General features: G+C 37.4%; 7 protein-coding genes across 14 annotated transcripts; 4 read left to right on the top strand and 3 right to left on the bottom strand.

Moving 5' to 3' along the window:
* Nucleotides 1–38027: 38027 nt before the first annotated feature.
* Nucleotides 38028–49094, bottom strand: LOC139959938 (uncharacterized). Its single transcript, XM_071958267.1, has 12 exons — nt 49029–49094; nt 48186–48515; nt 47733–48044; nt 46980–47300; nt 45991–46287; nt 44787–45104; nt 43354–43461; nt 42979–43015; nt 41465–41550; nt 39662–39726; nt 39254–39421; nt 38028–38138 (listed from the first exon to the last, which is right to left on the bottom strand). Exons 2-11 carry the CDS (start codon nt 48511–48513, stop codon nt 39347–39349), a joined length of 1947 nt encoding a protein of 648 aa, XP_071814368.1. The 5' UTR covers nt 48514–48515; nt 49029–49094; the 3' UTR covers nt 38028–38138; nt 39254–39346.
* Nucleotides 49095–62945: 13851 nt separating this feature from the next.
* Nucleotides 62946–68423, top strand: LOC139959328 (uncharacterized). Its single transcript, XM_071957133.1, has 4 exons — nt 62946–63141; nt 64373–64551; nt 64943–67798; nt 68287–68423. The coding sequence occupies exons 1-4, from the start codon at nt 63001–63003 to the stop codon at nt 68399–68401; spliced, it is 3291 nt and encodes a 1096-aa protein (XP_071813234.1). The 5' UTR covers nt 62946–63000; the 3' UTR covers nt 68402–68423.
* A 4945-nt stretch (nt 68424–73368) lies between these two features.
* LOC139967809 (phospholipase D1-like) lies at nt 73369–130001 on the top strand. 3 transcript variants are annotated; one of them, XM_071971925.1, is made up of 23 exons: nt 73369–73636; nt 97801–98909; nt 100959–101115; nt 101893–102021; nt 102428–102536; nt 104305–104370; nt 105439–105497; nt 107482–107580; nt 108271–108423; nt 109014–109157; nt 109437–109520; nt 110586–110667; nt 114584–114694; nt 115668–115862; nt 119742–120207; nt 120612–120730; nt 122154–122267; nt 123381–123491; nt 123914–124002; nt 124147–124313; nt 124661–124946; nt 125510–125630; nt 125851–130001. In XM_071971925.1, the coding sequence occupies exons 2-23, from the start codon at nt 97847–97849 to the stop codon at nt 126073–126075; spliced, it is 4149 nt and encodes a 1382-aa protein (XP_071828026.1). In that variant the 5' UTR covers nt 73369–73636; nt 97801–97846; the 3' UTR covers nt 126076–130001. The 3 variants fall into 3 exon arrangements, with proteins under 3 accessions (XP_071828026.1, XP_071828016.1, XP_071828009.1); XM_071971915.1 differs by having other exon boundaries at nt 73369–73718; XM_071971908.1 differs by having other exon boundaries at nt 73370–73706.
* Nucleotides 130002–130608: 607 nt separating this feature from the next.
* LOC139967778 (USP6 N-terminal-like protein) lies at nt 130609–192614 on the bottom strand. 6 transcript variants are annotated; one of them, XM_071971872.1, is made up of 14 exons: nt 192429–192614; nt 189588–189715; nt 169157–169227; nt 165622–165707; nt 164470–164512; nt 163073–163153; nt 161313–161420; nt 154577–154735; nt 153962–154082; nt 150923–151017; nt 146262–146427; nt 145012–145128; nt 144531–144679; nt 130609–134074 (listed from the first exon to the last, which is right to left on the bottom strand). In XM_071971872.1, the coding sequence occupies exons 2-14, from the start codon at nt 189601–189603 to the stop codon at nt 133244–133246; spliced, it is 2043 nt and encodes a 680-aa protein (XP_071827973.1). In that variant the 5' UTR covers nt 189604–189715; nt 192429–192614; the 3' UTR covers nt 130609–133243. The 6 variants fall into 6 exon arrangements, with proteins under 6 accessions (XP_071827973.1, XP_071827982.1, XP_071827990.1 ...); XM_071971881.1 differs by having other exon boundaries at nt 169157–169224; XM_071971889.1 differs by lacking the exons at nt 189588–189715; nt 192429–192614 and adding an exon at nt 176561–176872.
* Nucleotides 192615–207552: 14938 nt separating this feature from the next.
* LOC139967763 (staphylococcal nuclease domain-containing protein 1-like) lies at nt 207553–231408 on the bottom strand. The gene is made up of 20 exons (XM_071971834.1): nt 231251–231408; nt 230169–230318; nt 227672–227795; nt 226839–226920; nt 225691–225851; nt 224668–224759; nt 222899–223054; nt 222416–222522; nt 220626–220713; nt 218227–218352; nt 217327–217493; nt 216924–217107; nt 216289–216430; nt 214758–214867; nt 213645–213833; nt 212169–212301; nt 211340–211530; nt 210956–211063; nt 209149–209397; nt 207553–208646 (listed from the first exon to the last, which is right to left on the bottom strand). The coding sequence occupies exons 1-20, from the start codon at nt 231323–231325 to the stop codon at nt 208581–208583; spliced, it is 2700 nt and encodes an 899-aa protein (XP_071827935.1). The 5' UTR covers nt 231326–231408; the 3' UTR covers nt 207553–208580.
* A 32-nt stretch (nt 231409–231440) lies between these two features.
* Nucleotides 231441–236756, top strand: LOC139967771 (transmembrane protein 216-like). The gene is made up of 5 exons (XM_071971841.1): nt 231441–231619; nt 232395–232411; nt 233284–233377; nt 234752–235046; nt 235868–236756. Exons 1-5 carry the CDS (start codon nt 231592–231594, stop codon nt 235887–235889), a joined length of 456 nt encoding a protein of 151 aa, XP_071827942.1. The 5' UTR covers nt 231441–231591; the 3' UTR covers nt 235890–236756.
* Nucleotides 236757–241898: 5142 nt separating this feature from the next.
* On the top strand, nt 241899–264729 carry LOC139967758 (uncharacterized). The gene is made up of 3 exons (XM_071971820.1): nt 241899–242739; nt 244053–244185; nt 262026–264729. Exons 1-3 carry the CDS (start codon nt 242308–242310, stop codon nt 262700–262702), a joined length of 1242 nt encoding a protein of 413 aa, XP_071827921.1. The 5' UTR covers nt 241899–242307; the 3' UTR covers nt 262703–264729.
* Nucleotides 264730–285283: the final 20554 nt, after the last annotated feature.

Genomic DNA, 285283 nt, shown 5'->3' with positions numbered 1-285283 from the left:
CAACTGTAAGCATGGAATTGAAGGTTTATTTTCTCACTTTCTCAAAGAGATAATTATGTTAATTAAGTTGGACACGGAATAACGAGGTCTGAAAGTAGTAAAGTAAGGCTAGTTTAGCTAACATGTTGAGTTAAGAACCTTCGATATTGAGGTGTTTGCAAATTATAACCGATGTCATTGGAAACAACTCAAGGCTTTCGCTAGTAATTATCTGTAATATTTCATGATCGGAGTCATTCAACTTGGCTAATTCTGAATACGTTCCATCAAGTTTTCGTCTGGTCAAAACATGAGCAATTATAGTTTGGTAATTAGCCTCAGCAAGTAATACAAATTAAAACAAAGAATGAGGACCAATTCCTCGTGCAGGCTACATGGTTGTTGGAAAATATATATGGTTCTCTAGCTTTAGAGTTTAGTAAACTTTCAAAAATGATTAAATGGTTCACAATTCTTAAAGGATTGGTTTAGGTGTTTGACATGTCTATTTGGTATGAAAGAGCACTAAAAGACAAAAAGAACAGTGAAGAAACTACCATGATAGCATGCTCTGTTAAGGAGATATGACACTTTGAAGATATCACAATTTCTTTGAAAACGACTGGTGTAGAAAGACTTACTGTGAGGGTGTGACGTCACATCCACACTTCCTTAACATTTGTGAATATATTTCTTTAAAAATTATTTACATTTTTTTAACATATTTGAAAATAATATAATCAAAAATTCTTCAGTTGTTTAATTTAATCTCAAATACTTCTTTTGACAAATATGAGATCTCCTGACATATCTTTTGGTTGAAAGTCATGAAATCTCACAAAATATTTAGAGAAAAAAACAAAGACTTTTCAGGAATGTGAGGATGTGACATCACAGCTAGTCAGATTTCAGCAGTTTTCTACACAATCTGATAAAATTTTACACTTGAATATCTCTTTAACCGAAAAAGATATTTGAACAGTTGTTTTCCACCATTGTGTTTCTTTTATTGTCCTCTATCATATAACATAAACATGTATGACAACTGAACCAATCCTTTAATGACTGCAATACGTTATCAATTACGTTGAAGTGTTTTTGACACATGTTACGCTGTCAGTGCACTGTCCACTGCTTCAATATGAGAGATGGAAATGGATCTCTTAACAACGTCATGATATTTTATTTACTTTTTGGACGAATGTTACCCTTTTCGCGTTCCATATGGATTGCCATGGAGTTGGCTTTGACAGGGCTTGATATTTTAGTTAACATGGTCAAGCTGTCTTTATCCTACAACAAAAATGCCTTCAACTGCCTCATTTGGAGGGCAATTCGAGGGCCTCCGCCAGGACTCGGCTAAGACACAGTCAAGAATGAACTGTTACAAACATATAACCACGCTAGTCTCGATGCTGCAACCAGTGAGGCAGATCCTTAACGCATTACGCTCAATTATAAGATACACAAGCATAAAGCGATGGTCCTATATAGCTGTCACAATTATCATAGGTGTAGGAGCCCAATTTTATTTGGTGGGGGGGGGGGGGGGGGGCTGTAACGACTTGCCCGAAAAATAAAACCAACATTTTTCCCGCGCTCCGTGCGCGTTCATCATGTTTATGTACATATCATATAGGCATGCATCGGTTATTACATCGCATGCCAATTACATACAATTATTAGTCGTGTTATTTCCCTTCCATATTGGTTATAATTTTTGGACGAGTCGTTACAATAATGATGATAATAATAATAATATAAGTTTAACCATTGAAAAACACGTTGCAATTTATTTTTCTTTCAGTAGGTGCCCGAAATTTTCTCAGCATATTGCCCGAAGTTTCAACAACAACAATTTGTTGGGGGCGCTGCAGCCCCCCCCCCAACCCCCGCCTCCTACGCCTAATGGCAATTATGACTATAACGAAAGCTGCAGCGATCGTACCAAAAACATGACAGTTCTCAGCATTATTCTTTATACATTATGTAATGAACAATTCACTTCAACTCCAGAGGTCTTATCTGAAATGAGACACAAGAAAAAAAAACATTCTTTTGAACTTTGTACTGTACTGTAATGTTACGCTTGAAGTTCCCACTCAAAATTTCATTGAAATATAGAACGTGTCACAAACTTTGTGTGATTCTACCGGGATTCTCGAAGACTTCACGTGACAAATTCCTCGAACGTTCGCGTATCTCACACTGAGAATAACGACTTTATTCGTATCTAAGCGGGCTGAGTCATAGCAAATCACCCGGTGATGGCGGCCGATGTTGGTTTCATCTCCCGCCAGAACGGCGCCTTCTTGGGCATTAATAGGATCCAGGCAGTCCAGAGAGTCGAGTTTCTACATTCTGAATCATAACCTCATATACCTGTAAAATACGTTGGCCTGTTAAAGAAGTAAAAAAATAATCAATGAGTTTCCAACTCACATAGCTTCGGATAACTAGAACTATTGATAGCGAAACCACAAAAAGACTGTAAATCTTTACAAAAGTTTCGAATGACAAATAGAAATTTACACCTTTTGATTCAAGACTAATTTGGAATGAAAGAACTGCTTTCGCATGAAGTGAATAAAGTTTCGTGCATTTTCACTTTTATGAGGTGATGAAATAGTGCAGTGACCTTTCACTAGTCGTCTGACAAGAGGATGGCGTGTGACAGGAAACATTCAGCAGTATATAGGGCGAATATTTCAGGTTTAGAGGGGAAAATTTTTAGTTCGTTTTGAGGATTTGCCTATAAAAAATTCATGTGACTCTTAGGAAAATTTTACAAAACTTTGACTGGTGACTTTCGAACTTCTAACTAGAAGTGTACTCTACTTAAGTAAAGTATAGGCCAATATTGCCCAATTTCACTTAAGTGAAATTGAATTCTACTTAAGTGAAATTGAATTCTAATTAAGTGAAATTGAATTCTAATCAAGCTGATTTGAATTCTACTTAATTAGGCCATATATTTTACTAAAGTAAAATGCCATTTCTTTTGAGCAGAATTCAATTAAGCTTAAGTGAAATTATATTTTACTTAAGGAAATTTCATTCCACTAAAGTAATATAGAACTTTTGTATTCTACTTAACTGGACTAACTCTACTAAACTATATATCACTAAGGTGGAATACATTTACTTAAGTCGAATTGTATTTCACATAAGTTGAATTGAATTCGTCCTAAGTAGAATGTATTGCACTTAAATAGAATTGGGAGGTAAATGTGAGAAACGGCTTGCCATATGGAAGCAGGGGCGTGGCTCAACTTCGTTGCTTAGGGACAATGTCTTATATGAGGGAGGGCAGGCAAAACTTGTTTTCTAAAACATTTTCTGACAATTTTTCCTTGGGGCGAGGGGGCAGACAAATATTCTGAGGCCTAGCCACCACTCCCCCCCCCCCTCCAGGATATATTTCTTTATCCAGTGAGTTGCCAGACAATTCTCGTTTCAATTCACCCATACAGCAAACGCTGGATATATTAACACGACAGGGTTGTACCACATCTATCGGTTACTCCTAGTTGTATGATACCGATAGTAAATAACCAACCTATACGTATTAAAACAGTTTCATTGCATCATTCTGGTAACGTAATAAAACCGTCAATAATGTTCTGTTTATGCTGCTAAACCTATACATGAACCCAATAAGAAAATTAAAAAAACATTATCAGCTCAATGCCACACTTATGGCAAGCCGTCGAAATAGAATTCCATTTAAGTATAATTGAGTTCTAAATTAAGTCGAATTTAATTCGACCTAAGCATAATATTATTTGAAATTCAATTCCACATTAAATTGCACTTAAGTAAAGTGTCATTTCATTGAAGTAGAATTCAATTTAACATAAGTGAAATTTGACAATATTGGCCTTTATTTTACTTAACTTTTAGAAGACAATTCAACTTAAGTAAAATTTAATGCTACTTAAATAAAATATGGAATTTAAGTTCACGCAAGTAAAATTAACGGCTTGCCATACACACTGGTTATAGCAGGAAAGAAATATGCGACATGGTCTAAGAATGTGGAGTGACGTCATGAATATCGTATGTTTGGTTCACATTTTACCGATGATGTCAAGCCCCCCCCCCCCCCCAAAAAAAAAAAAAAAAGATTTATAAGTAATTATCAACGCTATAAGCTGTGACTAAATAATTAGAAATAATATAATCATTACATGCTGCTTTAAGCTCCTTTCTACAGTATACAATGACGTACACTGACATATTTTGAAGATCATGACGTCATAGGTAGCTCACCAAGGCGCAAGTACCTCGAAAATGTAACCCAGAATTCTTGTTGCCCCAACCTGACGATGTTGTTAATTTTCTGTACTGAGAAATTGAGGCCACCAGGCCACACATACCATGGGTATTTTCTTGATTGTTCAGTGACGTATAGCGAACGTTGCTGCTTAGTCATAGGATATAGGAACTTCCCTCTTCGAGAGCAAAAAGTCTTGTGATAGTTCATCAACTGGCTATCAGTAAGTTGACTGCACAACTTTTGTACAACATTGCAACAAGAATTGTTTTAAGTTAATACGATTGTGGTATTCCCCTTTTATTCGCAATTGGCTTCACCTTGAGGTTCAGTTTTTAGGGATATCCAGGTTTGTAGGGATATCAAGGTTTTACAGTGATATCTAGGTTTCACAGGGATATCCAGGTTTATAGGGATATCCAGGTTTTAAAGGGATATCAAAGTTATATAGGGATATCCAGGTTTTACAGGGATATCCAGGTTTTAAGGTTATATAGGGATATCAAGGTTTTATAATGATATCCAGGTTTATAGGGATATCCATGTTTACATGGTTATCTAGGTTTTACAGGGATGTCCAGGTGATTGAAGTTGATTGCTGAATAAAATTGCTGGAAACTTTCTGCATCAATGCCTATATGTCAATAAAACCACATCCTCATAACATTTCCATGACGAGCATAATTATGAATGTTGCTAACTTTGGTGACATTTTGTGAATGCACCTGCGGCCAACAGCGGGCTGCAATCACCATGGCAATCGAGCTGAATACGTTTTGTTTCTTTCTATAATACTTGAGTCATTTTATACACAGATGAATATAATGTTTATACAAACAAACACTTAAAAGTAAGGAAATTCTGAGTATAAAGAGAACATTCACAGGCAAGTAAAGATTCCAAATGTATCACATTTCTGCAGGGATATATATATCACGATATATAGGCCTAATAGGAAAGTAAACGACATCACAGACCACTTACGTATACGTAGTCTCAGCTATTGTCAAAATAGCTAACATTCAATGATCAATTATGAAATTTCTCGAGTTAGGGACAAGATATTGAGGTTTTCAAATTATAGTGTGGAATATTTTTCTCATGAAGATAATTTATCACATTACTACTGGCGTGAACTGTAACAATTGCATCGTGCATACGGAAACGAAGTTTAGCACTCCAAAGCGAACGTCGCACATGTGTCTAACATGACGCAGTCTTGAGGATAGGGCAACTCCATTGACGTCGCACATGTGTCTAACATGACGCAGTCTTGAGGATAGTGCAACTCCATTGACGACAAAGACACTCTCTGTCGATTTCCTGCGGTGTATATAATTATTGATTTCGGACGATTACAGGAACAAATAACCCAAATATTGCTTATAATTACATACAAAATTGTTACCGAGTCAAACGACCACTAACTTCTCTCCCCAGCTCCACCCTCCCCGCCCCACCTCCTCCCTTACTTCCTGGCCGACAAAATATACTAAACTGAAAAGAAACATCTAACCTGCTTTGTATTAGAGTTATTGGAGCGGTCAATAGATTTAAGGTCATTTTCATTATACCAAAATATGCTAGAAATAAAAAATAATAGTCAGCTATGGTCACACATTAAGTTTTATTCTGCTCCTTGTTCGGAGGATCAAATTTCCTTCAAACCTCAATTTTTCGTTATCGAGCTGCTGTAAGTACCAGATCGGGGTTGCTGTGTTGTCCAATATACGGTGCAATAGTAAACATTGTTGAGCGAGGGGGTGGGGAGGGGGGGGTGCAATATCGATGAGTTTGAATTTTGTGGGAGGTATTCTGTACAGCATATTTTGCTACACATCTTAACAATGATAGTTACAACATTGGGTATACTTTACTCTATACGGGCTAACTGGCCAACTGTGTTGATTTATACACAACAGCAGTATATTATATTTTTCAGTTAAGAAAACCTCTATAAGAAGAGCATTGAATAATATCTTTATAATGCGACCAAATTCAGAAAATTCAGGGTTTTACTGAACGTAATTTAGCACTACCTATAACACAAACATTAATACCAACGTCATGTGACTTGGTGTTAATGATGCATAAATCATGGTCTCTGTAAACTAATGTTAGGGTCAATACTCATCATTACCCGTCGAACCTTGAAAAGTTGAAAAAGTTGACAATATTTGCAATTCTTGCATGTATTTGCCTTTCAATAAACCAATGAGACACCGTATACATTAGTGATACGGCCGTATACAATATCTCGTAATCACGTTGTTATAGCACTTCGTGAAGAGGAAAACAACAGGGATTCGAACCAGGGAGTTCCATAACAACTCCCTGTTCGAACTTACGAAAAATCTGTATTTCAGGAATAATTAGAGTGTATACTAATTAGCCATACTTCGTTAGGACTGAGGAGGAGGTGTCAATTAAGTAGGTGAATGAACAAGGCTACGTGTCCGAACACGAAAAACAAAACCAGGTGCACGTGACACAACCTTGTTATGAAGGTCTGAAAAAAAAGTTACGATATATAAAACTAAAACTATAAAACTATAATTCTATATATAGAATGTCATCAGTGGGTTATATGTTGAGTTTGTAACTCTACGGGCATCTGTCTGTGATATCATATGGAGAGTTATATGTTGAGTTTGTAACTCTACGGGCATCTTTCTGTGATGCATATGGAGAGTTATATGTTGAGTTTGTAACTCTACGGGCAACTATCGGTGATTCATATGGAGAGTTATATCTTGAGTTTGTAACTCTACGGGCATCTGTCTGTGATTCATATGGAGAGTTATATATTGAGTATGTAACTCTACGGGCATCTATCTGTGATTCATATGGAGAGTTATATGTTGAGTTTGTAACTCTACGGGCATTTGTCTGTGATGCATATGGAGAGTTATATATTGAGTATGTAACTCTACGGGCATCTGTCTGTGATTCATATGGAGAGTTATATGTTGAGTTTGTAACTCTTCGAGCATCTATCTGTGATTCATATGAAGAGTTATATGTTGAGTTTGTAACTCTACGGGCATCTATCTGTGATTCATGTGGAGAGTTATATGTTGAGTTTTTAACTCTGCGGGCATTTGTCTGTGATTCACATATTGAGAGTTATATGTTGAGTTTGTAACTCTACGGGTATTTGTCTGTGATTCACATATTGAGAGTTATATGTTGAGTTTGTAACTCTACGGGCATCTTTCTGTGATGCATATGGAGAGTTATATGTTGAGTTTGTAACTCTACGGGCATTTGTCTGTGATGCATATGGGGAGTTATATGTTGAGTTTGTAACTCTACGAGCATCTTTCTGTGATGCATATGGAGAGTTATACATGTTGAGTTTGTAACTCTACGGGCATCAATCTGTGATTCATATGGAGAGTTATATGTTGAGTTTGTAACTCTATACGGGCATCTGTGATTCATATGGAGAGTTATATGTTGAGTTTGTAACTCTACGGGCATTTGTCTGTGATGCATATGGGGAGTTATATGTTGAGTTTGTAACTCTACGAGCATATATCTGTGATTCATTCGACGTAAACAGTGCATTCGCTGATTGGTTCAAAGTTGATTCTATTTGCGTCTTTAGAATCATCTATAGCGATAAGCGAGATAGATTTGTTTGCTCCCGTCCATCTCGTTCACCACCCGAGCACCTTATCTTATATATAATCAGTTTCTGTTATTATACTAGCAAAGCATCGATTTCTCATGCAAAATACACCGTTGTGTATTGCGATCATAAATTGACATATGTATACACGCACTTATTTCTTATAATACGGTTCATACTGAATTTCATCAGCTCAATAACGTACACTAATTACACACACCACGAAATGACAAATTCGTCTTTCACAAATTACGCATGGCCGAACTCAACGTATTTTCCCCCTTCTTGTTTTTCCTCATATACATTTGCTAACCATCTAAGCAGTGACTCATACAAGTTGCTCGGCAACCGAAAAATAATACACTACAAGCGCGAGAAAGATGGTGCAAATTGGACTTGCTTAAGTCTCCTCCTCCACTCAGGACATTGGCCTTTCTTATACGCGCCTACACTGCGGGGAATCAGCAAAACCAACTTCATCGTATTACAAACAAGATTCGGTTTAGCGCAGTTGCTAGGAAACGAAGAAATTGGAAAATAATGCAACCGGGGAGGAGAAATTGGTTAAGTTCAGGTGGGATGATGCATCCAAGTTATTTGAAGAAAAAAAAGCACATATACAAACCGGAATCAGGCAGTCATGTCTACTGGTTACATGTTATAGGCTACGATTTCTCGTTTTTTGATTGAAACTGTCATCCGTGCTGTATTAAATCCAAACTATATTAACATTCTATGCCGGTTAGTTATGTAACAAATAGCAGCCTGTCTGTCGACTATAAAAACTGCAAAGTCATAGCCTTCTGCTTCCTAGAACATTATGTGAGACAAACACATCTGATTGACAACTCCCTGGTACACTTAGCCAACTGATGCCCTTATTCTGTTCCTAGTCAATCAGAACATATATTTTGCATAAAATGATTTAAACTTGGTATTAATTCGAATATATGTTAGCATTATAGAATTATATTCGAAATACCTTAACCTATTGTGTTCTAATAATTGTCAACATTTAAGAATGTAAACGGTATACCCAATTAATTGTCGCATATAATTGACCTATTGCTGCTATTGTGTTTCCATTTGCAATTCCGTCACGGCAGGACTCATATTAGTCGATTACCGTATTTGGGCACTAAGTAAAATATATATATGCTCACGAGTTTGAATGTATGTGTGGGCATTAATTGGAATGTATTTGGGAATGAATTCGAATAACCTTTATGCGGGAATTAAATGGCCCAAAGATATATGTACCTCATATATTCATTAATTATGCCTTTACAATTATTTGTATCGCTATCAGATATATGTGAACTTAAAGGACTAAGGGTTTTTATACATGCACGGGTATCAAATCGTTTAGCTGAACCCTCTTATATACACATTACATCGTGTATACATTACATGTATAATAAACATGATATTGGACTTTACACGCGAACATATTGTGAGGAATTGGGGAGGAGGGGGGGGGGGGGGGGTGGGGTCCCAACGACCTTCGATAAACGCGGCATATGGGGGGGGGGGGTCCCCACATGACCTTCGATAAACGCGGCATAGGCCTATTCCGACTTTTGGGAAACAAGGGTGCCTGATGTCGCTATAGAAAACAAAATTAGGAAGTAAGGATAATAATCGAACTTTGAAGCTGTTTATTAATTCATTTATTTGTTTGTCGTCAATTGTGTACAATGGGAAAGGAAGTCTCCTATAAAGTCTTATAAAGACTTAACATAGTACGAGACTCCCTGGAAGAAAAGAAAAGCAAAATGTGCAAATATAAATAATACAGTATATGCATAAGGATTAAATATACAATAATAATAACCTAATGATGATAGATTATATAATACTATACGAGTTAATAAATTCCCTTTTTAAATGTCTGGTGAATGTGGGTTTTGAGGGTATAGACTTCAATTTTTTTGATAGATCATTTCAAATTTGTATTGCTCTATTACGAAGACCGAATTTCCCTATGTTACTATGGTAAAAATTGCAATGAGCGTTGTCGGCTTGTCTTGTGTGATGGTTATGTAAGACTCTGTTACAACATATAAAGTCATTAAAAGTGACTGGCAGTAATCCATTCCATGCTTTGTAAGCAAAGTAGCAACCTACACTGTTATATATCACCAAGTTTTAATAAATTTAGGGACTTAAATATTCCACTAGTATGTTCAAGTGGTGGGGCATTAGCAATGTGACGTATAGCCCTCTTTTGGAGTATATTTAGGCGGTCAATGTCAACATTGTGTTTACAAGACCAAATTTATGCCTAAGTTAAACGGAAAGAACAATGAAACCGATTTTAGCAATCCGAATGGATACAAAAATATATTCTCGCTCAGCTTGTAGTGTTCATAATAGTTAAATTCCATTATTCCTCCAATTCATGACCACATTGTACTGGATGTTGGAGATCACAGATAAATGAAGGCCCTGGGCGAACGTTAGGATAAATAGAGGACGCTATATTGACAAAGAATTAAAAACAACAAAAGTAGTGAGCATCAAGTAGTAATGGTGTCTAGAGTACTCCCAAAGAGATTGAGAGCGCAAACCTTTTTTTTTTTTTAGAAAATAGGTTCTGCCTGCCCCCTACCAAAGCATTGGGCTACCATGAAATAAGAAAATCTATCTACTCCCGTGACTACCATGCAGGGGGTGCGGTCAGCTATAAGTTGTATTGGACGGTCTGGTATATAGGGATGAGTTGTGCCTTGAAGATGCGGTATCTCAAGGAGAGTCCTGGATATGATTTGTTGTTCGAATCATCAGTGACAGGGAAACGATCGTTTCCTGTTCATAAACATAGCTGAACCTGCTTTCTCTCATGTGTATTTCGGTGATAAACTAGTGATCAAAGTAAAAACTTAAATACAACAGTTTTAATTGAAAAGATCGATGAGAAAAACAATCGAACATTGATATCTGCAAAATAATTACTATTTAATAAACGGAAGAGCGACTGACCAAGCAATGCACGTGAACCGACAAACTACAAATATAACATTGAGATTGCTTTTGCGTTGAACTTGTCACGTGATCTAGTACTGAAAACCCGAAAAGAAAGGCACGTTTTACCTAAAAGAACACTACTTTTAATCCACCGTATCACAGATGAAATTAATACAATTCAGATACACAAATGAAAAATAAAAGAATAAATTAAATGTGTGGGACATACCGAAATTTATATTGGACGGAAATATTAATAACCCGCTACGTAGGAGAGTTCAAGAGATTGTAACCTCTCTTGGGTAGATTGATATTATGTGTGAATATTACATGATTTGGTCAAACTACCGCCATCTATAGATCTCAAAGAAAATGCATCTTCACCACCTTGTACTTATATAATTGCAATTTGTAGCTTTTTGTACAAAAAATCCCAAACAATAAGTGAGTCGGGAAACCATGGACACACCTCTCCGGACTTTGTTCTGGAACACGGCTGATAATATTTTTTACAGGCAAAGTTCAATTTGTTAGTACATACTGTTCTACGGACACCAACCGACAGTGACGGGATCAAACTACCTGTTTTAATGACAGCGAGACTGTTCTTAAACATTTATCATAAAAGTATAAAATCCTTTCAAGTTTGGATATAACACCCCTGAAAGTAAATAATACACTTTGAATTGTCAAAATTGACAACAAAAAACAAAGCAAAACATTAAGCAAGGCACACATTGGCTGTAGAGCCAGAGGGAATCGGAGGGAATCGGAGGGAATCGGGGTACCGTATCCCCTCCTCAAGGTTTGTGAAAATCGTTATTGGTGTTCTTTTTCATTATTAAGAAGTGTCCCATTTCGGCCAAAAAGTGCTAATTTTTTATATCTGTATTTCAGAATTATCAAAATGTTATTCAAAAAGTTTCCTTTGTTGAAAGATTAAATGAAATTGTAATGTTTTTGCAAAACAAGAAACTTGAACTACGAGATGTCCTTGTGCTGAAATCAAACTTCCAATACAGTTTTTGTAGTATACGGAAAGCAAAGAGGATCCATTTTGGTGGAAAGTTTTGAGATATTGTCGTTTGCCAACTCAAGTCAAATTCATGTGGTCCAACTGCACCTAGAAGTCTGACACCCACCCCCCCCCCCCCCGCCCCGATCAGATTGAACCCTCTACCACCGCCCCTATTAACAAAGATACTGCTAGCATCATGTAAAGTTCTTTCGCAGACATTACTGCCTTCTTCAGGTAACCTCTGTTAGAAAGCTGACCGGGAAAAAAGTAACCGTCCGTTAAAAGAAAACTACCTTTCAAACCCTTTGAACAATTAGTATTTATATCCTAATCAAATTTTGCCTAATATTTATATACAAATCGAATTTTGCCTGGAAATGAATCAAACTTGTATAACAAAGTTTACCAGTTTAAAGTATTTTCGAAGCACAACAAATTTAAGTTCTTTTGAGGGATGATAGAGCATGCTTATATGGATATCTTGATGAACGAATAGCAACCCAAAATATATTCACCATTCAAGTCCTTGATCATATTAAATGGTGCTTCCTGGGTTTTCATCAAGACTCTAGTTTCAGAATTATCGCAACAACTTATATTTAAAATTGCATTTTCAACTTCGCTTTTTCAATGTAAGGAGTTGGATTTCTTCAGTAATATAATTATTCACATGACTTATTTTCCATAATGGTTATTTTGAGCAGATATTGAATCTTTCTGATATTACATTTGCAGTATGATTCACCGTAGGCAAGAACGTTAACTGTCGTTGCTGCGACCATGTAGCTCTACGTTGTGTTTCAATTATGTCATGATTACCAATTACTATGAATAAATCGAAATATTAATGGAAGCTCGCCGACAGTGAGTCTAGGAAATTACATATTGTTATAATAACATTTATAGGGAAGTTTCTTTAACGTTGTTAGTCTGTCAAAGTATTGAATGACGGCCATCCCTGGGAGGAAATATCGAGTGGTGAGCGATAGCTGAAAAGCACAATTACATACCGGTGCATTGTGGCATGTTTAATATCGCTCCGTGCGATGTCATTTGGGCTGTTGTCGATGTTATCACTGTATTGTGTGGACTCAAAATAGCTAAAACCAAATTTGAGTAATTACAAAATAGCAACATTTGATTTGGAAGTTATGTGGTGAATTAACATTGTACTTCTACTCATAGTTTTTGGCTAGTGCGACCACTGGTATTATAAGTATAAAGGACAGAGAAAAAATATATCGCAACCAATTGGAAAATTGCACAAGGACTACAAAACGTTATGAGAACAAACCAAGAAGCTCTTAAATAAGACAGACTTATAATACACACACACACACATATATAAATATATATATATATATATATATATAAATATATATATATGAATATATATATATATATACACACACACACATATATATATATACACATATATATATACACACACACATATATATATATATATATATATATATATATATATATATATATATATGCGGACACCCTAACTAACTAGGCTATGGACGCTGATTGCATGTCCAGAGGTTCGAAACCGGCAAGGAAGGTCGTAATTCCACTGTTGGTTATTGCCACCTGTATCGAACAACGCTAGTTCTGTTCTGGTGACATATTCTGCCTTACACTAGAGGTCAATCATGATGTTAACCAACTCGAAATCATTCGTGAATCCTTAGGCCGGATCTCGAAAGAGATACTTTGAACAGACTCTGTTAAATGATATGGAAATAAACGAAACAAAGCAAATTCATATATTTGAAATTGTAAATATTTGATATTTGAAATTGTAATGAGTTGGAAAATCTAGAACAGTGAAAACAATTCCAGCCTCCCTGGGATTCGAACCCGGGCATCCCGCTTTATTTGCGGACACCCTAATCTGGTTGCTCCACTGAGGTCCTGGGTTCGACGCTAGGCCGTGACTGAATATTTTCCACTATTCTCTAATTTCGGCGTATGTATGCTGTTACATATATACTCTGTTTGTGCTCAATCTTTGGGGTACATGTTTCCCTCCATATTTAGCCGCCTGTTACTTTTTTTTCTTCTATGAGCCTCCCGAAACTTAACCGACAGGGCATTCCACTCATATTGACAGCTATATGTTCTGATTGGAAGTGTGTGTTATTCTTTGACATAATTCTTTATCTATAGCATTTCACTAATTCAACGACATGCTTTAGGCATCAAACCAAGAGATGATTTCATTTTACTATTATTCTCTTGGTACGAGTATTGGTACGGCATACAATCAACTTAAATTGTTAGGAATGAAGAGAAAGAATAATACGAAGGTTCATTTCCGTACACAGTGGGTAAAAAAAGAAGCCAAGAGATACTTCGAAGGCTACGTAAATAAAAACTTCAGAATTAACTGGAGATGAAAATATCCGGATTATAGTCTAATGATTGCAGAAAGTAAAACAGAGACAAGATCGGGTTCAGTTTGGTTTTTGGTTTTAATAAATATCAGACTATATAATGAAATATGGTAAACAGTGAAATGTAACATTCCTAATCAAGTAAACTGTTGTTAATAAAGTAAACTGTACTTACAGAAATAATGCTACAGGAATCATACAGATTAATAAATATCACACTCTAAAATGAAATAAGGTAAACAGTGTAATGTAACATTCCTAATCAAGTAAACTGTTGTTAATAAAGTAAACTACAGGTACTAACAGAAATAATGATACTGGAATCATACAGATTAATAAATATCACACTCTAAAATGAAATAAGGTAAACAGTGTAATGTAACATTCCTAATCAAGTAAACTGTTGTTAATAAAGTAAACTACAGGTACTAACAGAAATAATGATACTGGAATCATACAGATTAATAAATATCACACTCTAAAGTGAAATCAGGTAAACAGTGAAATTAAACATTCTTAATCAAGTAAACTGTTGTTAATAAAGTAAACTGTAAGGTCAATTACTACTTACAGCAATAATGATACAGGAATCATACAGATTAATAAATAACACACTATAAAATGAAATCAGGTAAATGTAACATTCCTAATCAAGTAAACTGTTGTTAATAAAGTAAACTGTACTAACAGAAATAATGATACAGGAATCATACAGATTAATAAATAACACACTATAAAATGAAATAAGGTAAACAGTGAAATGTAACATTCTTAATCAAGTAAACTGTTGTTAATAAGGTAAACTGTACTAACAGAAATAATGATACAGGAATCATACAGATTAATAAATATCACATTATAATATGAAATAAGTTAAACAGTGAAATGTAACATTCCTAATCAAGTAAACTGTTGTTAATAAAGTAAACTTTAAGGTCAATTACTACTTACAGCAATAATGCTACAGAAATCATTCAGATTAATAAATAACACACTATAAAATGAAATAAGTTAAACAGTGAAATGTAACATTCCTAATCAAGTAAACTGTTGTTAATAAAGTAAACTGTACTTACAGAAATAATGCTACAGGAATCATACAGATTAATAAATAACACACTATAAAATGAAATAAGGTAAACAGTGAAATGTAACATTCCTAATCAAGTAAACTGTTGTTAATAAAGTAAACTTTAAGGTCAATTACTACTTACAGCAATAATGCTACAGAAATCATACAGATTAATAAATAACACACTATAAAATGAAATAAGTTAAACAGTGAAATGTAACATTCCTAATCAAGTAAACTGTTGTTAATAAAGTAAACTTTAAGGTCAATTACTACTTACAGCAATAATGCTACAGAAATCATACAGATTAGACCTATCTTGGATAACAACTCAATACATTTCTTTCTTTTAAATAATATACTGTGCATTTTATTATTATATTATATTTTCTTCTTTCTTAATATCTTTTGGCCATAATTTCTTGGCTAACCTTGATCGCCTACGTATCTTATTTTTACTATCCATTCCATCTTAGTGTACTCTTCGTGTTTTTGTGGTTAAAGAAGCAATACCAATTAAATTCGAACCAATTCCATCTGCGACGTGAATATGATTTTTACCGTTAATTAAGAAATAATAAATTGTTGTGAGTCACCGTGACTCGAATGCAGGTTGGTAAGAATTGCAATAAATAAATGACATTCTGCGGATACGATATCAATCAACGAGTCAGAGTATACTGTTGTAGTACATTTGATTAACATAAAGAGTACGCTTGTAATGGTATATGTTTTCTCCGCAGTACACAGTTTAGTTTATTAGTCATTGTAAGTATAAACAAGTCGAAACAGGAAATATAAACATTTGAAAACTGGCTTACAAGTTAAACACGTATACTTCTGATCTTTTTATAAGTCTTATCTGTGAATAAACAAAGACAATTTTTTCATATAGTTTAAAAGGAAGGCGGTCTATTTTAATCAAGTAAACTGTAAATACAATAAATACAAAACCACAGAAAGTCACGATCGAAATATACGAAGGGAAATATTAAAAATAATACAAATTATTGACATCTTCATCTTCATCGTCATAATAATCTAAATCATCATCATAATCATCATCATAATCATCATCATCATAATCATTATCATAATCACCAACATCATAATCATAATAATAATCATCATCATCATCATCATTATAATCATCATCAACGTCATCATTATAATCATAATCATCATCATAATCATAGTCATAATAATCATCAACATCATCATTATAATCATAATCATCATAATCATAGTCATAATAATCGTCGTCGTCGTCGTCGTCGTCGTCGTCGTCGTCGTCGTCGTCGTCATCATCATCATCATCATCATCATCATCATCATCATCATCATCATTATAATCATCATCAACGTCATCATTATAATCATAATCATCATCATAATCATAGTCATAATAATCGTCGTCGTCGTCATCATCATCATCATCATCATCATCATCCTCCTCATCATCATCATCATCATCATCATCATCATCATCATCATCATCATCATCATCATCATCATCATCATCATCATCATCATCATCATCATCATCATCATAATCATCATCATAATCATCATCATCATAATCATTATCATAATCACCAACATCATAATCATAATAATAATCATCATCATCATAATCATTATAATCATCAACGTCATCATTATAATCATAATCATCATCATAATCATAGTCATAATAATCGTCGTCGTCGTCGTCGTCGTCGTCGTCGTCGTCGTCGTCGTCGTCGTCATCATCATCATCATCATCATCATCATCATCATCATTATAATCATCATCAACGTCATCATTATAATCATAATCATCATCATAATCATAGTCATAATAATCATCAACATCATCATTATAATCATAATCCTCATCATAATCATAGTCATAATAATCGTCGTCGTCGTCGTCGTCGTCGTCGTCGTCATCATCATCATCATCATCATTATAATCATCATCAACGTCATCATTATAATCATAATCATCATCATAATCATAGTCATAATAATCATCAACATCATCATTATAATCATAATCCTCATCATAATCATAGTCATAATAATCGTCGTCGTCGTCATCATCATCATCATCATCATCATCATCATCATCATCATCATCATCATCATCATCATCATCATCATCATCATCATCATCATCATCATCATCATCATCATCATCATCAAGATGGAGGCTGAATTGAATAATATAATCCAAAGACCCAAGTTCAACTGGGAGGAAGTTCCATAAAACGTGGTGCAGCATTCAGAAAGCTACGGTCACGGAACCTCATGGTGCTACACCTACTGCTTCCTGTCCTTAACATATTTTGAAAATAATAAATATTTTATAAAATCAACTGTTTCCATTGATCATCAGTATTCGGTAATTGTATGATATACAGAATGATAAATATGAAAGATCGTCAGCCATAATATAAAAGTTGTCTAGCTTTACTATCTACACTTATTCAAGACTGTGACATAGTTAATTATTAAGTTGTGTAACCATCCATCATAAAGTATTGATAGTCGTTAGTTTTACTAAATGGTCATATCTTAGGAATACTATTACTATAGTGAATAACTAATACATCAAAGTCATCCCTCGTTAAGTTAAAAGCTGCTTCGATTCATATATACTCTTATTTTAATTATGTTTTATTGTGACTGAATAAGTTCCATCTCAACATGAATGTCATCTATATATCTCCAAGCTTGAAAGAGTCTTCAAAAATGAATGAGATACTTGGCCTAGGGCCTGGAAGATAAAATGTGTTTTAATGTCTTTCTGAATGCTACATCAACAGATGCTTAGTATGTGTAAGGAGCTAATTAGTTTAGATAATCTTCTCACTCAATCATAATCATCGCCCATTCTGGTTCTGACTATTGGCATATACTATCTCTCTCAACAGAAGCACATCAGTCTAAAAGACATTACCTTGGGAAATGAAAATTAAATGCGAAAACAGAAATATTTAGAAAGAAAGATAAAGACGGCTAAGAATTGAACAGAGGGAAGCAAATCAGTCATAAAGTAAACATAAATTATTTACTCACGGGGATGTCACTTTAATATATATATATAATACAATCAAACTGCAACATTAAAGTAGCAGAGAAATTTAGAAGCAGAGAAGTGTCTGAAGGAATTTCAACAAGGAAATATTTTTGTCCTCAAAAGATAATTAACATTGCTGAACGATGCACATGCTACTCAAAAATATAAATGTTTTTGTCAGGCAACGATAAAAACAGAAAATAGGTTGGCGTTCGACATTGAAGTCTACAGGTGATTCTATCCCAGGTTTGTGCTGAGCAGTGTAAGAAAAATGAAAGAAATAATTGATTTATCGTTATTTTGCTATACCTACTTTGGTATCAATAGTGTGCTAGATGTGTTAAATCTGTGGTACATTATTCAGAAGACTTTATTATTATCTTCGTTTATATCTCATTTACTTTGTACTCACAGCGACATATGTTAAACAAGACAATCTTTGACTGAATTATAGTTCTTTCAGGTTTTTTTCACTTTATATTCCTATTAAAATACTTTATGATCAGTCTATTCGATAGCCTGTCGTCAAATGCTTTCCGTATGATCTATTCGGAGGCTATCGTTCTTAACGATTCGAAGTAATCATTGCCTTCATTTCTCCTTGTCAAACGTTCTTGGTCCTATTTTTATCATATCACCAAAGAGCATAGAAATAACGCAAAATCTCACTCACTTTATTGGATTTGCACTGGTACAACGCATTCGTGTGTCGGTGGCGCTATACCACCTTGAACCTCAGATTCGTAGTAACTGCGGAGGGCTGCTTCATTAGTTTACCTGTTAATAGGAATGTACAGTTCCACGAACAGTACTAGATATGATAAATTGGTCACAAAACTTCCAAAATCTTTAAGAACCGTTAAGCATAATTTCACAAGACAAAGAAAATCGATATTGTTTTTTGCATGGCTTCCGTAGTTTTGTGTTTCCGCAGGTGTACATTGCGGCGTAAAATGGTCAAGGCAGGCCCTCACTAAATTTGGTACCATGCGGTGATGCATCTTTTGTTTCACTGTAATCCCATTATATAAACAACTTTGAAAGCTTCAAAGTCACATGGATATGCTACTAAGCTTTAACAAAATGGAAAACAGCGCATCATACTCTTCGATACAATACGATACGATGCGATGCGATACGATACGATATGATAAGATACGATACGATAAAGAAAAGATACGATACGATACGTTACGATACGATACGATAAGACACGATACGATACGATATGGTAAGGAACGATACGATATGATATGATACGATACGATACAATACGATACGATAAGATACGATAAGATCCGATACGATAAGATAAGATACGGTACGGTACGATAAGATACGATACGATACGATACGATAAGAAAATATACGGAACGAGACGATAGGATAGAATACGATACGAAACGATACGACACGATAAGATACGATACGAAACGAGACGATACGATACGATAAGATACGATACGGAACGATACGATACGATAGGATACGAAACGAAACGATAGGATAGGATACGATAAGATACGATACGATGCGATACGATGCGATACGATGCGATACGATACGATACGATACGACACGATACGATACGATAATATACGATACGATAAGATACGAGACGATACGATACGACATGATACGGTGCGATATGAAAAATCGTTCCTGTGTGCAGAGAAGCATTCAATGAAACATTTATTCTCAATTCACGACATTTTTCCCCCAAAAAAAATTACACTGGTGAATATGTCATTATTCTAACAGGAAAATAGAGCGAAATTATAAATAATTATATATGGAAATCATAAATAATCATAGATACGATCGCAAAGTACATGTATATTGAATGAGTACAGCATAACTCTCTTGTACACATATTTTTCATTGCTTAACAAAGCGATCGTGCCGATTTCGTGGTACATAAAGTAAATCTTTGTTCATACGGAAATACGCTGATCTCAGGGGCATCTTTGTTAACGTCGCAAGTCGCAGGCGTCTATTTTTGGTGACTCAATCTTACGTAAGCATCGCACCCATAATTAAAGAGACAGAAGGTAGCCGTAGAAACTCGTTTGCGGTTTTGTCCCATCTCGGCTTTGTTGTTTCTTTCTTTAGATTCGAATCCGTCAGTCATTTCTTTCGGTCAGAATCTTTAGCTGAGTCATCCGATGTTCGTCTAATGGAGATGAGCAAGTCGATGACAAACTAAGCTTGTGGTCATTTTTAGGGGAAAGTTTGACACGTGGCATTCGGAAATCCTTCGAATATCATATTACAAAAGAAGAAAATATTATTATAAATGCTCGGCAGTGTGCACTTTGGATATAAAAAAAAAATCTGGTAAAATACGTGATGTGGTATATAAGGGATACTTGGAGGTGATCAAGGATATTGTCATGTTAAAGCAATTTGTTTACGAGATATTACGATTGTTTGTAATATATGTCACACCTGTATGCAAACAGGCAATTAAAACATTGAGTAATGATATAGTTTGAAAAAGAGACAACATTATATACGTGTGTATGAATCGAAATAACAATAGTTTAATATGTTTTGTTATTGTGATTTATGCAACACACGATACATTTTCTTTACATTCTAGTAGGTTTATTGGACTATAACTCAACAGATCCTTCCGTATGTTTTTTTAATTTTTTTTACTACAGATATTTGTATGTAGTCAAGGGCGTAGGAACCGGGGGGCTGGGGGGCGCCAGCCCCCCAGTGAAAAATATGGAGGGGCGGAAGTATCATACCGCCCCCCCGCTTCGCAAGTCAAAAAACCCCTTTTTCATTTCCAAATGAGAAAAAATCTCATTTGGAGCACCAAATTGCATCTAAGGCCAAGTGAAAATGCAAAATTATATACAAAATGGAGTGGGTGGGTTGAAGTGTGCTATATTGCACCAAATTGCATCTGAGGCCACCTGAAAATGCAAAAAAAATCCAAAGGGGAGGGGGACACCCCCTCCGGACACCCCCTCCCCTTAGACCCCTCCCCCAGGCCGGCCATCAGTCTTCAGCCCCCCCCCCCCACTCAAACGTACCTTCCTACGCCACTGTATGTAGTTCTCCACTCGGATTGCAATGCGAATCTGAGCACTCCGTGGTGGGGAACATTTAACACATATAGGTACACCATATCATGTAATAAGCTTCATTTGCATATGGCTGATAAATATGCATGCCAATGATACGCAAACAATAAGGATTGTTTGTTAGTTAACGTACCGTAATGTATATATATATATATATATAATTATTAGAAAGTTGAAGATCTAAAGAAAGAAGTGTGCTGCAGTGTTCACTGATTCAAAGATTATTTTCTCATTCTTCGTTGAAAGTTGGCAAACTTGTTTTAAGCTTTACACAAGATTCGTATCCCTCAAGTAAAAAATGTCTGCGGCATTATCCTTTATGCTCTAGTAAGTTTTAAAATGAAAGAATAAGTTCGGCATCAGTTATTTTAAATAAATTGTTGACAAGGGTTATATGAAGATTCAGTTAAAGCTTTGACAAGCATATACAGTTTTGAAGTTATATCCTTAATTATGTTCATTAACCAAAGTGATCTAGTTATCTAATTATCTACTCTGACGCTCAAACCATTGTGTCAGCTTCATAAAAGCAGCTAGAGAAAATGTATTTAAGAGCAGTAGGGTTTTGAGGTCTTACATAATACATCGACAATAACTTTCAAGCTTTCCAAGTATTTCGAAAGAACAAGTTAGCCACATACTCAAGCCCTATGAAAACAAGACTCGTGTAACCCACATAGTCATGTACTGCGGTGTAACGTGGAAACGCCCTCTATTTGATGAAGGCAATAATACTCATTTGAAAGCGAAATACAAATTATTTGACGATGTGATTCATCCTCAATTAATGACACAGCAAAGGTAATATTACAACGCTTTGGTAGCGCAAGGGGATTCTCTCTAATACGGTAGCCCAGTTGTTCCATTAGAGATGAAGATCAAGTTCGATCAAAAGCGAATGCTTTTGTTTTCATTAGTCTTTGTGGTTTATCTATATTGATATTTAATAGGAATAAGAGGTTTATGACTCCGTTGTAGAAAGCAAGTCTGTTTCAACACAAACGACAATGGTAACCTCTTATAATGTTGTCTAGAAACACATCTTGGGAAAGAAATCAAATATTATCATTATTCTTCATATATATACGGTATTAGTACTGTGTTTATTTGTCAATTATAACAGTGATTGTCTTAACAAGCTTTTGTTCCCCAATTGTGTTTTAGGTTTCCTACTTTGCATAAATACCGTACATATATATACATTAGATGCCATTATTTTGCTATATAAGCAGCAATGTAATGTGGAATTAATCTACAGCGGTGGTTACATGTTCGGCGGCAAGCAGCCATGAATGTTTGACAGACAATTGGTCCCAGCGTTGAAAACTTTATAGCAAACTACATTTCTTAATTCAGCCATTCCATTCATGGTCTAAGAACCGGCCCTGCAGCTCCATTTTCACAACGATCATTTTGACAAGCTAGGAATTTTTTATTTTACTTTAGTTAGGAAACTATTGGAATGAATAATTTGCAGTTCAGAAAAAAAAAATATTGTCGCTTTTTTTCCGTCTTCTTCTCGGTCCCTCTAATTCGTACCCAATGGCAATAGTAAGCTACCGTAACACATTTACCAGTATGATTAAGACTGACGCGTGTTTCAATCCGTGAATTGCCGTAAGCTCCCCTAAATACTTGAATGGAAAATGATTTTCCGGTAAATCTTCGTGTAAAAGTTATTATAGATCGTAACATGTCGTGGCGTATGACTCACGTTACGATGATTGTTGTCTATCTAATGGGGACAGGCCTCGCTTTGTTGATTAAATCTCATCTAACGTGGCTCAGGAACAAGCCTATCACCAGAGAGTTACATAGTGAACGCACGAAGTGACTGACACCGCCCGACTTTTATACGGATGCGTTTAAGTTTGCCTACATCGCTAAGTCATTCAATTTCAAGTGAATGCCGCTAAAATGTGTGAATATTTAAGCAGAAAAGATTAGATACAGGAAATGGGTGCGGTTGTGGGTGTAGTTAATGATTCATGAACTGGGCAATTGGCCTTTCGTTTACAAAAATGCTTGGGTTCACAATTTATGATTTTATGATTGCTGAATTAAGATAAGATAAGATAAGATAAGATAAGATAAGATAAGATAAGATAAGTAGAACTTTATTACTCCAAAGAAGGAAATTAAAATCTTGCACATAAAAAGTAAAAAGACAGTACAAAGATAAATGGCTATGTTACAAATATGAAAAACAGGGATAGAACGGAACGATAAAACATTAAACAACCGAACAATAAAACACACATAGGCAGGACCTAACGGCTCAAGTTATCATTGTAAAGCCTTATTGCACGTGGAATAAACGAATTGCGATGACGGTTGGTTCTCATGGGAGGGAGACGCAGTCTGCCAGTGCCCCTAGTTATGATATTATCGTGCAGATAACAGTGAAGCGGGTGATCATGGTCATTCCAAACAGTGTCTAGTTTGTTTTGGAGCAAGCACACATAAATTTCCTCAACTGTTGATTGGGGGTCTCCAATGACTCTACCCGCTTTACGAATAATACGATAAAATTGAACATTTGGTTGAAAAGGATTGCGCAACGTAGCTGTAAACACTATATTGGTGTGTTATCAATGATGTCCTGAAATGTTAAGGGCCTTAGCCGTGTGCCTGATAGTTCAGATTGTTAACCCGATGTAACCGCCGTATAGCAATGGACTGATGGATGTTATAGATATATGCAAATGAAAATAACGATTTCAAATCAACAACCTTGTGCAACGTTTAATCCCATGAAATTGAAATGAAAAGGTTGAAAATATATTTGAAATATGATTTAAAATTGATTGTTATGGTAGGCCTTTATGGTCTTTTAATACTTGTTACCGTACGGATAACAGTGAACTTATGATAGAAGAAAATAATACTCTTGTTCAAGTATTACAGTTATTAACACGGCGATTCCATGAAGTTCTTAAATGATCTTTACAGGCTACCGTAGATTTAATTTGGCGTTAAAGATATGAAGTGAACCTCAAGTCGTTAACAATGAGATACGTCAATCCACAGTGACGAAAGTCACATCGAAAGAACAAAGACTCAAAACTCGAGAGCGATACTTGCAGATATTAGAAGATCTTCTCGCAGTGATGAAATTTGAAAAGAAAGAACGCCCTAATTGAAGGAAAAAACGAGGGAAATATGACAGGCGAAAGATCGTGAATGGGGGGTCACTTAACGGTATTAGTTGATGTCAGATTGATAACGCGCTAATGGAAATAATGTATTAATTTCATACAAAGATGTCAATCACTGTATTACTCATAGCCTATAGTAGCGTTTCTGCGCACTTTCAGACAACGTGGAGTCAATGAGCCATTGACTGTTAACTTAGATACTATACATTATATGTAGTAAGTGATATGGACTTTAAGGTAGTTTATATGCAAAATGAATTACCAACAAATGACTCACATCGAGTATTGAATTAATTAATTTAGTTATTTCGTAAGCCATTTACTTATTGAAATACAGATTAGGAAATATTTATGCAAGACAACTATACAAGCTAGTCATGAATATGAAACAAAATGTACCAATATCACGATGGCTGTATGTCGCGGAGAGTCCTTGCATTGCAGTTAATGAAAGTAATAACATTATCTATATTTGCAGTAAGACAATCTTCCAAGAGAGAACCGTATCTATATATGCGATAATATGTTTATGAACCAGTAGTTCTGTCCTGTACGGCGTCGCTTCTAGGTTACCTTTGTATTGCTGTGTCTCATACTGTTGCCAAAACACACCAACACTATGACAATTTAAACAGTGCAACGGTGTAGGTCGAGTAGGTGCTTGAACATAAATGGAGAAGTCAGATCTTCAAGCGAGTCAGACACATCAACATTTCCATTCATAAACTTTCATGTAAGCTTAGAGTACGATGTCATCATTAATTATGTACGTATGACTTCATACGCAATCCCCATTTTGAAGGAAAAATTGACTGCTATCGCAAAGGGTAAGATGTACATTACCTACAAGGTATTCATCTTTAAACTAAGCCAAATGTATGGATGCTCCTTTAATATTAACTTGATCAAAATTCATAAATGTTCTGTTAACCTCCGATACAAACAAGAGATCATTCACATGTGATATCGGACACCCATTATACATAATTCATACATTTTACATGTTATTGGGTGCCATTGAAATGCAATATCTTTTGAAAATGTTTTGTGTTGCTTTCGATGACCTATTGTAAGGTCATCGTGCTAGACTAGATAATGCAGCCACTTCGATTGATGAGCCTGTAATATTCAAATGGTTATTTCACAAAGAATAAAAGTGAAATAGAAATATAACCTAGACAGTAAGCAGTCTATATCGACCATTTAAAATTAATGTGCCTATGTAGTCATTCTTTAATTGTTTATCCCGGCTCGATTAAGATGATATATGTTGAGTTATGAAGTACAGAATGTAACATATTTAGTGTGGCATTTCATAGTAGTACATTCACACTCCTTGTCAACCCTACTTAGGGGTATCCAACTATATATAGAGAATAATTGGTCGAATTGAAGACACATACTTGGGATAACAACAGAGTTGTTAAACGTTTCAATTCTAACGTATTTTGTGCGATACTGATAGCCCTTAATGGAGTAAGCTACCATTGGTTACAACAATGTTGATTATAACAGTAATCAGAGCCCACGTTTTACGAATTTCCGACGCAAAAATCAGTATACTTGAATACTGCGGAGGATATCGATCCATATACAATACATATTCTAGTAACTGACATTTTGAAATGCAGAACATAAGCAATCACAAAGTATTGAGTTACAGTGTATTGAACTTGTTAACACTGACCCCCTCACCTTGTCTGTAAAGAACAGTATAGTGAACTTATTAACACTCGCCCCCTCACCTTGTCTGTAAACAACAGTATAGTGAACTTGTTAACACTCGCCCCCTCACCTTGTCTGTAAACAACAGTGTATTGAACTTGTTAACACTGACCCCCTCACCTTGTCTGTAAACAACAGTATAGTGAACTTGTTAACACTCGCCCCCTCACCTTGTCTGTAAACAACAGTATAGTGAACTTGTTAACACTCGCCCCTCATCTTGTCTGTAAACAACAGTGTATTGAACTTGTTAACACTCGCCCCTCACCTTGTCTGCAAACAACAGTGTATTGAACTTGTTAACACTCGCCCCTCACCTTGTCTGTAAACAACAGTACAGTGAACTTGTTAACACTCGCCCCTCACCTTGTCTGTAAACAACAGTATAGTGAACTTGTTAACACTCGCCCCCTCACATTGTATGTAAAACAAAAGAAAGAAGTGTACTGATATCCACTGATCTAACATCATCACATCATCAGAGACAGTGTACATGTGAAATAACTTACAGTACATATTAAAAGTGCAAACCTAAAAGATACAACTTATTTCGCACAATTATATATAGGGATAGACTTAAATTACGCAGGTATTAATAAAAAACCAGGATTCCACGGTTATGTAATAGCAATTGAGAGCGCTATGTCTTTGACAAACTAGTGGTACATATATGAAGCGTTTCCATTCAGATTCGTAGTGAAATGACCGTTGATGGCTATATCATCTTTGACCAAGATGAAGGGAATTTTCATCCGGAGCAATAAGCGGTCTTCCCATGTAAAATATTCTGTTGCGTTTGAGAGAACCGAATTGGATTTTACCTCCAACGTGATTTTACAAGATATTCGTTTGTTCTGCACACAGATATAGATATTTAGCTGCTGTAATGTGTAATACGTTCAATTTGATCATTATTGAACAATGCGAATTGTTATATGGATTAAATGTGGTGCTATAAGGAACATTCTGGCTATACCACTGATAATTGTGATGTGCCATTTACATGGTCACGTGTCAGTGTTGCTGCACAAACCATTTGTAGCAGTTAACAAGTGTTCTAGATTTGCATAGTCCTGCGAGTAACCTAACCACTGTACGGGAAATATGATAATACATATCAAAAGATTGAGCAAGGTATAACAAGGAATACCCGACAAGTGACGGAATTCGACATTCATACAATTGATTTATCATTTTATTTGAATAAGCAATTTCATACCAACCCTTCCAGCTTTCATTGACAATTTAACCGATTTTGCGAGACGTTCCGTGCTAATTTAATGTCTGTTAGATTATACAGCTAAGAGTAAATACGGTGTGAAGTTTATATATAGTTAGATATGAAGTAAGGAAGTTCATTTATGATTTCGCATAACTGTTACGAATCTTTCACATAATCAAAGATAAATAGATTTATTAATTATTTAATATTTCTAACTCTTTCCATGTGTATTTGGACATTTTGTCTATCCACATGTTTTGCTGATTTGTAAGAAAATTATTTATTTCTTCTCCACGCGTCGATCTAAAGTTGACAGCCTACAGCCTGTAAGTATGAACAAATATTTCAATACGTTTAAACTCGGAAGAAAAACACCGCAGGGAGGGGCAAAAGAAACTAACTTCTTTATAGAATTATTAAAATTGTTATTCTTATTAATGTTTGTTATTCCGATGAATGAGGTCTAGATCTGAGGGTGTATGAAAGTTGTTATCAAAGTTATCATCAACATTAGTTTCATTATTGCTGTTGTTATGACAAGCAGTTAAGACATGGGCAATAAAGCGAAAAATTACAAAGTATGCGATTCCACTTTTTGGATATCTTTACTAAAAACCTTCAATTACTTCCTTGTGTTTCTTGACATCATTGCCGGCCAACAATTCAATAATATACATCTTGTCATTGTATACGTTTCTTTTGTCGCCACACACACATATGGCGGTGTGTTGCAAATCACAGGATTATTGCTACAGCACACCTTAAATAAGAAAGGAACCCAACGATCATTATTGGTCTATGTGATAGAGATAACTGTCATTAACTACGGTACTTCCCCAAACGGCTAAGAAACCTCTTATTCCATTTGGGAGATATTGCCGTTTGAATGTTCCTTCTGAAGGCTGAACATTTAATAAATTCTAACTACAGCATCATAGGGTGCATTTGTATATATTTATTTATCTATTTATCACATTTTTCTATAATGCTAATAACGCTAATGCTAATGCTAAATGCTAACAATTATATACAAAATTAGGAAGAAAACATGACATGAAAGTTAACTAATGAATGACACTCTGAGACCAATTCAATAAATAAACTGGTCGTGAAAAATAAAGTAAACATAACGCTTCCTCCAGTCAAATTGCGACGTGATGTTGAGAAAAAGCAACATTGTTTGAATAAACATGTAAAATGATTCACTGAGCCATGTCAAATATGATTAAAAACAATTTACCATTTGTTACATGCCTTATATTATACAGTAGTTATGTTATACAGTAATATGCCTTATGTTATACAGTAATATGCCTTATATTATACAGTAGTAAGCCTTATATTATACAGTAATATGCCTTATGTTATACAGTAGGAAGCCTTATATTATATAGTAAGCCTAAGATTATACAGTAGTAAGCCTTATATGTTATACAGTAGTATGCCTTATATTATACAGTAGTAAGCCTAAGATTATACAGTAGTAAGCCTTATAGGACCTATTATACAGTAGTAAGCCTTATATGTTATACAGTAGTATGCCTTATATTATACAGTAGTAAGCCTAAGATTATACAGTAGTAAGCCTTATAGGACCTATTAAACAGTAGTAAGCCTTATATGTTATACAGTAGTATGCCTTATATTATACAGTAGTAAGCCTTATATTATACAGTATAAGCGTTATGTTATATAGTAGTAAGCCTTATGTTATACAGTAGGAAGCCTTATATTATACAGTATAAGCGTTATGTTATATAGTAGTAAGCCTTATATTATATAGTAATAAGCCTTATGTTATACTGTAACAGTAGTATGCCCTATATATTATACAGTATAAGCCTTATGTGATACAGTTGTATGCCTTATGTTATACAGTAGTAAGCCTTATATTATACGGTGGTATGCTTTGTCTTACTTCTTATTTAGTGTTTGTAATTACATTAAGTACACTACAATGATCCCAATGTTATGTTTCTACATAGATACATCTTCATCATTACTAAATCTGACCAAAATATATGCAAGGCTGAATTATAGCCTTTTGGTTGTGCGTTATACCTTCCCTTTAACCGCCCAATTAATCACTAATTAACGCACGAGAACTCTTTTAAATGTTACAATGTAGTAAGTATACATGTTTCAAATTAAGTTCATGTGATATAGGTACGGACAATGCACGACAAATATAACAGATAAATCAATTAACACTTTCGATTAATTGCGAAATGAACGTCAAACATTAACATATCAATGATATAAAGTGTCATGCTTATCACACTATAATAAGTTCAAAGTATGTGAGGATTGAATGGTCTTTGTATGTACAATATGCACAAACGGCCTCTATTGAATTGGAATAATGGAGAACTTTCTTCTTTTTCGTCTTTTGTTTCCACTCAGAATGAAGGAATTGATAAAATATGCTTCTTCGAAATGATGTCATGTCTATAAGAATCTGTTTCAAGATTACTATAATTCGTATAGATTTGTGAAACCGAAATATGAACATCGTGAACAATATAGATACTAAAATATCATCTGATACCCGCAAGAAAATGTTGATATAGGTCAGGGCTTATCAAGTCATATTCTACGAGGGGTAGGACAAAACTTTGGTTGGTCAAAGGACGAGGCAGAAAAAAAATCTCACTATAATTACATTGAGCAATGTACAGTTTAGGCTGAGAGGGCGCTTAAGACTAAGGCCTTAGGTGGCGGCATTCTCGATTAATGCAAAATTGTGGACCGACTTGATTTATTATTAAAAGCAGCCGGAGCTTCTGTTAGCTTCTTGGCATGTTTATCAATGTAATGCTATCAATTCATCGTTTGGGTTAAAGGTTTGGTGGAAAAATATATAGCCCCGGGGACCATGAACAGTCGAACAAACGGTTAAATCTCAAAATTTGAGATTTTAGACACGAATTAGTCTGCTGTGTTGTACATGCAGGGTTACCACGTGACTTTGGGTTTCGGAAACTTAGTGCAAGAAGTACGTATTGAATCAGCTTAAAAATCATGTTTAGAACATACACTACAAATGACAGTATCAGAAAAGATAACATCCCATGAAAGAAGTATTGCCATCAAGATATTACAAGAAGTGAAAATTAAAGAGAGTTTAGTTAAACATTACCAGTATGTTGATTTACAATAAATTCTTGGTAGGTAAAAAAAAAAATTCTTTATGTCCTATATTTTTACATAAATAGTTTAATAAAGTTAAATAGAAGATTTGAATGTTGTTCCTTGCGTCAGATCTAACGATCTATATCATGTTTATAACATACACTAATGATGTACAATTCTACCAACACTTAGTCCCTCCTTACCAGCACCAGGAATTTAAAGTGTTGAATTAGTGTATTAAAATGTCATACCAATGATACTAAACCTAAAAACTGAAATATTTTACAATCTTTAAAAACAAAAACTTGCTATAATTGCAGTGCTATAGACATCAGTGTACAAACTTGTTTCTTTCATTTAAACTCTCATTAATGTGAATTATTGCTATTAATAGGAAGTGGATAAATGTCTTTATGACACTGCAGCATAAGTATCAGTGTACACATCTGTTTCTTCCTTGCCACCCTGTGTATCAGTAGCCATAGAAGTGTATAAATCGATACGTGGAATCTCATATGTATCATCTCTTAAACTTTCAAAAATCTGCAAAGAGACAATTAATAAAAGAATATATATATATATATATATATATATATATATATATATATAAATGAATAAATAAAAATGGATCATGAATGAACGTGATTGGATGGATTGGTATAGATGAATAAATTATCAAACGAATGAATGTAATGAAAGATGGATAAAGGGATGGATTCATGGGCGGATGGATAACTGTTTGGAATAATGGATGGTTGGACGGACGGACGGACGAACGAACAATTGAACGAACAATTGAACGAACAATTGAACGAACAATTGAACGAACAATTGAACGAACAATTGAACGAACAATTGATTAAACGAACGGGTTGGGGAGATCATTCTTATGTGTGAATGTTAGGAAAGATAAATATGTAGTAAATAAATTCCATTTTGAAAATAATAATGAAAATACAAAGTTCGAACGGGTTTGTTGCACCAAAACCTAATTCAGGTGGGGAAGTCTACATTATTCAACTCAAATAAATTTTGTTTCCTTAAACTAAATCGATCAGGATTGTTCTAATGGACATCTTTAAATATAATCAATGAAAAATGATAAAAACATAAATTAAATTTACCACTTGATATGATTCTCGAAGTTCACGAATGGTTGGACGACGAGGGCACACTAGATGCCAGCACTGATATAAAAGCTTATTCCTGTAAATAAAGGCAGAATAAACGCTCATTTCCGTATCTTTTGATTTGTATAGTAAGCTGATTAAAATGTTCCGTTTTATAATATATACAGAACAATTGCTCGATGAACCCTTTGACAACGGGGAGCTGTTGACACCGATGAAGTCTATTGTTATCTGTATTATTAAGGCTAAAATATGTAATACATGGGAGCAGATTGTTATGCAATCCATGGGAGTAAACTGTTATATAACCGATAGGAGTAGACTGTTGTGTAACCCATAGGGGTAGACCGTGTTGTGTAACCCATATGAGTAGACTGGTATGTAACTCATAGAAGTAGACTGTTATGTAACCCATAAAGTAGACTGTTATGTAACCCATAAAGTAGTCTGTTATGTAACCCATAAAGTAGACTGTTATGCAATCCATGGGAGTAGACTGTTATGTAACCCATAGGAGTACACTGTTATGTAACCCATAGGGGTAGACCGTGTTGTGTAATCTTCATTGCCATACAGAAGAGAGTACATAATTAAGTACTTTATTACGTAGTCACCTGTCATGTATATATTTAATTCTGTAAATGTGTATTTATTCAATCTAAAAACAGACCACTGGGTTGTTCACAATTTCCCTGGAAATATCGGTACATACGTATGTCGGATATATATCGGATATATACTTAAAGTTATGGCTAACTGTGACAACAATGTGCACAGAATGACACGTTTACACACTCTGGATCTTGTTGGGGATTATTTCAAGTTCCCTTTTTTTATTTTAATATTCAAGAAAGTTAAGAAATGACAATTGACCAAAACCACCTCCAGAGTCTCCAGAATAGTTGGATATTAAGCAGTGTTTACATTAGTTTGCATATTAGTTTGGATATTAAGCACTGTTTACATTAGTTTGCATATTAGTTTGGATATTAAGCAGTGTTTACATTAGTTTGAATCTTAGTTTGGATATTAAGCAGTGTTTACATTAGTTTGCATATTAGTTTGGATATGAAGCACTGTTTACATTAGTTTGGATATTAAGCAGTGATTACATTAGTTTGGATATTAGTTTGGATATTAATCAGTGTTTACATTAGTTTGGATATTAGTTTGGATGTTAAGCAGTGTTTACATCAGTTTGGATATTAAGCACTGTTTACATTAGTTTGCATATTAGTTTGGATATTAAGCAGTGTTTACATTAGTTTGAATCTTAGTTTGGATATTAAGCAGTGTTTACATTAGTTTGCATATTAGTTTGGATATGAAGCACTGTTTACATTAGTTTGCATATAAGTTTGGATATGAAGCACTTTTTACATTAGTTTGCATATAAGTTTTGATATTAAGCAGTTTTTACATTAGTTTGGATAATAAGCAGTTTTTACATTAGTTGGTATCTTAGTTTGGATATTAAGCAGTGTTTACATTAGTTTGGATATTAATCAGTGTTTACATTAGTTTGCATATAAGTTTCAATATTAAGCACTGTTTACATTAGTTTGCATATTAGTTTGGATATTTAGCATTGTTTATATTAGTTTGCATATTAGTTTGGATATTAAGCACTGTTTACATTAGTTTGCATATTAGTTTGGATATTAAGCAGTGCTTACTTTACTTTGTATATTAGTTCGGATAATTAGCAGTGTTTACATTAGTTTGCGAAGAATATTCCCGCGAACAATTTCTCCAGAATAATACAAACCACATCTCCCGAGCCCTGTATTGCAATAACATTTGCTTAACCTACATATGTTGTCTGAAGAGAACAAAACACTTGCTTAATCTACCTATGTTGTCTTCAGAAAAGAAAACAAAAAACAATTCATTGAAGATGAAATTTGTGAATGTAAACTTGATATTAAGACTCACTTTAATTGTTCATAAAGAATAATCTGAGATTCTGGCGGAGCATCAATCTGGTTCTCAAATGTTGTGCCATCTTGGGCATATGAAAACGGTAACGTACCTGTAAAATAATGAATCAATCAGTCAAATTAAAAATATAGAAAACAGTCCTAACCATATGAATAAGTCGCACATTAGGAGGGGTTTGTTGGAGGGGGGGGGGGGTGTTTGGCTGATGGAACAAACGTGTTGTGTACACTTCCCCCAATCAGCTACAAATTTTGGTAAAGGAAACATGTGACTGCTTGACTCATTGAAGGTAGTCTTTATGACTATGTTTATTACATTTATCATATAAATGGCAGAATATCTTAATTCTATGATTGATTGATTGATTGATCGATTGATTTGATATCAAATACATATGATATAAAGGATATGATGTTTGTATCATGGATTTGTCATTTAAGACCATGTGCTATTATGTAACATACTATACAACTTTCGCCTTAGGACATTCTTTAATCTGTTCCGCTCCTTTATTACCTGTTAGTATTTCCCAGATTACTCCTGCTGCAGACCATACGTCACTAGGTCGTGAATATTCATTTCGATGCAAGGTTTCTGGTGGGAAATGATTCAAGGAAGGCGGCATCTAAATAAATCAAAAAGAGAAATCGATTTGATGCTCTGCTTGCCCTTGTTATATATTTATATATATATATATATATATATATATATATATATATATATATATATATATATATATATATATATATATATATATATATATATATATATATATATATCAGTGTTCTGCCCAGGGTGGATTGAGTGCCGGCAGGACTATCTAAGCGAAGCGCCACCATCGGTTGGCGCGGAGCGTACAAGAAAATTTGGGGTTTTGGAAACCCCCCAGATGGCCGGAAACGGCCCTTCCCGAGTATTCTGGGCCACATGTAGACAGCTTTGAAATGAGATCTCATGTCTGGAATTTTTCTTAATTAATGAAAAAAGTTAGGACAAATATCTGGAGCACCAGAGTACAGACCAGCCGGTGGTGCCTATTAAATAAATCATTCAGGCTACATGTGCTGCGAATTTTTCCAGGTACCTTGCCAAACAACTGTGAGCTCATCCCCTGTCTAACACCTGTTTGTTAACATTTTTTGGCACGTTGCCAGGGAACTTTTCATGGAGTAAACTTTTTTTCATTCCACTCTAGAATTAATTAGGTCAGTCAGTAAAGGATCGGTAAAGTTATGCGAAATGATATCTTAGACGTTCAAGAAAAGTAGGTAAAATATCCCCGTTACATTTAGGTATAAGTAAAACACCTCAAGCCAACTGACTCCTCCGCATGCACACCCCATGAAACACGAGGCACAGTCCATACCATACACGCATAGCACGATATCAAGGCCCCTTGCTATGGCCATCTTTATGAAAGTTACCCTTTTAATCACATGTTTTAGGCCACTTGGCATGATTAACTCAATACTAAATATTGTTTCCATGTTCTTGTAGAAAACGTAAACTCCGCAAAATACAATTAGTTGTGATTTTGTAGTTACGTGAGAACCGTTATAACCGCCGAGGTGGTTAGGCTATTTGCTATACACTTAACTATGGTAGGATATTATTTTTTCGGTATTTTTGGAAATGCTAGAAAATACTTTCTTCCCCCCCCCCCCCCCCCGCTTAACACCAGATGTGGTCTTACGGTATATTCATAAATGGATGCACTAGAGCCTTGTTTACATGACATTAGTTGCATTTAGTACGATATGCAAGTTTGGCGTGAATTTTTCGAAAGTGCTTTGCTCGATCTTTCGTAAAATTTGAAAGGTGTAGCCTACCACCTTTCCGTACACAATTGGTACACAATTGATTTTCATTTTTTTCTCTATACGGTCAAGTGAATAAATTGTGCATTGAGCATAAACTCATCGCGAATGCAAAAAACGATGCGGGGATTTCCAGCAGACAAATGTTTTCTTTGCTGGATTACTGAGTCAGTTGAAGGGAATCCCGCACCTTAGTGGGAACACTGAACTGAAGTCAAATTTATACGAAAGAAAACGTTTACTAACCAACATACAATACAAATGTAAAGAACGTGGAATGGCAATATTGTTCAAAACATTTCCCGCGAGGCTGATTTATTACAGCAACGTTCCCGCGCTGGGCCGTAGGTGTCCGTGTGACACGTATACCCTGAAGCTTGCGAAATAGCCATTGTAAGTGGGTTGGGGACACATCATTACTCGTTGGTATTGTGACTAACATTGCGAGCACGCTCTCTGAACATTTTCCTTTTTTTTCTGAAAGTTTTCTTGTGAAATTTTACTTTTTGCTTTTTTTTATAGATGTACTTATTTGTCCTTTGTGGTTTTTTTTAGTTTTTCGTCCCGTTTTTTTTTCTATTTTTTTTTTTGTCCGATTTTTTTTTCGCCAGCCGGGCTGGATTTCCCGCGAGCATCGCGGATTTCCCGCGAACCTGGTTCGGACGGTTCGCAAGGTTTTCCAGCCCTTGTCACTCGTGCCTAATGCAATATGATGTAAATTCACCCTCTACGAAGGTTAACGGCCGTATGTGTACTAGCTAGCTGGATAAAGCCTGTGTCTCGCGCGATAAAAATAGATATAAATGAAACTATCAAAAGTACGATCGGGAGTTGGAAACGGAAAACAGTCATTGGTCTGGAATGCGGAACTCTGGTAATTTTTACTAAGTATGACACTGTGATGTGTTGGATATTTTAAACAGTTATGAACTGGATTTCCCCTAGTTTCAAACAGATTGTTTCTGTACGTTCGACCCTCCGGCTATGGAGCTGTTTTTTGGAGTTCCTATCGAAACTAAGTGCCGGTCGGAAAAGTCGCTCAGGCAGATTGTGGCGGTCGGTAATTCAGCGTGCTGGTCGGGCCCGACCGGCGCCGACCGGCAGCGGCAGAACCCTGATATATATATATATATATATATATATATATATATATATATATATATATATATATATATATATATATATATATATATAGGTGACAAACGCCTACAGTGGAATTACGACCTTCCTTACCGGTTTCGAACTAAAACAACTAAATCAACTAAAACAAAGTACTTTATACACCTATAATTCATTCGACTACATACCTTGGATTTCTTAAATGATGTCATATTTGGTGCATCTTTGGACAAGCAGAAGTCGTAGATTTTACAAAGACCTTTATCAATTAGTAATATCTTCTTCGAGGACAAGCCAGGATGCAGAAACTGCAAAGAATACGGCACAAATAACACTTAGGCCATCTCAGGACACATATAATAACAACAAGTTTCTTTTATAATATCCATGAACTTCATAATAAATATTTTAATTTTTTTATACATATAAATAACTCACTGTTAGAAGATGGATAAAAAGATGACTTACCCCATAGGAATGAATGAGATTTAATCCCTCTAGAATCCCGGCTATGAGTGACATCACCTCTGACAAGTAAACTGTATCTTTAAGTTGTTCTTGCCTAAATACATTACCTATCCAAAGATTGAGAGTCTCGCATGCGTAATGTTCTTGTATTAAATGAAGTTTAGCTACATGTAAGAAAAATACACAATATTTACATTTCTGCCAGATTTTTGTTATTCCTAATTCTTCGAATGAAATATAAACGCAATTAATTTCACAAATGACTTTTATTCTTTAGTAATTCAATTTTCTACATTTTCACTCCAAATAGCCTAATTTCCATAAGCACGTAAAAACTAGAAAATCAAACTCGTATCCCCCAATTGGTTTATGCAAACCGTTCAGTATTTACATTGCTATAAACATGGTGACAAACAATGGGTGCATAATAATTCATAAATAACTGGAAGATGCGATAAATTGGACAGTCGTGAGTAAAAACAATTTTAACTTAAGATTTTATAGTCTATAATGTGTACATATCGTCTGTAAAAGACAGTTGTTAAAATCATCCTTAGGCTTTTTACTTAATGTATCATTTTAAAGGCCTTAAGGCCTACCTCAAATGTATTTTCAAAGGACACGAAGGCTTATGTTTATTCGTAAATATTTTGAAACACATTCCCGCTGAATTTATCACCGAGAAGACGCCATTTTGTTGGTACATATTATTGCCAAGAAATTACCGTGAAATTCTTACCACATAACACCTTCATTGAAAATGTATTCTTACATCCAATTTCTTTTATATTTTTACTTGTTATACCTTTTATAATTCCAATTCCTTCAATGTTTACAAGATATCTTGCTGAAGGCAAATCTAGGGTCCTTTTAACGAACTCATCCCAGTGGATGTCTTTCCTTTGTAAAACTTTATCTGGATGAAGAAATAGAATTGTGAAACTGTGTCAAAACATAACAGAACAAATTGTCATAGTCATTCATTTGTTGTATAGTTGTCCACTTCCAACCGTACTTTTACTTTTTTTTGCATCAACAATTAATTCAAATACGTCCAAACTTTGGACATCTACTTTCTTTTTAGTGCCATCCAACATATTTTTTTGATAATAAAACTGCTTCTCATTAGATGATCGACTATAGGTCAGTAATGAATGTAGAAAGATTTCCATGCTCGCATTATTGCTTCTGGAGAATTTTAATATCACGACATATCACTGGATACAGTTTGACAGCCGATTCACACAGAGATTACAGTAACTACTGTAAATCTAAAGTTTTGTACCACAGTAAATACAGAGATTACAGTAACTACTGTAAATGTAAAGTTTTGTACCACAGTAAATACTGGATCGTGCTGACAAATCTGATAAAAAATCGGTAGCATGTGCTATTAAGTTTACAGTAAGAACTGAGGATATTTGTAATTCCAACAAATTCCAAACAACTAGATTTGTTGGAACTATACACATATCCTCAGTTCTTACTGTAATCCTAATAGCACATGCTACCGAATTATAGCCCGATCCAGTTTTTACTGTGGTACAAAACTGTAAGATTTACAGCAGTAACTGTGTTCTCTATGTGTATCGGGTGTTAACCAAGTTAGATTACACATAATTCCAACTTTAAGAAAGAACTGGCTTTAGTTTTTGTGACACGATACATTTCTCTCTTGGTTTGGTTGTATCGTGACCAGACAGTCAAGTTACAGCAAATATTTTTTTCTTTGGTGCATTTACATGTCTTCTAACCAATGAGTGCGTTGAACAATTGATAAGTTTAAGGTTCTTAAGGTTCGACATAACACTGTCTTGGTATATTAACTTGTCTTCTAACTTCTGACTCTTTTCACACGACATGTGTATAGGTTCCTATGAATAGATTGTTACCATAACATAACAATTTTAGGGTCTCTGTTTTGTAATCTGCAAACTTGATGATATCAGTGGCCATTTGGGGTTTTTGGGGGCGAGGGTGGGGGCGGGGGGAGAGTGTGCATGTGTTTGGTGCACATGCTTGATTTATTACCAGTGCATGTCGTCAATACGACACATTTCTTGGTTCCTTTGCTGGCTTCTATTGTCCCCATCCACCTACGTTGCCACTGATCCAACTTTAAGTTTACCAGGAGCAAAATATCTTTCTCAGTGAACATTCGACTCGGTGTTGGGCCTTGATCCTTTGTGATGTAATAATCTACAGAAAAGGAAACAAAGTTCGTTGTGTAATCTTTCGACTTGTGCAATGAAACACTATTTTACAGTAACAATTTCATTGAAAAACTTCCTCCGTATAAATTTATACCATCGTACATGCAACATTCATGCTCATTGTATGATATGAACATGAGATTCTTAGCACATAGGTCAGACAAACGTTGCAGTCAGAACTCCATACTTACGAATGGAGAAAAGGGAGAAGGAGGCGTGAGCTTACGTTCAGACTCGTTGGAAATATCTGATATGTTGGCCTCACTTGGTATTTTCGGCAAATCCGGCAGTCTGAGAAAAAAAAAGTACAATGAAAATTTACTTAGAACTGCTTTAGAGTTAAATAATTGAACTGTTCTGTTCACCAGTAATTGTAACCATGCAAATCGTAATGTATATGCTAGGAATACTTACACAGGAATGCTTGGCAGGGATCTGTTTGTAGCTAGAACGATACAGAAAAAAATGGAGACAGATGTCAAGAAAACACATCATTCTGACATCACATAAAAAGCTCATACTCGTATTTAGGAGAAATGAGAGAAAACACAAAAATATCCTAAAGATCTTGAAGGTACCACGAAACAGGTTAAAATATCAAATATTTGAATTTCGGGACTAAGGCAATTCTTGCTAAGAATGTTCCTTTACTTTCAGAGAAGCGTTTTTTTTGTCTTATGTTTTACTGAAGTCTATTGATTATTTTAGAAAAGAAATAAACCAAACTGTACACACAAATTATAGTTCCCGTCTGTCGACAATGCTTTGGAACGATCAAATTACTCTTAACATTTCTCTAACGGGAAAGCGCAATAATTTGTTTCAAACACACACTTTCCATCACATGGGGTTGCCACAGTTTTCATCTGAGTGTGGATTTAATGAAAGCCTTTAAATCGTTGATAACGCTCCAACAAGGACTGATTTATAATAAGGCATATCTGTTAAGTTGATTCAATCATATCGCAAGTCAGTTTGGTTTTATTCCCAAATTAAAGATATCTGTAATATTTAAGATATTTCAATAAATTAAAGACTTCTTGAAATAAATGAAATATATATATAAATGATTTTTTTTAAATCAATTAGAATTTTTTTTTTAAATGATAGAGATATATTTAAATTAATTAAAGATATCTTTATTTTGATACACATATCTTCAAAAGAAGTTATGATATCTTGAAATAAATAAACGATACCTTTAAATTAAATGACTTACAGATGCATTTAAATGAAATAAAAATATCTTTATATTAATTAGAGATATCTTGAAATTGATTATACAGATACCTTTAAGTTAACGAGATATATTTTTAAATGCAATGAATATATCTTTAAAGTAGCGATATCCTTAAATGATTAGAGATATCTTGAAATTTATGAAAGGTATCTTCCTAATTCAAAGTTAAAGATATCTATAAATCTTTCATTCAAATTGGAGGATATCTTTAATTCTGATTCCTTATCTTTGAATTAGAGATATTGTTATTTCGATTTAAAGATATTTTTAGATGAATTAAAACTATATTTCAATAATTTGAATATATCTTAAATTTATTTAATAATAGCCTGTCTGTAACTCCACTTTCGTAAAAATATCTATTTTTTCATTTGAGCATATCTCAGTTATGTGAAGACGTCCTTAATTATTTGGAAATATCTCTAATTAACCCATGATAGCTTCATCAAAGGAATAGCAGATATCTTATATGTAAGGGGAAAATCTTTAAAACTAGTAATATTCATAAATTTAATTTGATAATAGAAATGGCTTGCCACACGGCCATGTTTCTTCCTCAGCAACATTAAGATTCATAGATTTCGAGATATGATCAAGTGAAATGGTAAGATGTTTATAACGGGAACGATAGCGAGGTATTTATTATATGATGAAGACAATGTCACAGGGAATAGGTTTAGTCATTAAGATCTCCTTAAACATGAAATTAAAGAGCGCATATGTAGGTACAACCGAAATGACTAAATTATATATAGTATAAAGATGAAAGAATCATGATTTTGAATTTACTAGAATGTCGTGATATTGACCCGCCGTCTCTGTGCATACTTCCCAGGGCAATAGATGAGTCATCATTAAGCGATTGCTCACGATTCCTTCAAAGAATAATATATGATATCATTTATAATATATATAGAAATATATATATATATATTTATATAACAATTTCATTTATATTAGGATATGTCCTTATAGAAGACACTCACTGAACTTAGTTTCTATGTTAATCTATTGCTCAGAGTGAGCCTTGGGTTGTTTTTGACATTAAGTATCAGATAGAACTGGACTATACATCTATTATGCGTAGATATAGTTCAGTGTGTGTGGGAAGATGCCTATTATGTATAAATATAGTTCAGTTTGTGTGGGAAGATGCTGAGATAATTCTCGTGGGAGTTTTAAATAAATCCTTTCACAAAAATAAATCATATCTATTGTTGCAATCGTTCAATATTGAATGTTTTGAACATAGATGAAAGTAGAAGTTGTCGAGAAGAATACATTATCCATCCTTGCCATAATTGATATTATAGGCACCTAAAAATACTTTCTGTTTCTCAACCCGTTACCGACGAAGCTTTAAAGGGATAACGAAGATTTGAAATACATATAATACATAGCTTGTGAGTTCAGTTTAATACAACTTCCTGCAGCTTCATAACTTGTTCTGTTGTTGAGATATAAAATATTACAGTTTTCTCTTTTTATTTGTATAAGTGCAGTGTGTAATAATATGTGATGTTATATCTGGACTAAGTTTGTGTTCTTCTTCAAAGTTGTAATGATGATAAACCGATAACAATTGCTAATACTTTATTTTTATGCTTTAATAAGTAAGATGGGATCAAATATATTCAATACAATTCCAAAGTCATTTCAATTATGGATGTTCCTGAGACAATGTGATCTATTGTGCTGCAAGTAAGGCATCACAAGATATTTTGCAATGTATTTAACTGAATAAATATATCAATCTCAACAACAGAACAAGCTGTCAAGAGGGAAGTTTGATCAATTGGTTCATATTTTCTTGCTCTGTGACATATTTGTCAAATTTTCGACTTCGTTATAGAACCCTTCTAGGAATATACTACTTTAGTGTATGCGTTGTGTAATGTAATCTCTGAAGTGTTTAATAGTTCTATATTCCTGCAGTGTACTCGATATATAAACATAAACCAACGTAGCGCAACTGAGGCAACCATGCAGAGGTTATCGGGAACCTATGACACAGTATATATGACAGACTCGACATAGGATACAAACTGAATAAAACACACAGAGTTAGTATAGGGTTCTGATATTGAGATTGTCTAATCAAAGTCACAACAAGCTCGCTCCTGTTATAATAACAAATGGGAAATTGATTATCCAGGTTTGATTTATGAAGAGTTTAAGAAACTGTAACATGAAAGAACAAGTAATAGTATAATAGTTTATTGATATAATATTAATAGCATAACTGCAACCAACATGGTAACACCACAACAAGTCCAATTTCTTGTTATGATGTTGAAACTTACCGAGAAAAATATTTTGAAGTTATTGATGTTGAAAACGCTGTTGAGAAATATAAAGACATTGTTGAAGTGACATTGTTGTAAGATATGAAAGATATTATTTTGCTATAAACCCAAAACTGTTTTCTGCATCATCTTATCCATCCTATAGTGAAACACTTTTAATGAGACATATGCTATTAAACTACAGCTACGAACTGTTGTTAAATGTTATTTATTGTTACCTCCTGCAAAGACAATAACACGTTATCTTTGAATACCAAGAATATGAAATGAAGTAAAAATCAGGTTACCACGATTGAGATCATAGAGAACTTCTCTCTTAAAGACTTTTGTTTATCTTAATTAACGATACCTGACAATAAATTGTTCACTCACTATTTAGTATTGTTTGTCCCTTGTAAAGGCAAAGCATCACAACGAGACACACGGCTACCGCAGGAACTGCCCACTTTAAACCAGAATTAGACTCATTGCTCGTTAGTCCTGTTGAAGAAAACTTACAGAACTTTCAAAGATGAAAATATCAATTTCCGTCATCTGATCCAAACCATCGAAAAATTCAAAAATTAGATTTACTTTGTAAATATGTCGCAAACAATGGTCATTATGAAATATTGGTGTAAGCTGTCATCATAATATGGATCTTCACATGGAAGTCCACGATACATATTTGCCCTTTGTGATGGAAGCAGTTGATCTATCCCACTTAATTGGGCGTCAAGGAAGCATCATTTGTAATATAACCAAAATGGAACAGGGAGGGCTTATTTAAATTAACACACACACATACACAGAAAAAATGGATTACTTATGAAAGGGACATTTTCAGGTCGTTTAAAAGTTCGGGGAGTTAATGCACCCTACTCCCGGCCGCGAATTTACAGACAGGTTTGCAATTATGTGTAAAATAGTCGTTTATGATTGGTCGGAAAAGTTACTTCATCACCATAGAAATCTTCATGGTTACCAAAATCCATTCCTTGCAACGAAGTTATACGCGTCCTATAAGAAAGATGTTTATTCAATAGTTTCCTCTATATAAGATTTACCCCAATGGAGATACATATAATTCAACAGAAAGTTTGTTAAATTTAAGCCTTGATCATTCGCGTACCATTTTCCAAATTTTAAACAGGAAAGTCCAGACAAACTAGTGGCCTAATCTAGTCGCGCAATTCACTCACGTATTGTAACCGATTCAAACTATTGCCGATGTCATGTTTTGCGTATATTCATTCACGACTCGTGGGCTCACGTCGTGAAGTTGATTTTAGTGTACCCATTCCACGAAACGAATTCCGATTTCAATTGAACGGCTTACGAATGTTGGATAACGTAAAAATGAACCCAATGGAATGTAGGTTATGTATTAAGTAAGGTTAACATATTTTTCAAGCATTAAAAGTGGAGTTAGGGCGTTTGAAAGGAAACCTCGTAACTAGACTTAACTAGGTGTCACAGGTCAATCGATAACAAAACATAATCTGTTCAGCTTAAGCACCATGTTTTAGTGACGTCAATAAACTCATTCATGTTTTGACATTTTGAGACCCGTGGACCTTTTCATTCTTCTGGTTCAGTGTATGTCTTCCAACTTCCAAGCGATGGTTATTATTGATGCTGACGTCACGAGCAATCTGATTAGCTGAAAATTCCGTAATTGCAAACCTGTTTGAAAAAAAATCGCCTCCCAGCGTGCTGTCCCTGGTTTCCTGTGTCTTTTCGTTTACTCGGCATGTAGGGACCGTCCCCGCTTCGATCATAAAAACAGACAATGATATTTTATTAAAAGTAATACAGTTTCTTACCGATTGTGGCAATCATCAATTCCATTTCCTTTGTTACAAAATTGCCTTGCTCTAGCATTGTTTGGCATTTAATTGTTTCATAATCATGTTGCGTATGAAACTGAAATTGCAGTTTTATGCTTGCACTTTGGTCATTTTCTGTGAGAGTGTAAGTTTCCTCTGTAATAGGAACTGGTTTATCGTTGATTGTACAGGAGAGTATGGAACGAGGTCTAACATTTAATACATGGCACGTGACAAGAACTTCTTGTAGGAGAGGAACGAAGACGATATCGGTCACCTCTTTACCATTGATCGTTAGATACATTGTTGACATTGCTGTAGATGAGAGAACATACAATAAGTAGCATAGAAACATTGTTGACATTGCTGTAGGTAAGAGGACGTACAATAAGTAACATAGAAGCATTGTTGACATTGCTGTATGTAAGATAACATACAATAAGTAATATAGAAACATTGTTAACATTGATGTAGATGAGAGAACATACAATAAGTAACATAGAAGCATGGTCGACATTGCTGTATGTAAGAGAACATACAATAAGTAATATAGAAACATTGTTGACATAGCTGTAGATGGGAGATCATACGGTAAATAATATATAATTTTTTTTGACATTGCTGTAGATGAGAGAACATACAATAAGTAATATAGTAACCTTGTTGACATTGCTGTAGGTAAGAGAAAATACAATACGTAATATAGAAACCCATTTGTTGACATTGCAGTAGATGAGAACATACAATAAGTAATATAGTAACCTTGTTGACATTGCTGTAGATGAGAGAACATACAAAAAGTAATATAGAAACATTGTTGACATTGCTGTAGGTAAGAGAAAATACAATACGTAAAATAGAAACCCATTGTTGACATTGCAGTAGATGAGAACATACAATAAGTAATATCACTGATTAAAGGACCGGTATCTGGATTTAACTTATGACATATTATCACGGTAGATGTTAAAACAAAAGTTTGCGGTTGGTCTTCAGGTTCCAAACTCAACCCATAATAGTAGCATTAAGATTGCACTGGCACAAACTACGGCTTTATTGCAGTTTGAATACAACAAGGTTTTTCTGTTTGTGCCAAATCGTGCTATAGCCCTCGATCCCTATATGCAAAGTAGACTTTAAGCTAGGTAGATCTAGGCTAAGGCTTGATTTTTATTTTGAACAGTAAACTAACAATTCTTACCATAGGTAATAATCGTTAACTCCTTTGTCTGTTTCACGTTTGCTTCGCTCATAATGCTAACACAAGTAATGTGTTCTTCTTCATTTGGTTGTAATTGATAAGACAACATAGATATATTCATTCTTTCTGTGCGTGATAGAATGCTGTCATATAAGAATCCACCATTCAATACATAGGACAGTCTCGCAGGTGGCCTTGCTCCAACAGCGATGCATGTGACGTTCACTATGGTATTTTCAACGAAGTATGCCGATCTACCACGTTTTCCATTGGCCGTAATGTACAGGATAGGCAAATCTGAAAAAGTGGACAACATTTTTATAGTTATGTCAAATTATAAGGACTATGCTTGAACAGACTTGTAGGAAAAAACGATCTCCGTTTTCAGAGATTTAGGCTGTCTAAAAACTTTACATATTTTTAGTTTTTTCGACTTATGTGATTTACTGTCAACTGAAAATCCCTGCAACTGAGCAACATCTGTCACTTTCTGGACGTTTGTAACAGAACTAACCTAGGTAACAAACATGTTTTGAAGAAATGCTGACTTGTAAAAACTAGAAGCGTCATGATTCAAATATGAGTTAAAGGTCATAAAAATATTTAAATTTTTACAATAAACAATTTCTGCAAATAATCAGCAGAAAACCTTGTTCTGCTTGTCTCATGGATGCTACTAGGCTGCTGTTGATTAGGGCACACTATGGGAATATTTTGAAGTAATTGAACAAAATGCGCCAGATGATTTATTCGTGTTTGGAATTACTACATCTATCTTCAACACGCTTCATCTTCAAAGACCCATGCATCATTGTATCTTCTTCTAATGTACATACGTCTGCGTGGTTTTCTCCATCATAAAACATAGAGGGTTTCTTTCTTTATGTTGTACCTTTAGGTATAATAGTCTGATATAAATGACAATTATACTGGTTAAACTTCTTTGCTTAAATATATTTTCTCAAATAATGTCACCAAACCCATCTCACCATAAGTACTAATATTAATTCCAATGAACCAATCGTCATAGCGACTGACGTAGTTATAAAGCCAGCTCCTACACGCCACCATTTCAAATTCTGAGTCCGGTATAAAGTTCAGAGATGAGTGAGCCAGAGATTTCCCAGAAGTCACCAAGGGTCCTAGAGGTTCTCTTCTCTTTTGGTTAATTGTCCAAGAAATATCAGCTACAGAAGTTCTTTCTGTCATCGCTTTGCAAGTTACAGTGATTTCTTTTCCTTTCTCGGCGTAGAAATGAGTTGTATGGTCCACTCGCTCTCCTTGAATGTCAAAGCTCATATCTGGTGATGCTGCAAAAGAACGTACATGGATTAGTTAAACGGTAAAACTAACTTTCACGGTGCAACCACATTACGAAATGGTAGTTCATAGGTATAGTTTATCAGTGCGGAGTTAACTCACTGATTGTACTTAGTCCATTGCAAAACGAGAACTAAGGTCTCAAGGCCAAATCATACTATAAACCTTCTTATCTTCTCCCTGATTTTGTCTTAAATAACTGTTTGAACACTTTCGTTGCGACGAAGTGAATTGACTACAAGTCATATCAAGAATATGGCTTAGTTTCATTTGTACAATTTCAATGTGTAAACACTCGCATATTCAGAGGACTCTTTTTACTGTTTTATCCTTATTAACCTACTGTGAATGTTATCAATTCTCTCTGTACATTAATGTGGCTATATAGCGTTATTTCCCTACAACAGTGTACATCCACCTACCATAACGTAGTAGTCTAAGGTCGGTTGTGGTTTCAACTTGTCCCTCGAATTGCTTACAATCACAAGATATAATATCGTCATCTCTCGGCAAAAGGGACAAGGATACCTTTGAGTTATAAGTATTGTCGGAGGTATGTATAGATAATGCTTCCTGATTGACAACTTCTCCATTCAAAGTCATTGAGAGTTCTGGAATACCCGGTCCAGCACCGACAGAGGAACACGTTAAATTAAGTGTTTTGTTCATGCCAAAGTACGCTACATCGGATATTTTCTGCCACGAATTGACTGTAAGAGACAGGGTCGGTCTGTCTGAAAGTGTAAAGAAAGGTAATCCATCAATAAACACTGCTGATCATAGAATGTATATATTTGGTACAAAAATGTTGCTAAGAAGCGATAATATCATTTGAGCTCCTTTTTGTTATATGTAAAGTACTGTCAAATACTTACTGTACATATGAACGGTCAATGTTATTAGCAAGTCTATCAAGTTATCGTTTAGGTTGTGCAACAGCCTCAGGCGACAATGTACGCGTTCATTGTTGGTTTCTACAGTATAAGACAGGGTCAATGTAGCGTCTTTTCTTTTATTGATCCAATTTGGGGTGTGACTTCTGGGGTCGTTAGGCAATTGGTATTTAACCAAGGACAACTTGAAAAGTGGAATTTGCCCTGACACGACACATGAAATATCCGTTTGCTTTCCTCGTGCGGCGTAGACATGAGCGTTGTTACTTTGTTCCACGCCGTTGACAAATAAAGCGAAACTTCGAGGCATTGCTGTATTGCAAATATATCGAAAAGATACTCAGTTTGGTTAAATGCAACTTATATTCAATAAATAAATATTGATTGATAAACATTTATTTTCCTTGGACATTAGCTTGCAATAAGTCTTATAAGTTCAAAACGACTTGATAAATGACCAATTCAACTTGTGTAATTTAGCAGAGATCTAAATTCTGTTTTACAACACCTTCCGATTGACTCATTTATAGCCGAGCTTAAAGAACTTAACTTAGAACTATTAGCGCGCAGTGGTTTGATGTGGTCGGAATAAGGGTTTGCGATATGTACTGCTTAGGATATTAGTAAACTCATCGGTCAATACTACAGTAGCGTAAGCTATGAAATAAACAATTGCAATGAAAGCAAGTTTCCTCTTCCTGCAAAGGAGCTAATGATAAGGGTCCTCCACTTAACTCGGGCCCAAGTCCGAGCCCAGAGTACCTCGAATTCGAGTCCAAGTCAGCGAACAAGAGAAAATACCGATCCTGAGCTGATGTGTCTTACCGTAACCAAGGGATTCCCAGTCATATCTATAAACTGTAATGTTTGAGATCGATTCATAATCTCTACCATTGATTCTTCCTGTTGTATTGCATTGTATTTTTTCAACGTCTTGGTTCATTTGATAAGACAATAGAGAGTATGATGAGCATATCCTTTTGTTTGTACAGTTAAACTCATAAGTCGTCGAGGACTGAGGATATGGCTGTCCGTTTACTAGCCATGTAACTGAAAAGGGTGACTCTTGGTCAGCGTGGCATGAAATCTCTGTTGGAAACCCCCGAAGCAGGAAGTACCGACGGTTTGTAACGATTTGACCATCTATAGCAAGATGTATAGTTGGTGGTGGCACTGTGAGAGAGGATAGTAACGACAAAACCTTAAAATGTCTTCAATAAATCAACTCTATATAAACTTTATCTCAGTATTGTGTGTGACTGAAACTCAGAACACTTTAATGGCAACTATATCTAAAGATGTCTTAATATTTATAAATCATGTTCTATTATCTGCACTTAGTTTAAAGGAACCATCAGTTAAATTTGTTATCATTTCCACCTGTTTGTTTAACTTTTGTTCTATTAAAAAATTTTAAAAAAATCATTAAAAAGGCCCGCACAGTAGTATGACTGTCGAACCTGTTCGCTAATGAACGAATTTACCTGCGTCTGTCGAATTATACAACGAAAAGTGGAATTGATGTTGTTATGTTTATGAAGGTGATAACTTTATATGTACAGTAATTACTAATGCAGTAATAAGTAATAACTTGACCAATAACAGCACACGTGAATGGTACATGATTGGTGATCTCATGGTAATCTAGTTAGTCATGAGTTGTTTAAGTGGCCGTAATGTCCTCACAATACCCTTAGGTAACATTTATGTATTCATACATATATATATATATATCAATTATTACATAGCAGACGACAAGGCCTTCATTGATGCAACGTAACATTGTTATTGAAAGACATTATTTTGTAAGATAATCTTTCATTTTAGGAAGCAATAATGCAAGCACTTAACATGATCGTCTGGTGACTAACGCTGGTTGCTTAGTAAAATATCTGGAAATTTTCTACGTCTGATAGGTCCAAATCACATCCTAATTTATAGCATTTTGTATCGCGAAGATACCAATATTTCAAATTTGATTATGCGTTGTGAATGCATCTGGCTACAGGACTGTGAATTTATCAATCAAGGCAATATCGAATTGAAAATGATTTTGTTTGTCTTTATAGTAATTCCAATCGTTTTCGACAGAGGAGAAAATTACTTTTTTCTACAAATGAGTTGCATGTATATTAAATTATAAATACATAGAACATTAACAACTACGTCACCATTCCAATGTATCAGGTATTAAGAATAAATCAAGAAGACGATTACAACAGCGTAAGTAAAACCTTTGCAGAGCACCTGCCAGGATGACGTCACAGACTACCTACGTTCATCAACTTCCTGAAGTAGGAGTGGGTTTAGCTGTTCGAAATATAGGTTACATTCAATCAACCATATCTCATGGTAGGAACTAGGAACAAGATAAGTGGAAAGGGGATTTCAAGTTAAGATGTGGAATAGTTTTCTCATTAGAAGTTTCGCATCGCCTTTACACAGAAAATAATCATTTTTCTACTTTATTTATTTCCACATTCTACTGCTGTATATATTAGTGAATGAACTTGATCTATCATATACTGTCTAATAAGACTATAGTAACTCCCTGTTTTGAGCAGATAAACTAAATCATCTCCATTTCTTTGTTTTGTTACAATAATATAATCGTCCAGGGCTGAAGGGATCTCTCGTTCACCAATTGACAAAGGCTTTTAATTTGTGATAATTGGTAAAGTACTATGTTAAGGTCAAGATGATGTATCTTTTGATATGAGTCATACAAAGGACAATGTGTAATGTTACATAAGCCGGCAGCTATATGCACAATGATGGAGGATTGTTATTTATGCTACAACATGCCTCGTGTGTATTAATTTACGACCAGACACTAACTCGTTCTACTTCATCAGTTAAATTGTTCTATTATTCCTTTAGTCTGTAGTTTCATCATTACCGTAGCACTAACACATCAAGTGGAAATTACCTATTATTCCCCCAACGACAAGAATAAAAGAATCGAATTACACAACTCCCTTCAATGTTGCAAAACATTCAAGAAGAAATATTTGGAGTTGCAATAAATTTATCACCAGCGTATTTTGTGTATAGTCTCCAAGGCCCCTAACTGTTTTACAGAATCTTAGTTCTACTTTCACGGTTTATCAAAAGTGAAATCATAGCCTAGTGAGTCACACGGACTTACAGAACTAGACATACAGAATTAAAATTGTCCCAGAGGTATTAATAATGGCCAGGGACTTGTGACAATTGGAGGATCATATTCGCTGTTAGTTTGATAAAACCCAATGAAAGGCGAAATGTGAAGAGTCGTGTTACATTGCGTGATGAAATAAACAATAAGGTGTTTAAGACTATATTGATACCTGTTCAATGTTGGATTGAGAAGAGGTTCATAAAATGTGTTACGTCGTCTTTGTCTTGTACAATCATTTCTTACTTTCAATGTTCTAATGTGCATCTACCGGGAGGTATAATCACAAGTGACGTACTCAAATAGCATACATTCATTGTACATTGCTGGTTTAAAAGAAAATCAAAACTTCAGGATTATATTATACGAATGTTGATCTGTGTGTTAGGTGCATCAAAACATGTGCAAATATTGCTTCGTTCGATTAGAACAAACTGTGAAGGCAAAGTTAAATAACCGAATTAAAGATTAAAGAAGTTGCTCTGTTACGTCTGAGGAACTTTGAAACACACACACACGCCCACGCTCGCACCCATGTATATATATATATATATATATATATATATATTTTTCATTTATATATATATATATATATATATATATATATATATATATATATATATATATATATATATATATATATATATATATATATATATATATATATATATATATATTGAAGATGTGGACACAGTTAAGCACGCATATTATAACTAATTAAAGTGCATTTCATCCATCATGTCGCCGCTATAATGATTCTCTCATCATTAAACTGTAAGCAATGTGAATAAATAAGTTAGAATCAACGTAGTTCTCTCATTTAAGTTATTCATATTCTTGCAAGAGCAAATCGGTGCCTCTTCCATATTATACAAGATTTAGAGATGTATTTATTAATTTCAGTCCCGATAGCACAGACTTTAGCAAATTTAGCAAAACAGTACGTGCATTTGTTATATAATGAAAATGATGTACAAAGAAGATGTTGCAATCTGTTGTATATCATCAGCACGGTTGCCAGTTGCTTGTTTAATTGGTATTGGCTCTGTTGGTTGGCTGTACGAGTTTGTTGAAAGGCTAGTAGCAGCCCAGACAATGTATAATAGCAGCTAAACTGTGTAGCTATTGCTTACGAAGAAACATCACTATTCCTGTTTTATTCGACCAATCTTCGTATGGGTGTAACTACTACTTCCGTAACTATTATGACGCCGACGAGAATTACGCAAACATTCCTCGATTTGTTTATATTCGGTATAGCAAATCGGAGTTTGTTTCAAAGATTATTCTTGACATGGAGAACTGTTGAAGTGCAGGATGGGACAAAATAAAATCAGATTGATTACGCTTCTCTCTCTTCTTCAGTCTTGAGTCAATAAGTTGACATCAATTTATCATTATTAATGTACACAGCATCATATATATTATTGAGCTGTAAATCAGAAAATATGAGCTGAGTTTATGGAGGTTTATCTTCAATTATCCTTTTCCAATAATTTGATGAAGGTGTTCCTATATCTATTATTGCATATTTCTTTCTATGTGGTGTTTAATGTAGGACTGCAGACAGGATGGAGTTTAATATTACCCATACTATATGCGGCCCCGTTTCGTGTTTACTATTTTTTATTATGTCAAACATACACTTTCCGAAGATCCATCGCGGTTTGTTATTACAGACATTAATTCTGTCCTAACCATGTTCGTAAAAATGTCGTCCTTCATGGGCAGATTAATGATTAAGGGCAATTAGTGGAACTGATCAACAAAGGCGAGTCACGATTCACTGCGCATGGTTGGATTGTGAAGGCCAGTGTTGCTGTTATGTACTAAAACATACATTACAAGATATCATAAACATGCTAATGGTACATTTACTCCTATTTTCTTTGTGCCAATTCAATCTTGTTATTTTGTGTACATTTGTGTGTGATCAGTCTACCTTTCAAAGAAGTAAACGGTTCATCTAGTTGCAATGACTCACTGGTTCTATTTGAAGTTGCAAGACAGCTTGCCATCAATTCTTTAAACAAACACACCAAGCAAGGGTTAAGCTGTCAAATAAGAAAGTCTAATTTAAGATTACTGGCTACTTCTGATATGATTGATGGTTGTATCACTTTCTACGAACTAACTGATAAAGAATTACTAAATGAAACTCGGTTTTATAGCTGATGTAAAATTCTCGACGAGGATCTCCATCAGTTATCACGTGACCGACATGAATTTATTAACCATACATGTGATAACAGGGTAAAACTTATTTTAATCTTTCATGGGCCGTATTCGCAATAATTTGACTAGTTTCACTCAAACGTATCGCCATTAAATTAAATTAAGTCGTTTAAATAACAAAATGAAAGAATCAATGAAAGAAATAATTAGACTGCAGGTGTTGAATGCAGTCTAGTAACGAGTAATGTACACATTGGCACCGTTGTAAATCGTTCACTATATGGTAGTAAATTATACTTGGGATGAATCACCCATTACTAACCCTGTTATTAGTTAACGTGTGATTGGTGTTATATATGTTGTATATACATATGGCAAGTGTTGATGGTTTGAACCATTGCTACGCACTAAATGCGAAGCAGCTTAGAACATTATTTTCCCATATACAATAGTCAAACTGTTGGGGGTGGGGGGGGGTAAGCTATAGTTGTAAATTAGATATATAAAGTTACCAGTCATTCCGCTTCATGTGATTATTTAGTATCGTAAGTTAATATCCTTTACATGCCGATATTAGTATTACAACTTCTTATGCAGATGTGTATCCGAACAAATTAAGTTGCTCCAAGTCTCCTGGTAGACTTAAAAATGTACAGGATTATTCCTAAAGGTCCTGAATAAACATATTATCGCCGAGTACGTAGATTATTGATTAGAAATGTTATAAATTTCATGTCATGTCATTCATTCCACCAGATAAATAAACACGTCACTTCTACAGGGGCGAAGAGATATCTCCAGACTATAACGCACCGTTAACAGATTCATGGCCTGGCAATAAGCTGTTAAGTTTGATGGTAGGCGTATATGTTTAGATCTACTTACCAGGGTCGTAGCCCGGGTCATTGGAGAACGTGCCATCCTCCACCTTCTGCAATATTTCTACTTAATGAAAATATGACGTACATAATTATTTGAGGTTATTTGAATTTAAGCCAATTTGTATTTAATCAAGAAAACTACAATTAAGCTTGAATATAACAGAACAAAGCTGGAATGAAATTGATTCCACTTAAGTGGAATTATATTGTACTTAAAACTTGACTTCTAACTTAGGTGTTTGCTGGAGGCCTGTGATGTATTGCTCCATGACTTATGCCGTCACATATATAGGTCAAAGTCGAAATATAAATACAGCATTTTAGCCATCTAAACCCCTACAAAAATTACAAAACGACCGAAAAATATTATAACGTACTACTTCCAATATTAGGAGCCTATCGGTTAACGTAACATGTCAGAGATCGTGAGTTCAATGAGGTTCAAAGGTTGTAAAACAACTTCAAACTTGGCGGTTGTATGACTATGTGCCTCCGCTGTGATGTCATACTAGAAGTCATGTGACCATATTTTGGGATGAGATCAGCAATGATCCGTGGATTGTGGTCTTGTTGTGAGTATTAGTGACAATACTCCCACATCTGGGCGTTATATTAATAACAATTAAGTGCTTTCATATACTGCATTAGGTTTACTGTGGTCTATAGAAAACAACAATATGAAACAGAGCGATGTTGATGTTCCAGGAGCTAAAAATCATCCCACTCCTGATTTGTTACTTACTGCCCTCACATTAAAAGAGGTGAGTCATCGGTTATCCGCAAAAGATTTATGAATTATTGTACTAGGACAACAAATCCAACTAGTATGGTTATGTAAATGATCGACCGACGTGGCTGTTCATCTGCACGCATAACCTACATATGGATCCTTAATTACCACAAAAGCGGGAATTTAGGCGGGAATTCCTTATCTCAAAGGAGACGAAATTTAGTCGAGAAGAAAAATTTAATTTTCAACAAATCATATTGCTACGTTTCATTTAAATCGTGCTGGATTATTTTGAGTCACTGACGAAATTAGGTGAATTAGCTTAATAAAGATTATTTAAGTAGATTTCCAATCCTAATGTCATCATCAGATGACTTCAAAGTGAATGTCTTGGTCAAAGAAGTCATGCAGAATGTATGCGTCGTGTATACTTAGACGTACCACTGTGAGTACAACAATGTCAACACAGCATTTCAACGAATGATGGTTGCTATACGACATAAGAAATGTCCCTAAGATAAATTATTTACAATAACCTGCTATAAGGTGTTTATTCTATACACTTTTGCTTGAATGGTCATACCGTACTGGACGAAGAGTTGTTTTTCATTTTTCTCACGTGTGTACTGGTTTCTTGAAGATAATGATCGCAAAGTTTTACGCCACGATGTACGTCAAGGGCGCAGGATCACCAAATACGCGAAAGGCGCCTCCTTGCCGCAAAACTCACTCTGCGTTTAGAAATAATCTCTTGTTGGGGCGAAGAAAACAAATGAGTTGGCCAAGACCAGAAAATCAAAAGTTACTTTTATTAACACTACCCTATTTGTTGGTGCCCAATATTGTCTCCCCATCACCTTCCCTCCCCGGTGGCGATTTTTTTCCCAAACAGGTTTGCAATTACGGAGTTTTCCGCCAATCAGATTGCTCGTGACGTCAGCATCAATAATGACCATCGCTTGGAAGTTCGAAGACATACAATGAGTTACACACACTGACACTTAATTAAGTCTAGTTACGGGGTCTCCCTTCAAACGCCCTAACTTTACTTTTAATGCTTGGATCATATATTGACATAACTTATGATACATACGCTACATTCCATTGGGTTCGTGTTTACGTTATCTAGATTCTAAGATTCGTGAATCGTTCTAGTGAAATCGGAATTCGTTTCGTGGAATGGGTAGGCCTACACTAAAATCAACTTCACGACGCGAGTTCACGAGTCTTGAATGAATATACGCAAAACAGTGTATTGTACAGTATGATATTTTTCCGTCACTGCACTGTGTACACAGTTATAATACATATAGGCCTACAGCGCATGTGTGATGCACCCTGTACGAAACTTTCACTGTGCGATGTCATCGATTAATGCCTTCACAGAAAACTTCGATCAAAGTAGATCACACAATACTAGTGTGCTCAATATGTCTAAACCAATCCCAAACACATCTACATATATATTTACGAAATACTTCGGGTAATTTTAAACGGGTATATCTTCATTGAAACGAATGGATGCAGACATTTTGGTAACCTCGAAGTGAAGGTTTCTGTTGTGACGATGTAACTTTTCCGACCAATCATGAGCGAACATTTCCACACAATTACAAACCTGTTTGAGGGGGGGGGGGGGTGGGTGGATCCATGTGTTCTTTAGGTAAGGGGGAATCCCGTGGTAGACGGTGAGATTACTTTCTATGATCGTGACATTGGTGACACTGAAACAAGTGTACATAGTATTCAGCTTTATATTAGTTTAAGTTTTAGGCACAATACTAGTCTTGATGTGTTAGAGCCCAATAGAAAAAGATGTTAATGTTAGTATTGTTTCCATGGTTACTGCATGGTATTCCAGTTATCAAGATACTCAGTTTTAAATATCCTTTATGTCTGGAATGCTCTTTGATGACTTCATATCTTCTCTCAGACCTAAATGATCAATTTAGTGCACCGTTTTATAAATTCTCAATGAAAAATGTTCTTTTAACTTCATGATGTAAACAACAATGCACCGGAATTACGTTCTGCATGTGCATGTGACAATTGCATGTGACAATGTGACAAATGCATGTGACGATCTTTAATACATTGCAAGCATAGGACAAAGTAGATATATTACATTATATGGGAAGTATAATATCAGAACGTCATGCGGCATTGTTCATTTGTTATGTTCCTATTTACAAATTCTCCAAAAGTTTCATGTTTTCGGTTTTCTTTTCTGTCATTAAGTGAATTCATAGAAAATTTACGTGGGACAACATTTCTCACTTGTTGTATAGAAAATATCAAAGTTGATTTTTGGCAGAAACTACCACTTTAAAAGCATACTTAGTGTTAAGTGAGAGTGTGTGTGTAAACGGGGTAATTCGATGTTTCAATATGAAAGCGATTTGAGCAATCTTGAATTATTGTATGGAATGTATGGTTTATGTTTATGACCAGCCTTCATTGGCTACGACATAATTTGGAATTAATTAAGTAATAACTTGATATAACAATTCATGTCTTAATAGTACATGATTTCATTCACTTTTTAACCAAAGGTAAAACTGAATTAATTTTGACTTTCTAGAAATGACCAGGTGATGCGATTAAATGAAGGGATCAATTGATTAGAATAGTCTTGAAAAACTCCGCGATATATTTTAACAACTTTAGCGATGTATATACAAAGGATCATTGAAAAAGAAAATTGTGTCGGTGCGTCTTCTTTATCCTCTGAATCAATTCAAAGGTTACTTCGTAAGTAGAACGAGTGAGTCACCATTAAAGCCTGTTAAGAAGCAAACTTGATCTAACTATATCATCTCTCTTTGCCCTCACGGCAAAACATTTATCGCTTTTGAAGTGGCAACTTCATATCGCGTTGTCGTTACTTTCGTTCCAATGGCTTTAAGGGATGAATCTACGGTAGTACAGATTTTCTTCTTGCCTATACGGCTCAATTTTCTGCAGCATTAATCACCGTGTCGTTGGCAGTTCTGACTGTAATGCCTCAGGAGTTGGATGAATCAATGTTGTCACTTTCACTTTTCCGTATATCTACGAATCACGACGGCATGTGTATGGTTTCAACCTCCGAAAGTTTCCTGCGCGTGTATTAGACTTGAAAATGAGGGCGTTGTTACAGAAAAGGAAGCTAGAACAAATACCAGTCACGATTCTGTGTGGGATGGGGTATGGTTTTATCTGTCGAAACCCAGGATTATCGACCGATGAACCAGGAATATCGACCAGTAATCGTGGATTATCGCTCGATAGTCTTGGTTTGTCAACTATAAACCAGGATTATCGCTCGAAAAGAAAGCTGGAACTGGGATTATCGATGAAAATTAGGATTATCGTTTGATAAATCTGTATTTTCGACCGATAATCCACGTTTATCGCCGATATTTTAAGTTTATTGGTCGATAATCCAGGTTTTTGGACTGATAAACCATGATTATCGAAGTAGGCTACGAGCACACATTTACAAGCTATTATAACTTCGAAAATTCGGAATGTCTGAGAAGTAAGCAGTATACTAATTTACGACTACAAATAACTGATTTTCAGTAAGCAAATGTTATTATTTCTCAGCACATTGCCCGAATTTTCACAAAAATATTTGGTTGGGGGCTGCATTCCCCAGCCCTGCCGCCTCCCCCCCCCCCTCGCCTCCTAAGTCTATGGCGACTATAACCAACTATCATTGTCGTTGGCCCAGGAGAATAAATTAAAGAGCCCATTTGGAGACCTTAGCATACGCATATGCAATGTTCAGACCACTCATTTCGGTTACCGGAAGTCTACCTCAAAGCAACTTGCCTAAGGCTAAAAATCGTGTAGAAGGCTGGATAACAAGAAACTTGGAATATCTACCGAGGATCCTGGTTTTTCGCCGGAAATCGAGTTTTTTTTTCTCAGAAAATTTATTTTTTTCAACATGAACCTGCATTATTGCTCGAAAAACCTGGAATATCGCCGCCGATAAACTTGGATTATCAATGGAAAACCTTGGACCGAAAAAACCTGAAATATGCAATTATTTGTCATTTGGCTTGCCATAATGAGGTGTGTGGTTTAGTCGAAGGGAACAAAGTTTCTTTCAGTTTCAAACTGCAGGGAAATAACCTGACCAATTTTAAAGATTTTGTTTACTTGTATCCTTGAAGATTAGTAGTTCCTGCTGACGGTATGTTTTGTTATGTCACACCTGGTCAACAGCACAATCATGTTGTGACTCCTAGAAAGGCTTTGCTTTTAACCAACGCCTACAGTTTACCTTTCCGACAAGAAGACAAACGAAGGAAGTTAGGAGGGGTGGTGAATCGATCTAATATGCCATGCCCGTACAAAGTTTTTTAGGGAGGGGGGGTGGGGGTGTTATGCTGAAGTTATAAATTGGCGGCCTGTGGGAGATTGATAAGTGGAAGGGTAAGACAAGTGCACTCCAAAAATATTACGTCCGAAAAAAATGATTTAATCTAAATCGTGTACGAGATAAATGAGAATTAATGAGCCATAACAATTTTATCTACATATACGTTTTCAAGATTAGAATAAGAAAGTAAATTAAAAAAAAGAAAAAAAAAATGAATGTTAATCTCACGAAACTTGGTTCCTTACTACATATTGTCTTTCCATGATCATGACAAAAACATTTTCCCCTCACGTATTTCTTGAAGGGCTAACCAACAAGCTACACAGACCCGCCCCCACCCCACGTCATATTATAGGCATATACAGAATTCACTTTACGTTACTACTACGATCCTATGTCATGCCTGATGCTACTACATTGTAAAAGTAGATACAACGAGAGCACGATCTAAAAATAGACATGAAAATATTTATGACGGCATTAATGTAATTATGAAAATATGTCCGATTAAATTAAAGAATAAATATTTCGTTCAGATCAATCTTTCGCTTTTTTCCATAACTTTCAACAACAACAAAACATAAACAGTAGATATGTTTTTGGTTAAATTAATGTCTCGTTGCTCCTGGTTGGTGTAGCAATGTCAAAAAAATTTTACGATTTGATTCCTTCAGTATCATCACAGAATTATATTCTTATTCATCTGAATATTGCTTGAAGAATCTTTGAATTTGTTTAGTACTCAAATTCTAACACGTGATATATCGTTACCAGGACGTTGGTCGAGTGCCGGACAAAATGTCATCACTTTTCAACGTTAACATATATAGGCGTGCGAACTACAAAACATTTCGTGAAAGAGAACACATTCAGATCCATCCTCCTTCACTTGGCCATTTTGACAGCACCTTTTTTTTCTTTCCTCTTTTTATTCGAAATCTGTTTTCTGTAAAAAATGAAAACAGAGCATAACTTAATACTAATATAATAATATTATAACTCACTGTCACTAATTAGCACAGTCGCCCACCCTACCCACCCCACCCAACCCGAAAGAAAGAAATTTATTGCTAATTCATTACCTATAGATACAGAAACACCAGAGTTGACAGTCTGCCCAACGATTAACCTAAATCTGTATTCATGAATACCGCCATCCGTTACAAATCTGTCACCATCGGCGTAAATAGATGTCGCACCACAATTAATTGCTCCCATTGATTTACACACTTGTCACTTTCCAAGGCTGCTATAGAGCAAAGATAGAACTTTTCAACTGACATGTCCTACCACCATAATTATGATGGTCATAGCACATTCAAATTTTGTCAACATAACCGTTTACATTTGAGCTAGAAGAGCTTGAAATTTAGCATAGTGCTGCCCAACCCAACCCAACCAATCGTTTTGTTTCAACCATGATTTTCAAAAATACCTTAAATCACCTTCAATCCTCCAGATTTTTAGATCATCAGTACTTTATTTCGTTCTCTTCAACATCCAAGTAACAAAAAGAATGATGATGACTCAAAAAATGAAGGAAAAAAATTAATCAAAACAGTAAGGTCACTTCAAAGCTATTTTCCGACAATGGTTAACCTCTCAGGCCGACCTATGGCAAGCCGTTTTACTATTTATTCGATTTTTGGTGATATCAACAATTATTTGGTGACATCAGCAATTATTTAAAGATATCACCAATGAATTGCTGATATCATCAAATTATTTGATGATATCATCAAATAATTGCTGATATCATCAAATAGCTGTTGATATCAGCAATTCATTTGCTGATATCACCAATTCCAACATATCACTAATTCATTGGTGATGCGAGGTACCGAATTGCTGATATCAGCAAATGATTTGGTGTTATCATTAAATGATTTGCTGATATCCGCAATTGAATTGGCGATATGTTGGAATTGTTGATATCAAACATTCATTTGCTGATATCAGTAAGTCAAGTGTATCGAACGAACGTCTACAAAAAGGTACTTGGAAACGAGCGCCATCAACAGAACCCTATCCACTATCTACCCACCCTGGTACACACATAAGCTACACCGGCTAGGCTAGCCTATGCATTTGTGTGACACTGCATCGTACCATTGTAAGATGGAAGATGAAAATGATTTGGTGATATCAGCAAATGAATTGGTGATATCAGCAAAAGCATGCATTAGTGATATGTACGATTCATTTGCTGATATCATTATAAATCTATTACTGATATCCTCAACTGATTTGTTGATATCAGCAAATAATTGCTGATATCAACAATGAATTAATGATATCAGCAAATCATTGTTGGTATCATTAAAGGATTTGCTGATACCACCGATTTAATTGCTGTAATCAGCAAATATTTATTGATATCACCAATAATTGGTGATATCAGAAAATATTTGTTATAGGGGGTATATAGGGGTGCAGGGGAATACCCCCCCCCCCTTGAGGTCGTAGTTTTGGACATATTGTTGGATGTCTTTTATTACGTAGCCTATAGTTGGACGTACGTTAGGACGTAGGAAGTATTGTAGGACGTATTGCAGGAAGCATTTTTGACTGTATAAGGAAGGATAATATAGGCCTACTGGTATGAATTCTTATTCGTATTCACATTTTAACTTTCTTTATTTAACGATTATTCTAAGTTGCCCAATAACGTTAAACATTACATCACGAGAACATTGCCGATCTTCACCACCGTACAATGTGCAGTTAGATGCTAAATAATTCGTGACGTCAAAACGTTTACAGCCATGTATGTTCGTGTGTGACGCAGATGCAGATGCGCGCACATGTAAGTATCTTGTTTTGCGCGTTTTCTTTGATATGTGGCGTTAACATTTCATTGCATTTTATGTGCAATCATATGCTGCGTCATCATATACCTTGGTCATCCATATTCGCACATAGAAGATTGAGATTTTTCGGTCATGTAGCAAGACTCCAGGAGGACGCACCAGCAAAGGTTGCTTTAAGAGAAGCATCGAGACATACTGCTAAACCAGTAGGAAGGCCCGTGACTACCTTGCTTGGAAAAAAAAGTCCCAATTTAAGGACGTTAACATTAACAATTTCGAGGAAGCAATAAACCTTGCGCAAGATCGTGATACGTAGCGGAGGTTAATCACTGAGCATGTCGGATAGACGAGACTCTACTTATTTCTACTACTATATGCTGCGTACGTCAATAGATCATATAGATAGCGCATTGACGCAATCCCTTTGGACATGCCCTATTCCCTCTTGGAATGCTAATGTTATGTGTTAGTCAAATGTTTCCTTATACATGTCTTAATACGCCAGTTTCTGCGTGGGGTAAAATGCGTCACTGTTGCGTCACTGTAGTTTCCTAAGGTGGAAAATATACTGTGATACCTAATAACAGTTATGACACATTAGATGTCAACACATCGATTCTTAAAGTTTGCGTACTTGCTATACTTTTACTTTTCGGAGCATTCAAAGCGATTATGTCTGAATTTATTCAGAAACCAAGCGAACCTGCGAATAACATCGTCGCATGGGGATTTCCCGGCTGTGATGCGTTGAGCGATGACTCGCTCCGCATCAAGTTTGGTGATTTTGAAGTCCAACCTATGGACAATGATAAGGTCAGTATGTGATGCTTGTACTATTTCTCTATATGTTTCTTAGCTTAGTCTTGGTCCGGCATACAACAATATGGGAGTAACAAGGTATATAGTAGAGAGAATATCATCAGTTGTGGTAAACGAATGAAAGTAGCCCGACATATTCCTATAATTAAGGATGTACATTCGGCTACAATAGCTCAACTCGACAACTTTCGGACAAAGCATCAAGTATCTTAGGCATAGTTTAACAAAGTTTCAAATTATTATAGAAACGTGTCTTCTATGTTTGTAAAGTAGGCTACGTCACCGAAACCATCCAGGGTTTCCAGGCTTCATATAGAACAGGCGCACAACCAACTTTCGTGGTGTGAGGGGGAATAGGTATACCCAGGTATCTCGTGTCTCGGTGAATCAAACGGAGTTGTGTTTATAATAAAGAAGTAACCTTGCTCAGAGAAATCTCGTTCTATGCTTAGTGTAGCTAATGATGAAAACCGTACTGAGAAGCAGATCACACAGTGCTATAACGACAAGGGGCCTATCCATTAGCATGTTTATCATAGCTATCTGTGTTCTATTTGCCATTTGCCTTTTTTTTTGTCGTCAACGTTTTTTCCCGAAAATAGTTCTGTATGTTTGTGTGTGAGGGGGCGGGGCACTTTGCAACTGATATAGAATTATCGTTCACCCTCACCCCCCGCCCAAGAATTAAATCAAATTGGACGCATACGCCCATGTGATTACTGTATAAGGAAAGAAACAATGGATGTCTAGTTCAATTATGATATGACATGATATTGGGCAATGTTGTCATCACAATAAAATGGAATAAATGTAAAAAAAAAAAAGTTTATATCTCAGTATTGTGACAAGTTATCAAGATGAGTCTTGGACTAATGAGTGTTATAATTCTGCGTTATATTTGATTTGAAATTTGATAATTCGTTATCCCTTTAACCTTCTGTCTGTTCTGTGGGCTCACAAAAAAAATAGTGGTAGTCAAGACTGTAAGGTTACCGATGATGTGCCCAAATTAAAGCGGACCAAAATTGCTAGCATTTTCAAAGGATGATGATATTTCGGGAGAGAGTGTATAGTTATATCATTTACCATATCAGTCATTAACATGTTGTAGAGGAGATCATCAATTTGATCAATATTAGTATCTTGAAATATTTATAAAACAATCATATAATTGCTATTTTTCTTAAATTATTTAAAGCAGGACATTCTTTGTTCTTTTTCACAGGTCATCGTCTACCTAGATGGCCTAGTTTTCGTGGACGGGGTGTTAGTGGAGGGATCTTCCGGTCTCCCTTCTGTGCCTTCTAACAACAACAACCACTCCATTCCACTGCCTTCAACCACCACCACCTTGGAGGACCAACCAACCGACCAGGAACAACAACTGCAAGAGAGTCAGCAAAGGTGAGAGTGGAAATCTTTGAAATAAGGAAAAAGAAGCAGTCTCCTCTACTTTCCAGCCTTTGAGCGTTATTTATGCGGTCCTTTCATAATAATTATTTTGTCAGTTATGATGTATCGTAATTCTTGTATAACTTTCAAAACGATATTTGATCAGTTCAGTTTAAAAAAAGTGTCTATTCTATCAAACCAATACTATTATCCCCCGTAGGACCTCTCGCGAGGTCGATCAGGGGTTAAATTCCTTTTTGTTGTTGTTTATCAGTTCAGTTTGGGAGGATATCAAAAGCGCTAATGTTACAACATGCAGTGCTCGATGAAGAGCTTAATGGCGACACAATCGTATAAGAAATTACTCTTATCAATTTTCTTCTATTCTTTTCATAATAAACAGCTCACCAACCGAAGAACTGCGTGCAACAGTCGCTCTCTGCAACCAAACCATCGCCGACCTCGTCGACAAGAAACTCTTAAAGTTTGAAAAGGCTCAGCGTGGAATATTCAAAAAGCGATCGGTCAGCCATCACCGAGAGCGGGATGACGTCATACGCGTCCTAAATCGGCTTAGCGAAGAAAGCCGTCAAGTGGTGAAGATCCATCACGATATGGCATGTCAGCTGAAAATCAAGCAACGGGATCAGACGATCCTTAAAAAAGCTGTGACCAGTTTCGGCAGAGAGATAAATTCCAATTCTGCCGCGCGTCGAGTAATGAAGGATGACCTCGGGTCAAAGACCGTGCAGTGTCGAGAGCTGGAGAATCAGCTCAAGGAGACCAATTCGAGGTGGAATGACAGACTTGCTGCTAAGGAGCAGGAGTGTCAACGGTACAAGAAGAAGGAGATGAACATGACTCACTTATTACGAGAGAATAGTCAATCCTTAGATATCGTCATTTCGGAGCTCAACAACGTTAAAACCAAAATGACGTCTCTGGAAGACAACCGGCAGCTCAAGATCGAGATGACGTCGCTCCAGATGACTGCTGATAAGACAGAGTACGATCTTCAGAAGTCTTTGAGGTTCAAAAATAAACTGCTAGCTGAAAAGTCTTTCCTTGAATCCGGGATTAAGATTCTGGAGGAAAAACTGAGATCACAGAGGCAGTTCTTTTGTGAGCAAGAGGAAACCCTACGCAAGCAATGGGGAGAAATGCTTCTCATAAAGGAGAGAGACTGTGAGAGGTACAAGAAAGAGGTGGAAAACACGGCCATTACTTTAAACAAGAGCAATAGCGTTGTTTATAAAGTCACTGCCGAGCTTAGCAACGCTAAGAAAGAACTTACATCATTGCGAAACAATAACCGGAGTCTAAAGAAGACTACGAAGGTTTTAGAGAAAAGTCTGGAGAAAGTTAAACAGAACTTTACTACTGTTAATGCCGAGCATGAAGCTAACATGCAGTTCCTCGAATCGGATGTAAAGACCATGGAAGAAAAGTTTATTTCAGAAAGAAAGATTCATAGTGAAGAGGCAAAAGTCATTAGAGAGATTCACGGAGAGGAGATGGCTTGCATGAAAGAACGAATGGATTCCCAGATTGCTGCCAAAGATGACCTAATTGAAAGTCTTCATTCCGCAATGAAATCACTAGAAGATAAATTGAAAGAACAAAGACTGTTTCACCAAGATGAAGTGAAGGACCTTGAAAGAGAATACGAGATGAAGATCGGAGATGGAAAGATTATGACGGAGAAAGCCATCAGAGAAAAGAACGAGCTGCGTAATAAGCTGGAAGAATTGAATCAGACTTACACAGGTGTGATGGAACACAGTCAGGAGATGGAGATAATCTTTGAGATGAACACAACACAATGCATGGGTGAGATTACTCAGCTGGAGGAACAACTCGCGAAAGAGAAGTCTCAACTGCAACAGCAGACGGACAGAATGGCAGAATATTATAGCAAAATGGTTGAAGAGAAAGAAAACAAACTGAAATGCTATGAACAGAAAATGCAAGAATCTCTCAACCAGATCGAGGTGCTGAAGAAAGCTGTATCGAGAGAGAATGAATTCAAACTGAAAGCAGACGAACTACAAAGACAACTAAACGAGATGAAGAATTTAACAGAAGAACACGAACTGCTGCAAGTTCGCGTGTTCCTTGAGACCTGCTGCAGTAACGCTGCCATTGAAGAATTCACAGCAACCTTTCAACAAGAAAAAACAAGTTATGAGTCTAAGTACGAAAAGGAACTTAGCCAGACCAGATGTAACTACGACGTTCTTGTAAGGAACAGCAAACAACTTAGAGAAGAAAATGACGAAGCAAAGAAGAAGCTGATTGATCTCCTCCAGAAATGTGACAGTACCGGTTTGCAACAAGACCAAGAAGAAACGCAATCTGAAAGAGCAGGGGAACACAGAGGGTCTTTCATGAAACACAAAGAAGAAATGCCTGACATAGACAAGGGTTCACATTCACAGCTATCTTTCCTGCTATGTGAACTTGATCAATGTCTGATTCACATGAATCAGTTCACGCATCCTGTAGGACGGGAACTTGTACAACAAAACAAGCAGAATACAGATGAGTTGCTGGCACTTGAGCGAAAAATAAAACGTCTGGAAATGACTAACATTGATCTTCAGAAAGATTCAGAATATAAAGCAGATCACTTACGTCAGAATAACAAACAATTGCAAAAGAGGTTCTTAAATCTACAGGACAAACATGCGGACCTTAGACAACAAAACGATAAAATGAAACACAGGATGCATGTGAAGACTGATGGGTTGGTAACATCGAAGCGAGACAAGGGTCTTTTGTCAGATAATGACGTAGAAGCTGATCGTGACGTCAGAGTGACGCAACTGAAAAGAGAACTGAATGAGAAGACCGAGGAGCAGGATGAGATGAGATCGTTGATTCGTTGGTTGAAGAAAGACTTATACAAAGCTAACAACGATTTGATACAGCTCAAGAAAGAAAATACTGCAGTTATTAGTAGTAATAGGAAGTTGGAGAGCGAATTGCAGCAATGGATTCATAAAGCTTCATCGATGAGGAAAAACGATGTTCACGCAATGCATAGAGCTATGCAGTTAAAAGAAGCGGAGCGTGTTAAGACTCATGCAAAAATGAATTTCATACAAATGAAAAAGAAAAATATGTGGAACGAGCAAGAAATGGAAAGATTACAGGCGATCGTCACGGAGAGGGAGGAAAAATTCAAAAGGATTAGCCGGGATTTGGCGGATCGTGAGAGTGACGTCAAAGCTCTGCTCAGTGAGTTAGACAAAGCAGAGTAAGTATTCATAAAATTTACGTAACAGGTTTGACGTTATACAAAATATTTTGTAAAAATCTTGTAGTTATAGGAGGGGAAATGTTTGGTGACCCATTAAATTTTCTTTATTGCAAACCGGTTAACTGATTAATTTTGGGTTAAATTAACCGGTAATCTAAAACCCTATCGATTTGTGTGTGTGTGTGTGTGTGTGTTTTCTTCTGAGGACTCCGTGAATGCCAAAATACCCGTAAGAGATGACGTATATTACCATCTTTGAAAATCTTTTACGCAGGTCAGAAACCACGTCGAAGCAATCTAGAAATATATCCGACGATTACCTGGGCTTATGTGCGTCCCGTTAAACTAAGAATGACAGAGTAAATATATGATTATGGGTGTCTGTGTACAAAACTGATTAATATATATATATATATATATATATATATATATATATATTCTTAGTTTTGCTCGAATATGGATGGTTTATTATCTTCCATTTACAGGATGAAGGTTAAAGAGAAAAAGAAGGAGATGAAGAGGATGCAGAAGCAAATGGAAGAAATTGAGGAAGATTACAGAGATCTACAGGAGGAGATCATGGCTGATGAAAAAACTTAAAGAAACAAATATCAGATTTGGGGCGGGGGGGGGGTGGGGCGGGCGTGATGGAGCTTTGATGGAAAGGGGCGACATCAGAGCGGAGATCAATTAAGAAAATTGTTGATATTTTCCTGCAATGATAATGAACATTCTTAAAGTTGAAGAAAATGATACACGCGTAAAGTATTTCATGCTAAGTGCTAAAAATGCAGTACATATTCCACGAACTGACGAGCTAGTACAACCTGAAACTGTAAAACATGTGAAAATAAAATAAAATAAATTTTAATAAATACTAAAAATCGTTTTTCCCTATCATTATTTATTCTGTTTATATTAATCCTGTTTACGTGAGATATTACGTTATAGATTTTCAAGTCAGACCGCTTTGCAAAAATGTTTGTTACTCTTAAACAGTTTTAACCAAATAGGATAAACAATACAGGACGTATAACATTTAGTATAAGCATAACAAGGTAAAAGGAAAACGTCCCCTAATATGCATCTTAAAATGGTCGAAACCTTCTTTGTGTTTTTCTGTCGACCATGCAATCTTGCCACCAAAATATTGTGAAAATGTACCAAACCATTGATTAAATGCTGCTATGCATTTGATGAAATAGAAAGCGACCTCACACTGTTATCCTACGTTTGGATCCCGACTATCCACGAATTTTCAGGTGACGACGGTCAATATTGGAGTTCAGTCGGCCAGTGGTCAGCTGCTGGCTTGACATGGAAGATGACCAGTGTGATACAGAGTTACATCATAATTCATACGATTCTCATCAAGTGATGAAGGTGCCGTGAGGGCACGGCTTAATCAACAGTCCTCATTCTGACCACTGCAAGGGATTAAGGGATCCGAATGCAAGATAAGGAAGACGTGGAGATTGGGGAGGAGCTAAGAATAAATGTGACAAAGAACATGTTAAGATATGGAGAATAAGAATTAATACCGGTAGAACTGTATTATCCTCGTAGTCACTTAATGTCATTTAATAATATCTTTTACCCCACTACTCTTCATATTAGCGACCCCAAAACAAAAAATCATTCTAAAATACATCCTAAATTGCTTCCTACATTACTTCCTAAAATGCTTCCTAAAATACCACCTCGGAGGGAGGGCGGGCTTGCCCTATTACCACTATTATACCTTGGCGAACGTTATCAGATTGTAGAGTCGGCTATAACGTTGCACGTAACTTGACAACACTAAAAAAATACGATATTTGTCGAGTTGAAAAGGCGTACGTGCAACATTGTTATTCGCCAACTTTCTGGGTCCGACCTGGATCTACAATTACAAAGTTATAAATGCAATCAGTAGGAAACAAAACTCGAGAAACTGCTTAAGTCGCCTGATGTTGCACAAGTTGACAAGTTTAAACCGTATCTCCGATTTTGAAAATAGTTCATCTCGTTTTCGCTGAATATATCGAAACCAGTCAGGTAATACCATGGTGTATCCCCATACCTTTCAACCCTACACACACACACGTACACAAACACACAAAAGAAAGTAGCCTATAGTTAATACAAGCTTCCGTTAAAACCTAATTTATAGCTTAAATATGGCTCATAAAGCACCATTTTCGCGTCTAAATTTGTATTTCCTCTTTCTGAAGGCGCCATCTAACCCATCTCTACATTGGAATCGGCTTCAACGACCTCAAGGGCCACAACCCTCCATTTTAAAATCCTGGATCCGAATAATTATAGCAATCATAGCATTCAGAATAAACGGCTTATTTTCACACCGTGTAATCATTGTATAAGACCTCCTCCTATAATATATAACAGAAATCAGTATATCTTGATTTGGTTTTGAGGATTTGGTTAATTAGTGTAGTTACGGTTTATGTGCTTCTCCTCTAACAAGATATGTGAGAAAATAAATTTGTTCGGAAAAAGAGTAGATGTCTTAGGTCTTAAAAGATAAGGTTGGTTAGCCCGATCTTTATCATACAGTTGATACCATATAGCGACAGAGAGCGGATCAAAAATCCATTTGAAACCAGTGGTGTAGCTACGGGCAAGGAAGGGGGACCAGGGGGGGGGACAGGCCCGCAATATTTGTCTGACCCCCAATGTCACCAAAAAAAAACCTTTTCCTTGTTCTGTCTTCCCCCCCCCCCTCCCTAAAAGCTAAGACCAGAAGACTAGCCACGCCCCTATTTGCAACTGACGTTTACCGTAGTTTCACTGCTGTTCAACATTCAATATGGAAAAAGTAATTTCCAATCTTCGTCAGCAACGGTATTGAGAACAAGGGACAATTATGTCAACACCCCCCCCCCTTTTTTTCACTCTTCCTTTTTCTTCAAGTAGCCGCCTTAAAAGATACACTATATCACATGTTTTCACGATCCCCCTAATTGACCCCGGGTTGTATCCCCCCCCCCCCCCTGAATGTTAACTTTTTAACAAAATGGCACTTTCTAAATAACAGAAAAGCACAGTTTACAACCCAAAAATAAGAAAAGGTGTCCTTTATATTACCATAAATGGCATTTTCAATTTATAAATAAAAAACAATTTTTTGGGGTTTTTATTTTATAAAACTGATAGGGCCACTGACGTACCCCCCCCCCCCTGTCATTTGGCTTTGCGAGTGGAATGGAATCTGTAGTTGTACTCGTTCTTGTACTGTGTTTGGTGTACTTATACCAATACTTATACTCAGAGAAAGCACATTTTATATATGCGTACTCGGATCTTTGTACTCGTATTCTTCTCGTACTCGGTTGTCGCACTCATCAAAGACCCACACACGTTTCCCTATCTATATTAATCTGATCGCGATCAGTGGCTGCAATGTCTAGTGTAGTAACACACGGTATATCTAAATACTAAAATAGCTGATATTTACAATGAAAGGCATGTCAAACTGGACTCTTGTTCACAGCATTCACCACCCTATGGGTTTATAGTGTACAGCAAGTAAATGGACCAAAATGTAACCAAGACTCAAGTTAGTCCTCTTCATATCTCCACAAAGTGTAATTTCAAAGGGTTGTTCACAAATCTATGTGCATAGTTTGGTATTAGTAGACACATGAACAATAGAATATAACTGTTTAACTAGGTCATGTAACTGAATCCACTAAGTTGAAGTTAGTGTAGACACGTCCTGACTTCAAAAATCTCTTATTTGTGCTAAAAACATCTCGGAATGTTTGAAAACCTATACCAAATGAAGGATCTCTCAAGTTAGGTTTCTAGCACTGCCCTTGCCTCTTTGACAGCATACGTCGATGAGCCTGCCATGTCGCTCGTCACAACAGGCATAGCTGGTTTAATGGTGTCGATGAAGGGGTCCGGTATATTGACGGACTTGTTGTTCTTTGGATAGTCTCTCTTCTGGTGATGGGGACTTACATTTAAAGCAAAGTCTTGGGCCTGCACGTTTCTATTAGACATTCTCATTGGCCTTCATCTTTCTATTTGTTGCTGAATTTGAGTCTGCTGTGCAGCAATTTGTTCGCCCGGCTTTTTCAGCAATTCGAGAATGGATATATCTGTACTAACCTCTTCAGAAACTACATATTTTGTCCTGCCGGAGATTTTTTCCCAGTTTGGTAAAGGCCATCTTTTGCATAACTCGCTACTCATTGGCTGGGTCTTGCACTTTTGATGCTGATTGGGAAGTTCTTGCTTGTAAACGCTATGCGTGTGTTTATGTACATGTACATATACGTGCACGCAGTGGATCGTGATTAGCATTCAATTGTTAAAAATTGTTTTCTTTGCTTTTGCGCGGACTTGATTGTGCACATGTACATCCATAAGTTCGTAAAACAATAATGCGAACATGGACTGTGAGTGTACACGTCTCATTGTAGATGACTGTTCTTCTTTGAAGGTAAGGACTACTTAGGATCATGATCCAAACCTGAAAAGCGAATAAATTGAATAAGTTAGTTTTGACAAAGCTGAAGCAAAGCAAAGCAGAAGTGATGGTGGAACTTGCTGTACAGAGTACTGCGATGGCATTGTACGCATATTAGTACCAGGCGTTTGCTTGCTTCAAAACTGCATAAAAACACTGGACAGCTTGCCCGTTTCTGGTTGACTATTAACTTGAGATGCTTTTAAGTTTTAAACTGATAGACGCTTATTTTTTTAGCAGAGACATTGTTTCGATTGTCAAATTATGACCCTTTGAAAGGGTTTATTATGATTCAGATTATATAATACGAAAGATATAGGCCTAGTATTTAGTCATGCATGTTAGTAATAGTAGTACTGTCACCGTGGACTATATTTATTGACCACAGAAATTGTCTTACGTCTATATTATATGGTGATAGATTTTATCATCTTCAAACTGTTTCGGTTTGATTTAACTTCTTTAAATTCACAGCAATAGAGTTGTGTGATGCATAACCACAGACCCTTTACACCCGTGGCATAACAAGCCGACAAATATATTAACTCTACTCAAACGCGTGTCATTGTACATTCTGCTGATAGACTGTTTCTTTTTGAGTGTAGCAAAGTGGCCTTGTGAAATGTGGTATGTGATGAGCGATTCTGTGCAGCAGCTGCTAGTTGATATTGTAATGAATCTTATGTTTACGGCCCCAGCCAATGGGAGCGAGGAATGCTAATCTTGGCCTTTACTGTGCTGGGGAAAAAATCGCGTCCGGCCGGACAGAATATCCCAGTACAAAATGTCCGGCAGGACACAGGGAGACGGAATATAGTGCTACACCGCCACTGAGTAGGACCGATTCTTATCTTAAGAAAATTTACTTTGGTTACGGTTTCAGGTGTGTTTACTATATCTGCTGGGAAATTCAAATTTATTGCTACATCAATCAATTGTCGTACATGTTTACCAATAACTTTATAGGAATTAAATATTTGTGTAACCTTGCAAAGCATCGAAACAAACTATACCATAGCCATCACTAAACATGAACTTCGTCTATTGCGTTTCTCAGCGTTCCACAAGGTAGACTGGAAGTTGGTTCAAAGTTTCGAGATCGCAGTAGAAGGTCGGTTGTTTTGAGTGTGCAAGCACCATAGCATAATGCTCTATTGGAAAGCATTCAATACTTGGTATGTTGGCTTCGAAAACACTGTGCGAGCGGACCTCGTCTGATCAGTCAGGAAATTCAAAACAGATTGATATATATTGAGTTCAGTAAGGATCTGTTCTTTCTAGATCGGATTGTCAAGTTGGTCTAGCAAATACGTTTTGTGCAATCTTTCTTTCTAACGTTACACGTCTCCACGATTTTGGTATGCAGACTCAAACTTTCTTTGTGAAGAAGTTGTCATGAGTTTTTCATGGTCGAAAGGTGTTAATTGCGTAAGAATTCCGGTACTTTTTTCAGTCTGTACATATTTTGGTGTAGCCTACGGTTTGTAATTGTAGCCTAGGCCTAAGTTAGGATCTATGCTACTGTAGTACAGTAGTCCTAGGATCTAGGGGGCTAGCCTACACTGCAACAGTAGATTATATAGTAAACAAAATAAACATGGCCAAACTTGCTTCATGACAATCACAATATTCCATGAAAATGACTGGAAATTAATTCAACATATACGCCCATATTATGATTTTTATTTCAGCGTACAGTCACAGAATAGTAAGGCCAGTTACTGGCAGTCATACTAATTAGCGTCAACAGGCCCATTTCACGACAACTCAAGACAACAAGTTTAAAATACCATAAAATACAATGATTGTAATCAGAGTGTATCTGGAAAAACCTTTTAAACTGACTGAAACCATGGTGCATACATATTTTTCATGGAAAAAATGTTTTTTTCGTAAAAATAGTCAAATTTCTCCGTCCGTAGAATTGGACGACGTGATGCTATTGCGCTTGCGCAATGACTTTGGACCGCACCATTATGATATGGGTGGGTTTGTGTTAGGGGTTGGGAACTACCTTTGTGTACAGTGTCGGTAAGGTGGGTCGACTTAAAAATTGCACTTACCTGTGCAAGATGGTTCCATTCAGTTTTAAACGTGTTTCCAGATACACTCTGATTGCAACCATTGTATTTCATGGTATTTTAATCTTGTTGTCGTGAAATGGGCCTGTTGACGCTAATTTAGTACGACCCGTTACTGAAACAAAAATTAACATTGTCAAAACATTGCTGATGCTCAATGCCAATTGGGAATATTTCTGTGCTTGGCCATCTATTCAACATGGTTTCTGATTCAGTTAAAATTGCCTAGGAATATCAAAATAGGTATTTTCTAGCAATAAAAGTATCTCATTCCCTGGAACTGACATTTCTGCTGTTCACATTTGGCAATGAAATCACAAAAGTGTGTGCAATTTTTCAAGTGTGTAGCTGGTGCATTTGACTGAAACTACATCAAAAAATGGCCACACTAAATCATGGTGTTCCAACTTACAACTGTAGTTGTGTTATAATATCACCTATTTTCAGTCATTTTGTCAATCATTGATTACTGCCAATACTGGTGATTGAATTTGAAGTTTCATTAGACCTAGATCATCACCATTTCAAGCACAGTTCCAAGTTACATGTGACATTGACAATTTTGTGAAGTCTTTTAGGCGTTTAACCACAGCTCAGTATGAGTATTTGCAACTCGTATCTTGAGAAATCCAACTTTGAGCTGTGCTTCTGTTTTACTCTACATGGAAAATTGTAGAAATGCTATATACGCCTATCATAAAAAATTTGTTGGCAAGATATTTCTTCCAGATGCAAGGAGATTTGGACTAAAAAAAAACAATTTGACGATTAGTGTTACCATGCCCTTGTATTACCTATCTTGCTACAACATTCTATACACAGAGGTGTTAGTATGCATTTAAGCCTAAAAGAATTATTTGAACCTAATGTCTGCTAGCCTAGGCCAACTGAGGACATGGGAATGAAGTTTTAGGTTTGCATCTGCACATTTAGCAAATGACACAAGGTTTTCTTCACTTTCCGTTATTGGTTATTTATTTCTAGTAAGCTTCTTCCATGATATCCTGGCAATGCAACCGCCTACAAGTTTACTGCTACTGTTATAGAGTTGCGAGAGATTTATAGAAATGACAAACAAGAATATTTCTAATTTTAAAAGACATTTAAGGGTATTCAATCCAAAATTTGTGACAATTGTTTTTTAGTGAGGATAGTAATGTGCTATTACTCTGCACGCTACTGTATTTGTCTAGTCCTTACTGCTACTATATGAATGGATCATGTTAATATCAGTAAATTTGTTAATAGGACTTTAAAAGATGCATCCACGAGACGCAACGTCTTAGAAGTGCTTGCTTCTGTTTGGAAAAACTTGCATCCTTTCAGTTTTCCATGAAAACATGCACTTCAAAATACTTCTACAGGAACACACAATACTTATCTATGACCCCTGACAACACAATGGCTTGTGCACAATGGATTCCTACTGTATAGTGATATGTCTATAATGTACACGACAAAAATCTAACGATGAAAGCTGTGAAGTAGTTCTAATATCAAATTACTGTTGAATTCCGAAGTGGGAAATTTTGCCGTTGACGAGTTACCATAAATGCTGGCCTAGACATCATGCAGTGCATACTACTGTATGGTATAGAACTCCCTTACATAGAATCTGTGAAATGTTATTGGCTATGCATGCACTGTGAATGTCAGAAATCAATGTAAAATAAAATGAGAGTACCTGAAGAGAAAGTGCAAGAATAAAAATACTGCACTTTTGACTGATTTAGTTGAGTCTCGTAAAGTCTCAATACGTGTTTGCTGATGAATTTTGGAAAACAAGCTTCCGAAGTAGATTCAATGTTTCTTATTCTAAATGCACTCTGACCAGCTGGGTTTAAACAAGAAAAGCTGTCGCAATCAAAAGAAAGAAATCTCTGTTGCCCTTATGGTGCACAAATAATTTACCGTAAAATCACTGGGACCGCCCATGCCAGCATGTTCATTATACAAATGTTAACAAAGTAGTCTACACATGCGGCTCGATCAAGATTTAAACGCAGTCCTAGACTCCTACTGTATAATCTTCTTTTTACAATTCCACGGAGGAAAGTCTGAAACGTATTTATTCATTGCAATGGAAGTAAATGACACAATTTTGCAAGCTACATAGGTATGACCAAGAGAAACATAACAGAGCAGGGACCACAAAAGTGAAAGTAAGCCTAGGCCTACCGGTCGTAAACAAAGAAGAGAGATTTAATTAGGATGGTCTGTTGGGGTAGGGCTTGCAAATTTTGAATGAAGTTTGTAGAATATACAGAATTTTTAATATATCTGGCGAATTTTATTCAGCTCAAAAATTTTGATGATAGATAACTCAATAAAAATAATGAATATAAATTTTTATGAAAATTGCATAAGACGGTGTCATTTTCGCTGAACTTTTAGTGCAGTAAGCTGGAAAGGTCTAAGTTTAAATTTGGCAAAGGCGTACTGAGACTTTAAATGATGTAGAAAATACTAAACATGTGTAGATCTATCTCCACAACATAAGAACACGGCCCTGAAAGGCCTAGCAGTACAACTTTTATGAACCCCTGTCGTTACCATTACCAATTACCCAATGCATTTTATTCATAGGTTTTCAGGGGTCGAAATTGAGAATATTTACCACTATTCCAGCGGAATAGTGGATTTGAAAATACACTATTCCGTCTCATTTTCCACTATTCCTTTGAAACTATAAAAAAAAAAAAAAAATAACATAACAAAATTATATGTTGAGTCTTCTGTTGGGTTATTGATAATCATTAAATAGGGCATTTCCATGAAAAAGTGGACATGAGCTCAAAATATAAATTCTGCAATGACATCTTGTCATTGGTTAAATGTTGTTGTAAACATATCCAAGTTTGTTGAATCAATATGATACCTACCGAAATATTGATTTTTTTTGTAGAAATTTGCATATGAAGTGAAAGGATGCTTTAATGCAAATTTTGTACACAAATTATGAACAGAATTGTTTTTGCTCTCCTAAGAAACTTAATGGTGATACTTAACTGATTTGTTCATTTATTGCTTACATAGGGCACTAACTTCAGATATCACTACCAACCTTTTGAATATATAATCCAAAATAATCTATTTTTTGCTTTATTCAAACCTCTATTAGCTGATTCAACGTGAGTTACCAAAATAATGATTTTTTCCCCATACATAAAATATGTCACTATTAAAAATCTCATCATTAGATTTTGGTTTCTACTCATCATCCTGAAATGTAAAACAAGTAAAGAAATGATGTGCACCCCACTATGTTAAGTAGGGTAGGTGATGCAAATGGTAACGTGAGTTACCATGTAACGTGAGTTACCATGTAACGTGAGTTACCATACAATATAATCATGCTTATAATGTAGACAATTATGCTACCAAGTCAAGCTGAAGCACCAAAAGTGGTGCATAAACATGGCCAGAATATAATTGTTGGTTTTCACTGTTTTATAATCATTGTTAATATTTAGTGTTTACAAGGGTCCAAAAATCGGGAACCTGGAACCGGAGAGCCGCCACCTGTCGGGTATCCGGGTAACCGGAAAAATATTACCCTTGTGTATCACGATTTTCAGGAAACTACATATCGGATGCTATACTAAATGAATTGTATTCTCCAATGACAATGTTTTCATGTTCAAATAGGTGTAAGATAAGGTATAAACCCTTCCTCAACAATTTCTATTTGCTTTTGTTTCTTTCATTAACTTGTTAATAAATTAACATCACTACTAAAATCGCACTGTCGCCGCTGCTAATGTTTGCTCTCCCATATAAATATCCAATTTAGCACTTAAACACTTTTTACTACTACTATCTATTATGCAGGCCCAGGGTTCGCATTAGCTGCGCGATTGCATGATTCCCACAATTTGATCCAATTTGGAATAAACGTTTAGTTAAAAACATTTGCGATTATTATTTTTTAGTTATCCCGTCTACTATCCATTAGTAACATCTCGTAAATGTCAGTCTTTCCTTTTATGAAATAAACAAATGAAAAAATAGTAATTGTGAGGATTATTTCAATTTCTTTCAACATGGTAGCCTAACACCACACTAAGTCAATGGGGTAATCTAGCCTAACCATCTGTTTATTTGTTGAAATTGTGACGCAGTTATAAGATATCTATGGAATACTTATATTATTGCTGTTATCTCCGACCACATGGTACAGTAGCCTCACACCACTCTAAGTCAATGGGAAAATCTTGCCTAACCATAGACCTATGAAGAAAAAAAGTCAAACTTTGCATAGGATTCGGGTAATAAGTTAGAAACCGGGTAGTATCTCGTCGGGTGGGTACCCGGGTACCTGGATACCGACGGTAGCAAGCTGTGTGTGTTTTTTCTGGGATCGATGGTGGTGTCTAACACTTCTGTTACACCTCATTGGAATCTAGGTCAGATTACCGGCATGAGACGTTTCTCTATGCGCGAGTCTTGACACCCTTTAAAGGGAATTTTGATTTTTGTACATTAAGCTAGGCCAGATATAAGAAAACAGGGGCTGCTAACGCTGTTAGACAGTGAAAGACCCCATTCTCATAGTAACCCATAACCATCAGATACATCTATGAAATATTACACTATACTATCACAGGGCCTCTTGAACCTCACCACTTGCAACAATGTCACACAATCTTTATCATTGATGTCAATTGTTTTGGCCATTTCCGCCAGTGTTCATTGGCTTTAATGTTGAATGATATGGAGCACTGTAGTGATTCCTACAGTATTTGAAACTGTAAATAAGGTTATAACAGTTACTTTGTGTTACAAAGTGAATACAAGAAGTATTTTTATTAAGGCTTAAAACTGTTACATAAGAATTAATAAGATTGAATTGTGTCAGCAACTTATATTTTATGAACTGTTATGCATGGACAAATTGTAACGTGAGTTACCGTAACGTGAGTTACCGAGTGTTGCATCATTTTTATGCAACTGGAGAATGATAAAGGATTTTTTTGGCAACCTATATGTTTACTAGTAGGTAAGGTATAACTACCATATTTCACTTTTCTTTGAGTTCATTTAGTATGAGGACACTTTTTGAATAATATTTGTTTTCCAATTTTGGCGCTTTTAGAAATGTAACGTGAGTTACCGACTCTTTTTGCCTTATAAAATCTACGAGGAGCAAATTTTTTTTTTTTTTTTTAGGCTGAGGTATGCCTCAGCATTGTGTTAACTACTGTAGAAGAAGTAATTGATCACACTCATGTGTTAGTAAAATATATGGTACAAAAAGAAGACGAAAAACATCAAAAATGTAACGTGAGTTACCGTGGAAATGCCCATTAGTGTTTTGTGTACTGAGGCAAGAAGGCAGGTAACCTAGGAGGCAGGTTGTAAAACCCACTCACAAGGGCAATGTCAATGGCTAGTTTCGCACACTTCAGGGTATATACCACACGGACACCCACTGCCCAGCACGGGAAGGTTGCTGTAATAAATCAGCCTTTTGAACAATATTGCCATTCCAAATTTTTTTTTAAATTTATATTGTATGTTAGTTAGTAAACGTTTTCTTTCGTATGAATTTGACTTCAGTTCAGCGTTCCCTCTAATGTGCGGGATTCCCTTCAACTGACTCAGTAATCCAGCAAAGAAAACATTTGTCTGCTGGAAATCCCTGCATCGTTTTCTTGCATTCGCGTTAAGTTTATACTCAATGCACAATGTATTTACTTGACTTAAAAAAAACTCTGAAAATCAGTAGAGAAATTACCAATGGTGTACGAAAAGTTAGTTGGTACACCTTTCAAATTTTACGAAAAGATCGAGCAAAACACTTTGAAAAATTCACGCAAATCTGTCATATCGTGCTAAATGCAACTAATGTCATGTTAACAAGGCTCTAGTACACCCATCTATGAATAAACCGTAAGACCACATCTGGTGTTAAGCGGGAGAAAAATTATTTTCTAGAATTTCCAAAAATACGCAAAAATAATATCCTACCATAGTTAAGTGTATAGCAAATAGCCTAACCACCTCGTCGGTTACGGATCACACGTAATTACAAAACAAGTAATTTTTTTTTGTGAAGTTGACGTTTTCTACAAGAAAATGGAAACAATATTAAGCATATAGTGAATCATACCAAGTGGCCTAAAACATTTCATTACAAGGGTTACTTTCATAAAGATGGCCATAGCTGTAGGGCCCTTGATATCGTGCTATGCTTGTATAGTATGGACTGTGCCTCATGTATCATGGGGAATATATTGTTTTGTTCATGCGGAGGATTCACTTGGCTTGAGGTCTGTTTTACTTACCTAAATATAACGGGGATATTTTACCTATTTTCTTGAACGTCTAAGATAATATTCCGCATAACTTTACCGATCCTTTACTGACTGACCTAATTAATTCTAGAATGGAGCCAAAACAGTTTAGCGCCATGTAACGTTTCTTGGAAACATGCCAAAAAATGTTAACAAACAGGTGTTAGACAGGGGATGAGCTCACAGTTGTTTGGTAAGGTACCTGGGAAAATTCACAACACAACTGCAGTTGTAAACTGATGTACGTATATTCATTGTTAGGCAGTCTAGAAACGGGGCTTTGCTGAACGTTGTTTGTTTCATAATATCGGAAGTTTTGTAAGTTAAACTTTTTAAAGTTTGTAAGACATTTTAAATCTCTTTTCATAACATAGTATTGCTAGTTTGCTACTCCAACTTGTCATTTTAAAATTTTCATCAGTTTCGTGACAATTTAAATTCCAAAATTTGTTATTATTTTGCATCTTCAACTGCTAATTTTTTTATCGCCAGACACGCAAAATTACCAAAATTTTCCGGGGCCTTCGCCCCTGGACACCCACAAGCATACACAGCATACTGTAGGCGTAGGAGCCTAATTTGATTTGGGGGGTTGTAACGACTTGCCCGAAAAATATAACCGAAATCGGGAAATCGGCAGTTGTTTTTAGTGTGTTCACGGGAAATTGAACAAGGATTTCCAACACTGTACTACCTGTTACCCACGAGGTGATAATTTTCTCTACATACGCGATGGTATACGGAACGTGTAAAGTGCAATAAATTGGAGGAAAATGTAAGGCTTGCTATACTGTGCAAGTGCAGTTGGCTACGGAACATGTATGTACTGTACGTAACTGCAACTCACGTGAAAAGAGAGTTTCTTTTGTATTTCTGGGCAAGTTTTTACGCCCGGGAAACAAAACAAAAATTAAAATTGTTGGCTGACTAGTGACAGGCAAGTAAATTTAGATGGATTTGTCAAAGTTTGTTGTTAGCTATCACTTTTAGCACTATCCATACGGAATAGTGAACCCAAGCAACTTGGTATTCCGTTCATGATTTCACTATTTCGGGATAGCGGAATAGCGTAAATTTCGACCCCTGGTTTTATTCAAAGTTGAACTCCTTTTCCCCAACCACTATAGGGGGTTGGTCCAACACCTGCCAGTTCCAACCCCTTTTCTATTACAGTATGTAAATCAATTTTTACACAATGTCGATTAAAAAACAATGACCACTGTTAACTTTAAAATTCGTTTAATATCATTGTCTTGAATGATGGAGTCAGAACTGCTGTCGGAATTGCAGGTTATCTGCACCAAAATTTTCAGGATTAACGAAACTGTGTCTTATAGCCATTGCAAAATTTCTTACACTTGTATTTAACTGTGCAAAACATGATCATATTCAGGCCTCAGCTAGCCAGAGGTTAGAGACATCATAAACAATTGGCACCTTTTTACCTGAGCTACAAATGTTTTATTTATGAAATATTTTGTGAGAGTGGTAAAGTCCCATAGTCCCCTTCTACCCTCCCTAAAATGTGTGTGAAGTTACTTGTGCCTGAGCAAGTTCTTGAGCCTTCTGTAATCATTGCCTTGCATTCACATGTTAAGTACAGTACTGCAGGATCTTCAGAATTAAATTAAGAAATGCTGACTTGGTTATGTACAGTAAGGGCTATAAGGAAATATCAGATGGAACAAGTATTACCAACCCAGATAGCTGGACAGCAGTGAATTGAAATGATGTCATGAGTACAAGTTGATTTGAGAATTTGCAAATTAATTAATTTTTAAAGAGTCTGTCTTGTGTGAAAATCTTGCCAGCAATTCTAATGTTATGGTGTAATAGCATTCTATAGATACGATGAAAGCTTGAAACCTGATTTATCATGGTAAGCTATTTCTTGTTGGCAAAGTTAATAAGGTAATTTTCTTCTGGAAGAAGTGAAGGGGCCAAGGGAGTGGGGCGGTGATAAGTGAAGGGGGAAAGTGAAGCCCTGCCTTCATTTCAACCATACATAGAGCTTTAACCCACTGCCCAGATACTTCAGGGTTCTAGTCACATTAAAATTCTTTGTGATTAAGTGATTCTCAGATCTAGTTCAAGATACAAGTCAACAAATTTCTATATCCTAAAGTTGAACTGTTCAGATCATTGTACATATATACTGACCCTCTTTTTTAATGCAAAAAGTTAATGCTTGGGAATGGATAATTGTATTCATCATATAAGCTGTATTCTATTTAATGATGAGACAAGTTTCTGATGTTTGTAGGATACATGTATTAAATCTGAGTTGTCAATGCTGCAATACAACATGTTTATGATTATCAACAAACAAGTTTTTAATGTTAGAGATGCTTGTATTCAGTATTTTTGTTCAGAATGTTTCATGAATATCATTGATGCAGTTGTATTAAAGTTAGACAGCAAGAAATGTCTTGCAATGAGCAGTTACCATGCAGGAGTAAATACTGGCCACAGTATAACCCTGCTCAGAGAAAGTAACATACTTTGCACCACTAGTATTCTGGTGACAGCACATGTGCTGTAGAACGAGTATACATTACATTGCAATGGACAATATTACTTTCAATTTATTCTGTATTTGCTCATTATTTTCACAGTTATTTTTATATTGTGTTTGGCAAGCATTGCAGGTTCTTTACCGATGACACAGTTTTCCTGTCAAACAGGATTTCCTGTGAACCATGTGTATGGTTTTCACTTGATGTTCCAACTCCGGGTTACAAATTAGCCCTGATGCGGAACAATCATACACTGAAACTGGACATTCTGTTGTGTATGTTCTGATGTGTGAATGAAATGACCCACTTTTAGTATGATTGTACTAGTATGTTAGTCTATAATTGAGAGAACAGTCACAACTCAGTTCTCAACACTGTTGTTTACAAATTGAGATTGCTGTTTGGAAGACAACAGAACAGACTTTATAGCTAGTAACATGTAAGAACTCAAATATGTATAAAAATTTTTTTTTAAAAAAACATCACAATTTATCCAGTAATCTTTTCCTGGACTGATTCAGTGTTATTTTGAAAACATTTACCATTCTGAAGCTTAAGTTGTTTAACCATAAGAACAAAGCAACACGTTTGGAAGAAATTAAATTCAGAATGCAAGTGACTGCCCACTGTATATTCTAGACTTACTATGTGGTGGTCAATCAAGTTAGCAGGAATGCAGGATTACTGTACAGTGTACACTGTTTCTATAAATTACACAGGTTTAGAAATCAATAAAGATGGGAAATATTGACACCATTTATTATTTTCTTAACTGATGTTCAGCAGGGGTCAACAGATCTGGGTCAGAACAACAGTGGACATTAAAATCAATCAGGATAGTCTGGATAATTGTGCAGCCTCTTCAAATTGTCTTGGAGCACTGCTATATTTTAGGGTATAGTTGGTTGTGTGGTTATGATCAAATCTTACTGCATGCAAACATAATGGTGGATAAGCTTCCTGTTTTATGCATTGCTGTCATATGGGTTGCAGTATTTGTTACAAGGAAGTATGTAGTAGTTACACATGCTGGTTTGTGGGCTCAAAATTTCATACATACATAAGTAACATTAGAAGTCTCAGTGCTTGAGCTATGTTGATGTAGCACAGTGCGCTAGTTAGAAAAGCTTTCTTACTGAAGTGGGATGTGGGAGAGGAAGGGGAGGGATGGAGGGAGCTTCAGGAAGAATGACTGTGTTCCCAAAATCCATTGCCTGCTTTGCTCAATATAGTTAATAGCCTTTACATGTGGGATGTAAAAAGTTTCCCAGCCTTAATTATTTGCTAATTTTGCTTCCTCACTTTCCCTCTACATTTCATCCAGAATTCCTCCGCCCCCCTCCCTCCCCCCCTGTGTTGACCAGTAAAGTACTATCTTCATTACATTATACTGGAGCAGTATTCAGTTTTGGAAATTTTAAGGAGACTTGATTTTTCAGCATGTGCACTATTACAGTACTTGAGGGTTTTTGTTAGTGGCTACTGTACTGTATGTATGGTGTTTATACATTTGTTCTCATGTATGGCATAATAAAAACTCTGGAAGACATTAAGGCCTAGAACAACAAAATGAGGCTTGAATTGTTAAAATATTTTTAGGCTATTTACAAGCAAATTTAATTGCTTAAGCACTGCAGACTCAAGGTTATTATTCTAAATTGATTTTTTATCTTGCTCTCACTGCTTGTATAGCATTTCTCTAACTACACAATATAGCTTGTACAGGTATTGAATATAAAATTTAAAAAAATTTTAAAAATATTTAGAAATTGTCACAAATATTGATCAATTTGAGTGATTTAAATTTTAGAGAAGAAAATATATTCATCTCTCCCATTAATGCTGCCTTCAAGAGTGTCAGCAACCACCCACATACTGTATGTGTAAAGTTCCCATGAAATTTATTCTAGCAATGCACATAGGCGTAGGAGGCGGGGGGGCTGGGGGGGCTGCAGCCCCCCCAAAAATTTTTGGGGTGAAAATTCGGGCAATATGCTGAGAATTTTTCGGGCACCTACTGGAAGAATAATAATATGCAATATGTTTTTCTGGGGTTTTTTTGGTAAAAATTCGGGAATATGCTGAGAATTATTCGGGCATCTACTGAAAGAATCATAATTTGCAATGTGTTTTTCAATTTTTTGGTGAAAATTTGGGCAATAGGCCTATGCTGAGAAGTTTTCGAGCACCTACTGAAAGAAGAATAATTTGCAATGTGTTTTTCAAATATTTTGGTGAAAATTCGGGCATATGCTGAGAATTTTTTCGGGCACCTACTGAAAGAATAATAATTTGCATTTTTTCAATTTTTTTGGTGAAAATTTGGGCAATATGCTGAGTAATTTTCGGACACCTACTGAAAGAAGAATAATTTGCAATGTGTTTTTCAAATATTTTGGTGAAAATTCGGGCAATATGCTGAGAATTTTTTCGGGCACCTACTGAAAGAATAATAATTTGCATTTTTTCCAATTTTTTTGGTGACAATTTGGGCAATATGCTGAGAATTTTTCGGGCACCTACCAGTGGCAGAGCGTCCATACAGTCAGAGGGGCGATGACCCCTGACGGACTCAAATGGACTGCTGGCGCCCTTTTCAGCTTTTTACCACTTTCTTCTTATTCGCGATTATCGACTTTTTTATTGCGCTCTCAAATACCTATTGACATTTTTCACATTTTGTTGGTGCAATTTTCTGACAAATGGCGATGACACCTATTTATCCTTCATTTTTCTGCAAATTAGCAAGGCCCGGAAAGGGTCATTTCCGGCGATCTAGGGAGTATCTTTACTCAAAAATTTCTGTACGCTCCGCGCCAACCTGTGGTGGCGCTCCGCTTAGATAGTGTCAAAAGCACCCCTACAGACCCATTCTCTTCCCCCCCCCCCCTTCTGACCAATACCCCTCGCTCCGCCACTGGCACCTACTGAAAAAAGAAGAATAATTTGCAATGTGTTTTTCAATGGTTAAACTGATATTATTATCATTATTATTGTAAGGACTTCCCCAATAATTATAACCAATATAGAAGGGTAATAACACGAAAAATGATTTTATGTTATTGGCAGGTGTAGTAACTGATGGATGCCTATATGATATGCACATTAACATGCAGAACGCGCGCGGAGCGCGCGAAAAAATTTTGGTTATATTTTTCGGGCAAGTCGTTACAGCCCCCCCAAATCAAATGAGGCTCCTACGCCTATGGCAATGCATGCATCAAAATATTACAGTGTTGCATCCATTTAGCATCCATTTCATGAATTGTATTTAACATGTTTATTATCCTGCATGGATTTCATATTCTGACTCTGTTGTAACTCTCTCAGACAATACTTAATCTTTGAGCGTGGTTATTTGGAATTCATGAAGATGCATAAAAAAGATCCATAAACTGACATTTAAGATATGGTTCTGAAAGTTATTTCTGGAGAGCCTCACTAGCTCTACAGTATGCTTTCAATGTTTATGTTAGGCATTGTAAGATGATGTTGGATATTCATACAGATGGTTTAAAGAGAATGTTATGTTTTAAAGTACTCATAAGGCCCTTACATGAAGTATCTGATTTTTTATTAATGTACATGTTATAATTTTGAATGTCATAGCCACTTTTTAGTTTGCCCTACTTACAGTACTTAGTTAAATCTAAGTGTTCACCCATAGGCTAGCCCTCATCATAGGACCCACGCTTGTATGTGCAAGAAGCATTTGATGAAATTAATTTGTCAAATATGTGTCAGAAATTCTCTTTTTACATTTCTAGCCAGAGCAGTATTATCTCAATCCCCTTCTCACTGAGTGGGTACAGTTATGAGAACACTGTACAGTAGCATTTAATTTAGTTAGTTTGTACTACTTTTGGCAAGTTCATCTCCAAACATGAAGTAATGTGGTCTCACCATTTATGATGGTTGTTTGCCTCAAAGCGAACTTGTAGTGTCATGACAAACCATGTAGGTTTTTGGCATTTATTCTTGTAAGTTTTACCTTGTATTATAGTAGTACCCATCTTAAAAGCATACTGTTCTCATCTCATTACACATAAATTCACAGTAGGGAATAACCTTAGCAAAGTTATGTTAATTTTACCTTGTATTATAGTAGAACCCATCTATATATAAAGCATACTGTTCTCATCTGGTTACACATAAATTCACAGTACTTAGGGAATTACATTGGCAATTAAGTTATATTTGAAAGTGCAGGGTGGCTTCCTTTCAGTCTCCACCGGAAGATATTAAATGCCAAACAATAGTGTCATATATCCTATATTGCCAGTAGTATAAATAGGTATTCTATCTCCGAAGGGCTTTAACAGTTTCAATGAAAATCTGACTATTGAACAGTGGTTCATGTGTAGATAAATGCCATGTACTGTAGCTACAGTATAAAAGTTCAGTTTTTTTATGTGGTTGTTAGCATTTGCTTGGATGTTATTTTGCAGGCTATTCAATGTGTTTGCCTTGAAATTGTGGTTCCAACTATATTTGGTGAATTTCAAGTTTCAGCCTTAAACAGTAAATATTAATTCTACATTTGCATATCCTGTTGTTAAGTGTTAAGTGTCTTGGTTGCCAATGTCTAATCATGCCAGTTCTGAGTACAGCTGTGGTAAGATACTTGTTGGCTTGTACAATAATGTTGTACAATTAATTATTCCCAGTCGGTTGTGCACTGTGATCAAATACACATCACATTACACGGTGGATTGCATGCAGATTGTGCACTGTGATCAAATACACATCACATTACATGGTGGATTGCATGCAGATTGTGCACTGTGATCAAATACACATCACATTACACGGTGGATTGCATGCAGATTGTGCACCGTGATCAAATACACATCACATTACATGGTGGATTGCATGCAGATTGTGCACTGTGATCAAATACACATCACATTACATGGTGGATTGCATGCAGATTGTGCACTGTGATCAAATACACATCACATTACCCGGTGGATTGCATGCAGATTGTGCACTGTGATCAAATACACATCACATTACATGGTGGATTGCATGCAGATTGTGCACTGTGATCAAATACACATCACATTACATGGTGGATTGCATGCAGATTGTGCACTGTGATCAAATACACATCACATTACATACTGTAGTGGATTGCATGCAGATTGTGCACCGTGATTAAATACACATCACATTACCCGGTGGATTGCATGCAGATTGTGCACTGTGATCAAATACACATCACATTACACGGTGGATTGCATGCAGATTGTGCACTGTGATCAAATATACATCACATAACATGGTGGATTGCCTGCATTTGGTTTTCAAATTAAGCAAGACATGATACTAAATTGGAATTGTTAATGCAATATTTGACTTCTTTTTAGCATCTTTTTCATCAATTTATTCATACACTGTGTCTGTGTGACATTAATTTGCAAGTTAATTCTGACTTGAAGTTTTCTGAAATGAGTGATATGTATTTGAAGCATAACACAACACGTGCACCCTGGTGACTGTGTCAGTCAATGTATCTGTCAAACAAACTCTGGTGAAACTTTAAAGGACAGCGTGTTGCATATGGAACGCCAAAAGCGCAACGCATTTCGTTGCCTCGATCGATTTCGCCTCCTTCTATTTCGTTGCCTCCTTTTATTTCGTTGCCTCCTTCTATTTCGTTGCTTCGTTCTATTTCGTTGTCTCATTCTATTTTGCTGCCTCGTTCTATTTCGTTGCCTCCTTTGGTTTTGTTGCCTCGTTTGATATCGTTGCCTCCTTTTATTTCGTCGCCTCCTTCTAATTCGTTGTCTCCTTTGATTTCGTTGCCTCCTTTGATTTCGTTGCCTCCTTTGATTTCGTTGCCTCGTTCTATTATCTACTATCGGTAACAAAAATGATTTCTTGACCAAAAGTGGCCTTAAAGTTTTAACCCCGATACGGACATCTCTAAACGCGCTGTATACATAATGTGTAATGATCAGAAAAATGTAGGCTCCATAACTAAGGTTAATCGATTTTGAAGAAAAAAATAAAATAAACAGTTTTCTGATCATTAAACATTACGTATATACAGCGCGTTTAAAGATGTCCGTATCGGGGTTAAAACTTTGAGGCCACTTTTGGTCAAGAAATCATTTCTTATTACCGATAGTAGAGGTATACCACGTGAAAGATGAACCTATCTACTTTAATGTGGTGCTAACCGGACATCTCAATAGGCTCCATAACTCAACTTAATCGATTTTGAAGAATAAAAAAATTAATCAATATTTTAAAACTTTTAAGCCACTTTTGGTAAAAAAAAATCGGCTTTGTTACCAATAGTAGGTATAACACGTGAAAGAAGAAATTTTATTCTTTGATGTGATGCTAACCGAACCTCCTAACTAGGTCGATAACTTAAATTAATGGATTTTGAAATAATAATACGTTTGGATCATAACACATTACCGCGCGTTTCGAGCTAATTTTCCCATTTGCATCCCACTCCTGTTAGGATCGAACAGTTTGTAGCCATCAAATTTCAATAGATCAAAGTGTTACTGGCTGTTTTTTCATACCACGTGTAAGAGGAATAACTTAACATCGTCATTGTACCTCTCTTGACTGTTGCATATTCTCATAAATTAATTGTTTAGACATTTGAAGAAGAAAAAAAGAAAAAAATGGTATAAAAATTGTCGCAATTTACGCCTTTCTCCACAAGATTTGGTAGGATCACAAGTTTCAGTTCAATATGGATGCAGAAATCGTCCACCATTTAATTCCAAAATTATAACACATGAAAGAGCAACATCTTCTCTCTCATATGGTGCAATTATTGGCATTTTACAGTATTCATAGCGTTAATTATTATCGCTTTAAAACAGGTACGAAAAAGTAACAGTCTTGTTATTGTCCGCTAATTTAGGCTGCCCTTAGTGGCTGCTGGGGATCCACTTTCCCGCCACAGCGTACCCAGCGCTCGTCACAGTGTACAAACATAAGTGGCCAACGGCGTGTAACGTTGATGTATACACTATTGGCTGCTGTTAGTGGCTGCTCTTAGTGGCTGCTACGTTCAAACAGGTGCTAGGCTGCTCAGTACGTGCTAGGCACTGTGATCGACCAGGTAACGTTTGCGTTAACCGGCCCGTCGCGACCGAAGGAGAAAAAAGCTCCGCCCACCAATGCATGCCTGCAATACCTAATTAACATAACCAGGCGAATTCAATCGAGGCAACGAAATCGAACGAGGCAACGATGTAGAACGAGGCAACGAAATAGGTGGAGGCAGCAAAATAGAAGGAGGCAACGAAATAGAAGGAGGCAGCAAAATAGAAGGAGGCAACGAAATCAATGGAGGCAACGAAATAGAAGAAGGCAACGAAATAGAAGGAGGCAGCAAAATAGAACGAAGCAACGAAATAGAAGGAGGAAACGAAATAAAAGGAGGCAACGAAATAAAAGGAGGCAACGAAATAGAAGGAGGCGAAATCGATCGAGGCAACGAAATGCATTGCGCTTTTGGCGTTCCATAGTTGCATACCTGATCAGGTGCTCGCCAAATAATGCTTATCTATTGATCAATAATGAATATGTGCACCCTGGTGACTGTGTCAGTCAATGTATCTGTCAAACAAACTCTGGTGAAACTTTAAAGGACAGCGTGTTACATCTAGCTGATCAGGTTCAAGTTTGTATATTAATGTATCAAGAGATGCCTTAGGTACCTTTAATAAAGTAATAACACGCCTAAGGCTTAAAGTACTAACCTGACATTCATGGTACTATAGATACACCTACATCAGCTAATTGTATGCAAATTGCATCTGGGCTGAAGCTGTTTTCAGAACTGTGGAGGGCATACTGCTAAACATAAATTACCATTTGAGTACAGTGTCTAAGTTTACAGAAATTGAGATTATTAATGTACATTATAAGTTGTGACACATGACTGTACATAAGTTGTGACACATGACTCTACAGGTACATTAATTGTAACACATGTCTACATCAGTTGTAACATAGTATGACTAACTAGTTGTGACACATTATATCTACTTGAGTTGTGATATATTATTACCTTAAAGGAGTTGTGACACATGAATGTAGATGGGTTGTGACACATGACTGTACATAAGTTGTGACACATGACTCTAGAGGTACATTAATTGTAACACATGTCTTCATCAGTTGTAACATAGTATGACTAACTAGTTGTGACACATACCTACTTGAGTTGTGATATATTATTACCTTAAAGGAGTTGTGACACATGAATGTAGATGGGTTGTGACACATGACTGTACATAAGTTGTGACACATGACTCTAGAGGTACATTAATTGTAACACATGTCTACATCAGTTATGACACAGTATGACTAGCTAGTTGTGACACATTATATCTGCTTGAGTTGTGATATATTATTACCTTAAAGGAGTTGTGACACATGAATGTAGATGGGTTGTGACACATGACTATACATAAGTTGTGACACATGACTCTAGAGGTACATTAATTGTAACACATGTCTTCATCAGTTGTAACATAGTATGACTGACTAGTTGTGACACATTATATCTACTTGAGTTGTGATATATTATTACCTTAAAGGAGTTGTGACACATGAATGTAGATGGGTTGTGACACATGACTGTACATAAGTTGTGACACATGACTCTAGAGGTACATTTACTGTTACACATGTCTTCATCAGTTGTGGCACAGTATGACTCAATAGTTATGACACATGTTGACTTGAGTTATGACACATTACGACCTTAAAGGAGTTGTGACACATGACATGACATACTGTAAGTTGTGACATATGACTATCTAGATGCATTAGTTGTAACAGTGTCATGGCTACATGAGTTGTTATACATTGTGAATGTTTTGTGACACGTGAAATTCGTGAATGTGCCTAACCAACCTGTCATCAGGCCAGATTATGACTCAGAATGACTTATTGAACCATATCATAACTTGCATTATAGTTGGTCTCTGTAGACCGTGTAATTTAACCAGTATGTAGTTACTGTACATGGCTTCACTTTACCTAGAAATTGCATTGTGCAGTACACTGTTCAGTAATTAATCCATGTGAACAATGGCAACAAGTTGTGACTCCAAGAAAGACGACACATATGCAAGTACTCACATTATGCAGACTGATAATAATAGTATTTACAGCTACCTGTACCATTATAAATTGGTAACAGACTTTAAGTATTATATGGCAGTTCACTACAGTTGCAATTTACAGTTTGATCCATGCTTTGTGAATCAAAGTAAATTGTTAGTCCAATCTTTAAGCAATTTGCTGTTTGGGTGCAGACTAGTCCTATACAATGATGTACTTTGAACCTATAGGCTGTGTGAACTTGGGTTCATGTTAACTTTACTCTATATTATTCAGTGTTTACACAACACTCTAGATACAAACATATTTAATTAATAACTGTACCCATGGTTGCCCCTGGTATTTCTTGTGTGAGAAACAGTAACTGGTTTGTGACACTCGAAGCCATAAGTATACTGGGGAGGGGGGGGCAGGTGTCAGGTGTGGGGGGGATGGTCACCTGGAAAATTTGTTAAACATCCTAATTAATGTCAATCATCCTAACAATAAATTAGATAAAACTGATATGTTAAATAGGCAGAAGAACTTTTATTTGTTGCTATAATTTTGTGCTCACAGCCAAGATTTCACTGTCATACTGTATGATTTCATGGGTTGAAACAGTTGGATTGCAAATTTGCAATAATTGCAGTTTTTCCTTCTCTGAAACAGTGCGGCGGCGATGCTGGTAATATTTTTGCAAGGCAGTTTTACCCTGTGTACAAACAGGAACTAGTCTATGTATGTGGCTGGTAAGATCTTATTTCATAGATCTATACAGTGGCCCAATTTGTAATGTTCTATAAAAAGAGATCAGGCATTAGTGTACAGCAGTTGAAACGGAAGAGTTTGCAGGAAGAGTGTGTACAACATCTGGTTGTACTTTTAGTAAGTCACCACACATAGTCCTGTTTCTAGGAAAACATTAAATTGTATCATTCTTCATGTTGTGAATTGAAAAGTCTGAAAGTCATTGAATGGTTAAACATACATGGAGGCAACTGTGAAGTGTCTATCCGTGAATTTGGCACAATTTGAAACCTGCTTTCTTTGTTCAAGTTTTCATATACCACATTGTTTGTAAAGTAACTTGGCAGTTACAGTCTTTACCTGTTACAATGTAATGCCTAGTACAATATAATTAATATTCATCATTCAAAGGACTCATATCCTACATAATAGATTCATCATGCTATAGGACTTCATAAAAATGAAGCATTTAAATGTCTGCTCTCTGCACATTAAAACATAAAAATAACCTTTTAGGCATACCTCTGTATACAGTAGTTTCATTGTTTTCATATTCATTAGGATATTTAACGTTCTGAGTCTAAAATTGCCATACACAGTACTGTATTTGTGTTGCAACTTTTGTATCTTTACCCTCAAATACCAATTATCAGTATGCAAATATCATCCAGTGCAATAAATCGCAATCTACACTGTATTAATTTAATAGGGACTGTTAAATACAATGACAATACTATCATTGGCTGTACAGCTAGCAGCACATGTGATTTCTGTACATTGCAAAACCAAACCAATGTACAGGCAGTTTGTGTGCATAGATACTGGATTAAGTTGCAGAACTATTAGACATGGTAAATTCTGTTGTGGTAGATGGCATACAACAGCACTAAAGAATCTTTGATGGATTTTATTCTGCCTGGTAACAGGTAATGCAGTTGCATTACAGTACCTGTAAGGGACAGTATTATTATTCACTCAAGCACATGAATGATAAAAGTTTTCTGTTGTTGTATTGTGCTGTGAGTGGTGTCCCATTACTTCATTGCAGCTGAAGTCTATTAGCTATATACATACGTTATAAGCATCATTGTATTCATATCCCACTGCTTAAATGTTGTTGAATATTTATTTAGTCTAGACTTATTTTAAATACTTGAGTATTGGATGTTGAAACTTATGAGCTCCAAACCTTATTCTACTGTATTTGCTTTCACCTTGGTATTATTTGAAGTGCTTACATATTCAACAAGATGCTTATCATATACATGTCATGTGGTTTAATGACTTTTTCCAACGTACTGACAGCAGGTAATGGCAACAAATTTTTTCGGGGGGGGGGGGGGGGGATTTGACCTCAAACCTTTGACCTATGATGTCACCAATCATGCAAGCATGAGTTTCACCCACCAAGTTTGAACATGATTGGACTTACATTGTAGGAGGAATTCACGACCCCCTTTTTTACCTCAATTTCGTTCAATTGACCTCTTGAACCCGACCCTAAACACCTATTTTTCTGGGTTTTTTTAAAATTGGTTTCATCATTTTCTACATAAAGTGAGGTTAAATGCCCTTTTCCTATACATGTTGACAAGCGGAAAATGGCTAAAAACCAATGTTTAGGTTTCTTGACCTATGACATATGCTCATTCACCCACTCACTCACTCACACACTTCCTCACATTTCTGATGTGGGGTGAACTACAATATCTCATGTCCCTATACATTACATGTAGGGAGATGAGATAATAAGATATTAGTATATACTGTATTATCTGTCATTGAGCTGTAATGAGGCTTGTGAAACTATTTAACTACTTTGATGACTAGATCAACCAATTGTCTAGAACACCTGGACTACTGCAACATACTGTAAACACTGTGTACAGTAAGTGATTCTTTGAACGTGTATTGCTACAAAAGCTGGTTTCGCATTGTCAGTACAGTAGCTAACTTCACTGAAAGGGCTGTTGCAGGGCATCAGTTGTCATTTAAAGTAAGGAATCTTGACATTAAATCAACATTTGGTAAGTTATTGCTTTAATTTGCACCAATTTAAATTTAAAGCATGCAAAGTAATAAAGAAAAATAAGTTTTCATGATATTTTGATGTGAAAGTTGACCAGAATTTATTCCGAGTTGACCAGTTATTTTAAAGAGCTGTATTGTTATGAGACAATATCAAGAAACAAATCACAAAATATACTGTTTGACAGCAGCCAGATGGTTCTAAGCACATATCTAAGTTATATTTGTTGCAGGGATATAAATATCAATAAATGGCCTGGTCAAACTTACAACCTATAAATCTAAGTGAAGCTTTGCAAGAGATATGATGGGATGCTGACCATGAAAAACCCCTTCCAAATGGTAGGACACTGCTGACTTCCAAACTAGGATTTTACTGTCGTATTAGCTACATAGGTTATAGTTTTTCAATAACATCTGTATCCAATAGGATATGATGATAGCTTAATTTATGTCTCCTTCAAATGAAAAATACTTATGAGGCAAAGATTTTATTCTACCCTCAATAAAAAAACAATTTTACAAAATTGGATGGGGGAGGGTTAACATGCAGGAGGGGTTGGAAGTCATTGGAACATTTCTGGATCAGTTTAATTTTTGATTACCAAATGCTCCAGCTAATGTTCAACGTGATCATCATAGAAACATTGGGTTAGCACAGACTGACATACGGCCATTCAGACTGACCAAGTATCTATTGCTTACAAATGTTTGGCCATTTATCAACTATCAAAGGAGACAATTTGTGCTGCCAAGGTATATATGTAGCATTAAAGGGGTTTTCTTGTATTTTATTTTATTTTATGGTATGCATGTTTTAATGTATTCAACCTTTGATTCATATTCAACCTTTGATAACAAATGTTTGCTCTAAACTACAGAGTACCAAAAAACTACAGACATCACATTCGTTTGTTGTAGAGAGATGTGCATGAATTATTTCAAAAACTTGTATCAATCTATTTCAATGTGTAACTGTGGGAGGAGTCCACAACTAAATATTGCTGTTCTTGTAATGCAAATTTTTAAGCATATTGTGTAATATAAAAGGCATGTAAAGTTGTATCAGATCTATGTTTACACACTACAGTAGGATAGTACACATGGTGAGATGAAACTTGAGCAGTTCCATTAAACTTACTAAATATAGACAAATCTATGCAAGGGATGCATAACAAATCCAGTAGTCACCAAGGTGGGTATTGTGGTATTGATTACAGATGCAGGACTTTCTGTCCTACTGTAATAGTTGAAAGCTCATGTAGTCACATCTGGCTGACTAATGGTTGGTTATAACACATGAAATATAGCTGTCCATGTTCACTGCAAGCTAGATTGAAAGACAACTAATGGTTGCATATTACACATTGCATAGAGCTGTCCATGTTCACTGCAAGCTCGATTGAAAGACAACTAATGGTTGCATATTACACATTGCATAGAGCTGTCCAGGTTCACTGCAAGCTAGATTGAAAGACAACTAATGGTTGCATATTACACATTGCATAGAGCTGTCCATGTTCACTGCAAGCTCGATTGAAAGACAACTAATGGTTGCATATTACACATTGCATAGAGCTGTCCAGGTTCACTGCAAGCTAGATTGAAAGACAACTAATGGTTGCATTTTACACATTGCATAGAGCTGTCCATGTTCACTGCAAGCTAGATTGAAAGACAACTAATGGTTGCATATTACACATTGCATAGAGCTGTCCAGGTTCACTGCAAGCTAGATTGAAAGACAACTAATGGTTGCATTTTACACATTGCATAGAGCTGTCCATGTTCACTGCAAGCTCGATTGAAAGACAACTAATGGTTGCATATTACACATTGCATAGAGCTGTCCATGTTCACTGCAAGCTCGATTGAAAGACAACTAATGGTTGCATATTACACATTGCATAGAGCTGTCCAGGTTCACTGCAAGCTAGATTGAAAGACAACTAATGGTTGCATTTTACACATTGCATAGAGCTGTCCATGTTCACTGCAAGCTAGATTGAAAGACAACTAATGGTTGCATATTACACATTGCATAGAGCTGTCCATGTTCACTGCAAGCTAGATTGAAAGACAACTAATGGTTGCATATTACACATTGCATAGAGCTGTCCATGTTCACTGCAAGCTAGATTGAAAGACAACTAATGGTTGCATATTACACATTGCATAGAGCTGTCCAGGTTCACTGCAAGCTAGATTGAAAGACAACTAATGGTTGCATATTACACATTGCATAGAGCTGTCCATGTTCACTGCAAGCTAGATTGAAAGACAACTAATGGTTGCATATTACACATTGCATAGAGCTGTCCAGGTTCACTGCAAGCTAGATTGAAAGACAACTAATGGTTGCATATTACACATTGCATAGAGCTGTCCATGTTCACTGCAAGCTAGATTGAAAGACAACTAATGGTTGCATATTACACATTGCATAGAGCTGTCCATGTTCACTGCAAGCTAGATTGAAAGAGAACTAATGGTTGCATATTACACATTACATAGAGCTGCCCATTTTCACTGCAATCTAGAGTGAAAATTTAATGGTTCATGCAATTTGTGAGACCTGTATCGATAGTGTACAGTAGCTAATCAAAAAATAACATTGGCAAATAAACACAGACATAGTTAAACATTGCTTCTCGATGTAACCAACATTGAACCTTGCCAAATATATGATTATGTGTGCCACCAAGCTCAATTTAAATTTAGTAATATTTTCAGTAATTGGTGATAGTTTCCTTCTTTGTTACAGATTTGATAAAACATGAAAGATGCTGGATAAGAACTGACTTTATAAAATGGAATCACAAGAAGTAACGCCTAGTACAGCTGGAAGTAGTTCTGTGGAAGGTGCAGATATGAATCAGAATAAAGCAGGTGGCAGTGAAGTGTTATTGGAAAGTGACCCTCCAAGTGATGACCAAACCACAGTGACTGCAAGGAGGAGAACTCTTGAAAGGGGTAAATCAGTAGACCCTCTGGCAGAAGAAGAAACAGCAAAAGAATCTGTTGGAGATAAAGCTTCTTTGACGAAACTGGAAACAGATTTGTCAGGAAGAGAGAAAGAAGATATTAACGCAGCTAAATCAAGTCCATCTCAGTCAAAAGAAGACATTTCAACGTCAGCTAACAATTTGGGAGAACAAACAGTGGTTGATCTAGAAGAAGTATATGTAGGGAATAGTTCTGACTGCACAGAAATGACAGACAGGGGAAGAGAAGACACTGTCATAAATGGAGAGTCAAGTGAAGTAGAAGATTTGGTGCAGATGGGAGGGAAACTGAAAAGTGAAAGGCAAAATGAAAAGTCTGAGCCTTCTGAGTTTGTGAAAAACAAGAAGAGACTCAAGAAACAGCTGTCAGTTAGGTTTGCTGATGATGAGGAAGGGCCTAGATCACCCTCCATTTCAGTAACTGCTTCTGCCAAGTCTGAAACTGACAGCTCAATTGAGAAGAAAGAGGCATTGGGTCGAACAAGAACAGTTCGAGATCATATCCGAGATGGTCTACTGCGCATGCTCCATCCAGATTCATATGAGATTGATGCCTTCCCATTGGATCAGGGAGTTCAGTCATACCAGACATTCGATTGGGACTCAGCTACAAGGCACAGGAACCGTGCTTCATCTGTTGGTGAATCTGTTTCTAATTCTGACTGTGTTACTTCACCAGTGCGACAGATACGAAGAATGGATTCAGTGATCAGTGCCCTATCGGAAGATGAACTGGATTTGTATAGACGACGTGGTGACCCATGTCTGAATCGCATGGAGTCTGTTATGAGCAATGCCACTTTAGATTCAGAGGTGTTGTCAGATTTCTCTAAGAAACGGTTCAACATGCGAACTGAAATGGCTGAGGGTAAGAGAGGATATAAGGATTGTGTTTTAGCTCAGAACAAATATGTTATGTCTGTTTGGGAAGTTCAGTTTATTTTTAGCTTCTTGGTGTCCATTATCATTATATAGCATTCACCAAGCCAAAAGGAAAATTGTTGGACTCAACATGCATGAAGTTACTATGCATTGACAGGCTTTGGGTATTTGACTTGTATGAAGCTTGTGATTGAGGGGGCGAGGGGAAGGCGGCAAAGGGGGGGATGGGGGATGGTCAAACCATAATGCTTTCCTACCTCAAATCAAATAAAATGAACCTTTTGTGTACATTGTGCAACACAAGTTACCAGGATTTTAAAAAAAATAGAGGATCATTTCATTACTAAAATGTTTTAAATTTAAACAAATGGGTGTTACTTTTAAAATGACAAAAGGACACTATTTGTGAACACTGCCAATATGTTGAGATGTATCTAGCCATTCCTACTGTACTCGTTGGCATCCATGGAACTTTCCCATAGTAATGAGAGACCAAACATCATTGAGATGAGTGACAATGGAGACATGATCATCTTGTTAACAGGGTATTGTGAGATAACACTAGTATGTATCTTCTTATGTTGGTCAGTGGTCATATAAGCTTTACAGAGAGCAAAATTTGAACATTTATTAAAAGTGCAGTACAGTATAATGTAATAACTAAGTGTGGAAGTCCGTTATGTTTAATGTTATGACCTTATTATGTGGTAAAACTAGAATATTATCTTCACTCTCTCAGATTACCTGTCTCCATTCTACATATATGCATTCAATCTACCTAACCTACAAAAGTTGGTAACATTTTAGCTAGTGTTTACACGGGTTATCCGGGTACCCGCCCGACGTGATACAACCCGGTTCCTAATTTATTACCTGAATCCTATGCAAAGTGTGATTTTTAAAAAACAAAATTGCCAAACCGACGGTTAGGCAGATTTCCCATTGACTTAGTGTGGTGTTAGACTACCATGTGGTCGAAGATAACAGCAATAACGAAGGTACCCGCCCGACGCGATACTACCCGGTTCCTAACTTATTACCCGAATCCTATGCAAAGTGTGATTTTTGTAAAAACAAAGTTGCAAACTGATGGTTAGGCAGGTTTCCCATTGACTTAGTGTGGTGTTCGGCTACCATGTGGATAACAGCAATAACGAAAGTATTCCATGGATATCTTATAACTGCGTCACAATTTCAGCTAATAAACGGATGGCTAGGCTAGGTTACCCCCATTGACTTAGTGTGGTGTTAGGCAACCATGTGGTCGAACGTAACAGCAATAATGAAAGTATTCCATGGATATCTTATAACTGTGTCACAACTTCAACGAATAAACAGATGGTTAGGCTTTGCTAGAATTTCTCATTACTTAGTGTGGTGTTAGGCTACCATGTGGAAGAAATTATTATTTATTCATTCGTTTATTTCATAGAAGGAAAGGCTGACAAGGAATTTTACGAGATGTTTATGGATTAAAGACAGGATAACTAAAAAATAATAATCGCAAGTGGCTTTTTACTAATCGTTTATTCCAAATGAGATCAAATTGCGCGTATCGCGCAATCTCGCGGCTAATGCGAACCCTGGGCCTGCATAATAGATAGTAGTAGTAACAACTATTTTAGAGCTAAATTGGATATTTATATGGTCTGATCCAATAGACGTGGAGAGCAAGCATTTTTGGACCTGTGTGAACACTAATTTTAGCACTGTGCCCCCCACTGACCTAATGGGGGTGCAGTGCTAAAATGTTACCAACTTTTGTAGGTTAGATAGATTGAATGCATATGTAGAATGGAGACAGGTGAGAGAGGAGTGAAGATAATCCTCATACCAGTAAGTTTTGGGGAGATTTATACAAACACTTTAAGATCAACTGCTCAAAAAGAGTATTTACCTCACATGTTATCTTTGTGCCCCTCCCCCCCCCCCCCACCTTTAAGCATCTGAAGGCCTGATTTTTCATGTTTAAAGTTCTGCTTATTCTTAGGTACTTTTCTACAACATTCAAATTTTATCCATATTGTATTGACAGGCACAACAGACAAGGGTTACAAGATGGTGTATGAGAAACGGAAACCATTTACAGATAAGGACCGTTTTCCGTTTGTAGAGAATAATGACATCATTGTTCAGATAACTGACGTTGGACAGATCAGTGGGAGGTCCGAAAGAACCTTGAACCCAAATCTGTGAGTAATCAAATCAATTTTAAGCTTGCTTTTAAATTGCCTCATGATTGATGAACTCCATTGATGAACACTACTGTACATTCAATGGATAGAGTCAACAGAAATACCAGCTAAGTTCCTCAACAAAACATCATTTGAAAGGATTATTTTGTTTTGTGTACCGAATTGGTTTGAAGATGGTACCTGTGAAAATGCAATATTGCGATACTGCGAAAAATGATACCTGCGATATTATGTGTATTGTATGATATTGTTGAAGAGAGATAAGTTGTTCTCACAACAACTTTGTTTATACTGAATGTACACTAATATAATAGTAAATAAATATAATATCCATAGAGCTGTAGCTACACACAGCACAATCCTCCTAAGTTGAGATGATACTACAAGTTAGATAGTTGATGTGTCAACTTGAGATTCAACAAATCTAATCTTCGAGTATAGTTTCATATTAAAACAACCCCTCCAACCATTCCAGTGTGTTCTCATGATCAAACTACTTTGCATTCATTTTTGTTTGCTAGCTTCGTTGAGCTGCTCATAACAGATCTTTTGTTAGAGACTATGGTTGCTCTCAAAATGCCTTTGAAATTATCAGTTTTTGGTGTTTTCATGTTTCATGAAAGGCATAATCTTTTTCTTTTTATAGAAATAACACAGCCTGTCAGGAATATGTAGCGTAGTACATATCAGTATGTTTGTAAAATATGAAGCATTATTCCTGATGGAGAGGGCTTTAATTTGACATAAACATGTTGATTGTTTATTCTGTTCCAGATATTTCATGGAAATTCATCACATGAATTGCATCTGGACAGTGAGACGACGATATCATCACTTTCTCAAGCTACACGAAGAAATGCTTATATACAAAGCTACACTGAACATTCCTTTTGGAGATCAAAAGTTAGTCTTGTCCACTGTCAGCATTATTTGACCAAAGGTCTTTTAAATTGCATGATTTCCTTGTAAATACAAATTATTAAGAATGAAGGAATGGAGAAAGTCAACAGCAAAATGTTAACAGGTCATGTGAGAAACTTTGATGACTTGTAAATTCTTTCACTGACCTAGTCTGCTTTATGCAGATGATGTCAGCCAAACTCTAGTTAACTTTTGGTCTTTTTCTTGTGTTATTATTGTTCTTTTGAAGAGGTACAGATCCAATACAAAGAAGATATATTTCTCCACTAGTAGCATTCCAACCTATCCTCTTGTTCCTATTCATGTGACATCTTGATAATTCAAAGCCACCATTGATTGTAACAGTTCTCCACTATGAAAAGTTTGATTCCTTTTCGTTTATTCACAGTCATCGAGAGAGAAGCAGAGCTTACAGAGAAAAGTCACAACGTCGCTTACCTCACTTTCCGAGGACTCCAGATGCTTTGGTTCGCTCTAAGAACATGGCTAAGAGGATGGTAGGTTTATGAAATTGAAAATGCTGGAAGAAGGCAATTGCTAACCATCATCTTTTGTTGTTACAGATATTTTTGTTGCTTGGCAATCTCATCTTAAGCTTGCTGAAAGTCAAATTTGAAAACTATTACTTTCACCTCATCCACTTTTAAAAATCAAAACTACGGTATAGAAATGTTTCCCGAAAGAAAATGAGGGCGGCATTAAAGAAATAATCATGCATAGACTGGATGTGTGACCTGATTAATTCACTTTGACTTCAGCTTTGACCACAGCGCTTCTCTATGCTGCCGTGTTGGACGAATCTAACCGTAACAGTAATTACCCACTTTGCGATCCGCTTTATAGTCATTGCCGACTTTGCGATCTGCGGTCCCCCTCACAATTTTGCAACAGTATAAGAGACTACATAGTTTTCTCTTTCTGGAAACCAAAATTGACAAGATGGCAATCCACAGGAATTGCATATATCATCGCCACCAAACACTGATTTCAAATGAACAAATTTCTTATTAGCTATGCAATCTGGCAATACCATTTTTGAAGTTAACATGACTACATTCTCTCCAACTAGGTGAATGGCATCAATCAATTTTCAAATCACATCTTCTGTGTGGCAGGTCAGGATGGCTGATGCATGAAACTTGAAAAAAAAATTTGCTTCTACCGTTTGACGTTTTATGGATGCATGATAACAATGACTGTTGCATTTGTATGATAGGAAAGACGTAAATAACCGAGTGTTCTGAAACGTTTGACATTTTATGAATGCATGTTAACAATGACTGTTGCATTTGTATGATAGGAGAGATGTAAACACCTGAGTGTTCTGAAACGTTTGACGTTTCATTGATGCATGTTAGCAAAGACTGTTGCATTTGTATGATAGGAAAGATGTAAACAACAGAGTGTTCTCAAACATTTGACGTTTCATGGATGCATGTTAGCAAAGACTGTTGCATTTGTATGATAGGAAGGATGTAAACAACCGAGTGTTCTGAAACGTTTGACGTTTTATGGATGCATGTTAACAATGACTGGTGCATTTGTACGATAGGAGAGATGTAAACACCTGAGTGTTCTGAAACGTTTGACGTTTCATTGATGCATGTTAGCAAAGACTGTTGCATTTGTATGATAGGAAAGATGTAAACAACAGAGTGTTCTCAAACATTTGACGTTTTATGGATGCATAATAACAATGACTTGCATTTGTATGGTAGGAAAGACGTAAACAACCGAGTGTTCTGAAACGTTTCACGTTTCATGGATGCATGTTAGCAAAGACTGTTGCATTTGTATGATAGGAAGGATGTAAACAACCGAGTGTTCTGAAACGTTTGATGTTTTATGGATGCATGTTAACAATGACTGGTGCATTTGTACGATAGGAAAGATGTAAACCACCGAGTGTTCTGATCCTCCTGAGTGGTGATAAAGATAGTGTTTTAATTGTAGTTGGAGTATTTTGTTGATCAGGCTAACTAAAAACATGCATCTGCGTTCCATCACTCGATTTGGTTCAATATAGATTAACATAAGTTTGTCACACATTCTTTAGTTGTTATGAAGACAGTGAGTCAGTCATATGCAGAAAATATTACCAAACAAAATTGATTTATCACCCAAATTAGGAATGAATGTAAACTTCTTTATAATATAGTAAAAGCATATAATTTAATTAAACCAATCACCGTTTTAAGATAATATAAGACCTATCAAAATATTATTGTACAAATTGTAATAATTTGTTTCTTTTATCCTGTGTAGGCTCACCTTCAAAAGTACCTGCAGGCTGTTCTGGATAACCAGGTTCTACAAAACCATCCATCTGTGGTAAACTCATAGCCTTCAGATATGTGTGATTAATAACTCGTTTGTTTTATTCATGTGATTAATAACTGTTTTATCTATTCATAGTAATGTGGCAGTGAAATATTAGGAAAATAAGAAAAGACAGAGACATCTTTATTTGAAGTTTGCTGACTGAAAGTGCACCATATCTGCACCAGTTCATTGGGCCTCATTAAAAGAAAGTACACCATATCTGCACCAGTTCATTGGGCCTCATTAAAGAAAGTGCATCATATCTGCACCAGTTCATTGGGCCTCATTAAAAGAAAGTGCATCATATCTGCACCAGTTCATTGGGCCTCATTAAAGAAAGTGCATCATATCTGCACCAGTTCATTGGGCCTCATTAAAAGAAAGTGCATCATATCTGCACCAGTTCATTGGGCCTCATTAAAGAAAGTGCACCATATCTGCACCAATATTTGTAAATTCCAGACAGAAATGGAGTGGTAAAGTTCAGTATTGGTTAACACTCCTTCTACCCACTTGCATGCATATTAAAGTCTGATGAATATTACTTTACACAATAAGTCCACAATGTGTCATCTAAGTTATTGCCCAGGCACTGGTACAGTATTGTGTACCCTTCATTCTTCATTGTGTACATTAATTCTGTGGAACTTCACAGTAATGAGTGTAATAAGAATTCTAGATTCTTATCTCAATTCTTGATAAATGTCAGCAGTTGCTGGTACCAAACCAAGATGTTATTTACCATTTGTTGTAAGAAAGAAACATTTCTGCAGACTCTACAGTAATAATAAGTATCAGTCATGTTAACTGTTGAAGGTGAGTGTGAGTATAGTGTCGGTGCAGTGTAAGGATAGCTTACTTCTTCATGAAGCATGTCACAATTTTTATTCTCACCAACACCATTAAGCTAACATGAAGCACTTCACGATGTTACTTTCACAACACTATGTAGCTAACATGAAACACATCACAATGTTATTTTCACAACACCTTGTAGCTAACATGAAACACTTCACAATGTTATTTTCACAACACCATGTAGCTCACATATTCCAAACTTTTCACCTCTTTGCACAGCTGGAATTCTTTGAAGTGAGTGAGCTTTCATTTATTGATGAACTTGGACTTAAAGCAAAGTAAGTTTAGGGATGACTAAGATTCCAGTAGATGGTTAGAGTAGCCAAGTGTCATTCCTCAAATCATTGCTCAGCAGAGTATTTGAGGGATGTGACTAAGTTTCCAGTAGATGGTAAGAGTAGTCAAGTGTCATTCCACAAATCATTGCTCAGCAGAGTATGTGAGGGATGTGACTAAGATTCCAGTAGATGGTTAGAGTAGACAAGTGTCATTCCACAAATCATCGCTCATCAGAGTATTGAGGGATGTGACTAAGATTCCAGTAGATGGTAAGAGTGGCCAATTGTCATTCCACAAATCATTGCTCAGCAGAGAATTTGAGGGATGTGACTAAGATTCCAATAGATGGTTAGAGTAGACAAGTGTCATTCCACAAATCATTGCTCAGCAGAGTTTTGAGGGATGTGACTAAGATTCCAGTAGATGGTAAGAGTAGCCAATTGTCATTCCACAAATCATTGCTCAGTAGAGTATTTGAGGGATGTGACTAAGATTCCAGTAGATGGTTAGATTAGCCAAGTGTCATTCACAAATCATTGCTCAGCAGAGTATTTGAGGGATGTGACTAAGATTCCAGTAGATGGTAAGAGTAGCCAATTGTCATTCCACAAATCATTGCTAAGCAGAGTATTGAGGAATGTGACTAAGATTCCAGTAGATGGTAAGAGTAGCCAATTGTCATTCCACAAATCATTGCTCAGCAGAGAATTTGAGGGATGTTATTAAGATTCCAGTAGGTGGTAAGATTAGCCAAGTGTCATTCCACAAATCATTGCTCAGCAGAGTATTTGAGGGATGTGACTAAGATTCCAGTAGATGGTAAGAGTAGCCAAGTGTCATTCCTCAAATCATTGCTCAGCAGAGTATTGAGGGATGTGACTAAGATTCCAGTAGATGGTAAGAGTAGCCAATTGTCATTCCACAAATCATTGCTCAGCAGAGTATTTGAGGGATATGACTAAGATTCCAGTAGATGGTAAGAGTATCCAAGTGTTATTCCACAAGTCATTGTTCAACAGAGTATATGAGGTTAGTGACTAAGTTTCCAGTAGATGGTTAGAGTAGACAAGTCATTCCACAAATCATTGCCCAGCAGAGTATTTGAGGGATGTGACTAAGATTCCAGTAGATGGTAAGAGTAGCCAATTGTCATTCCACAAATCATTGCTCAGCAGAGTATTTGAGGGATATGACTAAGATTCCAGTAGATGGTTAGAGTATCCAAGTGTTATTCCACAAGTCATTGTTCAACAGAGTATATGAGGTTAGTGACTAAGTTTCCAGTAGATGGTTAGAGTAGACAAGTGTCATTCCACAAATCATTGCCCAGCAGAGTATTTGAGGGATGTGACTAAGATTCCAGTAGATGGTTAGAGTAGACAAGTGTCATTCCTCAAATCATTGCTCAGTAGAGTATTTGAGGGATGTGACTAAGATTCCAGTAGATGGTTAGAGTAGACAAGTGTCATTCCACAAATCATTGCTAAGCAGAGTATTGAGGGATGTGACTAAGATTCCAGTAGATGGTTAGAGTAGCCAAGTGTCATTCCACAAATCATTGCTCAGCAGAGTATTGAGGGATGTGACTAAGATTCCAGTAGATGGTTAGAGTAGCCAAGTGTCATTCCACAAATCATTGCTCAGCAGAGTATTGAGGGAAGTGACTAAGATTCCAGTACATGGTGATTTTAGGCAATTGAGATTAGGAATTGCTCAGCAGAATAATATTGGTAATGATGGAGAAAGAAGCATTCCCATCAATCTCTATACTTCATATTTCACTGTAAATATTATACCCTTGATGTTGACTTTTGTAGATATTCCCCAAATCTATTGACTGTACTCTGTAATTATAAATGGAAAATAGCATCATTTTATATTCATCCTGACTTTTCTGGAAGATTTTTGTTTCTTACAATACCTTTGAAAATAGGGTGTACTAGGACAGAATTGATTTATAAATGTTAATTCTTACATCATCAGGGAAGGATGGGTGTTTAAAAAGTCTGGTGGCCACCATGTTCTTTCAGGAATTTGCTCATGTTGCCCTAGCTGCAAGATTAAAGCTAGATATTCAAAAAGGTAAGAAAATATATGTTAAGGAAACATGTGTACAATATGTACTTAGTTTTTCACCTCAGTTTTGTTTGTACTGAAATAATGAAATATATCAGTTTGTGGTCAATGAACTGGAAATGAACAAGTTAATGACTTGAAGAGCCTAACCCATAATACCATTTGTTTTCACTAAACTTTTAATGATTTTGATCTTTGAGTTGTATCATATTTCTATAAGTCTTTGTTCAAGGTTGAAGGGTGTGAAGACTCGCGCAAAAAGAAACGTCTAATGCCAGTAATCTGACCTAGTTTTGAATGAGGTGTAACAGAAATGTTAGGCACCACCATCGATCCCAGTAAATACACACACATACCGCTTGCTACCATCGGTAATTAGACACTAGTGTACAGTCAGTGCATACAGCTGCGGTCAATACCCACAGCACAGTGTACAAACAATAACAGGGATGGACGTCTCAGGTCCAGCTAAAGATAACAAGGTATCACGTTTCATTACTGCACTGTCTGCATTTTGTAACGACACGAACAAAACGTCACTTGCAAGCAACGGAAAGTTAACTTTTTCAGATGGCCACACGCGGTTTGGGGCGAGTCTTCAATGCCTTTAAGGCATACTCAAGCTTCCACGTTTTTACATTGCTCTTTCAAAGTTTCAACACTATAATGAGGTAATTATTGTTTTTATAAACATAGGTGGCTGATAACAAAGGACTCTTTCCTTGCATACATGAGACCTAACGATGGAGAAACTAGAGGGGTGATGCTCTTTGACAAAAGCTTCAGTGCCCAGTGTGGTAAGGAGGATACCGGGAGGAGCAAGTGCCTTGTCATCTCAAATCAACATCGGTTAGTTGCTTAACTGTTGTAGGACCCTCACACATATGGGAATGGTGTGTTACCTACATAAACATTGCAAGCCAAACCAGTAAATCTTAAGAACATTCTTATCCAACACTTGGTTTACTATCCCTAAATTCTAACTGTTAACATTAAAAATGGAATGGAAGACCTTGTGTCTGATAGCACCCTCTGGAATATTTCTCTCTAACCTCCGCATTAAATATTAAATGTCATGAACCCAAAACCTGCCACCCTGTGCCATGGCAGCAATACGACAAAACCTAGTATCAGTAACAGTATCTTCACATTCATGTTTTCTCCTTTGTGAAGCGAGTTTAATTAAATGAGGACCCTTATCCCTGAAGCAATCATATACGTGTACCTGAAGATAGGAATAGGAGCAAACTATTGAATTCATCACGTTATTTGTCTTTCTCAGCATAGTCTCTCTTGTGTGATCATATTGACAGGAATTCACAAATTAATCATAAATGCAACCATTATTGACATTAAAATATACTGTCCACACCTGACTGTGGATTTAAATATTCTGATGATGGATGTATGATTGTAATTTACATGTTGCTAACACTTAGGACATTACGTGTGAGGTGTACCAGTAAACTGGCAGCTCGTGAATGGATGGTGGAAATTCTCAAGGCAGCCAAGGGCTCAGAATATTGTCAGGCTCATCAGCACGGATCCTTTGCTCCGGTCAGAATGCAAACCTTTGCTCATTGGTAAGTAATTAAAGTGAGCAAGAAACAAACAATATCTTGTTGTATTATGTATCTACTCAATTCATGTTTGAAGAGTTAATACAGAAAAAGCAGCACTGTGCATGAGCAAAAACGGTGAAGGGTAGATACACTATATGTACCTAAGCCTTTTAAAGGTGATAACAAGTTTGGACAAAAAATATTGTATGTGTACGTGCAAAGTATCTCTGTTTTGTTGTTGTTGTTGCTTTAGTTTGATTTCAATAAATATTTTCAATATTTTGTTTATTTGATGTGCAGGTTTGCGGATGGAGAACTGTACTTCCAAAGTATAGCTGATACCCTGGAAGCTGCACAGGAAGAAATCTTCATTACTGATTGGTGGTGAGTACCCACCTTTACTACATCTGCTGGTCCCTTCCCAGAAATCTTCATTACTGATTGGTGGTGAGTACCCACCTTTACTACATCTGCTGGTCCCTTCCCCTGCTTTTTGTTTGTTCTTTTTGCTCTTTATAGATTTTGAGTTGTTGGTGAATCTTTGAAACATATGTTATAGGTAAAAACTATGTTATATGTAAGACTTAATGGCACTTTGTGGAATCTATAATATAGGTAAAACGCTGTGGAACCTATGTCTTTATATATTATTAGTACTCCCACACTACCACAGTCAAAGGTGTCTTACCTTCATGTCATGTTTTCAACTCACTTCTAGCTTCTGCTTCTCTAAAGTGATCAGCATATCTGAAGTAGAAAAACTTTGTAATGAATTAAAGACAAACTACGAAAATGGTTTTTGATAAACAGTTATGACTTCCATTGTTTTATCATCAAGATAATTAGTCTCTTAATTAAGTGCTGACCTTCTTCTCTTTTAGCTCATCAAGGCTTGTTTATTTCTTTTGTTTCTTTTCTTGTTTTGACACTTATATCTGTAGGATCAGCACACAACCTTCTGCTTAGTAGAATATTCAGCTAGAAATCTTCCCCATAGTTTGGTAGTTTGTGAAATCACAGTATTGTCTTTAATAAGTTAAGATGGTGAGCAGATGTCTATGTTAATTTTGCTGTATATGCCATGTACAAAACCATTCGAATAAAGCCTTGCAAATTGACTCTTGTACAGTTTACAAACACTTTTAGGGAATGAGTCTGAGGGACTCCCATACGTTAAGCTAACTTTGGTGTGGAGTTCATCTTTGGTCATGGTAAAAGGTCCAATTTTTACAAATCATAACCATTATATTAGTAGTACCCTGAAATATTTATGTTACACTATACAGCATACATCTTTGTAGACAGTTCTGCATTAAGCTTGAAAATTGGTTGTGATCGCTATATGATGAATAATTGCTGGTACTTGATGAGAAGAAACATTATAAATGGAAACCTTCCTGGTGAGGTTCTGATACTGGTAATTTATTTTTATGTGTCTCTTGTTACCAGGTTTAACCCAGACATCTATCTGAAGCGACCAGCAGTTGAAGGACACAAGTGGAAAGTGGATGAATTATTGAAGAGGAAAGCTGTAAGCATATCATAGTTAAATGGAAGAGTATTTCTGTATATAAATGAAAACTTGTTGCTTAACAGGAGTTCAGTACACTTCAATTTATGATTCTCTGTCATCCTGAGATATATTTAAAGGAATAGTGAACAAATACAAGGTATTGTTGATCTTAAATTATCCACAGGTATTAATTTATGGGATATTAAGCTGCACGTCGTAAGACATGCTTTGCTTTATGTTAGTATTTGTCAGAACTGACCAGGTGAATCAATTTATTATTCCTTTGCTGAAGGATAAAACCTACTGGTTGTAACCTTTCTAGATTTGTAGGGGCTCCCATGGTGGTGGGGTTCTTGTAGTATGTTCTTAGCATCTATCTCCAATAACTGAATCTCTCCCCGGTTTCAAATCCTTTGAAATCTTATATCCAGTTTCTTGGGAGTGGGATAGTCTTTCAAAATGTTTTTCTTTTACCACCCTCCTCCTTCACGGAAAACAGTTCCACTTTATCAATATTTCAGATTGAATTTCATTGTTTTCTGGAGAATGCACTACACAGGATAAATTTCTTATCTTTGGGGATTTCAGTTCTCATGCACCCAATACTCCTCCAGACTCATCAGCCACATTACTCGAACCTGTGATACATTTAGTCTGCAACAAATGTCTTTGATAAAACACATCATGGTGGACAAACACTTGACTCAGGGTGGACATACACTTGACTCAGGGTGGACATCCACTCGACTCAGGGTGGACATACACTTGACTCAGGGGGTGGATATACACTTGACTCAGGGTGGACATCAACTTGACTCAGGGTGGACATACACTTGACCTTCTTATTACTAGAAGGGACCATTAGTTTGTCAGTCAAGTTTGGTCTCACAAATTTTACCTTTGTGACCACCTTGCGGTACTTGCAACCCTTGACCAGTCCAAGCTTAAATTGTAAACTACCTATATATCTTCCCACAGTGTTTGTCATTTCTCTCCGGATACTTTTAACATTGAGTTAGGTTGTTTGCTTCCATCTTCTCATGGTGACATTGATAGCAGTATTAATGACTATAACAATACACTCATTAAAGTTTTGGATAATCATGCTCCATATAGGAGATATAAATGTCGTTCCCACCTGCCCCCATACCCCCCCCCCAACCATGTTGTAGCACTGAATCTGCCCTGGTAAGAGCTGATGATCTTTTCTCCTCCCTTGATAACAAGAAATATGTTTCATTAGTATAACTAGATCTGTCTGTAGCCTTTGACACAGTGGATCATGACATTTGACTATCTAAATTGGAACAGATTTTAATATCCGTTGAGCTGTTTTAAGGTGGTTCAAATCATATTACGAACATACCTCACAAACAGTCCAATTATCCCAGTTTAGTTCTGGCATGTTTTGCACCATGGCGTTCCTCCAGGGGCTATCCTGGGTCCAGTCCTCTTTTTGATATATATTTCGCTCTCGGAAAACTAATAAGTTTGTATGATATTAATTATATGTTTTATGCTGATGATACTCAACTCTATGTCACCTTTGATCCAAATGATCTTAACCGTGCTCTATCCAAGATGGATTTATATATTCATGGGGTTAGATTGTGGATGTGTCTATCCAAGATGGATTTATGTATTCATGGGGTTAGATTGTGGATGTGCTCTATCCAAGATGGAATTATGTATTCCTTGGGTTAGATTGTGAATGTGCTCTATCCAAGATTGATTTATGTATTCATGGGGTTAGATTGTGGATGTGTCTATCCAAGATGGATTTATGTATTCATGGGGTTAGATTGTGGATGTGCTGTATCCAAGATTGATTTATGTATTCATGGGGTTAGACTGTGGATGTGTCTATCCAAGATGGATTTATGTATTCATGGGGTTAGATTGTGGATGTGCTCTATCCAAGATTGATTTATGTATTCATGGGGTTAGATTGTGGATGTGCTCTATCCAAGATTGATTTATGTATTCATGGGGTTAGATTGTGAATGTGCTCTATCCAAGATGGAATTATGTATTCATGGGGTTAGATTGTGGATGTGCTCTATCCAAGATGGAATTATGTATTCATGGGGTTAGATTGTGGATGTGCTCTATCCAAGATTGATTTATGTATTCATGGGGTTAGATTGTGAATGTGCTCTATCCAAGATGGATTTATGTATTCATGGGGTTAGATTGTGGATGTGCTCTATCCAAGATTGATTTATGTATTCATGGGGTTAGATTGTGGATGTGCTCTATCCAAGATGGATTTATGTATTCATGGGGTTAGATTGTGAATGTGCCTTATCCAAGATTGATTTATGTATTCCTGGGGTTAGATTGTGAATGTGCTCTATCCAAGATTGATTTATGTATTCATGGGGTTAGATTGTGAATGTGCTCTATCCAAGATTGATTTATGTATTCATGGGGTTAGATTGTGGATGTGCTCTATCCAAGATTGATTTATGTATTCATGGGGTTAGATTGTGAATGTGCTCTATCCAAGATTGATTTATGTATTCCTGGGGTTAGATTGTGAATGTGCTCTATCCAAGATGGATTTATGTATTCATGGGGTTAGATTGTGAATGTGCTCTATCCAAGATTGATTTATGTATTCATGGGGTTAGATTGTGAATGTGCTCTATCCAAGATTGATTTATGTATTCATGGGGTTAGATTGTGGATGTGCTCTATCCAAGATTGATTTATGTATTCATGGGGTTAGATTGTGGATGTGCTCTATCCAAGATTGATTTATGTATTTCTGGGGTTAGATTGTGAATGTGCTCTATCCAAGATTGATTTATGTATTCATGGGATAGATTGTAGATGTGAAAAAAATAATTGATATCACAGAGGTAATTGTTTTCAGTCTGTCTCAGGATAGATGTGAATTTAAGAATCTTTCACTCCTTATTGGTGATAAAATTGTACATGCCACTCCTGTGGTACACAACTGTATATTAGATATTAGACAAGTGGGTCAACTTTGTAAATATCTTGATAAAACTGCAACTGAAAACCTTATTCACACAGTAATTTCCAGTATGCTTGTTTACCCAAATTAATTACTAGTTGGCACATCTTCTACCCAATTATCTAGACTGCAAAAACCAGAACATAGCTGCTAGAATTGTTCACAGAGCAAATATATATACTGCCAACTATACTCCAATACTGAAATAGCTGCATTGGTCACCTACAAATCTATGCATAGATTATAAAATCCTCATTTTGGCCTTCCATGCTATTAAATTCAGTACCACAAGTTACTTGTGTGATATCTTGCAACAACAAACCAAAAATAGGCCATCTAAGATCTCAATATCATAAACAGTATATTGTTCTAGTGTCTCCATTGAAAGAGATCGAGGATCGCAGTTTTAATAATGCTGCCCCCTGTTTGTGGATCTCACTTCCAGTAGATATGAGGTCTCTGGAATCACTTGATTTAGTTTAAGTTTTGTCTTAAAACTCATCCTTTTGCACATTGTTATTGGATGTTTTCTTTTTGTAAAGTGCATTGAGCAACTTTTGTTTGATTCTGTGCTATATAAGACTAATTATGATAATTATTATTGTTGTTTACAGTGGTGTTGTTGTTTTTATTCAATTCAACTTTATTTCAAACAACAATGTTCAAAGAATTTACAGTGATGTGTTTAGACAAAAGAATTAAAACATAATAAATGGTTGAGGGGATTGCACAACGAAGCTACTAAAAGCTTGTTATTGTTATTATTAATCTATGCAATGTTGATGGTGTGTATGCGTGTTTGATCCCTTACACCTTTAATAGAAGACATAAGTAGGCTACTTCTTTTGCAATCATTTTCACCTTGTTCTGCAAGGGTGATTACTAAACTAGTAAATTTTTGTTAATGACAATGTTGCTTCGGATTGACCATGATTCTTTTTAAATATTTAGAAGCAAGGTGTAAAGATCTTCATCCTTCTCTATAAAGAAGTGGAACTCGCCCTGGGATTAGACAGCAAGAGAACTAAATGTAAACTGCAACGTTTGCATCCAAATATTAAGGTGAGTGCATTTGGTTTATCCAAAAACCAACATTCCAGTTGATTTTGTATTACCTTCCAAATGATTGTTATTAAAACCTATCTCTGTGCCTCTTATGCCAATCTAATGTGGGCATTCTCTGCTAAATTAGAGTAAATCAGACATAACCTTTCACCATGATCTCTTTTCAAGATCTCCATAGTTATAGTTTGATGTGTACACAAGAGATTTTTCAGGCATCAGGACTAATTTTATTTACTGTCCAGGCCACTTCAAATGCAACAGACTGTAAATGTTTGATTGCATTTACAAGTCAGCAGATGGAAAAGAGAAAAGTGATTCTGTATTATCGGCTTGAACTGGGACTTATTCTGTATTATCGGCTTGTACTGGGACTTATTCTGTATTATCGGCTTGTACTGGGACTTATTCTGTATTATCGGCTTGTACTGGGACTTATTCTGTATCATCGGCTTGTATTGGGACTTATTCTGTATTATCGGCTTGTACTGGGACTTATTCTGTATCATTGGCTTGTACTGGGACTTATTCTGTATTATAGGCTTGTACTGGGACTTATTCTGTATTATTGGCTTGTACTGGGACTTATTTGTATGATCCGCTTGTACTGGGACTTATTTGTATGATCCGCTTGTACTGGGACTTATTCTGTAATATCGGCTTGTACTGGGACTTATTCTGTATTATCGGCTTGTACTGGGACTTATTCTGTATTATCAGCTTATACTGGGACTTATTCTGTATTATTGGCTTGTACTGGGACTTATTCTGTATTATCGGCTTGTGCTGGGACTTATTCTGTATTATCGGCTTGTACTGGGACTTATTCTGTATTATCAGCTTGTACTGGGACTTATTCTGTATTATTACTTGATTTATATTATGTAACCCGGATAAGTTTTCAACCTGCCTTGGTGTGACGATTCACTCACAATTGCCAAGAAACCCTTGTGACCTTTGTCATCTCTTATAGGTTATGCGTCATCCAGACCACCCACCAGGGGGTATTATTCTTTGGGCCCATCATGAAAAACTGGTGGTTGTGGACCAAGCTGTGGCCTTTGTAGGGGGACTGGATATATGTTATGGTAGATGGGATGATTTTAAACACAGACTGACAGACCTTGGATCTGTGGCACATTCTGACAAGACCCTGGAAAAGAAGAATGTAAGTATGAAGGTTGTTAATGTAGCTGCAGGCTGAGACTATATAAGTTTGCTGCAGTCATGGTCAAGAATGTAAGTATGAAGGTTGTTATTGTAGCTGCAGGCTGAGACTATATAAGTTTGCTGCAGTCATTGTCTAATGTGATAATTATGAAAGCAACCTTACTGTACATCCACATAAAATGGAGTACTGACTCTCTTGTAATATAGTTAATAAAAATAATGATAGAAATATGTTTTTCATTCTTCCCTACCCTTTTGCTGATACCAACCAATATTGCTTGCCCTCTCACAAGTCCTCATGTTTTACACTAGCTCCTCTGTTTAAGTAACCACTGGTTACTCTCTGCCCTTCATTTAAGGAATAAATTGCTTTAGGCTGTCTGTTATCGGTGAATAGACAGTCAAGACCATGAATTTGGGGGAATAACGGACAAGGCTCAGCCGAGTCTGTTATTGTCTAAAATTAAGGGGCAAGACAGTGAGACATTAACAGGTAGCCGCAAGCAATTTATTTTTATTCTACTCCCCGAAATTTATGAAAAACATCCGCTATTTAACAAACATTTGCAAAAATTACATTGAAAAGCAAGTAAAATAACTGAACAACCAATGAACAGGATTTGTGACAGTTCTATTCCTCCATTCCAACCATATGGTGACTTTTAGTCTTGTAATAATGTAATAATTCATAATGTACGCAAAAGCTCCTATGCGTGACGTGTACACTATGTGACTGTCAAAGGTTGAAAAGTTAAGTATGTCATGTGTAGACTACAGAACAGGTGATATTGTAACAAGAGTAGCATTAGTAACATTACAGTAAACATTTGTAAACAAGTATGGAAAAGTTGTGATAAATGCTAGCTTAGACCATTATGGCTAAAATATGTTGTTCACACTTATTTTCATCGGTGCATGAAGGTTGCAAGTTACTGTGAAACATTGATGATAAGTTAGGGATTCTTTGCTCTTTGTTTGTTATGAACAGGTTTATTTTGTAGGCCTATGGGCTAGCTAGGCTAAGGCTAACATTAGATGCTTGGGTTACAACATGGTAAATATTATATATACAGCATTTAGGCCTACATTAAGGCTGATAGCTAGGCTACTTCATGTTTTAAAGATCCAGCAATCGAATCACATGAAAGTTTGTTAGTTTATTTTTTTTACCTCAGTGATTTGTGATACAGTGTAGCTTAGGCCTTAAACAAGATCTCTAAAGACTAGCCACTTTCTTGAACTGTTGTAGCATTCCATTGTCATACTTCAGCTTACATGGAAGAGATTCATAGTTTGGAATGAGTTGTTCAACTAGGCCTTACCTATCCCTATCTCTCATTCACTGTTGTCAGCTAAGGGAAGGCTCGCAAATTTAACCGGCGATGATCGAAGGCCCAACCGTTGCTATCCAGTGTAATGAGCACAGCAACCAGCTGGTAATGAGTCATGCTTGAACGCACACATTTCCTGCCTTCCAAGAGTCGGTGGACAGTTGTATGCACTTGACTATGAGACCACAAATTAAGCCTCTTATGCACAAAAGAAGACCAGACAATGAACTGGTCACTTTGGTCCAGGATGTACACAAAAGGGTTATAGAATTTTCTCTGCAGGTTGGAGAATTGTTTATCAATAAAGCTACATATAGGCTACTGTAACTGCATTGAGTTACTACACAGTTGTGTGTACTTTGCTGACGGTTTGTGCTCGTTACATGAATTTTACGTGGCGCTTTCATCGCTATTTTTTATTTCGTGTTTTGCAATTGAACTAACGGAGACACTCCGTTTGGTCTTGAATCCCTTAATACACAAAAACCTACATCATCAATGTTCTAGACAATCTCTCAAACCTGTGGGAACTTTTCTTTCGTTCGTACTATAAACAGTTTAATGAAATGACAGTAAATATATAGCCTAACCATTAAAACTCTCGTACGTATCTATATGCAGAATCACCTCCACGTGAGTCATGCAGTCAGACAGTAGGCTAAGACATGTGCGTGATCTTACTTTCACGTTGCGCAGCTGCTTTCGGGTTGTAAAAAACCTGAACAGTTCGCGACTTGTGCAAGAAAAATTGTTATTGCATGGCGCTTTACGAAATGGAATGGCTAATAAAGAAACCAAATAATTCTTATTCATAATCATAGTAGACTTACTTGGCTTTACTTGTAACAAAGTCACGAATGATATAATTTTAATTTAGTTTGAGAAATTACGTTTGTTCAGATCGTTTAGCATAAAGCATAAATTTGGTTTAGACTACAACGGTATGACTAGTTGTAATTGTACTATACACTGAACCAGTGTTTGAAAACTTGCGTTTGAAACCTTCATGAATGGGTAATATGACTTTTTGTATCACATTGCATGACATTTATTTCTTGGCAACTTGCCAACGTTACTTGAGATAGTAGTATTTCATCAGAGCCAGGCAAAAATAACAGTCTGCTGTTAGAGACAAGTTAGAGTAGCTATATTATGTGATAAAATGAAAAGAGATTTAACCTGTCTTACAATCTTTAAAAAGTTTAACTTACAAAACTGACGATATTATGAAACAAACTACGTTCGGCAAAGCCCCGTTTCTAGACTGCCTAACAATAAACAGCGTGCTTTATACGTACATCAGTTTACAAGTTAACTGCAGTGTTTACCCCTACTTAAATATCACGGTAGGCTACTGTACATGTGCTGCGGATTTTCCCAGGTACCTTGCCAAACAACCCCCCTTTCTAACACCTGTTTGTTAACATTTTTGGCACGTTTCCAAAAAACTTTTCATGGAGTAAACTATTTTGACTCCACTCTAGAATTAATTAGGTCAGTCAGTAAAGGATTGGTAAAGTTGTGCGAAATATTATATTAGACGTTCAAGAAAATTTATATCCCCGTAACAAAGTAAAACCATGGATGTATATAAAACACACCTCAAGCTAACCGACTCATCCGCATGAACAAAACAATCTGTTCCCCATGATAGACGAGGCACAGTCTATACCATACATACATAGCACGATATCAAGGCCCCAATAGCTACAGTATGGCCATCTTTATCAAAGTAAACCTTGCAATCCCATGTTTTAGGCCACTTGGCATGATTAACTAAATGCTCAATATTTTTTTCCATGTCCTTGTAGAAAACGTCAACTTCGCAAAATACAATAAGTTGTGTTTTTGTTGTTACGTGAGATCCGTAACCGACGAAGTGGTTAGGCTATGTACTATACTCTTAACTATGGTAGGATAATTATTTTTTCTTTTTTTGTGTGGAAATTCTAGAAAATACTTTCTTTTTCCCCCGCTTAACAGCAGATGTGGTCGTATGGTTTATTCATAAATGGGTGTACTAGAGCCTTGTTTACATGACATTTGTTGCATTTAGCACGTTATGCCAGTTTCGCGTGAATTTTTCGAAAGTATTTTGCTCGATCTTTCGTAAAATTTGAAAGGTGTACCAACTTACTGTTCGAGTAGAGAAAAGAGAGATGGATCAGTGTTAGTGAATGAAAATACTTTGTACAGGAAAAGAAGTCTGAAAGTATTTTGAAACATTCGATACGAAAATAGTTCATGAAGATTTCAACTTGTTTACAAACAATAGCAGTGCTTCTGTGTTGGGAGCTCAATGCTCATTACTTTCACGGAGTTACCGTGGGTGTGTGCACTCAAGCGTGAGCGATATGCAGGCTGCATAATGAGCAGTGGTGTGCTGCTGGCTGGGCCTTCGATCATCGCCGGTTAAATTTGCGAGCCTTCCCTAACCTCTCCTTTTACTGCAATCAGAGGAGTATTCAGATTACAAGATCTGAGATTTGACTATGTCTTGTTTATTTCTGTTTCTTATTCTGGTGACATTTTATTTTTCAAACCAGAACATGATGACATCCACAAGTCTTGGTTATGACAACCAATGTAAGTCAGAGGGCAATTCCCAGCCAACCATGCCTAAGCAGACCTCTCTTCCAAACAACCTGCGGACTCATCAACTTGATGTAATTGTTGATGAAGAAGAAGAAGAAGCAGGAAAGAAGATTCCAGCCCAGGAGAGAGATGATAATGACTCGGGTAAAGGGACTGAAACAGATGATATAGTTGGACAGGTAGCGAGTGTTTCATCTTCATGCTCAAGTGATTTAGAAGCAACTGATGGCACTCATCAGTCTAAAGAACAAACAAATATTGAAGAGGAGGAGGATGATGATTGGGTGATTCCAATAACAGTCGTAGAGACTAAATTGGCCATGTTAGGTGTGAAAGGTAAAGCCCGTCTATGGCCAGGAAAGGATTACTGTAACTTTGTGGCCAGGGATGTCATACAGCCTCATCTTGCCTTTCAGGGTGAGTTTTCTATCTTTTCACATATTTTGTTATCAATGTAAAGTTAAAAGTTTCTGCTTTAAATCAAACGATATGATGTATAAATTTTGTGAAACTGGAAATGTAAGCAACATATAGTGCATTACTGTTTGCTTCTTTGATTTGTTTGGAGCCAAAGGTCATGTTAGGCTACCAGTTTAGTCCAGTCTTAGTCAAAGTGTTGGCATGTATGTATCCCTTGAAGAGTACTTGGACCCTGTTCTCCTTAGGGAAAGCCTATTGGAGAAAATTATGTTCAAGTGCAATATGAAGGTAATAAGTTAGTGAGTTATTATAATAGCAGGAAACTAAACAGTCATGTCTTCTTGCTAATAATATTATTAGATGAGTAACAGTTTCATTCTTAACGGGGGTATAACCAACAGATTCTGTGGACAGGTCAACTACCCCTAGGATGCCCTGGCATGACATCAGTTCAGTAGTTTATGGTAATGCTGCCCGAGATGTGGCTAGACACTTCATAGAAAGATGGAACAGTACAAAGGTAAGATCAACCTTTAGGTAATTATAAGACCTTTGTACTTTATGCCTTTTGAGGTTATCATTCTTCTCGTGTCACTCTTTAATTAAAGACCAACTATGGAGACTTTTCGATGAACATAAAAATCCCACCATTTTGCATGTATGTAATCCTTAACTCGCTCCAATTACATTGCTGTAATTAACGTTACCAATTTCTGACGTTAAATACGTGAAAAATGGGAAGAAAAGTCAGCTTTCTAGGAAACCTATTTCAGACATTCCTGAAACATTCCTGTGACCAGGTGACGTCACGGTTGGTATACCTCACTCACAACAATACTTTTAGTGTGTAAAGTTGTATACTTGAGCTGCCAAAAGCATCAACGATATTACTGCTTTTTCCCCAAAATGCCACAATTCTGTGTTGTTGGAGGTTGCAGTTATACCTCAGCCAACAAAAGCATGAGGGCCAGTGTCTTCTCGATTATTTTTAATAGTGTTTTATTGGTAATTCGTTGACAGTAATGTAAACCATTTTCCCGTCACATATCACGCATGAGGCATCTTTTAGGTCTATTCTTCTGTTCAGTTTAAGGTATCTTGCGATCAAATTGTATTACGGTATCGGCAAGCTGTTTGCATGTTCTACAGTATATTGTACCTTACGTACCTATTGGCGCTCCGCTATGTAAACGATGCCTCCATTTGAGTGGAAATTTTGCTAATAAAATAACCCATTTTACTAAATTTTCTGCTTAAAATTGTCTTAAAACTAGTTGTTTACCTTCATGTGTTCTTGTTTTAAGCTAACAGCTTTTCAAACGCTCGAAATTGGAAGTCAAATACAGTACAATTGTTCGCTATCTGTGTATAAACAGTGCCTATTTCAGTGTTGATTTTCGCAGTATACCTATAATGACGTCACACGGTGACCAGAGGCTCCTTTGGGTCAATCTCTGTTTTCAGACATTCCCGAGGTTGATGTCACGTGACTACCCAAAACGTCCATTTTCGTGGTCGTTTTTTGATGGGTTATAGTAGGTTTTCGAAGATTATTTTTTACACATGTTGATTATGGGTATGTAAACTCCCAAATTAATGGAAATTCAAAAAAAAAAAATTTGTCTCCATAGTTGGTCTTTAAGGTGATACATTTGTCTGTTGACAGTTAATCATCTTCTGATCAATGCTTTTCAATAGTTGTCTCATAGGTAAATGCTGTTCTTGTATGTTTACTTTGTTTCATTGGTAAGGTAATTCCTAATCAATTAATCTACTTAATCAATTCATAGGTAATCACCATCATATTACTTATTTTTGATAAGGGAAACTTGTTTCTCATTCATCCTTTTAATTCTAATAGTGAAGGCTCTCTGTTTTAAACATGAATGTACTGTGGAAGATTTCTTTATTTCTTAACTGTGATTTTATTGTTTAATGTACAGGAACAAAAGACCAAGCAGAGACAGTCTTTCCCGTACTTGGTTCCAAAAAGTAACAAATTCCATTCTCCTTTGAATTTTGAAAAAGTTGAGGGTTCAACAAAGTGTACTTGTCAGGTAAGTCTGATAAAGTTTTGATTGCATTGAACATGCATGGGAGCAATTTGCAGGGGTACGTGGAAGGGACATCACATTGTCCCTGTTATTGTCATGTCCCTTGTAAAGCTCCATAGAAAAGACACAAACCCAAACTTTGTTACTGAACTTTGTCATAGAGCGATAACTGCCATGAAAAACTTCCCCACACAACTAAAGAAAAATCTGATTCATTTGGCAGATATCACAGATTTAAGGCCTTAATATAACATCATCTGACCACAACTGTTTTAATTATTTATGTTTGTGTTTAAGTTTTGCAATATTTATTTTCTATAATGGAGATGAGTTTTGCAAATGCTGAGTCTACAATACTTAAGCTGGTTAAGTATCCTTATGATTGGATTCAGTGTCAACACTTTTAACATTCTACCTGGAAAATATGAAAGAAAAACAAAGAGAGAGTAATGGTCTCAGATCCTAGTAGCACAATGACATCATAGATTTAAAAATTAAAGCTCACAGACATGACTTTTAAACTTGTATATTTCTCTAAACATGACTTTTTGGCTGTTTGGATGAGTTGTTCTTCATAAAGATCTCCGTCATATAAACTAAATGTGATGATTTGTGTCTCTTTTAATCCAAAAGTGAACAAATGTTGTCTGTTTTACAGTGTCTTGGTTTATGGTATTATCAGATATATGGAAACTTCAAAGACGACTGTTTTTGTTCCGTGAACTTAGTAGTCAGGGTTGTGAAAATATAGAATTAATGTTTACATTTCCATGTTTGAATTTACATTTAGGCATTTAGTACAATGTTTTCAGCAAACTCCAATTCTTATTGTAAAAATGGTAATTAGCAATGTAATTAACCTTGCGTTAATGAGATGAACAACTTACGCCCGATTCTTACATGCAAAATATGTTTGACATGAAAGAGTGCTAAGTCTAAGTCTGACATTTGCCATGGAAAGTAACACGACTGAAGACTTTTAAGCCACTTTGGAGACATTGTTATTATTTTATTATTATTATAATTATGAACAGGAGACTTGACATTGCAAAGTCACACAGATATTTTTGCTTCCTTTACATTTTTAGAGAATCCTTTATCATTTGCTTTTGTTAGGTTCTTAGGTCTGTGGACAATTGGTCTGCAGGTGTGAAAGACAAAGAAGATTCCATCCACCAAGCTTATCTAACCGTTATTGAGGAAGCCAAGCATTACATTTACATAGAGGTTAGTTTAATACTTGAATCGCAGTCCAAGACTTAGCCTTGATTTTTTAGGGAATATTGTGAAATAAACATTTAGAAACTGTGAAAATTGCCTGTTTACTGGCATTCAAATACCAGAATGGGTTTTATGTCCTAGTTTTTGATTGACAATTTGATGAGACACAGACTGTAAACCTGTTTAGGTATCTCTGTTGAAGCACATTATTTATATCACCTGCCTTATTAATAGAGTAGAATGTTTCATTAGTATACTTCATGTCCTTACATGTTTACACATAGTGATCTCTCAAGTAGCTAGTTTGGGACAAACTTAATTACAAAGTTGTGAAGGCATTAATTGATGAGAGTCTAATTTTAATAATGTTGAAAAATGACTAATACTCAAGAAATCTGTTTGACTTGTTTTATGATTTTCCCTCTTAGAATCAATTTTTCATCAGTATTGCCGATTCAAGTGAGGTCACTAATGGCATTGCAGATGCATTATACAAACGGATTGTCAGAGCCCATAGGTAATGTACCAACCTTTCAAGTTATCCTTAAACAATTTTAACATTTATTTCTTTGTCTATGTTCATGTAGTTCTTTTTACAATCTAGACTTTTTCTATTTTCAAAATCATAAAAACTGTTATTTTCAATTCAAATCTTTGACAGAAACAAGGAGACATTTAGGGTGTATGTCCTACAGCCTTTACTTCCATCATTCGAAGGAGAGGTTGGTAGCAACAGTGGAAACTCTATCCATGCCATCCTCCACTGGGAATATCGATCCATGTGCAGGGGTAAAGGTTCCCTGCTGGATAGGCTCAAAGATGGGGGAGGTAACTAATTCATCCATAATCAACATTTTGATTTCTTGTTTGAATTTGCACATTTCTGTTTGCCATTACTTACCACCAATTTCCATTGGATTTTTATATGATTGGCTGAATAAATATCTATCTATCTATCTATCTATCATGCACATTCATTTTCATCTTCTTTATCAGTCAATAAATTTGTTTTGTCCTTTCTCTGTAAGTCAACAATTGTCTAAAGTACAATTTGCTTTTTTAATTAATTAGGATTTGCCTACTTTTGTAGCTTACATTCATCTCAAAATTTGCATTTTGGGTATCCAGTCTTACTCATCCAACCATTTTTTTTTTTTTTTTTTTTTTGATTTCAGTCTCCAAACCACAACAATACATTGTCTTTAATGGTCTCCGTAACTGGGGAGATCTGGATGGAAAGTTGGTTTCAGAATTGGTTTACATTCATTCTAAGCTTCTTATTGCTGACGATAACACAGTCATAATAGGATCTGCTAACATCAATGACAGAAGTCTCCTTGGGTCGAGAGACAGTGAGATGGCAGTCCTAATCAAAGATTCTGAGACTGTTGATTCAGTCATGGATGGCAAGATGTATCAAGCAGGTGTCTTTGCTCTTGGCCTACGCCAGCGACTATTCAAGTAAGTGTGACATCAACAGGTAAATCAATGTAGGTGTCTATGCTCTTGGCCTACGCCAGTGATTATTCAAGCAAGTGCTTTGTGACATTTGCCTGCAAGATTTTCTAGAGTGAAATATCTAGAACTGTTTGACTGACATGTAGTACAGGTATGTAGAGTCCAGCCTCCTGTAGTATCCACATACTACAGAGTATTAGATATATTGGAGTAGTCATATCAATTATTTGTTCATTTAATACACCTTCTACAAGGTCTGTCTAAGTGTTTATCAGAGGCAAAGCATGCTCCTTCAAATGAGCACAGATTGAAAGATGCAAGTACCTTCAATTGTTTTGGGACCATACATTGATTTACCTGTTGATGTCACAAAGCACTTGCTTGAATAATCACTGGCGTAGGCCAAGAGCATAGACACCTACATTGATATCAAAATGGCATGCTGATCCTTTGTTTAACAAAAAAAAAGAATTAACATGTAGAGTAAAGACTGACAAATATAAATAAGATTAAGAAAGAATTAATAATAGTAAATAAATTGCAATATCTCATATTTGCTTCCTTAGAGAACATCTTGGCATTCTTGAAGGACATTGGAAGCAAGATGTCTCCGATCCTGTTTCTGAGTATTTCTTTAAGGGCATCTGGATGCTAACAGCCAGCAATAACACATCCAATTTTGAAAAGGTAAATAAGTCTTACTCAAACAGACTCAAGTTTTTATTGAGAAGGGGGCAGGGGGGGGGTCTATTGTTATCTTTGTTTGTTGATATATCAGATGATTGATCCTTGAGTTGATGGGCTGACCTACCTTGAAAGCTAAATCTTACTCTTTAGTTTCAAAGGATTTTTTTTTCAGCCTGAAAAGTTTCTGTAAATTGCTTTTTTCTATCTTTGTGTTTGTTAGGTCTTTCGTTGTGCTCCTACAAATTCCACCCGAACATTCCAGCAGCTGAAAGAGTACAGGGAGGTTCCTACTCTAGCCTCAACTAACAAGAAACAAGCTCTCAAGATTCTGAAGAATATTAGAGGTTTATTGGTCTACACACCTTTAAAGTTCTTATCAGAAGAATCCTTAGAACCAAGCATTACTACACAAGAAGGGATAGCTCCCACCAAGCTATGGACGTGATGGAATATCACAGGGTTCCTGGTACATTTAATGTTTCATCTGAAGAATCTTAGGGCCACACAGTACTACACATTACTCTCACCAAGCTATGGACTAAGTGACCACAGAAATACATCCCTTGCTGGTTTCTGCAATTTCAACAAAGAACTCTTCTTATTCAGCTCAGAGGGTACAGTATGTAGTATTTGTAGTAAGTAAAGCCATTTTATATGAACTACATGACCGGCCTGAACTACATGCCCGGCCTGAACTGTGTGCCCGGCTTGAACTGTGTGCCCGGCCTGGACCGTGTGCCCGGCCTGGACCGTGTGCCCGGCCTGGACCGTGTGCCCGGCCTGGACCGTGTGCCCGGCCTGGACCGTGTGCCTGGCCTGGACTATATGCTGGACCTGAAATATATGCCTGACCTGAACTTGCTCTTATGTCTTTGGTGTGCCTTCAATTTTGTCTTAATTTAAAAACTGTAAATATTTTCCAGGGTCTTTCAAATTTATTGAGGGTAACATGTACTAGAATTAATGGAACAATTTTTTATTATAAAGGAGGTTATAGTTAGTGCCTGAAAGAGACTAGGCTTTTCAAACTATTCAGGTTATTTAACCTGATAAAGGCCAGAAATAGAACAACACAAGTCACAAAACTGCCACAGAAAGTAGTTATATCTGTTTTTAACATTTTGGCATTCAAGCACAGGTGGCTGTTTGAAACCAATGGAACTAATGCCACCATAATCTGTGTATACATCCATCTGTCCCTCTATGTTTGTCAAAATCAATCATCTCTCTATCTGCCTGCACTATTACATGTCTGTCTGTCCTTCCATCTCTCTATCAGTTGGATGGAGAACATTTGTGTCAGGGGCTGCATTAATGTTTACCCAATATTCAAAGGTCATTTGGGGTCCATACATGAAATCATTTAATGTGCTCCTCCTTGGAATTTAATCTGATCTGAATGAAAGTTGGTGTACAGGGATAATAGGTCAAAGGTCAAAATTGTTCAGTGGCTAATGATGTTGGTCAGCTAATAAGGTGATAAGAGAAAGTGCAAAGGAAATACTCAATCACATAAAGTTGTCAGTGACCAAACTTAGGAATTTACACAGTTATGTATATATATAGATTTTGGTTAAATATATACACATACACTTATTAACAGAAACAATTTTTTTTACAGATTTGCTAGTAGCTCTTTGTATATGTTCGCAATTTCCAATGGTTTATCAAACCTTCAAATAAGATTACAATTGTTAATTAGCAAGAAATGTTTCATTTAAAAGGATTTCATCAACACCTTTAATATTTTCAAATGCAAACGCAGGTCAGAAAATTCAAACATTGTGTACTTTTCCTTCAGTATTGGAAACTTTTGTTCATGAACTGCGCAGATAAGGCATTCAGTTTCAAATCTGAGGAGCAGAGTTTGTCATCATTTGCAAAATGTCTTCCTGGTTATTAGCCCTTTGTATATAGTGTTACAGTATGCATTGTTAATTGTATAAAAACCTTTCTAGTTATTGAGTGTGATCTAACACTATAAGTGTTTCTGTAATACTACAGTGCAAATACTTCATTTTTTTATATCCCTTATTTCTGTGAGCACTGGCTCAAATCCCATCCTAGTCAAACAATTAATTTATGAGGCTCTTTTATTTCTTATTTCCAACTCTGTTTTCTGTTGTTCATCTGAGTATTCTATTCCCTCTTTGCAGTAAAGGTTACCAGGTATGGTAGGAAATTTTTACCTCACTTTTTTAAGCAAAATAGGCTTAAAAATAGCTTAATCTCATGCAGCAGATGTTACCAGCTTATTATTACATTTTGAAAAGTATAGCTTTCTGGAGGTTTCAATTATTGCAAACATATTTTATACTTGTGCATTTGTATGGCACTTTAAGAAATCTCTCGCACACACAATATGATATGCATCAATAATTTCCCGTAGACTAGTCAAATGTCTTTACTTAAATATTTATTAATGTACTCAATGTGAAGGTATAGTTTCTCTGTTTCCTGTGTAAGTTTTGCCCTAGCTTGGCGGCTGAATTGTGAATTCGTAGAAACCTTGTTGGAAGAACCAGAATGCAAAATTGCATTGTGGTTTTCGATGATGTAACATGCAATTTCTTCATGAATCTGACGTAATGTATAGTGAGGGTGTACAACATACTTGATACAGTGAAAAGCAGTATGTGACAAATAATAAATTCACAACGACACAAGCCATTGACCTCAACCACAGGCTTCTTGTACTAAATGTGATAGATACATCATCATACTAAATATTACATCTGTCCTTGTTGGAGTATTGTGTAAAACATGGTTTTAACAATTTGACCTCTGGTGAACTCAAACGATCATTGACCTCTGCCCATAACTTTAGGCTTCTTGTACTCAATGTGGTACAATCACGTACCAAATATGTGATCTGTCCAAGCTTTACTTATTATGTTTAGGAATGTGTGTTAGTGTAGAGACACAGGTAAGAGAGGAGTGAAGTAAATGTTTGGCATTTGTTGACTTCAAGTTACCTTCGACCTCCACCAAAAACAGAAGGCTTCTTTTAATCAATGTTATAAACCTTCATAACAAGTAGGAGATCTGCCAAAGCTTCCAATATTGAGATATCATGTTTACAAGGTTTTCACAATTTGACCTCTGATGACCCCAAGCAACCTTTGACCTCCACCAAAAACAGTAGGCTTCTTGTGCTCAATGTGGTACTTCCACACACCAAAATGAAGTTGGTCCGACCTTCCCTTCTTCAGATATCATGTTTACAAGCTGGGCGTCACAATCGCACACACATGCCCCATGAATGCAAAAGTTATTATTATCTTGTGCAAAGTAATATCCTTGCGATGAAAGAAGTCATTGCTACCCTGATGAGTGGTCAGTTTCTCAAGTAGCTATTTCGCTTGCCGCCTCTAGTAGTTGAACTGCCATATTTAGAGTAAGGTGACCATATTTGCCTGACTGGAACCAGGGACATTTATTGCGTGACTGATGTGGGGGAGGGGTGTAAGGGGAGGGGATGAAAATTTTCAAGTGCCTAAGGTGCTTAGATGTAAAATGGTGATACTTAGAAGCAATTTTTAAATCAATTTTATTTTCAAAAATGTAGTTTTTTCTTAGATGAAATTTACTTACTTTACGAAAGAGTGCTAGGACAATCTAGCATATTCCACTTTACACTGGCCCACCTGAAATACTGGTTAGTTCCGTTCTGCGACTGCACACTTGACTAAATTTTGTTTTTACAAATATTTTACTAATAATGTGGGATATTTTCGAAATTCCTGGACATTTTGACGAATCGGGAACATTTTCGGGGACGCTTGTTCATCGGGGACAGCACACTGTAATCGGGGACTGTCCCTGAAAATCGGGGACGTCTGGTCACCTTAATTAAGAGCAATGCCAGAGACAACTTCCAGGAATAATTTGTTTACACTTCTCTGCAAGTATGCAATTTTCCAAGCATTTGCTGCTTGTACTTTTCCATAAGGTTTGGTTTGATGTGTAACATGTAATTTCAAAATGTGGAAGTGTGCTTATCACCTGTGTAAGGAACATTTGGAGGACCTCTTATTTGTCAATCATCACCGTATTATATATATATTCTCAAGGTTTCACTCAATTCATTTATTGAGTATGAGATATGAACATGATTAATGTTGACACATGTCCTACTTTTAATAAGTTATTAACAGGGAAGCTAATTTAGTCACTACAGAAAGTATTTTGTTCAATTACAAATGTTATTCAGAGATTGATCAGTTTTGTTTTGATGTATCAATATTTTTGAACAGCAGATTTTTTATGACACAAGAAAAGGGTGACATAACTGTGACTAAGTAAAATATTTCATATACATATATAATTTTTTACAAATATAGAAAAAGTTACAGAAAGCATCTTTCTCAATTTCTTTTCTATGCATTTTCTTTTTAATTGTTGAAAGTGATCACATTTGTGTCATAGTGTACCGTAGATGTAAACCGGCATGCAGAGGATTGGTATCTTCAAACATAGTTACTAAGAGATTAAGATTGGTTGATTGGATGGTATTTGGTCTTGTTTCTTGCTACAGTATGGTATTGTCTGGGAATCAATTAAAGTTCAGTGATATTTTCCTGTCGAGCACATCACTAGAGATTGTGATTCCTCTTCGTACATTTTCAATGTGGCCTTCGACTTACTGTGAGAAGTGGAGACAATCAGAGAAAGTCGGTCCATTTTATGTAAGCAACACACGCTGTATCAATTAACCCCTTCTAATGATCAGGGAACGGAATGCTATGCATGAAGCACCCTCCCCAATTAACAGGGAACTGAATGATGTGCATGACCCCCCCCTCCCCAATAATCAGGGAACGGGATGCTATGGATGAAGCACCCTCCCCAATGAACAGGGAACTGAATGATGTGCATGACCCCCCCCCCCCTCCCAAATGATCAGGGAACATTTCATTTCATCCCAATGCAGAATTCTTTCTTTGAGAACACCAAGAGAACAAACCAGCAACACAAATCACTTTCAACCATTTGTTATTATATTACCAATAATATACACTTTACTTATATCACAAAAAGTCCAATGATCTACACCGAACATCTAACCAAAATACATCGCCATTTAAACATGAGGCCCAGAAAGCCAACAAACTCATATGTAAAGTATGTGTGTGGATAGCATCAATACTTAGCTGACAGACTGATGCTGTGTACAGAATTCTCCATAACTTTTTACTTCACCATCAGTACTGAAGCCAAAACGTATTAATATTGATAAATAAATCACTTTTTCATGGCATGACACAATGCAGCAGCAATTTCTTGGTTAAACATTAAACAATTTCAAAACTTATCAAGTGTTGTACACTGAGAAATAAGCAATTTAAAGTGAAGCCTTTAAATTACAGGCAAAAATATTATAGTAAAAATTGAACAAAATTCTAGACATCGTGACCAATTTTAATTTAAATTCCAAAGAAATGGCTGACACTGTTATCAGCAAATGTTTGGTTAGATGCTCTGTGAAATCATTGAGTATAAGTTATACATGAAAAATGGTTTGTACTTACAATGTTAAATATACATGATGGTCCAGTCGACAAGGACAATCTATACACATGTACATGATACACCCATTTACAAAACAAAAATGTACAAAGTGTTCACACCGGGGAAAATATTGAAGCATTATAACTTGAATATATACCATGCAATAATTGAGAATAGCTTTATTTATAAATGTGCAAAATTATAACCCAAAGAGACCAAAAAAACAGATTAACACATAAAATTGATCCCACCTCTGACACCATTTTGCAAGACCATTCATGTCAAAGTAGCTGTCTCACCTTTCATCTCTAACAATGGTCCACCATCCTTATATCACTAATGTACCTATTGTCACAACAAAATATCGGAATCAGCTGATCACTCTGCCAATCACTTTAACCAGCCTTGTAACTTCAAGACTAAACTGAGAGACCTGATGTTAAACGTTTCATTTCCAAATCAATAGTTTGTGGATAAAACATTGCATTATAAGAACCAGCCACTTTCAATCAATTCCATTCTGAAAACTAAATAACCTATCGTAAATATCCATTACTTTATTCCAACCTGCTTTTCAATGGAAGTTACAAATTCATAGTACTCTGTAAGAACTTAATGATCAACAAAATTAATTAAAGCTGCATGTAACAATTACAAGTACTTAATGTGACTTTTATAACTATTGTAAAGAATTTATGATGTACTAATATGAAAAAAAAATCAACAAAAATGCAATTCATCTGCACTTCAAATTCCCACTTTGTTAGTAGTTGATAAATTAAGCATTTGAATGGGTGACTAGATTGTGGAAAATGCTAGCTTGATGTTTTAGAAATTCCACTTACCTGATCAAGACTTGCTGTCAGATTAACAATCTAATTTATATTCAGGAAGATAAACAAATTTGTTATATTTCTCCTTCCATTTTATCTATTTCTTGATGAAACAACCAGCAAGAGTATTACTACTACCTAATGTAAAGTCACTGATTATGAAGTAATAGACTCTTGCCAATCAGATATATGATCTGGCATTATCTGAGATGCAGAAAGATCATTGCTCTTGTGATCAATAGCAGGAAGTACCTTGGAGTTATAAGCACACTAGCTTGTTTCTGGATTTATTCCAGTCATCATAGATTATATCTGCACTAGTAATGCTAAAGAAGCATCCTCATCCAAGGTACTGCAGCTTACAACTGTCATTTGTATCACTTGCCAAAGCTACAAACCTGTTAAATACATCTCCAGTATAGATGGACAGCCTGCAATCACATAAGCACATTCAGGAAACCTCCACTAACATTATCACTCATCCACAAAGAAAATGCAACTACAGAGAAATGCAAAATGAATAATTGTCCTGGATTAATAATTGAGCCATAATTTCAAACACAAATGTTAATACAGCATTATGCAGACTGAGCTAACACAGCTATCTTTGACTTTCCTCTACCTTCCTCTTTCTGCCTATTCTCTTACAAGATGATGAAATAAGTCGATTCACATTGCTACCTGTAGGTGACAAAAACAGATTTCAGTGCAAATAATAGGCATCAATTTGTTCATTGTTATTAGAATGTTTAATTTACATAACAAATGTGAAGATAAGCAAATATTCCAACGGTACCTACTAAAATAGTTGATCATTCTGTCTAGAGAACACAATGAAAATAAACAGTACTGACCTTATAACTTTGGTACACTTAAAAATTTAAGGTGATCTGTGTATTCAAGAAATAAACTAGCATAAAAAATATTACCATTAAAACAACTTTTTCTGGAAAGCATACTCCATGACAATGTCACTCAGCATAAAATAACTCATATTTTCCAAATAAAAACACAAAATTTGAAAGTTTATTGACCTATAAGTATTATTGAAATTCTATGATAATATCAGAAAGATTTGAATCCGATTTGACAGCAGCTGTAGAGAAAAACCTGCTCCAGAAAATGTTTCTTAGTATTAAGATGAGTTCACATAACCATATGACCTTAGTGTTCCTGAATTCCAAAAGTAAAGGTCACTAGCTTATAAGAATGTAAAATACAACATGATTATCATGATATGTACAAAAATGTGACCTTAGTTGACCTCAACTATACATATGTCATCTGTGAGGTCACATACTGCATCCCATTGTGCTGTGGACTACCAATCGTTGGCCTCTTCGCTTGATCAGGCTGTCGAATAGGGGAAGCCCCTTGAGGATGTATTGCTAGACTTTCCTGCTGTGGGTTGATTTCAATAGACCTTCTAACCTGGTAAGGTGATACATCACCATCAAAGTACTGAATGTTACCAAACACATCCATATCAGTGATATTGTTGGTGGGGGTTAAAGTCTTACTAGAATCTGAGGAAGTTGTTGGCTTGAAGGCAAATGCAATATCTCCCGACTCAACATTATCCTCTTGTTTTTGTGCATAGGTATCGTATGATGACTCCAGTACAGGCTCATCAGCGCCATAGAATCGCAACATGCTCTCAGGAGTAGGGGTGGCCATTAACTCTAATGATTCTTCCATACTCTGTTCATAGTGATCATTATAATAGACATCAACATTATCGTATAGAGACGCTCGTCTCTCACTGACATCTGTGGGGGTGGGACTAGAGGGCGGTAAGCTGAGAGGCCTGTCCCCTATTGGTGAATTCAAATCTGATCTTAGAGGTCGCTTTTCGCTTGTTAGTTTACTGATTTCCTGGTCGCTTTCCTCAATATCAGAGTGTGGGTGTGTCCTCTCCACTGTACTGCTAGGCGAGGTAAAACGATAAATGTTATTCCCGTGAGTTGATTCGCTGTCAAAGGTGGTAACACTGCTGTAATATGACTCCTCTGGCCTACGCTTTTCTGGTGACGTGTGTTGCGAGGTGCTGTAGGTTGATGAGTCATTGGTGCTGGATGGTGTATTGGGTGGTGAAGAACTCTAATTATTTTAAAAGGAAAAGCAAAGGAGAGTGGAAATAAAAAAATCAAATTGAATGCTCCCCAAACGAAAAAATTAGCAGTTATGTGCAATGAAGATCACTGCTAGCATTAAATCATATGTGCCTTGTGTATGTCAGCTTTGAATATTAGTAAGCATGTACAATTATTTCAAGTAAATGCACAAGCCTAGCTTCATTTGTCACATATACAACAACAAAATGGCTCTTACAATGACGTGTATTTAGCATGCACATTATGATTTATCATGCATTTCATGCTGGTGGACTTTATATGCAAATGAATTTAGCAAGCACTTATAAATGAAATGAATTTGCTCATCAGTAATACTGAATTAAGGCATCAGCGAGCCCATCATTATCCAATATAATTAATGGAGAGGATCTTCAAAGATTCTTCTTAAAACTGTTGCTACACCAGATGTGGAGTGTCAGTATACTGGATGTATAAGTGTCCTAATGGATTAGTAAATTATTTACAAGCAGTAAAGCAAGTCTTTATCAAGGTTACTTTGAGGATAATTCAGACTTCTACAAATAAGATGAACAATTCATCTCAAAGTGATGTGAAAAACTTGTTATTAATCACATCACAGCAACATTTCAAAGTTTACACCATGAAATTGTTCACATAGTATCCTGACAACAGGCACTTGAATGTTTTGGGAGGTAGTTAATTGTTTGGTAGGTCATCTAAGTAATGCTGTACAATTTTACCTCACAAGTAAACAAGCCATAATCATCAAAATCACCATTTGTGTTTGAACTAAAGAAACACTCTGTCATATTGTTTTACTGCTTCAATTTCACAAGTTTTCTTACTTTTGTGTGAGTTAGGTCACTGGTTATGTAATGAATACATACTGTGGATAAAATGTGTACCTTTATCTGAGACATTTGGTATTGCAGTTATAAAGCATAGATGGTGGTGCTTCATCCTGTAACTCTCAATGTGCTTAAAATTATAAGTGTTAGCTGGTTCTATCATCAACAATGAATATGCATATCTGACTATGTTCTAATCTGACTGCTTTTGGCAAAGTGAATGTGCCTTTGCAGCTAAAACATGAGTTAACATTCCATTTTAGTAATGATCCAGTCACTTTTACTGTTAGATATTAGATCATAAGACCACAATAAGATTACTCAGTAGATTCCTTACATGGAATAAAGGCTCAAATGAAGTTAAGATGTGGTCCCTTCCCCCTCCTTCCCCCTCCCTCCCCCCCCACCACCAAACTACCTACTTTTATAGTATTTTCTTTTTTCTTGAATACTGCATTCATAATATTGAACATCCTGTGTACTTCTGGCAAACACTTGGTTGATGTACAGTTTTGTTTCACATCTAACTCATTTTATAAGCAGAATACAACATTACATAATTTCTGATTGCAAATAATTAACATTTAAGTATTTATAAGCAGAATACAACATTACATTGTTTCTGAATGCAAATAATCAACATTTGAGCAATGAATATGCATAGACTGTCACTTTACATAAAATTTTATGTAGAATTCATTGTACAGATATGCTATACTAATCTACACACAAAGAAATATGGAAACTGGAATATTAATGAATGTGCTTGTTATTCTGTGTTTATTAATGCTGAATGAATGTGCAATTCAATTTATACTATACAACATGTGCATATCACAAAAATAGACTTTTGACAGACATGCAAATAAATTTAAATATAAAAGAAAACCTATCCAAAATGAAAGGGAGGAAGAGAAATAAATAAAGGAAGGTCCAAACTGAACTGGGAAGCAGGGAAAAGGTAAGAAGAATATGCAGGTGCCAGTTAAATGACAAACACCACTCACCACCATCAGAACAGTTGTAGGTGGATGGACATGATCAATAACAAACACCACTCACCACCATCAGAACAATTATAGGTGGATGGACATGATCAATGACAAACACCACTCACCACCAGCAGAACAGTTATAGGTGGATGGACATGATCAATGACAAACACCACCCACCACCATCAGAACAGTTATAGGTGGATGGACATGATCCATGACAAACACCACTCACCACCATCAGAACAGTTATAGGTGGATGGACATGATCAATGACAAACACCACTCACCACCATCAGAACAGTTGTAGGTGGACGGACATGATCAATGACAAACACCACCCACCACCATCAGAACAGTTATAGGTGGATGGACATGATCAATGACAAACACCACCCACCACCATCAGAACAGTTGTAGGTGGACGGACATGATCAATGACAAACACCACCCACCACCATCAGAACAGTTGTAGGTGGACGGACATGATCAATGACAAACACCACCCACCACCATCAGAACAGTTATAGGTGGATGGACATGATCAATGACAAACACCACTCACCACCATCAGAACAGTTGTAGGTGGACGGACATGATCAATGACAAACACCACTCACCACCATCAGAACAGTTGTAGGTGGATGGACATGATCAATGCCAGTCAATGACAAACACCACTCACCAGCCCACGGAGGGAGATGACCAAGATTAACATTACATGTCTTGATAAGCATGACTTTTAGTGTAACTATGTCAATTTTCAAGATCAATAGTTAAAATACTTTATTCCTATAACATCCTCATGCAAGGTCCCCAATACTACTGCTAACAACCTGATATGATATTACACTGCATATTCCTATTGTGATAGTGATATGGTTTCATCTTCATCAGGCAGCTAACAGAGGCACAAAAGAGCCAAAGTTGACACTAAAACATACAATTATTTAACATTTTCAGTTTCACATTTATTGCCATATCTTGCAAACATAATGATGATACAGATAACTAAAGTACTAGACAAGATATTATTACACACATAATTAAAAGTTTACATATTTTTGACAATGCAGAACCAGCATCTTAATTGACATGGCTTCTTCCAGTTACCCTTCCAATTTCTACGGTGAATATGCTGGCTTTTTGGAATTGTTGCTCAAACTCCTGACAATCTTCAATATCATAGGAGATGTGATTATGTGTGCAAAGTAGGCTAACTACACAAACTCCTGACAATCTTCAATATCATAGATGTGATTACGTGTGCAAAGTAGGCTAACTACACAAACTCCTGACAATCTTCAATATCATAGATGTGATTACGTGTGCAAAGTAGGCTAACTACACAAACTCCTGACAATCTTCAATATCATAGGAGATGTGATTATGTGTGTAAAGTAGGCTAACTACACAAACTCCTGACAATCTTCAATATCATAGATGTGATTATGTGTGCAAAGTAGGCAAACTACACAAACTCCTGACAATCTTCAATATCATAGGAGATGTGATTATGTGTGCAAAGTAGGCTAACTGCACAAACTCCTGACAATCTTCAATATCATAGGAGATGTGATTATGTGTGCAAAGTAGGCTAACTACACAAACTCCTGACAATCTTCAATATCATAGATGTGATTACGTGTGCAAAGTAGGCAAACTACACAAACTCCTGACAATCTTCAATATCATAGGAGATGTGATTACGTGTGCAAAGTAGGCTAACTACACAAACTCCTGACAATCTTCAATATCATAGGAGATGTGATTATGTGTGCAAAGTAGGCAAACTACACAAACTCCTGACAATCTTCAATATCATAGGAGATGTGATTATGTGTGTAAAGTAGGCTAACTACACAAACTCCTGACAATCTTCAATATCATAGATGTGATTACGTGTGCAAAGTAGGCTAACTACACAAACTCCTGACAATCTTCAATATCATAGGAGATGTGATTATGTGTGCAAAGTAGGCTAACTACACAAACTCCTGACAATCTTCAATATCATAGGAGATGTGATTATGTGTGCAAAGTAGGCTAACTACACAAACTCCTGACAATCTTCAATATCATAGGAGATGTGATTATGTGTGCAAAGTAGGCTAACTACACAAACTCCTGACAATCTTCAATATCATAGGAGATGTGATTATGTGTGCAAAGTAGGCAAACTACACAAACTCCTGACAATCTTCAATATCATAGGAGATGTGATTATGTGTGTAAAGTAGGCTAACTAAACAAACTCCTGACAATCTTCAATATCATAGGAGATGTGATTATGTGTGCCAAGTAGGCTAACTACACAAACTCCTGACAATCTTCAATATCATAGGAGATGTGATTATGTGTGTAAAGTAGGCAAACTACACAAACTCCTGACAATCTTCAATATCATAGGAGATGTGATTATGTGTGCAAAGTAGGCTAACTACACAAACTCCTGACAATCTTCAATATCATAGATGTGATTACGTGTGCAAAGTAGGCTAACTACACAAACTCCTGACAATCTTCAATATCATAGGAGATGTGATTATGTGTGTAAAGTAGGCTAACTAAACAAACTCCTGACAATCTTCAATATCATAGGAGATGTGATTATGTGTGTAAAGTAGGCTAACTACACAAACTCCTGACAATCTTCAATATCATAGATGTGATTACGTGTGCAAAGTAGGCTAACTACACAAACTCCTGACAATCTTCAATATCATAGGAGATGTGATTATGTGTGTAAAGTAGGCTAACTGCACAAACTCCTGACAATCTTCAATATCATAGGAGATGTGATTATGTGTGTAAAGTAGGCTAACTACACAAACTCCTGACAATCTTCAATATCATAGGAGATGTGATTATGTAGGCTAACTACACAAACTCCTGACAATCTTCAATATCATAGGAGATGTGATTATGTGTGCAAAGTAGGCTAACTACACAAACTCCTGACAATCTTCAATATCATAGGAGATGTGATTATGTGTGTAAAGTAGGCTAACTACACAAACTCCTGACAATCTTCAATATCATAGGAGATGTGATTATGTAGGCTAACTACACAAACTCCTGACAATCTTCAATATCATAGGAGATGTGATTATGTGTGCAAAGTAGGCTAACTACACAAACTCCTGACAATCTTCAATATCATAGGAGATGTGATTATGTGTGCCAAGTAGGCTAACTACACAAACTCCTGACAATCTTCAATATCATAGGAGATGTGATTATGTGTGTAAAGTAGGCTAACTACACAAACTCCTGACAATCTTCAATATCATAGGAGATGTGATTATGTGTGCAAAGTAGGCTAACTACACAAACTCCTGACAATCTTCAATATCATAGGAGATGTGATTATGTGTGTAAAGTAGGCTAACTACACAAACTCCTGACAATCTTCAATATCATAGATGTGATTACGTGTGCAAAGTAGGCTAACTGCACAAACTCCTGACAATCTTCAATATCATAGGAGATGTGATTATGTGTGTAAAGTAGGCTAACTACACAAACTCCTGACAATCTTCAATATCATAGATGTGATTACGTGTGCAAAGTAGGCTAACTACACAAACTCCTGACAATCTTCAATATCATAGGAGATGTGATTATGTGTGTAAAGTAGGCTAACTGCACAAACTCCTGACAATCTTCAATATCATAGGAGATGTGATTATGTGTGCCAAGTAGGCTAACTGCACAAACTCCTGACAATCTTCAATATCATAGGAGATGTGATTATGTAGGCTAACTACACAAACTCCTGACAATCTTCAATATCATAGGAGATGTGATTATGTGTGCAAAGTAGGCTAACTACACAAACTCCTGACAATCTTCAATATCATAGGAGATGTGATTATGTGTGCAAAGTAGGCTAACTACACAAACTCCTGACAATCTTCAATATCATAGGAGATGTGATTATGCATGCAAAGTAGGCTAACTACACAAACTCCTGACAATCTTCAATATCATAGGAGATGTGATTATGTGTGCAAAGTAGGCTAACTACACAAACTCCTGACAATCTTCAATATCATAGGAGATGTGATTATGTGTGCAAAGTAGGCAAACTACACAAACTCCTGACAATCTTCAATATCATAGGAGATGTGATTATGTGTGCAAAGTAGGCTAACTGCACAAACTCCTGACAATCTTCAATATCATAGGAGATGTGATTATGTGTGCAAAGTAGGCTAACTACACAAACTCCTGACAATCTTCAATATCATAGGAGATGTGATTATGTGTGCAAAGTAGGCAAACTACACAAACTCCTGACAATCTTCAATATCATAGGAGATGTGATTATGTGTGCAAAGTAGGCAAACTACACAAACTCCTGACAATCTTCAATATCATAGGAGATGTGATTATGTGTGCAAAGTAGGCTAACTGCACAAACTCCTGACAATCTTCAATATCATAGGAGATGTGATTATGTGTGCAAAGTAGGCTAACTACACAAACTCCTGACAATCTTCAATATCATAGGAGATGTGATTATGTGTGTAAAGTAGGCTAACTACACAAACTCCTGACAATCTTCAATATCATAGGAGATGTGATTATGTGTGCAAAGTAGGCTAACTACACAAACTCCTGACAATCTTCAATATCATAGGAGATGTGATTATGTGTGTAAAGTAGGCTAACTACACAAACTCCTGACAATCTTCAATATCATAGGAGATGTGATTATGCGTGCAAAGTAGGCTAACTGCACAAACTCCTGACAATCTTCAATATCATAGGAGATGTGATTATGTGTGTAAAGTAGGCTAACTACACAAACTCCTGACAATCTTCAATATCATAGATGTGATTACGTGTGCAAAGTAGGCTAACTACACAAACTCCTGACAATCTTCAATATCATAGGAGATGTGATTACGTGTGCAAAGTAGGCTAACTACACAAACTCCTGACAATCTTCAATATCATAGGAGATGTGATTATGTGTGCAAAGTAGGCTAACTACACAAACTCCTGACAATCTTCAATATCATAGATGTGATTACGTGTGCAAAGTAGGCTAACTACACAAACTCATGACAATCTTCAATATCATAGGAGATGTGATTATGTGTGCAAAGTAGGCTAACTACACAAACTCCTGACAATCTTCAATATCATAGGAGATGTGATTATGTGTGCAAAGTAGGCTAACTACACAAACTCCTGACAATCTTCAATATCATAGATGTGATTACGTGTGCAAAGTAGGCTAACTACACAAACTCATGACAATCTTCAATATCATAGGAGATGTGATTATGTGTGCAAAGTAGGCTAACTACACAAACTCCTGACAACCTTCAATATCATAGGAGATGTGATTATGTGTGCAAAGTAGGCTAACTACACAAACTCCTGACAATCTTCAATATCATAGATGTGATTACGTGTGCAAAGTAGGCTAACTACACAAACTCATGACAATCTTCAATATCATAGGAGATGTGATTATGTGTGCCAAGTAGGCTAACTACACAAACTCCTGACAATCTTCAATATCATAGATGTGATTACGTGTGCAAAGTAGGCTAACTACACAAACTCATGACAATCTTCAATATCATAGGAGATGTGATTATGTGTGCAAAGTAGGCTAACTACACAAACTCCTGACAATCTTCAATATCATAGATGTGATTACGTGTGCAAAGTAGGCTAACTACACAAACTCATGACAATCTTCAATATCATAGGAGATGTGATTATGTGTGCAAAGTAGGCTAACTACACAAACTCCTGACAATCTTCAATATCATAGGAGATGTGATTATGTGTGCAAAGTAGGCTAACTAAACAAACTACCAATTGCTCAAAAGAGAATTGATAATATGTGAATGTTTTCAAACTTTGACTGTTCTTACAAAAAAACTTATGCTGAAGTGTACAGTCTACATTACTGGGTTCATTCCTCTACACATCAATGGCACAACCTGAAATGCACCAAATATTAATACCAAGTTTATCAACAGCATAAAACAATCTGTAAGTATCGCAAACTGATTTAAAAACATGATTTATTTTGCTGATATTAACATGAGCTAAGGTGTTCCAGCCCTGGGTATTTGTTGATACCTTTCTGAAGTGGTTTATGAGATAGCAGTGCAACAGGCAACACACCGTGCAAATAATGAAAAGATAAATGTATGGAGTAGTGAGGATCTATACACACAGACAGGTGTAAATGATAGGGAGAGTGTAAAGGTTCAGCAATGGTGACAACAGTGGTACTAGCTACCAGACAGACAGAATATTAACAGTAAAAACAGGTAACTAGAAGTAGCCATGCCATTGATCACAAAACAGTACCATTGAATAGAAATATTTGAGAAAGTCAAACTTAATGACAAAAAACATAAGAAAACTTGCTTCAGGCTAACATTGTCATGTGTATGAAAAGCACCAGAACAAGTATATGCAAATATAATTTAAGATAAAACAAATAAAAACAGAACACCATGCCACATATACATAGTTAATATTTGGCAAAAACCTTCACTAGAGAGAATGTTCAATCAAAGGGAGCAGGTAATAAATCAAACAATTAACTCAACCTTAAGAGGCACATTTTATTACCTCAGAGGTTTCCTTAATAGTTGTGATATAAATAAATATATATATATATATATATATATATATATATATATATATATATATATATATATATATATATATATATATATATATATATATATATATATATAATACAACAGAAAAACTTCAGTCCTCAAAAGTATATTTATAAAAGGTCCAGCAGGAAAGAAAATATACAGGAGATTCCTTGTAATGTGTGCCTCTTCATAGATATATATATGTAGATATATGTTCTGATATAAGGATGAATATACATTATGTACAACACTGACGCAGTAAATCATGAAAACAACATAATGATATCATTACATATTGTTATTATGCTTTGCTGTGGTCTACAAAAGCTCTATATTTACAAAACTTAAATACACAACTTCTGTTGTTATCCTTCCCCACTAGAGATATAACTACCACTACTTGTCAGCAGATGACCTTACATTGTTAAATAAATTATGAGACTTTTTAAATGTCAAATATAGTTTGAAAATACTGAAAAGAGCAAACCAAAATAATGTGTGTTGTCAAGTTGAAAATCACATTAGGTTAGAATTTTTATATTAGAAGTTACATTATATCATAAGGAAGCCAATTATTGTGTATTACTTATTGCTGTTCTTGGGTTTAGTCCACAAGATTGTTACAAATGATAAATCCATCAATGATAAATAAAACTTGATGATTCACTACCTATGTTACTTAAATGTTTATGAAAATTATAACAAAAATTAAAACAATACTGATGGCATAAGTCAACATAGTTATTTTAAATTTCCTGCTTCCACTCGAGCTTCTCCTTCTACAGCATACATGCTTCATTATTAAATTAAGTCCAATTTGGGCTTAAAAGGCAACAAAAAATTCTCAACTGAGTGGCTGTTTCTAGTGCAATTAGTAATGGATTAATCTCTGAGGTGCCACTCTCAACAAAGGGATTACAGAACCAATGTAAAAACATATATTAAAACTCATATTTAAGGGACAATGGTTAGTACTATCATCCTTCAAGGGCAGTTGAAAGATGGTGAGGAAGTTGTTGTTAATTTGTCTTGTGGGTTGAATCATTTATTTCATGCTGTTATGAGTAACATCATGTGGTGTCAAATCAAGTGACAGACACAATGAAGTATTTGAACACCAAATGGCCCGGTGACATTCATCATGCAGAGGTTAATCACACACTCAGACTTGCTCCAAGTTTGCAGTACTCTCTAGTTCTATTCATTGTATATTATACATGGTGTGTTAATTCATTTCTTGAATTCATATTTACATATGATTACACACGAGGTCTGAAAGCAGATTGATTTGGAATGAAGGAATATATTTATCAAATTATGAAACTTTTTTATTTGTAGCAAAACAGAAACTTGACATTCTTAACTTAGAAAATACAGCTTAACTATGTATCTATGATGTAGCATGTTGTAGCTATTACTGATATGCTGAAAATACAACAAGGGTGAACAACAGGTTTTTCAACGTACCAGAAATGCGAAAGACAGGATTATAGTTTTTTATAGGTGCTTGCAGCAAGTCTACAATTAGTACTGTTGGGGAGTGCATAGGAAGAACCTTCTTACAATAACAACAAGGAAACAGAGGAAAGCAAACAATATCTCAGACTACCAGCAAGAGAAAAAACAATAAAAACAGAATAAGATGACACAAAGGAATGGCAATATACAACACTCATTCAGTCGCTAATGTTACAACCATTGCACAATACTAAATCCTTTGTTAGGATGTATGATGCAGTTTGCCTTTTCATTTTATTGAGAGAGATGCTGATGTCCACTTAGCAAAGAAAGGACAATTGTCTTTGTGTAAGCACCAATGTGGACTCATTCCTTGAAGGAGTTGAGATAGGAGAGTAGAGATGAATAAGTTCTGTGCAGAGAGATCAAGAAACCAACTACCACACTCTACAATTAGAAATGGTATTTAATGTTATTCTAACAAGTTGAATGACATCCACACATGCCTAGTTTACCTGTTTGGGTATGCCATTCTGTATATCCATAGGAGATCTGAGTCCTGTGGTCTCTGTTAAATCATATTTGCGTTCATAGCCAAAGGGTAATACTGGAACCTCATTGGTCTTGGGAGGTCCAGGCTCTATCATCTTCGTCCTCTTTAATTCTGCAGATAGTAAGAGCAGCAGGATTGATTAACTAACAACAGATAATTGTAGACTGAATGAGTAAAACATACCATAGACAGCCAAGAGACTGAATGAGTAAAACATACCATTAAAAGCTAAAGTTCTGTCTTATGTTTCTGAACATGTTAAAGCAGGTTTAATCTTTTAGTGATTTACTGAGCTGTGACAACACACATTGTAATTATACTTGTTTTTATTTGCCATTATCCACAGATAGACATGTATTCCAACATGAGCATTCACTTATTCATTGGTAAATATGAAAGACCAATGGAATTAATTTTCTGATGAAAAGGAATAAACAACTCACCACTAATTGTTTCCTGAAGTGTCTCAATAGTATAATCATCTTTGTAGCCAAAATCTTCTACCAACCTTTCTTGAAGATACCTTACTATTAGTTCCATGTCCTTCTTCAACAAAACTTCTACAAAACAAAATCATTTGAATTTTTTTTTACTATACATCATAGCAGAGCCTTCAAATTTACCTGGTCTATTTTGCTCCTCATTACCTCCTATTTACTTATGTATTTCACTAATTGCCGACAATTACTATCTGGCAAAGCTGTTGGCACAGGCGGCGCTATTCCCTATTGTGGCACAGGGGGCGCTATTCCCTATTGTGGCACAGGTGACGATATTCCCTATTGTGGCACAGGGGCGCTATTCCCTATTGTGGCACAGGGGGTGCTATTCCCTATTGTGGCACACGTGGCGCTATTCCCTATTGTGGCACAGGTGGCACTATTCCCTATTGTGGCACAGGTGGCACTATTCCCTATTGTGGCGCAGGTGGCGCTATTCCCTATTGTGGCACAGGGGTGCTATTCCCTATTGTGGCACAGGTGGCGCTATTCCCTATTGTGGCATAGGTGTCACTATTCCCTCTTGTGGCACAGGGGGCGCTATTCCCTATTGTTGCACAGGGGGCGGTATTCCCTATTGTGGCACAGGTGGCGCTATTCCCTGTTGTGGCGCAGGGGGCGCTATTCCCTATTGTGGCACAGGGGGCGCTATTCCCTATTATGGCACAGGGGGACCTAAATTCTTTGAATTTTCCAAAGAACTATAAACACATGAAACTACTACTTTCGAGTCTGTTTGCCACCACACAGGATAAGACTTGGTTTCATAAAGCTAAGAATGTGGATCAGCCAAACTTCTCTTCTGAGACCATATTAACCAGGTTTTCACAGTTAGACCAATGCTGACCTCAAATGACATCAGACCTCCACTACTAAACACTATGCATCATTCACATGAAAAGTATAACATCAATCCATGTTAAAGTTCTGAAAATATTGCAATTAACAATATTACACATTTTGAACTCTACTGACCACAAATGACCATTCACCTCTACTGCGGACAGCAGACTTCAATCTTCCTAACATGGGACATCAACCTACAATTTTGAGATCCATCCAGCTTTCCCAATTCGAGATAGCTTGGCATCACACACATGCAAATAAACACCATCCCATAGATTCCACATGCCTTCTTCTATGCTAGAAATCTAAATATAGGGTTCTAAATTTACTAAAGTTTACCAACTTACTTTTGTGCATTTTCATCAAGTTGTATGACATTGCAATGAGGACCTTATCACCATCAAGTATAAAGATGTCCCACAACCGTAATGTGAGTGGGAACGGCACCCTATCCAGGAAACATTGAAAGAACCATTTCATAGAGTATAGGCTTGTATGAATACCCAATTTATCCTGGAGAGAGAATCAAATCAAATGTTATTCACACTATTGACATTGATTGCTTGAATAACCAACTTGTCTTATAACAGAAAACACCTGACATCCAACAACACAAACACTGATCAGAATCAGAAGCACTTTTCAGAATTATTTGATAACAATGTGACTTAGATGGTAACACCTTCCTGAAATGTTAGAGTTTCAGCCTTCTTGTTTTCTCAATAGGACATCCATGTGTTTGACAGATTTACCAAGGGCAAGAGGGGGAAGATGTAAGCTTCCGGTCCGTTTCGCGACAGGGACCTGGCGTTATGTGGAAGGCCTGCGGATGTAAAGGAGATTTACCAAGGGCAAACTGCTCTACATTAACAGGATGTAAAGGAGATTTACCAAGGGCAAACTGCTCTACATTAACAGGATGTAAAGGAGATATACCAAGGGCAAACTGCTCTACATTTACAGGATGTAAAGGAGATTTACCAAGGGCAAACTGGTCTACATTTACAGGATGTAAAGGAGATATACCAAGGGCAAACTGCTCTACATTTACAGGATGTAAAGGAGATTTACCAAGGGCAAACTGCTCTACATTAACAGGATGTAAAGGAGATTTACCAAGGGCAAACTGCTCTACATTAACAGGATGTAAAGGAGATTTACCAAGGGCAAACTGCTCTACATTAACAGGATGTAAAGGAGATTTACCATGGGCAAACTGCTCTACATTTACAGGATGTAAAGGAGAATTACCAAGGGCAAACTGCTCTACATTAACAGGATGTAAAGGAGATTTACCAAGGGCAAACTGCTCTACGTTTACAGGATGTAAAGGAGATTTACCAAGGGCAAACTGCTCTACATTTACAGGATGTAAAGGAGAATTACCAAGGGCAAACTGCTCTAGATTAACAGGATGTAAAGGAGATTTACCATGGGCAAACTGCTCTAGATTAACAGGATATAAAGGAGATTTACCAAAGGGCAAACTGCTCTACATTAACAGGATGTAAAGGAGATTTACCAAGGGCAAACTGCTCTACATTAACAGGATGTAAAGGAGAATTACCAAGGGCAAACTGCTCTATATTTACAGGATGTAAAGGAGATTTACCAAAGGGCAAACTGGTCTACATTAACAGGATGTAAAGGAGATTTACCAAAGGGCAAACTGGTCTACATTAACAGGATGTAAAGGAGATTTACCAAGGGCAAACTGGTCTACATTAACAGGATGTAAAGGAGATTTACCATGGGCAAACTGCTCTACATTAACAGGATGTAAAGGAGATTTACCAAGGGCAAACTGGTCTACATTAACAGGATGTAAAGGAGATTTACCAAGGGCAAACTGCTCTACATTTACAGGATGTAAAGGAGATATACCATGAGCAAACTGCTCTACATTAACAGGATGTAAAGGAGATTTACCATGGGCAAACTGCTCTACATTTACAGGATGTAAAGGAGATATACCAAGGGCAAACTGGTCTACATTAACAGGATGTAAAGGAGATTTACCAAGGGCAAACTGGTCTACATTAACAGGATGTAAAGGAGATTTACCAAGGGCAAACTGCTCTACATTAACAGGATGTAAAGGAGATTTACCAAGGGCAAACTGGTCTACATTTACAGGATGTAAAGGAGATTTACCAAGGGCAAACTGGTCTACATTAACAGGATGTAAAGGAGATTTACCAAGGGCGAACTGCTCTACATTAACAGGATGTAAAGGAGATTTACCAAGGGCAAACTGCTCTACATTTACAGGATGTAAAGGAGATTTACCAAGGGCGAACTGCTCTACATTTACAGGATGTAAAGGAGATATACCAAGGGCAAACTGCTCTACATTAACAGGATGTAAAGGAGCTTTACCAAGGGCGAACTGCTCTACATTTACAGGATGTAAAGGAGCTTTACCAAGGGCGAACTGCTCTACATTTACAGGATGTAAAGGAGATATACCAAGGGCAAACTGGTCTACGTTTACAGGATGTAAAGGAGATATACCAAGGGCAAACTGGTCTACGTTTACAGGATGTAAAGGAGATATACCAAGGGCAAACTGGTCTACGTTTACAGGATGTAAAGGAGATATACCAAGGGCAAACTGGTCTACGTTTACAGGATGTAAAGGAGATATACCAAGGGCAAACTGGTCTACGTTTACAGGATGTAAAGGAGATATACCAAGGGCAAACTGGTCTACATTAACAGGATGTAAAGGAGATTTACCAAGGGCAAACTGGTCTACATTAACAGGATGTAAAGGAGATTTACCAAGGGCAAACTGGTCTACATTAACAGGATGTAAAGGAGATTTACCAAGGGCAAACTGGTCTACATTTACAGGATGTAAAGGAGATTTACCAAGGGCAAACTGGTCTACATTAACAGGATGTAAAGGAGATTTACCAAGGGCAAACTGGTCTACATTTACAGGATGTAAAGGAGATTTACCAAGGGCAAACTGGTCTACATTAACAGGATGTAAAGGAGATTTACCAAGGGCAAACTGGTCTACATTAACAGGATGTAAAGGAGATTTACCAAGGGCAAACTGGTCTACATTTACAGGATGTAAAGGAGATTTACCAAGGGCAAACTGGTCTACATTAACAGGATGTAAAGGAGATTTACCAAGGGCAAACTGGTCTACATTAACAGGATGTAAAGGAGATTTACCAAGGGCAAACTGGTCTACATTAACAGGATGTAAAGGAGATTTACCAAGGGCAAACTGGTCTACATTAACAGGATGTAAAGGAGATTTACCAAGGGCAAACTGGTCTACATTTACAGGATGTAAAGGAGATTTACCAAGGGCAAACTGGTCTACATTAACAGGATGTAAAGGAGATATACCAAGGGCAAACTGGTCTACATTTACAGGATGTAAAGGAGATTTACCAAGGGCAAACTGGTCTACATTTACAGGATGTAAAGGAGATATACCAAGGGCAAACTGGTCTACATTTACAGGATGTAAAGGAGATTTACCAAGGGCAAACTGGTCTACATTAACAGGATGTAAAGGAGATATACCAAGGGCAAACTGGTCTACATTAACAGGATGTAAAGGAGATATACCAAAGGGCAAACTGGTCTACATTTACAGGATGTAAAGGAGATTTACCAAGGGCAAACTGGTCTACATTTACAGGATGTAAAGGAGATTTACCAAGGGCAAACTGCTCTACATTTACAGGATGTAAAGGAGATATACCAAGGGCAAACTGCTCTACATTAACAGGATGTAAAGGAGATATACCAAGGGCAAACTGGTCTACATTTACAGGATGTAAAGGAGATTTACCAAGGGCAAACTGGTCTACATTAACAGGATGTAAAGGAGATTTACCAAGGGCAAACTGGTCTACATTAACAGGATGTAAAGGAGATTTACCAAGGGCAAACTGGTCTACATTTACAGGATGTAAAGGAGCTTTACCAAGGGCAAACTGCTCTACATTTTAGATGCATTGTATACAGTTTCATGTTGTTTCTCTTTGAATAGTACAATTCATAACAAAGAGATAGTTTCTGTTACTTACGTTATTTTACATTCAAATTTAATGACAGCACTGTTTACATCCTATGTGCAAACAGTAACTCATGTAAACGAGGTGAACTTACATACCATGTACACCAGAAGGAAACGGGTAAGTACAACACATAGGATATATGTAATGATGGCATATCAGTAACATTCTCATTATATCAACTGTTCCTGTTAATTGCTTCTTTTGTGAGAAACATATGAACAAAGGACTGGAATTGAGGTTTATTTCTTTGTCTCAGTATTAAGGGCCTTGTGAGAAAATCCTTATCAGCAAATGACAGAGGACAAATAAATATAAACAACATGCTTAAACTTGAGAAAATTGGAAGGAAACTGTAAGTGGGGAAACACATTAACAACACCCCAGTAAATTAAATAAAACTTCAAGTTTTAACTTCACTTCACATTCTACAAAATCAAAAGCTATGAAAAGCATTTTTTTATATTCTGAATTAGTGGTGAACTGCTAAAGCACAAGAAATGTTCCAGACCAATTCCTTTTCTCTGTGTTCTTCTTCTAATGATTTGTAGCATATAAAAAAAAATTGGCTTTTGACTAGTTACTCCTTTCATTATTTAATAGGAATATTAACAATAAATGCATCTTAAAAGTCAAATAAGCAGGAAAAAAACTGACGTAAACTTAATGTAGGGACAGAATCATAAACATTAAAACTGGTTTCCTCATCTGTAAGTTATAATAACCTGAGTCAAATGAAGTCAAGTGAAGAGAATCATGAAATCTCTAAACAGGCTATAACATTGACTGTAATAACCATTTGCATGTTACGTTTGCAAATTTGCTGTCTACAAATTTACTACAATTTACTGTAAACAGCCATGCAATTGTTCTTGAAGTCATTCCATACTCAGCATAAATGGTATAAAGATTATACTTACAAAGTCCATACTAAGCATAAATACTATAAAGATTATACTTACAAAGTTTTTCCTAATTTTTGGCAAGAATTTCTTAAGAATTGCTTCATGATGATCTTGATACCTCAAAAGCTTGGGAAAACCAGGAATAAACAAACCTGAAAAAGAGAGAAAAGTGGTATAAACTGAAGATCTGGAAACAAATGTGTTATTTCAATTAACAAGTAGTAACCAACAATCAGAGAAAATGATGGACAATAAAAACATCCTGATTGTCAATGAACAACTACTATTATGTAATTTAAGCAACATTGTTTGCTGTTGAGACAACTTAACTTTCAAAGAAGTTTTTGGGTCAACAAGAAAAACCAGCCAATCTTCTTAAAAGTCAGTGAATTACTTAATATCCTCCATGAACACTTTCCTTTTCATTAATTCAACTTAGGAAGCCAAAACCATGAACCCAAGCCAATTCCTTGACATTTTACTACTTGTTCATAAAGTCATCAAATCAACTAAACACAAGATCGTAGACAATGCAGTAATACACAATATCACAGCCCTCCCCTAAACACAAGATAGCAGACAATGCAGTGTTACTCAACATCCCAGCCCTCCCCTAAACACAAGATAGCAGACAATGCAGTGTTACACAACATCCCAGCCCTCCCCTAAACACAAGATAGCAGACAATGCAGTGTTACTCAACATCCCAGCCCTCCCCTAAACACAAGATAGCAGACAATGCAGTGTTACTCAACATCCCAGCCCTCCCCTAAACACAAGATAGCAGACAATGCAGTGTTACTCAACATCCCAGCCCTCCCCTAAACACAAGATAGCAGACAATGCAGTGTTACACAACATCTCAGCCCTCCCCTAAACACAAGATAGTAGACAATACAGTGTTACACAACATCTCAGCCCTCCCCTAAACACAAGATAGCAGAAAATGCAGTGTTACTCAACATCTCAGCCCTCCTATAAACACAAGATAGCAGACAATGCAGTGTTACACAACATCTCAGCCCTCCTATAAACACAAGATAGCAGACAATGCAGTGTTACACAACATCTCAGCCCTCCCCTAAACACAAGATAGCAGACAATGCAACACTTTACACAACATCTCAGCCCTCCCCTAAACACAAGATAGTAGACAATGCAGTGTTACACAACATCTCAGCCCTCCTATAAACACAAGATAGCAGACAATGCAGTGTTACACAACATCTCAGCCCTCCCCTAATACCAGATAGCAGACAATGCAGTGTTACTCAACATCTCAGCCCTCCCCTAAACACAAGATAGTAGACGATGCAGTGTTACACAACATCTCAGCCCTCCTATAAACACAAGATAGCAGACAATGCAGTGTTACACAACATCCCAGCCCTCCCCTAATACCAGATAGTAGACAATGCAATGTTACTCAACATCTCAGCCCTCCCCTAAACACAAGATAGCAGACAATGCAGTGTTACACAACATCTCAGCCCTCCTATTAACACAAGATAGCAGACAATGCAGTGTTACACAACATCTCAGCCCTCCCCTAAACACAAGATAGCAGACAATGCAGTGTTACACAACATCTCAGTCCTCCCCTAAACACAAGATAGCAGACAATGCAGTAATACACAACATCTCAGCCCTCCTATAAACACAAGATAGCAGACAATGCAGTGTTACTCAACATCTGTCCTCCTATAAACACAAGATAGCAGACAATGCAGTGTTACACAACATCACAGCCCTCCCCTAAACACAAGATAGCAGACAATGCAGTGTTACACAACATCTCAGCCCTCCTATAAACACAAGATAGCAGACAATGCAGTGTTACTCAACATCTCAGTCCTCCCCTAAACACAAGATAGCAGACAATGCAGTGTTACACAACATCTCAGTCCTCCTATAAACACAAGATAGCAGACGATGCAGTGTTACACAACATCTCAGCCCTCCCCTAAACACAAGATAGCAGACAATGCAGTGTTACACAACATCTCAGCCCTCCCCTAAACACCAGATAGCAGACAATGCAGTGTTACACAACATCTCAGCCCTCCCCTAAACACAAGATAGCAGACAATACAGTGTTACACAACATCTCAGCCCTCCCCTAAACACAAGATAGCAGACAATGCAGTGTTACACAACATCTCAGACCTCCCCTAAACACAAGATAGCAGACAATGCAGTGTTACACAACATCTCAGCCCTCCCCTAAACACAAGATAGCAGACAATGCAGTGTTACACAACATCTCAGCCCTCCTATAAACACAACATAGCAGACAATGCAGTATTACACAACATCTCAGTCCTCCCCTAAACACAAGATAGCAGACAATGCAGTGTTACACAACATCTCAGCCCTCCCCTTAACACAAGATAGCAGACAATGCAGTGTTACACAACATCTCAATATATGCTTTGTCAAAAGAATTTGAAAGCTGATTGTCATGTAAGTTAACAAATTTACTTGAAATGTACTTGAAATCAATAACGCTAAGCCTTCGGCCTTTTTATTAATGAGCGGATGGCTGGTTCGGAAAATCAGGGGTTCGGATGAAAGGGATTGGATAATCAGAGGTTTACTGTATATACTATACATGAAATTCTAGATAAACCTCTATTTCAACTATGTGGAGTTCTCAGTTACATAGCTCCATTACTTGGTGACATGCACAAGATATCAAAGGTGGGGAAGGGAGCCCAGATTCAAAATTCCAGACTGATTTAATGGAAAGGACCAGGAGCAATTCAGGGATTTTATTGGGAAGTGGGTGTTGCATGGGATCACTGAAGTTGACTCCCACGTAGTAAATTGGGAAGAGGATGTTGCGTGGGATCACTGAAGTTGACTCCCACATACTTAATTGGGAAGTGGGTGTTGCGTGGGATCACTGAAGTTGACACCCACATAGTAAATTGGGAAGTGGGTGTTGTGTGGGATCACTGAAGTTGACTCCCACATAGTAAATTGGAAGTGGGTGTTGCGTGGGATCACTGAAGTTGACTCCCACGTAGTTAATTGGGAAGTGGGTGTTGCATGGGATCACTGAAGTTGACTTCCACGTAGTAAATTCCTCCTTACCATGCATGGCATGCTTTGTGTCTGTGAGGATGATGTGCAATGCCCAGAATGATTCCTCTTCATTCATGTACATGAGCAACAAGGCTGCGATTTGGCTCATTCCCTGACAGTAACCCACCTCCTGAAAGAAATCAGATACAAGAATTACAATAATACAGATGCAAACAAACCTATTCCACATGTTGCTGATTACTTTAAGTTCTTGATCTTGTATATACACAGTCAAGTTTGACTTGTACTATAAAGTAATACCAAATGTTGATTTTTAGTTTTAATACCAAAGAAATATCAAAGTGACCTATATGTAATCACCTGATAATTACCAGCTTAGCTTATGGTCACTGCTGACAAGCAAATTATCCACTTTTAACATTTATGGAACAATTGAATATTAATAATTTTGTCAAAAAAGCTGCAAATGTTGCTAGGAGTATCATCTATGGTTGCCACATGGGCTTTCAGTAAGTGGCACAGTCACAAGGATCCTTTCACTTGTTTTATCTAGTGATATATTTCATTGATGAAAAAAGAAAAGTCTAAATATCCCACTAACATTCTTTAAGAATCATTTTGAATGCTGCTATGAAGAGAACCATGGACAGAACCAAAACTCACCGTATTATACATCGAGTAAGCTGCGAGTAAATGAAACAAGGCTTGTTGCTTTATGCCATACCTCTCTCGAAACATTATATGGTTCCTAAAAGTTCTATTCACATCTAAATCAATTTGCCTAATATCTGGAGACAGCCTACGAGCTCTCTCTTTCATTATCTGGAATGAGAAAAAAAGGAGATGCATTAAAGATAGCAGGCAAGCATTCTATGTTTAACAATATTGGAAATTGATGCTGACATTGAATGCAATGTGTCTCTGGAGTGTGGAGAACATACACAAACTGGCATTGAATTAATGATGAGAAGAGAATCACACCCAAAGTAGAAATATCACACAAATGGCTTAAGTTTGAGTATAAAAGTAGAGTTCTTAGTGTAACTCTGTTCCTAATACAACCTTTTTACAAACCAAATGAAACGGTAAACCCAAAACTTACAGGTTTGATTATTTACAAACGAGGATACTAACCTCCAACACCTATGCACTCCAATCCGCCTAGCCTACAACAACTGGTAACATTCTTGCACTGCACAGGCAATGACCATCTACGTGACACTGCCCTCGTTCTTCCAAATCTACCATTCCAACAGGTGTTATGATAAGTACATATGTATTGGAGACAGGTAAGAGAGGAGTAAATACACACTGACATGATCCAATGGTACTGTTGATGACTCACCAAACTAAACAATGGAATGATTGAAACATTTACACTATAGTAGTGTTTCCAGCATTTACTGTTATACTTGATTCACAGAGGTCCTTTGTCATGAAAAAAATGGCAGCCATTTAGATTTATAGGCTCACAAGATAAGAACATTGCATGAACCTTGTTGGCATAGAAAAATCTAGTACTGAGTCCATACATCCCAACAAGCTCACTAGTGTACCTGTCAAGTTCCAGTGTTCTCTCTATACATAACCAAGCACTTTAATACCATGTAAACTCAAATGCTGATAGCTCAATGTTCTCCCTCCCTGGCCTCTGAACACAATTTTGAAACAGCTTCACTCAGTATGAATATTATTAGTCATCTTGACTATTTTCATAAATGGAGTTTAGGGTGGCTGGTATTTGTGGGCCTTAGGGAAGTCAGATATACACAAATAGATAAAGGTCAAACTGGAAGTGACAGATCTCTAGGGGAGGTCAGTTCACTCTAGACATTATAGAGCAAGATTACAATTACTGCTTGGAATATCTCTTCATTCCCATCTTTAAGATGCTTTCTTGAATCTGTTGAAGTAATTGTTGTGTTAGCTATTTTATTAAAATGTAAACCAAGTTGTAGAATTTACAGCTCTAGTGAATATCCAAACCAAGAATGTCAATAGTACACAACATTGATCCAGGAGAACTACATGTTAAGCATGAAGCCGCTCAAATAACAGATTACTATTAAACACAGAATAGGGTAGTCTCCGTATGTGAACAGAACTACAACATCCAAGGGACGTAAATGTCCCTCTGGGAAAATCCATCACACCCTATATCAACGGTCCAGCAGTACAGCTCATACGGCGGACCCGCTCGAGTCGTTAAGACATCGTTGAGGGACCACGAAGGGACCAGGCTGTGTGGGTGGGCACCTGTGAAACATCCCCATTAGGACTTGACAAATGATCGTTTGTTCACCACAGACGAGCCATCCAGGACACGGTTGTATATCGCCGCTGTCACAGAACGTTAGTTTCTAATAGCGCTCGTTTGTTGCCCCTCCTGGAATAGCTCCAAGAGTAAGGCCGCTACTCGGTCTACTGGGGCCCCCGCGGAATCAACAGTATTGTCCCTTGCCCACACGTAGTACCTTTGCAGTCTCGAGTCGTAAGTCTTAATGGTGGATTGCCGGGGGGCGTCCGTTGCAAGGTTCGAAACCTCAGATGGAACGCAGCTGCTTGGAGCAAGAGCCGAAGAGTTTCCACGCAGACAAGTGGAGCCCCTGGACATGGGGGGTTGCTGATCTGACCGCTCTGTTGGGTGAGGAGCTTGGCCACCAGCGGGAATTGGAACGGTAGGTCCACCAGTAACTCGATGAGGACTGGGAATCATGTTTGGTAGGGCCAGCATGGCACGACCAGCTGCATGTCTGCGTCCACGTTCAGGAGCGTTGTCAGGAGTCCTAGCGGCGGAAAGGCGTACATCGAGAGGCCTGCCAACGAGAAGGTTAGGGCGTGCGTTTTCCAAGCCTGTGGGTCGTAGTACCTGGTGCAGAATGCCTGCAGTTTAGCCATTTTGGATGTCGCGACCATGTCCACGGACGGTCTGCTGAACAGTTGGAATACATGGTAGGCCCACGTGCAGGAGAGTTTCCACTCTCTATTGTTATATCCCCTGGATAAAGTGTCCGCAAGCACGGTGCCCTCTCCTGCATGATGGACCACCTTAATAAAAATAGCCAGCTACCACGGCTAGGGAATAATGGGATACATTTTCATTTGTTTTCAATACAATTTGTGTTGCTGTGGTGAATTTGTCCAGTTCTAATCATCTCTGTCATTTCTTCATTCTTGGTTTAAAACCTTGTTTCATAACCTTCAAATATATATTTACGCATGGAATAAGGAAACAATCATGACCAAAAGTATCTAGAAATATATCAGGTCTTGTAACTTGATCTTTATTTGATAAGACATTTTGACAATAGAATGGGTTACAATATGCCGTTGCCCATCATTCAATCCCTTTTAAATTGATTTATTTACCCACTATAAATTTTCAAAAATCATCCTAAAATATCTGTTCAATATTATTGTAAGAAAATAGCTTTGACGTGACTTATTATGATAGCCATTTAGTGATTCATTGAACTCCATCGTTAAATCCAGATGAAACCAGCATATTCTTCTCACTGGACTGAATATCAGCTAATTTAAGCACAGTTCATCTGTGTTATACTGCTGTATAGAATCTAGGGAAGGCTTACACAATCCCAATGTGTAAAAAAACTTACCATTTCACAGGACTTAATTCCACCCTAGTCTTTTGGCTTACCAGCCATTGGGATTACTGACACTTGTCAATGCTTTTAGGGGAACTAAAATCAATATGATCCCTTCATGAATAGAAACTCAGACTCATCCTGGATTAGAGTGGATTACCCGACCCTTTTCCAAAAGTCAAAATGTGACACCGCCAGAATTGTCAGAAAGCATGGTTTCGTCGCAAATGTCACGTCCGTCAGGCAATATCGCCCTCGGCGAACCACTGTAGTTCTCAACACCATCTAGGACGCTTGTTTAACATAAAAGTTGGTACACAGGTACATTTTCATCAAAGACCACCACATACGTGTGAACATGTTGTAAGAAGATGTATGCTTACTAGTACCTTCGAAATTCATAGTTATATTCCAGTTCCGATTTCTGTGGTTTTGTGCTCATACGAAAAACTATTAGGAGACATTGTACAGTATGCTAATCTTACCTAATATATACCGTTATAAGACATGACTATTGTACAGTATGCTAATCTTACCTAATATATACTATTAGGAGACATGACTATTGTACAGTATGCTAATCTTACCTAATATATACAGTTATAAGACATGACTATTGTACAGTATGCTAATCTTACCTAATATATACTATTAGGAGACATGACTATTGTACAGTATGCTAATCTTACCTAATATATACAGTTATAAGACATGACTATTGTACAGTATGCTAATATATACTATTAGGAGACATGACTATTGAACAGTATGCTAATCTTATCTCATATATACAGTTATAAGACATGACTATTGTACAGTATGCTAATCTTACCTCATATATACCGTTATAAGACATGACTATTGTACAGTATGCTTATCTTACCTAATATATACAGTTATAAGACATGACTATTGTACAGTATGCTAATCTTACCTAATATATACAGTTATAAGACATGACTATTGTACAGTATGCTAATCTTACCTCATATATACAGTTATAAGACATGACTATTGTACAGTATGCTAATCTTACCTCATATATATACAGTTATAAGACATGACTATTGTACAGTATGTTAATCTTACCTAATATATACCGTTATAAGACATGACTATTGTACAGTATGCTAATCTTACCTAATATATACAGTTATAAGACATGACTATTGTACAGTATGCTAATCTTACCTAATATATACAGTTATAAGACATGACTATTGTACAGTATGCTAATCTTACCTAATATATACAGTTATAAGACATGACTATTGTACAGTATGCTAATCTTACCGAATATATACCGTTATAAGACGTGACTATTGTACAGTATGCTAATCTTACCTCATATATACCATTATAAGACATGACTATTGTACAGTATGCTAATCTTACCTCATATATACAGTTATAAAACATGACTATTGTACAGTATGCTAATCTTACCTCATATATACAGTTATAAGACATGACTATTGTACAGTATGCTAATCTTACCTAATATATACAGTTATAAGATATGACTATTGTACAGTATGCTAATCTTACCGAATATATACAGTTATAAGACATGACTATTGTACAGTATGCTAATCTTACCGAATATATACCGTTATAAGACATGACTATTGTACAGTATGCTACTCTTACCTAATATATACCGTTATAAGACATGACTATTGTACAGTATGCTAATCTTACCTAATATATACCGTTATAAGACATGACTATTGTACAGTATGCTAATCTTACCTAATATATACAGTTATAAGACATGACTATTGTACAGTATGCTAATCTTACCTAATATATACAGTTTTAAGACATGACTATTGTACAGTATGCTAATCTTACCGAATATATACAGTTATAAGACATGACTATTGTACAGTATGCTAATCTTACCGAATATATACCGTTATAAGACATGACTATTGTACAGTATGCTAATCTTACCTCATATATACAGTTTTAAGACATGACTATTGTACAGTATGCTAATCTTACCTCATATATACCATTATAAGACATGACTATTGTACAGTATGCTAATCTTACCTAATATATACAGTTATAAGACATGACTATTGTACAGTATGCTAATCTTACCTAATATATACAGTTATAAGACATGACTATTGTACAGTATGCTAATCTTACCGAATATATACAGTTTTAAGACATGACTATTGTACAGTATGCTAATCTTACCTAATATATACCGTTATAAGACATGACTATTGTACAGTATGCTAATCTTACCTAATATATACAGTTATAAGACATGACTATTGTACAGTATGCTAATCTTACCTCATATATACCGTTATAAGACATGACTATTGTACAGTATGCTAATCTTACCTAATATATACAGTTATAAGACATGACTATTGTACAGTATGCTAATCTTACCTAATATATACAGTTATAAGACATGACTATTGTACAGTATGCTAATCTTACCGAATATATACCGTTATAAGACATGACTATTGTACAGTATGCTACTCTTACCTAATATATACCGTTATAAGACATGACTATTGTACAGTATGCTAATCTTACCTAATATATACCGTTATAAGACATGACTATTGTACAGTATGCTAATCTTACCTAATATATACAGTTATAAGACATGACTATTGTACAGTATGCTACTCTTACCTAATATATACCGTTATAAGACATGACTATTGTACAGTATGCTAATCTTACCTAATATATACCGTTATAAGACATGACTATTGTACAGTATGCTAATCTTACCTAATATATACAGTTATAAGACATGACTATTGTACAGTATGCTAATCTTACCTAATATATACAGTTTTAAGACATGACTATTGTACAGTATGCTAATCTTACCGAATATATACAGTTATAAGACATGACTATTGTACAGTATGCTAATCTTACCGAATATATACCGTTATAAGACATGACTATTGTACAGTATGCTAATCTTACCTAATATATACAGTTTTAAGACATGACTATTATACAGTATGCTAATCTTACCGAATATATACAGTTATAAGACATGACTATTGTACAGTATGCTAATCTTACCGAATATATACCGTTATAAGACATGACTATTGTACAGTATGCTAATCTTACCTAATATATACCGTTATAAGACATGACTATTGTACAGTATGCTAATCTTACCTCATATATACAGTTTTAAGACATGACTATTGTACAGTATGCTAATCTTACCTCATATATACCATTATAAGACATGACTATTGTACAGTATGCTAATCTTACCTAATATATACAGTTATAAGACATGACTATTGTACAGTATGCTAATCTTACCTAATATATACAGTTATAAGACATGACTATTGTACAGTATGCTAATCTTACCTCATATATACAGTTATAAGACATGACTATTGTACAGTATGCTAATCTTACCTCATATATATACAGTTATAAGACATGACTATTGTACAGTATGCTAATCTTACCTAATATATACAGTTATAAGACATGACTATTGTACAGTATGCTAATCTTACCTAATATATACAGTTATAAGACATGACTATTGTACAATATGCTAATCTTACCTAATATATACAGTTATAAGACATGACTATTGTACAGTATGCTAATCTTACCTAATATATACCGTTATAAGACATGACTATTGTACAGTATGCTAATCTTACCTAATATATACAGTTATAAGACATGACTATTGTACAGTATGCTAATCTTACCTCATATATACAGTTATAAGACATAACTATTGTACAGTATGCTAATCTTACCTCATAGATACCCGTCTGTTCGTCTTTTACCTTCTCTATGTCAAGAAGCTTGGACCAGACATTTCCCCTCATCTTGTCTGGTATACCTTTGTACACTCTCCTAGAAAGCTGCCAGATGTGCAAATAAATTAAAAAAATAATAATCAAGGTAGTGTTAACACTTTAAGGTTTCCATAACTAACATGTTGATTATTTGCTCTCCACTAAATCATTTCACATTAACATGTAAATGGCACAAGCATGCAATACACAAACAAACTAATTGCATTAATTAACACTTGATATTAATGCTAATACCAGTAAATCAATCACCAGAAGCTAAGGGAAGCCTAGCATATCTAACCGCCATGTCCGGGCCGGCGGAAATATCGCACAACTTGCTCATTATGCATGTGCATATTGGTACCATGGCTGAATGCACACCAGCTGATAGCCAGCTTGAGTAATGAACACAGCGTCATGACAACACAAAGCTGCTTATTGTTCACAAACAATGAGAAAACTTGGCCAAGTAAGCGGATAAACTTTGACAGTTTTGACAGTCCGTAGAGCTGTAGTTTATGTTGCAAATTGCCATATACACTAAAATCCGCCACTACCAAATGTCCGAGATTCAATACTTTATATAATTCTTACAAATCTTCCACTTTATCAAACCTCACAAAAAAAAAATCTTGGTCATTTATCAACGATCGTGACAATCGGCTACTCGAAAGTCTGATAAAAACAACACATAAGTATAGCCTTTATAGGGCCTGTACATTACTAGCCTTGATCAACAAGTGGTACGTAACTATAACTGAAAAAGTGAATCGGCCATTGTATCAAAATATGCACCCAAGAACTTCGGAAAACCCATATTGACATACCAAAAGTCAAGCTAAACAATAATTAAGCATTTTTCTCTCCATGAGGCTGGACTTTCGGCGAGCATAGCGTAGGCCTATATGTAATTTTTTTCTCACCAACAAAGGTTACAAGCTGGCTAAAAAAAAAATACGGATCTGCCGGAGTGTGAAAATTGCTCTACAGTCAACCGATTTTGTTCACCTGCACAGGACGGATTATGTTTGAGCCTTCCGTCTGTCAGACTCTGATTCACGCTAATGTGCACGTGTACAAGAAGTAAGATTGTGATTGGCTTTCATTTTTTTTAGATTTTTAAATTTAGGAAACTTGTACTTGCAAAAAGGCAACAAAAGTTATTGTACCCACTTGGCCGACTGGGCAAACAAGTAATTAGCTTTTTAGATTCCTGCAGTATTAATTCACATTTTGTTAATTATTTTCAAGGAAGTTTTGCCTTTGCAGAAGGAAAAAATATGGCGTATAAACACACTATCTTAACGGAACATTTAGACACCTTTTGACTCTTAATTAAGAGTGCTCTTTTGTTCAACTCGCTATTGTGTTAAAATCGGCTTAGTAAAAGCTTGACCGTGGCGGTGAATGTAACTGTACAGCCTGGAGAGCAGTTTGGAGAGAGTGTGCACTCAAGTGTGTTTCATTATCTGCTTGTGGCTGTGCTCATTACAGCCGAGGATAAATCCACCGGTCCGGACTTGAGTTATTGCTTACACACATAATTCTAACCGTGGTTAGGCGTTGATATTCTAAGATTTAAAATGTAAAATGTGCATTTATTAGGAAGCAATTAAAGCTAGCAGTCCTTAAAATAATAGCTGGCTCTAATCTCCGACAAAGGTCGTGCATAGTTGAAGTAAAGAAAACTGGACTTGGCAGGATCTTAATTTCTTTACCTTTTCACTTGGGTAGTATCTCCTCCACTGCCTGGTCATTTTTAACCATTTGTTTTCTCTGTCTAGTTCAATTTCCTTTAACTGCAATTAAAGAGATTTGATATTATTACTTCTATTGATCATGTCACTCATGTTCATAAACTATCCCACTTCCAGAGGTCTCAATTGATTTAACAGTCCTGCTGATAGTATTACATGTAATCATCATGATGTATTGCAGATAACATACACAGGAATACATGTATATCATTACCTTTGACTGTAAATATTTCAACTAAATAATTTAGTTGCTATTGTTCTTGACACTCCACAATGTCACTGGCTTTACACAACCATTGAAAGAGATTGTTAAGTACTGATCATGTTAAGTATGTAATTATCATATCATGTGATTATTGTCCAGAAATAAGAAAATGAGCTACTAGAAGATGACAGGGATGAATATGGTGAGCCTAGGAAGCCATAAGTCCTGAATTCAACTTGTGTCAAATCAAATTGACAATCTGTCAGTTTCTTGCACATTTACTGGACAAAAATTATTCAAATCACAAGAAATCAACATCTGAAGATATCCACAACCAGAAATGGAAAACGTTTAGTGGTTCCTATGCACAAACATATAGTTTGGTAAGCCATACATGTATTCATGAACTTGTGTACTTCACAATGAAAAGGGGTTATCTATGACTTAATGCAGCAACATATAAAGTAAGATAACAAGAATTAGTTATGTTGACAAGGTCTATTTAGTGACATACTATAAAAACAGACACATGCTTGAATATTAAAGAAATCAAATTTTATCATCTGATAAGCATGAATCTATATACTTACATTTTATTATCCAAGTACATATATATAGCTAATTAGACATACTACTTCAGAGATATCTGATTAAGTATTTTATGGTCACTGATTAATATTCATAATATGCACACAAAATACAACATGGTTGATTGTATGAATGTAGTGTTACAAACCTAATATAACCAAGGACGAAAACCAACCTTTTGTTTAAAAGCCATTTCTTGCAATTGAATATTAATGACATAAAGTTGGAGACGTCATGAAATGTGCTTATTATATATCAACATCACCATTCCAGAATGAACCATATTGTTAAGCCCTGCCCATTATTCATATTCATGAAATGGTAACCAATAACAATCTATGAATCACAGGGCATCTACCTACCAAGTATGACATTGAATCAACTCTGTTTGTTGAGATATCATGTTTACAAGCTCTGTTTTTGATGATTTCCCATTATGCACCATCGTTTTGGGCATCGTAACTAAAAATGACAGTTTCTTGTGTTCACATCTAACCATAAATGCATGGAAACAAAAACTGAAGTCCTAGGTCCTTAACCACTTTCTTGAGATTGTTACACTTACCCTTTTCTCCTCTTCATCAGGGGTGGATGGAAGTTCATTTTCACTGAAAGAGAAGAGCAAAAGTGTAATCCTGCAACTGATGGTGAAATGTCTCCTTGACAATCGGAGTCCTTGTAGAAAACCCTAACCACAGTTAGTCGATACATTCAAAGAACATGTTTATCTCATTGCTTCCATAGGGAGTATGATATATTGTACTTCCTTTGCCAGTTGGGCCATCTACAGCTTTGTCAGTTGCCATAGCAACAGTTGCCATAGTAATGGCAATTTTCCTAAGCAGATACCCTCGGGGGAGGGGTTACCCATGATGGGGTACCCCAGGGTGACCAAAAGTCCATGACTGAAGGCGGCAGGGCCAATTTTCTTCAAACTTGGTGGGAAGGTACCCCAGGGTGAACCCTTGTGCCGCAAGACAGGCCACAGAACCAAACGTCAGATGTCAAATTTAGTGAAAATCAGTTTTTTGTTTTTTTTCCAATTAAGGAAACACTGACTTGACATGGAAACCTGACATATATAATAAAAATGTACTATCAAAATATGTGGCTGCCATGGAAAACAAGGTCAAATGTAAATTTTTAGCCCAATATTGTGTCCAAAACTCCTCATAAACGGCTGGGCCAACATTCTTCAAACTTAGTGGGAAGGTACCCCAGGGTGAACCCTTGTGTCTCGCAGACCCTTGGAACCAAAGATCAAGGTTCAGAGATCAAATTTAGTAAACATTGTTCCAAAGGAAAAATCGATTTGACATGGAACCCTCCTTCACAGGTAAATTTGTTCATTTGAAATCAATGTTTGCTGACAATGAGGTAAATAACTCTGTGGATTGCCATCTTGTTATTTTATTTAACCAATGGCTAACTAATGGCTAACCAATGGCTATGAACGTTTACAAACTAAGGGCTAAGACATATTTTTCACAGAGGAACAATTCATGAACGAAGCAATAGGCACTAAGAAACACAACCTGCACTTGTCCTTCAATTTGTAGGCTACAGTAGTTTCATATATTATACCTCAAGTTTCAATGAACGGTCATCTTTTATAACCTGTTACTGCAGGTACTACCTCCAAAAACTTGTACAAATCTTTGCATCCACATTGGCAAAACAAACTTTAACGTAGAGAGGCAGGTGACTATATACTTACTGTAAAAATCCATATCTATCTGTAACTTTATACACGATGAAATCTCCATCTTCCCATGGATCTATTTCAGCCCCTTCCTCTCGACCCTGAAATAACATCAAGAAAAACGTAAACAACTGATCAGTGTTTGAAAGAATAAACACACATCTCCATTTGACTAACAATAAAAACACACAAAAGAAGTACTATTGCGCAGAGTATTTCTGTAATTTACTCCTAGTACTGTAGTGTTGGTGATTTGAATGTGGCTGATTATATATGCACTGTATACAGTAAGAGGTATTACTTTCACATCAAACTACACTATGGACTGGTTCTCACGATATCAAAGGGATATTTGGAGGGAAATGATAGATACAGCAAATACTTTCTTGTTTACCTTTCCTTTAGAAGAGGAATATGCAATGTAGAGTCACCACAAGACAACAAGATGTTAACAACAATGAAAACACAGTCCAAATAGTTGGTTGCATTTAATGTCACAACTTTAACTAAATAACAAAGTCAGTTTCTTTCTCAATAAAACATCAAAGTAAGCACTTGGCTTGTAACATACTACAGGCAGATGCACCTACACCAAGCTTTATTGGCGTATCAAGTATGAATTGTTATTGTGAATAATTGAAGGGCTAATTTGTGCTGTTTGTACAAAACACAAACATTACTGGAGGAAGTCCGATAGATCAGAATAGAAAACTGCACTGAGCTTTTGATGATGTCATTTTGTTGAATCGGACATCTCATGCTGCACTCTTTGACATATCATGTTCTAAAGGTTACATATTTAGACCACTATTCACTTTGAATGATCTTTGATGCACTAAAAGTAATAAGTTCTGAATACTGGATATGGGACATCCATGTACTAGGTACATTTATCCAAGTTTCTCTTCTTGAGATAACATGTGAACAAGCTTGTCATTACACATACAGATGTATACAAAAGCATACTATCATAATTGCATAAATTTACAACTGCCATAGAAACCAAAAATAATTGAATGACAATATCAGGCATGAAGGTTGGAAGAGAGTGGTGCAAAGCTAAAAGGAAGAGAACTGATCAGAAAGTCAAGTTTCTACTTTTTATTTTAACTGATGCAGTTGTATAACCAATAGAATGCATGGGGGGGGGGGGGGCGGGGGAACGGTTCCTTCAGTTAGAATATTCCTCCTGTCCACCTTCCCCTCTCACCATGAAGGTGGTAAAATACGAAACATAGCCAAGCAACAGAAACGATCACCAACCTAATCAAACTCACAATTAACTCAACAGAGCTATGTGAACAAGAACGATTGTAGCAACTTTTATGATAATGTCTTTGGACAGCTCAATAGGCTGCAAAACAAATCTTCTTGAAATAGAATATGGTGCTGTAAAATACATTTACCAGCTGTCTCAACTTCTTGCACTCTCCCCCCCCCCTCCCTACCCCAACAACTACCTGCCCCCATCCTATGCCAATGGAAAGGATTACTTATGCCATGAAAGTATTTGTGCATGTTGCATCATTCAAGAAGCTTGCAGGGAGACACTTCAAATTTCTACAAGTGACATAAACAGACTCATAATTTGTGTGTTATGCCAATGATATTGTCAGAAAATAGCTTTTCCACATTTGGCAAATAATTATATTAGTAATCAAACAAGAGAACCAGAGGGAATGCCTTCCCAGTTGTAACTTGCCTTGACAGTATGCAGAACAAGCTTCAAATGATTTACATATTCTAGTATGTTCTATATACATGTCTCGCAGAATGTTATATCAGGAATCTTCTATTTGCAACTACTGTAAGTCCTCATAAATTCTTCTAAATCATCTTTAGGTGAAGGATTATAAAACACAAAACTGTCAACAAGACCCAATTGCTCTAAACGAACCAGTTTACTCCCTAGAGATCATAGCAGTTTTGTCAAATTTGTCAGAATTGGCTAACATGTGAAGGGAATGGACATCACATTTCTACCAGTAAGAAAATATTGTGACAAATTTCTGTCAATACATGTATAGATGATCAGATAATGGTTGACCAGCCGATAAGGTCAAGTGGTGAAAATTGATAAACAGGCTTCAGCTTAATGTCTGTATTTAACCTTCAGGAGGAAATCACTTCTAATGGTACTTTGCAGATAATATTTGACCTCTGGGTTAGCTGAAATTAGCAAGGACATCTTACAGCTGTTATGTACAGTGATATGGTATGGTGAGGGGGAAATACTACTGAAAGTATCCTGTGAAATACTACTGAATATAGATGTTTGCAAGTACAATTAAATCTAGATCTCATATGCATGTTATTCACTAAATACTGTGTCCTTTCATTATCCTGATCATTATCTTATCATTATCTGAGGATGTCCCTAAGTAAGAAGAAAGTGTGAGTCATTTTTAGGAAACTGTGAATTACCTTCCATGCATTTATTCCCAGCTACCATGTGATAAATGTTGGCAACACCAATCAACATTAGGTGCAGCACACATGATGAAGATGAATTTCCAAAAAGTTTCAAAAATATTTAACACTGTGAACCTTAAAACCTTGGTGTAAAATATGACTGTCAATATCCCTTTTTGAGATATAGTGTTTACAATGTTTTCAGGTTTTCATCTTTGTTGACTTCAAATGACGTTTGACCTACAGTACACAACAATATGTAGCCATTTTGCCCATCATAAGGGTAATCTTCCATGCACATCTAAACCTTGTCCAAATTTGGGTCTTTGAGAAATACATATAGTTTTCACAATTTAGCGACACCTGATCTTAAGTAACCTTTGACCTCTCCCAAAACATTAGGGATCTTGTACTCATTACATGGAGGCCATATGTCAAATATGAGATCTTGTATAGTTTCCTATCTTGAGATATTGTGCTTACAAGCTTTTTAGGGTTTTACCTCTGATGAGCTTAAATGGCATTTGACCTACACCAAATTGTGTAAAATCTTTACACCACATAAGGCAATCATATATCATGCATATATGAGCTCCTTTGTTGTTCAGGTTCTGGAGATTCAGCATTTTTGAAATTTTCACATTTTGCCCTCTGCTGACCAGAAATGACCTGTGACTTCCACCCAAAACAATAGGGTTCTCGTACTCATTATAGGGAAGCCACGTGCAAAATATGAGAGCCAATCAAGTTTCCCATATGGAGATATCGTGTTTACAAGCTCAGTCGTCACATACACACACATATTCCAACTTGACTGCATAAGTTACTTGCCTGTTGCAAGTAACCAAAAACTGTTAACAAACTGCTCACTGTATCTACTGCAAGACAACACTGTAGCCATGTAGGTAAATAAACAGAGGGCTTGCCATTGACTTTATCATTGAGATAGGCAAAGGTATCTACAGTAGTTATAAAACATACATCAGTTTGGCAGGTCTTGGGGAAGTCAGTGCAGGCTAGCATACACTATTTCTACTTTCTGGGTGTACGTTGTACGTGACATACTGGTTTGCTCAGCTACAGTATCATACGTATACGCTATTTCTACTGGTTGTGTATTACATACTGGTATGCTCACCCTATCGTATCTGGCAACAATGTCCGCTCTTTCTCTATTGGCACGCTGTATGACCTCTGCTTTGCTTACTTCTGAAACAAAAAGAGACAAAATATGATACACCAAGTATTAGGCAGTTCAACAGAACACATACTGGAATTCAGAAATATAAGCACTGTGATATTAGAGTCCATCACATATGCCTTCTTGGTTTCTTATGTATTCAGTAGCCATATTGGTGAAAATAAACTATATCTTATAAATAATCCCCATGTACCACTAGCCAGAATCAATCTACAGTACATTTGTACAACAGCAGTACATTAAAGCATGTAAGGTATTTATCTTCAAAGAAACAACAAATGACTGAAATGGGAGGTTATCAATGGCAGATGTTTAGGTAGTTCACAGGCAGAGTCGGCCTATACAGGCAACAGCTGATACTGATTGTAAGCCAGGGGGTGTTTCTCAAACGCAGGATCAGCTATTGTTCACATTATAAAATGTCACAGACATATATTCCTTTCTACACGATATGTCAATTGCACATTGTTCATCATTCCCAAGTTCCCAACCCATTCATGAGTATAGCATTTCAGAGTGTTCAAGAACTTCATAAGATGAAAAGGAAATTGATTTGGAGAAATGCTGCCTAGTCTGAACAAGGGATCAGACAACAGTGGTATCACATCTCAGTTTCTATAAGAAAACTTGCAATCTACAGTAGAATGAAACTTAACACAGTGGGTTGGGAGAGTGGGGGGGGAGGGAGAGTTGAACTACTTTAATCACAGAATGACTGGCTTTATGTGCCCACAACGAAAAGGCTGTTGATAGACATGGGGAAGCAAATGTTGGCTGTCTCAAATAATCTTAGTTAAACAAACAAACAGACTAAATAGCTTTCAATTTATTTCTTGAAAAATAATCACTCAGAAATGTAACTTGAAACAATCAGTACTGTACACATTTGTACACACTTCACTACTTTACAAGTTTCACTTATACACACATAAACATTGCACTATGCAAACTGTACCACAGATCCAGCTTACTTGGTGTCTAGGATATTTAATACCTTTACTGTCAACAAACCAGGACAGCACTCATTTTAATAAAATCACACAAGTAGAGGGCAGTGCATGTAACAGTGTTGTAGAAGACAGGCAGACGAAACCTTAAAATATATGCCAAACCCAACATGGTTTAGCCAAGAAACAACTCCTCCAGGCTCTGAAATTGCAACTTTACCTGGTTTATAATGCTTACGAGCAACAACGTTACCTGCCTCCACACAAATAATAATACTATCACTCCACTACAGGCTACATCTGACTAGCAGCAACAGTTTTTTTGCTTCAGTAAAATCTTTCAATCTCAGAATTACAAAAGTTCTTTAACTCTCTTTGACCTCTTTAACAATAAGACAGTAGTAGCTTGGAAGCAGAAGTGTGTAATTAGATGTACACCAATAGGACTTCAATATGACACTGGAGGGACAGAAATAAATGAATACAAATATTAAACCTATATTCCCCTTTACCATGCAACTAAGTTTCATATGGATTCAGAACGTAAGTAAATATTGAGTATTGTTTCACATCATAACTACTTTCCTATGCTGGTGTAATAAAATTACATGTAATATGTTCCTTCATAAGCCCAGAAATAAATTAGAAACCACCATAAATTGCCAGTAGTAGCAACTGAGAAGTGTACACTATTGGGGAACTACATTCAGGTACTGTTAGTTCCCAGTTATAGATAATCTCTTTCTGTCAGGTCTGGTACCTGAAATTTGTCTGATACAAGTATGTCTAGATATATTGAGGGTGGTAGTCTGGACAGCAAAGACAATGCTAAAAGATTGCTCTACAGTGAAAGTGTGTAAGTTAGGAGATAGGAAAGGAGAAGCAAAGAATATCAGCTGGTAAATCCATGGAACTGAACATACATGGTAGGCTATTATGTAAATTATATAACATAAATGATCAATATCAAGATGCTTTATTAAAATAACAATTATTTACTCACGGCTGAGCTGCTCCTCAACATAACTGAAGAACTGGCCCACCAAACTGGGAACATTTGACACCATTCCAGGAGAAAAAGTCTTTGGTGACACAGCATGTATTTAATGCAATCATAGGAAATGCAGTTTAAGTGCTCTCCTAGTAGAAATCACTGCATAGTTCCACAGTTCAACATTCAGCAATCCATCCATACCTTGAAAACCATTACTATTGTAGGTAAGATACCAGTAACATCATTCAATCAACCAAACATGGCTTCAGTGATATAATCACACTAGAAAAGATTCATCCCAGATAAGGCCTTTCACTATGAACTTCTCTGTACTACAAAGTCTGATTATTAGGATTCAAATTGGCTTCCAACACACTTTTTCATACTGCAGCATCCACACACATTATTACCAGCATTCTCAGCGAGTACTCTATGGATATTAAATATAATTACACCGGGCTCTGTGGCCGCAGAGTGCAGAAACAACAACACAGTACAGCAGCTACCAGTACAGTAAACAGCTGCTGCAAGTCGTATACAGCGTTATGTGTCACTCAAATTTTCACACAAATATGCGTATTCCAGTAAGAGATCAAAGACTGCAAAGTTCCAACCAAATAAGCTGTCGATTGAAATTTGATTGAATTGAACACTATACTTGTCACCTACTGCTCAGCTTTACTACCGTAAATATTTGGTGAATAAATTTTCCAATTTGAAAGTTGCCTCCAGCCTTTTGATCCATCTGAGAAGTTGATGCAATCATACAGAGTTTCAAGAATAAAAAGAATCTTTAGTGATATTTGAATAAAAGACTGGGAGGCACAGAATGCCCAAACCATGGAAAATTGCCACTTTACAGAACTGCAAGATAAATGTTTCCTTTGTGTCCAGTATTTGCAGAAGTTCATTGTAGTCACTGTGCTTCCAGATATGTGATGTCACAGTTGAAATATTCACAAATGGAAAAATGTGCGTATAAAAAATATCTTCCTAAGAACGGTATGCCTTACTCTCACTTCTTTAGAAACTAAGTACAAAAATTCACAATTTTTTGAGAACTACTGTAAGCATTAAAAACACGATAGAAGTCAAGAGTACCACTCAAATATGCAGTGTAAATTACTAGAGGCTTACCACTACACTGATACTCCTAGTAAATACCTATAAATGATTATTGCATAATCATCTGTTTTTGCTTATTATCTCCATAGGAAAAGTATTAAAAATATTTTATTAGCTGTTTTCGGTTTCCAAACACTGCACTCTATCACAAGAGGCTGAACAACCTTTCTAAAACATGCATTGATATATAGGTGTTCATAAAATAACACCTTGCTGTTGCAACAACTGCATCAGGTGATTGATTTTATGCTAATAGCAGAGTAGCAGTACTGTAAATGACAGCAAATTGAGCCTAACAGAATAACTGTAAGCTGCTCCTATGACAATCCATTTGTGTTGTTGCCCTGATGAGCAATGAGAGTTGACTGTTATACAGGAATAAATGAGAAAGAACCATCCAACAATACTGACTGTATCCAAAGCTATAATTCAGAAATGAGGGTATCGGTTACCATCACCTGGTAAGGCCTTCAGTTCAGTATCAATGGGGCAAACTTTAATACAGATCTAATGGAATAACACTATTGTAACTGACATGAGGAATGAAAAAAGAAAAACCTGCTAGACTTTCTGCAATATGACAAAATTGAAAAGCACTGTGATTGCACATTATTAATTAAGATAAACAGACAAGCTGTGACTTCAGGCTATAGTAAGATTAATGACTCTTCCAGATGCTACAGTTAGGTATATTCTGATGTGGCATTGATCCTTGACTTGCTTTGAATAATCAATAATTTAAGGAAGTCTGATAAGAGTAACGCTACTCACCATGCTCACTTGTCTATTTTTTATCATATTAACAATAAAGCAACAAAGAATACAAGAAAACAAAGAAATGAAATGTAATGTTGAATAACTGCATATTTGAAAGATATGAGTTGAATATTTACCACAGAAAATAAATGGAAATTTTCTGTTCTGATTGAAATTTGCAAACAGTCATGCTGACTCTCAATGCCAAAGCCAAAATCAAAAGAATTGAAAGCATGTAACAGATTTTATTATGCAGGATTTTCGGTGAAATGACTAGTTCCTATTGTTTAGCCATAGAAGCCAGTGCATGCGGAAACAATGGCTTCAAAGCCTACATCATCCTGAGGTGTATTATTATGGGTAAGTTGGTCGATAATTAATAGTATAGTGTGGCAAGACAATCAGTTGCTGGCAAACAGTGTGATAAGCTGTTCACAAAATGGCAATGACTGTCATATTCTGGCAGGACTGACTGACTATACAGTGGCATAGCCAGCTTACAAATTAGTGATTGCACTTCAGACAGATGCTACTGTTCATCCTCTGCCATCACTGGAGCATTCAGGATCTCCCCCCCCCCATCATCACAACATTTTGACAAGATGCCTTAGTGAATTTTATTCATGCACTGGGATATCCTGTTTATTTTTCTTTGGCAGAGAGAAATGGAAATATGATATGGACTATTTATAGTCAAGAGTAAATGTTAAGTTATAACCAACGCAAAATCCAACTGGAGCCAGCTGGATAGCAGTCACTTTAGGGCCTGGAACTTTTTTAATACTCTCTATATCACTCGCTGATGATTTTTACATGACCAAAACCCTGCATTCAAAAGTTCAAGTTTAATACTGTATTACCATCATGCTTTGATTTTGTGCCATGAACGAGTATGAAAGGATATGTCCACCTGTTGCAACTATATTTTCTTTTCCCAGAGCAAAGAAGAAGCATTATAAATGCTGGTAGTACATCCTACGTGTATGGTCTTGATCAAATATTTCCCAAACAACACAATGGTATTCCCAAGTTACATTATACAAGGTACAAAAGAGTGCTGGTAGTACATCCTACATGGTCTTGATCAAATATTTCCAAACAACACAATGGTATTCCCAAGCTACATTATACAGGGTACAAAAGAGTGCTGGTAGTACATCCTACATGGTCTTGATCAAATATTTACAAACAACACAATGGTATTCCCAAGCTACATTATACAAGGTACAAAAGAGTGCTGGTAGTACATCCTACATGGTCTTGATCAAATATTTCCAAACAACACAATGGTATTCCCAAGCTACATTATACAAGGTACAAAAGAGTTTTGTCTTCAGGTCTGAATATGTGATGTTATGAATATTTTAAAAGTACTGAAAATACAACTTCAGTTTACCTTCATAATAATTTGGAGGTGTCAGTGGGCCTATAAGTTTATGTGCACACAACAGTACAACACAGCAATGCAGCAAACAGCAAGATTATTTTTTTGACCCAGGTCATGGGAATGGGCTACATGGTTTCTAGAATAAACCATGCAAGAGGATATCAGCTCCCAAGATCCATCTAGGAGACAACATAGTAAGTGTGGACAACTTGAATAAACAGTTACATTAGGTTAACAAGGTCTCTGGCCCGTATTAAAAAAATGTACATCCTATGGCTTCCTTTAAAGTTCTACGCTATTTAAAGGCATTTCAAATCACTTACAAAGTCTGTGAATAGAAGGCATTACAACGTTTCCACCAACTTCTATGACACCCAAACGCTTCAAAACATATGAACAAGGTGTTGCTAATTCTGATTCACTTACATATTGAGGTCCTCCAGATAGTAGTATTTCACTCTGGTAACAATATATTTCACAACTCACATATATATATGCCCATCACGAAGTGTAGTGTTTACAGTATAACAATCCCACAGACAGGTTCAAAAATTCAACAGAATTACAGCATGAAATCAAGCATTCTTCAACACACAGCTACAGGACTGCATTAAAAGCAATGCAAAGTGACAAAGATTTAACAATTGCATGACAGCAAATGAACAGCACTCATCTAGGAATGGAAGAGGCAGAACTGATTTGATTTTGTTTTCTTTGCATTATACATGCATACTGTAAAACATACTGGTCTTTCCCTGGCTCTAGTAAGATTGCAGTCATACACAGTGTATTTCATACTAAAGTGCACTTCCCACCACTCCACCTAGTAATACCAATAAGGTTCACTGTCACTCACTTACTGTGGTCCCAGTAGCCTTTACCTCCCAAAGGATGGTTGCCAAGGTAACTGGAAAGTAGCTAATCAGCAGATGAAAGCCTGCTATGTACTGTGACAATAACCTCAGATATGCACTTAAATCAAACCCAGCATTGACATCTTAATTACTATTCTACAGATCACATTTGACTGCAAATATACTTGTTGTATGCTATATACACCTTTACTGTATGTAGGCATATCTATCTCTTTATAAGTAGCTTTATATGTATTTAATAGGTATTGTTGTGCATTCCTGACTCAAAGTTTCTTAATCATTGGCAGAGGGTATGTGCCCATATAAAGCACAGCTCTTGAGTTTATATTGATACAATATCGTTGATGTATGTTATGATTTTATGATTTAAAATAAAACATATGATTTTAGGGAATTGCATATTTGCCATTTTCATGTGATAAGTAATTACACGGAAAGGTGTCTTAGTATAAGTGATTTTGAGAAATGTAATTATTACTGAATAAACATCTGCATCAAATAAAATAAATAACGCTCATTGGGCATGGTAAGTAGAAATTAGTGGATAAAAGCCAAGAGTTTCTTCAAAAGGACTATTTAGTGATGCAAACTTCAGCATTGCATGATGATACCAAAATTTGTTGAAACTTGCCATGTAGTTTTTACTGCATTAACAGTTTTACATACATAACATGTGAGGTTGGTAAGAGAAAAGCAGAATGCAGTCACCAGGTGACAGACTGAAATTGTTCCATAACCAATATGACAATTTTAACATATCTATCAAGTTTGGGATCATTTACAAGGATGAATATATATGCAACATGATCAAGGGACAGTTTAATGAAAAGAAATCTTAATATGTCCTGCTTACTAGGCCTGATTCGGGTACCCGACCGAACATTCAGGTACCCGATTTGAAAACGCACAAACAGGTACCCGTTTTCTGGGGGGGGGAGTCGCGTAATTGCTACGCGAGTGCTTTCATGATTTCAATAATGTAGACCTGTATGCATGTTTTGATTAATCAAGACAAGCGAATACGGAAGATTAATTTCATGAAATAACTTTCTTGTAGTGTAGATGGTTGTTTTAATTACTACTTACTATTTCAAGTTTTAGCCATTCTTAATGATTCTTTTTCGTGTGTGTATAAAATCACTCAACATCGAAAGCGAAAATATTATACCGGTGAAAACTACTCAAAATTGAAACCTTCAATCAATCGCAACAGTGTACGTAAAACACGACATTCCCTCTTCAAAACATAGAACATACCTTCCATACAATTGCCGATTTCCAGCTAATTGAAAGTTGTAAACAAGGTTACGCAAAGTGTGTTTTTTTTTCTTCTGCAAACCAGTGGTTAGACAAGATTTTCCCACATAGAGGACTGTCCATCTCCAGTCTAGTTATGCACTTTCCTCCACAATCAAATCTACCAAATAGCTGATTTTCTTAGCACTGCTTCCACAATTCCACATCCAGGACTACAATTAATATAACCAATCTCTCCTCCTCCTCCTTCCAGTTCTACCAATCAGGAGGTAAACCAACATATTTTCCAAAGAGATTTCCATCCTGGAACATCTACTTTGTTTAATATTGTGGTGAATTCTTTTGGATCAAGAAGCATGCAGGTAAACAACCTAGAAACTTGGAAGAAATCATTTATCCTTTTCCAGCAAACCATAACGACACATTGTGTATCAAAAAATGAGGGCAGTAGAGTAGATCTGTTTCAATAAAAAATGTGCAAAATAACAGCAGACAACATTAGCAGCAAAAGCTGAAGCCTGTGGGAGAGAGATGGGAGGAAGGGACCAAACACCATTGAAATATACCCCCATTGAGTGGACAATTACCAGAACAAACCAATTAGCACAGAAGAATTTGAGTTAGTTCAGCTTATTACTGTCCCTGGGAGCCAGACAACACAAATTGATCACACAGATTCTTCTTAATCCATGAGACCAGTCAGAGCTGAGATATAGTACATGTGTCTATTGAAATTCATGGTCATGTTTTTACTCTGGTATTTAAACAAACTTTTGCATTTGACAAACATTCACCAATTTTACCAAATGAACCAGTTATTACTCAAAATTAAGATTTTAATGATTCAAACTAAGACTCAATCTTGGATATTTTCACCAACTTGCAATGTATGTGAAGGTTAATGAGGGAGTTCTTACTGAATTTGATTTTATTGTAAATACTTCATCAGTGAATCTTCTTGTAGAAACAGATGAATAATCCTGTTGAATGACATTGCATTAGTTCCAGTGTGTCAGTATAAACAGTATTGCAGTAAAAACAGAAAGTTTCTAACCATGTTGTATGTACTCTATTTATGGAATCAGCTACAAATTATTCTTTGGCAATGTGAATAGTATTGTGGTTTACTAGTATGGTGGTTGTACAGTAAATTCACATGTCCCCTATCGCTACTATAGTACATACATATATGGCTGCACTGATAGACACTGTACAGTAGCTACTGTTTTGCAAGTCAAATTGCAACCAATGTTTTATTCCAGCCCAAGTTCAGGTCCATGAAACCAGCTAAAATTTGTGTAACAACGAACCACAATTAGGCACTTTCACGAATTGCTTTAACTATAAACTGTTTGAACTTGAGACATATTCAATGGTAAAATCCATCTCTTTCTGGCAGAATTTGATTATAATAACAATGAAATCACATAGCTGAAGGGAAGAACTAAACCACAGAGCAACATCAAAGACATCATCATAACCTTTCACCTTTAAAAGAATGTTTTTTCACTTAGCACTGCTATGATATGATACCATTGGACTAGTGAAGTAAGCAATAGAGTTAGGCCGTGTCCCACATCATAGTAACAGTTCATAAGAAACGTCTGTGTCTCCCTCTTAATTACACTTTTTATCAATATTGATGCAGCAAGGTGAGTTCAAAATTCATTGAGTAAATTGTAAGAAATACCTTGGAGGATGGTGAGAGTCCTCACAGCAAAAATGGTGAAGATATGGTTGAACACAAACACCTTGGTAAATGACTTCAGCAATGAGCTTTAAAGCTACCAGAGCTATATGCATATGCTTAACATGCAAATCAAACATGATGTTACTTACAGTAATAGTTGGTTCTGCAGTAAACATGGGCCTTCTTGAACACCCAAGTGTTCAGACAGAATTTGGTGATCTTAAGCTCCAGATATTTTAAGTACATCTCTCAATGGAAAGATCAAGAGCTTGGGGTGAGGTTACAGTCTTATATTTGCAGCATTGCTAATAGATGGTATGGATCCTACATATATGTAAATATTACACATAAACACTTTTGATTTAGAGGTTGGAGCTAGAGTATGACAGCAAATTTACCAGTTTATCTTTATTGAGGACTTGCTGGATAAACAGTAATTAAATATCAAATAATCATCAATTGTTATCTCAAGAACAATGTTGAAGAAGATATCTCTCACTCATGAACGTTCCTAGAATGCTAAATATTGAGGCAAACTTGAATACAAATGAGGAGTTGAGACTACCATAGCAGTGTCAAATATATCATAAAACAGAACACATGTGATATAATTGCTATGTCTTTAGATGAATTAGTCAACATGTATAGTATTTGACATCAATCTGTCTGCAAGGTGATGATTGATTAATTGAGTGAAATGTCTAGCCATATTAAGGTCACCTTGAGGGGGAGCAGTGACATGGTGAGGTTTATCCATTATAAATACAGCAGGCTTCAATATTAATCATACATACAGTACTCATGAAATAGTAATGTTACTTTGTAAGGCAAAGGAAATAACTAATGTGTGAAGAAATGGAGTCTACTTTATACTTACAGTAGCACTGAAGAACATTTGAAATATGACACTGGATAGTCTTATTTTCTAGACCCTTATAGACTATAAAGGGATACATTCTGAAACAAACACTGTACTCTGGTATTTTGTACTGTACAGGCATTAACAGCTTTATCCCTTTTAAAGCCAATTTCATAGAGCTGTGCCTATGATTTCAGAATCCCTAAGCTTTGACAGAGGGTCCTACAGTAATTTGTATACAAATGAAAAGCTTGTCCATTCTGAACTTTATCCTTGAAATAACCACTTTAACACCAAGTGTAGCTAGCTGTATACTCACCACACAAAACTGCAAGCCAAACAAATTTTGAAGCATTTCACTTTTAAGCTACATTATAGTGAATGTTCACTTTAAATTTTGACAGGTAATGTTAACAGGCATCAAATTTGGACCAATCTTTTCTTCCTGAATTTGTGCACATCAAATTTGTTGACCTAAGCCTAATGTTTGACATTATAGGAGCACATGCGACACAGTGAGGGAGAGACAGGTAAGTACCGCTTGTAAATCCCCAAACCAGTAAGTTTTGGGGAATTTACTTGGCTCCTCTCTTACCTGTCTCCCACTCAACATCTGCAAGGAGTGGACCTGTCACTATGGTGGGAGGCCCAACGGAGGAGGAGTGGGAACCAAGGTCTCCTGGCTCATCTGGGAGCTATGAGGAGTAGTCTCTCTCTGGACCTCTCCAGTTTCAGCAATACCTTGTGAATGAGGCACAGAAGAGGCAGGCGTATGGAACCCCAAGCTTGTTGATGTAAGCAATGACCATGTGTTGTCGGTGAATGCTTTGACTGTGTAGCCCCTGATCTGTTCCTGAAAGTGGTGGAGTGCTCTTACTAAGTACTGTTACGATTTCAAGCTCATTGATGTGGAGACTTTTGTAAGGTTCTCACCAGGTTCCCAATAAAGTAAGTGCCTACCAGAATGCCCACCAACCCTTTAACCAGGCCTCCGATGTAATGGATGTCAGGGGCCTGTCATGAAGAAATGGTCTTCACTTGGCCCAGTTCTCGGCGTTTGCCCACCACAGCAGGTGCTGTACAGTAGGTCTAGCGGGACATCATAACTTGTATTTCATCCGGGCTGTAGAATCTCAACAGATGCACCTGGACTGGTCTCATTCAAAGCCTGCAGAACGGGATAATGTCCACTAGGCTAGCCATCAGACCCAGAAGTCGTAACCATGGTTTTGCCTTCTATGAACGCTTGTCGAGCATGCGTAGGACTACAGTAGTTGCCTTAGTTAGGCGACTCTTCTGATGACGGGCAGAGCGTCCCCTCAGTGAAGTCTACTGTAGTTGGGCTCCGAGGTGTTAAACTTACTGAACTAGCCTTAAGTTTGACTTCTCCCTGTTGATCACCCATTCCAGGTACGTCAGATCTACTGTTCAATTCCATCCATAAATGTGCAATAGATAACCTATTAAGATACGTGGGATGCTATGTAAGGGTAAGCGCAATGGTTGGCTAACAAAATGGCACCTGAAGGCAGTATTTCAGTTGGCCAAACTGTATATATGGCTCCGGCTGCTACAACTCAAGTTTTGTACTACAACAGTTCTTCATATACTGTGTATTAAACCCACATTGATGTAATGCTTTGCATAGTTACTCACATTACACCATGGTTTACCACCACATTACAATGTTCATTCTCTCATCCCATTCACATGTTAGGGTGCACATGATTCTTTCACTTGTTTCAGAGTTAGTACCATGAGTACAAACCAGATTTATTTTACTGGATTTGTACTCACAACAAATATGACACAGGGGGGAAAAAATGAGTTTTTTTAGGTTACGTTATATTTGTGACTATGGTACCAAATATGCATTTCCACAAAAAAAATTATGGTTAATTATGGAAATATTTTGTTGTGATAGCCAACATCAATGTCATCTGTATTACAATAACAAATAAATCAATGAATATTTAATGAAAAGTTATCCTACCATGCATATATATGAGCTTATTTGATGTTGAGGTTCTGGAAATACAGCATTTTTGAGATTTTCACATTTTGCTCTCTGCTGACAACAAATATTACCCCAAAAAATAGGGTTCTTGCACTAATTATGGAGAAGCCACATGCCAAATATGAGAATTGCAAAGGTTACCTATCTTGAGATATTGTATTTACTAGCTAGGGCCTCACATAAACACTCACACCAACTTGACTGCATAGATTACAAGTAACCAACCACAAAACGAACAGTGGTTCCAATGCCCAAACATGCATAGTGTGCAGGGTTCCTGCACCATAAGGAAAATAAAATTCCATGACTTTTCCATGACCTTTCATGACCATTTCACTTTAAGATTTACATTTGAGAACTACAGTAAGGGGCTCTTTAAAGTAACTTGCAATAGTATTTGCCTTTCATTGTTACAAGGCTAAGTAGTTTTCTGTACACCTGCCTGCACGATTAGTCTCTCTTGCTATACTGTATGTTAGTGCAGAGGTGAACAGGAAGTTGTTAGCATGAAACCACAGCTTCCTTTGTTGTGTTGATATCCCTTTTGACATATACTGTAAGACACACATAATGCTACCTGCAAGTTTCTTCATATTTGAAGATATAAGATACTCAGTTTAGCATCTAAAGTGAAAAGATATCAAGTACACTAACAGAACTTACTCTCCCTGCAAACAACAATACAATTTTGCTGCTATTGTAACAGAAAAGAATCATATACAATGACACAACCTGTGATTTGGAAACCATAATTTTGAATCATAAATACAATCTATTGTAGCTAAATATGAACAAATCTATTAATTGTCGTGGTAAAGCATATAGGCCACGACATGAAGCAAACAATTAAGCAGGGGGCATTTTCATTTTTGTACAATGACCAACTGATAAGTACCTGAATCAAACTAACCATCACTACTTGGATAGTCAGACCATGTTTAACAGACTAGGACCGATCACGACTAAGACATTAAAACTTCAGTCAGGAAAACTGAACATTTACTGAATTTGTTGTGATGCAATATCATCACTGTTCTTGCGGTGTACCCCTCTGACTGATGGATGACCCTGCCTTTGTTTTCGGATTTCAAAGAAAAGGAATCTATGACCACATGTCCACGTGGTTCTGCGAGATAAGGAGGTCTACTGTATATAGCATTCTCTCATCTTGATATATCGTACTGGAAATACACATTTTCCTTGCAACTTACATTTGCCACCAACCTATTCTTTATTGGAAAGTCACGACCTTCGTTATTTCTTTTTACCACTTATATTGTTTATATCGTTTATATATTGTGCAGAACACCTTTTTATGCTGGACTAATAAAGATCTTGCTGTTAATAGTCTGGAGGCAGTCTAAATTATAATTTGGTGGATTACAGTTTAATGATGAAGTATTATTAACATCCCCATAATACCTACTACTATTTCACCAAAATTTAACAAATTAACACAATATTTTTAGCAAATAATAATATAATACTGGTGGTACACACAAACTTTAAACAAGGACTGTGTTTTTGTTGGTTTACAGTGGTAGTATAATCAATAACTTACAATTGCTTAGGCATTAAGACTGCATGAAATGAGTATGAGTATTGTTAAATAATGTAGCATGTTTAGTACATTTCAGCAAAATAGCACAATCGCAAGAAAATAAAATTATATTCTGTTGTTCTTTATGGCGTGAACGATTTACCGTAAAAATTACTGCAACCGCCCATGTCAGCATGTTCATTACAAATGTAAACCAAATAGTCTACAAATGCGGCCCGATCAAGATTTTAAAGCAGTCCTATACTTATATCGTCCAATTTTTACAATTCCACAGAGAAAACGTCTGAAAACATCTGTTGATTCATTGCAATGGAAGGAAATGACACAATTTCGCAAGCTACTTCGGTAATACCGAGAGAAAGATACTAATCAAGAGAAAGGACCTAAGAAAGGCTAGCCACGAAAGTAACAGTAGGCCTTGAGGCCTAAGGATCGTCAACCAAACTGAGATTTGATTGGCGCATGTATCTGTTGGACAGGGCTTTCAAATTTTGATTGCAGTTTGTAAAGACTTGTTGAAAATCTGGCGAATTTTATTCAGCTGAAAATTGTTAACGGCAGATAACTCAATAATAGTAATGAACAGTGATATGAAACTTGCATAGAACAGTGTCATTTTCACTGAGCTTTTATTGTGCAGCAAGCTGAAAAGGCTGAACTTGAAATTTGGCAAACAAGTGTTGAGACTTTAAATTCATTTTCTTTTTACAATTGCTTCACTTTTTAACAGTGAAATAATCGGTTAAACTTTGTGTCTTTCATATGGTATGGTTACATCTTAGATGTAAACTACTGTTAATCTATGTGGAATATTTGCTAAAGAGAATCTATATTTAATGGTGTAACAACCAAGTACACAGCTGATAACACATACTGAATGTTCCCACGCACATGCTCAATATCCTCTTTGGCAAGTTTGTTCAAAATTGTTGATACACTTCCAAGTCTATGACTCATGTGGCTTTCAAGCACCTCATACACAAGTGTCCAAGAAGTGACTTTGAAAATCATGATACATTGATGACATAAACATATTTTAGTTTTACCTTCACTTTTCTTATTGCTTTTCTTCATTCGGGTAGGTACACCCAGTACACAGGTAATGAACAAGGTTTTCAATATTCATTACCAGGCCCTGAATTAACTACTTAACTATTATAGGAATATAAAAGTTATATTGAAAATATATATTAATTAATCACCATTGAGACGTGTAGCGTATCGATTATAATGCAACCAAAACTCCAAAACTTACTGGTTTGGATATTTAAGAGTGATTAGCTCTGTCTCCCGACAAGCTTACCTGTCTCCCTACCACCTTGTTTCGACACCTAAGCCTCATCCTCCGGCAGTTGTTGGTGGTATCTCATCAGTATCTCAGCCACTAGCATGAGAACGGACATACATTTCAGCCCTGATCCAGCTGCCACATCTACATCCACCATGATCTCCAGCTATATCTGTGCTGGGTCTTCAAAAAATTACAAAGATGTCAAACCCTGTTCTAGGAGTTTCTCCTTTGCTTCTTGGTAATAGCCATGTACCTTAATAGGGATTTCCAGGCTACATCTGGTACTCTGATGGTCCTGTCCCCTTTCGCTGGGAAGGCTGTCCACTTTCTTTTCCGACTTTGGTCGAGCCAGGCTATCTCCCATGGTGGTCAGTTTCAGACTCCGGCCCGATTCGATACTTGCTCTTTAGGTTTCTCGAACCTCAGGTGCTTCCTGAAAATCTCTGCGGCCTTAGACCTCAGCTTTGGATATAATGCCCATTCCTTGGCAGGGTATGTTCCTCCTCTACTTTTCTGGGAACGTACAGTAGTCATCTGAAATCACATTGAACTCTAATGGATCATCAAACTCATCCTCCAATGCCGACAATGAGACTCTGCAATCCAGGATGTCAACAACCTCCGCCAGTATCTCTTTGGGCTCCGGTTCTGGTACTACATTCGGACTGGACATAAATCTTCCATCTGTCTCTCTTTCTCTATCTCCTTACCTGCGCTCTTTCCTTGTACCGTTTCCAGGAGAGATATTAGGAGCCCTGTTAACTGTGCCAGCCACGATGGCTTTCCTTGTACAGTATCTACTTCTGGGAGACCAATATCTCCTCTTTACCCTGCTACAGCCATCATCTGAAGAATCCAAAGATACAGTACGTCAGCGGTAAGAGACATCTCCTACCTCTGCGGCCCCCCTGGTGACCGGGATCAGGACCTGCTGCAGCCATGTCTAGACATCTGTTGTCTCTCTCTCCTTCGTTTCCAACCTCATTGCCCCGGCAACCCTCCATCCACGTCTACACCTCTCTGCATCACTGTTTGCACTGGGATCCCTGATGAACCGTACTTGACCTGTTCCACTCGTGTCTTGGTTCCCGTAATTTTCTCTGCTCAGGACGGACCTTTTCCTAGCAACCCCACAGTGGCATCCACATTTATTTGCATCCCAATTGGGACTGGACTCTCAAGACTGCACATTCGCGATAATCACCATACTGGTCGCAGCGGATTTCTTTCTCAGCATTCTGGCCTGCCTAAGAGAAGCCTTGCCCTTGCCTTTCCATGTGGTCATGTCGCCGAGATCGCAGGAGGACTCTTTTTGCACTTTTTCTCTCTCTTGCTCTCTTTCCTCACTACTCTCCCTATTCTCTTTCCTCACTACTCTCCCTATAATTGCTCTTTCCTCACTACTCTCCCTATGCTCTTTCCTCACTACTCTCCCTATGCTCTTTCCTCACTACTCTCCCTATGCTCTTTCCTCACTACTCTCTCTATGCTCTTTCCTCACTACTCTCCCTACTGTATATGCTCTTTCCTCACTACTCTCCCTATATGCTCTTTCCTCACTACTCTCCCTATATGCTCTTTCCTCACTACTCTCCCTATGCTCTTTCCTCACTACTCTCCCTAGATGCTCTTTCCTCACTACTCTCCCTAGATGCTCTTTCCTCACTACTCTCCCTATGCTCTTTCCTCACTACTCTCCCTATAATTGCTCTTTCCTCACTACTCTCCCTATGCTCTTTCCTCACTACTCTCCCTATGCTCTTTCCTCACTACTCTCCCTATGCTCTTTCCTCACTACTCTCCCTATGCTCTTTCCTCACTACTCTCCCTATGCTCTTTCCTCACTACTCTCCCTATGCTCTTTCCTCACTACTCTCCTCTCCTTCTTCCTATTCCCCTACTTACTCTTCTTGTCCCATCTCCCTTTCAACTTCCCCGTCTCTTGGGGGATTATTCAGGTTAGGTAGCTGATCCAGTTTCCCTTGGAGCTTATTCCTCCGCCCCCTAAGCCAACTACTGTATTCATTCTACTAGTTGAAAATTGGATACACACCAGGCAAGGATCTCTTCTAGAACACGTCCGGCATTTCGGACATAATTCTTGATCGTCCCACACTCTGCCAGGACGGATTAGTGAACAATTGATACACTTTACTTGACTACAGGAAGACATATCTGAACCCCAAGTGACAATTGTAAATAACGTCTAACAATTGCAACAGGAGAAATACTGTAGGGTAAAGAAGTCTAACAATACGAGAAGATTAACCTAACAACGTGCTTTGGCTTAAACTACAAGCAAGTGACTTATTAGAGTTGTAACAAGCTGGCCCAAAATACAACCAACAATAATAAAAGGCCAGTGAGCAAAAGAAAAGATGAAAGATAACTTGCTAAAACTTCTTTGAAACCACGAAATAATAGCAATGAATAACGGAACACAAAACGACATGCAATAACACAGAACAAGCAATGTATGAAATGGAAAAAAACTAGCGTTACCGATTCACGGAACTGCTACGGTCCGTTAATTGGTGAAAAATAACACATTGCATAATTTAATCTCTATTTACTCCACTTTACACAATTATTGTACAGTGTGTCATGTCATGTTATTTTGTTATTTTTATATTACTTTATGTTATTTTATGTTATTTTATAATGTATTATATTATTATAACACGTGAAGGAAAACTTGTTATAACAGGATGCAATAACTTTACAGTCACTGGTTAAATTTCATTTTGTTTATTTCCATAAAGGCATACATACAGTAATGAAACAAAGTATATATATGTCATACTACTGTACAATCTGTCAAACTGTGATTAGACTGCAGTACTGTACAGTAGCCACTTACCTTTGTGTTAGCTCTTAATCTATCTACAACAGTACTTCCTTTTAGCTGATTGAGGAAGTACCAAACAGTTACCACTGCCTGTATTAGAAGTTTGGCTTTGTTTATGACCATGTCAACATTAATGATTGCTGAACTGTAAAATCATAAAAGTGTGACCTTTTGCCACCTTTTAGTTACAGTACACTTTCATAATAAATAACTGTGCAAATGCAACATGTAACAGTGTACATTGTTCCCTGTGGAGACCTCCAAAAGGCTCACACAGACAAGTGTATACAGTAGGAGGGGACTGAATAAAGTATGAATCTCTTGAAGGAATAGAGACAGAAAGAAATTCAATTACCAAATGGACAAACCAAACTACCAACATAAACCCAAATAATACATAGCAGTTATCAGGACTGTCAAATGTTTGTCATTAATTTGTCAAGGCCCACAATCAAAGCAAAAACTAATGGGCAGTGCATTATATACAGAATTCAAATCAACCCCATTTGTTCATGGTTTGTCTACAGGAATAATTGCAACAAATATGTTATCTGATTATCAAATTTTAACAAATTTAGCTTAACATACAGTGACCCAAATTTAAAGTTTCTGTATATATTTTCTCTCTATCACAGTGTACAGGTACATGTCCTAATCTTTCTCTATCACAGTATGCATGTCCTAAACTTCACATGTTTTTTTTCTCTTCAAATAAGAACTAAGAGCTAAATAAAACCCTTCTGCTTAAGGCTGCACAGTTTTGGATGAAGTAAAATCCCATTGGTTTTTCATTCTAAAAATTAGTTGAGCCCAAAACCATTTTTAATAACATACACATGCTACAAGCTAATTGTCTGTGACAACATTTTCTTCCACCCCAAAGGCTCACATATTTGAAGTAACAATAAGTTACCCTCATATTCATTGTCTTTGCAGTCGTATGTTTTATATTTTAGAGGAAGTTGCAAATAATACCATGATGAGAACACTTCTGTGTTTGTCATTTGCTTGTTAAGAAATATACGCTGAACTTGATACTTTGGCGAGTGGTTCATAATGCCTTGAGCAGTTGATAGCGTACAAACCCCCAAGAACGAGCATACTCTACCTAGTGATGCCTACCCTAATGTTACAAACAAATGCAATACTGCAGACTTAAAAGGATTGTCTGGTGGCCCAAAGATGTTACCTTAAAAAATAGTAAATAATTTTCCAAACATGTTGTCAAAGTATGAGAACGCTAATGTTGCGTTTGACAGAGAAACGATTTTTTAATCGTTATGGATAGACATTTCAAATATGATTTGAACAGTGCAATACGTGACGTCAGCTCTGCCATAGCAGATTGCGTCATAACCCACCCTCCGCACAGTACCTATACGGTAATCACAACAAAAACCGCGTTTGTATACAGATAAATTTCTTCCTTAATTTCCGGTGAAATTTCTTAGAAATTAGATATGTTTTCAAAAACTCCTTAAGCCGCCATGTACTAGATCGGTGGTTCCGTGGTCTTTGTGTAACACAAGGTAAATTTTAACAGCAGACTCTTCGTTGTTTAGGCTTTACATCGCGCTATCCAGCTCAATGCGAAGAATGTTCGTATGTAGGCTATACTCAAACGTTGACAATCGGACAGTTCTGCGAAGCCTAAGCTTCTCAGTGCTACATTCTGCTCTGACAACGATTCCGATAAATTTCTTCAATAATTTCCGGTGAAATTTCTTATAAATTAGATATGATTTAAAAAACTCCTTAAGCCGCCATATATGTAGTAGATCGGTGGTTTCGTGGTCTTTGTGTAACACAAGATAAGTTTTAACAGCAGACTCTTCGTTGTTTATGCATCGCGATATCCAGCTCCGGCGCGAAGAATGTTCGCGTGTATAGGCTACTCTAACGTTTACAATCGGACAGTTCTGCGAAGCAACGCTATACAAGTACACCAACTGGGCATCGTAGGATATACGTTCGCGAGTATGTACGTTATATATATTAGGCAATCCAATGTGCTTACACGTGAGTTTATTTGCTGCAAAAATGGGAGTGCTAACTTCAAGTCGCCTGTTTTGCCTATTTGCAAGCACTACGTCAATCACCATATTGAAGCGTTCGAACAAACGGTTCTTTTGGTGAGAAACTGGTGAATTTGAAAACCAGATTTCTACTAGAAGAAAACGTCGAATGGGGACAATTTTTACATGGTTTGAAAGAGAAAAATAATAACTACAAGGACAATGTATCAAATTCTTCCACCAGACAATTCCTTTAACTCTTAACTTGAGAAAGTTCAAGTTGTGTTGCAGTATTTCCTGTGGTTACACAAGTGCTAAAGTCTGTGTAACAACTTGCAAATTGAGCGTGAACATCTACAAAGGCAAGATAAACTCACCTTATTTTTCGCACCTTTGAATGATATTTATCTGTTATCAATAAAATCTAGCCTGTTAATTAAATATTTCTTTATTTATGAACATACTTCTACAAATCTCCCAGTGTTAACATCATTTTCCACCCAATCTTACTCTTTTTTCATCTTTCTTTCTTTATGATTCTGCTTAATTATATATTAAAGTTGTTAAAACCGCGGATTCAAAAATTGGTTTTAGTTACAAGACAGGTTAACCGTGCAGCCTAACTTATGGTAGGCTATGTGCTTGTCTTAAAATAGTAGCAATTCCAAGGTTTCCAAAAGGCAGTATATAATTGGCACCTGCACATTTATGCATCTGGTGAGAATTTAGCACCTATAAAAACTCACGTTCAAATTGTTCCATTGTCTTGTTTGCAGGAAGGTGACAACATCACTGGCTGTAGCAGCAACAACACTCCTGTTGTTAGTTTGTTTTAATCATTCAAGGTTGACAAGTTGGGTTGGATGACCACCCTCTATCAAGAAACAAGTAGAAAGAATGACTTTAAACAACATCAAACAACAACACTATCAATATGTCTGTACTTAACAGGAGAAACATCAATCAAAGTGCACTTCCACTTGAACTATTGAAAGTAACTCTTTTCAGGCAATATGGACATTTCATATTATATGTGTAATCATCTGAGGTTTGTAATGTTCAGTATGCATCACAAACATAAACATAAAGAAATTACTTATTGCAGGTTTAAATAATGGTGACCAATCTCTCAGACCTGTACAAAACATTGAATAACACATCGCTGTGTATTTACCCATCTTCTTTTGTAAAGAAAAATCATAATTGCTATTTGGTAATTCCCATAATGCATTAGCAAGGATTGATGCTACTTGTTTGGCTACAAAATAAGTTTGTCTTCTGATCAAATAAATAACTAGGCTTGGGAGAACCTACCTGGGCCTCTGAGCTGTAACTCATATGTACATGTGTAAGTGAAAGTTTTTCCAAATGTTTCTTGACATCTTCATTGCAAAATACTAGCGCTGCAAATTCCACTATTGACCCCTTACAGCTAAGCTAAGATCATATCCACTTTTTTGCACTGAAAACCTACAGTTGGAAAGGCATGTGTTGCCTATAAGCAACCTATGTGTTGATGAGTATCTGAAACTGTCTGCCAGAAAACGGGTATCAAAGGACAGCAAAAGTGTTGTAAAACTCCTCACATCTTGTTCATTGTGTGAAAAATAACAACAATCATGTAGAAAACACACCAAAGAATCATTCATGAGATGCTTGGCCACCTCTTATGTATTTGTAGTCTGAAACAAATCATTTTTCTTCACTTTTTCTATCCTAACGTTGTAAGTTTATGTCACAATGAGGCATAACCAACTCAGTTTGACATTTTACTTTTTTACCACAATGAAAAATAATCATGGACAATGGATTTGACTCTTATTATCTCAGCTCTTAAAGACTACTTTGTCCCTAAGTTTTACAGTAGATTTAAAAATCCAAAACTCAGAATTTGTGGTTTGCAATTTCATATTTCTTTTAATTTTGTGCTCTCAGCCTCAGCTGAAGTTTTAGGCATTGCACGAGCATAGCAAAGTCTGTTGTGCTTGTTATGACATGTGTAAGAAATTCTTTGTAACAAGGGGCTACTACGGTTATAATGGAAAGATTAAATAGCTTATATCACACGTTACAAACGGTTTGGAAGATGAAAACTTATATTTAAGTTTACAAAAGAATTTCTCCAGATGTTAAAAATTATGTTAGATTTCAAAAAGAATTTTTTCAAAATTGTGCATGATAGTAACTTATTTTCACACTTGAGTACTTAAACATGTGTAAACAACTGTAGTTTGACATCAAAACTTGTAGGGCAGGAATAGCTTTTAGTTTACCACATTTCACACTTAAACATATTGTATTCCTTTAAACCATCAATAACTGATAAAATATTATTGAACAGCAAGTTTGCGTATCACAATTTGTTGCTGGTTTTGTTTACAAAATATTGCAAACATGAAGCACTTGCTAGTTTGGCTAGGCTTCGATGTCAGTATACTGTAGCCAGCTGATGGTAGGATAGAATTTTTAGAACATTTAAGAAACATTTTTCCTCTTTGTTCTGGTAAACTCAGGGGGTACTGTAGTTAGAATTCTTAGGTCGTATACACTTACTGTATGTCTTTTCTACATTAAATCAGTTTTATTCATCGCACAATGTTATCTTTTAACTTATCTGCTAAGAACATTTTGGCTCTGTATGATGACAGTGTTTTTAAGACTGCAGCCTGAGTGTTGAACGTAGTTGGTCAAATCATTCAACAGAAATAACAGGAAGGATAGGCTAGTTTTTCTCCAAAACAAGTTGCTAGCACGCAGTTTGATGCATATCAGTTTGGTGGGGAATATGATAGCGTTCATTTCAAAAATTAAGAATCCTACTGCAAAAAATGCAGCAGATTATATCTAGTAATTTATTATAATCATCACATGAAATGTCAGAAATGTTTCCTGATGCAAACTGTCAATGGAACTTAACTTAATGATGTGTGCAGTCATAAACTGGGTATAAATAATCTACACAATTATAGTAAGGACGTCTGGAAGCAAATCTCTATAGTGTATTTTGTTTCTATATGGGTAACGAAGATTCAACAATGTTTTACAATTTTGTATGGGCTATCTCAAAATGTTCACGGGCCCACCGTACGAAAATCTCTGGACAAAAATACCTTTTCAGTGTAAAATCAATTCTCAAAACAAGCAAAAAGACAAAATTTTTTTAGTCATGATTGTTACAACAGGTAATATGTTTAAAGTTACGATTACATTTTTCAGTCCCAAAATAAAAAACCAAATCTGTTGCAACCGTTACTTTAAAACAAAACGTCCCCACAAACAGGTTGGTCTTAGTCTTCATAACATGCATATTAGGCCTAGTTGGTAAATATTGTGAAAGCTTCATGGCTTAGAGTTTGTCTGTCGGATTCCACATTTTTGTGCGCATATGTCTGATACTTGACAGTAAAACTAATAATACTACACCGCAAGTATTACTCTTGGTGTAATGTAGTAGTAGCCTGTTACACTGAGTGTAATAGTAGTTCCCCTCTACACTACCCCGACGGTGTCGTATCGTTAGGCTTTCAGTACACACTAAGTTATCGTTCAACTCCTACCGAAGGAGGTAAAATAATACAAAAATGCACCTGTTTAACATCCACGTGTATCTCGATTATAGATAAAACACGATAACTTCATACTTTTCTCTACCATTCCATCGCCAGTTTAAGCGCTGCCTAGTGTAAATCCGATTAAACCTCGGTAATAGTTCTACACAGTACGTAAGGCGGTAGCCATTTTCCTCGATAAATTCTAGGGTGTTGAACTTCCGTGACCTTTGCTTCATAGAATTCCTTTATCAGCCGTTAGCGCATGCATCAGTCCTGACCGGTGACCATTCCATGTACAGACGGGAACGTGGCTTCTTTGAATACAACATTTGAAAGTATATCAAACATGAAAAGCATTCTTTTCCGTTGGTAGCAACAAGGTCTTGCTTAAATCCCACACCACACAACAATGCTGCTATAGAAAGAAGCATATCTACTCCAGAGTCTAAAATATACAGCTCTGATCCAGGGACGTAGCCAGGGGGGACCAGGGGAGCGACTGCTCCCCCATTCAGTGTCGAAAAAATATTAAAAACTGTTGTTGTTTGTTTAGCATGGCATTTTGTCAGTGCTCTTTTGATCTTGAATACTCGTCAGCTCCGTTAACTCGATTATAATCGTAGTAATAGTCAGGCCTACTGATTCAGCTACTTACTTAGTTTAGCTAAATTTAGGCTATCGCCTATTACGAGCCTTCAGTTGGCCACTGCGTAACAAAATACATATTGCCTACCTAACCGCACTCGATGGCGTGTCACAGTGGTGTAGCTACGGGGGGCGTGGAGGCGACAGCCCCCCATGAAAGCTTGTCGCCCCCCAGTCGCCCCCCCCCCACTGGGATTTTGGGTGTCGAAAAAAAAATACATGTGCGAAAAATATATCATTGGTCTGAATGGTCTCGTATCTCCATGATGACCACTCATGAACGACCCTTCGACCGCGGACCGGCAGTAGGCTATAGTTGCTGAAAAACCTGACGTGACATAGCGCATAGGCCGAGAAGTCTACAGTAGTCGCACTGTACTGAAAACGCATGTTCATTCATACTTAGTAAAGATTCCTAAATCCTATTGGTCCATTCAGGTCAGCTGACCGTGGTTAATCCTGTGAGTAACGCACGGTAAAATTACGGGGCATCACTTTAATAAATCTTTGGTTATATGTAACCAAAAATGTTTTGTTTTATGATTTTTCCCCACACACAAATGGTAGTGTATGAATGAACGGGGTTAATCAACGGTCTAGCGTGCGTTACTCACATGATTAATGCACTCCGGGTGTTAATGCTATCGCTGGATGCACTCGGGCTCCGCTACGCTCCGCCCTCGTGCATCGCTTGCATTATCCCCCGATCGTGCATTAATCCTGTGAGTAACGCACGCTAGACCGTTGATTAACCCCTTATTAACGACCGTCGAAAAATATAATTCCTGCTCTACAAGACTACAACACATAATGTTTACTACTGAATCTCGGGCTCTGCTACGCTCCGCCCTCGTGCATCGCTTGCATTATCCCCCGATCGTGCATTAATCCTGTGAGTAACGCACGCTAGACCGTTGATTAACCCCTTATTAACGACCGTCGAAAAATATAATTCCTGCTCTACAAGACTACAACACATAATGTTTACTACTGAATCTGTGTGTTCGACTGTTCGGGCAAACTTTGCCTTTGTCACTCTTTTTTAAAATATCCATAATCCCTAACATACAAATAAATACTAATACAAACAGCCATTCAGTATCTTGTAACCAGTGCGCATTAACTGATCAAACAAGCTAGTGAGCTATACTATACCCTTATAAAAAGGTGGTTTCCAGGTACTTGAATGCCAAAGAAGATGTTAAAAGGTAAAAAATGCTGACATCATACACATGTTTCTCACATCATTGCTCGCGTCATTGCCTCGATACCCTGTTACATTTTCAATCGGGTTTTCACTTCTGGGACGTACACTGATGCTCTTAAAACCGCTAAAAAACCAAATTTTCAAGAAAGGAGACAACACTCTCGCTGAGAACTACCGGCCAACAGTGGCGGAGCGTCCAAACAGTCAGGGGGCGGATGCCCCCCCCCCCCTGACGGACTCAAATGGACTACTGGCGCCCTTTTCAGCTTTTTAGCACTTTTTACTTATTCGCGATTATTGACTTTTTTATTGCACTCTCATCTACCTATTGACATTTGTCACATTTTGTTGGTGTAGTTTACTGACAAAATGCTCTAACGTACGGCGGTATTTAATTTATCGGCACTTAATTCTGTTGTACGAAACTCTTTCCAAGAACTGTACGGGGTTTTCGATCTATTTTTTCGAAAACATGAGCACTCACAAAGATACCACATGATTGTGATGAAGCGCATGTACTTTCAACACCCATATTAACTTCCGACTTGTCACAAATGGCGATGACACATATTTATTCTTCGTTTATCTGCAAATTAGCAAGGCCCGGAAAGGGTCATTTCCGGTCTAGGGAATATCTTTACTCAAAAAAAATTCTGTACGCTCCGCGCCAACCTGTGGTGGCGCTCCGCTTAGATAGTGTCGAAAGTGCCCCTACAAGCCATTCTCGCCTCCTGACCAATACCCCTAGCTCCGCCACTGCCGGCCAATCAGTCTATCACCCTAATAATATTTCAGACGCAATCTTTGATGTCAGTTCGGTCATTTCAGTATGTTACTTCGCTGAAAGCCGAGTCAATCTTTCTTTATTTTCCAAGCGTAATTTGCAGATTTGTCGAAAAATGTCAATGCCGGTGCCAAACTCACAAAAGATATGTCATGATATTTCAAAGTAACTTACCAGACTTTTTTTTTCTATTTCACTAAACTATTTGATGACCATATCAAAACATGGGATCTCAAAATAAAGGATGTTGAGAAAACTTTAGAGCAGCTTAGAAGGCCTGGCAAGTGTCATTTCCAACGATCTAGGAGGCCTTTTTAGCTAAAAAATTTCGGTTAGATAGTAACAAGAAAATGGTCAAGCCCCCCCCGAAAATGTTCAAGCCCCCCAGCGCCCCCCCCCACTGAAAAAAATCCTGGCTACGCCACTGGCGTGTCACGAACCGTATGCACAACGCCGTCGACTACGTTCGTTCTCATCCTTCCTTTGATTCGTCCTAAGTTGTTGCACGAACAGCAATCGTACATGATACGCACTTTCTATAAATAATTATTAAACTGATAATACACTGCGTTAACGATATTTTTTTTTAGGCCATTGCACATCTGGCTTTCTTTCAACATATGAAAGTTTATATTGTCCATCAGTTAAGTTCGTCAAATATATTAAAGTCCAGACATTGGACAATTAACAAGAATCATACTACTGGAACATTTTGTAAAAGAGCACTGTTTGTCGTCTGTCTGATATAATATGTACAAGAACATGTACAAGAATTCAAACAGGAAACACAATCTGTTGATAATATGATATAATATGATAATGATGAAACTGGCAAAACATTGCACAGATCGCATCTAAGTACGTTCAATTGTTCAAAAATATCTCAGGTGGCACCCCCTCCCATTAGACCCCTCCCCCATATCAATCGCAAAATGTGCTCTCCCCTTTCAAATTCCTGGCTACGTCGCTGCTCTGATCTACTCGCAACGTTAACGCGACGGTTACTATCCCATTGCTCCCATGGGCATGAGGATGAGATATTGTAGTTCCTTTATCACCGGGCATGGGCCATATACGGCTACGTACGTCAGTTACCATAACAGCAGTTGCCAACGTAACGGTAGCTACTATCCGAGTAGCTACTATCGTGGGTCACCCATGGCGGGGTACCCATGCATCATGACTGAAAGTCCATGACTGAGAGAGGGGTAAAAACTTGGGTGTGCGTGTGTGCGTGAGTTTGCTTCTTTATTCTTTAGAGGACTCGCACTTGATAACACACCTTCACTGCGAGAACTTTAAGACAAGCGAGGAGCTAACCACAGAGGAATTTATCATTAAACAAACCATCAGGCCCACAGGGACCAAAAATGCAAATTTGAAGAAAGTCCTCGAGTATGCAGCATTATTGAACCTATGTGGGACAGCCTCACACATATATAATACGGAATAACTTATGCATATGAGAAGTTGTAATCAATGTATTCGGTGTATAGTTTTGTCATTCACGGCGCCCCATAGTGTGAGGTTCGTATAGGGTCCTACAAACGCAGTAAAATGGAAATGGATGAAAATGTGCTCACGAAACTTTGCATATCCCTCTCTTTGAAAAACGCTCCATGCAGACGCAAGCCACAAAGCAATGCTAGACATTTTTGCTAATCGCCCCTGATAATTCCGATCCGACGTTCATGTGCACCGTGCTAGAGTTGTTACATAGTTACACTACTGTACCGTACCGTGGGCAGGCACAGAACTAGATCTAGAAGCAGCGACCTTGCTTCAGCCAGTACGTGCTTGGAATATTTGCGTACTCCCGATGTGTTATAGTGCCCAACAAATGCACCACTCTTTCGTGTGCAGTTCGCGTGGTTATAACCTATATGCTCTCACCGAACTTGACAAAATTATATGGAGAGGCGTGTTAAAAACATCATATATGATGATTACAGGAACAAATAGTTACTATTGCGTATATGTTATGGAAAAAAATCAAAAGGTTATACATCACATTTACATATGACTGGTACTGGTAACATATATATATATATATATAACGGAATAACTATTATATATGAGAAGTTATAATCAATATATTCGGTGTATAATTTTGTCACACATCGCCCCATATCACACACTTTCGCCGGATTATTCACACACACTCTGTGTGTTATCAGTATAGCGCCCTCTATTTGTTTATACATTGTATGTTGTGAGACCTGTTTGAAGGTAGCGGACATAATGAGCGCAATTTAAGAGCGAACTATAAGAGCAGACAATGAGGAGAAAACGATAGAGCGTCACCTATTTTTTAGCGGCCAATAAGCCACAGTGAAGGCGCGGTGGTACTCAATAATTGTTTGTATATAAAATTTCAGAGAATTCATCCCACTAATGAAATGTTTATTATTAATAATATTTCTTATAGGAATAGCTGAGAAGTGCGACACACATCACGACATAGAGCAACGTCTATTCTATCACTCTAGTTATGTTTGATATCGGTGACATGACTTCTTTATTTGTGATTTCTATTAATTCCACTACATGGTGTAAAAACTACCGTTACGTACTATCGAAATGTTTAAAATTAAATATCTTTAGTTATAGAAATAGTTAGGTAGTGCGATACACATCACAGAATAGGGCAAATGTGTCCTCTATCACTCTGTTATTATTTGATATCGGTCAAATAACTTCTATCTTCGCCAAAATTTCGACTAAAAAAAATAAGTCTATTTATAATTCACTTGAGTTGTTAAAACGATAAATCTTTCTACTCTATTCCCTCAATGTACACAACATGTATCTGCATACTTTTCCAAATATTACCTGCCTTTGTAATGCAATGAAAAGGGAAGTAACAAACATGAAGAGTGAACAATGATAATATATTAGTGAGAACCTATTGTAAAGGAGAAGTGTATAGGCTCAAATGTTATTCTTGTTGAGCGAAGAGGACTTATCGCAAGTCTAAGGAAAGAACAAAACGAATGATGTACTTAAGGTCACTTTGGGTTCTCGAATTAATAATCATCCGTATCTAGATGAGTATAAGATGTCAGTTCCTATCAATTATTTAGTTTTATTGACCATTGAGTCCAGTGGCGGAGATTTCTTGTCAGAAGTGGGGGGGTTGCAGGCCATTGATGAAATAAAAGTCATAACTGCTGGCTCACTATCTAAGTGGAGCGCCACCATAAGTTGGCGCAAAGTGTACAAGATTTTTTTGGCAAGTATTGCCTCCCAGATTGCAGTAAATGGCACTGCCCAGGCCTTGAAAAGCTGCATTTAACCAGGGGCGTATGCAGGATTTTCTAACCTGAGGGGGCGCGAATTACTATCTAAGCGGAGCGCCACCATTGGTTGGCGCGCAGCGTTCAAGCAAATTTGTGGTTTTGGTACCCCCCAGATCACCGGAAATGGCACTTCTCGGGCTTGAAACTGACCAACCATATGTACACTTTTGCCTGAGAATCAAGTATTTCCAAATACTTTTTTTCTCATCTATATAACCTTTTTGAAGATTGTAACCAGTCACACATCATGTTCGACTTCATCACATATCCTGTGGATCATTGCTTTTGTAGGTGATTCTTCATCGCGGCCCACAATACCCGTCAGCCCCACTGTTCAGAATTTGAAAATTCACAATTCTCGTGAATAAATTCACTTCAAAACATACCCATAATGTTGCACAAAATATCATCTATGGACAACCGATATAGAAAAACCTCCTTCAAACCCTAACAGACGGGTCAAAATTGCACGAGTATGATGAATAAGGATGAAGAATGTTGGTCGGGGAATTTTCGAAAATTCAGACGGCTACTAAAAAATTTCGCTGAAGGAAATAAATATATACCAGATATTTGCGAAACCGAACACTACACAAATCGACAGTTTTGAGCATGGGCGCTGATCAGTCTTGGATAATGGTGAGACGCGTGTCTGTTCTCTGACACTATCTAAGCGGAGCGCGACCATGGGTTCGCGCGTAGCGTACGATTTTTTTTTGGCAAATATACCTCCCAGGTCGCCAGAATAACACTTTCCAGACCTATTGATGCTCCTAAACCTCCTTAAGTTTTAGATCTCATGGCTTAGAAATTTAGTTTTGAGAAATACATGGGCGTCTGCAGAAAGAAAATCAGGGGACAAATAATCCAAGTAGACTTTTGCATATACGATGGGTCTAGGGTCCTCTCCCAGAAAACAAATATAGACTGCCGCAAATGCGATTTCAGTCCTATATTTAACAACTGTGGATAAAATACAATAAAATGAGAACTGCTGCATGTCATTTGCACAATGCTGGATCAAACTGCGCCAAAGTTCAATACACTGATGTGTTACTATAATGAAAAGCAAATTTTTTCGTTTTTTCATGTTGTATTCTCAACTTGTAAATAAACGGTCACCATTGATTATATAGCCTATCGGCCGTATCCAACAACTTTTTCTGATCGCATGCGCTCTACCAGTGCAACATATAGGATACAGTAAAATTCATTTCAGTGCAGTTTTCTCGCGTGGGTGCAAAATATTCTGGAGTACCGTATGTTGTTTTATTAGCTGTCCTTGATACTCTCAGTCAGTTACAGCATAATAGTTCTGCACTAACCATATCACAGGTTTACATACAGGAACAATTAAGTCTCAAACCTAATTTACATTTGAGTTCAGGTGAGTTTTCACATGATTCAAGTGAAGTTTCCAAACAATCTACAGTCATCACATACTCCAAACTTTGCCAAAATAGTCCTAACTCCTAAGGTAGTCCCCTACAACACAACCATTGTAATTATCAATTCATGCCTAAAAACAATAAGAGTACATTTTTACCAAACAGTGCTGTGTAAAACGTAAGGCACGTGCGGCGAAATCAACCTCGCATTGATAGTGCCAAAGCGCGCTAGCCTAGCGACAGATTTCGACACTCATATTGCCTACGTACATGTACTTAGAAACACCTCGTTGAAGTTGGCAAGTGTATACAGTTCCAAAGCTATTCAACAGCAACAAAACGTTATTTTGTGTATGTCTGTTGTGGGGTGAAGTTAGCGCTATGAGCTACAAGTTCCAATGCGCAAGGTGGGGGAAAGGGGCTAGAAATAATGTGTGGGTCAATTCTAACTCAGTTTTCGGTCGTTAATTGTTCATGTAGCCTACCAGGTAAAAGGTTGAAATGACTTTAACAATTTCAAATTTAATGATTTGATTTATTATGCCATTTGGGGCACATAACATAGGCTATAACAGAACATTACTGGCAAAAATTAGGGGGGTTGATTGTGTGGGCCAACCCCCCCTCTTCAAAAAGTGGGGGGGTTAAAACCCCCCCAACCCCCCCTGTTTCTCCGCCACTGATTGAGTCGAGCTGTTAAAGAGATTAATCTTTCCAGTCTTTTATTCTATCATACGGACGCAATGCATGCATACTGTTATAAAATTACCCGCCATAAATTACGGATGCCACACAATTATCTCAATGTGTGTTCAATAAATATTTAAAACAAGTGGGGGAAATATATAAATATTTGGTCACTTTGTGTCCTCGAATAACTAGTCATGCGTATGTATATGTATATTCTATCAATATGAACTCCATATAATAGTATAGTTTTATAATTTTATAATATCGCCCGCCTTTCCATGCAGAAGGAGAAGTAACACAGATGAAGACTATAAAATAATAATATATTAGTGATGATATATTGTAAGGGAAAGGTGGATAGGCTAAACAAAAGTTCTTGTCGGGCGACAGAGGAAAGATGGTTTATCGAAGGTGTGAGGGAAGATTTTGTCAATGAAATTGGCGTGTACTAGTTTCTTTATCACATTGGAATTAGATTTTATTCAATTCAGAAATTATGTTATCGATTCACAGTATATCTTCGCCTGTACAACTTCTTTGACTTTATTCACATATTGTAAAGGGAAAATGTGTATGGCTAAAATTTCACTGTCGTGTCGGGCAAAAACTAGAAAGACGATGTATTGCAGGTATTAGGGAAGAACATAAGAGTGGTGTTTATAGGGCACTTGAAGTGGCCTGTAGAAGTTTCCTTATCACATTTAAATTCAATTCAGAAATTACTTAATAAATTCGAAGTATCTTCGTCATCTTCCTTGACTCAGGTCAATAAACTAAGACAAATTGTTTTGTGAGAATTATCGACGAACGTACCACGGAAAATCGTGCTATGTATAGGCATAATGATATAACAGGTAGTCTCATATCGTAGGTCTAGCAAATATCAATTTGTTTTCACTATTGGTTTTAGAAGTTTATTCAGAATTGTCCTAAATGTTGTGTTTAGGGATTCACAAACACGCTCCAATGATTAACTCCAGAGTTGAGTTGTAAAAGAAATAGAAACTGCAACATTTGTTTTTCAAGACAGTGCTGCTGAAAGTACCAAGAACTATGTACGATGTGCCGAAAGAAGCATCCTGACAGAAAATATAGAGATTGATAGAGCACAAAATGCAAGGTTAATCATCTCATACCAAGAATTATACATTTTACTAGGTTTATATCATTCATATCTTCGTCACACAAAGAGTGATATTTCATCGATGTCAGTTTACAGATGTAAGTGCAGATTCTCTCCTGCAATAATATGGCAATGTTAGTCTACAATGAAGGCTCCTGACCATTTTTCTCATTTTATACCTTTGCCTGCCTTTTTATTTTGCCTTTTGTTCATCACAAGAAAGTAATTGCATTTGTTTGTCCTTTTGGATGGTAACAGCAATCACCGTATATTAGCTCAAGTATTACTTGCTATACCATGTACACAAAACTGTGATGAAATGCAGAAGACGCGATGAAGATTGCTTCACTTAATAATAAGAGTAGTTCAAAATGATGAGTCATATCAGTTCACTGCGTCACATGTGACAGCTTTTATCCCAGTTTTCCAGCGGTCTGTTGGTTTGCTTTGATTTTTGTCTGCTGTGCAGAAACAATGAAATGTTTTTATCTCACAATTTTTTTCTTCATTCTTTTCACTGTTTTCAACATACGTCATTCCAGAAGTCATTGCATTATTTGTGAAATATATTAAAAGCATCATATGGATCATGGCACCGTTTCAAAGGATCATGTTACTTTTCCCACGACAGTCTTTCTCTTAAATTAGTGCAATTTATTTTTGATGATGCCATGATTTCGTGTTTGTGATGTGGGGGTGGGGACATTTCTCCAATACTGCTGTAGACGACCACAGGCGTTTTCGTTGCTCACCAAGTTCCACATCAACTTCAATTTATGTCATTATCAAGTTATCACCTGGATTCCCCGTTTTATTAACTATTAACTATTAACTGCAGACCTCTCGCACTCGGGCAATCCGCTGCTCTCCATACTCTGTATGTTTGTCTCCCAATTGCCGATGTATAATATTGTTGCTCACTGCAGCCCACTTTGAGTGGCAGTTAATTACCTGAAGGTACCAATTCATTGACCACGTCCCCCCCCCCTCCTCTACTCTCCTTCACTCTACTTATTGAACACTCTTATAAGTGGGTGTATCCACCATCCCGAAGCGGTGTTTCCTGTCTACGAAGGGTTGTCTCTTCTCATTTTCTCGCCGGGAGGAGCACCCCTTTCGTATTCGACCACCTCGGAAGGGCTTCAAACTGTACCACGCCCCTAAAATGTTTCTAAGTTATAGGTTTATTTTTCCTCTTGCGGAGACGAGAACTAGGAACGTCTTCGACCTAAACAGCCTGTTCCCCGCCCAGGAGGATCTCAAAAGTGGTTGATAGGTAGCATAGGCGTACGGAACCATTTTAGTTTGGGGGGGGGGGCAGAAACTTTTGTGCCCGAAAATTCCTGTGACACTATCTAAGCGGAGCGCCACCATCGGTTGGCGCGTAGCGTACAAGAATTTTTTTGGCAAAAAATGCCTCTCAGATTGCCGGAAATGGCACTTCTGAGGCCTTGCAAGTTGCATCTAAACATTCTTTATTTTATAATCTCACGTTTTAGAAATTTACACTTCCCCAAAAATTTGGTAAATTAGAAGAAGAAAAAATGGTAACATCACTTTGAAGGGGAAAAATAGGACAGTATATTTTTTAAGCTCCTTTTTAGTTATCGTATTTATTATTTTATTACAGTACTCAGCTGCCTCCAGAAAAACATACATTGTTCAACGACACGTAGGCGGGATAATGTCGCTGTGTCGGGTGAGACTGCAATTTGTCTCACAAAAAAGTATAAAAAATAACAACGAATATGATATACCTGTACTTCTAGGCTTGTAGGCACTCGCCCCCCCCCCCCACCATCCATGAACAATAAAACGTTTCTTATATACACTCATGTCGGGGATGTCCAGGTATACAGTTGACTAGTTAGAAAAATTTTGATAGTGCAAAAAGCGTGGTAGCCCAGATGAGCTGCGCTTACAGTGGTGTTACACGGAAATATTCGGGCAACATGGTGCTAAATAAAGAAAATCATTAGGCCTATATTAATATTAATGTCACAAAACAAATAACATAAAACGCTTTCCACAGAATTGTGGGGCAAAAATTTGAAAAAGATTCGGGCAAACTACTGCATATTTATATATATATATATATATATATATATATATATATATATATATATATATATATATATATATATATATGTTAATGCAATGGTATATATATATATATATATATATATATATATAATATATATATATATATATATATATATATATATATATATATATATATATATATATATATATATATATATATATATATATATAAATATTTTTTTCCCTCTCAGGCTGCCCGAATTTTTTCAGGACTTTTGCCCGAATTTCTTGTCCTCTGGAAAATTTGGGGGGGGGGTCTGCCCCCCTGCCCACCCCCCGCCTCGTACGCCTATGATAGGTAGACTTTCTAGCGAAGGCCATTTGAACCCAGTAAAACCATTCTTATGAATCCAGTTAAATTCTAATTGAGAAATCTGTAAACATGTATGGTCACCATGGTATATCACATGTGGTATCCAGAATGAATCTGAAAGTGTTTGGGAATAAAAGTCTGTTTTTTGAGGCAATCGCGAACGTTTCTCTCTGTAGATTACGCGTGAAATATAATCATGAAAGATAATAGATATAGGTTTGTTTGCTGTCATATCAACATGTGTATGACATTTAGCTTGTAAAGAGAATGTTTACACACCTGATACCTGACATATGGCTTCCCTTCACTGTTTACAAGTTACTTATTTTTTGGTCTAGCTAAGAATGACGGTGAGGACTTGAAAGGCTAAGTTGTGCATTTTGCGCAAGAGGTTTGGAGCTGGTGAAAGATGACATCAGTGTTTGCCACCACCTTCCCGGTAACAGAAGAAACCCCCGGCCTGGTTTTTTTTTTAAATTTGAAAAGTGTAGCAAACTTGTTAAAGGTATGAGGGAAGATGAGAACATTAGTATAAAGTCTCTCGGCGATAGGGACACCCCAACTGGAAATGAGGAATGCATCACCTCTTGAGTTTCTGACGCGGCGGGGAACCCTCCATTTAGGTCGAAAACAAAAAGGTCTCCTCTTGGCGGAGAGGAGTCACCACTAAGGGAAACGTTTTTTTCGGGGCACGAAAAAAACCCATTTTGGTCGAAAACGAATAGGTTTCTCCTTGGATAATTGGGACTGCACCAATTCAGCACTTTCACGGGTAGAGAACAAGCTGTTAAGTTCGAAAGCGAAGTCGGGTGCTCCTCTAGGCGAGAGGAGACACCCTTCCGGGAAATGGTACCTTCACCCACTTTTGAGACGCCTGGGGACGGGGAACAGACTCCTCTTGGCAAGAAAAAACTCCTCTGTGAAATGGGGCCTGCACCTTCTGTGGAACTCCTTTAGAGAATGGGAACAAGCCGTTTTGGTTAAAAACAAACGGGGTGTCCTCATGGCGAGAGAAGACACCCCTATGGGAAATGGTGACTTTTAGGGGTAGGGAAGAAGCGGTTTAGGTAGAAAACGATATCGAGTACTTCTGTAGGCGAGAGGAAACACCCCTCCTGGGATATGCGGCCTACACCCACTTAAAAGGAGGGGAGCAGGCAGTCGAGGTTGAAATCGAACGGGAGTGCTCCTCCCCGCGAGAGAAAACAACCCTTTTGGAAATAGTGCCTAGACACAGTTTGGGGCTTCTTCAATGCCGAACAGGCCCTCTAGATCGAAAATGAGAGGGGTGCACCTCTCCGTGAAAGGAGATACCCCTCTAATTCCCATGCCTAATGCCCAATTCCCATGCCTAATGAAGCCTACACCTTATTTTGTGCCACTTTTTGAGTCCTTTTTGGCGCGGAGAACAGGCCGCTTAAATCGAAAACGAACGGATGTGCTCCTTTTGGAGAGAGGAACAGTGTTACCAGCGTTAGCGTTTTTACACTAGATTTAGCGTTTTTAGACTTTTCTGGTGTTCTAGCGTACGTTTTTTTTCAAAATAGGCCAAATCTAGCCCTTTTTTTTGCCCGAAATTGATGGTTCACAAAAAAAATTGCACGTATCCGAAACATTCGAGGTGAAATTACCGCTTGGAAACACACTGAACCTATTTTGTTACTTTTACACAATGTTATCGCGGTCGATATATTTATTATGAATAATGCTGAACGTACGTACAGCTGTCACACCAAGTATTTTCAAAAGCAAAAACATAAGCCGAAACATTAAGCTTAGGATTTTCGAGGCTTTATTAATGAGTATTTTTTTGTACAATTGCGAACTGTGGGACACAACGAAGGATCTTGATCGCAAAATTGACACTTTTCAAAGGAGACCACTTCGTAATATTTTCAACATTAGATGGACCAATAACAATTGGTTATCAAACGATGAGCTCTACAATGAAACTAACCAAACACCTTGGTCATCCATAGTCGCACATAGAAGTTGAGGTTTTCCGGTCATGTAGCAAGACTCCAGGAGAACGCTCCAGCAAAGGTTGCTTTAAAGGCATTGAAGACTCGCTTCAAACCGTGTGTGGCCATCTGAAAAAGTTAACTTTCTGTTGCTTGCAAGTGACGTTTTGTTCGTGTTTGTTATGAAACGTGATACCTTAATTGTTATCTTTAGCTGGACCTGAGATGTCCATCGATGTATGGTTTGTATACTGTGCTGTGGGTATTGACCGCAGCTGTATGTACTGACTGTACACTAGTGTCTAATTACCGACGGTAGCAAGCTGTGTGTGTATTTTCTGGGATCGATTGTGGTGTTTAACACTTCTGTTACACCTCATTCGAAACTAGGTCAAATTACCGGCATTAGACGTTTCTTTTTGCGCGGTGAGTCTTCACACCCTTTTTAAGAGAAGCATTGAGGCATACTGCGAAACCATTAGGAATGCCCGTAACTACCTTGCTTGGAAAAAAAATAAAGTCGCAATTTAAAGACGTTAACATTAACAATTTCGAGGAAGCAATAAACCTTGCGCAAGATCGTGATACGTGGCGGAGGTTAATCACTGAACATGTCGGATAGACGAGACCCAACTTACTACTACTACTTACAGCTGAGGCGCACGTGTGCAGTGTAGTAAACGTGAGGAGAGGAACTGTGGGCTATTGTGTGAGTTTACTGTGTGAGTACACAGCCTTAGCGCGGATTGAGACGAGAATCGTTTCTTGCAGTTAAATTTCGTATGAATTAGTTGTAATTTTGTTGATTCTACAGTTGTTTTCTGGGGTTTTACTTTTGCAAATCTAGCGTTTTTTTTGGCATGTGCCGCTGGAGAGGGAACAGCCCTCCAAGTTCCGGGAAATGGTGCATACATCCATTTAAGAAAGAGAACCCGCCGGGAAGGGGAACACGCCGTTTTTGGTCGAAAACGAAAGGGACTGGAAACTGACCGTTTTGGAGCTCCTAGATGGCAGAGGAGACACATATAGGAAAATGTGGCCTATCCTCTGCTTTGAACTGAGCGCTGGGGGACGGTCCAGTTGGTCGCAAAACGAACCGGTTTATCTTCTGCTCCTCTCTGAGAGAGGAGACAACCCGCCGTGGAATGATGAGTAGACACCGTTTCGAGCCTCGTCTGTGGCGGGGTACAGTTAGGTCGAATGCGAACGGGATGCTCCTCTCAAGTAGAGAAACCGTAAGATTTGTCATAGCAATGGGAAATTATGTGATTTGTAATGTACAACACTGTATGGCAATTCACAAGAAGGGAAAGCATCTTTGAAATCCTTCCCTAAAGAACACAGCATTGTATTTCTATGTGGTTTTAAGATGAATCTGCCCTTCTTCTGTTGTTAATACTGTCTAAACCAAGGGTAGGACCACTTGAGGAGAATGCATGGCAAATGGTTGGGGCAGGTGGTATTCCACTGTCCTAAAGCAGGAAAACCTGCTCAGATTTCTAGCTGGAGTTTCATTAATTGAAGCAATGGTAAAAATTCTTCTGTTGTTTGGTTTTTTTCCAAGCTTCTTGAACCTCCCCCCCTCCCCAAGTGCAAAATATCTTTACTCTGATCACAGAAGCAACAAAATGATGAAAACCAAGTGAATTAGTCTTGATGCTTTTTTTGCTTCCTTCAAACATTTGACATGATTTTCTTTAAAAATAACCTTGTTTCAAGGTATGAAACCAAATTCAATTTAAAATAGATGCATTTGTCAAAACCGACAAAATTGATCAATTCATTCAAGTGAACTTATGAATGATTCATTATATATCGCTCATATTCGCTAGGTGCAAATGTTGACATTGAAAAACAACATCAATATTCTTTGCATAATCAACTTTTAAAGACGACTTAAACATTAAGGATTTCTTAGGGAAGTTTATAGTTCAAACCCCTTCACCATTATATGCAGATAACGGAAGTGTCCTCTTTTAGACTAAAATGTAACATCATAATTAGTTAAACAATTGAGCTAGATTCAATCTTGTGCAAGTTGTCCATTGGAATATAGGCTGGCTTCTTCAGTGTGGTCTTTTAGAAAGGATGAAATACTATAATGCCAACAACGCAAACCAGTCAAAGAAACAAAACATACATACATCTAAGAGAACGAAAAAGTTAAACAATAAAACTGAAAATGAAATGAAAAACCAGGATTGAGGGATCAGATTTTAAGTCAGAAAATATGCCGAATACTAGTTTAAATTTAGTAGGATTCAATTTTTAAGTTTCTCTATTGGCAACTTAACTTCTCAGATTGTGAGACTGGCTATATGATTAGTCATAATAGGTCATTGTAAATGACCAAATTGACAATAATGATAAGGATCTAATAGCACATACTGATATGATAATTGTGTTAATTGGGGTAATAGTGTATGAATATTTCATATTTAGGTACATATGCAATGATGATTTCCTGATTAAAATATTGCAACAGGGAGATTACTTTTTTGATTTTTGCACCCCACTCTCCAAAGAATGAGTAAAAGGAGAAGCAAACAGAAGACGTCAGTTGAGGCTATCTTTAAGTACTTTAAAGGAAGGACTTGTATAGTCATGCCTCTTATTACAAAGAGAAGGAGAAAATTAAGACCACACTGAAAAACTAAGCCTATGTTTCCCAGCATTTAGCCGCTATAGCCGAATTCACGAGCATCGTCCTCAGTAATGTCCCCGTAGCGCCAGATGTTTAACTGTGAAGATAAAATATCTCAATTAATATCAAAGGAAAATGACAACTAACAATACAATGAATACAATACAAAACAATGAATGTTCCTTGAGACTTATTTAAAGCAGCACAAGTTGGTTTAGTTAAACTGTTTGATATAATTTGCTACTGAAATATTACAAAGTACTTTAATAGCTTGACTATCCCACCCTATTTAAAATAATGATGAACACTGCAACAGCAGTGAAATTGTCTTGTAACCCCTTTACATGTGATGTAAATCAACATTATGCGTCTCAGCCACAATATATGGTATAGTGAATGGTATCTTGAGGATGCAAGAGCATAACTTTAAATGAAAAACATATGAAGTTACTTGCATTGAACAATTAAACAATATTCACTTATCAAATACAAATGCTTAACTTTACTCTGGAAGTCATAGGAGGAAACCATCATCTAGTAAGCATTAATGACTAGATAACCGTACGTAGTGATGCCATGGTACACCTAAGTTAACTTACTCGGTTTTTCTTAGCAGCTTCCTGAGCTTTGGAGTAATCCACAACCAGTTTGGCCAGTTTCCTTTCACGGCGTCTTTCTGCCAGGACGAGACCATCTGCGATGAGTCCTGCTGCAACATCTCCCTGCTTTTCTTGTGTCTGGATGGTGACATACTCAATCGAACCATTGCGGTATTCGGTGTTTAACAGAAACTGGTTGTTCAGGGTATCCCTTCTGAATGCAGCTACTGCATCCTGACGGAATTCTTCCTGCAAAACACAGCGATCAAACACAGCAATAATCACATGACCAAACATGTTAGCAAGCTATGTGTGCTATCACTTTGATGTTTTGTAAAGAGTTTCTAGGATAATATAGTTCCTATATCACTTGTGAGATTTGGCATTTCACAACATAAAAAAAATATCCTTATGCTCAATTAAAGCTTATGTCTTTCTCCATGTATCTGCTTGAAAAAACAATCACCACACAAAACAAAGCAGAATGCAAAAATGCATTGTGATTTCGATGATGTTACATGAGCAGTTTTCTTCATGAATCTGACGTAATGTATAGTGATGGTGTACATATTTACAAGGGTTTCATGATCTGACCTCTGATGACCCCAAATGACCTTTGACCTCCACCAAAAACAATAGGCTTCTTTAACTCAATGTGGTACTTCTACACACTAAATTAGAGGTTGGCCCAAGCTTTCTGTATTGAGATAATGTGATTACAAGGTTTTCACAATTTGACCCCTGGTGACCCCACATGAACTTTATCCTCCAACAAAAACAATAGGCCTGTTTGACAGAATGTGGTACACCTACAAACTAATATGAGGTCTGCCCATGATTCCCTTCTTGAGATATCGTGTTCACAAGGTTTTCACAATTTGACCCCTAGTGACCCCAAATGACCTTTGACCAAAAACAATACGCTTCTTGTACTCAATGTGGTACTACTACACACTACATATGAGGTCCTCCAAAGCTTTCCTTGAGATTCGTGTTTACAAGGGTTTCACAATTTGACCCCTGGTGATGCCAAATGACCTTTGCCCTCCACCAAAACCAATAGACTTCTTTTACAGAATGTGGTACCCATACAGTGTAAAGTTATAACAACTTTTACTTCTTGAGATATCGTGTTTACATGGTTTTCAGCCTTTGACCAGCCTTTTCAGTTATAAGATATCCATGGAATAATTTCATTATTGTTATCTTCGACCACATGGTAGCCTAACAACACACTAAATCAATAGGAAATACTAGCCTAACCATCTGTTTATATGCTGAAATTGTGACGCAGTTATAAGATATCCATGGAATACTTTCAATATTGCTGTGTAGGATTCGGGTAATAAATTAGGAACCAGGTAGCATCCCGTCGGGTGGGTACCCGGATACCCGTGCTAACACTAATACATATAAACATACAAACATACACACACACGCCATCACCATCGCATACATCCCTTCCGCCTTAGGCAAGGAATCAAACTTTTGTCAAAATTTTACACTCAACTTGACAAAATATGAAGTATTTGTTGAAATGCCAAATTGTGTTATCAATCCCATCTTAACACAAATGAGTAAATTTGACAATGTTACACAAAAGTAGACTAATGTTTACATACTTGAACCAACATCACAACAAAAAAACCACAGGAAAATGACATGTTGTCTGTCAAAGTTATACATATCCATGGCACCTTGTCTGATGTGCATTGTTCCTGTAGTTTGCCTGTTGTGTGCTGTACTACACAAGCAGGACCAACATATAAGTAGCAACCAGATGGTTGAGCTGTGAGGTGATACTTACATCTTCAGGAAGTAGAGCACAGGCAAGGATGTAGTGATGAGCTTGAGGAGCTAATGTATGGAAAGCAGGTGGAAGTGTTGCTAGCTTAACAGCTGCTGTATCCTCCCTCTGAAATACAATGGTCATACCAATTATGCAATCTTAATTCCCTGTTACAAAAGTTACATTCTCACATGTGATGCGGCAGGTAAACATCAAAAATCCTCAATATCATTTGAGTGCAAGTGTGATTTTAAAAATAAAGGCATGAGCACTTAATTCTGGCTGATAAGGTTTTATAGGTTTTGATTAAATATACAATGTATTGTGAGTAAGAACAACATTGCAATCTTTTTAAATGTGATTTTACAGCTCAATAAATAGGATAAAAATACAAGCACTTACATTTCCATAATCAATATAATAGACGGTGACACTGTCAGCAGAAACCTTTTCGATTTTAGCTCTGTACCACTGATCATCTACAAACTTGGCCGCACACAGGTCTCCAGAGCGAGGTGTGAATGCCCCTGGAAGAGGTGGGGTGGCTTCTAATTCACTACGTAGTTGTTCCATCAGCTGTTCTAACTGTGGACCTGCGTAAACAATGTCAGAATTCAACCATACCAGCAGAATAATTGTAGCTAGATTAGTGATCTTGGTGATTTCACTTCTACTTGAGTCAAGACGATGCCTCTGTAGCAGAGAACTGCTCATTGACGTCTCTCCCACATTAAATCATGCAGCATACCTGTCTTACATAAAGAAATGATTAAATCGACATCTTACTCGCTAACTGTTATGTACATTAACAGTTTCATGAAATAACTGTAACACAATTGTTTGTTTTTTTCGGGTATTACAATTTGACAGATGTATCTGTCTGAAGCAGTTCATGCTTGAAAGTACTTGTTTGAAGATAATAATTATAATAATACCAAATTTATATAGCTCCCTAATCAACCAAGAGGTGCGCTCTAAAGCTTGTTACAATTATTATTACAACTACTGAATGAAACAGACTGATTAGGCTATCGGACATAAATCCCATTTAACTTTACACCAAAAAACATAATAAATTATAAAATAATTATGTACTTCAATTTAACTAAATTAGTGATAGGAAATTATTGGAGCTTAAATAAAATAAATGCAAAAGACATTACCGTAAGTAAAGTTAAGCAAAAGGAAACATGTGAGTGATTAATCATATTCAAGACATGACAGTAATTACCTGATTCTGCATGTTGAGCATAAAAGTCTAACTCTTTCCCAACTTCTGTCACAAAGACTCTCTTAAAGTTAGTCTTTCGTTCTGTTTCTTCAACTGTACTCACGTTTTTGGGTTCTTCATAATGTTCCCAAACCTTGGAAATAAAAAAATTAATCATTTAAAGTACAGCATAACATGTTTAGTACACTACTCTCAAAATCTGAAAAGGCTTCAAAACATGTAAATAACAAATGCTAATTGCAGATTTAATCTCTGTATGATGATAACTACTGCATGAGGTGTGTTGCACCTGTAATAAATACTTGTAAAAAACTCATTACTTGGACTTAGGCCTGAATTGGGTATCTGGGTATGCAACCGAACATCTGGGTACTTGGCCGAATATTTGGGTACCCGCACAAAACCGGTACTGGTTCTCGGGTGGGGGTGGTAAAGATTAATTAAGACATTAAAATACGGAAGATTATTTTCATGAAATAACTTTCTTGTGTACATGGTTGTTTTAATTACTATTTCAAGTTTTAGCCATTCTTAATGATTCTTTTTTGTGTGTGGATAAAATCACTCAACACCGAAACGAAAATATGATACCGGTGAAAACTACTCAAAATTGAAACCTTCAATCCATCATAACAGCAACAGTGTACGTAAAATACTACATTCTGGTGTTTGTATGGGTTATCCGGGTACCCCCGTACCCACCCGACGCGATACTACCCGGTTCCTAATTTATTATTCAAATTCTATGCAAAGTGTGACTTTCCCATTGACTTAGTATGGTGTTAGGGTGCCATGTGGTCGAAGATAACAATGAGGAAAGTATTCTATGGATATCTTATAATTGCGTCACAATTACAGCGAATAAACATATGGTTAGGCTAGATATCCCCATTGACTTAGTGTGGTGTTAGGCAACCATGTGGAAGAAATTCTCACAATTATTATTTTGTCATACGTTTATTTCATAGAAAGGAAAGACTGACAAGGAAATTTACGAGATGTTACTAATGGATTATAGACGGGATAACTAAAAAATAATAATTGCAATTGGCTTTTACTAAAGTTTATTCCAAATGCAATCAACTTGTGGGAATCGCGCAATCCCGCGGCTAATGCTATCCCTAAAGAAACAGTCCCGTAAAGAAACAGTCTGTAATTTTTTGCAAGGTTTTTCTTAATTCCATGTGCATTTGCATTATTATTTATTATTCATCACAATATGAAATCCCGTTGTTCATAACAACAGGAGTATCGTCTATTTCGGAGCCCTGTGTAATGTAAGTGGCATTCTGATCTGCTATTTATGTACATTATGTTTTGCTTGTTCCGCAATTTTTTTTAAATATTCTGTCCGGGCATTCGGGTATCCGTTACCCGACCGCGTAATGTCAATGGGTACCAGGTTCTGATGTTTTGCTACCTGACTCAGGCCTACGTGGACTTGGGATCTGATTGACAATAAACAAGCTAGCTTACCTTTAAAGAAGCAGACTTTGCTTTCTCTTCAGCAACCTGAAGTTCTCGATAATAGTTGCTCCTCTCAGCTGTGGGGTGCATCCTGGAGAGACCATTCTCAACAAGGCTGATAGAGAGGTGAACACCATCAACGAATAACCACCCAATGAAGTTACCACCTTTGTCTAGAGCTTCCACTTCCACTTCAACCTGTCACAAGAAGGAGAGTAACAAACATAAGTAAAGGGTGCTGTAACAGATATTTAATTACATACTGTATGATAAACAACATATTCGTTACAGACAATAACTTATTTTTTATTCTAGAGAGAAAAACTGACTGCCTCTGGAAACACCACTTTCAGTCCAGTGGTTTATCTTTCCAACAGACAAACACAATCATAAGAAATCAGCTTCCCTTTCAGTTTAACACAATTGTGATCGAATTAATTTAATTGACTGAGCTGTGTTCAAGTTTTTATTTACAGTCGAGTATCTTCAAAGAACACTAATCTTAAGAAGTGTAACTAAAATAGGTAATAAACATATTTTGGAATTATTTATCAGAGATATAATTTGACATAAAGTGGTGGTTTATCCAAATCTTTAAGCTCAATGTAGTGCATAAGGGAAATACTAATGTAAGACTGGTCATTTCATAGATCCAATTATTGATTAATGCTGGCATGACTGGGTACAATATTACAGTATTAAAGGGATGTTCCTGTAGCAAAACACTGACCTTAACAAGAAAAATATTCCACACTGCTAGTTGAAAACCCTATCCATTATTTTGTTCATAATTTGAGATAATTGTAGTGTCTATGATGTCATCACATGAGATGTTCTTCAAATGCTTTAATTTCCTATAATATATTTTCTTGTTGGTTTATCCTTGAAATATGATACATTGGGAACATTTGAATAGCTGTCAATGTTCTCTGTATAATTTCAACAAAATTCACCTGTTATTGTAAATATAGTAAAGATTGTGAAGAATTGATTTAAATATTCAGTGGAATTGCTGTGATGACATCATTCACTCTGTTCTTGCCTGATGCATTCACAAAATTTAAAGGAAAAAATAAAAAACAAATCTTCATCAAACAAAATGCTGTTTTTCAAAGCCATTACCTCTCTCTGAAGGCACATTTCTTTTGTAAATTGGAGGGCTTCCTCAGCGTAGGGCTCTGATGCTGAAGGACCACCAGGACCTGTTCTTGCTGACCGAGGACATGATATACCTTAAGAAAAACATTTAAAAAAAAATCATAAACACATTAAAAATGGTTGCTTCTTTATGTTGTCAATTTGTACCTGTCACAAAGATGGACTATGCATTGATAATGTGTATCTCTACTAAAGATTTCTACTAAAATAAGTAACAATGTAGGACTCCCAACACAGAATCAAACTGATGTATTACCAGGACCATTCATGATGTGTATCAGATTTCAACTAAGATTAGTAACTATTTAAGACTTCCAACACAGAATCACACTGATGCATTACCAGGACCATTGCAGTTAGGTTATTATTCACTAGAAAATTATCTTGAAAGGAATTAAAAACTAAAATGATTTGAAAATGTCTACATTGTATATATATATATGAACTGTGAGAACAGTATCCAAATTGTTCTCTTTAATAGCCAATGAAATCATCCAATTTCCACTAATATACCTTCATTTGATGAACAACTGATGAACTAAGGGTATCTTAGTTTGACCAATTACAATCTTTAATTTCAGTTAAACCATCTAACTTTGGTTATGTTAGAGAAAATTGACTAAGAGGTAGTTTGTCTTTGAGTTTCCTGCAGTTCCTGCAAGAGTTATGACTTCCAGTCATTAACAGCAATGCATGAGGAATGCATTAGCATGCATTCATCAGGGATGTAAGTGCAGCCCCCCAAAAAAACCGGAAAACTATTCGGAGAAACCGGGGGAATGCCGTCCTAACACATCCTACTCCTAGCTCTGAATACTTACGCACTATCGTTATGTTAGGCTAGCTCAAAAGTATTAGCGCTAACACATCCTACCCCTTGTTCTGACTACTTACACACACTATCGTTATGTTAGGCTAGCTCCAAGAAACGAATACGTCGCAGCGAAATCCGGAATAAAAAACAGTCTCACATTTGAAAGCGATCACGAATATCGACTATCATATGCGTATCCCGTAGATTTAGCCGCTCACAAATATCACAAGCGTTAATTCCGAAACTTATGTCGAGCACCAGCAGTTACGAATCAACGTGAATTAGGCAAGGTTTTTCAACGACAGAAATAAGCTATGGCGATTTGAAGTTCGCACGTACGCAACGATGTTCACATGGCACACACAATGTTGTACAGTGCAATGCGATGTGTAACAGGAAATGGTATTTTGCTTGATCGATGAGTGAAAATTGAAGTTAGCTTGCTGCAACGGGCCAGGCATTTTTGCCGCGTTGTGTCTTTGATATTTGTACAATTTTGTGGAACTTTATTGGAATTAAAAAAAAAACGGATTTCCGTAAAAATACGGAAGACTTACATCCCTGATTCATAATGCAATAACAAGATTTCAGGCAAAACAAGTTATTGCTGCTTAGATACTAGTTATGACATCAGTTTGATAAGGCGGATGATGATTAAGCATGGCCGGATAATTTGCTTACCTGCTAACAGAAATGTAATCAAACAAGTTTCCTTTGGTATGTAAAGTCTCAGTCTTGAACCACTAGCAACAAATTCAACGATGGCTTCACTTCTTCCAGCTCTTTGAAGAAATGGTAGAAACTGCTTTGATTTAGCTGGTTCCTATAGGAATAAAAAAAAATCAAATTGCTCAAAAAGAAGACTTAAACATCAAGATTGAGCTAAGTAGTCCCAGTAGTCCCAAAGGGCATAGTATATATTGTATATCATATATCTAGTGTACATGTTTCCCACAAGCTGATTTAAACATTGAACACACTTTGATCTTAAGTTACCTCTACCGGAGTGATCTTCTCCTGACACATAAGTTGGTCTAACATTAAGAAAAGACTTGTCAAAGAAGTTTTCAAGATAAGTGAATGAAGCAGACATGTTTCATTGTATCTTACTTATTTTAATTGTACTTTATATTGTTTGTCTCTCACTAACCCCAGACAAATCTGCTACCCGATGGATTGGTGGAGGCTTCTTACTATGAAGTCCCTTGCTATTGACTTGTAAAAGAAGTTTTCCAGATAAGTCAAGTGAATGAAGCAGACAGATTTTATTGTATCTTACTTATTTTAATTATTTAATTTGTTTGTCTCTCACTAACCCCAGACAAATCTGCTACCCGATGGATTGGTGGAGGCTTCTTACTATGAAGTCCCTTGCTATTCTTTGTAGCTCTCTGTTCGGCGGCCAGGAGATCATCGTAATGAGAAGATCGTTGGTCATCGTCCTGACGATACCTCACGACTGTGGCAAGACCTTTACTGACAAGAGCTTCTCCAACATTGCTTTATATAAACAAAAACAATCAAAAGTCATTATTTATGAAAACTAACCTGGACAAATCTCAATTTAAATGATGAGCCCTCTTACAGGAAGAAACAGTTCCCATGTTAAAACAAATTACTCCTAAATGATCTTCTTGAGAAGTTGATCAAAGACAAAAAGCTGATTGACCTGAACACATGATTAGGCTACAGATAAATGCTGCAGCACAAAATACTTACATGTCTCCCACATAAACTGTTGCACAGGTTTTTTCAGGATATCCATCACTGGCTGGCTTGATGTAATCCACTGTAACACTGACTTTCTTTCCAATCAGCTTCCTCCTCAGGAATTCACGGGCTTCAAACATGTACGGAATGTCGTAAAGTGGTCTAATCCTTCGTTCCTGAATAAAAAGGTAAACGGTGGGTATTTAGTTCCTTATCCTGCATGTTATGATGCTTTTAGTGTAAGGACGGAACTTCGGATAAAAACAATTTCTTAACAAAACCACAAGAGTTAATCGCTGCACGTCGTCGTCGTCGTCCTATGAGTCATGACTGACCCTTTGTGACCCTATTGATGATGACGTTCCAACCACTTCTATCCTGGGCATATCGGTGAGCTGCGCAGATGTTCATGCCGGTGATCTCTTTTATTCCGTCAGCCCATCGAACTTTTGGCCTACCACGTTTTCGTTGATCCTCAACATGACCTTGGGTAATGATCTTCTCCAAGTTGTCACCTTCTCTCCTAGAAATGTGTCCAAAATACTGCAGCTTGTTCTTATCTATCTTCTGACATAAGGTGACCTTCGCTCCAATTTGGTTCTTGACAAAATCATTTGACTTACGTTCCTTCCATGATATCCTCAGCATCCTCCTCCAACAACACATTTCAAAAGCATGGATTTTCTTTCTGTCTACTGCTCCAAGAGCCCACGTCTCAGACCCATATGTAGCGATTGGAAAGACCAAAGCATTCATTATATGAATCTTGGTGTTCCCTGAGATCCCTCTGTCTTTCCAGATGTCAGTGAGGTTTATAGCAGATATCGCTGCACAACCAACTTAATGTCAGATCGTAAAGTAATTTGACTATGGATACACTTTTACATTTGAATTATTTGATAAACTTACATTCTTTGGCTGATCATCCCCAAATGGACCCAACCTTGGGGGTCTGATGCTAGCCAAGTTTATCCTGCGGAAGTCACCAGGGTTAATTTTGATCACAAGTGCATCAGCATTTACAACTTCTACCACCTGGAAATAAATGATGTAGACAAAAATATCATTAACAACTTCTTCTGTAAGTAGTTTGATGTTTATATTAAATAAAGTAACTAATAACAAATAACAAACACAAATGTTCTTGTTTCATTTTATATTGATTATTTCAACAAAATTTAGAAAATGGACCACAAGGCACATGGTCTGTTTCCTTCAGATAGCAGAGAAACATCAAGCTTAACATTTATGTGTTGTATAAATACTTCTACAAACATACTTATAAGTATACTTTAAAACCTGAGCATCAAATTCCTGAGTTTTCACTCAGTCAAACCGTAAGTGGTTAAACCACTGAGTTAAGTCAGAATGAGCACTACATAAAACTCTAGCTCTGCGATCCTTTTAAAGGTATTTCCTAAACTGACTTGTACTCATAAAATCAAGTGGTCACTGATAAGGATTATCATTTCCAACACAAGGCTGATGTGATATTGCATGTCCCCATCGATAGGTGCATTTTCAAAATATGAACAATTTCTTTACAAAATGATATATCAAAGTTACTCTGTCACCAAACCCTTAAACAATAGTATTTAATAAATTAAAGCTAAATGTTTTACCTACTTCACTCTGAAATAGTTGTCTGACGTATGATTTTTTTTCCCTATTGAACCAGAATTGCAACAGTAATATTATAAACAAATGGTTAAAGGTATTCTCTCAGCTAGGAAATTTTTAGATGGCGGGCCAATTTCATAGGTTTTGATGGTACACCGTTACTCCACTTTCTGACTTGGTCACATGATACGGTATATGTAATATACTGCCACTGTACAGTGTATATCCTGTATGTAAATGTACGTAATGTATTGCACAGTTTCATGCAGTGTTAGCATAACACACGTACAGTACGTGTATATTGCGGTCGCCGCGCTGTGTACGTTGTGATTGTGAATTAGTATCAATACAATACTTGCAAATAGGATAGTACTGCTAGTTACATTGATACCATCGTAAATTTTTGGCCTGGCTGTCTTTTATTCGCGATCAATCCTGTCGATCACATATGTTGGATGGTCTTAATATCATTCAGCATATCATAAGCATGTCTGAGGGTTCTGCAAAGAAACGGCAGTATCCGGGCACTAAACGCAGGTCGGCCGGTGGAAGGCCCAGGTTGCTTTATTGAGAGTCCCGATGCCAAAAGCAGTGAGCGAAAAAGGGACAGAGAAATGCAGGCAACAAAAGAGTACTTGAGCTGGTGCCACGTGGACTGGGTCTCCAAAAACGATCTACTGGAACAAAGATCGGGGACCGACAAAATGACCAATGCTGCCTTCGGGGAGCATTTACTGGCAGATCATACGAGAAGGTAGGCAGCAAATTATGCTAACGACTAACGTTATATATTTACTATTTATGCTACTGTATACTGTTGACCGGCCGAAGTGTTAGGTCTATTGTAGGCTTCCTTGTTATATTGTTCAATAGACCGATGCTAGGCCTACTTAGGAGTAGCTAGGCCGACAAACTAAGGCAACTAATACACCAAGAGGCATAGGCTAGTAGTACTGCAGTACAGGCTGCTGTACTTACTGTAGCCTAGCCCGAACATTTCCATGAAGTTTTATTTATGCTTTCTACTTATATTCGCCTAGTAAGCATTATTAGTATGGAAGTCTGCAGTATCATATGTGATTGGTTTATGATTTGGTAGCTTTGCATATATGAATAGGCCCTAGCCTACTGTACATCAGTGTAATATGGATTTGTAGGGAGATCTCCCCACAAGAAAATGAAAAAATTAAAACTTGAAACAAGTGCAACTTCTTTGTAACTGTTATTCTAGAATGCAGGGAGGGACAGGGGCTTATACTCAATAAAGTAACTGTTTTCATTTCCATTGATTTTATTTTTAAATCGGGAATACGTTGAGACAAAATTAGCTGAGAGAACCTTTAACATCTGCAAGGAATAACCTATCCTTAATTGTGTTATAACAGATATGACAAATCAGGCAAAAAGGCTGTAGATGATTGAGGGGAGAAATGATAAATTAAGGGTAAATCGAATTTGATTAGGCACTTATGCACAGGCATTTCATAGTTTCAAATTAATAAGTGTTTGTACTAATATATCTTAAAACTTACTCAACCTTTTATGTAATTGTTTTGAGTACTTTTAGAATTTGTTTTGCATATCATACTGACAAAATTAGGCGAGTCTCATCTCTTACAGTTCTTTGTTCTGATGTAAGGTCATTAAGCTGACTTACTTTATGCAAGTACTAGTTTAATTGTCCTCACCTTTCCAGATAAATTTTTCTCTGTGATGTCGATGGTGGGTGCTGCAAGATAGTCCTTCCATAGTTTCAGTTTCTTCTCCTTGGCAGCTCTGTTGTTAAAGAATACAACATCAAACACTAATGACAAGTACATCCGTAGTAACACCAATTGTATCTACCACACAACATATAATCACAGACCAACTCTTAGTCAACAGTGATCTGTTATGGCACAGTATCATCTAGCTCACCAGGGTGCATTGCTCAGGTAGATGACTCTGGTGCATTAACAAATTGATTCCACAAGCAATATTTGTTGTATATCCCTCAATTTGATGTCAAACAGGAGATTTTCTCAGTAGGTGTACTGCTTGAAGCACGCTTCCGCATTTTTACATCTTGAGTTCATTAAAGGGACATCTCTGGGTCCAAACTTGTAAATTTTAAATTTCAGGGAAGAAGAAGCATCTTCCTAAAGACGGGGGATGTGTCACAGGTCACATTTAAGATATTTCCTTTTGTTTAAAGACCACCCTGTGAGAAATTTACATTCTTTGTGCAAGTTAAAGGTATTTCCACAAAACTACTGCCTATGTAAGGTATCTGTATTATTATTTTATCATCTGCATGTTGTATTACCTAATTTTGAGCTATGCAGGGTACTGTGTTAGCAGGCTGCCTGTAGCATGGGATGGTTGTTTATTCCTAGTTAGTATATATTCAGCGAGGAGACCATAAGGGTTACTCCGTGTTCCCAACTAAGTAATGCACACTGGTTCAAAGTGGGCTACTTTGTGTTCCAGACTTATGCTGTTATTTGGCTACTTAGTGTTCCCAAATCGTATTGTACCTGGGATACTTTGTGTTCCCAGCCGTTAGTATGTAACTGGGCTACTCCTTGTATGCAAAGCTTACCTGTCAGCCACATCCTCATCAGGGTCTACGTTAAGGTACCCAGGCAAAACCTGGTGAATGCCAGTTTATTATCCCGTAAGTTCACGTTTTTTTAAAACTTAAGTGTCAAGGCTTCCTTGTCACGTATGCTGCAGTATATATATATATATATATATATATATATATATATCTTGAGTTCATTAAAGGGACATCTCTGGGTCCAAACTTGTAAATTTTAAATTTCAGGGAAGAAGCATATATATATATATATATATATATATATATATATATATATATATATATAAATATATATATATATATATATATATATATATATATATAAATATATATATATATATATATATATATATATATAGTGTAGTATTTCATTGCTGCAACTTAATTATGTTATTGTTTTGATACAAGATTTGCAAGAAAAGTATTTTTCACTTTACTATTTTCAGGGTTTTTGTATTATGTGTCTGCTGTACATACCGGTGAATAAATTCACTACACTTCAACTCCTGTACTCCCTTCGTCATTTGCATCCTCCGACTTACAACGACCCGAGACACTCATGAACACAATACAATCATCTCCTCTAACACCATTCTCAACCCTAAGATCTTCAAAGACCCCTCATTTAACATTGATCTTCTTTATCAAGTTTAAAATTGCAATGCATGTAAACAGTGATAGCTATCTAGTTGTACACTCTCTATGACGTATTCTCAAAGGGGGGCATACTGTATGTGGGTATACTGTTCATTATCAGTAGTCATAGTAACTGCATGATCCACTTAGGTAATATGTAGACAACACAGCAAATATAGGAGCAACAACTGATCCAATGACAGAAACTGTGTCAATTGCCATATTTATCTGTTAGTAATGAGGTTAGAGAGAATGATCACTTACTTTTCTGCAGATCGAAGTTTTTCAGTTCCTGTGGTGACTACTCCCATACTCCAGTCTACGCATCTTGCCAATCCTTCAGTTAGGAGAAACTCGGCAATGTTTCCTCTCTATAAGGATAACAAATAAACTCGTCACTGTGATGGTTGTATACCACAAAAATGAAGACCAGAATAGTAGATATATGAACTGTTATTGTTAGCTTCATCCCACAGAATGATCCCCAAACAGATATACATGCAGATAGAGTTAACAATTATTTATGTTTCCTCTCTATAGATATAAGGAATAACTTGTCACTGTGATGGTTTTATACCACAAAAATGAACACCAGAATAGTAGATATATGAACTGTTATTGTTAGCTTTACAGAATATTCCTCAAACAGATATACATGCAGATCGAGTTAACAATTATTTGCATTTTTTCAACCAAAGTTTGTCAGGTTTGTATCATGTTTAATAAGTACTGCTTGCTTTCACTTACTGGATGTTGTATTGTTCCTAGGAAATTAGTGTTAGAGACACCTTCCAGAATGATCTTAACATCTCGCTGCAGTAGTCTTGATTCTGTGAAATATTTGGCTTCATCAGCGAATTGTTCTGGAACCTCCTTGTCTTCCTCCCGTTTGAACATCGGACACTAAGAGCAAAAAGAGAATAAATCTAATACCATTATAACATATAACATAACATAACATAACATACATAACATACATAACATAACATTATAACATAAAGTTCAAGCATGATATATTAAAGCTTCAAATTTAGTATCGAATTGATGGTTTTTTTTTCAAATTTCATTCCTTTCAATTCCTTTGTCTGATCATAGTAGTTTTAACCATGTGTATCTCAGACTTCACCAAATGAAGCATATCATGTAAAAAGCTCTTGATGGAAGACTGATGCATATGCCCCAGACTGGTTGAAATAGTCTTTTCAACAATACTTTTATGCACAGTACGAACAATGACTCCTTAAATGAATCTATACAAGAATATCTTATGAAGGTGAAAAGCTATATCACAAGCATTTGCCAGAATGAATTAAACCAGAAAGCCTGATGGCAGTGTGATTGCTTGAAACATAATTTCCAAAATAAAATTCCACTTTTACACTATTTGACTGATGTAGGTAGAGCAAGTGAGGTACATTTTGTCCAAGAATTAAGTGAGACCCTGAAGATAAAGAGCTTTCCTATTCTTATTTGTGGCACTTACAGTATTTATGCCAAAATGTTTCAGTATCCAGAAAGAACAGTCTTCCTATGTGAATATAGACACATACTGTATCTGTAGATATTTTAAGTATGAGCAAATGGACATTTTTGTTGACATATTTTGAGCTAGCAAACTAGCTTTGCCACCAACCACCCATTTATTAGCTGTTATTCATGAGAGGAACAGAATATTGTTTATTCACTGTGAAATATTTTCACAGCTTTCTGCCAAAGAAGAAGTTATTTACAGTAGTATATATCACAGAGAATAAGGCACATTTTGAGACCACTTTAGAGAACCAGTTGGCCCCTTGAAGCTCAGAGTTGGAAGACTGATAGAGCCCAGTTGAGTGTGTTTAAATCACCCAACACAAGCAGATTTTATTTCCTGACACTGTATGTACTATTCAAGATTACTTATATATATGGCATCTTCACAAAATGAACCAAAGTTTGACTAAAATATGTTCACAAAAAGAAACTTAATGTATCAGAGAACTTGCAGATTAATTGCATCTTTAATTTTGGAGTCATGTTGACAAGGATTTCAGACTTTGACACCTGTTGAACTCACATGACATTTGGCCTTTTCAGAGAACATTATGATTCTTGTACTTACTTAGGTTGTTGTACATATCAAGTACGAAGTCTATTAAAGTTTTACTCGGTGTTATGAAATTAACAAAATATTAGACCTTGACATCAACTCCTTTCATGATATTCAGTATATTTAAGAAAAAGTTGTTAACTATTAATTTAATTGATTTAAACTTAGAAACAAAGATTTAATAAATCAATAGCTGAAATGTTCAGTAGTATCAATTGCTATGATAAGGCTTTGGCATGTTGTAATTTATGTCTTCTGTTGTTCACTCGTGGTTCAATAATGTCTCAATGTCAAAATGTTTTTCATCAATCTTTAAGCCATCATGCAGCATCTTAAAGTTGTTAAATGATTTGGTTTTGTAGAATAATCATCCTTCAATAGGAAGTAGTCAATGCAGTTAATGTTGATAATACAAGCATACTGATACCTTTATGCCTGACAACATCACAGTAACATGGTGAAAACTTGGTAGCAAGAATGCTCTGACAGTACACCCATCTCTCACATGCTCAATGATAGCTGATGGCAGAAAAGAAAATCATATTATTGTGAAATTAAACATAAACAAATGTAACTAACATCAAATTTCTCATTAATAAATGTGCATAATCCCTGCAAAATAACTTTATTTCCTTGTTCATTGAACTGTTATCTACTGTGTCTGCTAAACTTGGGTTAGAGGTAATGTTGAAAGAAATCCATAATTCCATATCCTAAATTTGTCCATAACCCATAGTGACATCAATTATAAACACACCCAAGTATGGTTTAGCTATGTTATTACATACTTAAGCTAACAGAATGTTTGTGTCTACAGAAGACTAGTAGTAGCATGGACACTGCGAAGTTCGGACACCTAAGCCTTAAAACACCCAAAACTATATCTTCTGGTCTAAATCACCTGAAAATATACTTCATATGGTGGGAGAATTGTGTTATATTACGATACACGGCCAAACTTTCTTTCCTGCAAACTGTTTTCACGTTGTATTTCAAGAAGATTCTTCGTGATTGTGGAACTGGTATTTCTTTGCTAGAGTATTGCGATGTGATGTGGCGCTGGTGATAAAATTGGTGGCGCAGTTGCTCTTTCAGTAATTATAACAGACTTCATAGATCTCCGTCATTTTATTGATAAATATGTAAGTACTTACTTACACATGGGTCATTTTGGAGAGAAAATAACTGTAGCTTTGAAGTTTTTCGTGAAATTGGCTGTTGCTATAGGTTGTCATGGTGAAATCGTGTATTTCTTAGGGTGTCCGAACTTCGCAGTGTTCTGAACTTCGCAATACTGACTATATATATATTGAATGCCTCAGGTGAGGAATCTGCAACATGGTTATGTACAAAACACATCTTACTACACAGAATAAAATTTGTCTCTAAGCAATTCAACTTAGGTGTCGGCATTCCAAAACAAATTTAAATCTGAGTAATTGCTACTCACCATCAATTGGCTTGTGATGAAATGAATCCACAAAGTTCCTGGGATTTTCAACATTCCATGTTATCTTTCTGACAATTCTCCCATTTTCAGGGTCTTTGGACCACTTGCCCTTCCCAGCAGACTTTGCTAATTCTTCGAGGTCAATGAGCTTCATTTGGTCGCTGTACAAATGCAAGAAAAAATTTACAACTTCACTACTAGTATCAAAGGAGACCTTCAAGTGGAAAACGACATCTCAGAGCTACTAGTCTTTGGACCGTAACATGTCTTTCCTTTCTGTTTACTTTTTTACTTGAAAGAGGCAGCAGTTGCAACTAACATTACTTGCAAACAAAAGTAATTTTACATTAGCCAGTTACTTTTTATCGTAAGCTTGAAGCTGTTATATCTTGCAAAGAAGATACTGTGACCCAATGACTGTATAATAACTTTTAGGATTTAATAATTATAAAATGAGTTTTTGTATTCTTAAATCAGCTCATGAACTAAACAGTCTTTCAACAGATTTAGTAGAAATGCAGTGTGACTATGCCTGAGTAGGGTACCCGGATCGAAAACGCACAACCTGGATCGTAGTAAAAGAAACAGTCAGAAGTATTTTTGCAAGGCTTTTCTTTATTTCATGTGCATTTGCATTATTATACATCAAAACATGAAATTCAGTTGTTCATAACAACAGAAGTATCAATTAAAAATGTATATTTCTGAGCCCTGTTATGTAAGGTCGCATCCTGATCTGCCATTTATGTACATTGTACATTATGTTTGGCTAGTTCCGTGATTTGTTTTCAATATCCGGTCTGGGGTTTCGGGTATCCCTTACCCGATCGAGTAATAATAATGGGTACACGGTTCCAATTTTTTGGTACCCAACTCAGGACTAAGTGTGACATATGTACTTGATTCAGATTGCCAAGGGTAAGATGTGAGTCATAACAGCTAAGAAGACAATACAGTTTATATTTAATAAATAAATTAAAATAAAATGAAATAATAAACAACCTTAAAATTGTTTTGAGTATTCCAAGTACCAAAGGTCTGTAACTAACAGTACTTTGAACACTCCTCAAGAACTAACTCTTACTGAAAGCTATAAGTACAAATACTGTACTATATGTATACTTAATGAGGATACAATGAACACTCACTCGCTTGGCTTGATGCCCCCTCTTCTTACTTCAACCAAACCTTCAGCTACGATAGATTCTGTAACATTCTCAGCTAAGGTATCTACCCGGGATAAAAGACATGAAATTGTTATTAAGAGATACATGCATTAACTGCTTTCAACAATGGTTGTATGCAAACATTTATTAGGTAGTACTACTCAGAACTATCAGCAGGCTCCTTACTATCACTACTTTTGTTCATAACGTAATAAGTTCATTGGCTGTGTACAAGTTTAATCTCTTAATCCAGCTAATAACAACTGTTGCAATTTAAAGAAGAGAGCTTACTGCCCATGTCAAAGGTACATAGAAAGTATAACTCATTTGATTTTAATATATTGTTGAAGCAGAACATTAACAAACGGATTCTTATAGTTTAGTTACACAATACCCATTATGAAACAATTCAATGAACATTTACTTCAATGATTAAAACACACTACAGCTATGGGAATAAGTTGAACTTGGAAGTAAAATCTGAATGAAATCTAGTAAAACACACTAATGCTCGATATAACACTCTGCTGAGTAATCCAACACACAAATGATAGAGAAGGTGACAATGACATACATTTGAAACATTTTGACAAGTGCCAGAGTTAACCATAACAAGGTATGTTACACTGAGAGTCTGTTTCCCTTAAATATTGCTGATGACTTCATCAAGTGAAATCAAAATCACAAATTAAAATGCATCATGTATTTACATGTAGGGTAAATCACTACTTAATGAGGAAGAAGTTTATAAGAACCTTTGAAAGGAAGACATATTGTGTCAAGGTTACTTTTGCAAAAGCTGAAATGTTTCTCACCTTTACCCAGAAAAATACATCCGTATGCTCTTCCACTTCCAGGTACAACATATTCGACTGTGAATGCAACATCTTTACCAATAAGCTTTTTGCGGAGAAATTCCCTGGCTTCCCATGCATAAGGCTGAAGTAAAACAAAGAATCGGATGCAAATGAAAAGGAATTGAGAGATAGAACCTTATAAGAACCAGTATCCTCAGCATTAAAACTCTTGTGCTCTACAAACTGAGCTACAGTATACAACCAAATATTAGAGGCCATCAATGTTGCTTATTCTAGAACAGTATAGTTACTCAGAAATTAAAAGTTGCATTCTAGAGACGCATCGTCTTAAAACTGTTTGTGTCCCTGCAGTCCTCTATGAATCATGTTGCCCCTGACAACACATTTGCTTGTGCACAACACAAGCCAATATTGATAGGTCTTTAGTATGCATGGTAAAAATTCAAATGATGAGACCATAACTAATATTCATAACAAAATGACTGTCAAACTCTGAAGTGGGAAATTCTGCTGTAGACTGGTTACGGTATATGCTGGCATGCAATGCATACTACCTCCACCAAAAACAATAGGCTTCTTGTACTCAGTGGTACTTCTACACACTAAAAATGAAGTTGATCGGACCTTTCCTTCTTGAGATATCGTGTTTACAAGCTTTTCACAATTTGACCATTGGTGACCCCAAATGACCTTTAACCTCAAACCAAAACAATAGGCTTTTGTATTTAATGTGGTACTTCTACAAACAACATATGAAATTGGTCCAACCTTCCCTTCTTGATATATCGTGTTTACAAGCTGAGCGTCACAAACGCACTCACACACACCCACATACTCCATCATGAATGCAAAGGTTACGATTATCATCAAAACCAAAAATACTGCACTTTCAACCAATTTTATTGAGCCACATAAACTTTGTAGAACATATTACTTATAGATCTCAACGATACAAGAATATGCCATTAAAGGAATTTTGAGTGGCAGTCTATTGGGTATATGAAAACTTAAACTTCTTAAGTTTTTCATCACCACAGTCATAGTTCAGTTATTTTTCATCCTATGGTTCAGAAGAAGTGGAATTTTTTAACCTTGTGCCAACTTAATCTAATATATTTTAAAAAGTGATGCGACTGTAATGTTATCGCCCCACTTCGTTCTGGGGGGCTGTAGTAGTGACGCTATCATTAGCAAGCTACACTGCAGAGAGGAAAGTTCAAATTTCTGAAAGTAAGGTAGCAATTTGGATGGGAATTTCTCGGTGAAGTTGCAAGCTTGCAATCTTTTGAGGAGTTAAAATGTTCCAGAATTCCCTATCTCTGTTTTCTTCATAACATGTTCAGATATTTGTTATATATTTGAGCGATTTTTTTTAATCAAAGCTGTATGCGAAGTCTGTACACATTCCTGTGTACTGTATCAAGGCAAAGCATTGAGAGATCGTTTGTATTCACAGCCGTAAGCAATTTGTACACATTCCTTTGAGCGTATCTAGGCCAAGCTGAGAGTGAGATCTGATCGATTCTGACCAATGACTAGATCCCATTTTGCACTAAAAAATTCCTTTAAAAGGCCAAGCAATTGCTCACAACTTTTATGAACCGTGTCATAAGTTACTATTAACAGTATCCCAATGCAATTTTATTCATACAGTTTATACAAACGTGAACGAAGGTTTCTTTTCCCCAACAACTATAGGCAATTCCGACCAACCCCTGCCAGTTCTGACTCATTTCCCACTACAGTATGTAAATACCTATTTATGCAATGACGATAAACATACTCAAGCATCAATGGCTCGTTTGATGATGTATGAATTGTAGAGATAGCTTATTACTTTTGTGGCTTGCACTGGCACTGTTATGTACAAGAAGTATGTGTGTCAGTTTACATGTATACCAGGTGGACATAGTACTGTATTCAGTTCATTCCTCCTATCAATGGTATATTGTTCTTTATGCATATATTATGTTAATAGCTAGACCAGTGGTCTATAGTTGGTGTGGTACATGCTACATTCCTCCTATCAATGGTACATTGTTCTTATGCATTTATGTTATGTAAATAGCTAGACAAGCAGTCTAGTTAGTAAGACTGAATAAAGAAGTAAGGCAGAGCCTCCCAGACCCTCAGAGTGTGCACATGTATTTTCTTGTTTCTGTGTTTTGTGTTCAAAGTCTGTCCGTTGTCAAGCCCTCGGACTCTACAGAATGTTGCACTAAGTATTAACAGAAGTTGTTAAACTCTGTACCTTGCGTTCATTGTTTTTTTCAAAAAAATTCAGTCATTAGTGAATACTGTTTCGTAGAATCCTGCATTTGTAACAATGCTGCTAGAAAATGAATTTGATCCAAACATGTGACCATAGTAAAAAAAAATCTTATAAATGAATGTATCTACAAATATTAAGCACATTTATACAACTTTTCTTACTCACATTAACAACCAGTGAGCTATGGAAAGTTCAAATTGCAGAACTAATCAGTTACTGTACCTCATCTGGTGTTTCCACAGAGTGTTCGATGTTTGGATTTGCTCTTCTTGCTAATTTTGGGGCAACTACATTAGACAAGCAAATCTGTTTCTCTGGAGGAGGACCTCCTTTGGGAACTCCTCTGATTATCACAGCATCACCAGATAAAATCTACAAAAAGATTGATTATTTGCTATTTTAATCACATGAAATGTAGAGAAAAAGGTTATGAAAAAACAAATTAGAGATATTTGCAATTATCTACAGTATACGACAGATGATTGGTGCATAGTTATGTTGAATAGAACATTTATATCAAAATTTGATAGGCCTATCTGTATCAGATAGGGCATCTTAGTTAAATTCCTTTCACTTTAATTCTTTATGTTCCTACTATACTGTGTTTATATGTGAAAAAAACTTAAATGAAGTCTTGTAATACTAACAGCTTATATAATATAACAATAATAAGAAATCATATGATAACCCATAATTTTATAATCCACAACATTGTGAAAATCTCATAAAAGGTAAAAGTTGGGCCTGTATGAGCTACTTGACTTAAATTTCAATCAGACCTAGCACTATGCATTCACTGTCGTAGCTTGGTATGACTATACACGAGTAAATGAATGGGAACCAATTCCATTGTAGCCAAGCTTAGGCCAAGGCTACTGTGAAGTGTGATTGAAATGTTAACATTTTTGTGGGGTTTATTCATATTTCTAAGGAAGCTGTTGGTAAGTAATCGAAAGAAGTATCCGTATACTCATTTCAATTTACAAAGATGACCCACTTAACGATACCTTCACTGTACATAAAATGTACACATTCATAATTTGCCTAACGTTGGCCTAAGCTAGTATAGGCTCAACTCGGGTTCATTCAAAACAATTATTCATGTGCAAATATCCAACGGTTGACTTTAGTAGCCTAGGCTAGGCTACATCGTGAATATGCCACGTACTCCATATGGAGATCCGCGACAAACTTTTACACAGTAAAATGTTCTGAAAGCCAAAGTACATGAATATGTCGAATTAACGAAGAAGCTACAGCAACAAACAGAGTACTGGGTACAGGCATATCAAATAGGAGATTACCTGTTTCACAATTCCACGGTGGACGACTGGTTTTGGAGGAGCTTGATTCGCCATGTTGAGTTGTGTATGCACCATACAGCTGAATTTAAAGAACGTAGCATAAGGGATGAATGAAGCAATAACGTGACCGTGTTGAATGAGTGACGTTTCTGACGTAGTTGTGGAAACTGATGAATATTGATACAAATACTTCAGGATTCAATTTCAAACGAAGGTCTGTTGCAAAAATGTGAGGACAACAAAGTATTTGCTAGGTCTTTTCTTCTCTGTCATATGTTGATGGTTCATCTTAATGTATCTATAAATATATCGAAATTCTGTCTTTCATATTCTAGGGAATAATGGCGGAGCAAAACCAAAGAAACAGAGGTATTGATTCAGTTCTGCAATTTGTTTATATGTATCCTCACACGATAAGAACGTACGACGGTATAACATTAGGCGAGCATCTCACCTGTAGTGTTAAATGCAACATACTGTATGTGAACATATTGTTTTTATCATTCAAATAGATAAAAACTGATAATTCAAGAACGCAAATTTTTTGTTTGCTTTTGAAGAGTTTTGACTACTTCAGGATATTGAACAAGTTTGAAAGTATGCTTTAAGTCAATATCCTGAATTGATAGTCTGGACGTTAGTCCTTTTAACTTACTGTAAGAAGGTGGTTCAGTAAAATGATGCATAATACTACTAGATCTACAATGCCTGTGTTGATGTGTCCTTTGACATTGTCAAAACTGAAAATGCATGATTTGCTGTAGAGCTAGGCCTACTCAATAAGAATCTGAACTTTACAAATGGTTTCAATATTAGGATTGTTCTCATTCTTACATAAGATTGGAATTTTTTTAATAACAATTTTATCAACTCCTTCAATTGCTAATGTAAATTTAGTAGCTGGACCTACCTTCCCATAATGATATTAAAAGTTTGTACAAGGTAGTAATATGATAACACATTGCAACGGTCATGACTAAGAATCCAATTCTTCAAAGCTCTCTAGTCATATATGATTAAGTACTTAAATAAAATCCAATTAAAGTATGGTACAGTACATCCTAGGGTTTACCATCTTACCTATTTAAATTATGTCTGAATGTGTTTTTTAATTCTTATTATATCAGTTTCTTCTCATTTTCAGGGAAAACTGTTGTAGTTGTATCCTTTTTGGAGAAAGAATGGAGATGCATCACTTGTCAATGTAAATTCCAGAGGTTATAAGAAGTATACAGTACTTGCTAGATGCAGTTTTTTTGTCAGATAAGGCTTAGGTAATCCTTTGAGATGCCGATCAATTGACATTAATAGGCTGACAACATGAAGGCATTACTAACAGAGGCACAACTGAATGTCCTAAGCTGGATTGACCCACAGGTTAACAAGGCTATAGCTTTAGGCTTTCTCTTGTTGTAGTCATTACAATTGCAGTTTCGTACATGTGATTGTGTGTAGGTATGGGTAAATTTCACAATTTTTTTCATTCTGTTGTGTAAAATACAGTATCGATCAAACAGGTTTATTTTCACAAGTATGTGGCAGATCTAGAGTCTAAAATTCAGAAAATGCACATTTTTGGAAGGGTTATATTTAAAACCTTTTTGAGTAGAATGTGCCAAAAGAGGCCTTAGAAGTTAATATTCTTCATCTTTTTATCCAACATTTCAAGTGGATGTAATATCTGAACACAAGCTGGTAGATATTGAGGACATAAGAAGATATGTGAGAGAATTTAGGTACCCATTTAATCCCTGGGTGGAGAAAGGCAATGGACATAAAGCATCTTGCTCAAGGACACAACGTAATGAACTAGATAGGGATCGAACCAGCAATCCTTGGATCACAAGCCCAATGCCTTAGCTAATTGGCCAACAAGCTCAACAAGTGGCATTGTAACCGTTGCTTACACTTTGACCTTATTGTCATTTTACCTTATGTATCACTGACAAATAACAAGTCAGAAGCACCAAGACCTGTTTTAAGTAGTTACATTGCTTACAACAGTTTAAGTATCTTCCTTAGTTCAGTCTCAGCTCTCATCACTCCCTCTTCAAATTCTACTTTATCTGAATGGCTGGTACTTTGGCTTCTTCTGGATATGTGAGCTGCTTATGTATATCTACAAAGGTAAGCAATTTGTCTCACTATAATGCTACAAAGTCATTGACCAAGTTCATTTGGTAAGAAATTATGGAGGCTTGGAAATGTATTCAAACATAGTGTTTTGAAAAATATAAGGAATTTATGGAATTACTTTTAAATAAATGTAATTGACGTGTGTCCATACTAATGAGAACGGGAATTGCATTGTGCTCTTTGATTTAGAACTGTGATAGCGTGAGTGTGCGTGTATGTGATGCCTTGGCTTGTAAACACGATACAGTATCTCAAGAATCAAAAGTTGCCTAAAACTGAAAACTTGGTATCTAGGTAGCACTTGGTAAGTAGATGATGCCTATTGCTTTTCATGGTCGAAGGTCATTTGAGGTCAAGGTCTGAAAACCTTGTAAACACCATACAGTATCTCAAGAAGTGAAAGTTGCTTCAACATTAAACTTTGTAGGTAGCCCTTAAAAATGAAATGTTCTCTATCGTTTTCAGTGGAGGTCAAAGGTCATTTGAGGTCACCAGAGGTCATAGTCGGATAACCTTGTAAACAGGATATCTCAAAAAATAAAATTTGCCTGAACTTGAAACTGGGTATGCAGGTAGCACATAGATGATCCCAATTGCTTGTCATGGAGGTCAAGAGAGGTCAAGGTCTGAAAACCATGTAAACACCATATCTCAAGAAGTGAAAATTGCTTGAACTTCAAACTTGGTACGAGGTAGCCCTTGGTGATTAGATCTTCTCTATCCTCTTCCATGGAGGTCAAAGAACAGTTTAGGTCACCAGAGGTCAAAGGCTTAAAACCTTGTAAACACGATATCTCAAGAAGTAAAAGTTACTGGAACTTTAATGTTTAAACTAAGTATGTTGGTAGCCTATGGTGCGCAGATGATCCCTGTTGTTTTAAGGTCAACAAATGTCAAAGGCTGAGAAATTTGAAAATGCCATATCTTCAGAAGTTGCTTGAACTTCAAATTTGCTATATACATACAGTAGCTCTTTCTAAATACATGTCCACAGGTTCCCTTGAGGCCAAAGGTCATTTCAGGTCAATTACAGGTTACAGTCAGAATAAGTCTTATAATGAAGCAGTGAATATTTTTTGACCTTAAAGTTTTCAACCCTCTCTTCGTCGGTTCGAATTAATCAATTTTGCAAGACTTGCCATTTCTGCTCAGCAATTCAGATCATTTGGTAAAATTTGTATCTAAAGTTTTTTTCTCATTTGGCAAGGAATCACTAAGCCATTTGACTTTCTGGTTAAAAGTAATATGGCCATTAGCTTGATGAGGAAATGGAATAATTCACTCAGTATGCTTGAATTTACTCCTCCCTAGGTTGCTTTCAGGTATTACAGTAACTCCAATATATTCTTCTGTACTTTTATACAGGTTCTATCTTGCCGTATCCATCACAGAACATAATTGGTGAAGTTATTCTTCTCTTCATGTTAGCAATTATTGAAGGTGTAAGGCTGTTCTTTGGAACTAAAGGCAACCTGACAGAGAAAGTGGTACATCTTGCTGTCTCTGTTGCCTTACTCTTGCCTGTTTCATTTGGCACCCTCTTTGTTCTTCTGTGGCAGACGTATGTCCTCCGAGCAGAGATCATCCTCTGTTCCATACTTCTCATCTTCTTCTTTCTGGAAGTTATATTTGAAATTGTTACGTTGATTACATTTGGAAGGTGAGTTAATTGCATTTCTAATATTTACCACTTTATTATAGGTTTATTTAGGTATATATATTATGACTGCAAGTTTCATTCTATTTATTGTGATCTTTGTTACAAATGCTGTTATACAGTAGTATAGAAATACTGGGATTGGCAGCATTTTTTGTTTCCTTGATAATTGTAAACTTTGCTTTCATGATGGTGTATGTGGGGTGTGTGTGCGTGCATGCGTTTGTGATGCCCAGATTGTAAACACGTTATCTGAAGAAAGGGAAGGTTGGACCAATTTCATATGTTGTGTGTCGAAGTACCACATCGAAACCACGAAACATTATTTTTTGGAAGTTGGGAGAGGGAATACTTATTTTGCTGTCTAAAGTGCGTGAAGTTTGAGGAGAAAGGGTTGATTCTTAACCTATTATTGTGTGTTTTCTGCTACATACAATTCAAGTATGGAGATCTGAGAACCTGTGAAAGTTACTTTCTCTTGCTCATGAAAAATAGTCTGATTGAAGGTTATGTTAGGAGCAATTTTGGTAACATTGAACCTTCAGGCAGTTACGTCAACTGTAAAATATTATATTTCTTTTCGAATTGTTACAGCAATTCATAAACAGATGACATACAGTAAGTGTGAATTCTGATCAGAGTAGCACATGAAATACTGTTGGGATGGGACACAATATTGTACAATTGGGGTTATATAATTCTTTTACTCTCAAAAAGACAGGGCTTTTAGAAAAATAAAATTGCTCTTGTCTACGATAAGTTGGTATCCAGATGAATCTTGTCAGTTGTATTCACAAGTTATCTTTTATTATGCCTCTTTTCAGAGCTGCTAACCAAGTGATATAAGATGTCAACTATCTCAGGAGACAGGAATCAGTTTGATGGATCACTCCTGCAGTCTGTTACATCCAGCTGTGAAGTGTCTAGGAGGGGTTGCCAAGGTTACCATTGTTTATGAATGTATATTACCATAGTATAGTTTCATTAACTAATTAACTTTTCATAAATATTCATGGAAGGATATTGTTATATGCTTTAATAATATAATACATTTTACAGAATGCCTCAAAGGATGACCTCAAGCTAAGAATGAAGTTTTATTATGTTAAATAATATTACAAACAACCATTAATAACAACTGACACAGAATGATAAGTGCAGTGGGTGCATGCTGGGATTAAATCAAATAGCACATTAATATGCACATTGTATCATATCAAGATATAGCAAGGGACATTCATATATTTTGACAATGGAGAAAAGAACATACAAAAATGTAGATTGCACTGAAATATGTCTATGTGGTTGGAATAAATAACATTGTTGAATCACTCTTTAATGTAATTTTCTCCATAGTCCTTTTCTTTGCAGTCATTTTCCAGATAAGAATGATGGATAGTTTTCATGTAGTGAAAATCTCTGGTGATCTGTGGTTAGTTGTCCCCTGCCAGTACTGCATCACTAATCTCTCAGTGTATTGATTATACATAGTAAACATTGCAGCCAATAGTTGATTTAACTAGGTCTGTTATACAGCAGGCTTGTTAACTTAATGGTTTTCTTCCCAAAAAATATCACCACTAATTAAATTTGCCATAAAGAGTGCAGAATTGCATCTGATTGATCACCTTGCAAATTATTTATGTACATTATTCCATGTTTAATATGTATAGTTTGTCACTGGATCTGTTAATACACTTGAAATTTACAAAATTCTGTGTTAGTTCATTATCGTAATTTGTGGACGTGTGAAGACATATTTTGCAGCAATCCATCGGTACTTCAGAAAGAATTGGCTGCTGAATCACAAATCCAACTGATGCTGAATTGGCTGTAAATCACAAGCCCTTATAATGGATGCAGTTCATGTGACCTTGTTATTGAGTTGACAAGGTTTTCATACAATGCTTACTGTTGGCATCACATGGCCTTTGACTCCACAAATGAAAGGGGGTGGGGGGCTTAGGAGGTGAAACGGGGGCGGGGGTGGTAAAGTTCTCACTCTAGTGGATATTCATGCTGTTTATAAAATTCATCAAAGTGTTACTTTTGGACTTACCACAATTAAAGATCTTGACCTCAAGTGACCTTTCATTTGGTGATGTTGTTTGTAGACACTGATTGGATCTACATGCAGAACATAGTTTTACCTGCTATTGTGTTCACAAGGTTTTCAGACTGTCCTTTGTTGATCTTCAGTGACATGTCAACTTTATAAACAAGAAGTGCTCTTGTACTCTCTAATGTGAATGCAGGTATTAAGAATACTTTGCACATATTTTGTTAATGAAATGGAGGTAAACCACAAAGGCAAATGAATATATATTTAATTGAAATCGTAGTGAGTTGGAAAATCCAGAACATTGAAAAAACTTCCAGTCTACACCGGGAGACTAGACATATATATATATATATATAAATATATATATATATATATATATATATATATATATATCGATTATTGATGGGTTGTAACTTCATATGAGAAATTGGTCATTTGACTGGCACTTTAAATTGTGTGTGGGATGTAGGTTATTGATGAAATATTTGAACAATCTATAGAGGGGAAATATTCCCTGACTCTTCAACAATGGTCACTAATTTATACAAATATTGGGAGAGGGGGCGGCAAAATGCATCCCCTCCCAAACATGTTACAGTCGACACATAACTGCTAGGAGTGCTATTGTCAGGAATAAAAAAGTTTGATTCTAATGGCTAGAATTCTAATGGCTTAAATTGAATTAATGTAAACATGCATATATATGTATATATATATATCAAACTTCACAAATGTTTTTCGAGTTGGTTAGCATCATGTTTGATCTCTAGAGTAAGGCAAAATATGTCACCAAAAACAGAACTAGTATTGTTCAATACAGGTGACAAACGCCTACAGTGGAATTACGACCTTCCTTACCGGTTTCGAACCTCTGGACATACAATCAGCTGCCATGGCCTAGTTGGTTAGGGTGTCCGCGTACAAAGCGGAAGGCCCGGGTTCGAATCCCGGTGGAGGCTGGAAGTTTTTTCACTGTTCTTGATTTTCCAACTCATTACGATTTTCATTTATATATATATATATATATGCAAGGGCGGCGGAACCGGGGGGGGGGGCACAGGGTGCACGTGCCCCCCACTTTTCCTCAGGTTAAAAATGTGCCCTTTTTCTACATAAAAATTGTACCCTTTATCACCTTATTAGGTCAGCGATATTTCAGTAAGAGATCTAATCCTAATTTAGAACTATCAGGGGCGTAGCCAGTATGTAGCACTGTTGGCCCGGGCTTATCGTTGATTAACAGACTTTATATGTATAGAGCTGCAGCACTTTGTTGCCTGTTGTTGTCACGATCGGCGTTCCAAGTTCCAAAACAGCCTTTTCGATACATTTACTAGCTACAGTTGTATCAAAGACAATTACTGGCTATAGTTGCAACCAAGGGCGGCGGAATCGGGGGGGGGGTGGCACAGGGGCACGTGCCCCCACTTTTCCTCAGGTTAAAAATGTGCCCTATTTCTACATAAAATTGTACTCTTGATCACCTTATTAGGTCAGCGATAATTCAGAAAGAGATCTAATCCTAATTTAGAACTATTAATGAATTTCTGTGGGTCAAACTCAAAGCTATATCGAATGGAAAAATTGTTAGTATCTCTCCTGTCTGACCACAATGACATTCGCCTGGCTATTCCGAATGTTCTCTGCATGCCTAATACACATATACCTACTGGCACCAATGAGCGCAGCCTCCGGAGAGATCCTTCTCCGTACAACGCCGGATAAAGACATACTTGCGGAGCACAATTGGTGAAAAACGGTATAATAATATGCTAATGCTTCATATCCATAAAGCAAGAACGGACGGATTAGTTATACGGGACATCGCTAAAGAGTTTACAAAGCGAAACCCACGTCGAATGAAATATTTCTGGAAGTTTTAAATGTTTACTACCACAAGGTTTGTAACCAGTGGCGGAGCGTCCATACAGTCAGGGGGGCGGATGCCCCCATGACGGACTCAAATGGACTGCTTGTGCCCTTTTCAGCTTTATACCACTTTTCACTTATTCGCGATTATTGACTTTTTAATTGCGCTCTTATCTACCTATTGACATTTGTCACGTTTTGTTGGTGTAATTTTCTGTCAAAATGGCGATGACACCTATTTATTCTTCGTTTATCTGCAAATTAGCAAGGCCCGGAAAGGGTCATTTCCGGCGATCTAGGGAGTATCTTGACTCATAAAATTTCTCTACGCTTCGCGCCAACCTGTGGTGGCGCTCCGCTTAGATAGTGTCGAAAGCGCCCCTACAGACCATTCTCGACCCCCTGATCAATACCCCTAGCTCCGCAACTGCTTCTAACATTCTGGTGAGTGCCATTATGCATATTCAATTTCGAAAAAAAATTCTAATGCATTTCGAAAAATGCATTGCTATATTAAATTGTAACTTTTTAAGAAGCAGAAGCCATTTATAGCCTACTATGAATAATGAGTATAGTTTAATATCCCATAACCTACCCCATCCTTTCGTATTTTGACATATTTCATTTGCTTTCATGCATGTATCGATCGCGTGTGCAGGGACTTTATAATGATTTCACCTCATTTTGTCTCGAAAGAAAACTTGTTCCTTGTTTCCCAATTTGCACATTGGATATTGCAGTGCTAGTATGCATTTTTTTTTCCTCGATGGTGGGGGGGGGGGCGTTGACGGAGTGATGTGTATACGCAAATAAGATAATACAATAAGAGTTATAAAGGGTACTAAATATCAGGCTGCATCAGTCCAATCAAATTTCTGCAAAGTGCCCTTCGACGTCGGTGCCCCCCCCCCCAGATTAAAAAAGCTTCCGCCGCCCTTGTATATATGTATATATATATATATATATATATATAGATATATATGCAGTACAATGCCTGCGCAACTATCCAAATTATGACTGGATTAAGAACTGACATAGCAACGCAAAAATGTCTGCCTACATTCAGGGGCGTAGCGAGCGGTGGGGTGTGGGGGGGTGTCACACCCCCCCCCCCAATAATTTGGTCGCTGTCGGCAAATTTTGGGTCTGTCGGCAAAAGAAGAAAAGGTGAAGAGAGCGGAAGGGGAAGAAAGAAGGAAAGCTGAATAGAGAAAAGGAGAACGGGAGCTTCTTCCGTGCCAAATTTGACTTAAAATATGCACCAGATTGCATCTAAGGACGTTTCAAAACTAAAAATTTTCCAAACGGGAGGGGTAGACCCCCTACCCTTAGACCCCTCCCCCATTTCAGTCACCACTTCCAGATCCGTCGGCAAATCAAATTTGACTTAAAATATGCACCAGATTGCATCTAACGACGTTTCAAAACTAAAAATTTTCCAAAGGGGAGGGGTAGACCCCCTCCCCTTAGACCCCTTCCCCATTTCAGTCACCACTTCCAGATCCATCGGCATCATCAAATTTGACTTAAAATATGCACCAGATTGCATCTAAGGACGTTTCAAAACTAAAAATTTTCCAAAGGAGAGGGGTAGACCCCCTCCCCTTAGACCCCTCCCCCATTTCAGTCACCACTTCCAGATCCATCGGCAAATCAAATTTGACTTAAAATATGCACCAGATTGCATCTAAGGACGTTTCAAAACTAAAAATTTTCCAAAGGGGAGGGGTAGACCCCCCTCCCCTTAGACCCCTCCCCCATTTCAGTCACCACTTCCAGATCCATCGGCATCATCAAATTTGACTTAAAATATGCACCAGATTGCATCTAAGGACGTTTCAAAACTAAAAATTTTCCAAAGGGGAGGGGTAGACCCCCTACCCTTAGACCCCTCCCCCATTTCAGTCACCACTTCCAGATCCGTCGGCAAATCAAATTTGACTTAAAATATGCACCAGATTGCATCTAAGGACGTTTCAAAACTAAAAATTTTCCAAAGGGGAGGGGTAGCCCCCTACCCTTAGACCCCTCCCCCATTTCAGTCACCACTTCCAGATCCATCGGCATCATCAAATTTGACTTAAAATATGCACCAGATTGCATCTAAGGACGTTCCAAAACTAAAAATTTTCCAAAGGAGAGGGGTAGACCCCCTCCCCTTATACCCCTCCCCCATTTCAGTCACCACTTCCAGATCCATCGGCAAATCAAATTTGACTTAAAATATGCACCAGATTGCATCTAAGGACGTTTCAAAACTAAAAATTTTCCAAAGGAGAGGGGTAGACCCCCTCCCCTTAGACCCCTCCCCCATTTCAGTCACCACTTCCAGATCAATCGGCATCATCAAATTTGACTTAAAATATGCACCAGATTGCATCTAAGGAGGTTTCAAAACTAAAAATTTTCCAAAGGGGAGGGGTAGACCCCCTCCCCTTAGACCCCTCCCCCATTTCAGTCACCACTTCCAGATCCATCGGCAAATCAAATTTGACTTAAAATATGCACCAGATTGCATCTAACGACGTTTCAAAACTAAAAATTTTCCAAAGGGGAGGGGTAGACCCCCTCCCCTTAGACCCCTCCCCCATTTCAGTCACCAATTCCAGATCCATCGGCATCATCAAATTTGACTTAAAATATGCACCAGATTGCATCTAACGACGTTTCAAAACTAAAAATTTTCCAAAGGAGAGGGGTAGACCCCCTCCCCTTAGACCCCTCCCCCATTTCAGTCACCACTTCCAGATCCGTCGGCAAATCAAATTCTCCACACCCCCCCAACAAAAACCCCTTCGCTACGCCCCTGCCTACATTCATGATTTAAGCTACACATTACAAATCTATACACCATCGCCTTTACCAACATCATCAATCAGTAAATCATCAGTAAATCATCTGGCTGTTGCTGCGCAAGATATAGAGAAACACTATCAGCACTTCAGCTATGTATTATGTTAATATAGGCCAATCGTTCCACCTGAATCAGCATAATAAATTTGAAGCCGAGCGGTGTTATCAGGAGAGCAAAATGTCTTGAATTTATAATATCGTGTGTTGATGGTTGAAGCAATTTTCAATGCTCATCAATCATATTAACTTGTAAACAGAACCAAGTTCATATGATTCGGACACGAACAACAGCCATTGATTTGGAGAAAGGGAATGTTGCGTTGAGCGTCAGTTTTTTAGTGTTAAACAAGGCATTGGCTTCCAATTTACGTATTGTGGAAGTAAGAGGTTTACCAGAAGAATATAAACTGTTTAATGTTTACTGTTCGCTATTGCATATACTAACGACTAAGCAGCCATTCTCTTTTGAACATATGCTGAATGATGTCTACACTGTTCTTGACAAGAAGCAGCAACGTTCCAGCAATGATGTATAAATTATTTGTTTTTGTTACAACGTTTTTGACGTACTTCAATTTATCACAAAGTGGCTGCCCTATTATTGCTAATAAAGAATCAATCGACGGTTTGTTTGGTAGGAATCAAACACTCGTTTGCAGTTTAAAGAGATGCAAATCTGCATCCTGGTTCAATCTTACAGAGGGCTCGTACTTGAATTCTTGCGATTCACAGCCTGGTTGCAGCATGTCTTTGCAAGAAACCAAAGAAATCATCTTAAATATACACAACCTGTCACCATACCAAACTGGTACGTACATTTGTGTCTGCAAGGAGCCTCGAATCAAGACTATAAAATGTTTCGATATCATTGGTGTTTGTCAGATGTGGATTGAAGTAAACAACCACACAATGGTAAGTCGTATTCATTTGCGTTTAGTAGCCACCCCACCCCCCCCCCCTCTCCCTGGGTGTCATATCACAATTTCCGTTGAATTACACACTAAGTTCATCACTTTTCAAGACCACTTCAACATAGAAGTTCAAACTTGACATTTCCTTCCCACCATAACCGTCAACATTTGAGCTAGAGTAGAGAAGGTGAAAGTTTAGCATAATCCTCCAACCCGTCTGCCTCCATCTCTCGCTGTGGGCCGGGTCTGCCTGGTTTACCCAATAACTATTGAAACGCCTTATATCACCTTCAATCCTCCTTATTGTAGACCATTGTAGACAGAGTTTCGATGCAAAATGGTGTTATCATCTCCGAGATTGTAAATATATTATGTGTAGTACAAGTTTCCATTTTTTAGTACAATATGAAAAAAGTGATGGGGGAGGGGGTAGCTTTCCCCATATTCTCTGCTTTCCCTGCTCCTGCTCCTTAGTAAAGTACGTCAGCAATTCCGCGAAGGAGTTTTCAATATCTCTAAGATCTCCCCTCAGCATAATAATCAACCCATTTTGCTCATCGCCACATTGTTTGTAACGTCATGTCACACTTCTTCACATTTTGCAAGTGTATTTAGGTCGTGGTCGTTAATACCAATGCAAATATAGGATGATGTTAAATAGGCACTGTAAAAGTAGGCCTACTTAATTTTTGACTAGTCGTTTAGTAGACAAAATTCGTCTCTCCTTTTGTAAGAGGAATGTAAGTGACCTGCACAAGAAAATATCTGAATATTTGTTTATAAATAAGTCAGAAGTTGAAGGAAACGCAACTCAAGTGTGACTCGATTCCAAGTAATTGACTCGAGTCAGCAACAAGTCAACAACCTTCAAAGTATATGTATGTATGTATTTGTATGTATGCTTTTTTATGTATGTATTTGTATGCATATATGCTGCATTTTATGTATATATGCTGCATTTAACTACACGAGAAGAGGATAGCGTGTTCCAGTGCATTCACGACATAATAAACACACAGAAACCGATGATTTAAGTATATAAGTTTCTCATATTAATTTTCTTTTTCCCATTAAATGTGCATCAGTAGTCATGTGCTCTACCTTTCCATTTCCATTTGTAAAGAAATGTAGGTCTCACCTATATGTGATAAACTATAATGTCTTGCTTTGAGAAGGTTTAATTCTGATCTCCATTGTGTTTCCCTCACTGGTTACGCTAGTCAAAGGATCTCCTGGTCTGTTTTGACAAGTAACTCGTGACCCCCCCCCTACATCCCCTCCCGCAGGTTACATATTTGTTATTTTTACTCACAGGAATTGACAGAAGAACACAACTTGAAGAGCGCAGAGAGACTTAATTATCATTACGTTAACCTATCTGAACACGACACATTGGGATTAAGATGTCTTCCTGGAGCAACCCTTCAAAGTAACTGTTCAGATATTGGTGAGTATCTCTCGTTGACATCTTATATGCAAGCTCTAGAAGCAAATGCTATGTTTAATTCCTACTTTGAACATCGAGAACGACGATACACAAGGCAAGCGGTTTCAATTCAAATGAATATATTAATGATTGTTACACTACAATACACCCGGCTACATGGCCAAAAAATAATACGGTATAGCACACTCTTTCCCTGGATTTCATCCCAAGTTCTAGAGCCACACACGTCCTGAATTCAAAGATATATACATCAAGCAAACAGCAACCCTTCACTTTGCCAGACATGGCCATGTTATGAAGAGACACTGTATCCTGTTATCACCCACAAACATGACAAAGGACCTAGGTGTGACGTCACAAACTGACACAGAGACATCAGAAAGAGACTAGTTACCAGGTTGTTTTAGATACATATTTATTCAGAGGTGGAAAACTTGGAATAAAGGGAAATTTCTTGAAAGGAAATTACAAAAAAATAATAGAAACAATCAATTTCGGACGACAAACAATTACAATGTAATCATGCATATTTGTCATGAATTGCAAAAATGAATATATCACTCTTAACTTCAATGTACAGGAGAACAATGCTATACTGCTTTAAGATTCTGGCATTCACAGTACAGGCAGCAACGAGTAATACTGTAGAAAACCAGTCAGAGCCTTAAAGGAATACAAATTGTAAACAACCTTGTATTTTACCAGATAATACAACAAAGATGTAACCACTTTCACTATTTAATTCATGACGGAATACAAATAAGAGCAGAAAATACAATTAACCTATGAACTATGTTGGAAAATCTGAGTGATTGATTACAACAGGTATGTTAATGGTCATATGCAACAGAGAAAGAAAGTTATGCCAAAAGCTTGCATGAACTTGAAAAGGGAATATCGTAAGAGTGTTACAAACGCCTACACACACTTTATGGACATAGCATATAAAACAAACTCAAAACTAAACACAAGATTCTACTACTTTAAAGGGTGTGAAGACTCGCGCAAAAAGAAACGTCTAATGCCGGTAATCTAACCTAGTTTCGAATGAGATGTAACAGAAGTGTTAGACATGTACCACCATCGATCCCAGAAAATACACACACAGCTTGCTACCGTCGGTAATTAGACACTAGTGTGCAGTCAGTACATACAGCTGCGGTCAGTACAAACGATACAGCGATGGACATCTCAGGTCCAGCTAAAGATAACAAGGTATCAAGTTTCATTACTGTATGTATTTTGCAGAGACAAGAGAAAAACTTCACTTGCAAGCAACGGAAAGTTCACTTTTTAAAGATGGCGGCACGCTGTTTGGGGCGAGTCTTCAATGCCTTTAAGATAGGGTACCATCTGTGATGTAGAGTAACTTCTTAGATATGAAGTGCCATATGTGACAATATTATATACCATATATATTGATTATAACGAGGAATATATGTTGGTTATGCAGTAATATATATGACTTATGTTTGTTCTTCATATATAATTATACGTTATGCATAACCTATATATATATCGCATATCATATATATAAAGGTCGCATAACATATATATTGTTCGTTATAACCTTTATACATTATATACTATTTTGTCATGTTCGGCGCGGTAATATATATAGATTATAAAACTGTGGGGGCACGCGAGTGGGAGGAGCCGCTATGCAAATCGCGTTCGCGAGTACCATGCATGTGTACGATCGGTAATGTTGATAAACTTTTTCGACGGAGCGCGGGCAAAAAGGACTTGTATAGTACTATACTAGTGCTTCAGTATATACCTACACTGTACTGCAATAAGAGAATAGGGCATAAGCTACGTTATATCAGTCCGCAATATACTATCGAACCTTTCAACATGTCGAATAACTTTACGGAAAGCGAGTTTTCTTCCCTAGTAAATAGGCTTGCTGAGCCTGTCGCAAGACAAGTAATGAGAGTGGTGGGAAATGATAGATCTAGAGTCCAACAAACACTAACAGGTAGGCCTAGCCTAACAAATTGCATAACTGTACTGGAGAGTTAGCCCAACTGCAGTGTTAGTACTAACTTGTCTTAGGAGCCCCTAGGCTAGGCCTAGCCCTATAAGCCTAGGCTAGCTAACGCGTCTAAATAACTATTTTGTTGAAGCTCCATCACTTGTTGAACATCATGCATGTACCTAGGCTTTAGGCGGCTAGACAGGCGCAGCAAGCCTTCACGTACGTAGCCTGCTCTATATAATCAATGTAGCTATATTCTACACTACACTCTGTACATTCGCCGTAAACGTACATGTCTGTGGCGCGAATGTTCAAATAATCAAGGAAATTAAGCTTCTCCCACTCGCGCGTGTCACTCACACTTTTATAATCTATATATATTACCGCGCCGAACATGACAAAATAGTATATAATATGTAAAGGTTATGACGAACAATATATATATGTTATGCGATATATATAGGTTTTGCATAACGTATATATATGAAGAACAAACATAAGTCATATATATTACTGCATAACCAACATATATTCCTCGTTATAATCAATATATATATGGCATATAATATTGTCACATATGGCACTTCATACTTAGAAATCAATCAGAATGGATTATATGCAACGATACAATATCAGATAACTTACAAGTAATCTTAAAGCCAATTAAGGTAATATCCAACAATTCTAATGATGAATTCCAAGTCATCATCGTATATTCAAATTCGCATACTAATTCAGCTTATACCATTAATTAAAATGACACAAAAACCAAGAAACCTTACCCAAGCCCTGTTCCTTGTCCTTAAATGAATCAATCAAGTAGAACTTCTTACAGAAGTTCTTCTTGATCCATGAAAGAACAAAACTACTAAATACAACAAATGGAATCTAAAATGCATGTGCACACTATGATCACGACATGAACAGTGGTAACATATGGGTGACAACAGACATTCCGTGAAGTGGTTGTGCATAAGTCATTACCAAAAATTGTATGTCTAATTATGAATTCTGGAAGGTTCATCAGCAAGGCTTAACATTAAGGGGTTGACCTATCAAATGCCAATGTCACACAAGCATGTTCGAGCATAGGATGCTAACGGGCCATCGAGCTGTGTCAAACATGGGTCTCTACATCAATGAGCTGTCAACTTAAATACCCTCCGAGAACATGGGTTGGGTTTGCGGACGAACCTTTTCTCAGTTGCTTCTCTTTTATATCAAGAATTGAACAGCAACAGCGATTCACCATTGTACTGTTGACAACATAGTGAACATTTTACAGCTGGGAGTGGGCACAATCAGCAATATGTTCCATCTTTTTTAATATAAATATTTTAACCAAGCACTTAATGTAACAATTGAAGTATGGAATTTGAACAGTTTGACTTAATTACATTCCGAGTGTGTTCTTACCAAGCATGCAGTTGCATGTATTCCATCTTAATGGAACTAAGTAATCACAAGTGCCTCCCGATAAGAAACCTAATGAAAACGGCTGAATCAATCACTCATATCTCATTCATTGCATTATCTTGACAGGTTGGCAACGCTTCACGTCACACACATTGTGGGCTATATATCTGTGCGGCATATTTTTGCCAATATAGTTAATAATAAAGATCTAGATGTTATACCGCGTCATGAAAACTTTTCAAAAACATCTTTTAGACGGCGCCGTTTTCATTATTCATACTATATCGTGGTTCGAGGACTTCGATTCATTAGTCATAAAAGCTGAATTTCCATGTTATTGCATTGACGTTACTGCTTTCCCCAATGATTAGCTTCTTAGCTTGAATTCGTGCTATGGGACACATTAAGATGATTCAGTCGTTAGAAAGTCACGTGACTTAGTGATTCCTTGCCAGTATGAGAAGAAACTTTAGATACAAGATTTTCTAACGAGCTGAATTGCTGAGCAGAAATGGCAATTAGTCTTGCAGAATTGAGTAATGCGTAGCTATGCAAAGAAGGTCGAAGTTCAAACAATTTCACTTCTGCATAATTAGACTTACTCTGACTGTAACCAACAATTGACTTTCAACGACCTTTGACCTCCATGAAAAACAATAGGGATCATCCGCTCACCTAAGGCTACCATCATACAAAGTTTAAAGTGGAAGCAACGTTTACTTCTCGAGATATCTTGTTAACAAGGTTTTCCGCCTATGACCTCTGTTGACCTCAAATGACCGTTGAACTCCTTAAAACACAATAGGGATCATATACGCACCAAGGGCAACCCACACACTAAGTTTGAAGTTCATCCAACTTACCTTCTTGAGATATTGTGTTTACGAGCCAAAGTGTCACACACAGACAAACACACATACAGACCGACACCTCAGTGTTGGGACACCACTCTTAGTACATTATAAACCTATAGTTGGGGTACAGATTTGTATCTTTGGACAAACTAAGGGACCAAGGAAGAAACACAGTGAAGTATGGTTCCACATATCATAGACTAGTAAGGAACCCATTTTCTCTTACAAATCCTCTTGTATTGTTCGATACAGCCTTACTTCTTGGAACAACAAATTACATACAATTGATTTCTTATTGTTGTAAATGAGAAATGTAAAAACAAAATTACAACATTAATTAATACTGAAATTTGTAGGCAATCCTACACATCTCTTTCATAGCTAAAAAGTTTAGTTTTGCTGGACCACGTAGTGCTCCTTATACATATAACCATGGTGAGAAAATATCAAACTTATGTATATTTTTTATGTAATTGGATTTGAAGTATCAGGAACTTCTGAAGGTTAACACACCAATACCAGTGGCGGAGCTAGGGGTATTGGTCAGGGGAGCAAGACTGGTCTGTAAAGGCGCTTTCGACACTCTCTCAGCGGAGCGCCACCACCGGTTGGCGCGGAGCGTACAGAAATTTTTTGAGTAAGATACTTCCTTTAGATCGCCGGAAATGACCCTTTCCGGGCCTTGCTAATTTGCAGATAAACGAAGAATAAATAGGTGTCATCGCCATTTGTGACAACTCGGAAGTTTATATGGGTGTTGAAAGTACATGCGCTTCATCACAATCCCTGTGGTATCTTTGTGAGTGCTCATCTGGGGGACGACATTTTGCCAACACCTATATTGGCAGAAATATGTCATATTATGATACCTAATATATACTGCTATAAATTGAAAAAAAAAACGAACAATCATTCATGAGACATGGTTGCATTCACATCCGACATGCACAAAAAGTGTTATCTAGCTTCATTTTCCTCCCCTTTAATTTCGAGAATCGATCAATCACCTTGTCCAAATCAAGTTGGTCGTCTCTATTGCGCTCCATGCTTATAATAGCAAGATTAGAGAGCCTATTGTGACCCATGGTTGATCGATAGTAGTTTTTTATTAGTTTTATCCTAACAAATAACCAACTGCACTAATCAACACACTGATCATGGAGCGGCGTTTAACGTACACTACATGCCGACTTAAAGTTTGGTGTTTATTACTATTTCAGCCACTGCGCGTGGCGTATCGTCTAAAAATAGATCGAAAACCCCGTACAGTTCTTGGAAATAGTTTCGTACAACGGAAGTGCCGATAAATTAAAGACCGCCGTTAGAGCATTTTGTCAGAAAATTACACCAACAAAATGTTACAAATGCCAATAGGTAGATGAGAGCGCAATAAAAAGTCAATAATCGCGAATAAGTAAAACGTGGTAAAAAGCTAAAAAGGGCGCCAGCAGTCCATTTGAGTCAGTCGGGGGGGGGGGGGATCCGCCCCCTGACTATATGGACGCTCCGCTTCTGACCAATACCCCAGGTGTGGGACAGCACTACCGGATCCTTTGACGCCACTTTACTGGGTACCATTTTGTAACTTTGGGAATGATGACGGCCTAAACAGGAAACAGTAAAATGTGGTTTAGCAGAGGAACATGGAGGGAACAGGCTGTATAATTACTCACATGTTGGCCAGTTTTTGTTTCCGATCTGCACCTATATGCTGTATGTAGTGTAAATCATGTTGTGCTATTTTTACTTTCATTTTAAAGCCAGCCTGTAATATTTCTTTCAAATGAGACATTGATATCGAAAAACTACATAGGCAAAACAATTTTCTCCAGTGAGGTTTAGAAAGGCAGTCATGTGGCACCTGCTTATAATCCACTTTGCTTAGAATGTATGAATTTTTCTCTTACTTCTAATATTGAGTAAACAAAACATAACCTAATAAGATTGTTTTGGGGTTATTAGCCATACTGTTTGTAACAGCATTCTCATCAATCTATGTGGTGTAAAAACCTAGTTAATAATAGGAATAATGTCTATATATATCACTATTATCAGAGTACTGTGTTAACTTTCGAGTCCTTGTTTGTGACTATTTGAAGTTGCAGCTCAAGTTAATTTCTACAGGCACATGAGGTGCTAACTTTAATATAAATTGTTAATGAGCCAGTTGGAAAGGGGCTGGGAGAAGAGGTACAAGCCAGAATTTAAAACAACAAACCCTATTGTCACTAATGTATCCAGGACTAATTGGAAATAAATTATTTATAGATTGTAGTGAACTGGGGAATTGTATCTATGTGAAGTACTACCATCCTAGAAGAAGGGATGCTTCCATCTTTCACATTCTAGCATTAGCTTTTAATTAGTAATGACATACAAAGGAGTTGCAGACAAAAGGGCTTTTCCTTTGAGTCTCCCCACGAAGTTAGAGCGTTCTCTTAAAAATATCTCCTTGTTTATGAGAACTACTACCATAAGACATGGACAAAGATAGCAAAATATCATTAAAAGCGGTTTTGCTTTGTGGTGAGTGAGCAATTAAACTATTATGACTCCTATAATGACCCCTGAAAATGCTGCTTTGTACCAAAGGTACATACCAATGCATTGGGCCTATAAGCTTCCACTGATTCAGTCAACTCTTCAAAGTAAAATATAAATTGTCAACACCATCTAAAATAAGGTCACAATTAAGCAATGCGATTTTAAACTAAGGTCTGTAGTTGGTAGTAGTTCATTCCATTCAAAATTTTGCTTTGTTCAATTCCAAAGAATACCATATCCTTCCCCTTATGACTTTTAGAATAATTGAAATATGTTAGAATTAGAAGTAATGAAATTTCATATCTAATTAACACAAGTAATGCGTACTATATTTGAATGGAAGTGCTTGCATCTTGTGTAACACATTAGAGTGTTCACAACATTGACTAAAGTTACATGGTCTGGAATCTGAATGCTAAAAGATTCTCTGTTACAGATAATTAGAAGGGTTTATGGTATTAAAGTTAACAACATTTTATTGTAATGTAGTTGCAACCATAAACTCGAAGAAAGAGTATATGGTTCATGTTGTATATGTGTTGATGTGTGCAGACAAAAGGTTTACAATGCTTTCATTACTACTGTATGGAGCTCATTCCTGAACTTTTCCATCTAGAGCTTACAACAAACTGACAGTAAATGCTTAGTATCGAACAACTATTATAACACAATACAATGGCATCTGGATGGGGAGGGAGGGAGAGGCAAAGTTATCAGAAACTTTTTTTGGTCTTTGTTTACATATATTTTACATTATTACATGTTACAATGTAGGAAACATTTGAGCATAGGTGACCTTTTCATTTAGTCATGTTTTGTCTCAAATTTTAAAATTATCATGAGATGTCAAGCTAGCGTAACTTGGTATCTCGCAAAAATCAAAATTTTGTCGAGATGACGAGTTAGGTGTAACATGGCAACTCAACTTTTCAACGAATTTTACGGAGATGTCAAGTTAGCGTAACTCGGTATCTCAACAATATTTTGTCAAGATGTTGTGTTATACTAATATGGTAACTCTACATCTTTCACATCACCTTATGACTGCCGTAGATTAGTTGTCAATTAAATATTTTTCAGAAAGTTGTTCAATTGCTCAGTGGGCATGAAGTGAAGAATTTACATTTTGCAGAAGAATAGTAAATTGTGGAGTTAAAGCAACTGACCAATCCAACATTTTTCTGATGTTTGATAAGATATTATCTTGTGATCTAAACAATTTACTGAAAAGGTTTACTTATGGGGCAAAGTGTTTCTTATGTTTATGGCACTTTTAAGCTTCCGTAGGGGTTTTACTTCAGGTATACCAACAATATTGACTTTCTTTAATGTGACGAACTCTGAGTTATTTGGTTTTGAGCCACTTGATCAGATTGTTTTGCTACTTCTAAAGCTATTATCAAGCTTTAAAGGCTACTCTAGTAAAGGATATCCATAACATACGAGTGACTTATACATGATAACTTAATGTATATTTGTAACTGTTAAAGTAACTTACCCATCAGCTTCACATGGCTAAGTCTTCTCATACTGTTGATGACCAGCTGCAGATTACTTAGAAATCAGCTTGCCCACCAGCACCATTTCACACATGCGAAGTTATTCACAAAGTATAATGGCATTTGTATATTTAGCATATACTAAAATACTGATGGATGATGGAGCAAGGATGATATTTTATCAATCCAAAACAACTATACAGCAACCAGTGAAAATAAGTGATGATATGTTTCACTTTAAATTATAGATCTGCAGCTCCTGCATAAACTGACACCTACTCACCCACAAACATTTGTTACTATATAAAATAAATAGTTAAATGAGTGAGATATTATGGTGCATTCCATATAATCCCATTCATAAATGTACTTTCTCATCCTAGCTGTCTTTATTTCTCAAATGCACCACTTATAATTGATATGTAACAATGTTTTAATCCTTGATCATGTTGAAGGTTGACATCTTCTTGTGCTTGCCCGCCAGCTTTAAAGCAAAGTAATTTCTTAATGGAACTTTCTGTCAGTCTCTGGTAATACCAATTATATCCTTGTGGGAATATATAATCATATACCAGTATTGTTTCATCATATGCTTATGTAGTTATGTAAAATTCAAGCCCCATATGCATAGTCTAAGGATACATTTGAAGCATACAGGAGTGCTTAAATCATCCCATATTCTCTTGTCTCAAATGCTTGACAAAGTTCAGTAGTGCCCCACCAATCTGTTTCTAAAATGGGTTGGATCATGTGGGGATGAGGAAAGTGCAATATGGTTCATGCTGGATATGACATGGCACTGACGTCTGTAGTGGTTTTGGCGAGCTCCTTCTTGGTATCAGGGGATGAGTCATCACCAAGAATGGTGGAAGCACCTTTAGCGTCATGGTGGAATGAAATGTTGCTTTTGATGGCTTAATCCAGTGTAGAACATTACACTTAAATATGTATAGCTAGACTGGTGGGTATGGGTAGCGTCTTGTTAACTTAATCGGGGCTTCAATCCCCAATAGCTAGCATAGCCTGTATTTGACAGTGCAGTGATTGCAGTGCAGTCGGGGTACACAATGACCAAAAATTTCATGCATGTGAAAGATACTAAAATGATGATCAAATAAAACTAAACCTTCACCTGACCATTTTTGTAGTTTGAGGGCCAGGGCGTAGGCACGCCCCAGGTAACCACATCCTTCGTCAACCCCCAAAACTGTACAAATTACCAGTTGTCTGAATACACACCCTCAACTGCAACCTTTGAGGGAGATATTCTATCATATATCCAATATTAGTGTGTTTTGTGTTTGAGATATCACAAAACACACTGTTTGAGTAAACACCTGAATTACAGGACACCTCGATGTCCCCCAATTAAAACATTTTGCCCCCCCCCCTCCCCTCCCTTCTAAGTGTGGGTTCAAACACAAGTCCCCTGATTGATGTGTCGGTTCAAGCGCATGCACACAAATCATTTGTGTATAACGAATTTAATGGGGTTTTTTACTGTTTGAATGGGTACAGATTTCTTAATCACTTAATCAATTTGCCCGACGTTTCACTGAGTGTCGTCACGCATTAAATTGTCATCAGATACCCACCCTATTTTTCAGTAACCTTTCAATGTGTTTCTGTCGGGGTGTTTAGAATTCAACGCAAAAATGCAGTTTTCATATTACCCCTTGTTTATTTCACTTTCTGACAAAACCGATATAATTGTAAATAAACAAACTTTTATAATCCGAAAATGAGTTTTCATATCTTGGTTTATAATTGACATAATTCGTTACTGAACTAACAAGGCTGTACATTTAGAAGCGGTTATAGATAGATCATCTTCAAAGGAGGTCGAGTCATCTTCAAGTTTTTTGCTTAAAAGCTTCTCAATAACATACCAAACGTTTTAGAATAACAGTTGGGAGAGGTGAGGTTGGCAGACGTTCTCTCATATCTTCTCCCCCACCCCCTTCAACACCCCTCCCCCTCCCCAGCTCCTCTCTCTGTACAACTATTCGTGTCAGTATAAGCTAAAAACATGTCTTAAATGTGAACTAACGGAAATATGGTTGTTGTTGGTTGGTCGTTTCCTCTGAGATGTAATGACAGTTTGTATCATTCTGGCCCCTTCTTCTGGCAGAATTTGCTTGTTTCACTCTAGAGAACTGGTCATGATTCCAATACTTTCGCCGAGTTGATAAAAAAAAACAGCAAATGGTTTATCAGCAGCTGATATACTCAGTCCCTACGTACTTATGTAAACATGTTTTTATATAGGACGTATCAGAACATCGTGTGAACACACAACTAACAAAAGCGTAGGCAGTAACAGCAAATGGTGTGAGGGTTTGGTATAATATACATAGTAGATAACCCCGCGCATCATATTTCCATATGATAGTAATATACTATGGAATTGCGGAGTAAAGTTCAGCATGAGTGTTACACAATGGGGCCAAACATTACCTTTAGGTGTTAAGAGGTTGATGAAATATTCATCAACCATCAATTTCTCTCCAATATTTGCAATCGATATAAGCAGTCTTAAAACAAAAGTTATTTTATAGTGGGATGGGATGGGGTGGGGTGAGTGGGGCAGGGGGTGGTTTGAGGATACGAGGGAGAAGCAACATATGGGCAATAACTATCACCATTTACTCAACGGGCTGATTTAACACGGACAGCTTTAACAGGGACGATGTCTTAAGCAACGGACAATTCTGTTCCCTGACGTCACTGGGTATATTCATCTTGACTGTCCGTTGGGGAGATTCAGGATACTGTAAGATGATATAAAGGGATCGTCTTTAAGACCTTGAAAGATAAGTTTAGGGAAAAATTGTTGTCTTGTTAATAAAAGAACAGAGAGTGCTGATAGTGTTTCAATATATAGCTACTCCGGTTTTCAATTAAAATATGTCTAAATCTCTTTATAGGTATTTGAAGGCTATAACATTGATGATGACGTCACTTCCTCATTGCATATCTAAAGGTTGAGGTTAATCAACTCTTCTATCAATTTTAATCATTCAGCCAAAACCATAATGTTCTTCCTGACTAAAAAAAAAAAAATACTAATCTGTTCATTATGATTCCAGTTCATATCAAATGTTACAAACAAAAACCCGTATATCACATAAATACATGTGCAGTGGATTATGAAAATTGGGAGTTTTCAGTGAGAGTTTTACCGTCTCATGTTGTTTATTTCTTCTTGTTTTCGAGACTTCATATACAACTTCATATCACTAAATATAATACCAATGACTTTCAAATCATTTTACCTCATTTTTTTATGAAATTGAATTTTGACAACCTCGAACAATTTTAAAGATAAGATATTGATGCATTTGCAGTTATCATCATGCAAATATTGGGATTATCCAATGCATTTATTGCCTTCTTGTTGCAACCATGATTGGTCAATTGTGTCAGCAGCCAGTGTCTTTATCGTCTGTACTATATCAAACTGATTAGAAAATCATCTGCAGAGGTTTTTGAGATTTGCGGAATAGTGTTGGGGCCTCATTTGTTTGTACGAAATACTCGTCTAAATTTTAATATAACCATACTTTTTGGGATTTTGTTTAGGCAAACGCGGTTGATCTTCAATCTTTAACTTCAGCTAGAAGTCTGTCTTACAGATACAATGGAAATTAGATCGACTAATAGCTCGGCGGGTTTTTTTTTTTGGGGGGGGAGGGGTTAAGTTTATAAACATGAGGTGGGGGGTAACGTTACAGACAGACACTGACTACGTGTTGTTTGCTCAAATCGTCGGGGATAAAATGAATGCATCTTTCATCGATGAGGCATGTGTGTGTAAAGCAGGGTTGTCCAACCTACGGCCCGCGGGCCACAGTGCGGCCCGCCGCAAGGTCCCGTCCGGCCCGCCAACCTCATTAATTTACAAATGTACTTTTACCCAGGAATTCTTTCTTGATAAATTTGAGAGATCATTATATCTCAATATGAAGATTGTTTTGATACAGATCAGAAGGCTTGTGAAGTGTCATTTCCTGCAATCTGGGGATCTTTTGGGCGATTTTTTTTTCTTGCACGCCACGCGCCAAGCTACAGTGGCGCTCCGCTTGTATAGTAACTTCATTTCCCATACCCCCTAACAGACCCCTAGCGGGGCCACTGAATTTGCCGCTCTGGCACGAAACCCTGGATATGCCACAGGAGCTTGTAGGCTCATGCGGCCCCTCCTTTATCATAATCATTCGAGGTGGCCCTCCTCATCAAAAGGTTGGACAACCCTGGTGTAAGGTATATAAAACTTACTGCAAGTAATCAATGATAAAGACAAAGCGTGTGTATTGGCGATTTGTATAGAGCCAATGTACTAAAAAACAGTCGTTGGAGGTTGAAACTAAAGGAGGAGAATGAACCAAGATGTGACGCAAGAATTATTCAGACAACATAAGCGTGTGGATCGTGAACCACGAAGGTTCAAAGTTACATGAAAACATAACAGTCATCACAAAAGCTCAAGCGTTCGAAGCATTTCCGTTTAATAGGAATGACTTTGCATCACAATTTTTTTTGCACCCGTTTGAAGAATTCTATATATAGCCTACTATAACTGCTGGGCCGGTTATTCATCTTCTACAGGACCGACGGAGGAGGGGAAGCTGAGGTGTGGATGTATCCGTCACTTTTATGTTTTGCCATATCTAAACATGTGTAATATTAACCCAGGCTGCTGTAATCATTGAAAATTCGAGTCAAGTATGACTGCATAGTAACATGCATAGCGACATAAAAGCAAAGCCCGGTTTCATTTCTACGAGGAAATTGTCAGCTAGCTAGCCGTCAAATTATCATTTTGTGCTTTGTCATAGGCCTACCAAAGTCATTGGAAATTTTGGCATTTTCCTTAAAACTTTCTATAAAAGGTCGAAAATTTGAGGAAAACACCGAAATCATTTACAATTTCAAGGAATAAATCGAAATATTTGGGAGAGATCAGGATTGAAATTTGTGTCATGAGTGTGTCATTTTGTCAGGTCATGATGACAAAGTGTTGCCAGGAGGTGCACACATGGCTATTCCTTTAGCTATTCTTCTTCTTTTTTTTTCTTTTCATTTTTTTTTTTCATTTTCAAGCTGAATTTACACACTTGACACTGAAAGCATTGAAAGCATAACTTATTAGGTACATGCACCAAAATTCAACATGTTCGATCAACCATTATTTTGGGAAGCCCAACTTTATAACGGGAAGTAGGTACTGCAATAAATAAGATCTCTATTAAAATCAATGCAAATGGGAATCGGTCTGTAATATTTTGATTTGTTCAAGCCATCACCTTTGTCTGTCAAAGAACTTTTAAGTTGCTATTTCCCTGCAGGGTGGAATAAACATGTTCTTAACTTTTGGAGGTATGTCGTTCATCTCTATCACATAGACACCTGTTAATGGTTGGGTGTGCTTCTGCTACCTTAACTAAGACTCTTCAAGAAGATAATGGTACCGGTTGGAACCACATCGTGACCGGGTTTGTGTTACTTTACCAAACAAACGTAACACTTAAAAGTATCCCCGGTATTCAATCATGGGAGAATTATCGACAGATATATTGTAACTTGATAACTCACTTAAATAATTAAATAATAAATAAGGCAGAATTTTAGTCTTGATAATGTTATAATACAAAGAAAACATACAACTTTGAGTCCAATAATGTTCTGTAGCTATTTCAGTATTTTTCAAGATATGTATCGTTAAATATACTTAATTTCTGGAATATTCGTTTGGGCTAACTTGATGGTGACGTCGGCTCTTTAATGTTAATCCATTGTTTTTGAGGTCAACCAGAATATGTTTGTTAATCTTCATATAAGCAACAGAGCACCCTTGGATGGCATTAAACATCATTTGTCCTTATCAAATTTGTAATAAATTATAAACATGTCATTTGAGACCATATAATCTTAATTTCATCCATTGAGTTTTGTAGTGCAACCAAGGAACTATAGTCTGATGAGCTGTGTACTAAACTAAAAGGTCCTCAACTGTTTAAAGGGTCATTCCAAAACAAGAAAATAAGTAAATGTGCTATAGGAATACAACCCTAGCTAGACCGAGAGCAGTGGTTTTTAACGGTCCACGGCATATCAAAGTTAATTTTGTTCCTGAAGTTATCAAACAGAATACGGGGTATATTTTTTTTGAATCTTAAACAAAGTTCTTAAGAATCACTCAGTTTCTGAAACTACCTACTATTCGGTATGAGAATTTGCTACAACACTGTTGCTTATAATGGGACCGTATTGACACTGGTATACTTTGGTTGTTCCCACAAAAGTGATATAGATTGAATTCTATGTATATTAAAATGTTATCTCATGGTCTTGCTGGATTGTATGTCTCTGGCACTGCAACGAATATAATAACGATAACGCTTGGTTTGGTGTAGGTTGTGTAAATCTTTGCCAACACATTTATGTCAAACAATGAGTTTAATTAAGTTCCTGTAAACTCTTGTGAACCGCTTGACTGTTTGAATGTTTTGATTGGCTTACCACAAATAACTCATTACAATAAACTTCATTCCACCTTCAGAGTGATAAGGAAAAAAATCCGGCTTTACGGAATTCGATGGCGCTAGTTTGAAACAGGGTGTTTTTTTTAATATATAAAATAATGGCTCTTAAAGGCATCCGTAGATTCTTTTTTAGGAGAATAGCGCCTCATCAGGCCATGTATTCAGTGGACGGTGGTTGCAAGCATGCCGGTCGCAGAGAGTGTCTCCACCTCTGGCCAAAGGCAAGGATTCACGCACGCCACCTAGAACGCTTCTGGTCGATTGACCGACCCTCTGCGCATCCTCCCGGGTTCTTTTGCGACAACAAGGGAGACATGGTACGGGATCCTAGACCACAAAAAAAGCACCATGCCACAACCTGAGGTATTATCGCCAGAGGCCTGTCTTGAACCCTAGCCACGACCGACAAGGAATGAGTCTTTCGTCACCCTCTATAGCATCGGCCACCACATCAGCTAGTACATTATATGGTTGAATTAATATATCAAGACTTCAGCGGCGACTACTGAAAGAGAAAAAGAAATTTTTAACGTGTATATAACCAACCATAGAATGGAGTCGAACTCAGTTCATCAGGTTACCAGTCCACTGCTCTACCATCTGAGCAATTTGACGAGTTAACTTTCTACGAACTTAAATTGGTGTTGTTGGTTGGATCATGGAGCTCTGTTTATAGCTCCATGGTTGGATACAATCTATTGGTAACAGTGAATGACACTGCCTTCAACGAAATCTCTATTCATCCTGATTTACTCTCATTAGAACAAACGGATCTTTATTAACAAGAAGCTCACGCTTCAATGTCTTTGTTTACATTGCATCAAGCAGCAAGAATTTCACTTCCTTTCAAGAGTCGGAAATGTGCAATAGGCTTATGCCCCGATACTATCGATGACTGCGAAGCAAGAAGTAACGGATTCCGTGAAATCTTCTTATTCACAAACTGAGGTTGCTTAAGATTATGCTCGCAAGAGAGTTCTTGCTGTTAGTTGTCTCCCTTTACAACTATATTCTATGCAGACGATCTTGAACTGGGATTAAGCCTGAAATTTCAACAAACAATACCTATTCACAATTCAAGACCTTTTTGAATGAGGAAGGAACAATACTTATTAAGTCAAACACGTTAACTACATGTGACTAATCTTATTTAGGGATCTGAATGGCTGGAAATAGCACAGTAATTCGAAACCCGAAACAGAATTCATAGGATTTTGAGTTTACGCAAGTAATTTGGGGAAACACGGGGATCTGGAATTCGTCAACTACAAGACTTTGTTTAGTCCGCAGTGACTTGATGTGTTTATTGATCCTCTGACCTGCCGTATTTGCGTGTATAGGTCCCCCCCCCCCCACCATGACTGTGTTCCACATACATACGGTGTATTTAGTTTAATACAAAATATTAAATTCATCTTTATAAATATCAAATTTTGATCTATTATCAACCAACGTTGTTTACAATTGTTGCATTTTGAAAGACTGAATGGTAATGAGGAAGGGACGGTGACGAGGACGGGGTTTGGATGTTTTTATAGCTTTTATATGTGTAATACAAGTCAACACTCCGACATGGTCGACTCTTTCAGCAGCTAAATATCTCAATAAAGCATTGGTTCAGGTTTAAGCATGAAAGGTATAAACGTAGCTAGGTAAATTGGGTAACCGTATGTAACCATGGTATTGTCCTGTATAAGTAACTGGTATTAGTACCGCAAATGTGTCAAGCTCACTTCATACAGATTGGCGCAAATATATCTTGTCATCAAGAATCGCAGCGAAAGCCCCCCCCCCCCCAAAAAAAAACGAATCCCTTAGGGATTTTCACCCCCACCATGTTTTTCTTAGGAATTTTCACCCCCATCATGTTTTTCGGTTAGCTAGGACCCTCAGCTATCACAATCTGCTTGTTTGCCATTAAACTAATGGTTGGTGTGGCCAACAGCGATGTTGCCACGGCAACGTATTCATTACAACTTGGAATTTGAGAATTTGTCATATCTTTGTAATTAAATAACCTAAAAGCACAACGTTAGTGTCTCAGTATATATATATATATTTGTAGCTGCCCTGGTGAAGCCAATCACAATCAGGGAAGTCAAAGTCATCCCTAATTAGGGCTGTTACCATGGCAATAGCCATGATGAAATTTAGACTTTGAGAAAAATATCATATAATATACATATAACAAAAAGTGCCATGATGAAATTTGGACTTTGAGAAAAATATCATATAATATACATATTCCCAAAAAATATTGATTTGGCTCTGCCCGGTTGATTACAATCAAGAACTGGATCATTTAAGGTCATTTTCATGTCTTAATAGGGCTGTTGCCATGGTAACAACATGAGGATAAATTCAAATTATAAACAAAATGTAAAATTACTAATGTTTCTATGTTCTTTAGTTACATCATGGAGCTCTGTTTATAGCTCCATGGTTACATAAATATGACATTTTGTTGTCAAAGTCCATTTCAAACTCAGATTCAGTCAGCCTTGTGTTGCCATGGCAACGGTCTTGATTGAGCTCGATCGTGACCTTAAATGGGCCTGATCTTGAGCTCAATCAACCAGGAAGTCTGAAATATATATGCCGAAGACACATTGATTGTGTTATCATGTTTTTCAGTTACAGAGTGAAGAATAAAGCAAAACAAAAAATATGTATTACTTGTGACAATCGCAATAGAATAACTGTATTGAAGGAGCATTGCAATCATTAAACTAATTGATATTGTCTTTAACATAAAACAACTACATACATAAGACATCTGCTGCTTTATCATTACGGTAAACGCACAGATGTATGGTTAAAAAGCAATGATAACTTTGCTTGTGTTCGTACTATAAACTATCAACAAGTACAATGTCCTGATTGCATTAACATATAGCACGGACTCGAGTTTTACAAGTCTGGACCGCATTCATAGTTCTTTCATGCTACTAGAATAGGACAAAGTCAATTGACGTTTGTGTGGTTCTTTATTTCTCCACAGAACCCAAGGCGTCCGTTTCAATGATGCTGAACTGGTGTAATGTCACGTGCGCTCTATATATGAGAGATACCAAACATATTTGCAGCGTTCAAGTCATCTTCAAAGTTACACCGTGGCTGTCAAACTCACCAAGGCTGTCGACATTACCGTTGCCAACTTCTGAGCTGTCAACAACATTGCAGACATGGTCAGTTCTTGAAGTCACAAGTTTGTTTACGACGGAACTTACATCAATAGATGAAAGAGCGCCCCCACAACCAACATCACCTACTTCATATATTACATCACTGACCACATCACCGTCGAGAGAACCGACGACAGCACCATCGACAGATCCGACTACAGCACAGACGAAATCACTGATGACGACACATTCACCTTCATTAGTTAGATATAATACAGCCAACGAAGCAGACATCCGTCAGCCGATGGAATCTCCGTTACCATCCGACCGCTCGATCACAGTCGTATACTTCATGATAACATCAACCACTGTTACAGTGTTGCTACTTCTCTTTGCAACCACTCTTTGGAGGATTTACCTTGTGTATGTCAAAGGTGAAGATAAGGACAGAACTGACGTATACAGACCAAGTAGTGTTTATGCCTCCTCTCTATCGAACGGTAAGCAAAAGGGTTCTTACAATGAGCAAACAAATAGCGCAACTCAAGTTTGAATTTTTAAGAGGGAGATGTACATAGCCTTGGTTTTCTTAAAGGGGAAATGCTTTTAATGCATTAAAATTTGCATAGAGTAAGGGATACCTTGTCAATGATCTCCTTGCTATTATAGCTGAAGCTATGCTATTTAAGAGTCTCCAACTTCCAACAGTTTGAGATAGCAGCATTTGCATATCGTGGACCATGGACAGCATCTCAAACAAATATGCTTTGAATGTAAACATTTTTTCGTGCAGGGCTCTACGCCATAAACCTCCTTCGCCCTCTTCATCTCCATCCTCCTAGTTTTACCTCCAAGTTTCCGTTTCCAATCACTTTGCCAACGCTTTGATAAATTTACCACAGTGATAACGTTATTTATTGGTTGTTTCGCGTACGATCGAGCACACTTCTAGCTTAGGCCTACATTATAGTGACTATTACCTTCCACTGATGTCCAGTTCAACGTTCATTTTACCGTAACATTGCTAACGTTTGTGTGAATGTTCTCATCTCAAAGAGGAGACTGGGGTTCAGAGTGGATCAAGTTGTTTAGTTTTCATGCCCAGGATCTATATTTGATGACCTTTATTTTAAGTGAATCATTTCCCATGTAAATCTACTGAACGCGATTTGCTTCACAATGTTAGGAAGAATTATCAATATAACATATATCTAATATATATATAACATATATCTAATATATATAGGATATATATCATCATGTTATATATTAAGACACTATAAACATCACCATGATACGTTTCAATGTCAGTTTAGTGACAAGAAAAGTTACAACATATTACAACTCCAAATAAGTAAGTAGAGTATAAATTTAACATTTGTATTCGATCCTGGCAGAGATGCTTCAATGTTACAATGAGTTAACGGCGGTGTTATTCATATCTTAATTCAGAACTTATATCAAAGTGTTACGAAAAAAATAAATGTTTAACATCAGCATGTCACGGTTGATATTGCTATGTCACAATTATGTTAGAAATTGACATCAGCTTATTTGCAGCATGCATGATATCAAGCATGTAACGAATAACTTCTACTCTAGTCTAATCTATCTATCTTCTTCTGTATATATAATGAACAATTTGTGAAAGTGCAGATATTAAGATGGAATTTGTAATGTTATAGGTTCCTATGCTAATTTATTAAAGTGAAACTAATGTTTGTATATACACCATTCTTACGTCAATCAACCGTTCACAACTGTCTCAATTTACTTCTTTTGTAAATGTATCCCTTTTTCTACACTCTACATTTGTTCTTCAAATTTAACCTTTTCAATTTATTGGCGTAGGGACAGGTGGGAACGGGGAGGTGGTTTAGTTAAAATCATTTCATAGAGTGAAACACAATGATTCTACTCAACGACACACACGATTTTCCTAATTTTTGAGGAATGGAAGTCTAAGCCTGCATCTCTACCATATAGAGAGTTGTATTCTTGTTTCACTTTCTATCGACTTGTGTGCCTTTCTTATTTTTGCAAGGGTTCTTTGTAATTTCTCATCACAAATGGACTCCTAAGTTGAAAAGTCTAAAATAAGCTAAACCTGTAAATCAGTTAGCCACCCGACGTGAAGTGTAAGTTATCCCTGCACTTAAATGTGTGGCTGTAAAGCGTTTTAAGATATCTGCCACCCGACGTGAAGTGTATGTTATCCCTGCACTTAAATGTGTGGCTGTAAAGCGTGTTAAGATATCTGCCACCCGACGTGAAGTGTATGTTATCCCTGCACTTAAATGTGTGGCTGTAAAGCGTGTTAAGATATCTGCCACCCGACGTGAAGTGTATGTTCTCCCTGCACTTAAATGTGTGGCTGCTGTATAGCGTGTTCAAATATCTGCCTTATACGTGCAGACCGACAATATACTTATACATATTTTTTAACTTTCTATTTTGATATCGTTTCTTTGTAAAGTGTTTATGTTTTTTATTTATTACTTTTAACATCAGATAAAGGTAGTCGCAACTTAACTTGACTTTTTTTACAATAGCCACCCTTGCATGCTTGCATTATTGTAATTGATATCATAGTGGCATAAGGAATGGCCGTCCATTCACGATTCAGAACATAATTTACAGAATCCTCTCCTCGAACATAAGGCGATATAAAATAATATCATTGTTGACTTCGATATAGGATTTATTCCAAATAATTTGGTTTCCGAACTCTCCGGGACCTTAAAAGGAGCATTGTGCCAAAGCCAACAACGTGTCCGACATGAGTGCGGTCTCTAGTTGACCACAAATTAAGCACTTGCTTAAGGCAAGATAGCTTGGGCGGAAAATTAAGGGTGCAAAAGTCCTCGCGATTAGTCGACAAAGGCGGGCTTACTATCAACATATGGGCCTAATTTGAAAAGAGTAGATTTATTTTTACAACGCATAAACGGCCACAGATATGGGAGAAACCCGAAAGGGCTTATGGATTACAACTTACACGTCGGGTGGCTTCCAATTCAATATTTTAATTCAAATTTGGAAATCTTTTCAATTTAGAAATCATTTCAGATGGGAAAACCATTCATTGCTCTTGGATGAAAAACCCACCTTACTATGACCCGGCCGGGTATTTAACCTGGAACCTCCCGATTGGTAAGCCTCGTGGCTTCAAATGGTCATCGTCTTCATTCACTCGGCCACAGCACATGGGCGTCAATCCAGGGGGGCGGGGGGACACGTCCCCCCACATTTCGATGGGTGGGGGAAACAATATCAAATGTCCCCCCCCCCACACACACACACATTTGGAAAAAGAGTAATGAAGCGTCTCTATTTGGTTAGGACTTACACATCTCAGGATTCATATCATCGAATATCACTCAATGTTGCTGAATGGAAAATTCCACCCAGATCTCGTGAGTTGGTACCCTGAGCTCTCCGACAATCTTAAGCTTAGTCTGCCTTTCTTTCGAGGCCAGTTCCAGTTGTTGTCGGTTGAAGGGTATAGACAAATATTCAAGTTGATGAATCCAGCGGTACGGGCTATGTTTGGTGAAGTCGAAGCTCTCTTGTGGTTGCTCCTCGTCTCCTCCGCCAGTTCGACGGAAGCCTAGACATCTTTTAGTGCTTTGATGCGTTTGAAGACATAGCTACGGCGCACCATGACTCAACAAAGGCTGAACCATGTGATGGTGTGCCATATTTACCGCGAACGTCTAGCCCAGTTGAAGCCTGAGGAGTTAGCAGAGAAGTTAGTTGGTTCCTTGGATTACAGACGCCGCATCTTCGGGCGATTCCAGTAGAAAACTAGTGCGCTCCGTCAATAACATAAGAGATAGCACTTCATAGCTAGAGCCAAAGCTTGTACATAGTTGTTGTTTAGTTGTAGATGGTGTTTCAAAGACGGTGTCCGTTACCTAATATTGGGGAAATGAAATAGGGAGCATATTCCGTGGCAGCGCATCCCATGTTACCTTGTTGTTGAGTGATACCGGAGTTTACTTTACAGTGAGAACACTGGGTACACGCAGGGACGTCGCTAGAGGGGGGGTATGGGAGTGTCTCACCCCAAACTTGGTCAAACTGACGATAGTTGGAAAATTGGAGTGCGACAGTCGGAATTTCCGACTGTCGCACTCTAGTTTATTTAGGCCTATTCATTCATTCCTGTGAATGTGCATGACCTAAAAATTGAAAAATGTCGGTCAAAATTTACCTTTAATCTGTCATATTTACCACGTTTTCCTTGCCACTTTGAAAAATTGTATCTCGCGATTCTTATACTCCACCGTACAAAACTTCGTATGATTTTGAATACTCCAATTAAAAAATGCCTAATAGAACTACCGTCATAGGCGTAAGAGCCAATTTGATTTGGGGGGGGGGGGGGGGTTGTAACGACTTGCCCGAAAAATATAACCAAAATTTTTCGCGCGCTACGCGAGCGTTCCACATGTTAATGCATATCATATAGACGTGCATCGGTTTTTACATCGCATGCAAATAGCTTACAATCATTTCCACCTTATTACCCTTCCATGTTGGTTACAATTATTTGAAAGTCGTTACAATATTAATGGTAATAATAATATAAGTTTAACTAGTGAAAAACACATTGCAAATTATCTTTCTTTCAGTAGGTGTCCGAAAATTTATCAGCAATTTGCCCGAAATTTCACAAAAATATTTGGTTGGGGTGGGGGGGGGGCTAGTAAATTTGGGAAATGAGTGCCAGTGGGTACAAATGTATCGAAAAAAAGTTCGGTACAAAAGTGCAGTCGCGAAAGATTTGGTGTCTGACTGACACTGACCGTATCGTTGACGAGTAGCGCGAGGGTGGGGGTGGAGGGTACAAAGCACCAGTCGGAATTTTCTGGCTTAAACCCATCCAGTTGGATTTTCAGCCACTAAACCCCCCCTTCCCTCAATCATCAGGCCTTAGCTACGTTCCTGGGTACACGGTGGTTACATAGTACGCTCCGACCAGAATTCACCCGATTACCAGATGCAGATCCACCTAGCAACCGAGGTAACTTGCGTGAGGACTCCAACGAACAACCACTGATTTATTTTAATGCCTTCATCACTTTAGCCACCACTCACATGGAACCTATTCTAAGTCTGACGATAAAAATTTATTCACAGATTGTTAGTTGTCATGGGTTCGAACAATTGAGGGGTATTCTATCCTAAAACATAGGGCAAAATGGGGCTGGGGTTCCAGTTCGCCGCATCATTTGTCAACTTGCACTGGGTTCTAATGTTCATGTCAATTGGAATCACTAATAAAAGAAATAATCCACCAAAAATGAAAGTCGCATGAACTTTATTGCAGATTTCCTGAGTGACGAATTTGTAATTTTCACCCGATATCACGCAACTAGATGGCTGCTATCCAGCCTGGCAAGTGCCATCTCCAGCGATCTGGCAGGTATTGAAATCTGAAATTTTCTTGGTACGCTGCGCGCCAACCGATGGTGGCGCTCCGCTTAGATAGTACTTACGGCCGGAATACTCGAATCGATTACGCCCCCCCCCCCGGTTCAAATCGGATTAACGGCCACAGCAAACGGTTTATCATAAAGTAACTTTCAGACCCGACACAGTATGAAATTCCTCAAGAATACGAACAGCTTTTCTAAGAGAACCGACATTTCCATGTAAATAGAGAGTGGTATCCTCAGCGAAGTGCGAGTTTATCCTCACAATTGGAGATACTGATACCCTACACACTATTGTTACGTAGGAGCGTCTGCGCAATGATCTCCGTACAGACCAGAAAAAGATAGGGACTGAGTGGACATTCCTGTCTCACTCCTTTTTCAAAACTAAAGTTACAGGAAGAATAAACATTATTGGTAACACAGCTGGAACTGTTGTGTATGATGTTTTTTTTTCACCCACAGAATGAAGTTGTTTCCGAAATTGAAAGCTTGTAAGGAGTTACGTATAAAGTACCAGTCAATTTTGTCGAAATTCACTAAAAAACATGAACCCAGACTTTACGTGAGATGAGCAGTAATTTGTATGATCAAGGGCAAACCTACTGTTTATTCCCAATTAAAATCCCCTTCAGAACAGTTAGCAGGAGCTTTAGCACCAATATTATAATCTGTATTGAGTAAGGTGCATGATAGGCTCAAAAAGAACAAGTCTTTTCTATGCTTTGGATAACGGTATTGATATATACCATGTCTCTGACCAGAAAGCTAGCTCTCGGTGAAAGCAACATTTAGGAACTCGACTAGAGGCTGACCAACCAGGTGCAAGAAATATGCACCTATAAAAATTAACGCTGAGACCATTTATTTATTTAACATGAAAAGGTATACTCAGGTTTAGCGTAAAGCTTATCTCCCTGAGGCCCTGAAATATATAAACTACAAGTAGATAAAACATAATATAATCATAATAAAATTAATATTCAATGCAACATTAACGATAAGACTACCATGAACAATTTTTTTACAATGGATACAACATGGAACAATCGATGTTATGAAATGAAGAGTATAAGAAATTAGTTAAAGTCCTGGATAACGTTTAAAGGTATTTAAGGAGTTGGCATTCTTACACTCCTTCGATAACTCGTTCAACTCCTTACTAGCAACATGTAAAAATGTTTTCTGATAATACTGGGTATTACTACCCTCTATATAAGAATAACTTATTTCGTGTGGTGGAAATTAGGGGGAGGTTACGTATATTATTCATGTGACGGAACATGTCCACAAGGTACTGTGGAGCTAGACCATTTAAAGACCTATACACCATTGTCAATCTTTTACATTTTAAAAGATTTTTTAGTGAGAACCAGCTCAAAAAGGTCTCTTGGTCTTTCATCAAATGTAGCATTGAGAATAATTCTTGCTGCAGCTTTCTGTGGACGACCAAGTCTGAGAACTTTTCTGGCATTATTCATACCCCATACTACACTATACAATACTCAAACATCGGTAAAATATATCCATTATAAAATAGAATACAAGACAGTATTGGTATCAATGAATGGCTTTATACATCTAAGTAAGGCCAATCTCCTGAAAAGTAATTTACAAACAGAATCGACTTGTTCCTTCAAAGATAATTCATTGTTGATTTTACGCCCAATATCTTTTCGCAGCATACTTTCAATTAAAGAATCTTCGACGGCAATATTTCATTTGTACCAATCAACATACTTTAGTTTTATTACTATTTATAACCAAGTTATTTTCTTGCACCATTTGCAAACATTAGCCATATCCACATTAAGTTTGGTATAGACTTGTCCTTCATAGAGCAAGTACATAATTGAGTTTATCTAAACAGTCACTTACAGCATGTTGTTACTCGAGTTTCACGCATGTGATGCGATCATTTGATGATCGCCACACAGGCGTATAGGAAGGTAAGAATCGAACCGCTGATCTTGTGTCACAGACCGAAGCAAGTACCACTCATCCACAGTGATTATACTGGGGTGTGAAAGCGTAATAACTAACTTTGTATAACTGTTAATGTATTGCCCAAAGTGTTACGATTGTACAGAGTGCACCCTGGTGCTTGTGAATCGGACCATTTTAACAGAATTACCACTTTTCATACTGCATTAGCAAGATGCGTGTCATGAACACACATTGATGCACACATGCATGTATACACGATCACAATTGCATACATGATACAGGTACATTTATCTTCAGTAAAGGCCCAGTCACATCTCATCGGATTCCAATAACGGAGAGGGAACGAAGTCAAAAATGGCACTCCGTTGATGTACATACATTCAATACCGATCAATCGAGTGTGTGGTACCGATCAATAGAATGTGCGGTATCGATCAATGAAATGTCCGGTACCGATCAATCGAATGTGCGGTATACCGATCAATCGATTATACGTTACCGATCATTCGAATTTGCGATAACGATCAATCGAATGTGCGGTACCGATCAATCGAATGTGCGGTAACGATCAATGAAATGTCCGGTACCGATCAATCGAATGTGCGGTACCGATCAATCGAATGTGCGGTACCGATCAATAGAATGTGCAGGACCGATCAATTGAATGTGCCGTACCGATCAATCGAATGTGCGGTACCGATCGATCGAATGTGCGGTACCGATCGATCGAATGTGCGGTACCGATCGATGGATTGTGCGGTACCGATCAATCGAATGTTCGGTACCGATCAATCGAATGTGCAGTACCGATCGATCGATTGTGCGGTAACGATCAATTGAATGTGCGTTACCGATCAATCGAATGTGCGGTACTGATCAATCGATTATACGTTACCGATCATTCGAATTTGCGGTAACGATCAATCGAATGTGCGGTACCAATCAATCGAATGTGCGGTAACGATCAATCGAATGTGCCCTATCGATCAATCGGATGTGCGGTTCCGACAAAACGAATGTGCGGTATCGATTAATCGAATGTGCGGTACCGATCAATCGAATGTGCGGTACCGATCAATCGAATGTGCGGTATCGATCAATGAAATGTCCGGTACCGATCAATCGAATGTGCGGTACCGATCAATCGAATGTCCGGGACCGATCAATCGAATGTGCCGTACCAATCAATCGAATGTGCGGTACCGATCAATCGATTGTGCGGTATCGATCAATGAAATGTCCGGTACCGATCAATCGAATGTGCGGTACCGATCAATCGAATGTGCGGTACCGATCAATAGAATGTGCGGTATCGATCAATGAAATGTCCGGTACCGATCAATCGAATGTGCGGTATACCGATCAATCGATTATACGTTACCGATCATTCGAATTTGCGATAACGATCAATCGAATGTGCGGTACCGATCAATCGAATAGGCGGTAACGATCAATGAAATGTCCGGTACCGATCAATCGAATGTGCGGTACCGATCAATCGAATGTGCTGTACCGATCAATAGAATGTGCAGGACCGATCAATTGAATGTGCCGTACCGATCAATCGAATGTGCGGTACCGATCGATCGAATGTGCGGTACCGATCGATCGAATGTGCGGTACCGATCGATGGATTGTGCGGTACCGATCAATTGAATGTTCGGTACCGATCAATCGAATGTGCAGTACCGATCGATCGATTGTGCGGTAACGATCAATTGAATGTGCGTTACCGATCAATCGAATGTGCGGTACTGATCAATCGATTATACGTTACCGATCATTCGAATTTGCGGTAACGATCAATCGAATGTGCGGTACCAATCAATCGAATGTGCGGTAACGATCAATCGAATGTGCCCTATCGATCAACCGGATGTGCGGTTCCGACAAAACGAATGTGCGGTATCGATTAATCGAATGTGCGGTACCGATCAATCGAATGTGCGGTACCGATCAATCGAATGTGCGGTATCGATCAATGAAATGTCCGGTACCGATCAATCGAATGTGCGGTACCGATCAATCGAATGTGCGGTACCGACGGAACGAATGTGCGGTATCGATTAATCGAATGTGCGGTACCGATGAATTAAATGTGCGGTACCGATCAATCGAATGTGCGGTACCGATCAATCGAATGTTCAGTACCGATGAATCGAATATTCGGTGCCGATCAATCGAATGTGCGGTACCGACGGAACGAATGAGCGGTATCGATTAATCGAATGTGTGGTACCGACAAATTCAATGTGCGGTATCGATGAATCGAATGTGCGGTACCGATGAATCGAATGTTCGGTACCGACGGAACGAATGTGCGGTGTCGATCAATCGAATGTGCAGTACCGATCAATCGAATGTGCGGTAGTGATCGATCGAATGTGCGGTACCGATCGATCGATTGTGCGGTACCGATCAATAGAATGTGCGGTACTGATCGATCGATTGTGCGATACCGAAATATCGAATGTTCGGTTCCGATCAATCGAATGTGCGGTACCGATCAATCGAATGTGCGGTACCGATCAATAGAATGTGCGGTACCGATCAATTGAATGTGCCGTACCGATCAATCGAATGTGCGGTACCGATCAATCGAATGTGCGGTAACGATCGATCGAATGTTCGGTACCGATCAATCGAATGTGCGTTATCGATCAATCGAATGTGCCATACCGATCAATCGAATGTGCGGTACCGAGGGAAGGTATGTGCGGTATCGATTAATCGAATGTGCGGTACCAATCAATCGAATGTGCGGTACGGATCAATCGAATGTGCGGTACCGACGGAACGAATGAGCGGTATCGATTAATCGAATGTGCGGTACCGACAAATTGAATGTGCGGTACCGATCAATTGAATGTGCGGTACCGATCAATCGAATGTGCGGTACCGACGGAACGAATGTGCGGTGTCGATCAATCGAATGTGCAGTACCGATCAATCGAATGTGTGGTACCGATCAATCGAATGTGCTGTAGTGATCGATCGAATGTGCGGTACCGATCGATCGATTGTGCGGTACCGATCAATGGAATGTGCGGTACTGATCGATCGATTGTGCGGTACCGAAATATCGAATGTTCGGTACCGATCAATCGAATGTGCGGTACCGATCAATCGATTATACGTTACCGATAATTCGAATTTGCGATAACGATCAATCGAATGTGCGGTACCGATCGATCCGATGTGCGGTACCGATCGATGGATTGTGCGGTACCGATCAATCGAATGTTCGGTACCGATCAATCGAATGTGCAGTACCGATCGATCGATTGTGCGGTAACGATCAATTGAATGTGCGTTACCGATCAATCGAATGTGCGGAACCGATCAATCGATTACACGTTACCGATCATTCGAATTTGCGGTAACGATCAATCGAATGTGCGGTACCAATCAATCGAATGTACGGTAACGATCAATCGAATGTGCCCTACCGATCAATCGGATGTGCTGTTCCGACAAAACGAATGTGCGGTATCGATTAATCGAATGTGCCGTACCGATCAATCGAATGTGCGGTACCGATCAATCGAATATGCGGTATCGATCAATGAAATGTCCGGTACCGATCAATCGAATGTGCGGTACCGATCAATCGAATGTGCGGTACCGATCAATAGAATGTGCGATACCGATCAATTGAATGTGCCGTACCGATCAATCGAATGTGCGGTACCGATCGATCGAATGTGCGGTAACGATCGATCGAATGTTCGGTACCGATCGATCGAATGTGCGTTATCGATCAATCGAATATTCGGTACCGATCAATCTAATGTGCAGTACCGATCGATCGATTGTGCGGTACCAATCAATCGAATGTGCAATACCGATCAATCGAATGTGGGGTACCGAGGGAAGGAATGTGCGGAATCGATTAATCGAATGTGCGGTACCAATCAATCGAATGTGCGGTACCGATCAATCGAATGTGCGGTACTGATCGATCGATTGTGCGGTACCGAAATATCGAATGTTCGGTTCCGATCAATCGAATGTGCGGTACCGATCAATCGAATGTGCGGTACCGATCAATAGAATGTGCGGTACCGATCAATCGAATGTGCGGTAACGATCGATCGAATGTTCGGTACCGATCAATCGAATGTGCGTTATCGATCAATCGAATGTGCCATACCGATCAATCGAATGTGCGGTACCGAGGGAAGGAATGTGCGGTATCGATTAATCGAATGTGCGGTACCAATCAATCGAATGTGCGGTACGGATCAATCGAATGTGCGGTACCGACGGAACGAATGAGCGGTATCGATGAATCGAATGTGCGGTACCGACAAATTGAATGTGCGGTACCGATCAATTGAATGTGCGGTACCGATCAATCGAATGTGCGGTACCGACGGAACGAATGTGCGGTGTCGATCAATCGAATGTGCAGTACCGACGGAACGAATGAGCGGTATCGATTAATCGAATGTGTGGTACCGACAAATTCAATGTGCGGTATCGATGAATCGAATGTGCGGTACCGATGAATCGAATGTGCGGTACCGACGGAACGAATGTGCGGTGTCGATCAATCGAATGTGCAGTACCGATCAATCGAATGTGCGGTAGTGATCGATCGAATGTGCGGTACCGATCGATCGATTGTGCGGTACCGATCAATAGAATGTGCGGTACTGATCGATCGATTGTGCGGTACCGAAATATCGAATGTTCCGTTCCGATCAATCGAATGTGCGGTACCGATCAATCGAATGTGCGGTACCGATCAATAGAATGTGCGGTACCGATCAATGAAATGTCCGGTACCGATCAATCGAATGTGCGGTACCGATCAATCGAATGTGCGGTACCGATCAATAGAATGTGCAGGACCGATCAATTGAATGTGCCGTACCGATCAATCGAATGTGCGGTACCGATCGATCGAATGTGCGGTTACAATCGATCGAATGTTCGGTACCGATCAATCGAATGTGCGGTACCAATCAATCGAATGTGCGGTACGGATCAATCGAATGTGCGGTACCGACGGAACGAATGAGCGGTATCGATTAATCGAATGTGCGGTACCGACAAATTGAATGTGCGGTACCGATCAATTGAATGTGCGGTACCGATCAATCGAATTTGCGGTACCGACGGAACGAATGTGCGGTGTCGATCAATCGAATGTGCAGTACCGATCAATCGAATGTGTGGTACCGATCAATCGAATGTGCGGTAGTGATCGATCGATTGTGCGGTACCGATCAATGGAATGTGCGGTACTGATCGATCGATTGTGCGGTACCGAAATATCGAATGTTCGGTACCGATCAATAGAATGTGCGGTACCGATCAATCGATTATACGTTACCGATAATTCGAATTTGCGATAACGATCAATCGAATGTGCGGTACCGATCAATCGAATGTGCAGTACCGATCGATCGATTGTGCGGTAACGATCAATTGAATGTGCGTTACCGATCAATCGAATGTGCGGTACCGATCAATCGATTACACGTTACCGATCATTCGAATTTGCGGTAACGATCAATCGAATGTGCGGTACCAATCAATCGAATGTACGGTAACGATCAATCGAATGTGCCCTACCGATCAATGGGATGTGCGGTTCCGACAAAACGAAAGTGCGGTATCGATTAATCGAATGTGCCGTACCGATCAATCGAATGTGCGGTACCGATCAATCGAATATGCGGTATCGATCAATGAAATGTCCGGTACCGATCAATCGAATGTGCGGTACCGATCAATCGAATGTGCGGTACCGATCAATAGAATGTGCGATACCGATCAATTGAATGTGCCGTACCGATCAATCGAATGTGCGGTACCGATCGATCGAATGTGCGGTAACGATCGATCGAATGTTCGGTACCGATCAATCGAATGTGCGTTATCGATCAATCGAATATTCGGTACCGATCAATCTAATGTGCAGTACCGATCGATCGATTGTGCGGTACCGATGAATCGAATGTGCGTTACCGATCAATCGAATGTGCGGTACCGATCAATCGATTGTACGTTACCGATCAATCGAATTTGCGGTAACGATCAATCGAATGTGCGGTACCAATCAATCGAATGTGCGGTAACGATCAATCGAATGTGCCATACCGATCAATCGAATGTGCGGTACCGAGGGAAGGAATGTGCGGAATCGATTAATCGAATATGCGGTACCAATCAATCGAATGTGCGGTACGGATCAATCGAATGTGCGGTACCGACGGAACGAATGAGCGGTATCGATTAATCGAATATGCGGTACCAATCAATCGAATGTGCGGTACGGATCAATCGAATGTGCGGTACCGACGGAACGAATGAGCGGTATCGATTAATCGAATATGCGGTACCGACAAATTGAATGTGCCGTACCGATCAATTGAATGTGCGGTACCGATCAAACGAATGTGCGGTACCGACGGAACGAATGTGCGGTGTCGATCGATCGAATGTGCAGTACCGATCAATCGAATGTGTCGTACCGATCAATCGAATGTGCGGTACCGATGAATCCAATGTGCAGTACCGATCGATCGATTGTGCGGTACCGATCAATCGGATGTGCGTTACCGATCAATCGAATGTGCGGTACCGATCAATCGATTGTACGTTACCGATCAATCGAATTTGCGGTAACGATCAATCGAATGTGCGGTACCGATCAATCGAATGTGCGGTACCGACGGAACGAATGTGCGGTATCGATCAATCGAATGTGCGGTACCGATCAATCGAATGTGCGGTACGGATCAATCGAATGTGCGGTACCGACGGAACGAATGAGCGGTATCGATTAATCGAATGTGCGGTACCGAAAAATTGAATGTGCGGTACCGATCGAATGTGCGGTACCGATCAATCGAATGTGCGGTACCGACGGAACGAATGTGCGGTGTCGATCAATCGAATGTGCAGTACCGATCAATCGAATGTGTCGTACCGATCAATCGAATGTGCGGTAGTGATCGATCGAATGTGCGGTACCGATCGATCGATTGTGCGGTACCGATCAATAGAATGTGCGGTACTGATCGATCGATTGTGCGGTACCGAAATATCGAATGTTCGGTACCGATCAATCGAATGTGCGTTATCGATCAATCGAATGTTCGGAACCGATCAATCGAATAGGCGGTACCGATTAGTCTAATGTGCGGTACCGATCAATCGAATGTGCCGTACCGGTCAATCGAATGTGCCGTACCGATCAATCGAATGTGCGTTATCGATCAATCGAATATTCCGTACCGATCAATCGAATGTGCGTTATCGATCAATCGAATGTTCGGTACCGATCAATCGAATTTGCGGTACCAATCAATGGAATGTGCGGTACCGATCAGTCGAATGTGTGGTATCGATCAATGAAATGTCCGGTACCGATCAATCGAATGTGCGGTACCCATTAATCGAATGTGCGGAACCGATCAATCGAATGTTCGGTACAGATGGATTAAATGTGCAGTACAGATCAATTGAATGTGCAGTACCGATCAATCGAATGTGCAGTACCGATCAATCGAATGTTCGGTGCCGATCAATCGAATGTGTCGTACCGATCAATCGAATGTGCGGTAGTGATCGATCGAATGTGCGTACCGATCGATCGATTGTGCGGTACCGATCAATAGAATGTGCGGTACTGATCGATCGATTGTGCGGTACCGAAATATCGAATGTTCGGTACCGATCAATCGAATGTGCGTTATCGATCAATCGAATGTTCGGAACCGATCAATCGAATAGGCGGTACCGATTAATCTAATGTGCGATACCGATCAATCGAATGTGCTGTACCGGTCAATCGAATGTGCCGTACCGATCAATCGAATGTGCGTTATCGATCAATCGAATATTCCGTACCGATCAATCGAATGTGCGTTATCGATCAATCGAATGTTCGGTACCGATCAATCGAATTTTCGGTACCAATCAATGGAATGTGCGGTACCGATCAGTCGAATGTGCGGTACCGATCAATCGATTGTGTGGTACCGATCAATCGAATTTGCGCTGCCAATCAATCGAATGTTCGGTACCGATCAATCGAATATGCGGTACCGATCAATCGAATGTGTGTTACCGACGGAACGAATGTGCGGTATCGATCAATCGAATGTGCGGTACCGATCAATCGAATGTGCGGTACCGATCAATCGAATGTGCGGTACCGATCAATCGAATGTTCGGTACCGATTAATCGAATGTGCGTTATCGATCAAACGAATGTTAGCCGACCGATCAATCGAATGTGCGTGATTGATCAATCGAATGTTCGGCACCGATCAATCGATTGTGCGGTACTGATCAATCGAATGTACGGCACCGATCAATCGAATGTGCGGTACCGATCAATCGAATGTGCGGTACCGATCAATCGAATGTGCGTTATCGATCAATCGAATGTTCAGTACCGATCAATCGAATTTGCGGTACCAATCAATCGAATGTGCGGTACCGATCAGTCGAATTTGCGGTACCGATCAATCGAATGTGCGGTACCGATCAATCGAATGTGCTGTACCGATCAATCGATTGTACGTTACCGATCAATCGAATTTGCGGTACCGATCAATCGAATGTGCGGTAACGATCAAACGAATGTGCCGTACCGATCAATCGAATGTTCGGTGCCGATCAATCGAATGTGCCGTACCGATCAATCGAATGTGCCGTACCAATCAATCGAATGTGCGGTACCGACGGAACGATTGTGCGGTATCGTTTAATAGAATGTGCGGTATCGATCAATCTTATGTGCGGTATACCGATCAATCGAATGTGCGGTACCGATCAATCGAATTTGCGGTAACGATCAATCGAATGTGCGGTACCGATCAATCGAATGTGCGGTACCGACGGAACGAATGTGCGGTATCGATTAATCGAATGTGCGTTACCGATCAATCGATTGTACGTTACCGATCAATCGAATTTGCGGTAACGATCAATCGAATGTGCAGTACCGATCAATCGAATGTGCGGTAACGATCAAACGAATGTGCCGTACCGATCGATCGAATGTTCGGTGCCGATCAATCGAATGTGCCGTACCAATCAATCGAATGTGCGGTACCGATCAATCGCATGTGCGGTACCGATCAATCGCATGTGCGGTACCGATCAATTGATTGTGCGGTACCGATCAATCGAATGTGCCGTACCGATCAATCGGATGTGCGGTTCCGACGAAACGAATGTGCGGTATGGTTAATCGCATGTGCGGTACCAATTAATCGCATGTGCGGTACAGATCAATTGATTGTGCGGTACCGATCAATCGAATGTTCGGTACCGATCATTCGAATGTGCGTTTTCGATCAATCGAATGTTCGGTACCGATCAATCGAATGTGCGGTACTGATCAATCGAATGTACGGTACCGATCAATCGAATGTTCGGTACCGATCAATCGAATGTGCGTTATCGATCAATCGAATGTTCAGTACCGATCAATCGAATTTGCGGTACCAATCAATCGAATGTGCGGTACCGATCAGTCGAATTTGCGGTACCGATCAATCGAATGTGCGGTACCGATCAATCGAATGTGCTGTACCGATCAATCGATTGTACGTTACCGATCAATCGAATTTGCGGTACCGATCAATCGAATGTGCGGTAACGATCAAACGAATGTGCCGTACCGATCAATCGAATGTTCGGTGCCGATCAATCGAATGTGCCGTACCGATCAATCGAATGTGCCGTACCAATCAATCGAATGTGCGGTACCGACGGAACGATTGTGCGGTATCGTTTAATAGAATGTGCGGTATCGATCAATCTTATGTGCGGTATACCGATCAATCGAATGTGCGGTACCGATCAATCGAATTTGCGGTAACGATCAATCGAATGTGCGGTACCGATCAATCGAATGTGCGGTACCGACGGAACGAATGTGCGGTATCGATTAATCGAATGTGCGTTACCGATCAATCGATTGTACGTTACCGATCAATCGAATTTGCGGTAACGATCAATCGAATGTGCAGTACCGATCAATCGAATGTGCGGTAACGATCAAACGAATGTGCCGTACCGATCGATCGAATGTTCGGTGCCGATCAATCGAATGTGCCGTACCAATCAATCGAATGTGCGGTACCGATCAATCGCATGTGCGGTACCGATCAATCGCATGTGCGGTACCGATCAATTGATTGTGCGGTACCGATCAATCGAATGTGCCGTACCGATCAATCGGATGTGCGGTTCCGACGAAACGAATGTGCGGTATGGTTAATCGCATGTGCGGTACCAATCAATCGCATGTGCGGTACAGATCAATCGCATGTGCGGTACCGATCAAACGAATGTTCGGTACCGATCAATCGAATTTGCGCTGCCAATCAATCGAATGTTCGGTACCGATCAATCGAATATGCGGTACCGATCAATCGAATGTGTGTTACCGACGGAACGAATGTGCGGTATCGATCAATCGAATGTGCGGTACCGATCAATCGAATGTGCGGTACCGATCAATCGAATGTGCGGTACGGATCTATCGAATGTTCGGTACCGATTAATCGAATGTGCGTTATCGATCAAACGAATGTTAGCCGACCGATCAATCGAATGTGCGTGATTGATCAATCGAATGTTCGGTACCGATTAATCGAATGTGCGTTATCGATCAAACGAATGTTAGCCGACCGATCAATCGAATGTGCGTGATTGATCAATCGAATGTTCGGTACCGATCAATCGATTGTGCGGTACTGATCAATCGAATGTACGGTACCGATCAATCGAATGTGCGGTACCGATCGATCGATTGTGCGGTACCGATCAATCGAATGTTCGGTACCGATCATTCGAATGTGCGTTTTCGATCAATCGAATGTTCGGTACCGATCAATCGAATGTGCGGTACTGATCAATCGAATGTACGGTACCGATCAATCGAATGTTCGGTACCGATCAATCGAATGTGCGTTATCGATCAATCGAATGTTCAGTACCGATCAATCGAATTTGCGGTACCAATCAATCGAATGTGCGGTACCGATCAGTCGAATTTGCGGTACCGATCAATCGAATGTGCGGTACCGATCAATCGAATGTGCTGTACCGATCAATCGATTGTACGTTACCGATCAATCGAATTTGCGGTACCGATCAATCGAATGTGCGGTAACGATCAAACGAATGTGCCGTACCGATCAATCGAATGTTCGGTGCCGATCAATCGAATGTGCCGTACCGATCAATCGAATGTGCCGTACCAATCAATCGAATGTGCGGTACCGACGGAACGATTGTGCGGTATCGTTTAATAGAATGTGCGGTATCGATCAATCTTATGTGCGGTATACCGATCAATCGAATGTGCGGTACCGATCAATCGAATTTGCGGTAACGATCAATCGAATGTGCGGTACCGATCAATCGAATGTGCGGTACCGACGGAACGAATGTGCGGTATCGATTAATCGAATGTGCGTTACCGATCAATCGAATGTGCGTTACCGATCAATCGAATGTGCTGTACCGATCAATCGATTGTACGTTACCGATCAATCGAATTTGTGGTAACGATCAATCGAATGTGCAGTACCGATCAATCGATTGTGCGGTAACGATCAAACGAATGTGCCGTACCGATCGATCGAATGTTCGGTGCCGATCAATCGAATGTGCCGTACCAATCAATCGAATGTGCGGTACCGATCAATCGCATGTGCGGTACCGATCAATCGCATGTGCGGTACCGATCAATTGATTGTGCGGTACCGATCAATCGAATGTGCCGTACCGATCAATCGGATGTGCGGTTCCGACGAAACGAATGTGCGGTATGGTTAATCGCATGTGCGGTACCAATCAATCGCATGTGCGGTACAGATCAATCGCATGTGCGGTACCGATCAAACGAATGTTCGGTACCGATCAATCGAATTTGCGCTGCCAATCAATCGAATGTTCGGTACCGATCAATCGAATATGCGGTACCGATCAATCGAATGTGTGTTACCGACGGAACGAATGTGCGGTATCGATCAATCGAATGTGCGGTACCGATCAATCGAATGTGCGGTACCGATCAATCGAATGTGCGGTACGGATCTATCGAATGTTCGGTACCGATTAATCGAATGTGCGTTATCGATCAAACGAATGTTAGCCGACCGATCAATCGAATGTGCGTGATTGATCAATCGAATGTGCGGTACCGATCAATCGATTGTGCGGTACTGATCAATCGAATGTACGGCACCGATCAATCGAATGTGCGGTACCGATCAATCGAATGTGCGGTACCGATCAATCGAATGTGCGGTACCGATTAATCGAATGTGCGTTATCGATCAAACGAATGTTAGCCGACCGATCAATCGAATGTGCGTGATTGATCAATCGAATGTTCGGTACCGATCAATCGATTGTGCGGTACTTTTCAATCGAATGTACGGTACCGATCAATCGAATGTGCGGTACCGATCGATCGATTGTGCGGTACCGATCAATCGAATGTTCGGTACCGATCATTCGAATGTGCGTTATCGATCAATCGAATGTTCGGTACCGATCAATCGAATGTGCGGTACTGATCAATCGAATGTACGGTACCGATCAATCGAATGTTCGGTACCGATCAATCGAATGTGCGTTATCGATCAATCGAATGTTCAGTACCGATCAATCGAATTTGCGGTACCAATCAATCGAATGTGCGGTACCGATCAGTCGAATTTGCGGTACCGATCAATCGAATGTGCGGTACCGATCAATCGAATGTGCTGTACCGATCAATCGATTGTACGTTACCGATCAATCGAATTTGCGGTACCGATCAATCGAATGTGCGGTAACGATCAAACGAATGTGCCGTACCGATCAATCGAATGTGCCGTACCAATCAATCGAATGTGCGGTACCGACGGAACGATTGTGCGGTATCGTTTAATAGAATGTGCGGTATCGATCAATCTTCTGTGCGGTATACCGATCAATCGAATGTGCGGTAACGATCAATCGAATGTGCGGTACCGATCAATCGAATGTGCGGTACCGACGGAACGAATGTGCGGTATCGATTAATCGAATGTGCGGTACCGATCAATCGAATGTGCGTTACCGATCAATCGAATGTGCTGTACCGATCAATCGATTGTACGTTACCGATCAATCGAATTTGCGGTAACGATCAATCGAATGTGCGTTACCGATCAATCGAATGTGCGGTAACGATCAAACGAATGTGCCGTACCGATCGATCGAATGTTCGGTGCCGATCAATCGAATGTGCCGTACCGATCAATCGAATGTGCCGTATCAATCAATCGAATGTGCGGTACCGACGGAACGAATATGCGGTATCGTTTAATAGAATGTGCGGTATCGATCAATCTTATGTGCGGTATACCGATCAATCGAATGTGCGGTACCGATCAATCGAATTTGCGGTAACGATCAATCGAATGTGCGGTACCGATCAATCGAATGTGCGGTACCGACGGAACGAATGTGCGGTATCGATTAATCGAATGTGCGGTACCGATCAATCCAATGTTCGGTGCGGATCAATTGAATGTGCGGTACCGACGGAACGAATGTGCGGTATCGATTAATCGAATGTGCGGTACCGACAAATTGAATGTCCGGGACCGATCGAATGTGGGGTACCGATCAATCGAATGTGGGGTACCGACGGAACGAATGTGCGGTGTCGATTAATCGAATGTGCAGTACCGATCAATCGAATGTGTGGTACCGATCAATCGAATGTGCGGTAGTGATCGATCGAATGTGCGTTACCGATCGATCGATTGTGCGGTACCGATCAATAGAATGTGCGGTACTGATCGATCGAATGTGCGGTACCGAAATATCGAATGTTCGGTACCGATCAATCGAATGTGCGTAATCGATCAATCGAATGTTCGGAACCGAACAATCGAATATGCGGTACCGATTAATCTAATGTGCGGTACCGATCAATCGAATGTGCCGTACCGGTCAATCGAATGTGCCGTACCGATCAATCGAATGTGCGTTATCGATCAATCGAATATTCCGTACCGATCAATCGAATGTGCGTTATCGATCAATCGAATGTTCGGTACCGATCAATCGAATTTGCGGTACCGATCAATGGAATGTGCGGTACCGATTAATCGAATGTGCGGTACCGATCAATCGAATGTGCGGTACCGACGGAACGAATGAGCGGTATCGATCAATCGAATGTGCGGTACCGATCAATCGAATGTGCGGTACCCATTAATCGAATGTGCGGAACCGATCAATCGAATGTTCGGTACAGATGGATTAAATGTGCAGTACAGATCAATTGAATGTGCAGTACCGATCAATCGAATGTGCAGTACCGATCAATCGAATGTTCGGTGCCGATCAATCGAATGTGCCGTACCGATCAATCGAATGTGCCGTATCAATCAATCGAATGTGCGGTACCGACGGAACGAATGTGCGGTATCGTTTAATAGAATGTGCGGTATCGATCAATCTTATGTGCGGTATACCGATCAATCGAATGTGCGGTATACCGATCAATCGAATTTGCGGTAACGATCAATCGAATGTGCGGTACCGATCAATCGAATTTGCGGTACCGATCAGTCGAATGTGCGGTACCGATCAATCGAATGTGCGGTACCGACGGAACGAATGTGCGGTATCGATCAATCGAATTTGCGGTACCGATCAATCGAATGTGCGGTACACATTAATCGAATGTGCGGAACCGATCAATCGAATGTTCGGTACCGATCAATTGATTGTGCGGTACCGATCAATCGAATGTGCCGTACCGATCAATCGGATGTGCGGTTCCGACGAAACGAATGTGCGGTATGGTTAAGCGAATGTGCGGTACCGATCAATCGAATGTGCGTTATCGATCAATCGAATGTGCCATACCGATCAATCGAATGTGCGGTACCGAGGAAAGGAATGTGCGGTATCGATTAATCGAATGTGCGGTACCAGTCAATCGAATGTTCGGTACAGATCAATCGAATGTGCGGTACCGACGGCAAGAATGAGCGGTATCGATTAATCGAATGTCCGGTACCGACAAATTGAATGTGCGGTATCGATCAATTGAATGTGCGGTACCGATCAATCGAATGTGCGGTACCGACGGAACGAATGTGCGGTGTCGATCAATCGAATGTGCAGTACCGATCAATCGAATGTGTGGTACCGATCAATCGAATGTGCGGTAGTGATCGATCGAATGTGCGGTACCGATCGATCGATTGTGCGGTACCGATCAATGGAATGTGCGGTACTGCTCGATCGATTGTGCGGTACCGAAATATCGAATGTTCGGTACCGATCAATCGAATGTGCGGTACCGATCAATCGATTATACGTTACCGATAATTCGAATTTGCGATAACGATCAATCGAATGTGCGGTACCGATCAATCGAATGTGCGGTAACGATCAATGAAATGTCCGGTACCGATCAATCGAATGTGCGGTACCGATCAATCGAATGTGCGGTACCGATCAATAGAATGTGCAGGACCGATCAATTGAATGTGCCGTACCGATCAATCGAATGTGCGGTACCAATCGATCGAATGTGCGGTACCGATCGATCGAATGTGCGGTACCGATCGATGGATTGTGCGGTACCGATCAATCGAATGTTCGGTACCGATCAATTGAATGTGCGTTACCGATCAATCGAATGTGCGGTACCGATCAATCGATTATACGTAACCGATCATTCGAATTTGCGGTAACGATCAATCGAATGT

This window comes from Apostichopus japonicus, chromosome 1 (assembly GCF_037975245.1).
Source record: "Apostichopus japonicus isolate 1M-3 chromosome 1, ASM3797524v1, whole genome shotgun sequence".
In the NCBI taxonomy this organism is placed as follows: Eukaryota; Metazoa; Echinodermata; class Holothuroidea; order Aspidochirotida; family Stichopodidae; genus Apostichopus; species Apostichopus japonicus.
This window is presented reverse-complemented; position numbering and strand designations above follow the sequence as displayed.

What these genes read in the sequence shown, in the direction of transcription:
- LOC139967771 (XM_071971841.1), top strand. Translation starts at nt 231,592, where the DNA reads ATGGCGGAGCAAAACCAAAGAAACAGAG. An exon ending in GCTTATGTATATCTACAAAG is followed by an intron (nt 233,378 to 234,751) that starts GTAAGCAATTTG and finishes ACTTTTATACAG; the next exon opens with GTTCTATCTTGCCGTATCCA. An exon ending in ACGTTGATTACATTTGGAAG is followed by an intron (nt 235,047 to 235,867) that starts GTGAGTTAATTG and finishes GCCTCTTTTCAG; the next exon opens with AGCTGCTAACCAAGTGATAT.
- LOC139959328 (XM_071957133.1), top strand. Translation starts at nt 63,001, where the DNA reads ATGTCTGAATTTATTCAGAAACCAAGCGAACCTGCGAATAACATCGTC. An exon ending in AACCTATGGACAATGATAAG is followed by an intron (nt 63,142 to 64,372) that starts GTCAGTATGTGA and finishes TCTTTTTCACAG; the next exon opens with GTCATCGTCTACCTAGATGG. An exon ending in AGTGAGTTAGACAAAGCAGA is followed by an intron (nt 67,799 to 68,286) that starts GTAAGTATTCAT and finishes TTCCATTTACAG; the next exon opens with GATGAAGGTTAAAGAGAAAA.
- LOC139959938 (XM_071958267.1), bottom strand. Translation starts at nt 48,513, where the DNA reads ATGCCTCGAAGTTTCGCTTTATTTGTCAACGGCGTGGAACAAAGTAAC. An exon ending in GTTAACGATTATTACCTATG is followed by an intron (nt 45,105 to 45,990) that starts GTAAGAATTGTT and finishes TCTCATCTACAG; the next exon opens with CAATGTCAACAATGTATCTA. An exon ending in TATTTCCAACGAGTCTGAAC is followed by an intron (nt 39,422 to 39,661) that starts GTAAGCTCACGC and finishes CCTTTTCTGTAG; the next exon opens with ATTATTACATCACAAAGGAT.
- LOC139967763 (XM_071971834.1), bottom strand. Translation starts at nt 231,325, where the DNA reads ATGGTGCATACACAACTCAACATGGCGAATCAAGCTCCTCCAAAACCA. An exon ending in ACAGTTTATGTGGGAGACAT is followed by an intron (nt 217,108 to 217,326) that starts GTAAGTATTTTG and finishes GTTTATATAAAG; the next exon opens with CAATGTTGGAGAAGCTCTTG. An exon ending in GTGCTCTACTTCCTGAAGAT is followed by an intron (nt 209,398 to 210,955) that starts GTAAGTATCACC and finishes TGTGTTTTGCAG; the next exon opens with GAAGAATTCCGTCAGGATGC.
- LOC139967778 (XM_071971855.1), bottom strand. Translation starts at nt 171,233, where the DNA reads ATGGTGTCAAATGTTCCCAGTTTGGTGGGCCAGTTCTTCAGTTATGTT. An exon ending in CTGATGAAGAGGAGAAAAGG is followed by an intron (nt 163,154 to 164,469) that starts GTAAGTGTAACA and finishes CTTTAATTGCAG; the next exon opens with TTAAAGGAAATTGAACTAGA. An exon ending in CTTACTCGATGTATAATACG is followed by an intron (nt 154,083 to 154,576) that starts GTGAGTTTTGGT and finishes GATTTCTTTCAG; the next exon opens with GAGGTGGGTTACTGTCAGGG.
- LOC139967809 (XM_071971925.1), top strand. Translation starts at nt 97,847, where the DNA reads ATGGAATCACAAGAAGTAACGCCTAGTACAGCTGGAAGTAGTTCTGTG. An exon ending in GTCATCTCAAATCAACATCG is followed by an intron (nt 108,424 to 109,013) that starts GTTAGTTGCTTA and finishes GCTAACACTTAG; the next exon opens with GACATTACGTGTGAGGTGTA. An exon ending in TAGGCTCAAAGATGGGGGAG is followed by an intron (nt 124,314 to 124,660) that starts GTAACTAATTCA and finishes TTTTGATTTCAG; the next exon opens with TCTCCAAACCACAACAATAC.
- LOC139967758 (XM_071971820.1), top strand. Translation starts at nt 242,308, where the DNA reads ATGATGTCTACACTGTTCTTGACAAGAAGCAGCAACGTTCCAGCAATG. An exon ending in AAGTAAACAACCACACAATG is followed by an intron (nt 242,740 to 244,052) that starts GTAAGTCGTATT and finishes TTTTACTCACAG; the next exon opens with GAATTGACAGAAGAACACAA. An exon ending in AAGTAACTGTTCAGATATTG is followed by an intron (nt 244,186 to 262,025) that starts GTGAGTATCTCT and finishes ATTTCTCCACAG; the next exon opens with AACCCAAGGCGTCCGTTTCA.